Genomic DNA, 288,358 nt, shown 5'->3' with positions numbered 1-288,358 from the left:
ACCGCCGAGCGCCGCCCGAACGGGAAGAGGCACCATCCTCGGCGGGACTCGTAACAACATAGCCCATCTGTAAATAGCCCATCCAACTACCTCATCCCCATACTGTATTTATTTATTTATCTTGCTCCTGTGCACCCCAGTATCTCTACTTGTACATTCATCTTCTGCACATCTGCCATTCCAGTGTTTAATTGCTATATTGTAATTACTTCTCCACTATGGCCTATTTATTGCCTTTACCTCCCTTATCTTACTTCATTTGCACACATTGTATATAGACTTTTTTTGCTGTATTATTGACTGTATGTTTGTTTATTCCATGTGTAACTCTGTGTTGTTGTATGGGTCGAACTGCTTTGCTTTATCTTGGCCAGGTCGAAGTTGTAAATGAGAATTGGTTCTCAACTAGCCTACCTGGTTAAATAAAGGTTAAATAAAATGTAAAAAAAATAAAACGGTGCGTTTTTACAGTGATTGTATAATTCTATATAGTCTTTATTTAGTGTATTTTAATTCCATTACTCGTATTACGGGAGGTACAGAAGAGGTGGATTTGGCAACTTTGCACCTGGTCAAAACTATATGTTGATTCTTTCCAAACAAAGCATTTCTTCGGTTGCATCTAACTTTTTATCTCGACTTTTTTCGGAAGTACATACTGGCCGGGACGGCAGTAATGGAGATAGTTGCTCAGCGAATCTCGATTCTTTGGTATGTACCGAACGTATTTTGACATTATTAAGCTTGAAAAGCTGGTGAATGGCAAATTGAATGGCTGCTTCCTGGGCTTAAAGGATAATCACCATATTCAAAGTCTGGTTCTGGTTCACTCCACTCTCTTCTTCCCCTCTCATCTTGCCTGTAGTAGCAGCGACCAAAAAAACAGCTCTAATTTCCTGTGGGTCCCTGGTCTCTGCAGCTGTTGCAGTCACTCCCTCCCCCTTCCATTTCAACTGTAATCATGTAGCCATGCAAATGTTGTGCGGTGAGAGGTTTGTGTTCCCCTCTCGGGGACATTATTCCCAGCTGCCGGAGCCCTTGACTTGACCACCCAGGGGAGGGGAGAACGGGAAGTCATCAGCACTATCACAGCCCAAGCGGGTGCACTCTTCATACCGCCAGGCAGCCGCTCCAACTCATAAAGTCCTTGACAACTTGACTAAAACATCTCATTTGCAGTCAGACCCCATTTGGAAATGACAAATAGAAATCAATCAAGATTTTTTTTTTTATATATACAGTATATGCTTGTTTGGCCGACCGAAATGGTACCGGAGAAAAGGGAACCTTTATCTCCCATTGCGCTGCTATTCTACCCACAACATCAAGGATATCCATCATCTGTCATGTTGGTGGGGCTGGCTGGAATTAGCAACTCCTGGGAGCTGGCGCTAATATGTCGGTGGGCACGCTAGCACGCGCACCCCAGCAGGGGGGGTAGGGGGTGGGGGGGGGGGCCTTTCACACTCCTAATGTGTAATTAGGAGCCATTTTGGAGCACTGCCTTCCACCACCGAAATTAGCTGCCTTTTATTAATCAGGCAGGCCAGCACAATGGCACGCTGGGTCCCCCTATAATCTAACACCAAATGTTGTTCTTAATTACAGGGCTGGGGGAGAGGCAGCAAGGAAAGGCCTGGAGCTCTTATGTATGCCCCCCTCCATATATTCTGCTTCCCAACGCTATGCAGAACACACAAACATCAGACTGAACACACACACAAAGAAAGCAAATGTAGCCTCATAGATGCATGGTACATGCATTAAACACATTTGCATGCGTTGAATGGCAGCTCCACTTGTGTATGAGATCTTCATATAGTCAGGTCCATAATTATTGGCACACTTCATAATGATGAGCAAAAAATACTACAAAATAAATAATACCGAGCTATATTTCATGCTACACAAAAATGGGGAAATGTTCAGAGAAAGAGATTTTGTTTACCAAGTAATATACACTACTGTTCAAAAGTTTGGGGTCACACCATTTCCTTGTTTTCCATGAAAACATACATGAAATGAGTTGCAAAATGAATAGGAAATATAGTCAAGACGTTGACAAGGTTATAAATAATGATATTAATTGAAATAATAATTGTCCTTCCTACTTTGCTTTGAATCCTCCATTTGCAGCAATTACAGCCTTGCAGACCTTCGGCATTCTAGTTGTCAATTTGTTGAGGTAATCTGAAGAGATTTCACCCCATGCATCCTGAAGCACCTCCCACTAGTTTGATTGGCTTGATGGGCACTTCTTACATACCATACGGTCAAGCTAATCCCACAACAGCTCAATAGAGTTGAGATCTGGTGACTGTGCTGGCCACTCCATTATAGACAGAATACCAGCTGACTGCTTCTTCCCTAAATAGTTCTTGCATAGTATGGAGCTGTGCTTTGGGTCATTGTCCTGTTGTAGGAGGAAATTGGCTCCAATTAAGCGCCGTCCACTTGGTATGGCATGGCAAAATGGAGTGATAGCCTTCCTTCTTCATGATAACTTTTACCCTGTACAAATATCCCACTTTACCACCACCAAAGCTCCCCCAGACCATCACATTGCCTCCATGCTTGACAGATGGCGTCAAGCACTCCTCCAGCATCTTTTCAAATTTTCTGCATCTCACGAATGTTCTTCTTTGTGATCCGAACACCTCAAACTTAGATTAGTCTGTCCATAACACTTTTTTTCCAATCTTCCTCTGTCCAGTGTCTGTGTTCTTTTGCCCATCTTAATATTTTATTTGTATTGGCCAGTCTGAGATATGGCTTTTTCTTTGCAACTCTGCCAAGAAGGCCAGCATCCTGGAGTTGCCTCTTCACTGTTGACGTTGAGACTGGTGTTTTGCAGGTACTATTTAATGAAGCTGCCAGTTGAGGACTTGTGAGGCGTCTGTTTCTCAAACTAGACACTCTAATGTACTTGTCCTCTTGCTCAGTTGTGCACCGGGGCCTCCCACTCCCCTTTCTATTCTGGTTAGAGCCAGTTTGCGCTGTTCTGTGACGGGAGTAGTACACAGCGTTGTACAAGATCTTCAGTTTATTGGCAATTTCTCACATGTAATAGCCTTAATTTCTCAGAACAAGAATAGACTGACGAGTTTCAGAAGAAAGTTATTTGTTTCTGGCCATTTTGAGCCTGTAAACAAACCCACAAATACTGATGCTCTAGATACTCAACTAGTCTAAAGAAGGACAGTTGTATTGCTTATTTAATCAGAACAACAGTTTTCAGCTGTGCTAACATAATTGCAGAAGGGTTTTCTAATGATTAATTAGCATTTTAAAATGATAAACTTGGATTAGCTAACACAATGTGCCATTGGAACACAGGAGTGATGGTTGCTGATAATGGGCCTCTGTACGCCTAAGTAGATATTCCATTAAGAATCTGCCCTTTCCAGCTACAATAGTCATTTACAACATTAACAATGTCTAAACTGTATTTCTGATCAATTTTACGTTTTTTTAAAGGACCAAAAAAATTGCTTTTCTTTCAAAAACAAGGCCATTTCTAAGTGACCCCAAACTTTTGAATGGTAGTGTATATATATTAAAGATAGGGGTCAAAATGATTTGCACCCGCTCCAGCATCCTACTCTTGTGAGAATAACGACACCGACAGTTTTTATAAAATGCGTGTGTGGCCAAAGAGCTATATTTTCATGTCATCTGACCATAGCACTACCTGGAGTTTGATAAACGGCATTGGGACTTGGACTGGAACCGGTGCTATGGTCAGATGACATGGAAGATAGAGCTCTCTCGCCATGGATACTACTTGTGGTTTGGCTGTTGAAAAACGGAAGCATATGTAGAAAAGTACCTAATACCTACGGTAAAATATGGTGGTGGATCTTTGAGGTTATGGTGCTGTTTTGCTTCCACTGCTCCTGGGGCCCTTGTTAAGGTCAACGGCATTATGATTCATTTATTTTATAGGTCTGTTTTTCTCATCTTTATCAAGGCCACCAATAATTATGGACCTGACTGTATATGTGATGTGATTACAAGTACTGGCCATCCATGTTTAGTGTAAGTGCTGTGACCCTGAGTAGTGTGATGCTGATGCACTCATGACTAGTGATGAGTGCAAACATGTGTGTGTCTTCTAGGCTCATGTGGGATACATAGAGTATATTCCTGTAGCAATGGGGCCCAGTGAATAATTAATGGACATGGCAAAACATTACCATTCAAGAAGTTAGAGAGAAATTCATTCATAGGGGTAAAGTTAGGTCAATGTTGGAATCTCAAATTCTGTCATATGCAGGGCATTCGGAAAGTATTCGGACCCCTTGAATTTTTCCAACATTTTGTTACATTACAGCCTTATTCAAAAATTGATTACATTGTTTTTCCCCCCTCGTCAATCTACACTCAATACCCCATAATGACAAAGAAAAAACAGGTTTTTATAAATGTTTGCTAATTAAAAACATGACATTTAAATATGACATTTACATAAGTATTCAGACCCTTTACTCAGTACTTTGTTGAAGCACCTTTGGCAGCGATTACAGCCTCGAGTCTTCTTTGGTGTGACGCTACAAGCTTGGCACACCTGTATTTGGAGAGTTTCTCTCATTCTTTTCTGCAGATCCTCTCAAGCTCTGACAGGTTGGATGGGGAGAGTCGCTGCACAGCTATTTTCAGGTCTCTCCAGAGATGTTAGATCAAGTTCAAGTCCGGGCCACTCAAGGACATTCAGAGACTTGCCCCGAAGCCACTCTTGCATTGTGTGCTTAGGGTCATTGTCCTATTGGTAGGTGAACCTTCGCCCCAGTCCGTGATACTGAGCACTCTGGAACAGGTTCTCATCAAGGATCTCTCTGTACTTTGCTCCGTTCATCTTTCCCTCGATCCTGACTAGTCGCCCAGTCCCTGCCACTGAAAAACATCCCCACAGCATGATGTTGCCAGCACCATGCTTCACTGTACGGATGGTGCCAGGTTTCCTCCAGATGTGACGCTTGGCATTCAGGCCAAAAAGTTCAAACTTGGTGTCATCAGACCAGAGAATCTTGTTTCTCATGGTCTGAGAGTCTTTAGATACCTTCTGACAAACTCCTACCGGGCTGTCATGTGCCTTTTACTGAGGAGTGGCTTCTGTCTGGCCACTCCACCATAAAGACCTGATTGGTGGAGTGCTGCAGATATGGTTGTCCTTCTGGAACGTTCTCCAATCTCCACAGAGGAACTCTGGAGCTATGTCAGAGTGACCATCGGGTTCTTGTTCACCTCCCTGACCAAGGCCCTTCTCCCCTGATTGCTCAGTTTTGCCGGGCGGCCAGCTCTAGGAAGAGTCTTGGTGGTTCCAAACTTCTTCCATTTAAGAGTGATGGAGGCCACTGTGATCTTGGGGAACTTCACTGCTGCAGAAATGTTTTTGTACTCTTCCCCAGATCTGTGCCTCGACACAATCCGGTCTCTGAGCTCTACGGACAATTCCTTTGACCTCATGGCTTGGTTTTTGCTCTGACATGCACTGTCAACTGTGGGACCTTATATAGACAGGTGTGTGTGCCTTTCCAAACCATGTCCATTGAATTTACCACAGGTGGACTCCAGTCAATTTGTAGAAACATTTCAAGAATGATCCATGGAAACAGAATGCCCCTGAGCTAAATGTGAAGTCACATAGCAAAGGATCTGAATACTTACGTAAATAATGTATTTCTGTTTTTCAAAAATTCTAAATTTGCTACAATTTCTAAAAACCTGTTTTTGCTTTGTCATTATTGGGTATTTTGTGTAGATTGTTGATAACAATTGTGTCATTCTCTCTTTTATCCATTTTAGAATAAGGCTGTAACGCAACAAAATGTGGGTCCTGAATACTATCCCGAATGCACTGTACGTAGATAGTGACATACAGTGCTTATTCTGAATCGCTACCACCTACATAAAAAACTCCTTCCAAACCTCTCCCAAATGCCCTTCGCTGTACGGCAGAAGAAAAACACCATCCTCTCTTCCATCCCGAGAAGAGCATCTGATTGCTTTCAACAGGCGATCAGTGGATGACACTGGCCCTTCCTTTGCCCGCTAGCCGCACTGCAGTGGGACTTGTCACAACGCCGAGGTCAATAATTCCTGTAAAACCTATAGTCTGCATCTCAAATGGCACCATATAGGGAATAGGGTTTGATTTGGGACACACCCATAGTCTGCTTTTGGGATTCATTAGACAGCACACGTGACAAGAGAGCCTGTCACTCAAAGCGTTATTGACTGGGTGTGTACTAGTGGACAGAAAAAGAAGTGGGAGCAGCGTGTCAATGAGGGCCAGAGGTGTCTGTGGTGTTATGACCACAATGCAGTGCCAATGGCGCAGCTGCAATCACAGAGAGCATAGGGACTAGGAGGATACTGGTGTATAAGGACATTGTACACTAATCATATTCAGGTATAGAAAGACCAAACTGTAACATAATAAATACAACAAATATAAAATAAAAGACCTGGGTCCATATTCACAAAAAGTTTCAGAGTAGGAGTGTTGATATAGGATCAGATTTCCCTTTTCGATCATGATGAATACAATTATATGGACAAATGGACCTGATCCTAGATCAGCACACCTACTTTGCGACACTTTGTGAAGACAGACTCCGCTTTCCTCTCACCAAGAAAGAAAAAAGAGACTTTATAACAAAGTTACTTTCTAAATTGTTCAGAACCCATAGTTTATAAGCATGTTGCGTAGGTCTATATAGATTTGCAAAAACGTTGTTGCAGTGATCAGGGTAGACTTTCCAGCGAGTTTTAATATTGCATCGACTGTCGTGCTTCCAAGTGTGCCCCCATATTGTCACCCGCCTCGGGTCTCCTCGGGGCTTCCTGGCAGGGGAGGTGGGGGCCTGGCAAGGCAGGTAAGGGAGAAAAAGGGCTGTGTTGTCTCTCTGACTGTGAGCCACTGGGAATCGCAGGCAACCTATGCGACCGAAGGTGCACTGAAGCCTGAGTGTGGCACCTGGGCTGTCTGTCACAGGGCTACAAACACAGACTTATGTGGCACATGACAGGACAGCAGTTGAGGCTGCAGCACTAGAAATAAAGACCCGGGTGACAGCGTGGAGGAGGTGCACACGGCTAAACAACCCTCCATCGACCACTGGAATCCCAGCCTGTGTCTCTCGACTTCCCTCTCTCTTAAAACATGTCAGGTTCCTACTGGGTTCAGGTCCACAGCCATAGTCGTCTGAAGGGACTGCCTGTGAAGTGTGACTGGCTCAGAGGAGGGGAGCCGGTGTGCTGTAGCCAGACAGAGCTGCATGAGGAAACTGAGACGAACGGGCTCTTAAGATGAATTTCCCTCTCCGCATTACTAAACTAAACTGATATCCAATTATGTTCCCCACATTAACAGGCTAACCGAGCAGTGGCGAGGCGCTCCAGCTCTGCAGCCGGCACAGCGTTGGCCCGGAGTGTCAGAATTGGCCAGGCGCGAGGCAGGACCTTGAAACCCCCAGGACCTTGAAGGAGATGTCACGAGGAGGCCGGAGTAAGTCCGCCAATTGACTGAGCGATGGTCCACACACTTGTCTGAAAGAATGACATTGCCGAAGGGGGAAAGACACAATTTTATCATTCAGTACCATTCACACCCTCTCTCCCTGTCAAGCATGCCATATGTCCCCATCACAGGTTGCCCTGCTGGCTTATCGAATGTGACAGGGCTATTCACACAATGCTCCCAATCAGACAGAATCGTCTGCAGAAAGAAAGGGGGGGGGTAACAAAAGCGCTGCCACCATGGCACAGTGATGGGCTGTCAGACAGAGGGCACCAACCTCCACAGGGCTCTGGCTGAGGACCTGCCAGCTGAGGGAGAGGGGCAAAGGTCAGGGGTTAAGATTTGAAGACACAAGGTACACAACCACACGCACACACACAGTCCAGTCACTGTTTAATGTAGTGAAAGGACAACTGGGTTCATGCGTGTGCGTGTGTAACAATGGCAGTCTAGTCACCAGTCCATTTTCCTAACCCCCGGACCATACCAGCCCTTTAATATGCTTCATGCCAATCTTTCTACGTGCTGGGACAACTAAAAGTCAAACATCAAGGAGGGAAACTTAAAGGATTGTAATCAGGAGGCTATCTTCCTTTTCCTGGGTTGTGGGAAATGTTTACTTTGATATTAAAACATCCCTGCGGTGCTTAGCCACTCAGACCCAGACACAACACTGCAGATTAACATATTCCCCCCGATGATAATATGCATGGGCAAACAAATCAGAGCAGAGCAAGAGGGAAAATAGAAGAGAGACAGCCGGTGGAGAGACAGTATCACCTGATCTGTCGTATCTTAAAAAGAGGAGGGATGCCTCACCTCAAGCCGTAAAAAAAAGAAGAGAGAGATCGAAACTTCCTGGCACATTTTGATATGAAAGGTTTCTGAGAAATGATTGCTAATCTATGCAAAAAAGCAATCAGCGACTCATTCATAATGCATGAAAAAAAAGAGATACCAATTTTGCAAACGCTTTCAGATTTTAGTTGTTATCGTGAATGCAGCGGATGAAATATGAACACTCCTACCTGTCCCATAGTAATTACATGAGCCCGAGTGGCCTAAACAGGCAGTGGGAGAGAGAGAAGAACTGGTGAGAAATAGATGGGGGGGGGGGGGGTGGGTAATTGTGTGTGTGGCCCCCAGTGAAGCATAGAACAGCAGGATATAGGGATGTGGACACAGAGCTTGTAATGGGGATGAATGTGTTCCCCCTATCTATGGATCCCGTTTTTCCCCTGCTTGATTTCTTCATTTTAAAAGGCACAGAGCAGTCATAATTCTGTTTTTCCTGTGTTTAATATCATATTGTACAACAGCTGATGAACATAACACTGTAAAAGTGTGAACACATTTGATCAGTGTTATTTCCTGATAGTTGCAGGTTGAAAAATAAAATCTACACAGGACCTTTCAAATCAGCAGGTTTGCATGGGCAGGAGTTTCAGTTTTCCACAGTGACATCACCATGCAGTAAATTGATTAATAGACCAATAAAGAGAGGTCCAAACCTCTCTGCCAATAACAGCTAGTTTTCAGTTTTCCTCTCCCCACCCCACTTATTGCATGAAAAGGTTTTGGCTAAAAAGCTATTTTTACACATTTCAATGGAAATCTATTACTGTAAGGTACTTAATTGTGAAATAATTTTATATTGATATAAAAATGTCTCCCATTAGGCCTTTAATGCTGTCTTTTAAGTATGACCGGTTGACATAGGGTTTTTATTGTCCATCAAATCACTGTGGCGGCACGTGGTTAAATACAAAGACCGACATCTACCTCTCACAACCTCGGAGACAAACAAACACAGCAGGATTCAATGAATTGGCAACTATTCCAGGGGAAATGAGTGTATTTTCAACTCAAAAGGCAGTTCAAAGGATGCATGTTAGAGTAAGCGGTCTCTTTTAAAAATGCACGCTAATAACATTTCTGCTCGGATATTTTGGTTCTTTAGAGAGCCAAATGTAATTACATTGAGTTCTTCTCAGCGCGGGGTGGTAGCATGACGAAAGAATTGGCATCAGATTTTGCGTCGCTGCATTTAGAATACTAGACGCAACGAATTGTGCATATTTCCGATTGAAGTGCAAGAACAGAGATCAAGATAAATCACTTCAATTGATGTAATAATATCTCAAGTGAGCAAGTTCAATATTCACTTTAAATATTCACCCAAATTCTAAAGTAGATACCGTTCATTGCACAGAAGACAACCACACAACCTGAGTAATCATTATTGCCAACGTTTTTGGGGGGGGGGGGTTGACTTTCTACAGGGTCTGTTCATTTAACCATGACAACAGGAGCGCAGCTGCTTTAGAGTTGAGTTGAACTTGGCTCGTTCAGTAGAAGCCTTTAATATGTCTTTTTTTAACCGAGCCTTGAGCGGCCCCTTCTACAACACAGACGGGGGAATAAAATACAGCTTCAGTACATCCTCTCACTCTTTTTAAAAAGCAGAGGAGACAGATTTTTCTAAACTTTAATGTCAAGACGACACCTGAAAGCCTGTGTGAAGAGGCGGGGAAAAACGCTGCCAGATTTCATGTTTCAACATTCCCGGCAACTTTGCCATAAGGGATTTGCTCTTAAAACAAGGAGAGCATGGATGAGGGGTGGTATAGAAATCAATGAGGCTCTTCAAAAGGCAACAAGAAAAAGAGAGGCCTTAGCCTGCAATTAAAGAAGAGAGCTGCCGGCACTAAGGGGATGACATACTACTGTGCAGGTGTCCTTCACTACTTCACAAAATCATTTACCCGATCGATGCAATGACATGATACAATTCCATGATGGAATATGGCATGTGGAGTGGAAACCAGTCATGCACTGTGGTGGATCAACATTCTCTATGTTAAATGTGGTTCTGGTAGCTCTGTCCAGGTTGAACTCGGATTAACTTGTGATAGACACAAGAGTGAGCCATTACTTTTCCACAAAGTGGCACCAACATTTCAGAACTCTTTAAACAAATCGTAGGGAATTCTGTCACAGATTCCACCACACCCCGCTGGCCTTAATTGGGTCAGCAGCCCTCTACTTTCACCACAGTCAGTCGCCCCCTGCCCCCCTCCGTCCCTGTCACTTCCCCCAAAAGGGCAACCTCCCCGCAGGAGGGTCACAGAGCACGTAATGAGTGAGAGGGGTCGCAGGCTAGACCCGCGAGGGCTTTCAGAGGCTGATGTCTGTCAGCCCTGTTTGTCGGTCCGTGCGTCTGTCTGGAGGCTTGGAGGGGGTGGGAGAGGATGGCCATGGGGCCGGCTGGCACACACACACTATCACCTCTCACCCTGACATATAGATCTACTCTACATATACACACACTATCACCTCTCAACCTGACATATAGATCTACTCTACATATACACACACTATCACCTCTCAACCTGACATATAGATCTCCTCATATACTGTATTAAACAAAATGCACGTATAAACATATGCATGTAAATGACCACATACTGCACTCAAAATCTCCAACTGACATTCTGAACAAAAATATAAAAACGCAACATGCAACAATTTCATTGATTTTACTGAGTTACATATTCATATGAGGAAATCAGTCAATTGAAATAAATTAATTTGGCCTTAATCTATGGATTTCACATGACTGGGAATACAGATATGCATCTGTTAGTCACAGATATGCATCTGTTAGTCACTTTAAAAAAAAATGGGCCTTAAAATGGGCCTCAGGATATCGTTACAGTATTTTTGTGCATTCAAATTGCCATTGATAAAATGAAATTATGTTTGCTGTCTGTAGCTTATGCCTGCCCATACCATAACCCCACCATGGGGCACTTTGTTCACAACATTGATATCAGCAAACTGCTCGCCCACATGACGGCATACACGTGGTCTGCGGTTGATGCAGGTTGGACGTACTGCCAAATTCTCTAAAACGTTGGAGGTGGCTTATGGTAGAGAAATTAATATTACATTCTCTGGCAACAGCTCTGGTAGACATTCCTACAGTCAGCTTGCCAATCCCTCAAAACTTGAGACATCTGTGGCATTGTGTTGTGTGACAAAACTGAACATTTTCGAGTGGCCTTTTATTGTCCCCAGCACAAGGTGCACCTGTGTACTGATCATGCTGTTTAATCAGCAACTTAATATGCCACACCTGTCAAGTGGATCGATTATTTTAGCAAAGGAGAAATGCTCACTAAACAAATGTAAACAAATGTGTGCAAAACATTTGAGAGAAATACATGTTTTGTGGGTATGGAACATTTCTGGGATTTATATTTCAGCTCATGAAACATGGGACCAACACTTTACATGCTGTGTTTATATTTTTGTTCAGGGTAGATACCAATATAATGAACTGCAAGGAAAAACATGCATACGCAAATATTAGTCAAGAACTATGTGACATCTTGTCAGTCAGTTCCAATTGTGTGTTGAAAGTGAATGGCTCCTGGGCGGAGCAGTGGTCTAAGGCTTCTGGGTTCAAGCAGCCGGCCGCGACCGGGACGAAGCACAATTGGCCCAGCATCGTCCAGGTTAGGGAGGGTTTGGTCGGCAGGGATATCCTTGTCTCATCGTGCACTAGCGACTCCTGTGGTGGGCTGGGCGCAGTGCACGCTGACCAGGTCGCCAGGTGCACGGTGTTTCCTCCGACACATTGGTGCAGCTGGCTTCCGGGTTGGATGTGTATTGTGTCAAGAAGCAGTGCGGCTTGGTTTGGATGTGTTTTGGAGGACGCATGGCTCTCGACCTTCGCCTCTCCCGAGTCCGTACGGGAGTTGCAGCGATGAGACAAGACTGTAACTACTACCAATTGGATACCACAAAATCGGGGAGAAAAAAGGGCTTAAAAAATGTAATTAAAATAAGAAAGTGAAAGTGACAACATTTCACCAACTTGTTGAGACCAGAGGCATGATTCATGACCACTAAAATTAACACACAAAATGAACCATCGCATTACTCTTGCATGAGCAGTAAGACTTCTGCATTCCTTATTACTCTCCCACAATGATTCAAACTGCACACCGTGAAAACAAACCACCCACAAAAATTACCATTTTACATCTCTCTTATCTCCTGGGACAAGTCTTTTAGGCTTGGGTAGTGTTCTCATTTCATCTCCAGTGTTGACATTCTCCCTCTATCCTTGACCCCCTTTCCGTGCTCCCTCTGTTATCTGAAATAATGTCAGGGTCTCCTTAGAATCTATTCATCAGAGCAGAAAGAAGCGGGCGCTGACATTGATAAAAGAAAACATCTGTGCCACAGGGGTAAAAGGGAGAGAGAGAGAGATAAGAAAGAGGGTCTTCAAATGAAACGGGCGTGACTGGGCAAGCTTTCTCCCTCTTCTCCCCCCTTGTCAATGCCATTTCAATTGAAAAGCGCAGTGGTAATTAAATTGCAGCAGGGGTTAGGGGCGACTGTGCTGAGCAGTGACGGGGGATTAAATTGCAGCAGGGGTTAGGGGCGACTGTGCTGAGCAGTGACGGGGGCTGCCCTGACATATAGATGACACAATTCAGGGGGATGGAAGGGGCGACAGGCGGAAAGGGGTGGTGGGGGAATGTGACAAATGGTGTTCATTCATATACAATGCCAGGTCCACACTACTCAATCTTCATGACATTTAAAATGAAATAAAATGGAAATTCAAGACTCAGATATCCCCAACTGACCTTTTCCAAAATGAGAGGTTTTCTATATTAGGCTAATCCATATTTTACTGTATACGCAGCATAGGCAGAAAATTCTGTTCTGCTTAGGGGATGAGCAGTTAAGTAAAACTGATTGGAACAAATTTGTCAGAACAAATGTAAGCGTGAGTCTCTGCACGCCACAGAGCTGTTTATCCACATCAGAGGGACGCTATTCCAGAGGCTCCCTGAAAAGCCTTTACCGATCCAGCCTCCACTTCCTCATGTCCTACACCACTTTTCTCACAAAACATTCAAAAATGATCAAAAATAAACTAAGATCAATGACTTTCCTAACTTTGAAAAGACATCACGAGAAACATGGGATGCATATACATTTAGCAATTCAAGATGAACTATTCCCCCTATGACTATTACAGTGGGTATCATAAGTATTAACCCCCCTTGGATTGTTCACATTTTATTGTGTTATAAAGTCGGATTAAAATGTATTTAATTGCTCTTTCTTGTCAACGTCTACACAAAACACTAATGCCAGTGGAAGAAAAATATATAAAATGTTTTTTAAAGATGAATGAAAAATCACCACCAAGTCAATACCCCTTTGGCAGCGATTAAAGCTGTTAGTCTTCTTGGCCTCTAAGAACTTTACACACCTGGATTGTGCAATATTTGGCCATTATTCTTTTCAACATTCTTCAAGCTCTGTCAAGAGATCATGACTAGACAACAATTTAAGCCTTGCCAGAGATTTTCAAGCAGATTGAAGTCAAAACTATCTTGGCCAGGAACATTCACTGTCTTCATGGTAAGCAACTCCATTGTAGATTTGGCCTTGTGTTGTATGTTATTTTCCTGCTGAAAGTTGAACTCCTCTCCCACATGTGTGTAACAGTATAAACTTTACGTCGTCCCCTCGCCCCGACCCGGGCGCGAACCAGGGACCTTCTGCACACATCAGCAACTGACACCCACGAAGCGTCGTTACCCATCGCTCCACAAAAGCCGCGGCCCTTGCAGAGCAAGGGGCAACACTACTAATAGGTTTTCAGAGCAAGTGACGTAACTGATTGAAACGCTACTAGCGCGTACCCGCTAACTAGCTAGCCATTTCACATCCGTTACACTCACCCCCCTTTCAACCTCCTCCTTTTCCGCAGCAACCAGTGATCCGGGTCAACAGCATCAATGTAACAGTATAACTTTAAACCGTCCCCTCGCCCCGACACGGGCGCGAACCAGGGACCCTCTGCACACATCAACAACTGACACCCACGAAGCGTCGTTACCCATCGCTCCACAAAAGCCGCGGCCCTTGCAGAGCAAGGGGCAACACTACTAATAGGTTTTCAGAGCAAGTGCCGTAACTGATTGAAACGCTACTAGCGCGTACCCGCTAACTAGCTAGCCATTTCACATCCGTTACATGTGGTGTAAAGCAGGTTTTCCTCTATAATTTGTCCTGTGCTTAGCTCCATCTCCCATCACAGCCATTGAACTCCGTAGTAGAGGTCGACCGATTATGATTATTCAACGCCTATACCGATACCGATTATTGGAGGACCAAAATAAGCCGATACCGATTATTGGAGGACCAAAATAAGCCGATACCGATACCGATTATTGGAGGACCAAAATAAGCCGATACCGATTAATCGGACGTTTTTTATTATTTATTTGTAATAATGACAATTACAACAATACTGAATGAATACTTATTTTAACATAATACATCAATAAAATCCATTTAGCCTCAAATAATGAAACATGTTCAATTTGGTTTAAATAATGCAAAAACAAAGTGTTGGAGAAGAAAGTAAAAGTGCAATATGTGCCATGTAAAAAAGCTAACGTTTAAGTTCCTTGCTCAGAACATGAGAACATATGAAAGCTGGTTGTTCCTTTTAACATGAGTCTTCAATATCCCCAGGTAAGAAGTTTTAGGTTGTAGTTGTTATGGGAATTATAGGACTATTCCTCTCTATACCATTTGTATTTCATATACCTTTGACTATTGGATGTTCATATAGGCACTTTAGTATTGCCAGTGTAACAGTATAGCTTCCGTCCCTCTCCTCGCCCCTACCTGGGCTCGAACCAGGAACACATCGACAACAGCCATCCTCAAAGCCTCTTTACCCATCGCTCCACAAAAGCCGCGGCCCTTGCAGAGCAAGGGGAACAACTACTCCAAGTCTCAGAGCGAGTGACGTCACCGATTGAAACGCTATTAGCGTGCACCCCGCTAACTAGCTAGCCATTTCACATCGGTTACACCAGCCTAATCTTGGCATAATGCATAAACGTGCTGTTTGAATGAATGCGTACGAGCCTGCTGCTGCCTACCATCGCCCAGTCAGACTGCTCTATCAAATATCAAATCATACACTTAATTATAACATAATAACACACAGAAATACAAGCCTTTGGTCATTAATATGGTCGAATCCGGAAACTATCATTTCGAAAACAAAACATGTATTCTTTCAGTGAAATACGGAACCGATCCGTATTTTATCTAACGGATGGCATCCCTAAGTCTAAATATTGGTGTTACATTGTACAACCTTCAATGTTATGTCATAATTATGTACAATTCTGGCAAATTAATTACGGTCTTTGTTAGGAACAAATGGACTTCACACAGTTCGCAACGAGCCAGGCGGCCCAAACTGCTGCATATACCCTGACTGCTTGCACGGAACGCAAGAGAAGTGACACAATTTCCCTAATTATAAGAAATTCATGTTAGCAGGCAATATTAACTAAATATGCAGGTTTAAAAATATATACTTGTGTATTGATTTTAAAGAAAGGCATTGATATTTATGGTTAGGTTTGGTGCAAGGACAGTGCTAAATCATCACCCGTTTGGCGAAGTAGGCTGTGATTCGATGAGAAATTAACAGGCACCGCATCGATTATATGCAACGCAGGACACGCTAGATAAACTAGTAATATCATCAACCATGTGTAGTAAACTAGTGATTATGTGAAGATTGATTGTGTTTTATAAGTTTAAAGCTAGCTAGCAACTTACCTTGGCTTCTTGCTGCCCTCACGTAACAGGTAGTCAGCCTGCCACGTAGGCTCCTCGTGGAGTGCAATGTAATGCAGGTGGTTAGAGCGTTGGACTAGTAACCGGAAGGTTGCAAAAACGAATCCCCGACCTGACAAGGTAAACATTTTCCAAAAAGTCTGCCAAATCGGTGTCCAAAAATACAGATTTCCGATTGCAAAGTTTTCAAAACAAATCGGCCCTAATTAATCGGCCATTCCGATTAATCGGTCGACCTCTACTCTGTAAAGTTCTAAAATCACGATGGTGACATCCCTGAGCAGTTTCCTTACTGTCATGCAGCTCAGTTCAGAAGGACAACTATATTTGCTGTGTCTGGGTAGTGTAATAAATCATCCACAGCATAATTATTAACTTGACCATGCTTGAAGTGATATTCAATGACTGATTTGTTATTGTTACCCATCTACCAATCACTGCCCTTCTTTATGAGGCTCCCTGGTCTTTGTAGTTGAATCGGGACTTAACATTCTATTCTTGACTGGAGGGACCATGTAACTTTGTGATTTGTTAAGTCAAATTTGACCCCTGAACTAATTTATGCTTGCCCAAACGAAAGGGGTCAATACTTATGTAACGACTATATTTTAGTTGTTTTGTTTTCATTCATTTGTAGATTTTTTTTTTGATAGACTATTTTCTGTAGAACAATGACAATTTTTTTGTTTATATCCATTTCAATCCCAGCATATCATGGTTCATATACACTCAGTGGCCAGTTTATTAGGTACACCAATTTAGTACCAGGTATGACACCACTTTGCCTCCAGAAAAGCCAGAATTCTTTGGGGCATGGAAACGTTGCTCAACCGCCACCAGCCTGTACCGTTGACACCAGTCAGGATGGAACCCATGGACTTATGCTGCTTAAGCCAAATCCTGACTCTACCAATCAGCGCTACGCAACAGGAAACAGGTTTCATTGAACCAGGCAGTGTTGGTGATCGCGTGCCCACTAGAGCCTTTTCTTCTTGTTTTTAGCTGATATGAGTGGAACTCGGTGTGGTCGTCTGCTGCAATAGCCCATCCGTGACAAGGACCGACGTGTTGTGCATTCCGAGATGCCATTCTGCACACCACTGTTGTGCTGCGCCATTATTTGCTTGTTTGTGGCCCACCTGTTAGCTTGCACAATTCTTGCCATTCTCCTTTGACCTTTCATCAACAAGCTGTTTTCGCCCACCAAACTGCCACTGACTGGATGTTTTTTTGTTTGTCACATCATTCTCGGTAAACCACAGACACTGCCGTGCATGAAAAGCCCAGGAAGGCGGCCGTTTCTTAGATACTGGAACTGGCGCGACTGGCACCGATTATCATACCATGCTCAGAGTCGCTTAGGTCACTCATTTTGCCCATTCTAACATTCAATCGAACAGTAACTGAATGTCTCGATGCCTGTCTGCCTACTTTATATAGCAAGCCACGGCCACACGTGACTCACTGTCTGTAGGAGCGAACCATTTTCGTGAACAGAGTGGAGTACCTAATAAACTGGCCACTGAGTGTATGTTACAACCGTGAACACCAATGTGAAAGGCGGAGGCAGAGAGGTAGCCTACCTACCAATAGTTATTTTTAAAGGCCTTGCAATTCTTGGTCTGTGGCGTGATGTGTCAGACATATTTGATGACCAAAGAAATCAGAGAAATGCTGTCATTTTCAAGTTCATACTCATCTCTTGGAAAGAAGAGCTTGAGGGGCTGTCTTCAAAAGATGGTCTCTTGCCACCAAAAATATGGAGGAATTACATTTTTGCTTTGGACCTTGAGAAAACAATTACCCCTATGTGACACAGAAAATGATGCACATTTTATTTTCAGTTTTAAAAGGTTTGTATACCTAGGAATGCATCTGCTTTGGCATTGTATTATCACCTGAAGCAAAAACTGAATGACAATCTCTTCGCTATGATTTGCTCATGTCAGTTATGCGAGGTTAGTTAATTCTTACATTTTGCTGCCATCTATATGACAAATGGCTCACCGCACCCTCATTTAAAACAGAAGAACAAGTCAACCAAGGTATTGATATTCAAAAACAAGTGGAAACTGCAAACTGATTTTAAAAAATTATAATCAGGTGACCAACTTTGAGTTTGATGCAATGCTAATATTAAAAAGAAAAACAAATATGCACTGGAGTCAAGGTTCTTTTTTCACTACATTTTTTACTTGTTTTTAAATACTAGCTGTTCCTGCCAAAACCAGCACCTAGACACACTGCTATGCACTGGGTTTATTTAGCTTTTTTTGCAGCATCTTCTTTTGACGTTTCATGGTAAGCTCATGCTAAACCTAAAACAGTTTAAATCCACATTAGTAAACAATCCTTTCAAGCCAGGGGAAAGGGAGGGCTACAGTGCATACCAAATACTGAAAACACCACTTGTTTCAAAGGGAGGTGTGATCACCTGCCTAGTGCCCCTACAATCTTAGTTCCATGACCTCATGAAATGGCAGAAAAATATACGATGAGTGGGTGATTAGCAATTGTCCTCCCCTGAAAACAAAGAGTCTGTCTTGACGGTTGGTCGTTAGAGAAGCGCTATTAGCATTTATGCATGTCCCATGCTGTATTGTGCTGTAGCCAACTCTTCTGTTGGTAGCTGTCAGGCCTTGACAATAGAAGACTTGGTAGGCCAAAGTAATGGAGCAAAGCGTCACCTGTTCACCCATAGGAAGGGCAAACCCATGGCCAGTGGGTCTCAGTAGCGTGCTAAAACCTCCAGGGCCTCCTCTTTGACGGCGAGGGGAGAGTGCTGCTGCACGCCTTCTGCACCTATACTGGTCTCCCAGCAGTCATAGCCACAGTCTCTCAAGTCCTGGATAGTGTTCTGGACCACCGAGCACTCCGTTTCTACCAGAGGAAATCACAAAGAAAAACAAAATCACATACAGTGAGCTTCATTCAAAACACACAACTCGACAGTGTTTGCCCCTCTGTTCGTGCCTACTGCGCAAGAGGATTAGTTTACATCTGCGTAGGTTTTAACCTAATTCATCTCTGAGAATGACTTAGGCTGCCACACAATTGGCACCCTATGCCCTGGATGCACCCTAGAGCTCTGTGCTGGGAGTCTGATGGCCGCTGTGAGAGCTGCTCACAAAGCCCTCTCCAGCAAACAGCAGAAGGGTGCACACCAGCGGTGCCAAATAAATGGGACAAAACAAATAACTGGATTAAAAAAATGTGTAAAACAGGCTAGGGGTAAAAAAAAAAACACTTAGGGTGTGAATGTGTCAAATAATGGAGCTATTCCCGAGAGGAAAGTGCGGAGAGCCTCTCGTCATGCAGCAAAGGAAATGTTTGCATGACCAGGGCTTTGAGAAACTGACCTTGAGGGAATTTAACCTGAACCGCCTCAGGATATCTGTGGTCATGTGTGGTTAATGCTGGGCATACGCTACATGACTTGTAAAATCTTCACTACTTGGACGTGCTCACATTTCCCGATTCCCTTGTCCCAAATCTTTCATTCTGTCCATCCTCAATCCCAGAGCGTAGGTGCTCACATTACACAATGATCCCCTGGTTGATCCTGCCCTGCGTTTTGTCATAGGGAAAAAACGCAAACACGCAAACAGCGATCTGCTTTATAAGTTATTATGTGCTGTAATATCAAATATGTAGAACATAGACCTGCAAATGGTTCGGCAGACGTGGACAATATTACCTATATTTTGCAGAGGGAATTGGAGGTGAAAACGTTTAATGTTGAAAAGACAGCCGCATTTTATCCACAGCTCCACCAATCTATCATAATTCTGGCCTTTCTAGTTCAAAAATGTATCTTCTTAAAATATGATTTTAAACCTAACCGCTCTGCTAACATTATGCCTAACCTTAACCCTCAGTCTAGAGTCTAAGTCCTGTCTAAGCCAGGGGAGTGGGGGTTCTAAATTAACATGTGGAGTTGTTTACAGATGGTCATACCAAGGATCCTTAAGGTATCAAAAAAGTACAGAAAAAAAATTATTGGATGAAACATTGAATTTGGCCTTACTGCTATTAGCCCATACAAACGTATTGAATAACAGATTCACTACACGGAACAGATAGTCCCCATAAAAAAAATCTAAAGAAATTTTGTTCTGAAGTGTCTGTCCTATATCTGAGACATATAAGAAAGATCAGGAAACTATTATATACACTGCTCAAAAAAATAAAGGGAACACTTAAACAACACAATGTAACTCCAAGTCAATCACACTTCTGTGAAATCAAACTGTCCACTTAGGAAGCAACACTGATTGACAATAAATTTCACATGCTGTTGTGCAAATGGAATAGACAAAAGGTGGAAAGTATAGGCAATTAGCAAGACACTGCCAATAAAGGAGTGGTTCTGCAGGTGGTGACCACAGACCACTTCTCAGTTCCTATGCTTCCTGGCTGATGTTTTGGTCACTTTGAATGCTGGCGGTGCTTTCACTCTAGTGGTAGCATGAGACGGAGTCTACAACCCACACAAGTGGCTCAGGTAGTGCAGCTCATCCAGGATGGCACATCAATGCGAGCTGTGGCAAGAAGGTTTACTGTGTCTGTCAGCGTAGTTTCCAGAGCATGGAGGCGCTACCAGGAGACAGGCCAGTACATCAGGAGACGTGGAGGGGGCCGTAGGAGGGCAACAACCCAGCAGCAGGACCGCTACCTCCGCCTTTGTGCAAGGAGGAGCACTGCCAGAGCCCTGCAAAATGACCTCCAGCAGGCCACAAATGTGCATGTGTCTGCTCAAATGGTCAGAAACAGACTCCATGAGGGTGGTATGAGGGCCCGACGTCCACAGGTGGGGGTTGTGCTTACAGGACGTTTGGCATTTGCCAGAGAACACCAAGATTGGCAAATTCGCCACTGGCGCCCTGTGTTCTTCACAGATGAAAGCAGGTTCACACTGAGCACATGTGACAGACGTGACAGAGTCTGGAGACGCCGTGGAGAACGCTCTGCTGCCTGCAACATCCTCCAGTATGACCGGTTTGGCAGTGGGTTAGTCATGGTTTGGGGTGTCATTTCTGTGGGGGGCCGCACAGCCCTCCATGTGCTCGCCAGAGGTAGCCTGACTGCCATTAGGTACCGAGATGAGATCCTCAGACCCCTTCTGAGACCATATGCTGGTGCGGTTGGCCCTGGGTTCCTCTTAATGCAAGACAATGCTAGACCTCATGTGGCTGGAGTGTGTCAGCAGTTCCTGCAAGAGGAAGGCATAGATGCTATGGACCGCCCGTTCCCCAGACCTGGATCCAATTGAGCACATCTGGGACATCATGTCTCGCTCCATCCACCAACGCCACGTTGCACCACAGACTGTCCAGGAGTTGGCGGATGCTTTAGTCCAGGTCTGGGAGGAGATCCCTCATGAGACCATCCGCCACCTCATCAGGAGCATGCCCAGGCGTTGTAGGGAGGTCATACAGGCACGTGGAGGCCACACACACTACTGGGCCTCATTTTGACTTGTTTTAAGGACATTACATCAAAGTTGGATCAGCCCGTAGTGTGGTTTTCCACTTTAATTTTGAGTGTGACTCCAAATCCAGACCTCCATGGGTTGATAAATTTGATTTCCATTGATCATTTTTGTGTGATTTTGTTGTCAGCACATTCAACTATGTAAAGAAAAAAGTATTTAATAAGAATATTTAATTCATTCAGATCTAGGATGTGTTATTTTAGTGTTCCCTTTATTTTTTTGAGCAGTGTATATTTATATATTTTTTACATGTATTTAGCCCTTTATTTTAGGCACTAAACTATCTCCATATATACTTCCATACATTTTTTTAAACTGGCACCAAGGACCTTCAGATGAGTCTTGTGGGCATCATAGGGAGAACACCATGTTCGTGAGAGTCTCAGCTTTCCACAGAGGGGTCATAATAGTGTGTAGCCCAAATCGTTCGGACGCTACAGGCGCTTTCGTGAGAAGACCACTGATCTGACAAACACCCCTCTAGCTCTGCCACCTTTCACCTCAGATGCAGAAGGGCGATATCGGTGATATGTGGTGGATTGAGATGGAGCCCATGAACATATCTATTGCTTAAACAGATGGATTTGTTTGGGATTTTAAAAAAAATGTATTAGATTTCCGCGGGGGCGCGACCATTGTAGGGCAAGGGTTAAATGAAGACCAAAAAACAAAATGTTTGTTTACATGAATTTTTACAATATAGCCAATTTTGACTTTGTGGCTGTAGTGACAACCTGCGTGTTGTTGCTTTCCTCTTACAGGCTGAACTACAACGCTCGCGCCGCATTGCCAAGGGCTAAAATAGAAGTCAGTTCTATTTCTGACGCAGATCGCACTGCAAGTCCTGCCTCTCCCTTCTCCCCATTGGTTTATAGAAGCAGGTACCCAAAAAAACGAAAACTGAAAAACGTACTGAAAAACGAAATAACGGTGGCGGTAATGCACCTAATTTATGAAAGTTTCCAATCGCAATATAAAGTCAAGAGTAGAAAAAGCCTGGAAGGATGAGAGATGACTAGAAACGATTCGGTTGACCGTTTTATGTGTGGATTAATTGGTGGAGTAGAGAACCTTGTGCATTTCAGGTAAAATAACAACTCAATGTTTATATCCCAGGACAAATTAGCTAGCAACAGCAAGCCATCTCAATAGGATAAAATAGCTAGCAAGTTCAAGATAGCTAGCTAAATTGCCATAAATGTTTAATGCTTTTCGAACCTGTCCAAAAATTAATGTAATTGGTTCAGAGTTTGTTTTGATATTTTAACCTGCGTGTCGTGGTCGCGTTTGGTGTGGGGGGACAAAATACATTTATGCACGATGGCGCACGCACGCAGCCGGTTTGGGTTCCGTGTTAGCCATCATTGTTTTGAAGTAGGGGTCTGGTCTGGTGAATCGAACAGCCATCATTGTTGAGTCCTTGATCCGCTCAAACTACACAAGTCCTGACGTACAGATACTAGCCCAAGTTCATAGGATTTCACCCCGATCATGAAAATTAGCCTGGGACAGCAAAAACGTGGCGAAACCGTGTAGTGTATGACCGGCATAAGTTGGAAATTGAGTGGCACTAGCAACGCCAGGGTTGTGGGTTCAATTCCCATTAGGGGTCAAATATACAAAAGAAATGATGCTCTCACTTGTCGCTTTGGATGAAAAGCATATACCGTATTATTAGTAATAGTAGTATTTACTTAGCTGAAGAGCCAACCGTAAGCTAAAGTACATCTCTATGTGGAGGAAAAAACATTACAATGCTCATCAGCAAAGAAATTATAAATATTTAGCACGTCACCAGACAGTGGTGGATTTGAACAAGGCAGGAGGATAGCAGGTTACTTTACTGCATGCTCTTCCCTGCTCTACCTCAAATCAAAGCCTTTAAGCCCAAAGCTGATCTGAGAGCACTGGGAGGGAAAACAGACACTTAAGTAAACTTTTTGGAAAATAGCTTCAAACCACAAAAATGTGCAACACTTGCTTGCTAGTACAACAAAGCAAATCAACATCAGTTGGGGATATATTTAGGAGATATTTAGCTGATTTAAAATTCAACGTGTTACAGGCTGCAGGCATAAACAAAGGCGGCAGTGGATTCAGACAGGTTCTCTGCCTGTTTTGTTTTTGTGGAAGATAGGATCCTGTTTGTCACTCTCTTGGCGTACTGACATATCCCTACTTCTCTTCGCCGTCGGTTTGAGACTACAGAGCTTTTCCCTCAAACGAGGAAGAAGATAAGGATGACTAAAGTAGAGATTTCCAGGACATACAATAATTCCAGCAGGAAAGAACCCCCCCGCCCTCACATCTTTTGGCTCTCTGTCCAATCAATACAATGGAGCCAAATCTACTGAAGTAACGCCATACAATACGCATACAGACGTCATTTCACAGATCTCTCACTTTTAAAAGGATTCATTACAAATAGAAAATGGTAACTCTCTAACCCAAAATGAAGGTGAGGACCAAAGATGATGGCGATGCAGTGTAAGAACAAATAGGGACAGACCCCCCCCACACACACACTTGATTACTATAAGCCAGATAGGGAGGTAAGTAGATAGCGAGCTACAGTACCTGGTCTAAGCAGGGTGATACCACAGCCACCTCCGCCGGCACCAGTCAGCTTGCTGTGTAGCCCTCTGGCCAAGGTGACCCGGCACAGGGTGTCCAGGGCCGGGTGTCCTACACCCATCACGTTCAGGTGGTGCTGGTTGATGTCAATGAGTTCCTATGGTAGACATAATAGCAGCTGTAATTTTTATTTCATCTTTTTTGTTGTGGTTGTTGTTGCATGAAAATACTATTTTGTCTTTTCATGCAGCTGTAGTCTTTGCCGTGTGTAAGAGGAAGGGAATCATTCCTACGCTGTGTCACACTGGTACTATGTCTGCAGCACCAGAACACACTGTCCATAGGCAACGTGTGCATGCATTTCCATACAGTACCTCCAGGATATTGTAGTGCTCTGGTGTGGGGGTGTCGTTGGACATCTCTGATAAGGTCTGCTCGCAGGTGCAGGAGACTGCATTCACAGATTCCAGTATAGGGTTTATAATAGAGGGAAACTGGGGGAGAACAGCAAATAAACATAGAATTAATACTTTTTACAAATAATTGGGAATTGAATGTAAAGGAATTGAACAACACTAAATATACTAAAGGAAGTCAACAGTGCAGACTAAAGCAGCAAATACCCATATCTCATCTAGTGGTCATAATCATTTAAACAGTCAGATACTGTACAGCAGCAGCACAAAAAGCAAGTCACTCAGTGCTGATTGAAAAACATTGCTCTTTCCCCCCCAATCATAACACTGCCAGTAACACCACCTATGTCGATCTAACAGAACAGAAGTGCTCACCCCTGTGGGTGTCGTCAAGGCAACGACACACAGGGGTGCTAGCTGAGTGCTTCATCTCCATGTTTTATGAACTGGCCATTCCATATGAATTCAATCCCTTTCTGACTGCACCCCCTTAGATTTCAACAAAACCTTCCAAACATGCTTGCCCATGTTAGAAGTGGTCAGAAAGTGACTTTTTGACACCCAAAACATTCAGGAGATTGAGCTTACAAAAAGGGTTGTCAAATAATTTTTTAATTTCTAGATACTTGTTTAAAATTTAAAATGTATGTGTGTTGTCATAAATTGAGACACGACATTATCTTGAATACAGGGGGGGTGTGTCATTGCAGTAATAGAAACAGAATTCATAGAACGGGATGTATTTCTATTTCAATTACTAACAGAAAGATGGACGCCAGTCCACCCACCGTTGAATTTCAACTTGAGGAATGTCTATTCTATTATCTATATTTCTATGATTTCAATAGGTTTACTGTGGAAGATTGACAGTTCATTTTAAACAATGGATATTCCTACTCAGGTCAACATTCTCTGATGTGTGGACCTCCAACCATCTTTACAGCCATTTTGAAAATAGAAATGTAAATTGTATTGAATTTTTTTGTTCATTAATCAGCCAAAACATTGTATTCAAGAGCATGCTGTCTCAACCAATGATGGACACAACACAAACACATCTGATTATGTACAATTGTGTCTAAGCTACAACTGATACTGTATGAACCTTTAAAAAAAAATTATATCACATTTAGATAATTAATTTTAAAGGTAAAAAAAAGTTTTTTGACAACCCTGTTTATTAGCGTTCAGATTATATCACTCTCAAACATTTATCTTTTTTAGTGATGAAGACATGGTAGGGTGGTTTACGCAAAATGGGTCAAGTTTGAGCACCTCTATCTCCTGAATGTTTTGGCATTCAGGTCCAAAAGGTCACTTTCTGACCACTTCTACCATGGGCAAACATGTACATGTATGGAAGGTTTTGTTGAAATCTAAAAGTTGTGCAGTCAGAAAGTGATGGAAATGACACGGAATGACCCAAAGGCACTCAGTGCCAGGCCCCAGAGTGCCTTTCCCATACAAATGAAAGCACGGGCGATTACACTAATTACAGGGCTGGGGAGGTGAACACAGGGGAGACGAGATGGCAGCAATTTAGTACCTTGTTCATTTTGTCCTTCACTCCAGCAACAAGTACCTTGGTGCTGCGAAGGACCTTGGTGTTTGTGAGTAGGATCCTTAACATTGGGACCCTGCAAATGGGAAAATAAAAAAGGCAGGTTAGCAATATAATACCATATGATGCACCTGTATTTGTCCAGGTGTTGCTACTGTTATGGTTTCCCTCATACGAGTGGCAATAGTAGAGTCCACAGAGGGAGCATCGCCTATCTTTTCCATTGATCACTTTTGTGACAGCATGGGCTACGCCGTCTTCATTCTAAAGTAGTCAATTTCAACTTCACTTGGGGATTTAATTTCCACCTGCCGTGCTGGAATGTTCGCTCAAGTGTATAATTCATTGGCTGATCCACCTCCCACTGACCTGGATGACATTCTGGGATCCCTTCCCAACCCAGTAGACTACTTTAAAATGATGTCTGCTATCACAGTCTGTAAATCTGTCAATGTAAATTAGGCCCAGCGAGCATATTCATGGAAAGGTGATTTGTTAAGCAAAACACTGTTCAGTACCTGCTTACGGGTGTTATTTTCCCAGAATGGTATCTCAATATGCCACCTAAGAGTCAAAACAAAGTGAAAGAAATGGGCATCGGATGAAACGAAAGAACACAATGGAGCATACATTTTCTGACCGCAACACACAAAGGAATAGTGCAGCTCATTTCCTCTCCGTTTACTGTAACATCCGCATAAATAACGTCTGCCTTCTCACAGAGATCCTACAACAAGATAAAACCCTACAATACTGTGAGTTGTGCAGACGACAAATGTTGCCAGATTGTATCATATCATTCCGTTGTACTGTCCACATACACAGTTCATGGTATCATACATCACAATACAATGCTGTGTGGTGTAGTGGTGTCTGTGGTGTTGCGTGCACAAGGCAGAGGGATCCGGGTCTTACCCCATGTCCCCACGGCGTTGTCCACCCCTGACGGGTTCCCATGGATGATCCTCTCCCCCTGAAACGCCCACCTGTTGATCAGCTTCATCTCCACCTCACCCCACCAATTGAAACATGATGAAATATAGTAGAGATGATTACAATGAAAATGTACACTGGGCATTCAAGCCCAATCAGCATTTCCCTGCTGTTCCTCACTCTGTGCTTGTGGTGAGCCCTACCCATACAAATGAATTACAAATGCTGGAGAAACTGCGGCCAAACGGAAGTAAATCATTCACATTGTGGGCAGGTATATATATTAGGACCTACGTAAGTTACGGTGAGAGACCCGTGCATTGTCTGACTGTGCATTGTCTGACTGTGCATTGTCTGACTGTGCTAGTGGTGCAAGTAATTTACATAAAACCACAGTACATGCAGACAATGACAAATATGGCTTACATTGTTCCAGTAAACAACAATTTAAATATTGCAATGTTATTAGATCTAGTAGCAATTTGTTGTGCGGTTATTACCTGGCTGTGCTTTCCTGGTCACTCAGTGGAGAAGGGATGGTCCCACTGGCAGAGAGCAGAGCTGCAGCCAGGCACACAGAGTAGGCAGCACTTGACCCCAGACCCGCTCCAGTTGGCAACTCTGACCACACAGACACAGTCAGGCTGGGTAACTCCCTGAGATGGAGCAAGAACCATGAACCAAATTCTCATTCTCAGCTTAGATGTGCTTATATCTATGAATAGGACAATAGTATGATTTATTGAGACTAGGCTAGGTGGAAAAGTATATAATTATATATATATAAGTATATAAAAGTATATAATATATAATTTGGGTGAAAAAAATACAATAAATAAACACTTTCCATGAAATCACTTTAAAACGGGGCTATTGTTTGTACCTACTACTGTTTGTAAGAGGCTTTTGGGCAGCCATCTCACACAAAAACTTCACACTTTGCAACAGCTCATACAGCAAAAATATCCAGAAAGCACACTTCCTGTGATCTTAATCCAACCGGCAAAAGGACCGAGGCACAGCAGTACGTTTCATTGGGAATGACTAGTGTGGTGTGCATATGTGCATGGGTGTGAGCTGAGTAGACTTGCTCCGCTGTCAATGTCCATGACAGTCAGACACCTTTTGGGCAGACAGGAAACGCGGGTGCTCTAAACTAATTGTGGAGCTCTTCTCCCCAGGGACAAACACATCCAGACTTGTTAAGGCTGCAGCGGGGGCCCAGTGCCAGCCTCTAATTAGTGGCTGTCCGTCCTGTCAGAGCCCGTCCACTCCTCTCTCAAACACGCTAGCCTAGCGCCACCCGCGTCAGCCCCGATTAGGCCTACTCTAAAGAGTAGCTCCCAGCTGCCTAAGTCTTCCTCACTAGCATGGGGTCTGTATTGTTCATTAGGGCATTAGAGGTTTGGTTCTTGGGTGTCAAGATTAGAATTACCCTATGTTAACACTCCTATATAAATTAGCTCTATCAATTTAAATTCTTACCCTGACCCAGCAAAGACAGAGAGGTAGATGTAGAGGAAGGCTAAGATGGCCATGCTGCGAGTATCCAAGGTTCCATTTGATACACCAACCAAGTCTCGCAGCCTCCTGACAAGCTCTGCATCAAGCGCATTCACATTCCCCAGCTCGGCTGTAAGCAGAATTACAAAAATAGACAACATTACCATAGAAGAATAAAACAAAGAAAACCAACAAATATATTTTGAGCTGTTGTGTTACAGCTTTGCCAATAGTTTTGGGGTTCAAGTCCAGTTCAGGCTCTCTCCCAAATTTGCTGCATTGGTGTCAGAAGTGGAATGGAGCTGCTGGGAGGTCATTATGTCCCATAGCAGAGACACAAGGATATGACTTTCCAAGGGGATAGTGTAGCAAACTTAGTACAACACCTACCTTGTCAGGAGGTTTAAGCCTCTTGGTGTAATGGCTAAGGTGTTGGACTGAGTCACAGGGACCAGGGTTCCAATCCCACTCGGGCTACCCTTCAAATTCACTACAGTACATTTCAATCCTCCAGACAGAAAGCATCTCACACCTCCAGAGTCAGGAAGCAGCCGCTTCAACTCGGTCACATCCCAGCTGAGGAAAGTGTTGATGTTGGGGAGATTGATGCAGACTTTACTGGTGGATGTGGCTTGCAACCGTAGGTATGTGCGCAGGTTCAAACTCACAGCCAGAGCCACCTAGCAGGGGTTGGAGAAAAACAGACCTCTGAATTGTTGTTGTGGTTATAGTCAAATCAATTTCATTTCAACAACCAATCTTCTTTCAGTGCAAACACAGAATAGACTGTCTGTACTACGGGGGGGGGGGGGGGGGCATATGATGAACAACTCTCATGAATACATGAGTGTATAAAGATGTTGTATTAGCCAGGGGGCAATTCCATGGTAAAGGAGTTGCACTGAGACTCAAGTTGTTCACTTAAAATGTTACCTATGCCAAAAAACAACAACATTGTTTTCAAAGTTGAACAAACCATACAACTCTACGCACAATGGATACTTTCAACAATTTACACAGAAAATGTTTTAAAAGCACATGTACAATTAAAACTGGAGATCTGACACCATTTTTTGTGACCATTTTACAAAAACTCTTAAATATCTGCTCTGAATTAAGATTCAAATATGTCTGCAGAAAATAATGAGGTGTCAGCTATGACGACACCTTGACTTAGAACAAAAACTATTTGGGTTATTGAACTACAGCAAGTGAACTGGATTTACACCCGGGAACAGAATTGCAGTAAAGAATTTCATCATGGGTTTCTGATCTATACTGCACAGAAATGCATAATTATGGTTATGAATGTCATTCTCTTCATGGTGACTATCCTAAACAGGTAGACAAAGGCAGAAATACACAATATCCTTATTTTGCATATTTGGGTATTATCCTACACACTGGCTATTATTTTAAATAAGCTCTGCCACCAAACACCAAATTTGTGTGGTCCAGACCAAATCTGAACCAATCATAGACGTCTATATGTTCCACAAGTTTGGAGAGCACAGAAGAGGTCAGTATAGTGTAGTGTACTCAACTCTAGTGGGATCGTTAACTTTTAGAAAAGATCCCTAACCGATAGTTTTAGTTTTTTCACAAAATTAAAATCACAGTGCATACCACTAACAGGTCCCGATCACCATCATAAAGGGGGAAAAAACTAATCAAACAAATACCCAATGCAACAATGCTATAACGTTAGGAGGAAATACGTATCTTTCAAATTATTTGCCACGGAAATAAAGCGCTCTGGTCGTCATTAACAGTTGGAGAAATGTCCGGATGAGACAGTGAAGCGACAGCAGCAAAATCCTGTATGGGAATATTTTGAGAAATTAAATGAGGTGGTGGTGAAATCTGCTAACTTTGCGAGGTGAAACTGAGCTACAGTGGCAGTACAGGTGCAACGCTGAAAGGGAGGGAACATGAGACCCAACCCGTTGCTGGCAGCAGTGCAATAAGGGACGTAGTGAGAAAAATCACAGCATTGATTACAGAAAGTATTGCAATTGATATGCAGACATTGTCAATGGTAGAGGATGACGGCTTCAATGTCCGAATGGCATATCTATAACCAGACGGAAGATGCCGAAAAAAAGGTGACAGCCCAGATGGAGAAATTGTATGATTGCTCTGCAAGTAAAAAGCGCGAGCTCTCAAACACCATACGTGGCGTCAACAGATTGTTGGACATCTATTAACAAGCTGCCATGCATCACTGAAAGGAGCCATCACACAGCCCATGTACTGACAACTGAGAACATGGGGGAGAGGCGCACAGCAGGAAACCTAAAACGGCATTAACTACCATTGTTGCGAGAGTGTTGGGGACAGCAGTAAGAGTGCAGTCTGGTAGATATCCAGGACTTCAGTAGTTTAAACTGCATTGCCAACTAGCGGTCAAACGCAGGATATCTGACTCACGTCATTTTAGGATTTTTCTTATGGTTAAAACTTGAACAAATTGGCTGTTTAAACGTTAAGAAAAATGGTACCTGTCACATCCCTACCACAGATTGAACAACGAGACAGATATTTCACTGGATGTACACTACTCAAAAGTTTTAGAACACCTAGTCATTCAAGAGTTTTTCAATATTTTACTATTTTCTACATTGTAGAATAATAGTGCAGACAACAACACTATGAAATAACACATGTCTTAAATTAATGATGAACTGTCGTTTCTCTTTGCTTATTTGAGCTGTTCTTGCCATAATATGGACTTGGTCTTTTACCAAATAGGGCTTCTTCTGTATATCTTCTGTATACCACCCCTACCGTGTCACAACACCAAAAAATTGTTGAAATTCCACACATTAACTTAAGGCTCACCTGTTAATTGAAATGCATTCCATTTCACTACCCCATGAAGCTGGTTGAGAGAATGCCAAGTGTGTGCAAAGCTGTCATCAAGGCAAAGGGTGGCTATTTGAATAATCGCAAATATAAAATATTTTAATTTGTGTAACACTTTTTGGTTACTACATGATTCCATGTGTTATTTCATAGTTTTGACCTCTGTTATTGTACAATGTAGAAAATAGTAAAATAAAGAAAAACCCTTGAATGACTAGGGTGTTCTAAAACTTTTGACTGGTACTGTATAAATGTGAAGCATCAGCTTGGCATTTCCACTCACTACCAAATATGATAGTGAGTATTCCACTCACTACCAATCACACTAGCGCATGCTTGGCTCTGCCCACCTCCTTGCTTGTTCTGCCCACTAGGACTAATTTGTTCCCACTGGAAATGACAGGTACTGGTCTATCTTGGTTTAGTTATAAATCTACTGTGCACTGTACTGAACTCTACTTATCTTTACTGTCACGATACCAGAATTTTGACTTAGATACCAAAGGTTTAGTATCACGATACTAAAAAAAACACAATACCAAGGCAAAAAAAAGAAACAGAATGATCCAGACAAACTCAGCTAACGCTCTGTTCAATTGTTGGGCTTCTTTTGAGTTCAATATCATTAAATTATACTTTTTTTACATCAAAATTTTTCAGAGGCAGCCATGAATGCATTAGTGAATCATAAAATCAATTGAACTTTGTTTTTACCAATCTAACTACATAACATAATAGTATCCATTTATTATGAACAAAAATATAAACAACAATGTAACTGATTTGACTGAGTTACATTGCGTATGAGGAAATCAGTCAATTGAAATAAATTCATTATGTCCTAATCTATTGATTTCACATGACTGGGTATACAGATATGTATCTTTTAGTCACAGATACCTTTAAAAAAAAAAATGGCCTTACAACGGGCTTCAGGATCTCGTTACGGTATTTTTGCATTCAAATTGCCGTCAATAAAATGCTTATGCCTGGCCATACTTTATAACCCCACCGTCACCATGGGACACGCTGTTTACAATGTTGACATCAGCACCCTCTCGCCCACAAGACGCTATACAAGTGGTCTGCGGTTATGAGACTGGTTGGACGTACTGCTAAATTCTCTAAAATGACGGAGACGGCTTATGGTAGAGAAAATAACATTAAATTATCTGGCAACAGCTCTGGTGGACATTCCTGCAGTCATCATGCCAATTACACGCTTCCTCAAAACTTGAGACATCTGTGGCATTATGTTGTGTGACAAAACTGCACATTTTAAAGTGGCCTTTTATTGTCCCCAGCACAAGGTGCCGTTTTGCATTGATCATGCTGTTTAATCAGATTTTTGATATGCCACACCTGTCAGGTGGATTATCTTGGCAAATGAGAAATGCTCATTAAACAGGTATGTAAACAAATTTGTGCAAGCAATTTTAGAGAAATAAGCTTTTTGTGTGCATGTTAAATTACTGGATTATTTTATTTCAGCTCATGAAACATGGGACCAACATACATGTTCCGTTCATATTTCTGTTCAGTGAATGGTACATTTTTATTGATAAACTGGGTAAATCAAGATGTAGCCTAGGCCTATTCACTAAACATGTGAATGCATATTCAAACATGAGTGTGTGCATGCATTACGGAGCTTGTTTTGGCTGATTTCATGGGGCTACAGATGAAACAATTTGCAACTTGTTTTATTGGAGTGATCAACATTTAAATAGAAATTAGCTTAATTTATTTAGGGTAAAGTGACTTGCTGTATCATAATCAGTCACATTGACCCCAAAACACATGGAGTTTAATACAGTGCCGGAAAGAGGAGAACGTTAGCTTCCTTATGAGACCAACATGATCTCTCTACTCCAAATATCAAGCGAGTTACGTGCCATTCACAGGAGGTAGGTGGCACCTTCATTTGGGAGGATGGGCTCGAGGTAATGGCTGGAGCGGAATCATATCAAACACATGGTTTCTGTGCGTTTAAAGCCATTCCATTCACGCTGTTCTATCCATTATTATGATCCATCCTCCCCACGCAGCCTCCATTAGTGCTATTACATGCGGAATATCACCAAACCATGAAATCCATTGACATGACGTGCCCGTGTTCTTCTTCTTAAACACACAAAATTACATCTTGCTCTAACTAGCATCGTTGCTGTGCACAAATATGCATACACGATCACATGTATATATACACGTTTGTACACATACACGCAACAGATATATTGGCTACATTCACACACATACAGTATGTATGACAGAGAAACTCATACTGCACATGTTCACAACATATGTGTGAGGACTACATGAGGTGTGCACGCTTTCGTGGTGCATGTGCACATGCATGTGCAGACAAATGCGTGCACATCCCCCATCTAGTCCTCGCACATATCATGGTTGTGACCCTTACTTTTTCCATGTCAGAAATACATTCGGGGAGAAGGCTTGGTAGGATAAATAATTAGCGCGTTAAATAACATCTCTTTATAAAATACATGTCGCAGAATGTGTATAGGCTATACTCAAACAAATTGTTTCAGTCTGACATGTAGTTTACTCTGTGCCCGGGGACATCTGAAAAGAGCTAAAACATAGAAGAGGATGAGAGCTAAAAAGGGCCAGAGTAAGCTCTGGTCTCTCTAAGCAGCAACTAAAATGAGAAATGTTAAAAAAATATGTCCACACACATCCCCAGAGAGTAAGGACTGATATTCTTTTTGGATCCAATTTGTGTGGGAGTCTTTGCCGCTGGTCCACTGCCTTGAGCTGACGAACATTTGATACAATTCCAAGTATCAAGATTCAGGAAAACACCAAGTTCATGCATCAATATTTTGTACTTGTGCCACACAGAGGACTTGGTCTGAAATTGTGGGTAACACCCGGATGTCTGCCCTTTTAAATCCAGGGATCCATCCTGGGAGCGGCATCGCGTGGACATTGGCGAAGTTGTTGACATAGTGGACGATTCGCTGAATGTCCTCGTAGTGCAGCACCTGTTTGCTGGCGAGACGACCACCACACTACTTCTTCCTCGGAACCACACCATGTTCCTTGTAGAACTTTATCACTGCTGTCAGCTTATTTGTAGAAGTTCTGAAACCAGAAAATAAATGACTTAAAACATGCCTTTAATATGTGCTGAAAGGAACCATGTATTCTGAGCTCTTATTTCTATTCATGATACAGCCTACTACTCATTCTTCCTTAAGTACCTCATTAACACTGTTGCAGCTCCAATGATAACAGAAAACATCAAGTTGTATTACTCTATAAAGAAAACTTAAGTGTAGGAACTTGAATGTTTCTCTTCAGATTTGCTTGCCATCAAGAAAATATGATGTCCTCTGATGTTTCCTTTCTGTTTGTTTGCCCCTTTTAGAGCTGAACATTTTCTTGCAGAGGTTCTTGGAAAAAGCTACTTGTTTTTCCTCTGGAAAAGTAAGATAACAATATAATTCTTTAACATTCAGTCATCGCCATCTATTCTAGCCAATACATTTTCAAATATCAATAATTACCCATAACCTGCACTCATTCAAATGCATACGTGAACACACAAACAGTACACAGTTTTACTAGTATTGATATGAAGGTATTTGATCATGTTATTGATGGCATTTATGCATTTATGTAACCTGTCTTTAGGACAAATATAAGCACCCACCACACACACAGGTCGAATAAGTTACTGCAAATATTTGAAGGTCTCTCTCTCGGCTTTAATATGCTAGCTAGCTAGTCAGTCTATTTGTCTCATCACACACACAGTACAAATTACTCACTCACAGCAAACTAAACTTGACTAATAGTTGAATGTCAAGCACTTACCATTGGTGAGCTCATTAAAACTGGTCACGTCTCGACCATCTCCTCGGGGGTAAAAAGCAAATAGCAGGGCCTCCCTTCATTGGACTTGCAAGTGCACCTGAACTCACGAACCTTTTCAATTTCTTGTCCAGAATCACTGACATATTACTCCTCGACCGACTGAAGCACCGTAATTGAAAGATCCAACATTAACGGGTGGTCTTCCTCGGTTGCCTCCTCAAGGGGCTTGGCCTCAACGTCGGTGAGCTCGTCTGATTCGGTGTCTGTGCTGTCTGGAGTTGCTGATGGACACACTCTCTGGCTCAGGTGTCAAAATGTAGTCTGCAATAAGTTGACAGGCCTGATCGACTGAAACAGCTCCCAGCACAATATTACTATTTCTTGCGAATCCATTGATGCAGTATAAATCTAAGCTCGCTAGCTAAGGTGTAGGCAGTAGTAACAGTGTGACTATGCATGATGGTTTTTTGACAGATCTTAAGAAACAGTGTAGCCTGAGGTAAAGTTTTTGTTTTACTGCGGATAATACACTACTGTAAGAAAATAATACAATTGAATAGCCTATTGCAGCTTCATTCAAAATATATAGTGTTTTTCAATGCAGGATAATTTTTGTTGGTACCCTTCCCCAGATCGGTGCCTCGACACAATCCTGTCTCAGAGCTCTACGGACAATTCCTTCAACCTCATGGCTTGGTTTTTGCTTTGACATGCACTGTCAACTGTGGGACCTTATATAGACAGGTGTGTGCCTTTCCAAATCATGTCCAATCAATTGAATTTACTACAGGTGGAATCCAATCAAGTTGTAGAAACATCTCAGGGATGATCAATGGGAACAGGATGCACCTGAACTCAATTGAGTGTCATAGCAAAGGGTCTGAATACTTATGTAAATAAGGTATTTTTTATTTATTTTTTACTTGCAAAAATGTCTAAACCTGTTTTCGCTTTGTCATTATGGGGTAGTATGTGTAAAAAAAAAAACTAAAAAAAAATTCATACATTTTAGAATAACATAACAAAAATGGAGTCAATACTTTCCAAATGCACTGTATGAAGGGCCTACATGTATCAACTGTCACAGTGAATGCTTTTGCTTATACGTTTTGTACGAATTCATTGAACATGCCAAATGCATCGTAAAAAAAGGGCCTATTTAATGCAACCCTTGCTGTTAATAGATCGCAAAGCAGCATAAAACTGAGCTAAACAATTGGAAATGACAAGTTCACTTTCTCATTCATAGCCTAACAATGCATATCAAGTGCAAGTGCGCTGTTTAGCTCACACCTGAAGGCTGGGGGGCATTTAGGACGTCTTTTAATGCGGAACGCCAAAATATCCTAATGATTATGATCACACTTCCTCAATTCAAATATTATCGCGACACTTTCATCATAACTGTCAATTTATTGAAAAATAGTTTGGAAAAAAACGAATCCCGTCAGAATTGTACTTTGGAATAACTCTTGGCATTCTCTCAACCAGCTTCACCTGGAATGCTTTAAAACAGTCTTGAAGAAGTTCCCACATATGCTGAGAACTTATTGGCTGCGTTTCCTTCACTCTGCAGTCTGACTCATCCCAAACCATCTCCATTAGGTTGAGGTCGGGGGATTGAGGAGGCCAGGGCATCTAATGCAGCACTCGATCACTCTCCTTCTTGGTCAAATAGCCCTTACACAGCCTGGAGGTGTGTTGGGTCATTGTCCTGTTGAAAAACAAATGATAGTCCCACTAAGCGCAAACCAGATGGGATGGCATATCGCAGCAGAATGCTGTGGTAGCCATGCTGGTTAAGTGTGCCTTGAATTCTAAATAAATCACTGACAGTGTCACCAGCAAAGCACCCCCACACCACCTCCTCCATGCTTCACGGTGGGAAATACACATGCGGAGTAGAGGTCGACCGATTAATCGGAATTGCCGATTAATCGGGGCCGATTTCAAGTTTTCGTAACAATCGGAAATCGGTATTTTTGGGCGCCGATTTGCCAAGGTTTTTTTTTTTTTTTTACACCTTTATTTAATCTTTATTTAACTAGGCAAGTCAGTTAAGAACACATTCTTATTTTCAATGACGGCCTAGGAAAAACGAGGCAGAACGACAGCTCGGGGGATCCAATCTTGCATTGATTACATTGCACTCCACGAGGAGCCTGCCTGTTAGCGAATGCAGTAAGCTAAGGTAAGTTGCTAGCTAGCATTAAACTTCTCATAAAAAACAATCAATCAATGACTGTCATTGCTCCAATGTGTACTTAACCATAAACATCAATGCCTTTTTTTAAATCAATACACAAGTATATATTTTTAAACCTGCATATTTAGCTAAAACAAATCCAGGGTTAGCGGTCCTGCTGCTGGGTTGTTGCCCTCCTACGGCCTCCTCCACGTCTCCTGATGTACTGGCCTGTCTCCTGGTAGCGCCTCCATGCTCTGGACACTACGCTGACAGACACAGCAAACCTTTTTTCCACAGCTCGCATTGATGTGCCATCCTGGATGAACTGCACTACCTGAGCCACTTGTGTGGGTTGTAGACTCCGTCTCATGCTACCACTAGAGTGAAAGCACCGCCAGCATTCAAAAGTGACCAAAACAACATCAGCCAGGAAGCATAGGAACTGAGAAGTGGTCTGTGGTCACCACCTGCAGAACCATTCCTTTATTCGGGGTGTCTTGCTAATTGCCTATAATTTCCACCTTTTGTCTATTCCATTTGCACAACAGCATGTGAAATTTATTGTCAATCAGTGTTGCTTCCTAAGAGGACGGTTTGATTTCACAGAAGTGTGATTGACTTGGAGTTTCATTGTGTTGTTTAAGTGTTCCCTTTATTTTTTTGAGCAGTGTATTTAGCCAATATTGATCAGAGTTACCTTGTCCTATGGATATCTACACAGTTATAAAATTGGCACGGTGATGTAAGCCTACACGAAACACAGACCTTATTTTAAGTGAATCTAAAAATATCCTATGGAATAAAGGAAGGAACCGCTTTTCAGATTTTGCTAGGTGTCATGGGAATTATGACTCGCACTTTGGTTGTAAATTCTTACCATGCCCATTATTAAAATAGGATTTCCTGCATATAGAAATTAAAGTTTTTGTTTTCAACATTCATCACAGGTAACTTAAACTCTATTTTTATTCAAACAGTTGAGAGTATTTGTCTCCTAAGCAAACTCTTCAATATCATTGTCACTTCAGAGCTGTGTGCGTGTGTGTATTTATGTATTATATTAAGTTAAAATAAGTGTTCATTGTTCATTCAGTATTGTTGCAATTGTCATTATTACAAAAATGTATGTGTATTTAAAAAAAAAAAATGTATATATATATATATATATATATATATATATATATATATATATATATATATATATAAATAAATAAATAAATAAATAAATAAATAAATAAATAAATCGGCCGATTAATCGGTTTCGGCTTTTTTTGTCCTCCAATAATCGGTATCGGTATCGGCATTGAAAAATCATAATCGGTCGACCTCTAATGCGGAGATCATCCGTTCACCTACTCTGCATCTCACAAAGACACAGCGGTTGAAAATGTCAAATTTCCACCAGTCTGATGATGTCCATTGCTCGTGTTTCTTGGCCAAAGCAAGTCTCTTCTTCTTATTGGTGTCCTTTAGTAGTGGTTTCTTTGCAGCAATTAAACCATGAAGGCCTGATTCACACAGTCTCCTCTGAACAGTTGATGTGCTTGTTACTTGAATTCTGTGAAGCATTTATTTGGACTGCAATCTGGCATACAGTTAACTCTAATGAATTTATCCTCTGCAGCAGAGGTAACTCTGGGTCTTCCTTTCCTGTGGCGGTCCTCATGAGAGCCAGTTTCATCATAGCGCTTGATGGTTTTTGCGAATGCACTTGAAGAAACTTTCAAAGTTGTTGACATTTTCCAGATTCAGACATTAAAGTCAGCCAAAGTAATGATGGACTGTCATTTCTCTGCTTATTTGAGCTGTTCTTGACATAATATTTGGTAAAAGACTATCTTCTGTATACCACCCCTACCTAACACAACTGATTGGAATTTCTTAATGCGTTTGAGACAATGAACTTAAGGCATACCTGTTAATTGAAATACATTCCAGGTGACTACCTCATGAAGCTGGTTTAGAGAATGCCAAGAGTGTGTAAAGTTGTCATCAAGGCAAAGGGTGCCTACTTTGAAAAATCTCCTAAAATATATTTAACACTATTGCTTACTATATAATTCCATGTGTTATTTCATAGTTTGTCTACACTAATATTCTACAATGTAGAAAATAGTAAAAATACATTTAAACCCTGGAATGAGTAGGTTTGTCCTAAATTTTGACTGGTACTGTACATATCCAAACCAGAAGCCATGGATTACAGGCATAATCTGCACCGAGCTAAAGGCTAGAGCGGCGGCTTTCAAGGAGCGGGACACTAGTCTGGACGCTTATAAGAAATCCCGCTATGCCCTCAGACGAACCATGAAACAGGCAAAGCGTCAATACAGGACTAAGATTGAATCATACTACACCGGCTCTGACGCTCGTCGGGTGTGGCAGGGTTTACGGACTATGAAGGGAAACTCAGCCGCGAGCTGCCCAGTGATGCACGCTTACCTTTTATGCTCGCTTCAAGGCAAGCAACACTAAAGCACACGAGAGCACCAGCTGTTCCGGATGACTGTGTGTTCACGCTCGCCGTAGCCGATGTGAGCAAGACCTTTAAACAAGTCAACATTCACAAGGCCGTGGGGCCAGACGGATTACCAGGGCGTGTACTCAGTGCATGCGCGTACCAACTGGCTAGTGTCTTCACTGACGTTTTCAACCTCTCCCTGACCGAGTCTAATAACTACATGTTGCAAGCAGACCACCATAGTCCCTGTGCCAAATAATGCGAAGGTAACCTGCCTAAATGACTTCCGCCCCGTAGCACTGGGCTGGTCATGGCTCACATCAACACCTTCATCCCGGAAACCTTAGACCCACTCCAATTCCCAACAGATCCACAGATGACGCAATCTCAATTGCACTCAACACTGACCTTTCCCACCTGGACAAAAGGAACACCTATGTGAGAATGCTGTTCATTGACTACAGCTCAGCGTTCAACACCATAGTGCCCACAAAGCTCCTCACTAAGCTAAGGACCCTGGGACTAAACACCTCCCTCTGCAACTGGATCCCGGACTTCCTGACGGGCCGCCCCCATGTGTTAAGGGTAGGCAACAACACTTCTGCCACGCTGATCCTCAACACCGGGGCCCCTCAGGGGTGCATGCTTAGTCCCCTCCTGTACTCCCTGTTCACCCACGACTTCAGGGCCAAACACGACTCCAACACCATCCTTAAGTTTGCTGATGACAACAGTGGTAGGCCCGATCACCGACAGCGATGAGACAGCCTATAGGTAGGAGGTCAGAGGCCTGGCATTGTGGTGCCAGGACAACAACCTCTCCCTCAATGTGAACAAGACAAAGGAGCTGATCGTGGACTACAGGAAAAGGAGGGCCGAACAGGCCCCCATTAACATCGACAGGGCTGTAGTGGAGCGGGTTGAGAGTTTCAAGTTCCTTGGTGTCCACATCACCCTCAGGAGATTGAAAAGATTTGCCATGGGTCCCCAGATCCTCAAAAAGTTCTACAGCTGCAGTATCGAGCGCATCCTGACCGGTCGAGAGCATCCTGATCGGTTGCGTCACCACCTGTTATGGTAACTGCCATCCAGGACCAATATACTAGGCGGTGTCAGAAAAAAGTATCCTAAACTAAATATAAGTGTTGATATTAGTTTGACAGGGGTCTTCAACATTCTTATGTTTATGTATTTAAAATACCTTAAAGACTTTCTGGTAGATGTTTTCTAAGAATCCTTTTCCAACTGTTTGACAAGAATGCCTTAATATTATAAAAAAAAAATTTTTTTAAATAACTCTTAGCTTTTATTTGACACCCACTTTGACATGCTCCTAGAAACTTCACGTTGGTGCTCATGGGTCCTTTTACATAGAGCCCGACCAATATATAGGTTCATCAATATTATCGGCTGATATTGGCTTTTTAGTGCTATATCGGCATTGGCCGATAATTCCACCAATGGCCGATATTCAATTAATAGGAAGAAAAAGCTACACATTTTTTCCCGCGAAACTGCACATCACCATCTTCTATCTTTTGTAGCACCAATGTAAGGGTTTATGGCAGGTGAAACAGTGTTGCAGTAGTCTAGTGTGTGGTGCGGGAATAATGACAAGCGACCCTGGGGAACTTTGCGTTCACGTTGCCTTAAAGGGAACCGGACTAAGGAATTAAAGCGAACCGAACTCAGACCATCTCTTGAGATGGTCTCCATTCGGTTCGCTTCGGGGGCTCTTTTGAGGGGTCTGAGTCCCTTTGGAGTGTTCACACTGCACAAAAATGTAAGCAAACAGCACTGAGTTCACAAAAACTGTCAAAGGGACCAAGTGTGAAAACACCCTTAGGCTCAAATTGTGTTTGTTGATTCTTGCAAATAATTCTACTTCACTGGCTAGCTGAGGGTTTCTCAACTCCGTGATGTAGTTACAACACATCAATGGAGTTGAGTGGTAGACAAGTGTGTGGACTGTATCTCCGATTACGTCGAGTCGGTGTCAGTCGATACTTCTAAAAATATTAATTCTACCTATGATTGTCCTCTGTAGCTGTGCGCCTTTGTTTGCTGAAATCTATATCTTTTTTTATAAACCATTAATCAAATACAACCACCGACTGTTTCCCCACATCGACTGACAGCGACTCGATGTGGTCGGAGGTACACTCCGCCCACAGTCGTTGCAACCCAACTGCAGCGAGATGTAGAGTAGAGCTCTTCACGAATCCCCCTGTATATGAATACCCGAGACCCAATCCTGGACCGGAGCGGATCCAGAATTCTAAATAATTTCACAGGTCTGGGTTGGATTTGATATGATCGTCACGGGTCTAAGGTATGTGTAATTTTGACTGACTTGTCCGGCAGGATCTGAACGTGACTGCTGCAGTAGAGAGCAAGAGAGAAATGGTATCATTTATGCTGCTGCTCTTGCTTTTTACAAGATTGGAGCGTGTAGCTTGTTGTTGGCCAAGCCATGAGTCATCAAAGCGGCAATAGGCTATGGTCATAGAGCCTCGCTCCGTGTGTTGCAAAAGTTAGGAGATATCTAATCAATGGAAGATGGAATTAAATTGACGAAATTATAAGTTAAAGGAGAAGGATAAGCTACAATTACCAAGAGCCAACAGGTAGGCTGCTAGTTATTATTCTGAATGGAGTTATTTGTAACTCTAGGATTAGAAAGTGCATGCACTGCAGCCTCAGTTAGCCTACCTAGCTAACTTCTCACGGTTTGATCCAGTCAAGACAGATACTACGTAATCATACGGTGATAAATAATCTAGCTATGGCAGATATTAGCCTACTATAGCGCGAGTCGGCTTGGTTGGTTGCTGTCTCATCTCTCGCTTCCTCCTCCCCGTGTCACTCGCTCACAGTAAGGCCCCTCCCTGCCTACTAGAGCGGCACCTCTCTCTCTCCCTCCATCCTCTCCCTTTAATAAAAAAATAAAACAATTCTGCTGCTTCCCTCACTCGAATCAGATCTGAACGGGTCTGGATCCGACCAGGTCTAGTTGTCTTCAGGTCCATTTCGGAACGGTTCCAACTTAGAATTGTGATGAGGCATATCTGGGGAAGGGTATACAACAATATCTAGAGTGTTGAACATTTCCAAGAGCACAGTGTTCTGCATCATTGAAAAATTGAAAAAATATGTCACTACCCAGACTCTGCCTAGAGCTAGCCATCTAACCAAACTGAACAACCTGGCAAAAAGGACCTTGATCAGGGAGGTGACCAAGAACCCGACCACTCTGACAGAACTACAGAGTTCCTTGGCTGAGATGGGAGAACCTGATAGAAGGACAACAGTCTCTACAGCACTTCACCAATCTGGGCTTTATGGGAGAATGGCCAGATAGAAGTCACTCCTGAGAAAAAGGCATGACAGCACACCTAGAGTTTACAAAAAGGCATGTGAAAGACAGGGCATAAGGTAAAAGATATATACAATATATATATGGAAGTATATACACTGCTCAAAAAAATAAAGGGAACACTTAAACAACACAATGAAACTCTGAGTCATTCACACTTCTGTGAAATCAAACTGTCCACTTAGGAAGCAACACTGATTGATAATACATTTCACATGCTGTTGTGCAAATGGAATAGACAAAAGGTGGAAATGATAGGCAATTAGCAAGACACCCCCAAAAAAGGAGTGATTCTGCAGGTGACCACAGACCACTTCTCAGTTCCTATGCTTCCTGGCTGATGTTTTGGTCACTTTTGAATGCTGGCGGTGCTCTCACTCTAGTGGTAGCATGAGATGGAGTCTACAACCCACACAAGTGGCTCAGGTAGTGCAGTTCATCCAGGATGGCACATCAATGCGAGCTGTGGCAAAAAGGTTTGCTGTGTCTGTCAGCGTAGTGTCCAGAGCATGGAGGCGCTACCAGGAGACAGGCCAGTACATCAGGAGACGTGGAGGAGGCCGTAGGAGGGCAACAACCCAGCAGCAGGACCGTTACCTCCGCCTTTGTGCAAGGAGGTGCACTGCCAGAGCCCTGCAAAATGACCTCCAGCAGGCCACAAATGTGCATGTGTCAGCATATGGTCTCACAAGGGGTCTGAGGATCTCATCTCGGTACAAATTGGCAGTCAGGCTACCTCTGGCGAGCACATGGAGGGCTGTGCGGCCCCACAAAGAAATGCCACCCCACACCATGACTGACCCATCGCCAAACCGGTCATGCTGGAGGATGTTGCAAGCAGCAGAACGTACTCCACGGCGTCTCCAGACTCTGTCACATGTGCTCAGTGTGAACCTGCTTTCATCTGTGAAGAGCACAGGGCGCCAGTGGCGAATTTGCCAATCTTGGTGTTCTCTGGCAAATGCCAAACGTCCTGCACGGTGTTGGGCTGTAAGCACAACCCCCACCTGTGGACGTCGGGCCCTCATACCACCCTCATGGAGTCTGTTTCTGACCGTTTGAGCAGACACATGCACATTTGTGGCCTGCTGGAGGTCATTTTGCAGGGCGCTGGCAGTGCACCTCCTTGCACAAAGGCGGAGGTAGCGGTCCTGCTGCTGGGTTGTTGCCCTCCTACGGCCTCCTTCACGTCTCCTGATGTACTGGCCTGTCTCCTGGTAGCGCCTCCATGCTCTGGACACTACGCTGACAGACACAGCAAACCTTTTTGCCACAGCTCGCATTGATGTGCCATTCTGGATGAACTGCACTACCTGAGCCACTTGTGTGGGTTGTAGACTCCGTCTCATGCTACCACTAGAGTGAGAGCACCGCCAGCATTCAAAAGTGACCAAAACATCAGCCAGGAAGCATAGGAACTGAGAAGTGGTCTGTGGTCACCACCTGCAGAATCACTCCTTTTTTGGGGGTGTCTTGCTAATTGCCTATAATTTCCACCTTTTGTCTATTCCATTTGCACAACAGCATGTGAAATTTATTGTCAATCAGTGTTGCTTCCTAAGTGGACAGTTTGATTTCACAGAAGTGTGATTGACTTGGAGTTACATTGTGTTGTTTAAGTGTTCCCTTTATTTTTTTGAGCAGTGTATATATATTTATTTATATATATTTCCATATATACAAATATGTAAAATATTTCACAAGAAGCAACCTAATGTCAAACTCTTCAGTAATTTAGTTTGATGAGACAAATTTAACTCTGACCTGAATGCAAAGCCCATCTAATACCCTCCCTACCGTGAAGCACGGTGGTGGCAGTATTATGCTATGGGGATGCTTTTCTTTGTTAGGGACTGGGATAGGTAACAATGTCTGGAGCCAAATACAGGCAAATCCTTGGTGAGAAACTGCTTCTGAGTGCAAACGACCTTAGACTGGGGCAAATATGTACATTCCAACAGGGCAATGCCCCCAAGCACACAGCCAAAGCAAGGCTGGAATGGCTTCAGAACAAGAATGTGTAAATCCTTGAGAGGCCCAGCCAAAGCCCAGACTTGAATCTCACTGAAAATATGTGGAAAGACTTGAAGATTGCTGTTTACCGCCACTCCCCATCTAACTTAAGAGGTTGAGAAAATGTGCAAGGAAGAATGGGAGAAAAACCCCATATCCAGATATGCAAAGCTTATACAGACATACTCAAGACGACTCAAAACTGTAAAGGTGCTTCTACAAAGTATTGACTCAGGGGTGTGAATACTTATTTAAATGAGATCTCTATTTCGTTCAATACATTTGCTAAAATGTCTAAACATGTTTTCACTTTGTCGTTATGGAGTATTGTGTGTAGATGGGGGAGAAATGATTTTGAATACATTTTGAATTCAGGCTGTAACACAAAGTGTGGAATAAGGCAGGCGCTAGCTAGGTGGTCCACTGATTATACTGAGCTCCAACGTTACTGTACTTACATTGCCATGCACGACAGCGTGTTCTCCGTGGAGGATAGCTTTCCCAGGTGCAGACATGATACATTCCTTGATTTGCATTCTGATAGCCGGCTACGTTTTGCTACAGAGCATTTGCTAAGTAAATTATTAGTTGTTAGCAAGGTAACTAGCTAGTTAGCCTCCAGACAATTCGCCAAGAAAACGTTCTCTAGCTATTATTAGTAATACCTCAACCACTCCGAATGATGAGGGGTCGTCTATACACAATCCCGATGTATTTTTTAAAATGGATAAAACGTCAGTATGAAGCTGTTGCCACTTAAATAGCTTGCTACCGGGAATAATATTGGAAACATCATGCGACAGTGAAATGTCAACACAACGCACGCAGCCAACGGGCCATATCTCTGCTTCATGTCCAATCAGCGCTAGAGGTGAGATGTACAAATCTTTTGCAAGCCAATCAACATCCTACTCTCTCCCTCGTGCCATTGGTCGTGCGACAATATGTCCATCCCAGTCACATACGGATACCACCGATGAACAAGAGGCACAACGCGCGTTTTTATTTTATGTAAACATGGCTTCAATGATTACCAAACCATCTCACCTACGTTGTATCCTAACAAGTACTGGCAAATGTTTAGCTGTGAATTGGACAAAGACATCATTTGGATCAGAAAGAAGGTAGCTGTATGGACCATCGCTTCTTATACAAATATTTTATCTTGTTTGGTAGCTAGCTAGCTATGTGCCACAGTTATGACACAGTTAGCTACACATCAGTGGAGGCTGATGGGAAGAGCTATAGGAGGACGGGTTCCATTAATGGATGGAATTGGATAAATGGAACGGAGTCAAACATGTGGTTTGCATATGTTTGATACCCTTAATTTATTCTATAACAGCCATTACAGTGAGCCTGTCCTCCTATAGCTCCTCCTATCAGCCTCCTCTGCTACACATATAACGTTAGTACTAGTCATACAGGTAGTGCAAGAGAATGGGATAAGAAACGCACCTGAAATTGCTGTAGATGACGGCTAACTATGCTAGCCAATAATATTGCCTACAGACAGACAGCTGAAATTATCTTGCCTGCACTGGTAGCCAAGCTAGCATAAAGCTCTTGATTATATTTTTCTCCTGTAAAGTTATGCCTCCAAAACCGATGGAGAAAGCAGGATCGCCAAAATATACACTAAAACTGGTGATAAAGGTGAGTATGCAAGCAAGTCATTGCACATCATATGGTGATTTCAACAAGGAACGTTTTGTTTATCGTCTTCCTGTCATTGCCAAAGGTTTCTCTAGCACTTACACTGGAGAGCGAAGACCCAAGGAAGATCATGTGTTTGAAGCATTGGGAGCAACGGATGAGTTGTCATCAGCGATAGGGTAATATGATGTCCATTCCTTCTATTGGGTATTATGCTTGGTTCCCCCTTACTGAATTTATTCACCGTTTTGTGTTGTCTTCTACAGCTTGGCCAGAGAGTTTTGTATCGACAAAGGCCATACATTCACAGATCAGCTGGACAAGGTCTGAGTTGTAACTTTTTCAGTTCATTTTGGGAGAGTAATGATGAACGTTGTCTTTTACTCAATGTTTACCCTTCTAACCCCACACAGATTCAGTGTGTCTTACAAGATGTGGGATCCAACATTGCCACACCTCAGTCATCTGCACGAGAAATTCATATAAGTAGATGGCTTTGTGTAAATTATTTTGAAGAATCATTCCACACAGCTTACCCCAGTCAATGGTTTTATCATTGTCCTATGTTCTCTCACTCTTGCCAACAGAAAAAACAAAGTTCAGTTCCCAACCAGTGGCAGACCTTGAAAGCTGGATTGATGAGTTCACAGAGAAGCTTCCACCACTGACAAACTTCATATTACCTGTAAGCACTCACACACTGGATGAACCTTTTAGAAAACGGAAATGTTATTTATAATGTGACATGGAATTGTGAGAGGCTTAGGGGTTCATATTCAAAATACATGAGCTAACAATACTTTCAAGGTAAAATAGCATTAGGCAGATGAGGTACTGTAATTGTATTTGTGAATCCATGTGTAAAGCAACTCAATGCATGTGTATGGACTTGTACTACAAGTGTACAAATGTATAAAAAAGAAAAATCACATTTACATAAGTATTCAGACCATTTAGTCAATACTTTGTTGAAGCACCTTTGGCAGCTATTACAGCCTCGAGTCTTCTTCAGTGTGACGCTACAAGCTTCGCACACCGGGTATTTTGGGAGTTTATCCCATTCTTCTCTGCAGATCCTCTTAAGCTGCAGATCGGTGTGATGGGGAGCGTCGCTGCACAACTATTTTCAGGTCTCCAGAGATGTTTCGATCGGGTTCAAGTCCGGGCTCTGGCTCGGCCACTCAAGAACATTAAGACTTGTCCCGAAGCCATTCCCGAGTTGTCTTGGCTGTGTGCTTAGGGTCGTTGTCCTGTTGCAAGGTGAACCTTCGCCCCAGTCTGAGCTCCCTGGAGCAGGTTTTCATCTGTACTTTGCTCCGTTCATATTTCCCTCGATCCTGACTAGTCTTCCAGTCCCTGCCACTGAAAAACAACCCCACAGTATGATGCTGCCACCACCATGCTTCACTGTAGGGATGATGCCAGGTTTCTTCCAGACGTGACATTTGGCACTCAGGCCAAAGAGTTCAAACTTGGTTTCGTCAGACCAGAGAATCTTGTTTCTCATGGTCTTAGTCGTTTAGGTGCCTTTGGGCAAACTCCAAGCTTGCCGTCATGTGCCTTTTGCTGAGGAGTGGCTTCTGTCTGGTCACTCTACCATAAAGGCCTAATTGGTGGAGTGCTGCATAGATGGTGGTCCTTCTGGAAGGTTCTCCCATCTCCACAGAGGAACTCTGGAGCTCGGTCAGGGTTTTTGGTCACCTCCCTGACCAAGGCCCTTCTCCCCCGATTGTTCAGTTTGACCGGGCGGCCAGCTCTAGGAGAGTCTTGGTGGCTCCAAACTTCTTAGATTTAAGAATGATTGAGGCCACTGTGTTCTTGGGGGCCTTCAATTCTGCAGACATTTTTTGGTACCCTTCCCCAGATCTGTGCCTCGATAACAATCCTGTCTCGGAGCTCTACAGACAATTCCTTCGACCTCATAGCTTTTTTCACAACTGTGGGACCTTATATAGACGTGTGTGCCTTTCCAAATCATGTTCAATCAATTGGGTTTACTACATGTGGACTCCAATCAAGTTATAGAAACATCAAGGATGATCAATGGAAACAGGATGCACCTGAGCTCAATTTTGAGTCTCATAGTGAAGGTTCTGAATACTTATGTAAATAAGGAATGTTTTTTTTTATTGTAATACATTTGCAAAAATTTCAAAACCTGTTTTTGCGTCATCAGTATGGGGTATTTTGTGTACATTGAGGAAATAATTTCATACCTTTTTAGAATAAGGCTGTAATGTAACAATGTGTAAAAAGTCAAGGGGTCTGAATACTTTCCAAATGCACTGTAGTACAAGTCCATACACATGCATTGAGTTGCTTTACACATGGATTCACAAATCACAGTACCTCATCTGCCTAATGCTGTTTTACCTTGAAAGTATTGTCAAGGGGTCTGAATACTTTCTGAATGCACTGTATATATTGGTGTTATTCATAAGGTCCCTTTTGTGGGTGAATACATTGTCTATGCATATTGGTTTGATGTGTTTTATCTGAACTTCTCTGTCCGGTTAGTCTGGAGGAAAGAGCAGTGCGGCCCTCCACATAGCACGGACAGTGTGTCGCCGAGCAGAACGCAGGTGAGTTCCAACGAATCATACGGTTGTTTAGACCCAACACTGTATAACATTGTGATCCTGAACAAAGCCCCAGAAACAGCCATAACACTTATTGTCTTATCTTTCCAGTGTTTCCCCTATTGTGCGGTCAGGTGAGGCCGATCCTGATGTTGCCAAATATTTGAACAGGTATAAATGTGCAGATGTATTATCATGCGTTTTAAGGAAGTGGTGTACTCTTGTTGATAATTATTTACCTCGCCTCTTCCCATAGATTGAGCGACTACCTGTTCACAGTGGCCAGGTACACAGCCATGAAAGAAGGCAACGAGGAGACGATCTACAAGAGACCTGAGTGACACACGTCTACACGTGAAAGAACAAACCGGGGACCTTTGTGGAACAACCTTTGTTCTGCTTCTAGGTTGAATTAATCAAATCATCGGCATTGTTTTATGTGAAAGACAGTTCGATGGGTCCAAGTTTAAATACTGTATCTCGTGATGGAACTTTTCCTACATTTCAAATAAAGACTTGAATCCAAATTCGACTTCGCTAGAGGCAAAATCTAAATGTACTGACACTTTACTTTTAATGTCATGTGGTACACTTTTTAAATTGATGCAACAACCATTTTTGAACAGGATACTATAAAATTAAGTTTAAATTTGTAATGAAGCGCACAAGTTATAATCCTGTATTGTATATGAAGCACAGGTTGTATCACAAGAAGCTTTAATTACAATTTCTTTATCAAGTATTTCAGAGAACTTAATGACTAGTTTTATCACTTGGCATCAAAGTACACTTTTCTAATGAAAACAGATGAGACTCCATATTGAATGATCATAAACCTATGTACTTGTATAGCATTTCTACAAACGGGCTATCATCCGATACTGCAGTACATAAATGTATTTTTTCATCACATTACCATTATCTTCTACATCTCAAATGTGAAGTGCTGAAGGTCATATTGGAGACATTACCACTGGTCCTCAGAACTATAGGTTCAGATATCCTCATTTCACACTGGGTTTTCCAACATCGTTTCAACAACTGTGGTGGATGTGTAACCAAGCAAGCGTAGTATAGCTCGGCCTGGTCCAGCTCAGTATTGTGAAAAGGGCTCCGTTTTCCAACTCACACACGGTCACTATCTGGCACCAGGCCTGGCTCTTCTGGGAAATGCTACTGGCCCAGGTCATAAGAGACAGATTGTGATCCTCATATGGTGGGTAATGCAAGTAGGTGATTGAGCAGGCATGATTTCCTGTGTGAGAAGGTATCAACGCTGTATGGCCCATGATAGGTGCCAGTGGAGTAGGTTCCTGTCAAGTGGAGTTTTAAAAAAAGATGGGAGGATTATTGCACTCAACCCTAATTTGCTCCAGGGTCACCGTACTACTATGGCTGACCCTGTAAAACACATTTCATGTGTATGTGACAATATGTATGTATTTATTCATTTACTATGGTACTGCTTACCAGACCTTATTATGAAAGAGTAGATCAAAAGTCCAGGGTTGTGTTCAGTAGGGAGCAAATGTTTTGAAAAAAAGGGAGATACTACTTTTTTTTGTCCAATAACACATTTTGTTTTCTGCTACAAAAACACTCTGCCTTACTGAACATGACCCATGTCTCCGCACTGAGAAGAGATGAAGACCAGAGGCAGCGATCTGACCCAGACAATTCTAGAACCTACCTACTCCCCGAACAGGCAGGAATACCATCAGGCTCGGCAGAACCCTGTCATTGGAGCAGCGTATAGTATGTGTATAATCAGTGCCTTTTCTAGGAACAAGCCCCCCGCTTAGTCAGTCAGTGTCTCAACTTACTGTTAGTTAAGATTAACAGTTGAGCTGACAGGCATTTTACACTGTTTAGCTATGGGTTTAGTCATCAATCTAGCAAGACAGCAATACTTTATTAATGTCCTGTTTCCCCCCTAGAAAGCTATGACCTTTGTCTGTCTGAGAGAAAAAAAACTCGCAACCCATATGATCTACTACACAATAAAATAATAAAACATAACTAATTTGATAAGATAAAACTGCCTCCACTATTCTGGGAAGGCTTTCCACTAGATGTTGGAACACTGCTGCAGGGACTTGCTTCCATTCCACCACAAGAGCATTAGTGAGGTCGAGCACTGAGGCCTGGCTCGCAGTCGGCGTTCTAATTCATCCCAAAGGTGTTCGATGGGATTGAGGTCAGGGCTCTGTGCAGGCCAGTCAATTCTTCCACACCGATCTCGACAAACCATTTCTGTATGGACCTCGCTTCGTGCACAGGGACATTGTCATGCTGTAACAGGAAAGAGCCTTCCCCAAACGGTTGCCCAAAAAATTGAAAGCACAGAATCGTGTAGAACGTAATTGTATGCTGTAGCGTTAAGATTTCCATTCACTGGAACTAAGGGTTCTAGGCCGAACCATGAAAAACAGTCACAGACCATTATTCCTCCTCCACCAAACTTTACAGTTGGCACTATGCATTCGGGCAGGTAGTGTTCTCCTGGCATCCGCTAAACCCAGATTCGTCCTTCGGACTGCCAGATGGTGAAACGTCAGTCATCACCCCAGTGAACATGTTTCCACTGCCGCAGAGTCCAAAGGCAGCAAGCGCATGGTGATCTTAGGCTTGTGTGCCGCTGCTCGGCCATAGAAACCCATTTCATGAGGCTCCCGATGAAGTTATTGGGCTGCCGTTGCTCGGTAGTGAATGTTGCAATGCAGGACAGACGAGTTTTACACGCTTCAGCACTTGTCCGTCCCGTTCTGTGAGCTTGCTACCACTTAGCGGCTGAACCGTTGTTTCTCCTAGATGTTGCCACTTTACAATAACAGCACTTAAAGTTGACCGGGGCAGCTCTAGCAGGGGAAAAATATGACAAACTGACTTGTAAAGGTGGCATCCTATGACGGTGCCACGTTGAAAGTCAGAGCTTGGCCATTCTACTGCCAATGTTTGTCTATGGAGATTGCATGGCTGTGTGCTCGATTTTATACACCTGTCAGCAACGGGTGTGAATGAAATAACTAAATCCACTAATTTGAAGGGGTGTTCACATACATTTGTAATGAAATGTACATACATATATACACTCAGGGTACAAAACTTTAAGAACACCTTCCTAATATTGAGTTGCACCCCTTTTGCCCTCAGAACAGCCTCAATTCGTCGAAGCATGGACTCTACAAGGAGTCGAAATCGTTCCACAGGGATGCTGTCCCATGTTGACTCCAATGCATCCCACAATTGTGTCAAGTTGGCTGTTTGTCCTTCGGGTGGTTGACCATTTTTGATACACACAGGAAACTGTTGAGTGTGAAAAACTCAGCAGCGTTGCAGTTCTTGACACAAACCGGTGCCCCTGGCACCTACAACCATACCCAGTTGCCCATTCATCCTCCACATTCTAAAAGATAAGTCTTCATGCAGGGCTCCCCCAGCCTGGTCCTGCAACACATAGACAAAAGCCAGTGTATTCTTATGTGTAAACCAAACAAGTTCTGTAGTTACTGTAGTAGTCCATAACAAATCATAATTCAGTATACCTTCTGCATGTCAGGCGACCATTACCAGTATCAGAGGGAAATGACTCCAAAATCAGGCAATGCAAGTAAATCAGTCAAAGATGTGATAAAGAAATTCAAGTTGTTCGATCCTGTCTCCTTAACTTTCAGAAAGTAATATGGATCTCAAAGATGAACAATATCCTTAAGTTTGAGAAACAAAAGTAAATCAATAAATCATTACATATTGGTAGTAATAAAGTAATTCACGTGAATTTTGACAGCGATTTTCGATGCGTCTGACTTGTTTTAATGCACTTACCTCCGCAAAGCTTTGAACCAGCATGTTGGAGAAGGACTTGGAGGGGGTACTCATGTTTTTTTTATAGATAAAATGATCGTAAAACAAACAACTGTTTCTGAAAAGGACGCATTGATAGTCATGCTCACAACCCAAACGTCAGAGTCGACTGACAGATTGGGGTGCTTCGGGTGTGCACAGTATAAACCAGCATGTGACACAATCAAACTTTGCAGATAGTAACGACATTAATAGAGAACTGACCATAGAGAATGATAGAGGCCTCTAATGGCCAAAAGGCAATTTTAGCATGGGCAGCTCCATTGAGGGCTTCCACCATTTTAACGTAGTCAACTGGGTGTGACTTGCATCGTCATTGGCTGATCCCTCCTGAATACCTGGAGTCATGTCCAACCGGGTCATCAGGAAGGATCAGCCAATCGTGAAGAAGAAAATGTACTACGTTAAAATGGAGATAACCTCAATGGCGCTGCCCATGCTGAGTCAGACGCTATAATGGCAGATAAAGTTAAGCCTCTATCTCTATGGAACTGACAGAACCCGTTCTTCACAACTGTTATATCATTATTTAATAAATAAACACGCTCTGGGCTATACAGAACTTGTCCCGAAGTGAGAAAATAAATGGCTTGATTCCTCTAGAAATAAAACCAATACACACTCACTTCAGTTGAGAAGTAAAGTTTTTAGAATAATTATGGTTAACATAACAATTATGTTACTGTTTTTACAGAATAAATAGTATCTTACACAAACATGTTTTACATTGAAATAGTGTTTTCAATTACCTGCATTTCACATAGTGCAACCAGTTCCAAAGACACTTAACAAATTGTGAGGGGACAGTACTTTCATAGAAGTATGTTGCACATTTCCTGGATTTATTTTTCTTCTAATTCATAAAAAGATATAGCGAGATTTCATGACATCGTTTAAAACGGAGGAGTGTCCCCATTAAAACACCAGACAGAGCTTGTGAGGAATTTTCCAGTCTTCTCTGGGACACTGACCATTTCCTTTCCATGACTAATATCTAACCTATTTCAGGCTGATGAAACAATTGATTGAAATAAATGGGTAACTGTAGTCAGACTGGCACCACTGAAGTGAAAAAGATGCAGTCAGATTGCAGTATAACTACAGTATGCTGCAAATACTGCGTCCAAAAGAACACTTTTGTTTACTGCAGTAATTTTGCAGTGTAACTGCAGTTCAAGATACCAGTCGACTGCAGTTACTGCAGTTTCAAAACTGCAATCTTTTTTTGTAAGGGAATGAGCACTGATTAGTCAGAGGCTCTTGGGAATTAAGGAAATATATCGCAGTGATTACAACAGACTGAACATTGAGGTAAGGTCTTCCCATAGAGTCACTAAGACAAGTTGTAATTTCTATTTGTCAATGAGATTGATGGCATTTATAAATGGGGGGGAAATGCCTGTACAGGTAGGTTGTACCCCCTTAATATTCCTACACACAGACAAATTGAGCACAGATTTCAGTTAGCAAAGCAATACAAAACCCATATAGAACCTTGTTTAATGCCCATAAAATGCCTGTATAATCATCAGAACTGAGTTTTTGTGTTAACTAGTGGCCAGGATATATAAGAGATAGGTATTAATGGTGCTTAAACAGGCTTGATTCCCTTTTTGTTATGACCACAACCAGAGCCATGTCTATAGTTCTGACAACCGCTCAGCACACACATGTACACACCCCTCATGAAACAGTTTTGCATAAAATACTGAATCAACAAATAGGCTATTGCTTTTAAATCAGCCTGTTAATCTTTCACATTATTAAAACTCGGGACCCTTTGCTGCCTCGTCTGCAACCACCTTGACGTTGGAACTACACGTCACTAATAACTGCCCCAAATTGTCTCTTTTTATTTGACCCTTTGACGTTTTGCATGGTATAATTATTTCCGATCGTTAGAAAAAATGCCCCTCCCCCCCTCACAAAAAGAGCAGGGTTTTATGTGCAAGAGAGATTAGGTAAGAAAGGAGAGGGTAGAGAGAGACACAAAAGCAATGCTTTCAGATTCACATGATCAACCAGCCCATGACAAATAGTATGGTTTGCTCCCTGTGTATCCCTTTTTGCACGTGGCTGTCAGGTTACCAGACACAAGGGAGAATCAGTACATGCTTGACACCAAACCTTCCTGGGTTGGACGGTTCAGTGGCGGTAAAGGGAGCATGGGAATTCAATTGTCTGTAAGCAGGCTCAAGTCCTTATAAATACCTTGTCCTATGTGTTCATGGCTTGATTCCATTCCAAGAGGCATGGCCAATCCTAGTGGATATAGAGAAATGTTCATGATTGACTTCACTGTAACAGATTAGTTTGGGAGTGTCACAATTAGGGACATGCAAAGTGGAAAAAAACAATGGTTGTCAATGTTGTGTCTGCTGTAGTTACAGGACCCAGATATTTCACAGCAAAATAATATAAAAACATAGCAGGGCCACTGTATTATCCATTTTCAAACACAACAAGAAAAGAGACTCCGGAACCATGACAGAAGATAACGGGACATCTGGTACCAAATAACAGCATGGAGTTTGGTTTAAGTATTGATGGCATCACTTTGGGTCACAAATGCATTGCTGTGTAACATGAATTCTAATTTGAATACATTAGAGAACAGAGACGTACAGGCTCCAAAGCTGTTGTCAGGTGACTGACTGTAGTGTGTGTATGGGGAGAGAGACAGATCATCAGGATTTAATTCCTTAATTAACCCATGAGGGGCAATAAACAGACATGACACAGGCGCCAACACGTGACCATATCTCCGTGGTCAGAACTTGCCGTTGAACATGAGGCAGTGATTTGTCGTCTCTTTATGAAAAAGGTGCTTTCGTCATGTTAAACAAGGTTATTAAGACTCACCGAATGACAGCGGACAGTTGCTCGGGCAACATCCTATTCCAGCAGGTAGAACAAAGCTTCCTATGATTTTTCTCCAGTGAGGAGTCTATCGCGTGTAATGGCTTGCATTGCATCTATATTGCTTTCCAGTTTCTTTGACGTGGGAGTGCTAGATCCAAGTATCATTCTGTTAAGCCTGAGAAGAAATAGTAAGACACTGAGCCATTTTAGTTCAGCAATGTGTTAGGTTAAACATTCCTCCTTGTTACGATTATTAGCATGGGTTTGGTTTTCGGGTGTGTGAGAGTAAAGAGTGACTGTTTCAATTGTGCTGTTCCCACAATTTCTTTAGCTACTTGTCTATAAAAAAGTAAAATAAACTCACATGGGCAATGACTGCCACTGGTCAGAAAATAAGTTACCATGGTTGCACAGGCAGCAAATAGGGTTGAAAGCCCTTGGGGTGGGTGGACTTTCCAGAATACAGACAGATTGGGGTAAAAGAGGATGGAGCTCTTCTGGTTTCCTAGACTGGGATAAAGGTAAGGGGGTATCCTATTTGTTTCGCCTTCAGCTTTGGTGAAGCTCCACTGACTTGACCGGCTGCCACCCTTAGCCTGGGCTAGGAGGATGCTCTTTAGTTGTTAATCCTTTAGTTTTGCTGGCAGCAGACCACGAGCAGGGGGGAGTTTGTTTTAGGAGAGCTCAAAACCTGTGTTCATACTGATGGCATAGCGAAGCTTGTCACGCAGGATGCTCTTTTTGCTGTAGTTAGGCAGCTTGAGCAGGTTGAAGCAGGTGGATGAGGTGGGGAGGCGGCCGCCAGGCTCCTTCTTCCGGATGGTGAAGAAACCCCGCAGGACACTGCCCAGGGTGTCCCCCGTGTCCTAGAGAGAGACAGGTGACAGGAGGGTGCACACAAACACACGGAGAACCAAAGTAGTCTCAAGGGACTGACTTCCCAAACCTAAGTTCTTCAACTAAAATAGGCGTACTAGTTTTGTGTGCTGGGGCGGCAGGTAGCCTAGTGGTTAGAGCGTTGGGCCAGTAACCGAAAGGTTGCTAGATCGAATCCCCGAGCTGACAAGGTAAAAATCTGTCGTTCTGCCCCTGAACAAGGCAGTTAATCCACTGTTACTAGGCCGTCATTGTAAATAAGAATTTGTTCTTAACTGACTTGCCTAGATAAATAAAGGTTAAATATATATTTTTATTTAAACAAACATGTGGCTTAGGACTTTCCAATGATCCAAGTGTTCTCACCTGATCATCAGACACCTCCACACAGCGAATGGAGAAAGGGGGCTTGAGGTAGGCAAAACCCAGGAGGGGTGGTCTCGAACAGCTGGTGACAAACTGTAAAAGCAGAACAACAACAGCGGAGGATCACATAACAGGTCTATACAAGTGCAAGGGCGTTCTAGAGCAGGGGTCTCAAACTGACAGTCGCGCAAGCCAACATAATGCAGTTAACGCATGAACAGTAAAATAGCATTTTATACTGAACAAAAATATAGACGTAAATTGCAACAATTTTAAATATTTTACATTATTACAGTACATAGAAGAAAATCAGTCAATTGAAAATTCATTAGGCCCTTATTTACAGATTTCACATGACTGGGCAGGGGCGCAGTCAGTCCCAGCCAATCATAATGACTTTTTCCTCCACCAAAGGGCTTTATTACAGACATAAATACTCCTCAGAACCACCCTCCCCTCCTCAGACGATCACACAGGTGAAGAAGCCAGATGTGGAGATCCTGGGCTGGCGTGGTTACACGTGGTCTGCGGTTGTGAGCCTGGTTGGATATACTGCCAAATTCTATAAAACGACATTGGAGGCAGCTTATGGTAGAGAAATTAACATTCAATTCTCTGGCAACAGCTCTGGTGGAAATTCCTGCAGTCAGCATGCTAATTGACCACTCCCTAAAAACTTGAGACATCTGTCTCATTGTGTTGTGTGACAAAACTGCACATTTTAGGAGTGGCCTTTTATTGTCCCCAGCACAAGGTGCACCTGTGTAATGATCATGCCATTTAATCAGCTTCTTGATATGCCACACCTGCCAAGTGGGTGGATTATCTTGGCAAAGGTGAAATGCTCACTAACAGGGATGTAAAGAAACATTTTTGAATAATAAGCTTTTTGTACATATGGAACATTTCTGGGATCTTTTATTTCAGGTCATGAAACATGAGACCAACACTTTACATGTTGCATTCATATTTTTGTTCAGGATAGTAACATTTGGGGATTGTTATTACCTTGAGGAACATGGCCCTTTCCTCAGATGAGAAGTCACTGGACAGGATGTCCCACAGCCAGATGATGACCCGATGGCTGCTGTGGAAACCTCCATAGTACACTGTGTGTTTCCTGACAACGGGAGAGAGAGAGGGCGGGAAAGAGAGAGCGAGAGAGACTATGTCAGCAAGCACCTTCACCTCGGCTTTACAACCTTACACAGTCCAACTCACTACCCGTTACCCAATCAAATGGGACATTCAAACCTAGGATTATAGGATTTCAGGATTTCCCTAAAATGTTTGGGAATTGGCAGGTCGAAGAGCTGTGGAGGAGCTGATCGAGGGGAAAGGGTGTGGAAGGTCACGCACTTGAGGTCGTCCAGGTCTATCTCGGCGTTGTCCCCGGAGACGAGGCGCTGGACCTCGGGGGTGGAGAACATGTGCAGCCACTCCGGGTTGATGATGCTGCGGAACCCTCGGATGAAAGCTGCCGTTTGCTCTTTTATCTGCGTGTGCATGCGGAAGTGCGCCATCAGGTGGATATAGCTGATCCTGCAACACGGACAAGGTCAAAGGTGAGGTTAAGTCAGACTCGGAGCACCATGGGCCTCAGGGTTCTCCCCAGCATTTTTATTTTATTTATTTTTTTATCCCATTTTCTCCCCAATTTTCGTGGTATCCAATCGCTAGTAATTACTACCTTGTCTCATCGCTACAACTCCCGTACGGGCTCGGGAGAGACGAAGGTCGAAAGCCATGCGTCCTCCGAAGCACAACCCAACCAGCCGTACTGCTTCTTAACACAGCGCGCCTCCAACCCGGAAGCCAGCCGCACCAATGTCTCGGAGGAAACACCGTGTACCTGGCCCCCTTGGTTGGCGTGCACTGCGCCCGGCCCGCCACAGGAGTCGCTGGAGCGCGATGAGACAAGGATATCCCTACCGGCCTAACCCTCCCTACCCCGGACGACGCTATGCCAATTGTGCGTCGCCCCACGGACCTCCCGGTCGCGGCCGGCTGCGACAGAGCCTGGGCGCGAACCCAGAGACTCTGGTGGCGCAGTTAGCACTGCGATGCAGTGCCCTAGACCACTGCGCCACCCGGGAGGCCCTCCCCAGCAATTGTTAACAAGGTGGTGCTGCCGAATACTGCGGGGGGAGGCCCAGGGGGGCCATTTCCTGTCATCTAGAGCCAAACATTTCCTTTACTTTTTTTTTTAAACATAGTGGTGCAGACAGTCCGCACGATGGCACAGCGAACCTCTTACATTCTTTGGGAAGAACCCTGGGCCTGTCTAGAAACAACCCTCTAGCCCTTCCGCCTAGGTACTTGTGGAGAACTGAAAGGTTTTGCTAGGTATAATAAGCAATTTGCTAGTACATCTACCTTGCCCTGTGATAGGCTTGGTAGGACATGCACCATATTGCTTACACCTATCAGATCTCCACAAGTGTCAAAGGGCCGGGTGTAGGGGCAAGGGGTTGTTTCCGGACGGAACCCCACGTTATCATCCAACCCAACTTGTTATAACTACAGGGACAATAAACAAATCTTGTGTTTAGAGAACGAGGGTGTTAACATCAAATGACATCAACAAATGTAAAATCTATACGTTTGTTCTAGATACTGTATCTGCATCTTTCTCACTTGTTTTCATTGGTGACTGGCATCGTCTTTCCTCCAGGGATCAGCTCATGACAGACCAGCTGCGATATGACACGAAAACAGTATTAAGAGACGAGAGAAGAGTTCTGTTTTTCTACATTCAGAGAAAAACTATGGCTTCTACCTGTCCCATAACATCCTCGTCATACGATAGCGTCAGTCCTAGATCACCAACATCCCCGTCGTAGCGCTGGAAATGAACAAGACGAAGATCAAAAAACTATTTTGAGTTGACTTCCGACGGATAACAGCCAAGCAAAAAACATTCTCAAATCAAAATAGCGGTCCCCATAAACCAGGGTAGTATTCATCAGGCACAAAGCAGAAACAAAACAGACTGAAACAGGGAGAAAGTACCACCTGGACTTATACAATAAGAAACACTCCCTTTTGTTTTCAGTTGCAAATTGCTTTAAAACGTTTTCCATTGCGTGCTGTAATGAACATGATCCCAGGAACTAAATGACTATCAGTGTATGTGTGTGTGTGGGGGGGTCTTTCTGACCTTAATGGAGGTGAGGTTCTTGTAGAACTCAGAGTCCAGGGAGGGCAGCTCGTCAATGGAGCTGTAGAAAGTGCTGTGATGGTGGCCCATGACCTGGCTGAGGAAGAAGGAGGCGAAGGGTACGTCTACCACGATACCCTGAAACACACACACACACACACACACACACACACACACACACACGTTGATCTCATGGACTATCAAGCTTCGCGTCGATAGCTCCGTCTATAAATTGTGGCAACATTTCTCCAGACCTATTCCTCAGCATTATAGCGGGAAAACGTGGTGAGTTGGGCTTGTGGCTTTAAAATGAGTCATTCTTGTTACATATATGGTCATTTCACATGAATAACATCCTCTATGAGCGCAGGCACACCTCGTACATGGCTTTGCCGAGCATCTTCCCCACAAACTCAAAGAGCTGCAGGTGGTTCTCGTGGATGTAGGACGTAGGGGAGGGGTAGAGCCTCTCGTTGCCACTGGTGGTCTATGGGGGGGGAGACATCAGCGTAAAATCAGCAGCAGTAGTAGTAGGAGCATGGTTCACAGAAAATGGCTAAAAGTACCTTGACACAATTTGAAATCTTTCAAAAGACTATGAGCGTTAGCTTTAGCCTAACCTGGAGTACCAGGTGGACAGTGTATGCACTTTTGAGACTTGTCTATTGGTTCCAGTGCAACAGGCAAGCTCAATCAAGCACAGATACAGCACTCAAAATTATTTTTAAAATTATTTGAAGCAAGGTCTGGAGAGCCAACCTTAAAGAGGTTGAGAGCCGGATTGAAGACTTTCTTGATGATCTCTTCCAGGAACTCCTTGAAGACGCCGTCCTGGTCGATGCCGGCCTCGTCCACACCCAGGTCGTTGACAAACTTCACGCGGATCACACCTTTGATGGAGTTGACGGGCAACCGGCGGAGCTGGTCATAACCATCCTTATGAGAGTACCGACACAAAGAGTTTGGGGGATCAGTTTGGGTATCAGTCACAACCACCATGCAGGACTATATTTGACATCAGGCTCTGTGCCAATATGTACAATTTGCATAACACTGTTTCGAGAATACATTCTTAGTGATATGCTAGTGTGGGGGAAAACATGCAAAAGATGGATGCATCCATTTCATACCTCTAACATCCGTGAGCGGCGAATGGTGATATGGGTGACATGCGGAGAGGCGGAGCTGGTCTCCACCAATCCCAAGGTTTCCTTCTCCTTGGTGACAATGTTTCGGAACAGCAGGACCCTCTAAAGCGGGGAGGACAACGAGTGAGACACTATGTGCATATTGGTATTGTGAAACGACAAATACGAATGCCTGGGAAGGACAAATATTATTTCTGTGCAGACTCACGTTTTTGTGTGGAATGACGTGTGGGATGTACTGAAGTAACAGCTGAGCTCTCCTCTTGCCCTTCTCCAGCTCTTGGAACAAAAGGCTCGGCTTTAGATCCCTGGACACAAGGGGTGAAAGAGTGAGTCAGTGAGTGTACCTTTTCAAATATCACCATTTTCTTCCTACAGATCAGGCCTGGGACAAATACAGTGCCTTGAGAAAGTATTCACCCCTTGACTTTTCCACATTTTATTGTGTCACAAAGTGGGATTAAAATGGATTTAATTGTCATTTATTTGTCAACGATCAACACAAAATACTCTGTAATGTCAAAGTGGCAGAAAAATTCGGACATTTAAAAATACACTGCTCAAAAAAATAAAGGGAACACTTAAACAACACAATGTAACTCCAAGTCAATCACACTTCTGTGAAATCAAACTGTCCACTTAGGAAGCAACACTGATTGACAATAAATTTCACATAATGTTGTGCAAATGGAATAGACAAAAGGTGGAAATTATAGGCAATTAGCAAGACAACCCCCCAAAACAGGAGTGATTCTGCAGGTGGTAACCACAGACGACTTCTCAGTTCCTATGCTTCCTGGCTGATGTTTTGGTCACTTTTGAATGCTGGCGGTGCTCTCACTCTAGTGGTAACATGAGACGGAGTCTACAACTCACACAAGCGGCTGAGGTAGTGCAGTTCATCCAGGATGGCACATCAATGCGAACTGTGGCAAAAAGGTTTGCTGTGTCTGTCAGCGTGGTGTCCAGAGCATGCAGGCGCTACCAGGAGACAGGCCAGTACATCAGGAGACGTGGAGGAGGCCGTAGGAGGGCAACAATCCAGCAGCAGGACCGGTACCTCCGCCTTTGTGCAAGGGGGTGCACTGCCAGAGCCCTGCAAAATGACCTCCAGCAGGCCACAAATGTGCATGTGTCAGCATATGGTCTCACAAGGGGTCTGAGGATCTCATCTCGGTACCTAATGGCAGTCAGGCTACCTCTGGAGAGCACATGGAGGGCTGTGCGGCCCCACAAAGAAATGCCACCCCACACCATGACTGACCCATCGCCAAAGCGGTCATGCTGGAGGATGTTGCAGGCAGCAGAACATTCTCCACGGCGTCTCCAGACTCTGTCACGTCTGTCACATGTGCTCATGTGCTCAGTGTGAACCTGCTTTCATCTGTGAAGAGCACAGGGCGCCAGTGGCGAATTTGCCAATCTTGGTGTTCTCTGGCAAATGCCAAACGTCCTGCACAGTGTTGGGCTGTAAGCACAACCCCCACCTGTGGACGTCGGGCCCTCATACCACCCTCATGGAGTCTGTTTCTGACCGTTTGAGCAGACACATGCACATTTGTGGCATGCTGGAGGTCATTTTGCAGGGCGCTGGCAGTGCACCTCCTTGCACAAAGGCGGAGGTACCGGTCATGCTGCTGGGTTGTTGCCCTCCTACGGCCTCCTCCACGTCTCCTGATGTACTGGCCTGTCTCCTGGTAGCGCCTGCATGCTCTGGACACTACGCTGACAGACACAGCAAACCTTTTTGCCACAGTTCGCATTGATGTGCCATCCTGGATGAACTGCACTACCTGAGCCACTTGTGTGGGTTGTAGACTCCGTCTCATGCTACCACTAGAGTGAGAGCACCGCCAGCATTCAAAAGTGACCAAAACATCAGCCAGAAAGCATAGGAACTGAGAAGTGGTCTGTGGTCACCACCTGCAGAATCACTCCTGTTATGGGGGGTGTCTTGCTAATTGCCTATAATTTCCACCTTTTGTCTATTCCATTTGCACAACAGCATGTGAAATTTATTGTCAATCAGTGTTGCTTCCTAAGTGGACAGTTTGATTTCACAGAAGTGTGATTGACTTGGAGTTACATTGTGTTGTTTAAGTGTTCCCTTTATTTTTTTGAGCAGTGTATTTATGGATAATAAAACACTAATATATATTGATTAGATAAGTATTCAAACCCTGAGTCAATACATTACAGCAGTTAGTCTTTCTGGGTAAATCTCAGAGCTTTGCACACCTGGATTGTACAATTCTTCAAGCTCTGTCAAGTCGGTTGTTGATCATTGCTAGACCGCCATTTTTAAGTCTTGACATAGATTTTCAAGCAGACTTAAGTCAAAACCGTAACTAAGCAACTAAGGAACTTGTGTTATGGCCTTGTGTTTTGGGTAATTGTCCTGCTGAAAGGTGAATTCGTATCCCAGTGTCTGTATGAAAGCAGACCAAACTAAGTTCTACTCTAGGATTTTGCCTTTGCTTGGATCTATTCCTTTTCTTTTTATCATTAAAAAAAACTCCCTAGTCCTTGCTGATGACAAGCATACCCATAACATGATGCAGCCACCACCATGCTTGAAAATATAGAGTGGTAACTCAGTGATGTGTTGTGTTGGATTTACCCCAAACATAACGCTTTGTATACAGGACAAAAACTTCATTTATTTGCCACATTTTTTGCAGTATTACTTTAGTGGCTTATTGCAAACAGGATGCATGTTTTGGAAAAATTGTATTCTGTACAGGCATCCTTTTTTTCACTCTGTCAATTAGGTTAGTATTAGGAGCAACTACAATGTTGTTGATCCCTCCTCAGTTTTATTTCTAATCACAGCCATTAAAAACTCTATAACTGTTTTAAAATCCCCTTTGGCCTCATGATGAAATCCCTGAGAAGTTTCCTTCCTCTCCAGCAACTGAGTTAGGAAGGACGCCTGTATCTTTGTAGTGACTGGCTGTATTGATACACCATCCAAAGTGTAATTAATAACTGCACCAAGGGACATTTAATGTCAGCTACCAATAGGTGCCCTTCTTTGCGAAGCATTGGAAAACCTCCCTAGTCTTTGTGGTTGAATCTGTGCTTGAAATTCACTGCTCGACTGAGGGACCTTACAGATAATTGTATGTGTGGGTTACAGAGATGGGGTAACACTTAAAAATCATGTCAAAAACATATTGAACACAGAGTGAGTCCACGCAACTTATTATGTGACTTGTTAAGCACATTTTTACTCTTTAATTTATTTAGGCTTGCTATAAAAATACTTATTGACTCAATACATTTCAGCTTTTCATTTTAATTAATTGGTAAAGATTTCTAAAAACATAATTCCACTGACATTATGGGTTATTGTGTGTGACACAAATTATAAATTAAATCAATTTTCAATTCAGTCAAATACTTCCAAGTACTGGAGGTGGGCCCAACATGGCTTGCGTGGAGTACTGGGTGGTCAAAGTTGGCACTAATATTCCATTGGTTCCATTGTGATGGGCAAGCTTCATCAAGCGCTCCACAAGCATTTGACCGCTACTGATCACTAGGATCACCTTAGCAAGTTTTGGGAAGTCCAGACTAACTATGGGAAGGATCAGGGATTAGGATAAGTATGTTTCCCGGAGGGGCACTTACTTGCGCAGCCAGTTGTCATCAGGGGAGAACCTCCTCCTGCAGTCCCGCTCGTAAAGCACCATCAGCCAGCCGTGAACGCTGTGGAACAGGTCCAGCTTCTCTCCCGTGGCATTCTCTGTCACAGACAACAACACATTCAATTAATGCACACACTCAACGACCCTATCCCCAAGACATTTCTCATGGTGCCGGAACCTGGGATTGACAATTCTGTCACTGTCTATCAAATCGCCTTTGAGTTTGACAAGAATTCAACAGAGGGAGGAGGAGACTCACCTAAGATACCATCCCAGACCATCTTGTAAACAAACGTGTTGAGAAACGAGGAGATGGTTACGAGCTCTTCCGTCTTAAACGAGATCTGCTCTTCGTAAACTTCAATGTCATCCAGGATCCTGTATAACACACAGAGGATGGTCAACATATAACATATACAGTCGTGGCCAAAAGTTTTGAGAATGACACAAAAATTCATTTTCACAAAATCTGCTGCCTCAGTTTGTATGATGGCAATTTGCATATACTCCAAAATGTTATGAAGAGTTATCAGATGAATTGCAATTAATTGCAAAGTCCCTCTTTGCCATGCAAATGAAATGAATCCCCAAAAAACATTTCCACTGCATTTCAGCCCTGCCACAAAAGGACCAGCTGACATCATGTCAGTGATTCTCTCGTTAACACAGGTGTGAGTGTTGACAAGGACAAGGCTGGAGATCACACTGTCATGCTGGTTGAGTTCAAATAACAGACTGGAAGCTTCAAAAGGAAGGTGGTGCTTGGAATCATTGTTCTTCCTCTGTCAATCACGGTTACCTGCAAGGAAACACATGCCGTCATCATTGCTTTGCACAAAAAGGGCTTCACAGGCAGGATATTGCTGCCAGTAAGATTGCACCTAAATCAACCATTTATCGGATCAAGAACTTCAAGGAGACCGGTTCAATTGTTGTGAAGAAGGCTTCAGGGCGCCCAAGAAAGTCCAGCAAGCGCCAGGACCGTCTCCTAAAGTTGATTCAGCTGCGGGATCGGGGCACCACCAGTACAGAGTTTGCTCAGGAATGGCAGCAGGCAGGTGTGAGTGCACAGTGAGGTAAAGACTTTTGGAAGATGGCCTGGTGTCAAGAAGGGCAGCAAAGAATCCACTTCTCTCCAGGAAAAACATCAGGGACAGACTGATATTCTGCAAAAGCTACAGGGATTGGACTGCTGAGGAATGGGGTAAAGTCATTTTCTCTGATGAATCCCCTTTCCGATTGTTAGGGGCATCCGGAAAAAAGCTTGTCCGAAGAAGACAAGGTGAGCGCTGCCAACAGTAAAGCATCCTAATACCATTGATGTGTGGGGTTGCTTCTCAGCCAAGGGAGTGGGCTCACTCACAATTTTGCCTAAGAACGCAGCCATGAATAAAGAATGGTACCAACACATCCTCCGAGAGCAACTTCTCCCAACCATCCAGGAACAGTTTAGTGATGAACAATGCCTTTTCCAGCATGATGGAGCACCTTGCCATAAGGCAAAAGTGATAACTAAGTGGCTCGGGGAACAAAACATCGATATTTTGGGTCCATGGCCAGGAAACTCCCCTGACCTTAATCCCATTCAGAACTTGTGGTCAATCCTCAAGAGGCGGGTGGACAAACAAAAATCCACAAATTCTGACTAACTCCAAGCATTGATTAAGCAAGAATGGGCTGCCATCAGTCAAGATGTGGCCCAGAAGTTAATTGACAGCATGCCAGGGCGGATTGCAGAGGTCTTGAAAAAGAAGGGTCAACACTGCAAATATTGACTCTTTGCATCAACTTCATGTAATTGTCAATAAAATCCTTTGACATTTATGAAATGCTTGTAATTATACTTCAGTATTCCATAGTAACATCTGAAAAAAATATCTAAAGACACTGAAGCAGCAAACTTTGTGGAAATAATATTTGTGTCATTCTCAAAACTTTTGGCCACGACTGTATAAGTAAGCACAGAGATGAGATATTGTATTTCGGGCCAGTTTCCTGGATACAGATTAGGACTGAAAGAGGTGCTTCTTAGTCTAAGACTTAATCTATACTTAGGAAACCAACCCATACTGTATAACGTGTAAGTTATGTGGTAGCATTTCATGGAGCTCACGTGATGAGGTGTCTGGAGCAGTCGCAGAACAGCATGAGCATGGCTAGCAGCTGCTTAGACTCCTCTGTGTCGTTGTTCAGGCACTCTATGAACAGCTTGAGCCCTCCTTGGGGTCCTAGTTCGCAGATGAAGGCCCACAGCTTAGGCAGCAGGTCGTCCAGGTAGGTTAGGCCTGAGGGGGACAGCACCGGACACAACATGAGAGAACATTAATGTGCGTGTGTATGCGTGCCTGATTCAAATGTAACTAGGCAGGGACTCACCAGTGAGGATTTGCAATCGTATCTGGGTGAGCGTGGTGAGGGCTGTCTGGTACAGTACACAGATACTGCACACTTTCTGAACCTCTGCGGAGTCCACCCGTCTCCCGCCAACTGGCTTCAGGATGTTTCGCACTGAGGCAGACTTCTGAAATGCCCGCTTGAATAGACCTAAGAGAAAACCGATCCGATAAGGTTAGTTCATTGTTTTAAAACATAATTTATATTATGCACTTCTATAATATAATCTAGATCAATCGACAACAACCCAGGTAAGTGATAATAAATCTAATAATGGTGTCAAAATAAATAACCCATGACATTAAACGATTAAGTGCCTGATGAGAAAACAAAAGAGAAACTGAAATAAAGATTTGACTTACTCTTGACTGGCAGGTTGTTTTGGGACGTGGTAGGTTGCGGCGGAGGCGTGGGATCTTGGGTCTCCAGCTTTTTGCTAAGGACGTCACTGAAGAGCGTCCAGATCACAGGCATGCCCCACAGGTACTGCAGCTGCTTCGTGACCAGTGGCATGGACTCATTCAGACTAGAGGGATGAAGTAAAGGTTGAGTGGGGCAGGAAGGGTGTGTGTGAGTGAGATTGAGTTGGTCCCCCCTTTGATGCTATAACAGCCTCCACTCTTCCGGTAAGGCTTTCCACTACATGTTGGAACATTGCTGCGGGGACTTCCTTCCATTCAGCCACAAGAGCATTAGTGAGGTAGGGCACTGATGTTGGGCGATTAGGCCTGACTCGCAGTCGGCGTTCCAATTCATCCTAAAGGTGTTTGATTGGGTTGAGGTCAGGTCTCTGTGCAGGCCAGTCGAGTTCTTCCACACCAATCTCAACAAACCATTTCTGTATGGACCATGCTTTGTGCAGGGGAAAGTATTGTGCATTCGGAAAGAATTCAGACCCCTTGACCTTTTCCACGTTGTTACATTACAGCCTTGTTATAAAATGTTTAGTTTTTTTTATGAAAAAACTAAATATCACATTTACATAAGTAATCAGACCCTCCCTCAGTACGTTGTTAAAGCACCTATGGCAGCGATTACAGCTGAGTCTTCTTGGTATGACGCTACAAGCTTGGCAGACCTGTATTTGGGGAGCTTCTCCCATTCCTCTCTGCAGATCCTCTCAAGCTCTGTCAGGTTGGATGGGGAGCGTCGCTGCACAGCTATTTTCAGGTCTCTCCAGAGATGTTAGATCGTGTTCAAGTCATCCCCACAGCATGATGCTGCCACCACCATCCTTCACTATAGGGATGGCATTGGCCAGGTGGTGAGCGGTGCCAGGTTTCCTCCAGATGTGAAGCTTGGCATTCAGGCCAATGAGTTCAATCTTGGTTTCATCAGACCAGAGAATCTTGTTTCTCATGGTCAGAGTCCTTTAGGTGCCTTTTGGCAAACTCCAGTAAAAGCACTAGCCTATGTCAATCTACGAACTCCCATAGTACAAAGGTTGACCTATTCTATTGGTCAACTTGTCCTTCTGTGCGAGAAATAAATAGTCCAAACATAGTCTGGGACAGTTGTCGAATGCGACAGATCCCAAACTACATACAACCACTAGCATCATTTTTTCTTTGAAGCAATGAGGCTGACGCAACAGATCAGAACATTTAGCTCATTGATTGTCAACCAGATTAAGTTGTGGGCCGATATTTTCTTGAACGGAAGGTCGGGTGCCAGAACTTATTTACAAATAATTTGTAGAATGCAAATAGACCACAAGAAGCTCAAACTGATATGTTTGACTAAAACATAATCATTTCAAACCTTGCTTACATTTGTATACGATCAAGTCTCTCTATTATATGTTGGAATACTTGGGAACAGATTTCTTAAATTGAAATCACTTGGAGCTGATTTCCTGGTGTTTTTACAGTCATTTATGTCCAACAATGAATTTAAAATGTTTTGAAAAAGGGTTTTTGCTCAGAAAACCTGGGGGCACCAAATAAGACCACCCACGGGGTGACAGTTGGGCATCCCTGATTCAGCTTAAAATGTTGATAAACCATTAGGCTATTTCTTCACATTAAAAGCGCAGCAATGCGCACACGGCAGTAGGCTATAAGCATGAATATTCAAAATGAAATTAGCGGGAAAATACCATTCCCAAAGTGACCGCAAATGTGATTATACATTTATGCTTTATTATAAAAAAGGCATATTTTTATGATGACGATTATCTTCCCTAAACTTGAAACTCAGACGCCGCCAGGGCCTCCCGCGTGGCGCAGTGGTCCAAGGCAGCTAGCTGTGCCACTAGAGATCCTGGTTCGAGTCCAGACTCTGTGGCAGCCGGGCCTCGACCGGGAGACCCATGGGGCGGCGCACAATGGGCCAGCGTCATCCGGGTTAGGGGAGGGTTCCAGGTTAAGTAAGCAGTGTGTCAAGAAGCAGTGCGGCTTAACTGGGTTGTGTTTCGGAGAACGCACGGCTCTTGACCTTCGCCTCTCCCGAGTCCGTACGGGAGTTGCAGTGATGGAACAAGACTAACTACCAATTGGATACCACGAAATGTTTGCCAGTTAGGCTCTACACCAGTTGGAAAGCGGATTAATGTTCTTAATTTTAAGAAGTTATTTGGCCACTTTAGTGTTGATACAAACCTTATCAAAGGTGGTTGCGACTATGATTTGAAAAAGTTGCAAAAAGGCATGCACTGTTTCTTGCCTCACTGCACAGAGGCTGGGCATCATTCACAAGTGATGGGCTAATATTGTCACGAATCAGACTATTCTTGATTTAATCTAGTCTTTACATATACTAAATAATATGTGTGAAATTTGTTTTGATTTAGAATGGACCATTATCATGCACCTGTCTCACAACAGGGACATGAGAAAGAAATACATGTTATCTACGCACTTAAATAGGGAATGGTGGACGCTTTTCCCGTGGTTCATTTTCATATACTCCTGTTTTACTCCTGTTGTAAAAGAGACGCAATGTGCTTAATATTAGGAAAGTTCAGAAATAAATATAGTAGGTCTAGCCTATAGAGAACGGATGAGATCCTCCTCTTTTTAATAGAAGCCATCGAAACTGTTTTCTCAATTGAATAGCCTATAGAAATGTTGCACAACATGAGCTTAAGGGCTCTCATGAAGTATTTGATTAGATTTTAGATTACGTTTGCATTTGCATTTGTCAGAGTGATTAGAGGGACAATAAAGTGCTGAGTACGAGGCAGTTAGCAAGTTTGGTAAGCTACTAATGACCATCAGCAGCATCAGAGCTTGGAGAAGACTAATTACGGTGACATGGAATTTGACTGCAGTCATGACTCGTGACCACCGGTGGCGTAATGCGGTCACCGTAAACAGCCCTAGTTGAGATCCCATTTCATAGCCCAGTCCCAGATCGGTTTGTGCTGTTTTGCTCCAATGGTCATTGACACTTGATTTTGGCATGACAACAACCGTAAGAGTCGGCAAGAGAGCACAAACCGATATGTCTCACTGACCCGTAGTCTACGGTTTGGGAGAACCAGCCCAGGACAGGGTGCCAGTGGGTGAGGTTAGATTTCTTCTGGGACACGTATCTCTGGCAGTAGGACAGCATGTCCGTCAGTTCCGTCACAAAGTGGTTGGCCTCCTCCTCCAGTACTTTCTCGTTGAGGTAGCCCAGGTGAATCAGGTTGCCTACAGGACAACAGGATGAAACAGAGGCCCCGCAGAGCAGCAACCCCAAATAACTGATTCAGTATCTTTCCCACAGCACCACACAGAGAAAGACAAGAGTGAGACAGAAAAAAGGCAACTCAAACATGCACACTCACAGTAGTAGCCAATATTGCCATAGAATAGATATGAAAGTCAGTGAAAACGGCCCTACCCAGTAAGCACAGTGTGTGGCTCCCCTCCAGGCAGACACAGATGTCGGCACACTGCTCCTCGCGGCTAAGGAACAGGATGAACTTCCTCAAGAGGTCATGGGTCTGGATGGTGGTCATGCACTGCACAGAGACAAGCACACACTCAGAGGCTTTGTCATTGTACAAGCTATTATATGTCTATACAATAATGTCTATATGTCTGAAGTGGCACCCTACACCCTACATAGTGCACTAGGTAGAGAATTGGCTGTCATTTCTTCATTTTGAGTGTTTAGCGTTTACCTCTGGGGTGATGGTGTAGATGTGGGAGACAACTGCTGGGACAGACATGATGTGGAGAAGGAGAGACCTCAGCAAGTTGTCAGAGAAGTGAGCAGCAATGACAGGTCTGTAAAATAAAGACAAGTTACACTAATGGCTCCCGAGCCATCTTCAGCTCCAAGCATTCTAAAAAGGTAACCAAGCTTCCAGTGGCCACTCACCTTAATGCCAGCGTGAATACTGCTGTGAGTGTGCCCTTGGTAAGAGAGGGTCTGGAGCGTGCCAATCCGTTGGTGAGTAGAATCTACCAGGGAATAAAAAATTGCAGAAACAACCAATAAATGTCAGCAACATCATAATAATCATTCTAAAAGCCCCAGGGAAAAGATGGAAGATGTGGTATGAGTCACTGTACCTGCAGTATTGAATAAAATCCCTTTTGATTGAGATGCCCCATGATGTTCTCACAGATCCGGGTCAAAGCTGGTCTGAGGGCCTCGCCTACCACAGAGGGGGGGAAAAAATGGAGGATTCCACTTTGTCTTTTTCCTTTCAACATCAAGACACTTATATAGAGGATGTGTGTGTACTGCAGCAGTGGTTTGAACTGAGACCGACCTTTCCCTCTCACTATCTTCCAGGTTGATGTGTCTGTGAAGGTCACCAGCATGGTGAGGTACAGAGTCACCAGCTTATTGTCCTGCATGATGTCAGGCTACAAGAGACAGAATGAAGATGGGGTGTAAAGATCCAATTATAACATTTCAATATTTAAAATGGTACACCTGTTTTCTTAAAGAAGGTTATTATCATCAAAGCATTCTGATTTACCTTTAATTTTTTCAGGAACTGACAGGAGATCCACAGGACATCTTTAATCTGCTTGATCCAAGGGATGGTGAGGTCTTTAGAAAGGGCCAATGACACATACCAAACCTGATAACAAAGAACAATAAATGATTATATACCAAGTCAGAGTCAATCACACTCTGGGTTAATTAAAAATCTGTTCTCACTGACAATTCCTTCATTATAATCATACTCACTTTGGGCTCATTTTCAACATCCATGCTGCCAAGAATGGAGCGACAAAGCTTCTCAAATCTCTGTGTAGTTAAAAGCATCATAGCTTGTCAGTTATATGTACACTAAACAATCTCAAGTACTGTATTGATATGTAATCATTCATTTGCCTTTCAATTAGTAAATAAGAGACATCGTCCTGTAAGAGACAATTAATAACAATGTACAAAACATACACTCAAATCAGTGAGGGCAAAGTGTAGGTGTTAAAGAACTTACCAACTTATCATCTTGGCAAAAAATGAATAGTAACTTCCGTGCAATTTTAAAAATGGATAGTGCGTTTCTTTTTGTGGTCCCGGCATCTTGGAATAAGTCATCAACTTCTTTCCTAGTAAGAAAGAGAGCATTCATACATTACTTCAAAAGGTTTATTCACAAGATAGTCTCATGAAAGATTATGTGGCCTAATGCATAACGGCACGCATTGCTTGTAAAGCGAACCTTATTTGTTTCTGGAGTCTGCAGCGACAGAGGAATCTCCTCACCAGCGCTTGAATTAGGGTGGCTGCTCTGTCCCTTGCTTTGTACCCCTTCCTCTCCTCACGCGCCTGCCTGGCTTTGTCCAGGAACTCAGACTTGGAACTCTGAGCTGCACTAAACATTGTGCACCCCTAAAGTCAGGCAAAATGGACAGACTTAGTTGGTGCTGAAACATAATGGTGATGAATATTCATGGTGGGGGGGGGGGGGGGGAGAGAAGAGAACCATACACTGGAATAGAATATGGAATAGAATATGAATACATTTAAATGAACGTATACCTGTGTTTTCCTCTGGTCTTGCCTAGACCTTTGCAGCTCACATCCTCGAGATCCAAGTTTTTAGACACCCATCAAGAGCTATAGCTAGCTGCGCTTCGGTTAGCCCACCAAAAGCTAAAATTGCCAACTCTAGGAAAATAACTATTTAAATAACATATGTAACATTAACATGTTAGCACGTCATTACAACTTGAGACCATGTTAACTAGCTAACGTTTGCTAAATTCGCTAGCTAGCTAAATTGACGATGTTGTCTGGTCTCAAACGTTGACATTCCCTAGGCAGGTAGCTAGCTAGCAACATAAACGATGATTTTATCCAATGGACAAACTGACAATGTGGTACCAATCAATTGTATCGGTTAGTTAGCTTACTACAGTAGCGTTAGGTGGATAACTAGACCCGGCAATAACTCGCTAGCTTTTGTTGCCAGTCAGCTGGCTATTATAGTTAGCTAGCTGTGTTGGTTAGCATAGCAGATTAGTTACTTCATCACCATTGATTGATATACTTGTCAAAGCATTTTACTAACATGAAAAACGAGGTAAAAAATTACTCAATAATAACCTAACGTTCACTGGAAATGACACCCTCATTAAGTAGAGTCCGTACGCTGTTTCAAAATGTAAACAATAACAGGAGATCCGTACAATGACTGCATCCAATTCAACCATTAATCCTTGCACTGTCGCACTGAAAATATTGTGAGTGGGAAGTAATTGTGTGAGAGTAGACACTTACATAATCATTTCAGTATTGATACATTGTATGTATACTGAACTATTTGCATTTATTTTGTCACAATTACTCTTGTTTGAACTGGATCTCTTCAATTAAAGCGTTTGATGCAACTTACTGGAACTATAGGTATTGCTATGGAAAGGGGGGAGCTATTATTGGTTACTCCTTTGTGGGGCGGAAGCTAATTAGTGACGTATAACAATCCAACACTATTTATGGGCTATAAAGAATAATTTGTTGAATCTTTTTTTTTTTTTTTTTTATGTTTACCGTTCTCATAGCAGCAGGATATTATGCTGGCAGCACAATAGCATATTTATTTTTCTCTATATAAGAGTCACCCTTCAAATGTAATAGTTGTGCTTCTGTCCCTCTCCTTGCCCCTACCTGGGCTCAAGCCAGGGACCCTCTGCACACATCAACAACAGTCACCCACGAAACATCGTTACCCATCGCAGAGCAAGGGGAACAACTACTTCAAGGTCTCAGAGCGAGTGATGTTACAAATTGAAACACTATCATCATTATCATCCAGAAGGCGAGGTCAGTACAGGTGCATCAAAGCTGGGATGGAGAGACTGAAAAACAGCTTCTATCTCAAGGCCAACAGACTGTTAAATAGCCATCACTAGCCGGCTACCACCCGGTTACTCAACCCTGCACCTTAGAGGCTGTTGCCCTATGTACGTAGACATGGAATCACTGGCCAATTTAAATGGAACAATAGTCACTTTAATAATGTTTACATACTGTTTTACTCATTTTATATGTATATACTGTACTCTACTGTATTTTAGTCAATGCCACTCAAACGTTGCTCATCCTAATATTTATATATTTCTTAATTCCATTCCTTTACTTTTAGATTTGTGTGTATTGTTGTGAATTGTTAGATACTACTGCACTGTTGGAGCTAGGACACAAGCATTTCGCAACACCCGCAATAAACATCTGCTAAATATGTGTATGTGACCAATAAAATGTGATTTGATTTTGATTTATATAGTGTAGGTTAAGAGGAAGAATAAACCGATATCACAATATGCCTTGCTCATATCGATATGAAACAATATATCGAGTTATCAACATTGGTGCCCAGTACTACATTAAATACATAACACATTTATATTTAAATATAATCTAATTATTAAGAATATATCTTCAGGGCCTCCCGGGTGGAGCAGTGGTCTAGGGCACTGCATCGCAGTGCTAACTGCGCCACCAGAGTCTCTGGGTTCGCGCCCAGGAGGTCCGTGGGGCGACGCACAATTGGCATAGTGTCGTCCGGGGTAGGGAGGGTTTGGCCGGTAGGGATATCCTTGTCTCATCGCGCTCCAGCGACTCCTGTGGCGGGGGGCCGGGCGCAGTGCGAGCCAACCAAGGGGGCCAGGTACACGGTGTTTCCTCCGACACATTGGTGCGGCTGGCTTCCGGGTTGGAGGCGCGCTGTGTTAAGAAGCAGTACGGCTGGTTGGGTTGTGCTTCGGAGGACGCATGGCTTTCGACCTTCGTCTCTCCCGAGCCCGTACGGGAGTTGTAGCGATGAGACAAGGTAGTAATTACTAGCGATTGGATACCACGAAAATTGGGGAGAAAATGGGATAAAAAAAAATAAAATAAAAATAATTAAAAAGAATATATCTTCATTTCATCAGTCTGCTGTATCCTTCAAGCATAAAACCTTAACTTCTTTATTAAACAAAGTAATTTACTCTCCAATAACTCATATAGGCAACAACACATCCACTACGCCGATCCTCAACACAGGGGCCCTACAAGGGTGCGTGCTCAGTCTCCTCCTGTACTCCCTGTTCACCCATGACTGTGTGCCCACACACGCCTCCATCTCAATCATTAAGTATGCAGACGACACAACAGTGGTAGGCCTGAATACCAACAACATTGAGAGAGACTACAGGGAGGAGGTGAGGGCCCTTGCAGAGCGGTGCCAGTCAAATAACCCCTTCCTTGACATCAACAAAACGAAGGAGCTGATCGTGGACTTCAGGAGACAGCAGAGGGAGCATGCCCCCATCCACATTGACGGGCCGCAGTGGAGAAGGTGAAAAGCTTCATCGGGATACACATCAGTGGCAGTCTTAAATGGTGCACCCACACAGAAGAAGGAGGCTGAACAAATTTGGCTTGGCCCCTAAGACCCTCACAAACCTTTACTGATGCACCATTGAGAGCAACTGCAGGCTCTCCAGAGGGTGGTGTGGTCTTCCCAGCGCATCGCCGGGGGCACACTGCCTGCACTCAAAGACATCTACAGCACCCTGTGTCACAAGAAGGCCAAGAAGATCATCAAGGACCTCACCCACCCAAGCCACCGCCTGTTCACCCCATTATCATCCAGAAGGCGAGGTCAGTACAGGTGCATCATAGTTGGGACCGAGAGACTGAAAAACAGCTTCTATCTCAAGTCCATCAGCTTGTTAAATAGCCATCATTGGCCGTGTCACACCCTGATCTGTTTCACCTGTCTTTCTGCTTGTCTCTACCCATGTTCCTCATTATCTCTAGTGTATTTATACCTGTGTTCTCTGTTTGTCTGTTGCCAGTTTGTCTTGTCAAGCTTACCAGCATGTTTTACCATGCTGCTGTTTTCCTAGTCTCTGTTTTCATAGCCCTCCCGGTTCCGACCCGTTCTGCCTGCCCTGACACTGAGCCCGCTTGCCTGACCATTCAGCCTGCCTTGACCTCGAGGCTGCCTGCCCCCACTGTATCTTTCGAACTCTGACCTGGGTTTTGAATTTCTGTCTGTCCCCGAACTGCCCATTGCCTGCCACTGCCACTAGCCTGTCACTAGCCGGATACCACCCGGCTACTCAACCCTGCACCTTAGATGCTGATGCCCTATGTACATGGAACATTGATCACTTTAATAATGTTTACATACAGTACTGTTTTACACATTTCATATGTACTGTATAGTCAAGGCCATCCTATTCAACTATTGTTATAGATATTCTATCCACAAACTGTCCATGATGTCTATACTGTACAACCATTCACAAACACATATACTGTATATACAGTGCTTTTGGAAAGTATTCAGAGCACTTGACTTTTTCCAGATTTTTTCAGCAATCTATACACGGTATCCCATAATGACAAAGCGAAAACAGGTTTTTACCAACTTTATTTACATAAGTATTTAGACCCTTTGCTATGAGACTCGAAATTGAGCTCAGGTGCATCTTGTTTCCATTTTTTATTTATTTATTTTACCGTTATTTTACCAGGTAAGTTGACTGAGAACACATTCTCATTTGCAGCAACGACCTGGGGAATAGTTACAGGGGAGAGGAGGGGGATGAATGAGCCAATTGTAAACTGGGGATTATTAGGTGACCATGATGGTTTGAGGGCCAGATTGGGAATTTAGCCAGGACACCGGGGTTAACACGGTGTCTTACGATAAGTGCCATGGGATCTTTAATGACCTCAGAGAGTCAGGACACCCGTTTAACGTCCCATCCGAAAGACGGCACCCTACACAGGGCAGTGTCCCCAATCACTGCCCTGGGGCATTGGGATATTTTTTTTTTTTTTAGACCAGAGGAAAGAGTGCCTCCTACTGGCCCTCCAACACCACTTCCAGCAGCATCTGGTCTCCCATCCAGGGCCTGACCAGGACCAACCCTGCTTAGCTTCAGAAGCAAGCCAGTAGTGGTATGCAGGGTGGTATGCTGCTGGCATCCTGATCATCCTTGAGATGTTTCGACAACTTGATTGGAGTCCACCTGTGGTAAACCCAATTGATTGAACATGATTTGGAAAGGCACACATGTCTCTATAACGTCCCACAGTTGACAGTGAATGTCAGAGCAAAAACCAAGCCATGAGGTTGAAAGATTTGTCCATAGAGCTCTGAGACAGGTTTGTGTCGAGGCACAGATCTGAGGAAGGGTACAAAAACATTTTTTCAGCATTGAATGTCCCCATGAACATAGTGGTCTCCCTCATTCTTCAATGGAAGAAGTTTGGACTCTTCCTAGAGCTAGCCGCCCGGTCAAACTGAGCAATCGGGGGAGAAGGGCCTTGGTCAGGGAGGTGACCAAGAACCCAACGGTCACTCTGACAGAGCTCTAGAGTTCCTCTGTGGAGATGGGAGAACCATTCAGAAGGACAACTATCTCTGCAGCACTCCATCAATCAGGCCTTTATGGTAGAGTGGCCAGACGGAAGCCACTCCTCAGAAAAAGGCACATGACAGCCCGCTTGGAGTTTGCCAAAAGGCACCTAAAGACGCTCAGACCATGAGGAACAAGATTCTCTGGTATGATGAAGCAAAGATTGAACTCTTTGGCCTGAAAGCCAAGCACCACATCAGGAGGAAACCTGGCCCGATCCCTGCGGTGAAGCATGGTGGTGGCATATTCATGCTGTAGGGATGTTTTTCAGCGGCAGGGACTGGAGGACTAGTAAGGATCAAGGGAAAGGTGAATGGAGCAAAGTACAAAGAGATCCTTGATGAAAACCTGCTCCAGAGCGAACAGGACCTCAGACTGGAGCGAAGATTCACCTTCCAACAGGACAACGACCCTGAGCAAACAGCCAAGACAATGCAGGAGTGACTTTGAGATAAGTCTCTAAATGTCTTTGAGTGGCCCAGCCAGAGCCTGGATCGAACACCTGAAAATAGCTGTGCAGCAACGCTCCCCATCCAACCTGACAGAGCTTAAGAGGATCTGCAGAGAGGAATGGCAGAAACTGCTAAAATACATGTGTGCCAAGTAGCGTCAAACCCAAGAAAACTCAAGGCTGTAATCGCCAGAGGCGATTTTAACATGTAAATATTGATGGGGCAAACAAACAAAAAATGTGGGATTTATGCCAGCAAAAGCACTACACAACACTAAACAATACTTTAATTGCACTATAACGGTGACAAACAGTGCCCACAAACTGTTAGGGCGTACATAAAGCTGTCCCAACAGCAGAGTCCGAACAGCAGTCCCAACACCTTATCACTGCTACACCTGGCTTTCAGCGGAGCCTTGTCTGGCAGCGAAGCAGTTTAGCAATTTAGCCTCATTTACTGCCTTTTAAAAAAACATAGCTGATATGGCTGATTTGCTTAAACAAATGTGGTTTCTACTGACAATTGAGATGTCTCTGCCTCTGACCCTGTTACAGGGGCTGAGTCACTGGCTTACTGGTGCTCTTTCATGCCGTCCCTGGGAGGGGTGCATCACTTGAGTGGGTTGAGTTACTGACGTGATCTTCCTGTCTGGGTTGACGCCCCCCCCTTGGTTTGTGCTGTGGTGGAGATCTTTGTTGGCTATACTCGGCCTTGTCTCAGGATTATAAGTTGGTGGTTGAAGATATCCCTCCAGTGGTGCGGGGGCTGTGCTTTGGCAAAGTGGGTGGGGTTATATCCTTCCTATTTGGCCCTGTCCGGGGGTATCTTCGGATGGGGCCACAGTGTCTCCTGACCGCTCCTGTCTCAGCCTCCAGTATTTATGCTGCAGTAGTTTATGTGTCGGGGGGCTAGGGTCAGTTGGTTATACCTGGAGTACTTCTCCTGTCTTATCCAGTGTCCTGTGTGAATTTAAGTATGCTTTCTCTAATTCTCTCGTTCTCTCTTTCTTTCTCTCTCTGAGAACCTGAGCCCTAGGACCATACGTCAGGACTACCGGGCATGACGACTCCCTGCTGCCCCCAGTCCGCCTGGCCTTGCTGCTATTCCAGTTTCAACGGTTCTGCCTGCGGTTACGGACCCCCTACCTGTCCCAGACCTGCTGTTTTCAACTCTAAATGATCGGCTATGAAAAGCCAACAGATTTATTCCTGATTATTATTTGACCATGCTTGTCATTTATGAACATTTTGAAAATCTTGGCTCTCTCTAATTTTCTCCTTCTCTCTTTCTTTCTCTCGGAGGACCTGAGCCCTGGGACCATACGTCGGGACTGCCGGGCGTGGTGGCTCCTTGCTGTCCCCAGTCTGCCTGGCCTTGCTGCTGTTCCGGTTTCAGCTGTTCTGCCTGCGGTTATGGAACCGCCACCTGTCCCAGACCTGTTGTTTTTCAACTCTTAATGATCGGCTATGAAAAGCCAACTGAATATTATTCATGATTATTATTTGACCATGCTTGTCACTTATGAACATTTTTGAACATCTTGGCATAGTTCTGTTATAATCTCCACCCGGCACAGCCAGAAGAGGACTGGCCACCCCTCATAGTCTGGTTCCTCTCTAGGTTTCTTCCTAGGTTTTGGCCTTTCTAGGGAGTTTTTCCTAGCCACCGTGCTTCTACACCTGCATTCTAGCTGTTTGGGGTTTTAGGCTGGGTCTCTGTACAGCACTTCGAGATATTAGCTGATGTACGAAGGGCTATATAAAATAAACTTGATTGATTAATTGATGTACAAACTATGGCATAAGGGGACGACAAGCGGATAAGAAGCCATCCGTAATTTCGATTAAGACATTAATGAGCGACCGACGACGGACGAAGTCAATATAACTATTTGTTCAGCACTTTTGAAATGTACAGCGACAGAATTCAGAACATGGGCCGTGTTTACAGTGTACTCCCTGTACAACAATTCAGAACCGTAGGATTAATGAAGGGGGCATATAAACAGACAATGAAAGATCTTGCAATATTCAATGATTGCATTTCTCTAAAACAGGTTATAGGCTACATGTGCACAACCAAGTTAGAAAAGTAAGCGAAATTAAGAGGTGAAAATAGACCAAATTATTTAGGGTGAGGCACATTGAACACCGTTTGGGTCTTTGCGTGTAAAAAAGATACACGATATGTAACACTATTTGACACGTTAAATAAGCTTTTAATCTGACACGTCAAATAACACAATTCTATGATAGAAAGTTGTGTGTGCTGAATTTACACTTGCAAGCCAAGTGCCATCACTACGATGGTGGTGCTTTCACACACCGGTCTCGTTGAAAATAGACCAAATTATTAGGGTGAGGCACATGGGCAATTTAACATGCAATATAACATGCAGGATTAATATCCAGTAATCCATATACTGTGCTCTGTATTATTCAGTCCCCCATGAAATAACACCATACAGGATATACATTCTACTGACCCTACTGTGTATTCCCAATCACACTTTACCTCGGCACATCAAATGTTTTTTTCTCTGTAAGCCAATTTGTAATTTCTAGGCCTATAGCGTATTGCATTGTGACTAATGGAGTGGGTGGGGTAGAAAGTGCTGCTGGATATTTAGACCACAGTCCGCCAATAAATAAAATCGTATATAGATTCTACAGACCCTACTGAGTAATCCCAAACCCATTTTACTTTGGCACATAGAATAATTATTTCCCCTTCTTTTTTTAAACCAATATGTAATTTATAGCCTTACAGTGTATTACATTGTGACCACTGGAATGGGTGGATTATAAAGTGCTGCTGGGTATAACGACCTCAGTCCCCCAAGAAATAACACCATATATAGATTCTACAGACCCTACTGAGAACCCCATGTTTACTTTGGCACATAGACTCGTTTCTTATCAACAAGCCAATTTGTAATTTATAGGTCTATGGTGTATTGCATTGAGACCAATGGAGTGGGTGGAGTAGAATATGCTGTATTTAGACCTCAGTCCCCCATGAAGTAACACCATATACAGTTCCTTTAGAAAGTATTCACACGACTTTTATTGTGTTACAGCATGAATTTGTAAAGGATTCAGGTCACTGGCCTACACACAATACCCCATAATGTCAAGTAGAATTATGGTTTGATACATTTTTACAGATTAATAAAAAAATGTAAGCTGAAATGTCTTGGGTCAGTCAGTATTCAAACCCTTTGCTATGGAGTAAAAATGTGCTTAACAAGTCACATAAATTGCATGAACTCACTGTGTGTGTTTGCTGACGACACAACAGTGGTAGACCCGATCACCGACAACGATAAGACAGCCTATAGGGAGGAGGTCAGAGAGCATACTGACCGGTTGCATCACCGCCTGGTATGGAAACTGCTCGGCATCTGACCGTAAGGCGCTACAGAGGGTAGTGTGTATGGCCCAGTATTTCACTGGGGCCAAGCTTCCTGCAATCCAGGACCTATATAATAGGCGGTGTCAGAGGAAAGCCCATTAAATTGTCAGAGACTCCAGTCACCCAAGTCATAGACTGTTTTCTCTGCTACCGCATGGCAAGCGGTACCGGAGCGCCAAGTCTAGAACCAAAAGGCTCCTCAACAGCTTCTACCCCCAAGCCATAAGATTGTTGAATAATTAATCAAATGGCCACCGGACTATTACATTTGTTTTGTACACTGCTGCTACTCGCTGTTTATTATCTATGCATAGTCACTTCATCCCTACCTACATGTACAAATTACCTCTAACCTGTACCCCCGCACACTGACTCGGTACCAGTACCCCCTGTATATAGCCTCGTTATTGTTATGTTATTGTGTTACTTTTTATTATTTTTTACTTTAGTTTATTTGTTAAATATTTTCTTTCTTGAACTGCACTGTTGGTTGTACTTTTACTTTGATACTTAAGTATATTTATAACAAAATACCTGTAAATTGGTATAGAATCAGCATGATCCCCTCTGTCAAAGACACTTGGACCTTATTTTTTTATATTTTCTGTTATATTATTAACAAACACACCCCAATAAAGGAAATGAGAGCTACAAACAGGTTCAGCCCCTGGTTTGACCCTGATCTGGCAGAGTTACTCCACCTTAAGAATTGTATTTGGCGAAAGGCTCGGCACACGCATACTCAGGCTGACTGGCTCTCGTTCAGGCAAATTACAAATAAGTGCACTCAGGCTATCCGGAAGGCCAAAGTTAGTTACTTTAAGGAGCAGCTCTTTCTCTGTGTGTCAACCCCAAGATGTTCTGGAAAACGGTTAAAGACCTGGAGAATAAACCCTCCTCCTCACAGCTGCCGGTGTTCCTTCATGTTGATGGCTGTTACTGACAAGAAGCACATGGCTGAGCTTTTTAATCACCACTTCATTAAGTCAGGATTCCTATTTGACTCAGCCATGCCTCCTTGCCCGTCCAACATTTCCTCATCTCCCACCCCTTCTAATGCGACTAGCCCTGATGCTCCTCCCTCTTTTTCCCCTGCCCCACTACAAAGTTTCTCACTGCAGGCGGTCACTGAGTCCGAGGGGGTTAAGGAACTCCTTAAACTTGACCCCAAAAAACATCCAGATCAGATGGTTTAGACCCATTCCTCTTTAAGGTTGCTGCACCTATAAATCACCAAGTCTATCTCCAACCTTTTTAACCTGTCTCTCCTCTCTGGGGAGGTTCCCATTGCTTGGAAGGCAGCCACGGTTCATCCTTAATTTAAAGGGGGAGATCAAGCTGATCCTAACTGCTACAGGCCTATTTCTGTTTTGCCCTGTTTATCAAAAGTGTTGGAAAAACTTAATAATCAACAATAATAATCAACTGACTGGCTTTCTTGATGTCTATAGTATTCTCTCTGTTATGCAATCTGGTTTCCGCTCAGGTTATGGATCTGTCACTGCAACCTTAAAGATCCTCAATGATGTCACCATTGCCCTTGATTCTAAGAAATGTTTTATTGACTTGGCCAAAGCTTTTGATACGGTAGACCATTCCATTCTTGTGGGCCGGCTAAGGAGTATTGGTGTCTCTGAGGGGTCTTTGGCCTGGTTTGCTAACTACCTCTCTCAAAGAGTGCAGTGTATGAAGTCAGAACATCTGCTGTCTCAGCCACTGCCTATCACCAAGGGTGTACCCCAAGGCTCGATCCTAGGCCCCACGCTCTTCTCAATTTACATCAACAACATAGCTGTCACGCCCTGACCTTAGAGATCCTTTTTATGTCTCTATTTTGGTTTGGTCAGGGCGTGAGTTGGGGTGGGCATTCTATGTTTTGTGTTTCTATGTTTTTTTATTTCTATGTTTTGGCCGGGTATGGTTCTCAATCAGGGACAGCTGTCTATCGTTGTCTCTGATTGAGAACCATACTTAGGTAGTGTTTGTGGGAAGTTGACTTTGTTTAGGGCACATAGCCTTTGAGCTTCACGGTTTGTTTGTAGTGTTTATTGTTTTGTTCGGCGTCTTGTTTAATAAAGGAACATGTACGCCCACCACGCTGCACCTTGGTCCTCTTTTTTTCAACGGCCGTGACAATAGCTCAGGCAGTAGGAAGCTCTCTCATCCATTTATATGCAGATTATACAGTTTTATACTCAGCTGGCCCCTCCTCAGATTTTGTGTTGAACGCTCTACAACAAAGCTTTCTTAGTGTCCAACAAGCTTTCTCTACCCTTAACCTTGTTCTGAACGCCTCCAAAACAAAAGTAATGTGGTATGGTAAGAAGAATGCCCCTCTTCCCACAGGTGTGATTATTACCTCTGAGGGTTTAGAGCTTGAGGTAGTCACCTCATACAAGTACTTGGGAGTATGGCTAGACGGTACACTGTCCTTCTCTCAGCACATATCAGAGCTGCAGGCTAAAGTTAAATCTAGACTTGATTTCCTCTATCGTAATCGCTCCTCTTCAACCCAGCTGCCAAACTAACCCTGATTCAGATGACCATCCTACCCATGCTAGATTACAGAGATGTAATTTATAGATCAGCAGGTAACGGTGCTCTCGAGCGGCTAGATGTTCTTTACCATTTGGCCATCAGATGCTCCTTATAGGACACATCACTGCACTCTATACTCTTCTGGTAACTGGTCATCTCTGTATACCCATTCGCAAGACCCATTGGTTGATGCTTATTTATAAAACCCTCTTAGGCCTCACTCCCCCGTCTCTGAGATATCTACTGCAGCCCTCATCCTCCACATACAACACCCGTTCTGCCAGTCACATTCTGTTAAAGGTCGCCAAAGCACACACATCCCTGTGTCACTCATCTTTTCAGTTCACTGCAGCTAGTGACTGGAACGAGCTGCAACAAACACTCAAACTCGACAGTTTTATCTCAATTTCTTCATTCAAAGACTCAATCATGGACACTCTTACTGACAGTTGTGGCTGCTTTGCATGATGTATTGTTGTCTCTACCTTCTTGCCCTTTGTGCTGTTGTCTATGCCCAATAATGATTGTACCCTGTTTTGTGCTGCTACCATGCTGTGCTGCTGCCATGTTGTGTTGCTTCCATGTTGTTGTCATGTTGTGTTGCTACCAAATCAAATCAAAGTTTATTTGTCACGTGCACTGAATACAACAGTGAAATGCTTACTTACAGGCTCTAACTAATAGTGCAAAAAGGTATTAGGTGAACAATAGGTAGGTAAAGAAATAAAACAACACTTAAAAGACAGGCAATATGATGAACAGAGAGTAGCAGTAGCGTACCATGCTGTATTGTTGTCTTAGGTCTCTCTTCATGTAGTGTTGTGTTGTCTCTCTTGTCGTGATGTGTGTTTTGTACTATATTTTTTATTTTATTTATTTAATTTTTAAACCCAGTCTCCGTCCCCGGGGGATAACTTTTGCCTTTTGGTAGACCGTCACTGTAAATAAGACTTTGTTCTTTACTGACTTGCCTAGTTAAATAAAAACAATATAGACTTTTACTCAAGTAGTATTTTACTGGGTGACTTTCACTTTTGCTTGAGTAATTTTCTATTAAGGTATCTTTACTTTTACTCAAGTATGATAATTGGGTACTTTTTCCACCACTGGTATTATCTTTTGAATGAGGTTTCCTTATTACCATACTAAACTGACGTCATAATTTGTTCTCCTGGCAAATGTCAGGAGACGTGCAGTATTATCATAAGGATCCATTTACTTGGAATACAGAGGAGGAATGGAGGGAAAATGATAGACAGAAAAGGTCTGAGAGGGAGGAAGAGTGGCTTGAATCGGTAAAAATTGCAGGAAAAGGAGATGATAAAGAATGGTAGAAAGTGTAAGCAGAGTGAGCTGAAGACAGGAGGAGAAATGGAAGTGAATGAGGGCGAAGAGTTGGAAGGTGTGGTGAAGTTCTCGGAGGTTGTGTTTCTGCTGGTCAGAGGGCGAAGGCGCTCAACGTTAAACAAATGGGGGAAAGAAATGTGAATTGTTTTGCTCTCAAGAAAAGGGCGCTATTGAAAGGAGTGATTACTGGGGTAGCAGTAAATATAAAAGTTGACCAACTGAAGGAGAAGATTCCCGGTGTTTGTGATGCTCGTTGTTTAGTGCGACACAGACAGGGTGGCGTGAGTGGTGAAACAGAAGAGTCGTTGTCTGTTCTTTTGAGTTTTGATGTTGAGTCTTTGCCCGACAAAGTAATATTAGGATATATAAGTTATCCTGTACGAGCTTTTGTGCCGAATACATGACGTTGTTACAGGTGTCAAGCTTATGGGAATGTGACAGCAGTGTGTAGGTGGGAGGTTCTTAGGTGTGAAGTATTATTTATTTTTTTTCACCTTTATTTAACCAGGTAGGCCAGTTGTGAACAAGTTCTCATTTACAACTGCGACCTGGCCAAGATAAAGCAAAGCAGTGCGACAAAATCAAACAACACAGAGTTACATATAAACAAACGTACAGTCAATAACACAATAGAAAAATCTATGTACAGTGTGTGCAAATTTAGAAGAGTAGGGAGGTAAAGCAATAAATAGGCCATAGAGTCAAAATAATTACAATTTAGCATTAACACTGGAGTGATGGATGTGCAGATGATGATGTGCAAGTAGAGATACTGGGGTGCAAAAGAGCAAGAGGGTAAGTAATAATATGGGGGTTGAGGTAGTTGGGTGTGCTATTTACAGATTGGCTGTGTACAGGTACAGTGATCGGTAAGCTGCTCTGACAGCTGATGCTTAAAGGTAGAGAGGGAGATATAAGACTCCAGTTTCAGGGATTTTTGCGATTCGTTCCAGTCATTGGCAGCAGAGAACTGGAAGGAAAGACGGCCAAAAGAGGAGTTGGCTTTGGGGATGACCAGTGAAATATACCTGCTGGAGCGCGTGCTACGGGTGGGTGTTGCTGTGGTGACTAGTGAGCTAAGATAAGGCGGGGCATTACCTAGCATAGACTTATAGATGACCTGGAGCCAGTGGGTTTGGCGACAAATATGAAGTGAGGGCCAGCCAACGAGAGCATACAGGTCGCAGTGGTGGGTAGTATATGGGGCTTTAGTAACAAAACGGATGGCACTGTGATAGACTACATCCAATTTGCTTAGTAGAGTGTTGGAGCCAATTTTGTAAATGACATCGCTGAAGTCAAGGATCGGTAGGATAGTCAGTTTTACGGGGGTATGTTGGCAGCATGAGTGAAGGAGGCTTTGTTGCGAAATAGGAAGCCGATTCTAGATTTAATTTTGGATTGGAGATGCTTAATATGAGTCTGGAAGGAGAGTTTAGAAGTGTGCAGAAGGGCATGAGACAAAGTAATGTGTAGCATTGGGGAAAGTCGTGGTATGTGTTACTTGTAGGGGTGCCCATGGGGCTGGGGATCAGAAATGTCCCGTGTGAGAGAGACAGGTTGAGGTTTCCAGGGTTAGAGTAGAGCAGAAGTTGTCATAGGCTGAGGCATTGAAGAAAGTAGAGGAAGATGTGTCAAGGGGGAGTACAGAGGGAGAGGCCAACAAGTTATATATGTTTCAGTAAGATTGGATTTTTGGCATTTATAGCAATGGTTATCAACTGTACTGCAGGGATGGAATGTAACTCGTAGAAAATTGAGGTTGTGGTGGCAGCTGCAGAGAGGTATTTGGGTGTGCGAGACTTGACATCAGAAAAGTTACAGGGTGTGTTAAGGTGGGGTTGTCCCATCATTTTAGGTTGTTGGCCTGAAGTAGGACTAAATAGATTTAAATAGTGGAGTAGGGTGGTGTTATTTTTTAACATAATTATTATTTTAAAAATTTTTTGTGAGTGTTGTAGATTGTAGGGTATTTGTTTATTTATTTATTTTTTCAAGCAAAGTATAAGGGAGTTATACTCCAGTCTAGTAGGTGGCGGTAATGCAGCATTAGTTGAATGCAAACCGCCGTTAAACCTCATCACATAAGAAGAAGAAGTTCAGCTGGCAAAATACTAGTGTCCGGAAGTGGGTGATTCCTGACTCGGGCTGGTGCTAGATTACCTAAATCTGTTGGGGGTGGGTTCTGTGGTAGATATGACTGAATAATGTTATTGTTCTAAATCACATGGTAGTTAGCTAGCACTTTCGGGAATAGAAAACAATTGAATCAATGATCACTCATTTGTCAAATGTGGACATTCTTGTCTCTTTGGCCTAAAGTTAATTAGCTAACGTCAGACTAGCCGATTATTTATTAGCCAGTCTTCTTGGTTTAGCCCAGTATTGGACCTTACATGTTCTGTTTAAAGGGTGAATTGGCCCTGGAAGCCAAAACAGCCAAATATTCCACCTAAACATGATTCGGTTCTAATTTGCGGTACTGTAAGGTTCTTTTATATCACGTCAAAATAATTTCACAAATGCAAAATACACAGTTACTATACATTGGTTGAACAGTTGAAGCTGACAGTGACAACACATTTGTGGCTTCTATTCCATTTACACACAAGTGTTCGGAGATGCAGATAGCTAAGTTAGTTAGAACAGGTCGTCCACTGTCTTCCCCGTTTCCATAAACAAGCGCTGTAACATGGAAATATGGCCGCGTGGGAACACTAACCCTATAAAGGTGTGTACTAATTTAAACTTTAAAAAAATATATATTTGTCGCTGATTTTAAAGATACGTTCCTTATGTTTCCAAAACCATACTGCAATCGATGCGTTTTAACGTTCAGAACGAACGTTGGGGCTCTTTTAACAACACTCCTGCGGCCAACCCCGGCCACAAGGTATTATCGTCAATAGGCGCTACAATGAATGTGTTATCCTGTAGCTAGCTAGCCTGCTAACATTAGTTAACTGGGAGTCGTCTAGTTATGTCTAGAATATAAAGCTCTGGTTATGTATGTGACCTGTGATCTTGCCAGAACAAAAGTTAGCTGCCATTCGGTGAATGGAGGGTACGTGGCAAGGCAACTAACTGGGAAAGACAACCAACTGTGAGAATTGAGAATAAAATTGGTTTTGGGTTAGGCCATAGCAGGTCCTACCTACTGTATCTAGCTAATCCTTTCAGATCTCAAGTCTTGAAGCTTGGGGTCAATGTGAGTTTACAGGAAGAGATGTCAGGAGAGAGCGTGGTGAGCTCGGCAGTGCCAGCGGCTGCAACCCGGACCACCTCCTTCAAGTGATCCAGTCCCAGCTCCAAGTATGTGAAGCTGAACGTGGGCGGGGTGCTCTACTACACCACCATGCAGACCCTCACAAAGCAGGACACCATGCACAAGGCCATGTTCAGCGGCAGGATGGAGGTCCTCACAGACAGTGAAGGTACTGTATCTGTCAGACGTCAGTGGCACCACAACACATGGTTGGAGGGATCCAGTGTCTGAGTGAGGAGTCTTTGTAACATGCTTCTGTATTTTGCTATCCTGGTCGGAGGTCTGTTTGTGCTGTTTTGCCAACTCCTAAATATGAATTGTCAAGACCAGCATGACAACGAGCCTAGGAGTTGGCTATGGGCAATTCTTGAGGAATAGAGTGACGCTGAGTCTCAGCTTTTTCACTTTAAAATGTATGTGAAACAAAAATCAATGATTGCAGAGTTAAACAAACCATACAACTCTATGCACAATGACTACTTTTAACAATTTCCACAGACATTTTTCAAAAACACATTTACTTTAAGAACAGTGATGGTTTGTGCTATTGGTGACATCATTCTGTTGTCAAACTTTGCATCTGCGCTGTTCTTTAAGTGAATGTGTTGGTAAAACTTTCTGTGGAAATTGTTCAAAGTCGTCCTTGTGCATAGAGTTGTATGGTTTGTTTTAGCATCACTACCGTGGAATTGCCCCCATACACTAATTACAAATGAAAGTGGTCTCTAATCTGGTGCTTGTCCCTTTCTAGGCTGGATCTTGATTGACCGGTGTGGGAAACACTTTGGGACAATTCTGAACTACCTTAGAGCTGGAGTGGTGCCACTCCCAGAGAGTCGTCGGGAGACTGAGGAGATGCTGGCTGACTCCAAGTACTATCTGGTCCAGGGCCTGGCTGATGAGTGTCAGGCTGCCCTTCAGGTACCCTCACCCTCAAGACGGGTCTTTTCTCCTGTCACACCTCTTTACACCCTTTTCACACTACTGAGCTGAGCCAAGCTGCACTGCACTGGCTTGGTTATGCAGCCACCATAGTTGCTTGAATCGTGGTGGAAAGGACCATGTCAAAAGGAAAATATCAGAGCCAGTAAGGTTTTGGTTGGCACAATGGTGTGAAATAGTCGAAGTCTCATCCCTGCACCCACACTCTGCCTTTGTCTAGCTCTACTTCCTCCCACTGCCTCTACCTACTACAAATACACCATTACTGGCCCAGCCAACCCAACCAATCTGTTAGAGGACCTATGTCCAAATTCTTATTGATTCTAGACTAAATCTGTCTTTACCGTCCAAGTATGACTCATGTTTTTATTGGTGTTCTAGAACAGAGTCGTACGAGCCGTTCTGTAAAGTTCCCCTGGTGACATCATCGAAGGAAGAACAGAGACTCATTGCCACCTCTAAGGTATTGTTGACTGAGTCAGGCATCAGAGTGAAGGACACGTCCAGTATTTACTAGGGAAGATCTCACGTATTAAAATTTTACTGACATCTTCCTCTGTTGTTTTGTCTCTACACAGCCTACTGTCAAACTGTTATACAACGGAAGCAACAATAAATACTCCTACACCAGGTGAGACTCTTGCATCTATAAAAACAGATTGGCAGTGAACTATGGTTCTGTTGAAGTCTGAAGTTTGCATACACCTCAGCCAAATACATTTAAACTCAGTTTTCACAATTCCTGACTTTTAATCCCAGTAAAAATTCCCCGTCTTAGGTCAGTTAGGATCATCACTTGATTTTAAGAATGTGAAATGTCAGAATAACAGCAGAGAGAACGATTTATTTCAGCTTTTATTTCTTTCATCACATTCCCAGTGGGTCAGAAGTTTACATACACTTAATTAGTATTTGGTAGCGTTGCCTTTTGAATTGTTTAACTTGGGTCAAACGTTTTGGGTAGCCTTCCACAAGCTTCCCACAATAAGTTGGGTGGATTTTGGCCCATTCCTCCTGATAGAGCTGGTGTAACTGAGTCAGGTTTGTAGGCGTCCTTGCTCGCACACACTTTTTCAGTTCTGCCCACATTTTCTATGGGATTGAGGTCAGGGCTTTGTGATAGCCCCTCCAATACCTTGACTTTGTTGTCCTTAAGCCATTTTACCACAACTTTGAAAGTATGCTTGGGGTCATTGTCCATTTGGAAGACCCATTTATTTGCCACCAAGCTTTAACTTCCTAACTGATGTCTTGAGATGTTGCTTCAATATATCCACATAATTTTCCGTCCTCATGATGCCATCTCTTTTGTGAAGTGCACCAGTACCTCCTGCAGCAAAGCACCACCACAACATGATGCTGCCACACCCGTGCTTCACGGTTGGGATGGCGTTCTTCGGGTTGCAAGCATCCCCCTTTTTCCTCCAAACATAACAATGGTCATTATGGCCAAACAGTTCTATTTTTGTTTCATCAGACCAGTGGACATTTCTCCAAAAAGTACGATCTTTGTCCCCATGTGCAGTTGCAAACCGTAGTCTGGCTTTTTTATGACGGGTTTGGAGCAGTGGCTTCTTCCTTGCTGAGCTGCCTTTCAGGTTATGTCGATATAGGACTCGTTTTACTGTGGATATAGATACTTTTGTACCTGTTTCCTCCAGCATCTTCACAGGATCCTTTGCTGTTGTTCTGGGATTGATTTGCACTTTTCGCACCGTCTCTTCGTCTCTTTCCTGAGCGGTATGACGGCTGCGTGGTTCCATGGTGTTTATACTTGCGTACTAGAGGTCGACCGATTAATCTGAATGGCCGATTAATTAGGGCCGATTTCAAGTTTACCTTATTTTTTTATTTTTTTACACCTTTATTTAACTAGGCAAGTAAGTTAAGAACACATTCTTATTTTCAATGACGGCCTAGGAACAGTGGGTTAACTGCCTTGTTCAGGGGCAGAATGACAGATTTTTACCTTGTCAGCTCGGGGATTCAATCTTGCAACCTTACGGTTAACTAGTCCAACGCTCTAACCACCTGATTACATTGCACTCCACGAGGAACCTGCCTGTTACGCAAATGCAGTAAGAAGCCAAGGTAAGTTGCTAGCTAGCATTAAACATATCTTATAAAAAACAATCAATCAATCATAATCACTAGTTAACTACACATGGTTGATGATATTATTAGTTTATCTAGCGTGACCAGCGTTGCATATAAATCAATGCGGTGCGTATTCGCGAAACAGGACTGTCGTTGCTCTAACGTGTACCTAACCATAAACGTCAATGCCTTTCTTAAAATCAATACACAAGTATATATTTTTAAACCTGCATATTTAGTTAATATTGCCTGCTAACATGAATTTCTTTTAACTAGGAAAATTGTGTCACTTCTCTTGCAACAGAGTCAGGGTATATGCAGCAGTTTGGGCCGCCTGGCTCAATGTGAACTGTGTGAAGAACATTTCTTTCTAACAAAGACAGCCAACTTCGCCAAACGGGATGATTTAACAAAAGCGCATTTGCAAAAAAGCACAATCGTTGCACGACGGTACCTAACCATAAACATCAATGCCTTTCTTAAAATCAATACACAGAAGTATATATTTTTTAAGCTGCATATTTAGCTAAAATAAATCCAGCTTAGCAGGCAATATTAACCAGGTGAAATTGTCACTTCTCTTGCATTCATTGCACGCAGAGTCAGGGTATATGCAACATTTTGGGCCGCCTGACTCGTTGCGAACTAATTTGCCAGAATTTTACGTAATTATGACATAACATTGAAGGTTGTGCAATGTAACAGGAATATTTAGACTTATGGATGCCACCCGTTAGATAAAATACGGAACGGTTCCGTATTTCACTGAAAGAATAAACGTTTTGTTTTCGAGATGATAGTTTCCGGATTCGACCATATTAATGACCTACGGCTCGTATTTCTGTGTGTTACTATGTTATAATTAAGTCTATGATTTGATAGAGCAGTCTGACTGAGCGGTGGTAGGCACCAGCAGGCTCGTAAGCATTCATTCAAACAGCACTTTCGTGCGTTTTGCCAGCAGCTCTTCGCAATGCTTCAAGCATTGAGCTGCTTATGACTTCAAGCCTATCAACTCCCAAGATTAGGCTGGTGTAACCGATGTGAAATGGCTATCTAGTTAGTGGGGTGCGTGCTAATAGCGTTTCAAACGTCACTTGCTCTGAGACTTGGAGTAGTTGTTCCCCTTGCTCTGCATGGGTAACGCTGCTTCGAGGGTGGCTGTTGTCGGTGTTCCTGGTTCGAGCCCAGGTAGGAGCGAGGAGAGGGACGGAAGCTATACTGTTACACTGGCAATACTAAAGTGCCTATAAGAATATCCAATAGTCAAAGGTATATGAAATACAAATCGTATAGAGAGAAATAGTCCTATAATAACTACAACCTAAAACTTCTTACCTGGGAATATTGAAGACTCATGTTAAAAGGAACCACTAGCTTTCATATGTTCTCATGTTCTGAGCAAGGAACTTAAACGTTAGCTTTCTTACATGGCACATATTGCACTTTTACTTTCTTCTCCAACACTGTTTTTGCATTATTTAAACCAAATGTTTATTTATTTGAGGCTAAATTGATTTTATTGATGTATTATATTAAGTTAAAATAAGTGTTCATTCAGTATTGTTGTAATTGTCATTATTACTAAAAAAATAAAAAAATCGGCCGAGTAATTGGTATCGGCTTTTTTTTGGTCCTCCAATAATCGGTATCGGCGTTGAAAAATCATAATCGGTCGACATCTATTGCGTACTATTGTTTGTACAGATGAACGTGGTACCTTCACTAAATTTCTACCAAGGATGAACCAGACTTGTGGAGGTCTACAATTTTTTTCTGAGGACTTGGGTGATTTCTTTAGATTTTTCCCATGATGTCAAGCGAAGAGGCACTGAGTTTGAAGGTGGGCCTTGAAATACATCCACAGGTACACCTCCAATTGACTCAGGCTAATTGACATCATTTATCAGAAGCTTCTAATGCCATGACATTTTCTGGAATTTTCCAAGCTGTTTATAGGCACAGTCAACTTAGTGTATGTCAACTTCTGACCCACTGGAATTGTGATACAGTGAATTATAAGTCACATAATCTGTCTGTAAACAATTGTTGGAAAGATTACTTGTGCCATGCACAAAGTAGATGTCCTAACCGACTTGCCAAAACTATAGTTTGTTAACAAGAAACTTGCGGAGTGGTTGAAAAACGAATTTTAATGACTCCAACTTAAGTGTATGTAAACTTCCGACTTCAACTATAAATGTCAAGTGAAAAATCTGCCAGATCTCACAACATATCACCTAGCCACGTCATTTGATATAGAAATCTGATGTCCGACAGCATAGTCGATGTGACACGCGGCCGGTTGTTGCTGCGAAGGCAATAGCGTGTCTGCAATATAGTCGGCGTGGAAAGCGACCCATTATCACCAACCAGGCTTCCCCTTCCTTCCCTCCAGGCAGTAACTCTGACTCTAACTCTCGATGTTGAAGAACATCGAGCTGTTTAACAAGCTGTCTGCATCAAGGACGTGACCGGAGACAAGATCTGCTGCTGGTCCTTCTATGGCCAGGGCCGCAAGACCGCCGAGGTGTGCTGCACCTCTATCGTCTACGCCACCAAGAAGAAGCAGACCAAGTTAACGCAAGTGAATCATACTCTGGGACGGCTTATAGTGGGATGTCATCATTAAGATATTTTAATCAGCACAAACTCTGCAGGTACATCATGTACTTCCGTCTCTGATGACAGAACTGATTCATGTTCTTCTTTAGTAAATTACCTCAATTTATGAGTTGGTTGTCTCTAACCTTCTGACAGCATAAAATAGTGTACTTTTAATATGCCGTTGTGACATTTGCTTTTTAACGAAGTACAGGCGTACTTTACGTTCAGATAACATAATACCCAGGCAGACAGACATACATAAATGCATATATATCCACTCCCCTACCGTTCCAGGTGGAGTTCCCTGAGGACCGGATCTACGAGGAGACCCTCAACATCCTGCTGTACGAGTCCCAGGATGGGAGGGGTCCCGACAACGCTCTGCTGGAGGCCACAGGGGGTGTCGCCCGGCCGCTCGCACCATCTGGACGGAGACGAGGAGAGCATTGACAGGGTGCGCAGGATCCACGTCAAGCGGCCCGACGGCCGCACCCACCACCACCAGTAACCCCTGACTGACCTCGACCATCCAAAGCCCGGCCCTGAATGTATGTCCCTGGACTCAGTGGAACACTTCTGTGCCTTACTTCCAGCGCCTCTTCTTCCCCACTCCTACTCTCACCCGTCTCCCACAGCAGGAGCTCACTGGTGAGGATGAGAGACGAGTTGAAGCTTAGTGTGATGTGATGAAGTTGTTTCACGTCTGTTCATTTGTAGGCCATCTTGTTGTGTGTAGTGCTCTGAGGATTTTTTTTGTTGTTTTCCCTCATCTGTCGGTTGGTGGTTGCAGAGTTTGGAGGTGATGATTTGTTTTACTACTGTGCGTGAATGTAAATAGGATTGTGAATGGGACTAGAAATGTGTGGAATGTAAATGTCAGTTGTTATACTGGAGGGAATTGCGATGTCAGCATCGTGCTCTCTGGTCCTTGCTATAATGCAACCAGAATGACATGAATCATGCAACGTTTGTCGCTGAGTTTTTGGATGTTTTGAAAGAAAAGTCTTGAATGTGTTTGAGGAAGCTGTATGAATGCTGTCAATCAGGTGTTCTACAATAAGTCCACTAGGGGGCAGTATTGCGTCAGACTGTCGCTGCTCGCAGCCTTAAATCAATTTCCAACGATTTTCGTTGCATTTTTTTATACACGCTATTGAATATCAGTCAATATTTAGTAGATTTAAAAATATATCATACAATACAGTACCTCTACTCTCCCACAACCTCTTTTTATTTTCATAGGATTTCCCATTTAACCCAATGTCCCTTCTTGCCATGTAAGTGATTGCTTACAAGGGAAGAACTTGAGCTGTGACGTGTTATCCGGGTTGATTGAATGATGGAGCTCCAAGGCTGAAAAGAATGGTTGAAACTAAAGCCCCCCCCCAAGGAAGAGAGCTCTATCCTACAAGCTTTTGACAGGCAGATCATTTAGACCTGCTGAGGGTATTCATTAAGGAATGTAATTGTATGTCCACATGTGTTCTCTTTTAGGAAACAATACTTGTGAAGACATCTACAGATGTACCGCATTTCAATGTTTTACATGTTTGTAGATACCTTATCAAATAAATTAAAGAATTCCACAATGTTGTGATTTTATTTTTCTAATTTCATTTGAATGTTGGTTGAAATACAAAATTATGATACACATGACTTTGTTGCAAAATCAATGATTCCTATCCTGACGGTTGCTATAGTACAAAAATATATAATGTACTATTTTAGAGAGTAGTACACTTTGCTCTGAATTCAACAACACTGTAATGTGAATATAGTACTTACATCTGAAAAACTAAACCAGCAGACATAAGGCTCCCTTAGCCTTGAATTCACAAACAGAAATATACAAGTGTGTGTGGTAGATCATAGACATGACACAGGTTTGTGCTTTTCTTGGGTCCCTTAAAGAGATTCTCCGGTACTTTTGTATACTTATTAGTCAGTAGTTATGGAAGTAGCGCTCATGAGCCAAAAGTGGTCCCCGAAAATGGCATATGTCACATACTGTATGTGCACGACGTCATTTCTCTCTGCTGTGTCCACTGAGCCCGCCCTGCAACTTTGTTGGATAACGCTGTCACTCAAATGCAAGCTCATTGGCTAGAACTCAAATTGCTAGGTGGCTGGCCACGTGAGGATAAATTTAGGGAAAACGGCTTCAAGAAAAGTCACTTTCAAACTAGGAATATCTTGGCTAATTGAGGTAAGACTAATTCTACTCATAGATTATTCATGCATGAACTACAAATTGACACATTCAGCCCAATGTGGGAGGTTTAAAAAATACTTTCTTAGTCGCCAAAGTACCGGAGCATGTCTTTAAATTAACACTTGGTTGGCTCCAGTCAATTCTATCACACAGGATTGGTGCATAAGAAGAACTGAAATATATTTTCTTAAGAGCTCCGCCTGATTGACATTAAATATATTGATTCAATGGTTTGTACATTTGCAGTTTAGGGTTTTCTGAAAGCAACAGCTGTAGGTATCTTTTGGGTGTTCATCTAACAAAAACCAGCCTGATCCTAGATTTGTTTGTGTGGTCTTGCAACTGGCTATTGAGTTTGTGCACAACACAAACAGATCTGGAATCAGGCAATACAAGAGCAAAATTCTTGGTCTAATCCAGATGATGTGTCTGTCTCCTGGGAGCCTGTCCATCCTCTCCTTAGTGTGTCTCTCTGTCCTGAACCCTGCACAGGTCATCGAGCCCTGGTCCGAGTGGAAACCTAGAGTGACAAATATGTCATTCGTTCAGCCTGCATGTGTTGATCACCTGCATTGTGTTAATTAGGGGACTTAACAGAAAACATTTGAAAACCCTTGCAATTAAATGAAAGATTCCTATTGGACACGGTAGTCCCTCTTTGTTTCAGTCCATTTTCTTCCGTTTGGTGCTTAATGAACGCGATCCTGGAGCTGCCTGCTGCCTGCTGCAAAAAGGACTCTGCATTCCTTTTTGTATGGTTCACAGTATGTCCATAACACAAGGTAGTGCATGCACTCATAAAAAAACATACAATAACTGCATCTTACTCCAAACATCTGTTAACGTTTCCTATGTTTGAGATCATATCAATGCGATCACAGTCATTTCAATATTTGTTTGTCTGTTCTGTTCCGTGTATAATGCCACTGGGAAGCCAAAGGAAACGTTCTACTTTGTGTGGACAATAAAAAAAGTATTCTTCTAGCAGCTAAAATAAAAGTCAGCAGAAAGCATGTGATTCTAACCAGCTGTGCACGAGCCTGGTCCCAGATCTGAGGCAAATTACGTGGCAATAGCCATAGGAGTTGGCCAAGAAAGCACAAACAGGTCTGGGAACAGGCAACCAAGCCCCTCTCAGCAGCAGTAACAGCATCACTCACCACCATGAAATGTCCATTCTTGTCCTTGTACACCATGGACTCCTGGCCACTGCTGAATTCCACAATGCCCTCTTTCCCCGCCTGCATCTGAAACTTGACGCTAAAAAATAACCACATATCATAGTCATATTCACCCAGGACTCCTTGGAGAACACTGGCAAGTGTTACTGAGTGGACTATCCTAAATTAAATAACATTCGTAAGTAAGCTCATCTGGCCTCTTGATCCATCGGACTAGAACTCCCAGAATCAACCCTGTCAGCCACAGCCTTACCTGCCCTGGACCACGTTGATTGCGCTCTGCTTGTTGGCAACCACGCTGAGTTTGGTCAACGCTTCAAACAGGTGGTCACACTGCATGATTAGGTCCCCCTGGACACACGAGGTCAGGACACATTGGATAGCATTAGGGCTGTGTCTGAAATAGCATTCTATTCCCTGTATAGTGCAATACTTTTGACCAGGGCACGCAGTGCACTATATGTAATAGGGCGCCATTTTGGATGCACATCGGATTCCATTTTCAGCGGTTCCTGGTTAGAATCACTTGAATAACAGAGGCACTACACGGACATTACCAAGCTATTATACTATACGTTGTGTGAGCGTGTGGAGACCGTGTCCTCCTTACCTTCTGCTTATTGTCTTCACTTGCAATATGGAAAATGATGACGCCATCACTCAAGGTACTGACCGACACACCTGTAATGGAGTAAGCAGCACTCACACAGGTCAGTACACTTTAAAACCAAATCTATTCTATACAACCAGTATTTATCCACATTAGTCTCATTGGGGAGAATCCTAACTTCCACTTAAGTAGAATTTTCACCTAGTAATCCGTTGTGAAAATGTGACTTAAATGGAAGTTAAGATTTGTCTCAATTGAGATCAAATCGATTTCGCAAAAGAGAGATCAGACACGCTAGAACCCCATCCATCCCATCCACAGCATGCTGGATGCTCACCTTTCAGAGTAGTGTACAGCACTCTCTGCTTGATCTTGGCATCATCCACCACATAGGCAGCAGTCTGTGTGAGGATGAGCTGCCGAGGTCGGGCTTTAAATCCATTCCTGTCATACTTCACTATTGGTATGCTGTACTGCAAAGAGAGAGAAGAAAGGTGGTGGGAGAGAGGGGCGAGAGAGAGCGAGAGAGATGGTGTAAAAGTACGAGAGTGAGAGAGGGAGCAGGAGAGAAAGAGAGAGAAAATATTTTTAAATGATTGAAACAATCTTTCTATGAGTTTTAAGTGCCAAAGACACACTGCAACACAAGTGTCTTGATTACCTTGATTCCTTCATGGTGAATCATCTGCAGGACCTTCATATTTATGTCCTGTTCACCTGAAAATAGAACATAGTGCAAAATGTGGCATTTGACCCGAAAATACAAGTTAAGTTAGACACCACATAATACACAAATAATATCCACTACTACAGGGGTTTCCAAACTTTTATGGCCCACAACCCCATATTGATATCTGAAAATTCCTGCGACCCCAACCTGGTGAAAAAAAAAATGTAATTAACAGCCGGTGTTAACTTGTTTATTTGGGGCTATGGCAGTCAATAGAAAAACATTCTAACAGTGTTTCTGATTGTCTTTTTAACTCACCATCACATTTTAATATGGGGCTATGACAGTCAATTGCAAATTAGTCTCTTATCTCACCACCACTACTGAGATGGGTGTGCTTGATGAGTGTGCTTGATGCATGTTGTGTCGGAGCTTCTCAAAGTCAAGGGGAGAGGTCAACAGTGCGCACCTCATCTCTGAGGTCACATCCAAACTGGATCAATATTTGGTTTAAGAGGGTGAAGGGTAGCCTACCACAAGTTTTATGGTGTTTTTAAGACAACTGGAAACTCAAGGTCAAATTATGACGTCAGTGATCTTCAGGTCGGAAAGCCGGAGCTCTAGAAAGAGGCCCGAGGTCCCGAGTTGGAATTCCGAATTGGATGACCATTATAAAAATAAAAAAATCCCAGTCGGAGCTCGAGTTTCCAGTTGTCTTGAACGCACTGAAGTCAGAGATTTCAGAGTTCCCAGTTGTTTGGAATGCGACATAAATGCTCAGAGAGAAGCGGCAGGGTATTCCCGTTGTGTCAGGAACCAAAACTCCTCTGTAGTGACCCGTAAATGCATTTGGTCACATGACAGCTCAATCAGCTGTTCGATTTCACTTACCAGCATGTCAGCAGAGCCAGGATCACATTGAAACAGATTGGGAAGTACATTGGCAAGAAAAAGTATGTGAACTCTTTGGAGTTACCTGGACTTCTGCATAAATTGGTCATAAAATTTGATCTGATTTTCATCTAAGTCACAACAAGACAAACACAGTCTGCTTAAACTAATAACACACAAACAATTATACGTTTTCATGTCTTTATTAAACACACCGTCTAAACATTCACAGTGCAGGGTGGGAAAAGTATATGAACCCTTGGTTTTAATAACTGGTTGACCCTCCTTTGGCAGCAATGACCTCAACCAAATGTTTTCTGTTGTTGCGGATCAGACCTGCACAACGGTCAGGAGGAATTTTGGACCATTCCTCTTTACAAAACTGTTTAAACTGCAACATTCTTGGGATGTCTGGTGTGAACTTCTCTCGAGGTCATGCAACAGCATCTCAATCGGGTTGAGGTCAGGACTCTGACTGGGGTACTCCAGAAGGCGTATTTTCTTCTGTTGAAGCCATTCTGCTGTTGATTTACTTCTGTGTTTTGGGTCATTGTCCTGTTGCATCACCCAACTTCTGTTGAGCTTCAATTGGCGGACTGTAACGTTCGTCATATTCCTCCTCCTCGGACGAGGAGGAGCATGGATCGGACCAACACGCAGCGAGGTATGTAGACATAATGAATATTTATTAAAGCAAAGACGAACATACGAAGAACACTTGAATAGAAACAAAACAACAAAACGACGTAGACAGACCTGAACTTGAGAACTTACATAGACACGAAGAACGCACGAACAGGAAAGACTAGCCAAACGAACAAACAAACGAAACAGTCCCGTGTGGTAGACACAGACACAGGAACAATCACCCACAAACAAACAGTGAGAACAGCCTACCTTAATATGGTTCTCAATCAGAGGAAACGTCAAACACCTGCCCCTAATTGAGAACCATATCAGGCAACACATTTAACCCAACATAGAAACACATAACATAGACTACCCACCCAGCTCACGTCCTGACCAACTAAACAAAGTTCAAAAACAACGGGAAACAGGTCAGGAACGTAGCAGAACCCCCCCCCCCCCCTCAAGGTGCGAACTCCGGGCGCACCCCTAAAACTCAAGGGGAGGGTCTGGGTGGGCATCTGTCCGCGGTGGCGGCTCCAGCGCAGGACGAGGACACCACTCCACCATTGTCTTTGTCCCACTCCTTAGCGTCCCTTGAGTGGCGACCCTCGCCCCCGACCCTGGTCCAGGAACCTTCACCAAGGCCCCTCCTAAATAGAGGAGACAACTCAGGACAGAGAGGTAGCTCAGGACAGAGAGGTAACCCAGGACAGAGAGGTAGCTCAGGACAGAGGGGTAGCTCAGGACAGAGGGGTAGCTCAGGACAGAGGGGTAGCTCAGGACAGAGGGGTAGCTCAGGACAGAGGGGCAACTCAGGACAGAGGGGCAACTCAGGACAGAGGGGCAACTCAGGACAGAGGGGCAACTCCGGACTGAAGGGCAGCTCCGGACAGAGAGGCAGCTCTGGACTGAATGGTTGCTCCGGACTAGATACAGCTCCGGACTATATGGCAGCTCATGACTGGAGGGCAGCTCATGACTGGAGGGCAGCTCATGACTGGAGGGCAGCTCATGACTGGAGGGCAGCTCATGACTGGAGGGCAGCTCATGACTGGAGGGCAGCTCATGACTGGAGGGCAGCTCATGACTGGAGGGCAGCTCATGACTGGAGGGCAGCTCATAACTGACTGCCGGCTCTGGCGGCTCCTGACTGGCTGGCGGCTCTGCCGGCTCCTGACTGGCTGGCGGCTCTGGCGGCTCTGGCGGCTCCTGACTGGCTGGCGGCTCGGGACTGACGGACGGCTCTGACGGCTCGGGACAGACGGGCGGCTCTGACGGCTCGGGACAGACGGGCGGCTCTGACGGCTCGGGACAGACGGGCGGCTCTGACGGCTCGGGACAGACGGGCGGCTCTGACGGCTCGGGACAGACGGGCGGCTCTGACGGCTCGGGACAGACGGGCGGCTCTGACGGCTCGGGACAGACGGGCGGCTCTGACGGCTCGGGACAGACGGGCGGCTCTGACGGCTCGGGACAGACGGGCGGCTCTGACGGCTCGGGACAGACGGGCGGCTCTGACGGCTCGGGACAGACGGGCGGCTCTGACGGCTCGGGACAGACGGGCGGCTCTGACGGCTCGGGACAGACGGGCGGCTCTGACGGCTCGGGACAGACGGATGGCTCAGATGGCGCTGGGCAGACGGATGGCTCAGATGGCGCTGGGCAGACGGATGGCTCAGATGGCGCTGGGCAGACGGATGGCTCAGATGGCGCTGGGCAGACGGATGGCTCAGATGGCGCTGGGCAGACGGATGGCTCAGATGGCGCTGGGCAGACGGATGGCTCAGATGGCGCTGGGCAGACGGATGGCTCAGATGGCGCTGGGCAGACGGATGGCTCAGATGGCGCTGGGCAGACGGATGGCTCAGATGGCGCTGGGCAGACGGATGCCTCAGATGACGCTGGGCAGACGACCGACTCCGACCTGCTGAGGCGCACAGTAGGCCTGGTGCGTGGTGCCGGAACTGGTGGTACCGGACAGGAGACACGCACCTCAAGGCTAGTGCGGGGAGCAGGAACAGGGCACACTGGAATCTCGAGGCGCACTATAGGCCTGGTGCGTGGTACTGGAACTGGTGATACCGGGCTGAGGGCACGCACCTCAGGGCGAGTGCGGGGAGAAGGAACAGTGCGTACAGGACTCTGGAGACGCACAGGAGGCTTGATGCGTGGTGCCGGAACTGGAGGTACTGGGCTGGAGACACGCACCATAGGGCTAGTGCGTGGAGGAGGAACAGGGCTCTGGAGACACACTGGAAGCCTGGTGTGTGGTGTTGGCACTGGTGGTACTGGGCTGGGGCGGGGAGGTGGCGCCGGATATACCGGACCATGCAGGCGTACTGGCTCCCTTGAGCACTGAGCCTGCCCAACCTTACCTGGTTGTATGCTCCCTGTAGCCCGACCAGTGCGGGGAGGTGGAATAACCCGCACTGGGCTGTGTAGGCGAACCGGGGACACCATGCGTAAGGCTGGTGCCATGTATGCCGGCCCGAGGAGACGCACTGGAGACCAGACGCGTTGAGCCGGCTTCATGGCACCTGGCTCAATACTCAATCTAGCCCTGCCAGTGCGGGGAGGTGGAATAACCCGCACCGGGCTATGCACACGTACAGGAGACACCGTGCGCTCTACCGCATAACACGGTGTCTGCCCGTACTCTCGCTCTCCACGGTAAGATCGGGAAGTTGGCGCAGGTCTCCTACCTGACTTCGCCACACAATTTTTTGGGCTTGACTTACAGGCTTCCTACCGCATCGTCGTGCTGCCTCCATTCGCCGGTTTTCCTCCGCACATTGCTCCATCGAATCCCAGGAGGGCTCCGGCACTCTCCTTGGGTCGATCGCCCACCTGTCGATCTCCTCCCAGGTAGTATAGCCCAGATCCTTCTCCTGCTTCCGTGCTAGCTCCTCAAAACGCCGCCTCTCTGCTTTCGCTGCCTCCAGCTCAGCTTTCTGGCGGCGATATTCTCCTGGTTCTTCGCTGTCCAGAATTTCCTCACAATTCCTGTAATCCTGCGTTTGCTGCTGCTGCCTTGAATCACGCTGCTTGTTCAGGTGGGTAATTCTGTCACGATCGTCTTTACGTGAATGAGCGGACCAAGGCGCAGCGTGAGAGACATACATCTTCCTTTTATTAGACGAAGACGTAACACGAAACACTCTTACAAAACTAACAAAACAATAAACGACCGTGAAGCTATAAACGAAAGTGCACACACAAGCTACTAACGTTCAACATAAACAATTACCCACAAAAGCCTACTGCCTATGGCTGCCTTAAATATGGCTCCCAATCAGAGACAATGAATGACAGCTGTCTCTGATTGAGAACCATTCAGGCAACCATAGACTTACCTAGACACCTACACTCAACACAAACCCATACACTCTACCAAAACCCCCTATACCATACAACCACCCCAGACGAGACAACTATACACAAACATCCCCCCTGTCACACCCTGACCTAACCAAAATATTACAGAAAACAAAGATAACTAAGGCCAGGGCGTGACAAGTGGGTTAACTGCCTTGTTCAGGGGCAGAACAACAGATTTTTACCTTGTCAGCTCGAGGATTCGATCTAGCAACCTTTCGGTTGAAAAAGCCTTGAATAAGTAGGTGTGTCCAAACTTTTGACTGGTACTGTATATATACATATATACTGTATATTTTTTATATATATTTATTTGTATATCGTATTTTTTTCTCAGGATTTTGGAAATTCTCCTGCGACCCCATTTTCATATCAGGTGACCCCACATGGGGTTGCGACCCCTAGTTTGGGAACCGCTGTGCTACTATATACTGACTGATCCTGGTGTCCACATAGGGTTGGGAGACACTCTGTGGGTAGCTGTCCTTCTTGCCCTTGAAGATGACACTGGTGATCCCCTTGAGTTGAAGCTGGGAGGGAAACACAATTAATAAACATCACAACGATGGAATTACACATTCATATGATCACAAACATCTGCATAGGCTATACAGGTTATACAAGGTTTAAAATCCTAACCTTTTAGGCCCCTATGCCTACAACACAGTAAATACAATAAAACATGTACAGTACTACAACAAAAGTCTGTTGCCTACTATATCCATGATGTAATGGATAGCAAAAATCTCGTTTTTATTTATCTGACTTTCATTTATCTGCATGTTCAGCCCTTAGATTGAACAACAATTTCACATAAACAGTTGATTTCACAGTTTGATTCACAAATGTCAAATTAAAAAAATACGGTCCGCCAAACAAAAACCTGATCAGAATGAATTTATATGAAGCTGTACAGAAATGTACAGAAGTACAGAAATGGTTTGCTCAGTGGGAAATGAATATCCAACTCGTCAGTGACAACTGTCAGGGTTTTGGAGTGACAGCAAATATGTGAGCTTATTACTGTATTATAGACACTATATTCTGGGATTTCCTACGATCTTCTATGTAGAAGAACCCATTACCTTCTAAAAACTCTTGTGTAGCTAGAGCGTGTACATGAGAGTCTCATCTTTTCATAGATAGCTTTTAATCGTTTTTAGTAGCTTAACCATTTGGATGTTTTAGTAAAAAGACCCAGCCCGGAGCCTCTTCGGGGTCTGCTCTTGTCTCACAAACACTTCTCTAGCTCATTCCCCGTTAATCACACAAACTAATTATTGGTATGGATGCATAAAAAATAGACAACTCCAATGGTTCAACCCAGAAGTCTGTAGCTCAAACACACTTTGTGTTTTAAAAGTCCTAAACAGGGGTGGAAGTAACTAATTACAAATACTCTTGTTACTGTAATTGAGTAGCTTTCCCGAGTACTTGTACTTTGAGTATTTTTCTAAGTCAGTAATTACATTTAGACTTAAGTATGTTTTGAATTAATTATTGTATTTCGCTACCTTTTTAAAGCCATAAGTTACAGACTACAATTTTGTTGGCTATCCATAGTTTATCATAATGTTACGTTGGCTGGGGCCCCTCAAATAAAATGTCACGCATCACGCACCAAACAGGCCAATCCAATTAAGCCGTGCACACAAACTGAACGATGATGGTAGGCAGATTTTCAAAAATGCTAAAATAACTTTGTTAGTCTGACATGTCTTGAAATAGAGAATAAATTTATTTTTTATCAAAGCGGTGTGTGTGAAAAACAATGGAGACGGAGAAGACTTAGGAGAGTCAGGAGACAATCCAGACACATACCCAGTGGCTGTGTCTTCTGAAGAACACAAGGAGGAGAATAAATGGTTGCATTTCAGTGACCAGTTCTCCGTCAAGTACAAGAGAGGCCATCCTTGCAGCTACAGTAAGTTAGCTAGCTAGCTGCATGGCTAACCAGCACCCGAAAATATTAGCCGTTCTTGTGGCTAGCACGTCATTGTCACTATGTGTGGTGGGCTAGGTAACAACATTAGCTAGGCTAACATCAAAAACAAGTGAACTAGCTAGCTATTTAGCTAATATTAGCTTGCTTGGTCATGACATATTTCTAGAGATTTAGGATTTTTAGCTATCTGATATACTTAGTCATGTGTAAATTAGGATAATGATCATCTAAAAGCCAGACTTAGTAAGTATAAAATAGAATGGGTCAAGTTTCATTATTCTTTTAGTTAACTATATTTGGTTAGATCACTCTATGATATGATGTATGAAAGCATAGAATAGCCAAGTATCACATAATTCAATCACATCAAATGTGCAGCCCGTTCATTACACATTAATGAGAGTTGAAGTAGGCCTATCATTCATTACATTAACCTTAATGATTGATGTATTCATTCAACATCAGTGTTTCTCACAAATAATGCACTGTCTACACATCAATCTCGTTTCATTGAGTGTGTGTCTGCATGTGAAGTGAGAGAGAACAATACATTAATTCATCTGGCATATAACGGTGTGTGTCAACACAATAGCTACAGCTAGACATAGGCTCATCTCATTAGGCAACTTTTTAGGTCAGAGAACATCTGACAGACTCATTACAGTCTCAGTATCTGAGAATAATAAGCAGTGATTTTAGCATGTAAATGTTGGTGGGGCAAAAAACTAAAAGTGAGATGCATTCCCGCAAAGCCACTACACAACACAACACTAAACAATACATGTATTGCAATATAACAGTGACAAACGGTGCCTACAAACTGTTAGGGCTTACATAAAGCTGTCCCAACAGCAGAGTCCCAACAGCAGTCCCAACGCCTTACCACTGCTACACCTGGCTTTCAGCGGAGCCTTGTCTGGCAGCGAAACAGTTAATTCAGCCTCATTTACTGCCTTAAAAAACATAGCTGATATGGCTGACTTGCTTAATTGTATTACTGCTGATGATATCTGGAAATGTGCATGTACACCCTGGCCTATCTACTGTTGCAAGCCCCAATTCTGACTTGTGCTCTGATATCTGCTTCACTGATTTCTGCTCTCGTAAAAGCCTGGATTTTCTGCAAATTAACACTAGAAGCTTATTACCTAAAATGGATCAATTGAAAGTATGGGTTCACAGCTCCAATCCAGATGTGTTGGTCATTACTGAGACGTAGTTAACTTCTCTAGGGTAGGGGGCAGCATTCTGAATTTTGGATGAAATGCATGCCCAAATTAAACTGCCTGCTTCTCGGGCCCAGAAGATATGATATGCATATAACTGGTAGATTTGGATAGAAAACACTCTAGTTTCCAAAACTGTTAAAATAGTGTCTGTGAGTATAACAGAACTGATTTGGCAGGCAAAAACCTGAGAAAAATCCATTCAGGAAGCAGTTTATTTTTTGGTTTTGTAGTTTTTTATTCAATGCCATTACAGTATCCATTGACTTAGGACTCAAATTGCAGTTTCTATGCCTTCCACTAGATGTCAACAGTCTTTAGAAATTGTTTCAGGCTTGTATTTCTTGTTTACCTTTTAAATTGACCGGTTGAAATATGATTGATTATTTAGGCTAAAAACAACCTGAGGATTGAATATAAACATCGTTTGACATGTTTCTATGAACTTTACGGATACAATTTGGATTTTTTTGTCTTCCTGTTTTGACTGCTTTGAGCCTGTGGATTACTGAAGAAAACGCGCGAACAAAACAGAGGTTTTTGGATATAAAGAGACTTTATCAAACAAAAGGAACATTTATTGAGTAAATGAATGTCTGCTGAGTGCAACCATATGAAGATCATCAAAGGTAAGGGATTTATCTCTATTTCTGATTTGTGTAACTGTTCTACTTGGCTGGTTACTGTTTGTAATGATTTGTCTAGTGGGCTATGTTCTCAAATGATCGTAAGGTATGCTTTCGCCGTAAAGCATTTTAAAAATATGACACCGTGGTTGGATTCACAAGAAGTTAATGTTTAAACCTATGTAAAATATGTTTTGTTTTCTGAATTTTTATAATGAGTATTTCTGTATTTGAATTTGGCGCCCAGCAGTTTCACTGGCTGTTGAAGAGGTGGGACGCTAACGTCTCACGTACCCAAGAGAGGTTAAGGAAGAGTGATTTGAACACTGATTATAACCTTTTTCGGCAAGACAGATCTTCCAAAGGTGGGAGTGGCAATCTTTACCAAGGATCACCTTCAGTGCTCGGTTGTCTCCACCAAGTCTGTCCCCAAACAATTTGATTCTAAGCATTAAACTTTCAAATAGCTCTTTGTTGACTGTTGCTGGGTGCTATCGTCCTCCATCAGCACCGGCCTGTACCCTACCTGCCCTAAACTCTCTCCTGGCCCCTTACACTAAGTCTGAATTTGTCCTGCTATGTGACCTGAACTGGGACATACTTAAATCCACCTGACCAAGTCCTAAAGCAATGGGACTCCCTAAATCTTTCTCAGATTATTACCAATCCCACAAGGTAGGACTCCAAACATCCAGAAAAGGCTACTCTCCTCGATGTTATCCTCACAAATAATCCTGACAGGTATCAGTCTGGTGTTTTCAGTAATGACCTTAGTGATCACTGTTTTACAGCCTTTGTTTCTAATGGCTGCTCAGTGAAATGACCTGTCCTGATTTGTCATATTTGCTTGTCATGCTTGCTAAAAAAATATTAATGAGCAAGCCTTCTTTCATGAGCCTCTGTAAAATGGTATAGAAATCAGCTCTGTCGAAAACGCTTGGACTTTCTTTTTTGATATTTTCAGTGGTATTGTTTAACAAACACGCCCCCATAAAGAAAATAGGAACTAAAAACAGGTTCAGCCCCTAATTCGTGATCTGCAGAGTTACTCCACCTCAAGAATTTTATTTGGCAATTGCATTATAGGCCTATTTATATTTTGCCCTGTCTATCAAATGTGTTGGGAAAACTTGTCAATAATCAACTGACTGGCTTTCTTGACGTCTATAGTATTCTCTCTGTTATGCACTCTGGTTTCCACTCAGGTTATGGATCTGTCACTGCAACCTTAAAGGTCCTCAATGATGATGTCAATGTTGTGCTGCTATTTTTATTGACTTGGCCTAAGCTTTTGATACGGTAGACCATTCCATTCTTGTGGGCCGGCTAAGGAGTATTGGTGTCTCTGAGGGGTCTTTGGCCTGGTTTGCTAACTGCCTCAAAGAGTGCAGTGTATAAAGTTAGAACATCTGCTGTCTCAGCCACTGCCTGTCACCAAGGGTGTACCCCAAGGCTCGATCCTAGGCCCCACGCTCTTCTTAATTTACATCAGCAACATAGCTCAGGCAGTAGGAAGCTCTCTCATCCATTTATATGCAGATGAAACAGTCTTATACTCAGCTGGCCCCTCCCCGGATTTTGTGTTAAACGCTCTACAACAAAGCTTTCTTAGTGTCCAACAAGCTTTCTCTACCCTTAACGTTGTTCTGAACACCTCCAAAACAAATGTCATGTGGTTTGGTAAGAAGAATGCCCCTCTCCCTACAGGTGTGATTACTACCTCTGAGGGTTTAGAGCTTGAGGTAGTCACCTCATACAAGTACTTGGGAGTATGGCTAGACGGTACACGGTCCTTCTCTCAGCACATATCAAATCTGCAGGCTAAAGTTAAATCGAGACTTGATTTCCTCTATCGTAATCGCTCCTCTTTCACCCCAGCTGCCAAACTAACCCTGATTCAGATGACCATCCTACCCATGCTAAATTACGGAGACAATTTATAGAACGGCAGGTCAGGGTGATCTCGGACGGCTAGATGTTCTTTATCATTCTGCCATCAGATTTGCTACCAATGCTCCTTATAGGACACTTCACTGCACTCTATTCTCCTCTGTAAACTGGTCATCTCTGTATACCTGTCACAAGACCCACTGGTGGATGCTTATTTATAAAACCCTCTTAGGCCTCACTCCCCCCTATCTGAGATATCTACTGCAGCCCTCATCCTCCACATACAACACTCGTTCTGCCAGTCACATTCTGTTAAAGGTCCCCAAAGCACACACATCTCTGGGTCGCTCGTCTTTTCAGTTTGCTGCAGGTAGCGACTGGAACGAGCTGCAACAAACACTCAAACTGGACAGTTTTATCTCAATCTCTTCATTCAAAGACTCAATCATGGACACTCTTACTGACAGTTGTGGCTGCTTTGCGTGATGTATTGTTGTCTCTACCTTCTTGCCCTCTGTGCTGTTGTCATGTTGTATTGCTACCATGCTGTGTAGTCATGTGTTGCTGCCTTGCTACGTTGTTGTCTTAGGTCTCTCTTTATGTAGTGTTGTGTTGTCTCTCTTGTCGTGATGTGTGTTTTGTCCTATATTTAAAAAAATATATATATAATAATATCCCAGCCCCCGTCCCACTGGAGGCCTTTTGCCTTCTGGTAGGCCGTCATTGTAAATAAGAATTAGTTCTTAACTGACTTGCCTAGTTAAATAAAGGATAAATAAAAAGAAAAAGACTGAAATCACTGTGAAGAGCCCTTTAATCTATCAGTGCAAGTCAACTTGGTTGCTATCTTCCTCTCCCTGCTACCCTCGTCACTAGAGTCACAGGCGCAAACCGCATTTGGTTAATTGTTATTTGTTGCATTTCCATGAGGCTCTGTTGTTGCCTTTAGAGCTAATTTGACATCAAATCTTCAGGGTATGTCCAGTGTGCCCTGGCATTCCCCAGATTGAGAAGGGTGCAATTGCGGCCTGCAATTCGGGCCGTTCCTGCATGTTGGCATCCCTGCATCTGCAGGAACCCCTCTTTATACTTCTATTGGTAAATGTTTATGCTAGGACAGATGGGAGGCGGGGGGGGGGGGGGCTCCAGTACAGTAGGTGGCGTTAATGCACAATAATGTTGGATGGCAGCCGCCGATAAACCCCACAGAAGAAAGGGCGGGGGGACAACGGTAGCTAGCTAGCCGTACACCGGTAGACAGTGACCTTCGTCCCCGCCTGTCGGGCCTTGTTTTCATGCAGTTCTGTTAACGACGACGAGGGCAGGTGTTCGGCAGACAGGGGCAAAGGACACCGTGTGCTAGTTTAGCCAGCTAGTCCGGTACACCGCAGGCAGGAGCAACACCGTGTGATAGCTAGCACACGATGTCGCTAACTAGCAAGCTAGTTATTTAGCTAACCCACGGTGTCGCACACCAGCAGTTGTACTTGTACTTAAGTTAAATGTCATTATACATACTAACAGTACATTTACTTGAGTAGGATAATTCAGTATTCTTTCAACTTCTGGTCCTAATTCAAGACCGGCGTGATGGTGGGACTCATTGTGTTAAAATGGAAAATGACAGAGTAATTCTGGTTTTACCTGTGCTTTCTGTTGTGCAGTGATACCTCTGATATACTTCCTCACCATGAGACGCATGTGGAGCTGACGCAGGATCTCTGAGGTCTGTACAAGTAGAGCAAGCACAGTTCCACAGCCAAGTTTCACTGAGCTTCCCCTTTAAGCAAAATAGCCATCCTCAATTCAATGTCATTTAATTCCAATGTCAATACATACCTCCGTCAATACCGGTGGAGGGGTAAGCCAGCTGGTTTTATCCAGAACCATTTTAGGGAGATTGTCTTTCAGCCTGTTTAGGTAGTTCTGTCTGACAAAGGCCAGGTATTCTGAGTTATCGGTGGTCTTTGCCTCCCCTCTGGCCATGTATCCTTTAATAAACCTGGGATAGAAAATGATCAAATTGGTCATGTATTTGTAACACTGCCCTCTGCCTCGAGACTGTGCTGTAAATGATAGGCTGCAATCCACTATGGACCTAAACTATGACATAAACTCTAGTCTAGAGTATAAATGATGTTATGTAATTCTGGTTGATGCATCAACATTGTAGTGTTAGAGCCTGAAGATATAATCTTGTCCTCCATCTTACTTCTTGATGACCTTGACAGCCCATTGTCTCCGCCCTTTCTCTTTCCTGGCTTGTACTCCTCGCCAGCAAGTCTCAATCTTGGTGGCTAAGGATCACATTACACAACAGGTATCTTAATAAAAATGGAGAGAACGGTGAACTTATTGAATGTCTCTGTATATTTAGTTTTAGTTCAGACTACTTCATTCTGTTTGCATGGCCAGTGAAATTAATATATAGCTTGTCTTCAATGTTCCTGCTCTCCAAAAATGTACCATTTATCCTATGTCATGTTACACACATCATAATATACTGAACAAAAATATAAACTCTACATGCAACAATTGAAAAGTCAATTTGAATAAATTCATTAGGCCATAATCTATGGATTTCACATAACTGTGAATACAGATATGCATCTGTTGGTCGCATATACTTTAAAAAAAGGTAGGGGTGTGGATCAGAAAACCAGTCAGTATCTGGTGTGACCACCATTTGCCTCATGCAGCGTGACACATCTTCTTCGCAAGGAGTTGATCAGGCTGTTGATTGTGGCCTGTGGAATGTTGTCCCACTTCTCTTCAATATGGATGTGCAAAGTTGCTGAATATTGGCGGGAAGTGGAACGCGCTGTCGTACACGTCGATACAGAGCATCCCAAACATGCTCAATGAGTGACATGTCTGGTGAGTATGCAGGCCATGGAAGAACTGGGATATTTTCAGTTTCCAGGAATTGTGTACAGATCCTTACGACATGGGGCTGTGCATTATCATGCTGAAACATGAGGTGATGGCGTCGGATGAATGGCATGACAATGGGCCTCAGGATCTCATCACGGTATCTCTGTGAATTCAAATTGCCATTGATAAGATGCAATTGTGTTCTTTGTCCGTAGCATATGCCTGCCCATACGATAACCCCACCGCCACCATGGGGGACTCTGTTCACAACGTTGACATCAGCAAACCGCTTGCCCACACGACGCCATACACTTTGTCTCTGGTCGTGAGGCTGGTTGAACGTACGGCCAAATTCTCTAAAACAATATTGGAGGGGGCTTACGGTAGAGAAATGAACATGAAATTCTCTGGCAACAGCTCTGGTGGGCATTCCTGCAATCAGCATGCCAACTGCACACTCCCTCAAAACTTGAGACATCTGTGGCATTATGTTGTGTGACAAAACTGCACATTTTTGAGTGGCCTTTTATTCTCCCCCAGCACAAGGTGCACCTGTGTAATGATCATGCTGTTTAATCAGATTTTTGATATGCCACACCTGTCAGGTGGATTATCTTGGCAAAGGAGAAATTCTCACTAACAGTAATGTAAACAAATTTGTGCACAAAATCTGAGAGAAATAAGCTTTTGTGCATATGGACAATTTTGGGGATCTTTTATTTCAGCTCATGAAACATGGGACCAACACTTTACATGTCGCGTTTATATTATTGTTCAGTGTATATTTAATAAATATATGCAGACACTTTTATTCAAAGTAACTTACAGTCATGCGTGCATCCGTATTTTACACGTGGGTGGTCCTGGGAATCAAACCCACTATACTGGTGTTGCAAGCACCATGCTCTACCAACTGAGCTACAGGCAGTGTTTGGGAATAGTGAACTACATGTAGTTCAACTAGTAATTTAACTACATTTTACAGTAGCTTAGTGGTAGTTGAACCTAATTCAAATCTAGGTAATCTTTTCAGTAGTCAATAACTTTTTTGCCATGTTAACCCCTCTGTTAACATATGAACCTAAATTGATCTGTTCTTCCGATTTGTATTCTATGATATATAATTTATCACGATGGAGTAGTTTGGATGTAGTGAACGACTTTTTCAACGTTTTTCTTAAAGCAAAACTCCACCACTTTTCAACCTCCTCTTCATTTACCTCCAGCACAATACCAGTGTCAACATATTTTCAAAACGGAACATTTCTACGTTTTGAAGAAGTTATAAAGTTAAAAAGTTCTACCCGATGACATCATTAAAGATGAACAGTTATTTTAAAACACTATGAGATTCGCAGTGATGTGAGGAGCAAGAAAAGACCCTCCCTTTGGCTTGAAACCCGTTGCAGCTTTTGAAAATCCCTGTTTTTACTTTTAATAATTTCTTCTTATATTTTTAAACACAGATCATAGAAATGCACTGTTTTCACATATGTAGACACTGGTTTGGTGCTGGAGATGATGAATATGAGGTTGAAAAGTGGCGGAATTGTCCTTTAAGGGTAGCTTTAGTGTAGCTTAATGTCTTCTAGTGTGAAGTAATTGGTAGCTTGGTAAACTATATTTTCAGAGTAGCTTCCCCAACAATGGCTACAGAGGAACACATCATGTAGCTTCACTTACCGGCTTCTTTCTGTCTTCTGAATTGTCCTTTTTGCCAGTATCCCTTGTACTGGGCCTGAATCCTTGATGCTGTAATATCAATGAGTAATATTACAATCTCTATGCAAATAAATAAAACCTCTTGATTTTTCTTAGTTTTCCTGTCCTTACCAAGTTTATGTTTGCAGACCTCAAAGGCATCCTCTGTGGCAAAAAGTGTCCTGGGGTGGCGGATAAATATCTTGGTTCTACAGTGAAATGGAAAGGTAACAGAGGTTTGTATGAACCAATTTAGTCAAGGAGAAATGAGTGGCCCACACTGGTTAGCTGCTCTCACCTGCCCATTTTGTACTCATCTGGCAGGTAACCTAGGTGCTGCACCAGCACTTCCACTCCTTCTGCAGCCACTCCTCTCCAATAGGGCCAGGTGGCTGGGCATAGGGGCTTGTATCTGGAGGTGGATCACACATCACCTAATTGTCCTAGATCTAGATGGATGTAGGCCTAATGCTCTACAGTATGTTGTACTGAATGTAATACCTGTGCTTGTTTGTGTTGAGACACAAGACAAATTTCCCCAAGGGGACACAATAAAAAATCTATAATAATGGACAGATAGAAATGTAAAAAATAGCGGAGGGTTGTCAAACTTTTTTTTACTTTGGGGAGTGTTGTGTGGTTTTTTATTGGGCACAGGGGAGGGTAGTGCATTTTTTCCTTATGTTTGCATTCACTGTTTTACAGATTTTACGATATCATTTTTTGTTTATAATTCCTTACACATAGTCACATTTCCTTATCTGCTTGCATGTGCCTCCACCATATCAATGTGTTTTGGTACTTCCCTTATGCACTACACTTTTCTACACTCTAACTTTTACTATACCACAGATCAGTATTCGTCTTCCAGTCTGTCATATGTAGTAGGTGGATCGTTTGTCAAGATATGCAATAGGCTAACTAGCAATCATACCACATATAAAAGAATTCAAAGCAGCATCAATTTTCAATATGAATCCACAATAACAAATAGGAATAGCTGATAGACAGTGTAGAGGCCAGCTGCATTATTGTGCATGAAAGAACAGTGATGACATGAGACACGCAGATCAGAAAGCTACCACAATGCAATGAGTAATTGTATTATTGTTTTCGAGTGTACACAATTCTACTCTGGCCTGCAGTGAAAATATAACTTGACAAAGGCATTGATTTGAATGTTTCATTCCATTTGGATCAGTGGTGGATCTACTCTCGGCAGTTTATAAGGTTTAGAAAGACACAGTAGCAGGCCAGTCGCTGTATTTTTAATTCTGATACTGTGGATGTTGCAGATCATCAATCTCCCATGTCGTCCTATAACAATGTGGTAACATAGGTTCTAGGTGCGCGAGGAATGGCCTAACCCTTTAATATAGCCGAAATATTTACAGTATAATTTTACTTTTAAAATGTATTACCTTTTATATGTGGTATAAACATAAACATAACCATTCACAATGTTTTAATCTAATTAGGGATTTGGCTACTTCAAAAGTCTCCCATAGGCATGCAAACGTTTGTCCAAAATATAATTCCAGCATCCTCAAAATGGCTTCACATTAATCAGGTCCATCCAACATTTTTATGCGAGTGAAGTACACTCTTAAAAAGAACTAAAAGGCTTGAACCTAAAAGGGTTCTCCGCCTGTCCCCATAGGAGAACCCTTTTGAAGAACCCTTTTTGGTTCCAGGTAGAACCCTTTTGGTTCCAGCTAGAACCATTTTGAGTTCCATGTAAGACACTTTCCACAGAGGGTTTACATACACTTAGGTTGTTAACAAATTTCTTGTTAACCAACTATAGTTTTGGCAAGTTGGTTTGGACATCTACTTTGTGCATGACACAAGTTCTTTTTCCAACAATTGTTTACAGACAGATTATTTCACTTATCATTCACTGTATCACAATTCCAGTGGTCAGAAGTTTACATACACTAAGTAGACTGTGCCTTTAAACAGCTTGGAAAATTCCAGTAAATGATGTCATGGCTTTAGAAGCTTCTGATAGGCTAATTGGCATCATTTGAGTCATTTGTCTCAGCCTCCAGTATTTATGCTGCAGTAGTTTGTGTCGGGGGGCTAGGGTCAGTTGGTTATACCTGGAGTACTTCTCCTGTCTTATCCAGTGTCCTGTGTGAATTTAAGTATGCTTTCTCTAATTCTCTCGTTCTCTATTTCTTTCTCTCTCTCTGAGAACCTGAGCCCTAGGACCATACGTCAGGACTACCGGGCATGACGACTCCCTGCTGTCCCCAGTCCACCTGGCCTTGCTGCTATTCCAGTTTCAACGGTTCTGCCTGCGGTTACGGAACCCCTACCTGTCCCAGACCTGCTGTTTTCAACTCTTAATGATCGGCTATGAAAAGCCAACAGATTTATTCCTGATTATTATTTGACCATGCTTGTCATTTATGAACATTTTGAAAATATTGGCTCTCTCTAATTTTCTCCTTCTCTCTTTCTTTCTCTCGGAGGACCTGAGCCCTGGGACCATACGTCTGGACTGCCGGGCGTGGTGGCTCCTTGCTGTCCCCAGTCCGCCTGGCCTTGCTGCTGTTCCGGTTTCAGCTGTTCTGCCTACGATTATGGAACCGCCACCTGTCCCAGACCTGTTGTTTTTCAACTCTTAATGATCGGCTATGAAAAGCCAACTGAAAATTATCCATGATTATTATTTGACCATGCTTGTCACTTATGAACATTTTTGAACATCTTGGCATAGTTCTGTTATAATCTCCACCCGGCACAGCCAGAAGAGGACTGGCCACCCCTCATAGCCTGGTTCCTCTCTAGGTTTCTTCCTAGGTTTTGGCCTTTCTAGGGAGTTTTTCCTAGCCACCGTGCTTCTTCACCTGCATTCTAGCTGTTTGGGGTTTTAGGCTGGGTCTCTGTACAGCACTTCGAGATATTAGCTGATGTACGAAAGGCTATATAAAATAAACTTGATTGATTGATTGTACCTGTGGATGTATTTCAAGGTCTACCTTCAAACTCAGTGCCTCTTTCCTTGACATCATGGGAAAATCTAAAGAAATCAGCCAAGACCCCAGAAAAAAAATTGTATACCTCCACAAGTCTGGTTCATCCTTGGGAGCAATTTCCAGACGCCTGAAGGTACCACTTCATCTGTACAAACAATAGTACGCAAGTATAACACCATGGGACCACGCAGCCATCATACCGCTCAGGAAGGAGACGCGTTCTGTCTCCTATAGATGAACGTACTTTGGTGCGAAAAGTGCAAATCGATCCCAGAACAACAGCAAAGAACCTTGTGAAGATGCTGGAGGAAACAGGTACAAACTTATATATATCCACAGTAAAAACGAGTCCTATATCGACATAACCTGAAAGGCCGCTCCAAAACCGCCATAAAAAAACAGACTACGGTTTGCAACTGCACATGGGGACAAAGATCGTACTTTTTGGAGAAATGTCCTCTGGTCTGGTGAAACAAAAATAGAAGTGTTTGGCCATATTGACCATTGTTATGTTTGGAGGAAAAAGGGGGATGCTTGCAAGCCGAAGAACACCATCCCAACCGTGAAGCACGGGAGTGGCAGCATCATGTTGTGGGGGTGCTTTGCTGCAGGAGGGACTGGTGCACTTCACAAAATAGATGGCATCATGAGGACGGAAAATTATGTGGATATATTGAAGCAACATCTCAAGACGTCAGGAAGTTGAAGCTTGGTCACAAATGGGTCTTCCAAATGGACAATGACCTCAAGCACACTTCCAAAGTTGTGGCAAAATGGCTTAGGGACAACAAAGTCAAGGTATTGGAGCGGCCATCACAAAGCCCTGACCTCAATCCTATAGAAAATTTGTGGGCTGAACTGAAAAAGTGTGTGCGAGCAAGAAGGCCTACAAACCTGACTCAGTTACAACAGCTCTGTCAGGAGGAATGGGCCAAAATTCACCCAACTTATTGTGGGAAGCTTGTGGAAGGCTACCCAAAACATTTGACCCAAGTTAAGCAATTTAAAGGCAATGCTACCAAATACTAATTGAGTGTATGTAAACTTCTGACCCAATGGCAATGTGATGAAAGCTGAATAAAAGCTGAAATAAATCCCTCTACTATTATTATGACATTTCACATTCTTAAAATAATGTGGTGATCCTAACTGACCTAAGACAGGGAATTTATACTATGATTAAATGTCAGGAATTGTGAAACTGAGTTTAAATGTATTTGGCTAAGGTGTATGTAAGCTTCTGACTTCAACTGTATATGTGATGAGATGTATAGACATTATGGGCATCATGTGGATAGAATATATAGTATATCTGAAGAATACATGTATAGACTAGTATATGTACAGAAATAGTTGAATAGGATGGACTTGACTAGAATACAGTATATACATATGAAATGGGTAAAACAGTATGTAAACATTATTAAAGTGACCAGTGTCTCATGTCTATGTACATAGGGCAGCAGCCTCTAAGGTGCACGGATTAGTAACCGGGTGGTAGAGATAGTGACTAAGTTCAGGGCAGCGTACTGGGTGTAGGCTGGGTAGTGATGGCTATTTAACAGTCTGATGGCCTTAAGATAGAAGCTGTTTTTCAGTCTCTCGGGCCCAGCTTTGATGCACCTGTACTGACCTCGCCTTCTAGATGATAGCAGGCCGTGGCTCAGGTGACTGAGGTCCCTGATGATCTTCTTGGCCTTCCTTTAACACTGGGTGCTGTAGATGTCCTGAAGGGCAGTGTACTCCCGGTGATGCGTTGGGCTGACCGCACCACCCTCTGGAGAACCCTGCGGTTGCGGACAGTGCAGTTGCTGTACCAGGTGGTGATACAGCCCGACAGGATGCTCTCAATGGTGTTCAGCCTCCTTCACCACACTGTCTGTGTGGGTGGACCATTTGTCAGTGATTGTCAGTGATGCGCACACCAAGGAACTTGAAGATTTTCACCTTCTCCACTGTGGCCCCGTTGATGTGGATGGGGACGTGCTCCCTCTGCTGTCTCCTGAACTCCACGATCAACTCCTTCATTTTGTTGATGTCAAGGGAGATGTTATTTTCCTGGCACCACTCCACCTCCCTGTAGGCTGTCTCAAGGGTTGTTGGTAATCATTCCTACCACTGTTGTGTCATCTACAAACTTGATGTTTGAGTTGGAGGTGTGCGTGGCCACGCGGTCATGGGGAAACAGGGAATACAGGAGAGGGCTGAGCATGTGCCCTTGTGGGGCGCCTGTGTTGAGGATCAGCATAGTGGGGGTTTTGCTATCCACCTTCACCACCTGGGGGCGGCCTGTCAGGAAGTCCAGGACCCAATTCCACAGGGCGGGGTTCAGACCCAGGTCCCCGAGCTTAATGATAAGCTTGGAGGGTACTATGTTGGTGAAGGCTGAACTGTAGTCAATGAACTGCATTCTTACATAAGAATTCCTCTTATCCAGATGGGATTGGGCAGTGTGCAGTGCAATGGCGATTGCATCATCCATGGATCTTTTGAGGCGGTATGCAAATTGAAGTGGGTCTAGGGTGTCGGGTAAGGTGGAAGTGATATGCTCTTTAACTAGCCTCTCAAAGCACTTAATGATGACAGAAGTGAGTGCTACAGGGGCAGTAGTCATTTAGTTCAGTTACCTTTGCTTTCTTCGGTACAGGAAAATGGTGGACATCTTGAAGCAAGTGGGGACAACAGACTGGGATAGGGTGAGATTGAATATGTCCGTAAACACTCCAGCCAACTGGTCTGCGCATGCTCTGAGGACGCGGCTGATGATTGCTGTTTGGCTGCCGTTTAATAAATAAAAATAAAAAATGTGTCCATAATAATCACATCATGTAGTAGACTAACCCGCACTGTATCTGCGAGCTCTTGGCTAGAACGCACATGCTAATAGCAGAGTGGGCACAGTCGCTATACTTATGCAACATTTTTTGTGACAAAACCATCAGTATGCCTAGAGTTGAAAATGCGATGGAAACCTTGTATTTTTTTATTCGGTACATGGGAATTTACTGCAAAAGTGATTTTTATGTGCACTTCATATTTATGCACATACTTTTATGTGTAAATTTGATGGAAAATGTGCATATTGTTTTTATGCAGATTTTAGATTATTCGCATGAAATTTATCGCCAATTGGATGGAAGCCTAGCGATAGTCCCCCTAACAACTCTGGCAAGTGCGCTAGTCCAGTGTCACTTTGATTATGGTCCAACAGCAGCCACAAACATCTTAAGAATTAGCTACAGAAAATAAGGACCACTGTAGAAATAAGTCTCCGACTTTATTGCGCAATCGCGGTCACTTTTATCATATGAAGAGACGTTGAAGAGCGTTGAACATTTTCATCTGCTCTTTCAGAAATAATCCTTGGTTCCTGCCTGTACTTAGTAAATATATGAGGGGAGGGGGGGGGGGTGTCATGAACCCCTCTTTAGGACCATCTGGCAGAATGCCCAGAATATATTCTATAAATTTAGATAGGAGACGTGCCAGATATGTATATAAGAGATCTAACGGGACTGCCCTGACAGAGCTCACTTCAGACCGGTACTTTATGCATCTAAGTTTGACTGTGACCTCTTCAGCTTGCTGTTAATAAAGAATGATTCATTTAAGATTGATGTCACGTGTACTCTCTCTCCGGCCTCTAGGTCATCAGACTGCTGATTATCCCGCACACCTGTCACCACCGTCAAGCGCACTAGCGCCTCTTGACACCCACCTGGACTCCATCACCTCGTTGATTATCTTCCCTATATCTGTCTCTCCCCTTGGTTCTTTCCTCAGGTGTTATTGACTCTGTTTCATGTCGATGCGTTGTTTATGTTTAGTGTTTTGTTTATTTATTAAAACACTCACGCCCTGTACTTGCTTCCCGACTCAGCGCACTCGTTACAGAATAACACGTCACCTAAGGGAAGCATCAGGGAGTGATTTTAATAACATTTTTGGTGTCAGAGTGATGACGTCGGGTCCGGGAACTGCTACAGGCTCTCATGCCTCAACCAGGCCGCCAGGCTTCCCTGCCTCAGCCGGCTCGTCAGGCTCTCATGCCTCAGCCAGATCACCAGGCTCCCCTGCCTCAGCCGGCTCGTCGGGCTTTCATGTCTTAGCCGGATCGCCAGGCTCCCCTGCTTCCACCGGCTTCTCAGGTTCTCATGCCTCAGCCGGCTCGACAGGTTCCCGCGCCTCAGCCAGTGTGACAGGTTCCCGCTCTTTAACAGGGGTGACCGGTACGCTCCTGATCCCCGGGTTCGTCCCCTTTGCGTTCGTCCCCTTTGTCTGCGTCCTGTGGCTGGAGCCATGCGTCTGGCAGGGGTAGTGTCACGTATACTCCCTCTTCGGGTCTCTAGGTCATCAGACTGCTGATTATCCCGCACACTTGTCACCACCGTCAAGCGCACCAGCGCCTCTTAACACTCACCTGGACTCCATCACCTCCTTGATTATCTTCCCTATATCTGTCTCTCCCCTTGGTTCTTTCTTCAGGTGTTATTGACTCTGTTTCATGTTGGTGCATTGTTTGTGTTTCGTGTTAATTGTTGTGTTTATTTATTAAAACATTTAATATTGCTTCCCGACTCTCAGCGCACCCGTTACAATTGACTTCAGGTGTCCCTGGTGGTAATTTCCACAGCAGTTTTATTTATTTTTTACTGACAATCATTCAATCAATCGAAACTGCAGCGGCCATTTGATGACTTGAAAGAGACATCTGTTACAAAACACCAAAAAGTTCAATGACATTCAATACTGAGTAGGACTACATGGTAGGGAGGGATGTATTATCTGTTGGTCAAGATTGACAGTCTATTTATTGTGGTGTTTACGCTAACCATGATATTGAAGTTGCCAAAGTCAGTATGCTTTGTTTAATGGCTGTGTGCTGCATTGACACAAATCTGTTGGTGGAACATTTGTTGCATATATAGAATCATAAATATGGCATCACAATGTTGAACATCTGACTTATTTTTAGTTCATTCTATGAGGGGGGATGGTGTGCAATTTATGTTACTGTACAAGAGCACAGTCATGTGAAAATATTTTTTACGTTTGGCAGGTGGATGCAATTTTTTGACCAGGCCCCTAATATCAACAGCTCATGTGAAGGCAAAATCATAGGCTGAAGTTCCTCCCTCTACAAAGTAATAAGTTCTGTTGGCCTACCTCTGCAGAAAAACGTCATAGCGGCATCGGTATGCAAAACCTGCCCGTCTGACCCGAAGGTGTTCCATCAGCCCCATGTACTTCACTTGGTGCCGAACCACCATGTCGTCAAACTGCCCTGTTGTGTGTGTGTGTGCGAGCATGCACACAAAAGAGAGAAAGACAGAGGGAAAAAGAGAAAGAAAGAAGGAGAAATTGCTTCATAAACACAGTTGACAGGTTGTCGTTTTGCAGTTTGGAAGTGCCACCTGCTGGTGATGATATGGTGCATGTGGTGGAGGTCAGAGGGTCTCTCACCTGGCTGTTTGGACTCGTTAGATTTGAGGCAGCGCACATACCAGGGCTCCTTAGACATGAGGATGTCTGTCAGTCCCAGCAGACTGCTCTTAAACTGGCTAGCAACCTACAGAGAAACAGGCCTGGAATCAGTGTCAGTCCCAGCAGACTGCTCTTAAACTGGCTAGCGACCTACAGAGAAACAGGCCTGGAATCAGTGTCAGTCCCAGCAGACTGCTCTTAAACTGGCTAGCAACCTACAGAGAAACAGGCCTGGAATCAGTGTCAGTCCCAGCAGACTGCTCTTAAACTGGCTGGCAACCTACAGAGAAGCAGGCCTCAGATCAGTGTCAGTCCCAGCAGACTGCTCTTAAACTGGCTGGCAACCTACAGAGAAACAGGCCTCAGATCAGTTGTTGAATCCCAGCAGACTGCTCTTAAACTGGCTGGCAACCTACAGAGAAGCAGGCCTCAGATCAGTGTCAGTCCCAGCAGACTGCTCTTAAACTGGCTGGCAACCTACAGAGAAACAGGCCTCAGATCAGTGTCAGTCCCAGCAGACTGCTCTTAAACTGGCTGGCAACCTATAGAGAAACAGGCCTCAGATCAGTTGTTGAATCCCAGCAGACTGCTCTTAAAGCTGCGATCCGCATAAGGTGAAACAGCGCCACTGGTCACCCCAGGCGCACTTGTTATTTTTTTGTTTTTGAAACAGGACAGAGGAGCATCCTCCATCGTTGTAAAAAAAATAAAAATAATCATAGAACATACTCTGTGCAATGATGTCAGAGGGAAAAAAAACGGTGTTCGTTGTTTGAAGTAACATATTTGTTGTTGTAATATCACAAACGGCTGTGGCAGTTTCACCACTACAGATTACAGCTTTAAACTGTCTGGCAAACTACAGAAAAGCAGTCCTCAGATCAGTGTCAGTCCCAGCAGACTGCTTTTACAATTTTGTGTTGTTTCAAGGGGACAATAAATAATCAAATTTAAACACAGAGCAATCTATTGCTTTTCTCAGTTATTGGTCATTCTGAAAACGGTGTGTCCCCATACAGCCATACTATATACAATATGTTATACTATTGAGGCAATGTACAAGTAAAGAAACAATGTAATCGTGACTTCAGGGGGACAGATGGGAAAGAGGTGGGAGAAAAACTTGGTGAGCTCTCACCGTCTCTGGTCGCCGCCTGCCATCCGACTCCTTTGATGCAAAGCACTCTCTGACTATGGTATTTTTAGATTGCCGCATCACCTGTGAGTAGGGAAAGGAGGGAGCGTTAAACAATAGAATTAGGAATTAAAATAACAGAATGGACATGAACCTGATGATTGGATAAAGGTCAGCCGTTTTGGTCAAGGAGGTGCCAGTGCTGTGATAAGATATTGTGTAAAATAAAGAAGTTGAAGAATTGATCAGCACTGTATGTTAGCTAGCCAGTTTTAGAGGAATGATTCCATACATTTTTGTTATTAACTGCCAATATGCCAACATTCCATTCGAACAATGCAGTCAATCCTCAGCTGAAATCAGTTGATGATAGGACTTAGACAAGTTGTAAATGCAACAAGTAATGATATTGTATCATATAAAAGCACAAATGCAGTCATTTATGGTCCGTTTACATATATACATAGAGGCTATTTATACAGTGCATTTGTATAATACCCATATAAACTGTATTTATAATTATATTACAATATTTTAGATTGACAATAATTATATTACACCATTTCTGATATATCACATGCCTTACTTTAATTTTCCTGCGTAAGTAAAATCAGGATTATGCCTCTCCTGACATTTATTCCAATTAGACTAGTTTGGATTTCTCCCTGACCAATATGGCTGCCATTTTCCCCCATTCTGGAACTTTGAGGGTTTATGACATAGACCCTCTAGTAATTTAATAGGATCTCTATGGGATAAATACGCACACACACACACACACACACACACACACACACACACACACACACACACACACACACACACACAACACACACATACACACACCAAGTGTATACTCAAGACCCATTGGCCAAATTCACTGCATTCCCCTCCTCCTCTATTATTTAAGTCTACAAGAGAGTAAATAATTAAGGAACCAATTGAAGAGTCCCTTCCTCTCTTCCCCGTCTCACATAATACATGAGTAGAAACCTGCAGACTCACATCTTTGATGTTTCTGTATAACAGGTCATTGTTTTTGTTGAGGAACCCTGGGATGACACAAACAACAACAATAACCACATGTGAGAGAGTGTCCTGAGTGAGAAGGGACACGTGAGAGTGGCAGTGAGATCTAGTAGTAGGACATGTAGGGACATTGAGGAGCAGAGTAATGCCACCACTGGGCCTGAGACCATGGTTTCACTTACCCACAACGCAGTAGGTGACCTCCCCGGCGTAATGCAGAAGGCGAAAGTCGTCTCTCTCCAGCGTCTTACGTGTCTTCTTGTCAGCCAGCTTGTGCCTGCAGTCAATGGGATGGAGAGAGGGATGAAGAGTGAGAGGAATTTAAGGACAGAGCCTTAGCTCATTGTGTCGACTCACAGGGTGGGACAATAACAGGTCTATCAGCAAAATGTTTAAGGCTTTGGGCTTAAGTGATAAGGGAGGTTGACTTAAGTGATAAAGTTACACCATTGTATATTCTTGAAAAGGGTTGTGTGTGGTCAACATGTACATATGCAGGACTGTGGAGCCGGGAGAGAGGGGAGGTAGCTACACTCACGTGACGAAATGAGGGTGACTGTCTAATTTTTCCTCAAGCCTCTCCAGAAACGTGAGGTCAGTGGCCTCTCCAGGCCTCAGGCACTCTTCATCCTGAGAAAGTAACAGGATTATCACCGCTCGCCATTTCATTTCAGCCAAGACCAATAGGATGCATCATGTTACTGTATGGGTTCAGTCTTATGGGCGTCCAGAATGGCACCCTATTCCGTATGTAGTGCACTTCTTTTGCCCAGAGCCCTAGGGGGCCTGATCAAACGTAGTGCACTAGATAGGGAATAGGATGCTGTTTGTGTGTCCTCACTAGCACTGAGATGATGCCCCTGTGTTTCTCCTCCACTAGGTCACAGATAATCTTGTTGTTGAAGAACTGGACAGGCTCCCACTGAAGAGGAAAGGAAGTAGGTGATAGGAAAACATGGGTAAGTGAGGGGAATACTACCCGAGTCAAACTCAACAGAAACACACACAACCCACTGGGCACACCACGTCATTTCAACGTTGACAATTGGGTAATATATGGTTGTTACGTGATCAATGAGATTACAACATCAAATAGACAGCCGAAAGTTTGTTGAATTCCCAATGTGTTATCACTATGCTTTCAACCATCTAAAAAACGACCAAATTCCTATGGAAAATCAATGTAAAAAATGTTGGTTAGGTTGTCACCTAACTTTTTTATCACTGGGCTTTCAAACATTTAAAAGCGCTAACACTTCATTTTCAGAGGTCCTTATTACAGTGTAATTACATGTGTATTTACAATGTAACATACGGAAGTCCAGAAAGGATACATGAATCAATAAATTAATTCCTTCATTATGTCGAGATCACAACTTATTTATCTCATGATTGTGACATTAAAAAAGTTGTTTTGTCAAGATCACAAAATAAACTCTATAAATAGGAGTGTGGACGTATTGATGATGGATTGACAATAATACTATGGCTGAAGCGGCAGAGCCCACAATGGATCAGCGCATACGTTTTTATTGATTGCTACGCTAAGCAATGGTACATTTCATGCTAACACCATGCTTTCATTTGTGTTTGGAGTTCATTATCAGTTTCTAAGTTAGAATGTTAGCAAGCTAAATGTCCCCTATCTTGAGTTAAAAGCTCGTGGAGCATCTAAGCCCTCATGAGGCATTTAAGTCCTGAATGATGCATATCAGGCTGTGTGCCACCCCCAAGACAACAGCCAATCTCATGCAAGCAACAACGCAGCTAACTTGGCTAGTCTTGTGAGCGAGCTAGCTAGCTAGCTAGGTAGTCTTGTTAGCTAGCTAGCTAGCTTGTTATCTATGCTGGTTGTTAGTTTGACTACCTAGCTCACAAAACTAGCCAAGTTAGCTGTGTTGTTCCTTGCATGCGATTGGCTGTGGTCTTGGGGGCGACATTCAGACTGGGAGACAGTGCTGCCTGTCAGGCATTTCTCTGATTTGGATCTCACGTAAATACCTACACGTACGCTACGGTCACAAGACACATGCCTCCTTATTGTCCCTAGAATTTCTAAGCAAACAGCTGGAGGCAGGGCTTTCTCCTATAGAGCTCACTTTTTATGGAATGGTCTGCCTATCCATGTGAGAGACGCAAACTCTGTCTCGACCTTTATGTCTTTGCTGAAGACTCATCTCTTCAGTAGGTCTTATGATTGAGTGTAGCCTGGCCCAGGGGTTGCATTACCCTTCCTAACAGCCTGGCCTTCATTTGAAAGCGTATGGAATGATCCAATATCACTATATCATGGAATGTTGTTGAGAGCATTTTTGGGAAAAGAAATGTATTCAATTCTTGAATAGCTTTTCTTACTTTGATAAAAATAGGAGTAGTCTTTTGTAGTTGGGAATAATAATCTCCAGGTGTCCTGTAAATTATTTGTAGAGATGGAATTTTTCAGCCTCTTTGGAGGTCCCTTGAATGTGCCTTTTTTATTGCTACGTCTGCCAATCTTATCGAATGTACGTTATGCTTTAGATCACCTGCTAAAATAATAGTTCCTGTCTGGATTTGATCTAATATAGCTTGAATTCTATCAACAACAAAAAAAGATTTGCCCCTGATGGGATATACAATGGAATCAATGTGTATTTTTCACCATTTCAGGTACAATTCAATGTTAGAAAAATGGCCTTCTTGGTCTTTGTGTTGGGATATACGGGAAAAGTACCTATTCTTATTTATCAGGATGCCTACACCTCTGCTGTTACTACAGTAGGTGGCAGCATAGGCCTCTCCAACCCAGCTCCTCTTTAAATATTGCATTTCTCCTTTTTTTAAATGTAACATTTGCAGGAAAACCACATCTTCTGACAATCACTTTGTGTGTTCATGAACAATAGGCTTCTCTTTTTTTTTGGAGCCTGTGCACATTCCATGCAATAAGTTGTTGGTCCTGTATAAAATCAAATTGAACCTTCTTTGTCTGTTCTGTCTATAATTAAAGAACCAGATAAAACATTTTAGCAGACATGTCATATGAGGGTCATATGAGGGTGGTGGGCATTCCCGCATAGTTATTGTATACATTACATACATAAAATAAAGCATGTGAGAATGTGGGCTAACAGAAAACGTACAAAAAACATAATGCAACGTACTTCTTTGTAATTTGTGGCACTATGCCTTTTTAGGGCTTTTAAGATCCAACTCCTCTGTACCAAAAGTTTGTGGATTATGTCATTGTACATACAGTACCAGTCAAAAGTTTGGACACACCTACTCATTCAAGGGTTTTTCTTTATTTTTTGTATTTTCTACATTGTAAAATAATAGTGAAGACATCAAAACTATGAAATAACACATATGAAATCATGTAGTAACCAAAAAAGTGTTAAAAGAATCCAAATAGATTTGAGATTCTTCAAAGTAGCCACCCTTTGCCTTGATAACAGCTTTGCACACTCTTGGCATTCTCTCAAACAGCTTCATGAGATAGTTACCTGGAATGCTTTTCAATTAACAGGTGTGCCTTGTTAAAAGTTCATTTGTGGAATTTCTTTCCTTCTTAATGCGTTTGAGCCAATCAGTTGTGTTGTGACAAGGTAGGGGTGGTATACAGAAGATAGCCCTATTTGGTAAAAGACCAAGTCCATTTTATGGCAAGAACAGCTCAAATAAGCAAAGAGAAACGACAGTCCATCATTACTTTAAGACATGAAGGTCAGTCAATCCAGAAAATGTCAAGAACTTTTAAAGTTTCTTCAAGTGCTGTCACAAAAACCATCAAGTGCTATGATGAAACTGGCTCTCACGAGGAACGCCACAGGAAAAGAAGACCCAGAGTTACCTCTGCTGCAGGGGATAAATCCATTAGAGTTAACTGTACCTCAGAAATTGCAACCCAAATAAATGCTTCACAGAGTTCAAGTAACAGACACATCTCAACATCAACTGTTCAGAGGAGACTGCGTGAATCAGGCCTCCCTCAGACAGAGCCCCGCTCCACTCTCACCAACAACCACCATTTGAGCTATAAAGACAAACAAGGAATAATAATTACTCAACATCTCCTAATCTGTCCAGAACTCTTATTCATTTTACATCAGGTTTGCAAAAAATAAAAATAAATGTATACATTGTAGTATCGTTAAATCCTTATTTTTCTCTCTCCCAAGCCAAACCCATCCCTCTCTACCTCACTCTCCCTGTTTTCTAGTCCCTTTACCCCACCCAAGGCATGCTTGTACCAACCTCCCATCCTTACCCACCCAGGCCAAGCTTGTCCCAACCTTCCATCCTTGCCCACCCAAGCCATGCTTGTCCCAACCTCCCATCCTTACCCACCCTTGCCCACCCAAGCTAAGCTTGCCCCTATGTCCGTACCTCCCATTGACATACATGCTATATTTCCCCCTTGTATTTTCAGTGTCCATGTAGCCCATTGGCATCGGCTACTTCTATTGTTACTTCATGGCGAAGAATGGTTATTTGGGGAGTAGAGTATACAGTCGTGGCCAAAAGGTTTGAGAATGACACAAATATTAATTTCCACAAAGTTTGCTGCTTCAGTGTCTTTAGATATTTTTTTCAGATGTTACTATGGAATACTGAAGTATAATTACAAGCATTTCATAAATGTCAAATGCTTTTATTGACAATTACATGAAGCTGATGCAAAGAGTCAATATTTGCAGTGTTGACCCTTCTTTTTCAAGACCTTTGCAATCCACCCTGGCATGCTGTCAATTAACTTCTGGGCCACATCCTGACTGATGGCAGCCCATTCTTGCATAATCAAAGCTTGGAGTTTGTCAGAATTTGTGGATTTTTGTTTGTTCACCTGCCTTTTGAGGATTGACCACAAGTTCTCAATGGGATTAAGGTTTGGGGAGTTTCCTGGCCATGGACCCAAATATCGATGTTTTGTTCCCCGAGCCACTTAGTTATCACTTTTGCCTTATGGCAAGGTGCTCCATCATGCTGGAAAAGGCATTGTTCTTCACCAAACTGTTCCTGGATGGTTGGGAGAAGTTGCTCTCGGAGCATGTGTTGGTATCATTCTTTATTCATGGCTATGTTCTTAGGCAAAATTGTGAGTGAGCCCACTCCCTTGGCTGAGAAGCAACCCCACACATGAATGGTCTCATGCTTTAATGTTGGCATGACACAGGACTGATGGTAGCGCTCACCTTGTCTTCTCCGGACAAGCTTTTTTCCAGATGTCCCAAACAATCGGAAAGGGGATTCATCAGAGGAAATGACTTTACCCCTGTCCTCAGCAGTCCAATCCCTGTACCTTTTTGCAGAATATCAGTCTGTCCCTGATGTTTTTCCTGGAGAGAAGTGGCTTCTTTGCTGCCCTTCTTGACACCAGGCCATCCTCCAAAAGTCTTTGCCTCACTGTGCGTGCAGATGCACTCACACCTGCCTGCTGCCATTCCTGAGCAAGCTCTGTACTGGTGGTGCCCCGATCCCGCAGCTGAATCAACTTTAGGAGACGGTCCTGGCGCTTGCTGGACTTTCTTGGGCGCCCTGAAGCCTTCTTCACAACAATTTAATCGCTCTCCTTGAAGTTCTTGATGATCTGATAAATGGTTGATTTAGGTGCAATCTTACTGGCAGCAATATCCTTGCCTGTGAAGCACTTTTTGTGCAAAGCAATGATGACGGCACGTGTTTCCTTGCAGTTAACCATGATTGACAGAGGAAGAACAATGATTCCAAGCACCACCCTCCTTTTGAAGCTTCCAGTCTGTTATTCGAACTCAATCAGCATGACAGAGCTATCTCCAGCCTTGTCCTCGTCAACACTCACACCTGTGTTAACAAGAGAATCACCGACATGATGTCAGCTGGTCCTTTTGTGGCAGGGCTGAAATGCGGTGGAAATGTTTTTTTGGGGGATTCAGTTCATTTGCATGGCAAATAGGGACTTTGTAATGAATTGCAATTCATCTGATCACTCTTCATAACATTCTGGAGTATATGCAAATTGCCATCATTACAAACTGAGGCAGCAGACTTTGTGAAAATTAATATTTGTGTCATTCTCAAAACTTTTGGCCACGACTGTAGATTGTATTGGGGGGAGGGGGAAAGGATATGGTCTCAATGTACAATAAGCTGGTCTTAGGCATCCCTGTATGTAGCCTAGTGCACTCATTGTTTTTTCCTACTTCGTCCGCTTCTCGGAGCAGGGGGCTCTCCTCCTTCAACTGGGAAGGTTTCTTGTAACTAGGGCTTCATTGGCACTTGTGAATTCCATCCTTTGCGTTCCCTTCCATACCAACTGCACTGCTGGGAACAGAGCTGAGGCTTGATCCCCTTTTCCTCCAGTGACTGTCTGATCGGAATGTATTCCTTGCGTCTCTCTTTCAGCTTAGCAGACAGGTCCTGGACGAATCGAATAGGGGATTTTGATCTCCTTTCCCCCCTGTGACATCAGAATGCTTATTTTGGTTTGATAGTTCCACAGTTTGAAGATTACCATGCTTGGGTATTTAGCGTTATTTTGTTTCATGCCGATCCTGTGGCATCGTTCCAGATCTTCTGGTGATATAGCCACGTGAAGTTCCTCTGATATCAGTTTGACCACATAGCTGGAATGGTCCCCTTTTTCCTCGTCTTCCGGTAAGGACAATATTCTCATGTTGTTTCGTCTAATTCTATTTTCTTGCTGGTCCAATTCATCTTCTAATGTTTGCAACTTTGTTTCCAAAAGACACATTTTGTTATCTTGTTCATTCATTCAAATGCCTTGTTTGTGCGTGTCTGACACGATAGACTCTACTTTCTTTTCGAGCAAATCTACTTTTGTAATAACAAATTGTAGAGGTTGTTTGGATTCGTGTCACCGCTCCGTTTGACCAACTGATTGGTTCGCTGTTGTACATAACTTATCACTCGTGCTTTCCCAGTTGCTTGGGGATATGTTGATTTAGAGATTTTAGAGGCTTACTGTAAACTTTGTTGTCTGGTTTCTACATATAGCCACAGTTTTGTCGGTACAAACGGAACTACTCACTCCCCATGCGTGCTATTTTGGGCAAATCAAGTACAACACTGAGTACCACTCTTCATATTTTCAAGCACAGTGGTGGCTGCATCATGTTATGGATATGCTCGTCATTGGCAAGTACTTGGGAGTTTTTTGTTGTTGATAAAAAATACATCCGAGAGGAAAACCTGGTTCAGTCTGCTTTCCAACAGACACTGGGAGACGAATTCATCTTTCACCAGGACAATAATCTACAACTCAAGGCCAAATACACACTGGAGTAGCTTACCATTGGAGTTTCGTCCACTTTGACATTACAGTTTTTTATTAGATTGTTGAGAAAAAAAAAGAATTTAATACATTTTAATCCCAATTTGTAACACAACAAAATTTGGCAAACATCAAGGAGTATGAATACTTCTGAAGGCACTGTCTTTTTTAAATTAACTTGTGGAATTCAACTTGAAATCAACCAAAGCTAGTTGTAGAAGGATCAACTCTCCAGTAGGAGTTGCTGCTCAGTATAGTTTGTTTTCTTATAGTGGATATTATGTTGAAGATCTGACGTTGTTTTAAATGTACAAATTCAACATATTTTATGAAAGGTTTGTCTGTGTTGAAAATTGGTTATCACGATGACATAATCCTGTGGGTAAAATTGAAACTGCAGCAAGTTGATGACTAAAAAAAATCCTATGTATTTTCCTCGTAAATTCCACGTCACAATAAGTTGACAAATGATGCTGAAACAACATTGATTTATCCAGTTTGTTCCCAGTGGGAAGGCATTGCATGATTCAACAATAACTATAATGCCAAAGTAATACTTAGACAAGGTAAAAATGCCACATTACACGTGTTGACTGAACAGAACCGAATAGAACCTAAAAGAATAGAATAGACAAATATCGACGTGTGAGTAAATTACGTTTACCCCAATGCTCTCTGCTTCGTACTCCTCCTGCTCCGACTTCAAGGTCAGCTGGATGAAAAGCTGCTGCAGTTTCTCGTTGCAGTAGTTTATACAGAACTGTTCAAAACTGGAATTGACAGACAACATATGTCAATTGAAGTGCGCATTAAAATGTAGCCCAGTAGTTTTCTACAATGTGTTGCACAACTTAGTTCCACCCACCTGTTGACATAGAAAACTTCAAAGCCATATATGTCTAGCAGACCAATTACTGTCTTCCTTGACGAGTCCTGTCAAAAAGATTTCAGGAAACTGTGGTCGTTCACACGGATCACCAATGCTCCTGTTTAATCTTGACATGTGCTTTTCACTTACTGTATCTGCTAACCTTATTTTCCATGGAGTCGTTGATTTTATTGACCAGCCAGGTGAAGGTGCGTCCATAGATGGCTTTGGCGAGGGCATCTCTGGCATAGATGGCATGGTCCACTGTGAATGGGCTGAGCACCTGGATGTTGATGAAAAAGTAGGCACACATGAACAACTACCTGACAAGTGAGTTAAGTTAGACATGTCTACTATTAGTGAGTGTAGTCCCTGCCTTCTCTCTTGACATTCATTCATTCATTCATTTAGTCATTCACCACCCCTCTTCTTCTTCTCACCTCATCCGTTTTGGCCTCAATCTTCCTGGATGTCAGCCCCTCCTGCAGCACTTGAACATTGACGCCCAGCAACTGCAGATGATCACACACAACACAAAGTCTGCAAAGCATTGGCATGGTGTTGTTGTGGAGTGTCTAATGACTAACAAGGCTTACTGTTGAAACCCAGCGGAGCTCAGCGCTGTTGCTCAACGTGGCGTAGCCTTTGCTGTCAGGCTCAAACTGCACGTTCCCTAAGTGGAGGACGCTTGCTATGACCCCTAACAGGTGCTGTGGAGAATGGAGACGTGAGGGTTAGGGTTAGGGTTAGGGTGGTGGCCAGCGTAGTAGTAAAGCAAAACGATGTACAGCGCAGTAGCGCACAATATAGCACAATAAGCAATTGAATGAATGTCATCACAAAAGCTGTTTCCACAAGCAGTGTGACAGCAACTCACTTGTATGTCACTCTCATCAAAGTCGATGACGGACAGGGCGTTTCTCACTGTCGTCCAGTCATTCTTGTCATTGATTGAGGTCACGTTGGCACACTCGCCCTTTTTGAGAGAGGGAGTCAACATTATAGTGGCACCCATGCATGGCACCCACCAGTTGGCCTAGCTCTGGCTAGCCCGTCAGCGGACTACAGTGGTTGCCCATGCATGCACCAGTTAGCCTAGTCCGAGCTAGCACATCAGTTGACCACAGTGGTAGCCCATACTTGCACCAGGTAGCTGTAGTGCTGGCAGTTGCTCTCGAGGCCTAGCTGATGCAGCAGGTCCTCCTCTCCTCCCTTCACGAGCTGATAGAAGATGTGGAAGTTCCTCTCTCCGTGGTTCTGGTGGACCACTCTGGACTTCTCCAGCAGGTAGCTCAGGATGTGCCCCCCCACTGCATCCCCCTGAGAGTGCCAGACATGTGACAATGATTAATGATCCAATTAGCCTCAGCACAACTGCTTACCAGACCTGGACCTGTATTCACAAATCGTCTCAGAGTAGGAGTGCTGATCGAGATCACCCCTCTTATTCAATATAATGGCAAAACTGATCCTAGATCAGTACTCCTACTCTAACAAGCTTTGTGAATATGGGCCCTGGGTTGAATAGTGGTGGTATTCTTTTTCGTCTTTTGAGCCTGTGATTGAGCTTATCTGGAGTGTCAGATGGGTGGGGATTGAAATTTTTCTCCATTGCGCAATTAAGCGCAGCAAAAATATTTGAAAAAAACAATACCCTGGTATGTCTCCTGCTTACTTTAAGAACATAAGCCCATAGTCTCCATCCATCCTTACCTGGATGTCAAACTGGATATCCATGTACTTCCCGAAGCGGCTAGAGTTGTCATTCTTCAGTGTTTTGGAGTTGCCGAAAGCCTGAGGAGGAAACACAAAGGTTTTAGTCACTGAGAGGTTAACTACAATTTTTTTATTTTTTTTATTACGCAAGTCAGTTAAGAACAAATTCTTATTTTCAATGACGGCCTAGGAACAGGGGGTTAACTGCCTTGTTCAGGGGCAGAACGACATGTTTTTACCTTGTCAGCTCGGGGATTGGATCTGGCAACCTTTCGGTTACAAGTCCAACGCTCTAACCACTAGGCTACCTGTCGCCTCAAACTAAACTATGTGATCCAGGGTGTGTGATAGCCTGGTCCCAGATCTGTTTGTACTATATAGCCATGATGGCAATGACCACAGCACAGCACAACGGCGAGACAACACAAACAGATCTGGGACAAGATCTGACCAGATGTGTGATAACAGTGAATGATGTCCGATCAGACCTCCAGCACAGGGTTGGACAACAGCATCCGGTCCCTGACGCTGTCCAGTAGGGTGGTACTGGGGCAGCTCACAGCGTAGTACTGCAGGATCTTCTTGGAAGCCTCGGTCTTGCCGGCACCACTCTCCCCAGAGATGAGGATGAAGTGGTTGTTGGCCTCAGTCAGCATGGTGTGGTAGGCGTTGTCCGCCAGGGCAAAACTACGGAAATATAGTGTGTCAAGTGAAATGTATATTCACATTCCAGATTTCAAATTTCTTCAACCATGCAATGATGGTATATGCTGCTCCCATGCTTTAGGCCTGGATCCACCTCTGGTATTTTGTCAGACAGCCGTATAAACACTGTGTACATGTTGTATATGGAGGATTCTACATATACAAAAAAACGATTTAACAAAACAGTTAAGTCTCCAAATGTCGGACATTTATTTGCATCATGATGCATTCTAATTCAATTCAAGGCAATAATAAACATATTATTAAAATAATATAGTACAAAGTCGTTGTTTATACACCTATTTACATTGAGAGGTGGTTGTCCCAAACCCTGGCTCCTATACTTCATGTTTGAAGATGAAGCTATTAATGATTTAAAATTTGTATTAACACTTTTACTTCAGTAGAGCATATTGAGTTGTTATTTTATTACATTGAAACATACTGATCTAATAAGTAGTTTTGTTCATTTTTAAACATCATTGTCAAAGAAATGCAGCCCCACCGAAACACACATTAAAATAGTGTCAAAGGAATGTGCCTTAAGCCACACCCCTACAAATATCCCCAGGTGACGGGAGTGCACCCCTCTCCAGCACGACCACCTGGTGAGTAGTCTGCCTGACAATATTTTGGAGAAGATTAGTGAGCAAGTTGGTAAATCTTTATGTATTTTTTTTTTAAGTGTCACTATCAAACACCTATAGAAATATGTCATGTATGGTTTGCTGGGATGTACATCTGTCCTGATGAAAGATAGCCAGCCATATGTTAGCTATGGGTATTCCTCGTGTACATGTGTTTTGTTCTAGTAGAAATAAATCTATAACATGTACTGTACTATCTTGTAGTTCATCTGATATTATGACATCCAGTGACCCTTTTGGGCACTTTAGAATACAACATTACCTCTAGCTCGCTGTGTGGCCTTATCTGTCCCACTATCTTTTAATTAAAGCTCAGCTATAATTTAAATAAATTAGCATCTGACTGGAAGTGTGCAGAGACTTTTTCCTGTTTCTTCAGCTACTGGTATTCCAAAATAAGTCAAAAAAGAGGACCACCATGTGTGTAGTGGACAAGTGCCCACTTCAGGAAAAAGTGTCAAGTATTGAGATGCATAGCCAGCGGGGGGATTCCAGCCTTCCAAGAGCCCAAACATTGATTTCTATTATGTGATATACTGCACTGTGCTCTAATGTATTCTACTGTACTCGGCTCTACTGTACTGTACTTGACTCTACTGTACTGTGTTCTTCTCTACTGTACTGTAGCCTACTCTGCTGTACTCTACTGTACTGTGTTCTACTATACTGTACTGTACCCTACTGTACTCTACTGTACTGTACTTGAGTTTACTCTAATTTACTTTCTTACAATTGAAGAAAGTGCCCATGGACCCTTGATTTATTGGTCTTCGTGTTGAAACCACTCAAGACCAGATACATTTGTTTTTTAACTTGTAATGGTCTCAACTCACTTGGTCTGGGTCTGGATCTTGGGACTAATGTTTTGGTATAAATCTTGGTCTTGGCTTCTGGATATTACTTTAGTCTTTGGTTTACAAACCATAGGCATCCCAATTTGAAGAAGACAATGCTCTCTGATCATCGGCTGATCACTCCCAAGCCATAGGAATTCCCACCCAGTAGATTACTTTTAAATGGTGGAAGCCCTCAATTTGCAATGTCTATACTAAAATGTGTTATATCCATCTACAGTCCTCCATTTATCTGACTGGCACTTGACACTGAAACACCTGTTATTTTGCAAAAATAAAGACAGGTAAAGACAGATAAACATCTAACAACATAATTAATTAGATGCATAAGTAATTCAATCAATCAACAAGTTTCAGATTCATAAAATCAACATTGAACATTTTAAAGACAACAATATAAATCATATTTCTGTAAATTCTATTTAAAGGTTTTGAAAATCTGTTTAAAAAGTATGTTTTCACTATTTTGTAAATTTGTTATGTAAATAACATTTCTAAAAATGTCTCTGTAATAGAAGGTTTATAAAAGTGATCACTACTGTGCATGGTTCTCCCTTCATTGCCGATTTGTCATTATGTTTCGGTAGTGACAAATTTTGTGGGGTGGTATGGAATTCAGGTAAATATTTCAAATATGCAATACAAACAAAGTGTGTGAGTAGTATGTATGTCTACCTGACATAAGTTGGAAGATGTGTAGGAATAGGATACAAATTTGGAAAAAAAATCAGCCCCCAATTTCTACCACTTCTTTAGAATGACCAGTATAGCATGTGTGGGTTTATCCAGTGGTTTGGCATATCCTCTCACAACTGACAATCAAAAGGATTTGCAAACAGACATGCAAAAACACACACACACACACACACATTGGCGTGCTAATTATATGACACTCACATATGCGGTGGAAGCTCAAAAAAGTTGACGCCCATGTATATATCCATCTGTTTTTTACTGTAGATAGCCAACTCTTTGTAGGGGTTCACAGACACTAGCAGAGTGCCTATATAGGTCTTCATGTGAAGAAAAACCTGGTTAATATCTGTAAGTTGATAGTTGTACATTCGCTAAATGTTTCCCAGAATGTTGCTGATTATATATCTTTCCTTCAACTATTGCAACAAATAAAGTCGGCAAGTGGTGCCGTTATACATCATGATATGTATGTTCTGAAATGTTGGTACTAAGTCGACCTCTTCCAAACTCACATAGATTAGGTCCTCAATGAAGCGTTTCTTCAGGTTGTCTAGGAAAGCAGTCTCGCTGGTGTGGGCGTCCAGCAGGACAAAGTCCTGGATCCCCACGCGGTCCCGTGCGGTCAGAGCCCCCTCCATGTCCAGCTGACCCTGGGCACACCCCTGCAGGCAAGCACACGGCAATAACACTTGATTTGAAGGGTACCTACATAAGGACTGGAAGAATGAAGAAGATAAGCGTTTCATAAATGTATTATTGTACTGCTTATGAATGCATTTTATGGATGTTTTTATGTAGTTATGTAGTTCTACATTATTTTTTACAGGCATCCAAACAAAAGTGGATGGATAAGAAGGATGAATTTAAGATGCTATACAAAACTTGAATATTGTCCATAAATTAATTGGACAGAACGAGGCACACCTCTCCACTCCATGAGCAAAATCTAAAACTAAAACTAAGGATTTGTGTGCTTTCATGAGATAAGAAATGGATTAATATTATATCATATGTACATCATGTGTACTGTATAACCATACAGCCAACATTTGATGTAAACAATTAGCAGCTACACCTCCATATTGTATATTTAAGTCAAGTTGCAGAGGGGTCCTTGGTTACCCAGCGGAGGTGTGAAATCAGCAGAAAAAGCTAAGTTAGCTGTTAGCTCTATTGAAACGAGGGCTCTGTGGGTCTCATGGGGCTTTGAAGCAGAGCCCTCTGATTGTGCAGAGGTAGTCTACAGACAGAAGCTAATGACTGCTCCAGAGCACATACTACGGAGGCGTCGGCCAGCGGCCCGTAAACCACCACCCTCACCCTGTGCAAATGGAACAGGGGAACGACAAAACAGCGGCACATTTGAGAAAGCAGAGTGGGAAAAATTCCAGCAGTCTGTTTTGCATTCTCAACACCAACACTTGGTCCAAAGGTTTTTTTCCCAGCTTTTGTTGGTTGTTTTTTTTCTCCTTCTTTGGAAGGCAGAAATCCTTTGATTCTCAACTCTCATTTAAACATTTTAAAAAGATAATCCATTGGATGTAATTGACACAAAGCCCTTAGTCCCCCACCCCCAAGTCCCCCTTCCTATTCCATAGCCCTCATTACTTCTGAGAAAGGCCAAGTGTTTTTGTCCTGTAAATACCACAGAGCAGAGACAAAAATAAGGTTTTTAAAATGCAGTCTACAATCCATTACATATATTCCCCCAGCATATCCATTGAGTAATTATTCATTAGAAAACATTTAATGTCACAATCAATTTCATGCTGGCCAGTCAAAGCACAATAGAGAAGATTTGCCCTATGTTTGGGTGAGAAGGGGGGTCGATTGGACAGAGGAAGGGTGAGGGCAAAGGAGGGAGGGAATGAGGGAGAGGGGGCAGTATTTGTCTGATCTGAGAACCCTCTGAAATGGGGCCGTCTTGAGACAACGGGGCAGACTAAATAGTGCAGTAACGGTCTGTGTCCCGCTGTTTGCTGTGACACTCATTTAGTGAGCCCTGGGGGCGGACAATAGGGGCTTGTTCCAAGCAATCCTGTGCTGCAATTTGGACTTCATTACTCTCCTCACATGGGGCCTCATGGATGGAGGGGGGCTGGTCGGATGAGACCCCCCCCCCCCCATTAACCCACCCCCCAATCCCACCCCCTCTTCTTAACAATAACCCTCACCAACCCCCTCTCAGCATTCTCCCCCCACTTTAAGCCAATGAGACAGGTGAACAATATCATTGAAGGCACCCCATTTGAGACGTCAAAATCAATCTACTAATATGATGGTAGCGGTGTTGGCTGTGTGGGGTATTTGTGACACCCCATTCCTTCATGGGAACAAGCATCTCTCAAGGCAGTGCAAACAGATGATGTGCAACGCTCAGAGACAGGGGGGATTTTGGAGTCTACCGTACAGCTCCATAACAGATCATATGGACAGTGGTAAATACAACTGTTAATACAACTACCTTGATGCACAATTCCTGTATTTGGAGAGTGGCCACAGTAAACCAATAACTGTGTACAAGACACTGGATCTGTGAGGTAACTGTATTGGAGACAGACTTAACACAGTATAACATAATTCAATGGACATATATATTTTCCATGTGTCTCTCCATTTAGGCTATACAGAATTTATAGACCGATAAAAGTGACTCATTGTCAGATCAGGGGACCAATTGTCTTTTAAAAACAATGATATTTTCTATTGTCATGTGCACTGGATAGGTGAAGTGAAACGTGTTGTTATATCAGGGTCAGCCATAGTAGTGCGACGCCCCTGGAGCAAATTAGGCTTAAGTGCCTTGATGAAGGGCACATCGCCAGATATTTCACCTCAGGTATTTCGAACCAGCGACCTTAGCAGTTACTGGCCTGATGCTCTAACCGCTAGGCTAGCTGCAGCCCGCCCAATGAAAATGTAAATGAATGAATTAAGAGATGCCCCTTCGTCTCGGTCTAGAGTGTCAAACAACGTCACCTGAGACGGTGTTGACCTCATCTCGCCCCCCGTGAGAGATAACTGCAAGAGGGGAAAACAAATTAGCAAGACCCAGTGAAAAATAGGTCAAAAACATTAGGCACTAAATGGAAGAAAATGGAATGAAACGGAGGGACTACGAAACACTAATGTTGTTTTCTGTTGCAAAAAAATGTTCAAACGTTTTCCATTGCGTGCCCTAATGTACAGGACCATGAGGAGATACTCAACTCCACGGCAGTCGGCTCCTCAGCCAGGAAACAGGAAAACCTATCCGTCTTCTAAGGATGGAATGAATCTGCCTCCCTCCCTTCTTCTATTCCGCCCCGCGGTATGGAAGCCAATCTCTTTACCTGACCCACACGATCCTGTTACGCCCCACTAACAAAGAGTGGGCCTCCATTCCTGTCGTAAGCACTTTATCTCTCTATGGTCCACTGGCTGGGCCTCTATGCCCCCCCCCCCCCCCCTCTAAATCTAACACGGTCAGACAGTGGATGACATTGGTTATTTTATCTTTTAGCATGAATCAAACTTTCAACTGTAAAGCATTTAAACTAGTTAACGCTCTTAGGGGCCAAGGAGCAGCAACAAATGTTTTACAGTAGACCTTATGAGAAGTTAACATCATATCTGTGAAAAGACAAAATGGTACACATACGGTACATTGGAAGCATACCTGCATTCTCCAAATCTGTGTGGGTAAGTTCTCAGTCAAACTCAGGAATGGGATGATGACATCCAGGTCGGATATAAATTCTTCCTTCACCCTCTCTGGACCAGAGTTATGTCACACGTGTGCTGACGGTTAGTTGGCAAAAATCAAATTCTGACGAAATCGTGTATTTACAGTACAGACCTCTCTCCTCTGTAGCCGCTACTGAGTGACCCATCTACCCATTCAGTAAGGATCTACCACAGGGTATGGTGGTGCTGTCTACCTGCGTGCTCTGATCCTCCACACCGTGATCGCACTGACCCAGCCTCGGGAGACTGAGGCCCAGCTGCTTAATCTATCATTCATGCCGTCGAGAACGGAGGTGGAGGGAGAGGGAGATCTTATTCAGTGCTTACCTGAGTGGTCTACTAGCTCGATGGGGTGTAACACAAAGATGCAGAAACACAATCCAATCCAACCGTCCTCCGAGTCGCTCTCGTTAAGTAAGTAAGTAAGTAAGTAAGTAAGTAAGTAAGTAAGTAAGTAAGTGTAAGTGTAAGTGTAAGTGTAAGTGTAAGTGTAAGTGTGTGTGTGTGTGTGTGTGTGTGTGTGTGTGTGTGTGTGTGTGTGTGTGTGTGTGTGTGTGTGTGTGTGTGTGTGTGTGTGTGTGTGTGTGTGTGTGTGTGTGTCACATTGCAGCACCACCACCACCACAGCAACCCCCTGCTGGCACAGCATAGGTCCTGTTAATGATATTTGATTAGACAGATAAATGACAGGCTAATTACAAACTACTCAGTTTACAGTTCTACCGGGCCACCACTATTTCATAAGGGTCCCTGACTGCTGCTGCAAATACTCCCTGCTCGACATAAGGCTGTTTTCATGATGCCAAACTGGGTCATATTCATTCATGCACACCATTGCAAAACGTAGCAAAATGTTTAGCAACAGAAAATAAAAACTAGTGTTTCTTATTGGACAAGTTGAGATAATCGCTGTTTCAATCCGTTTTCTTCCATTTGGGGCCCAATGAATACAATCCTAATATCAAATCTCAGAGCTCTCTGATCAGATGCTGTTAATGGTTGATTCAAGAAACTTTGCTTTGAGTTTGCACAATGGAAAACTACACATGCTTGACAAGAAATGCCCAATGTTCACAAAATAATCTCCAAAAGGCCAAGGAATACAAACATAATGGCCATTTATACTCCAATCATTCTCTCACATCATATTAGTCAACTTTTTTGCCCTAATAACACACAGTTGAAATAAAAAAGCGACAACTTTTAAAATAAAAACTTTATCCTGAAGACTGTTTGTGGTGTTCCCCCCATTTGCTATTCACAGGGAAAGACTATAAGGGAGCAGTAACATGGTAACCTGTAGTAGCAAACACACACACACACACACACACACACAAGGGGAAGCACAGGTGTCCGTTTCCACTGACACGATGACGAAATGAAAAGATCCAATTTCCTTCTATTTGTGGCAGTTGGAGCTGCTTCCCAGCATTAGAGTAAAGTTAGACATAATGGATGTTCAGATGTTGCCCATTTCAATTATCCACCCTCCACTCCGAGAAGTTGTCAGGGGGCTACTTTTGCCTGAGCCCCCCACCTCACTCTCCCCAACCAGGGAGCCCGGCAATGCTTGTCCAATCTTAACAAGCTTTGAGCTACCCACTGGGCTCTGATTCAGCACGAGACCCAGTTAAATCCAATTACAGAGGAGTCAGAGAGGTTGATTTTCCCATTAGAGATTTCATGCTGAGAATGAAGGCTGGATGATACCACTCACATCTTCAGACCATTACTGCCAGGTCCTTCTCTCTCTCTCTCATTCTCTCTCTCTTTCCCATTCCCCCTATTCCTCTTTCTCTCTCACTCTCTGTTTTTCTCTCTTTTTCTTTCTCTCACAGTCCATCAAAGTAATTTTTTCCGAGCAGCGGAACGAGGGATGGGCCCCCGTCTTCAGTTCAGGTCCCTGCCTTGGAGTATAGGGTCAGCAAGTTTACTTACTCCCTGTATACAGTACATCGAAGGCAGCTCTTTACTTTCACAAAATGTTTGTCTCTCTCTTAGCCGAGGAAGCTATATGACATAAAAAACACCTGTATTTCTTTTAACTTACATATGATTTCAGATGTATGTGTGAACAGCATTTCATTTACCCCTGCAATATCCACAGTGCAGAAAAATAGGAATGCACAAAGGATAAGAGTGAAAAAGTGACCGAAAGTTATTCCCAACATGGCCGACGTTGTACTATGGCCATTGCACTATGCCCTATTGGCCCAGGTCAAGAGTAGTGAGCTATAAGGACGCAGCCCATCATAGACAAGGCTAAATACAGAGAAAAAATCTGGCAGCTTGACATTGAAGTGCCCATGAACCATCCATCCCTCTGAAATACACAGCGACTGCTGTGTCTTTTTCAAAGGGCATATTGAGAAATCTTTTGGAGTTGAGGCAATGTCTAAAGCCGCCGTTGTGCGGAGATCACCCGTGAATGAGAATAATAATTTGTCTTAATCTTACCCTCTAAGCCCATGAAAAGGGCTGTCCTCCCAAAGAACACAGCTGATTGGTCTTGACCCTGGTCACACAAAGGTAAACCCCATTTACCACCTCGAAACCTGAAAGATGGAGGGTGTGTGATCTCCCAATACAATAGCACTGTGACAGAGGAACTGGAGCAACCTTTTGATATTAGGTACATGCAGCAGTCTCTCAGAGCACTGTCACTATCTGCCATGTCACATAGAAGCGGTGGCAACAAAAAAATAAACCAGACTCTTGGAATTATCTCGTCAGCGCGACTTAGTATCTTGTTAGAAAGACTTAGTATCTCGTTTGAATGACTGATTATCTTGTTCAAACTATTTCATTGTTATTTTGCGTAATTAGGTCTTGTTTGTTTTGCAGCGCCAGTTGTGCTTATCAGACGGTTGCTGCAGCCATTTATTCACTGATTCCATCCATTGATACGGTTACTTTTGTCCTTTTGATAGCATAAAGCAAGTGCTGCTTTTGAATGCCAGAGCATGCTAGTGGGCGAGTGTGGAGCGAGGAGCGGGGCGTAATTCATCTGGAATGGCTGGAGAATATTTTTTTTTTTAAACAACGGCCTTCTCTCCTTCCGACTTCGCTCCGGTACTGCTCAGACACAAGCTCTGGGCATGCTCTGCCTATCGTTTTTTGTTTCCTTTATCACTATTTTTTTGATTAGGCCTATTTGGTTGTATTTATTTAACCACAGTAGCCTATATCCAGTTTATATTCTACTTTCTACCACTAGGATATCTAGTTTGTATTTTGAAGGACTTCAAAAGTAGGGTAGGCTATACATGTTTTAGGTAGGCTTTATATGTTTTAGGTAGACTTTACATGGGCTCAGTGGTGATTTCAGCATGTACATCTTGGTGGGGCAAAAGAAAAAGTGGGATGCATGCCAGCTAAGCCACTATACAACACAACACTAAACAATACACCAATTGCACTATAGCGGTGTCAAACGGTGCCGACAAACTGTTAGGGCCTACATAAAGCTGTCCCCACAGCAGAGTCCCAACAGCAGAGTCCCAACAGCAGAGTCCCAACACCTTACCACTGCTACACCTGGCTTTCAGCGGCGCCTTGTCTGGCAGCGAAACAGTTCATTCAGCCTCATTTACTGCTTTTTCTTTTTACTTAGATGATATGGCTGACTTGCTTAAACAAATGTGTCTTCTACTGACAGTTGAGATGTACAAACTATGGCATAAGGGGGCGACAAGCGGATAAGAGGCAATCCGTAATTTCGATTATGACATTAATGAGAAAGCGACGACGGACGTAATCAATATAACTATTTGTTCAGCATTTTGAAATGTACAGCGACAGAATTCAGAACATGGGTCGTTCTTACGTGTATTCCCTGTACAACAAGTCATAGCCGTAGGATAAAAAAAGGGGGCATATAAGAAGACAATGAAAGTGTCACGCCCTGGCCTTAGTTATCTTTGTTTTCTTTATTATTTTAGTTAGGTCAGGGTGTAACATGGGGGATGTTTGTGTGTTTTTGTCTAGTCAAGGGGGTTCTGTTCAGTGTAGGTGTCTAGGTATGTCTATGGTTCCCTGAGTGGTTCTCAATCAGAGACAGCTGTCTATCATTGTCTCTGATTGGAAGCCATATTTAAGGCAGCCATAGGCATTAGACGGGTTGTGGGTAATTGTCTATGTGATGTTGCATGTTTGCACTCAGTGTTATAGCAGTCACGTTCATTTTGTTATTTTGTATTGTTTGTTAAGTGTTCTTCATTATTAAAAGGAAGAATGTATTCTAATCACGCTGCGCCTTGGTCCTCTCTTTCACCTATAGACGATCGTGACAGAATTACCCACCAACCAAGGACCAAGCAGCGTGGTAAACGGCAGGAGAAGCAGCAGCAGCAGCAGGAGAGGCTGCAGCAGCAGCAGCAGGAGAGGCTGCACTATTTGGAGGAATGGACATGGGAGGACGAATTAGACGGCAAAGGACCCTGGGCAGAGCCAGGGGAATATCGCCGCCCCAAAGAAGAGCTGGAGGCAGCGAAGGCGGAGAGGCGCTATTATGAGGCGTTAGCACGGCAGAGTAGCTGGAGGCCCGAGAGGCAGCCCCAAAAATGTATTGGGGGGGGGCACACGGGGAGTGTGGCAGAGTCAGGAGTCAGACCTGAATCAACTCCCCCTGCTTATCGTAAGGAGCCGGTCAGGGCGAAATTGGAGGTGAGCGACGCAGAGACAGTGAAGGAGTTAATGGGGAAATTGGAGGAAAGAGTTATGAGGGAGGTGCTGGTTTGGTGCATGAGGCACGACATCCGCCCGACTGAACGTGTCGGGGAGTTGATGTCACCGGGGACAGCTCTCCATACTCGTCCTGAGGTGCGTGCTAGCCGTCTGGTTAAGACTGTGCCAGCCTCACGCACCAGGCCTCCTGTGCGCCTCCCTAGCCCTGCACGTCCTCTGCCAGCTCGGCGCTACAGCTCTCCCAGCCGTGCTTCCAGTGGAGAGAGGGGGCGTCGTACCGGGCAGGCACCGTGTTATGCGGTGGAGCGCACGGTGTTCCCGGTGCGTGTGCTTAGCCCGGTGCGCAACATCCCAGCTCCCCACATCTGCCGGGCTAGGGTGAAGATCCAGCTAGGGCGGATGGTGCCAGCCCTGCTCTCAAGATCTCCAGTGCGCTTTCACGGTCCGGTCTACCCAGTGCCACCTCCACGCACCAGCCCTCCGGTGGCAGCCCCCCGCACCAGGCTGTCTCGCCGTCTCATCGCTACAGAGTCTCCCGCCTGTCCAGCGCTGCTAGAGCCTTCCTCCTCTCCAGCGCTGCCGGAGGCTCCCGCCTGTCCGGCGCTGCCAGAGCTTCAGCCCCTCAGTCCAGAGGCGCCAGAGCCAAGCTGCCCAGCACCGTCTGAGCTGCCCGCCTGCCCAGCACCGTCTGAGCTGCCCGCCTGCCCAGAGTCGTCTGAGCCGCCCGTCTGTCCCGAGCCGTCAGAGCCGCCCGTCTGTCCCGAGCCGTCAGAGCCGCCCGTCTGTCCCAAGTCGTCAGAGCCGCCCGTCTGTCCCGAGCCGTCAGAGCCGTCCGCCAGACAGGAGCAGCCAGAGCCGTCCGCCAGACAAGAGCAGCCAGAGCCGTCCGCCAGACAGGAGCAGCCAGGGCCGTCCGCCAGACAGGAGCAGCCAGGGCCGTCCGCCAGACAGGAGCAGCCAGGGCCGTCCGCCAGACAGGAGCAGCCAGGGCCGTCCGCCAGACAGGAGCAGCCAGGGCCGTCCGCCAGCCAGGAGCAGCCGGGGCCGTCATCCAGCCATGACCTGCCGGAGCCGTCGGCCAGCCATGACCAGCCGGAGCCGTCGGCCAGCCATGACCAGCCGGAGCCGTCGGCCAGCCATGACCAGCCGGAGCCGTCGGCCAGCCATGACCAGCCGGAGCCGTCGGCCAGTCCGGAGCTGCCCCTCAGTCCGGAGCTGCCCCTCAGTCCGGAGCTGCCCCTCAGTCCGGTGCTGCACCTCAGTCCGGTGCTGCACCTCAGTCCGGTGTTGCCCCTCAGTCCAGTGTTGCCCCTTAGTCCAGTGGGGTTATTATGGAGGGTGGCCGTTAGGAGGAGGCCACGGAAACGGGTAGTGACTATGGTGAAGTGGGGGCCACGTCCCACACCCGAGCCGCCACCATAAGAAGGCCCACCCGGACCCTCCCCTTCTGTGTCAGTTTTGCGGCCGGAGTCCGCACCGTTGGGGGGGGGGGGGGGGGGTACTGTCACGCCCTGGCCTTAGTTATCTTTGTTTTCTTTATTATTTTAGTTAGGTCAGGGTGTGACATGGGGGATGTTTGTGTGTTTTTGTCTAGTCAAGGGGGTTCTGTTCAGTGTAGGTGTCTAGGTATGTCTATGGTTGCCTGAGTGGTTCTCAATCAGAGACAGCTGTCTATCATTGTCTCTGATTGGGAGCCATATTTAAGGCAGCCATAGGCATTAGTCGGGTTGTGGGTAATTGTCTATGTGATGTTGCATGTTTGCACTCAGTGTTAAAGCAGTCACGTTCGTTTTGTTATTTTGTATTGTTTGTTAAGTGTTCTTCATTATTAAAAGGAAGAATGTATTCTAATCACGCTGCGCCTTGGTCCTCTCTTTCACCTATAGACGACCGTGACAGAAAGCTCTTGCAATATTCGATGATTTCATTTCTCTAAAACAGGTTATAGGCTACATGTGCACCACCAAGTTAAAACAGTAGGCGAAATTATGAAGTGAGAACAGACCAAATTATTAAGGTGAGGCACATTGAACATTGCCTGTCAAAAAAGATACACGTCATATAACACTACTATCAGTAGCACTGTCAAAACTGTACAAAAAAAGTTGGCAAACAAGCACACTCCGGGCCATGAACGATGTGTTTACAATACCGCGTTGGTGAAAATAGACCAAATTATTAGGGTGAGACATATGGGCTAATAACAGCTTACGACACAACATACACTTAGTTCTACTTTCTTAGCTACAGTATACATATGTCCCTTGCATATTACATCATTTTTGCAGCAGCATACAAGACATTTTTGGACTCACCTTGTGAAGGTGGGGCAGCGGTTCATTGTGGGCAAATTTTGTCATCAAAGTCTGGCATTCTCTGGATTTAGGGTGGGAACTCAGGGGAAAAAACACAGAGCCACTCCATTGAATAACAGGCATTGCAATGCATTGAATTACGCTCTGCTCCTCACTCCACACTCGCCCACTAACATGCTCTGGCATTCAAAAGCAGCACTGCTTTAGGCTATCAAAAGGACTAGTAATGAATGATCATATCAATGGATGGAATCAGTGAATGAATGGCTGCAGCAACGGTCTTACAAGCATAACTGGTGCTGCATAACAAATGAGGCCTAATTAGACAAAAGAACAATTACGTTTTCAAAAATTACTAAGTTGTTCAAACGAGATACTAAGTCGTTCAAACCAAATACTAAGTTGTTCGATTGAGATATTAAGTCATCCAGATGAGATAAGTCCAAGAGTCCATTTTTTTGTTGTTGCCTTGGGCTTCAGGGCTTCCCGTAAGGATTGAAACTGCAGGAGAGGACTTTTAATGGGGGATAGATCAGTAAAATAGTCTGTCTGAGAGAGTCACCCCTGAAGTTCAACCCATTTGACTGTTTCCTCTCTGTCTGAAGCTAACAGATGACTGCCTGTGTTAGAGCAGTTCAAAGTCAAAAGTTTATGGCAGTCGTTAGCTGTCCTCCAGAGCATACTCCAGGAGAACTTCATTGACAGTCCAGAAGGAGTATATCTTTGCTCTCTCTAGACCATTTTAGAACTATAAAAAAATATTTGTTTTTATTGTCACATAAACCGGGTAGGTGCAGTGAAATGTGTTGTTTTACAGGGTCGGGCATTGTAGAAAGGCGCCCCTGGTACATCGACTGATTTTTCACCTTGTCCGTTTGGGTATTCAAGCCAGAGACCTTTCGGTTCTAACCACGAGGTTACATGCCTCCGCATAAGATAGAGAATATAAAATACAGAATGGACGGACTAGTGGTAGTCACTTTTTTGTAACTCTTTTTGGAGTTTTTGTCTTTTTCATAATGGAGAATGAATATAATGTCAGAATAGCATCTTGTAATGTCTGATTGTCCCCAAATGCTTATTTGGGTGTACTGCTAGAGTCTAGAGACCATGTCCGGTCACCCCTCACTTTTTTCACCTTAAATGGTCAGAGCTGACACTGATGTCGACCTACTGGAGTGTTCAGGATTTTTAGATACTGTCCATACATCAACAAATGTGTAAACTTCCATATGGGTTGGTTCAGTGGTCACTTCTGAAAAATCCCTTGAATGAAATAAATCCATGTCCTATTGGCAGCAACTGCCAAAAGCAACACGGCCTTTGGTCCGAATGACCCCAAGTCTGAGGACAGCCCATCAGGTCAACCCTGGCCTAATCAGGAACAGAACGGCTTTGGCTGCATGCTGGACTCTCCTGCTGCACTTTGGTTAAGCACTGCTGACAGCTAGCTTCCTCTTTCTGGCCATGAGGTCACCCTGGGTGATGTGTCATTCCGGGGGACACTCTGGCTCTGCCTCTCTGGCTGGGGTGCCTATTAGAGTGTCCAAAGGACAGACAGGGGTGTTTAGGTAAACACTTAGGTGGAAGACAAAAACAGAGCCACCAAACACTGGTTGTTGCTCCTTTAGAGAGGGAATCCCGTTGTTTTCCCCATTATTCCTGAGAGAACGGAATGTCATCACTGTGTTCACTGAACCGCAGGGAGTCGTTTACTGGGACTTCCTTGACTGATGCAAACAGTGGTGACATGACTTGTTTAAGGGGATCTGGTGATCTGGGTCATATTAATAAATCATCTCAGAGCAGGAGTGCTGATCTATGGGCAGGTCCCTCCTGTCCATGCATGTCTGCTCTGAGACTTTATGAATATGGGGCCAGGGCCTCTTTCCCAGCTGTGATGTAACTTAAACATTACGATGATCGTGCCAGATACGTCGTTATTTACGAGGGAACTTTTTAAGTGTTTCCCAAACACGCGCGTAGAGAGAACGTTCGTGATGCTAAGTTCATTGTTAGAACATGTGTTGATACTGATAGGATCGAAAGAAAAGCAAGGGCCTAAAACATGCATTTCCCAAAACACCACACAGAGAGAAGGTCTCTACGTGCATCGTTGGAGCATATGTGTCGATACTTAAAGGATCGAAAGTGAGTACTGCTCTTGTAAAAGCTTTCTCCATTAAAATCTTAACATTGTAATTATTTCACTGACGATGGATCAGCTCCTAGAGAGATATTACCACCTACTGCTACAAATATTGAGGCGGCTTATTTGAATACTTACCCTATAATAATACACTAAATCAATATTTGGCACATCATTGCGCACATTAGGCTACACATGATGAAATATATTGAGGCCAAAAATTTGACAGTAGCCAAATAGCAAAATCAAACTAAATTCAAAGAGCATGAAAACGTATTTCAATATCATTGAAATATACTGTATACACCTATAGCCTATACTGTAGGTAGGCTATTTATCTTGTCATGCAATCATCTTGGTTTTCATTTTAAGCATATTTGTATCATTCGCTTGTTTGTAACAATTGCAAAGACATTGGCAACTGTGTATTTAAAATGAACTTAGTTGTGAAGTTATCGGCGGTCACAGAGATGAATAAACACTGTGATTCTGTGTTTAGCGGATAACTTCTGTGTATAAAGTGACGCAGCAAAAAACATTTAACGGCGCACTTAGCTATTCTACGAGTGGTTTGAGGCAGGCGTTCAGATTGTGAGAGTTTCCAAGTGCAACGTTAAAAACGATGGTTTTTGGAAACAGCTCGGCGATTTAATAGTGCTCCTACGAAGGTTCTAACGATGACCTTAGCCTTAAAATGCTATTGTTAAACCGGGCACTGGTTGATTGCCATGGCTGTAGACAGTGTCTGAATGTCACACACTCCAATCCTTTACCAGTATAATTTAACTAATGTAACCACTTGTGAAATCATTTGAGAGTCCAAAAATAACAGTCAAAAGGACACCAGACTGTATTAAACACAAGCAGAACTCGAAATAGTTAGTTACAATCACATAATTTCTCTGTCAACATATTTGTTTATCTCTCTTAACAGCAACAATATTATAAAATAGACTGTAGTGATAAATAAACCATTATAATTTTACATATCTATGGGAGAGACCTAGAAAGACAATTGACATGCATGAATCAGGGAAGGGGTTTGGGTCCCTCGGCAAATAATCTAACTGGAGCCCTGTGAAGAATACAGTGGAAGTCCACAGGCTCTAGGACCTAAGCGTTCAGAGTCTTTGATGGTCTTATTTTGTCCGTTACGTTCATGCATGTAATCGTTGATTGTTTCTATTGTGACAGCGCAATTTACCATCTGTGGTGTCCCATGGGGTTGACACTGTCATTGGCTCTATCCCCACAGACTTAGAGGAATTTATGTTAATTTCCCGTTGTGAATTTTACTTTTAGAGGTCTTTCCAATTATATGTGTGTATGTGAACGTGGTCAAAATATTTTACATTTGGTAAAACCACAAAATAAGTGAAGTAAAAAATAAATACATTTAAAAAAAATAGCCTATAGGCCTAAACAAGGAAAATGTATCCTCCTTTTCTTAACAGTTTTTACTCTATTTCTGGGAGCTTATAGCCAATATGGGTCTATTGCTACTATTTATTGTCGCTTGAACACTTGTCGAAATACTTGACCTCACTAGCGCAAATCTCCTCTGACAAGTGTCAACTTTTCCGCCTTGAGGTTTCCTGGGCTCCTACCTCCCATGCGCGCATTTCTTCCCGCTTTTGTGCAGAGAAAGACGCGGGTGCAGCGGCGGGGAAACAATTGTCTGCAAACACTCGCACAAAATGTACATTCATTTAGACGCTCACAAGTAGCGAGACACCATCACAGTCGAGGGTCTCTATTTGTTGGAATACTTAAAAAATGGAATTTACGGAGATGGACTCGACATTAACTTATTGAAGGAAAATTGTATAGGCTAAAAATAGGCTATAACATTATACTTGATCAATTATTCCGCTTACTTCTTAATATATATATGCTTTTTTTTTACAATCTAGTGCTGATTTTCAATTAAGACTTGGCAGAGTGATGAAGTGTTTTGTAGCCTGTTGTCTAGCGACGCATCTAAAGTGCACCTGCCCATCGATCATGACCAAAACAATTTATTTTGAGCTGACCAACAAAAAGTATCACACATATAGGTTATCATCTGTCATCTTACTATGACAATTGTCAACAATATTGGATAAAGTCTCAGTGGCTGCAGCTAATGAACGCAATACCTACAGTTTATCCAGGAACTGCACAATCACAATAATTAAAGGAAAACGAGCATATAGGCCTAAATACAAAAAGTAAGCACAGACTGCAGATCTGTTTAGACTGTGCGGATGGTGCGCTTGCTGTCTTCCACGGGACTGTCACAAATTGTTACATTGGCAGCAGGCCCCTTGAGCAACAATAGGCTCCGTTGAGGTAGACCTACTGCGCATGACAGTCTGCTGGACAGTTCCAGAGAGGGAAATTTAAAAACGGTTTTAGGGAAACAAGTGCAGCACAGTGAGAATACAGTAGGCTACACGGGGCTCATCGCCAGCTCAAATTTGCTGCAGATTATTCTAAACAGGTAAGATTTTCTTTTTTTTTTTCGGAATTACGAGAACGACTATCAGCAAATAGTTGTAGGCCTAAGACTTTGAGTGAGAGGGGATTATTTCAATTAGACGACTTTTCAGTCAGGCCAATTGATATGTCAGTAAGGGTGGGAAACGCGGCGATATTTTGAGATTGCACATCAAGTATACATTTTTTAAGCAGTCAAGTTAATAAACAGCCTCGTGAACTGAAATGAAATAAAAATCCATCATTGGCAAAATCAATAAATTGCCATCATTTTGTTTTTCATAACATAAAACTCGATTGTATAGCCTATTCATTTGAAGCACAGCCTACACAATGTGAACTGAGAATACACCTTTAACTTTGCTTCATTCTTACACCAAAAAAAGATCACACGTGTTGTTTTCTATGTTAATATTAAATGGTTATGTTTTTGCCATAATAGGTGATATGACTGTCATTAGTTTATAACAGTAGGTCCCTTTATTAACTGGTCATAATCCGATTCAGATTGTTTTCTATAGACATTCATTGTAGCTTGTATGATTAAATAAATAACAGAAAATGCTTGTTTTTCCCCATAAGTAGTCTGTTTGATATGCTAATATTTTATTGATCTAAATGCCAGTATAATAACATATATAATGAGTTGCTAAAACAAGGAAACAAAGGAATTCAAAGTGTTGTTTCAGTTTTGAAAACAGAAATAGACCCAGGCCTAAATTAAATGAAAGCACTGTAGCCTAGATGTCTTATGCAGTTGCACTTTTTCCCTTGTTGCAGCATTATCAAACATCCCAGGAAATGATAGAAAGTAGAATTACCACCAGCATGTCAGGAACTCTCGAAAATCCAGGTCATCATCCCTCTCCACAAGACTACAGGTAAGACTGGATTAATAACATTCAGTTCCTTTAAAGACAGCCTTTGAATGATTTTAAATCAGACTAAATCCTAACCACAGATATAAGGTTTTTGATACATTTTGTATTTTGTAAAGTTGGCAACACTCAACACTGAAAATATGGTTCTAAATGTTCAGGCATAAGGATAATTCCAAGATATATTTTCCTAAATCTCCCCATGTGTTTAATCGAAATGTAGATGGACAGCTCTTTCAGTGAAGGGAGGGGGCTTATGAAAAAGTGGAATGAAAAAACAACAACCTTAGAGTGAATGATTTTCAGTCTGAATGGATCTGTCAGAAACCATCAGCTCTGTTTACATTCCCTCTGTCGGCACACGGAGAGACTGAGCCTCTTGGCCCGCCGGCTCCGAGGGGGAGATGGGGCTCTCCAGGTCACTACTGCGGAGAAGTGGCTCCCAATTAGGAGGAGGAGGTGGAGGGAATGGGGGGGGGAGGGGGTGGAGCGGGGTGAGCTGCCGTGTTGAACGTGCGACTGGTGCTAGATGGGGGACACCATAGACCAACATGCCTTGCCTCGCTGAACATCCACTTCATTGTGGGTTAAGTGTGTGGGAGGGAGGGAGGAAGGGTCTAGAGATGTTTGTGAGATTTTCAGACAAGCGTTAAGAATGGGACCTCCTTGCATAGTTCTCATTCGTTTTAACATGTCAAGTATGAGTCATAGGCTAGGACTGTATCCAACCGAGTTGAAATATTTGGTTCAAATCCTACTAATCGTTAAAGGGATGTTCATGTTTTACTCAACACACAACTTAACATGGTTTTTGTACCTCTTTCATTTTGAAAATAGGTCCAAAACACCTTACAAACACCCCGATACTCATTCATGAATCCCTTCTGAAGGTCATGTCTGCATTTGATGCATCTTAATTACAACATTCAAAAGTAGATTGAACCACCATAAATATCAGGCGTCCTTGAGAAAAGGATACTTGTGTAATATGAGTTGGATTGGTGTGCTTGTAAGGTGCTTTAGAGGTATTTCAGAATGAATGGGGGGGGGGGGGGGGTATTGGAATACTGACAAAACACAATGACTATCAAATACCTAAGTAAATTAAACAAAATACATATCCCAAGAACTGTATTGGGGATCCAACTACAGCCTGGGTAAGTAAAAAAATTATGTGAAGTTGTATTGAGTTGAAACAATAAAAAAGCTTCTTAAATGTATAACCACTCTTACATGTATAGACAAACAGAGCTATTGATGAACGTAGGCTTAGGCTCCTCCTAAGATATCCAAATTATATTTTTAAGCATCATTGAGGCTTTACAGTGTTTGTTTACATGTACGATGTTTACAAACAGAGTAAAACAAGCTTATTTTGGATTCTGATGGTGTACAACAACTGAACTAAACTCATGAGGCATTTTTCTAAGTTATATTCTTCAAGAATCAATTAGTAGTATTATTAATTTGTAAGCCAACAAAATGAATGTAGCAATTGCAGATTGCTCCTTTGAGGCCAAAATAATAATATTTTGGGCATATGCTTCCATTGGAACTAGTGCTCTCTAAAATGTGGTTTACCAATTTGGATTTAGCCTTAACTATATATATTTTTGGTGTGTTTTTTTCTGTTGGAGCAAGGGAGAGAGAGAGAGAGAGGGAGAGAGAGAATGTATGTGGCGGATGTACATGTGTCTTTTTGGAGGGGTAGAGGAAGCTCATACTTCAAAGCTCAAGATGAAATAGGTCTTGTCTGTGGTGTACAGTGTCACAGGAGCTTCTGTCACTCTGCTTTGAAAGAGACGGTTATTCACAAGCCTTTACTGGCACACGCAGTCAAGGTGTCCAAAGCCTTGTGAAATTATGTAATTTATTCAGGTGACAGGTTGAGTGAGCAGTGTGGCCTGACCTCCAACCCCCACCCCCACCTTCCCCCAGGGCCTTGTCTACTGCCCTTCTGGAGGGAGGGAGGGAGGGGGGGGGCATTGAGGGGAGAGGCTGGAAAGGGACAGGGAAGCAGATGGCATCCTACTTGTCTCTCTTGTGTGAGAGCTGTCATTCCAACAGATTAATGCAGGGACTGTTTTTTTTTTTTTAAACGGCAAAGACAATCAAGGAAGGGTCTGGGGGGAAACAATAGAGCCACGTGCCACTGGGCAGATTTGTCGTTTGGGACACAATCACTTTTCAATAGACAAGGCCAACTGTTAAGAGCAACATGTGCCGCTTTCCCGTGTTTTCAAATGATCTCATGCGCTGTGTACTTATGATTCAGCCTATGGTTAAAGGGAGATTGTGGTCACCTGACATAGGGGTAATTTTGTTTGCAGTTGGTTGGGGTGGGATCCTACGGTGTCCAGGCCCACAAAGTAACTGAATAGTGAGTGTTGTCATAGCGACCCCAATTACTGAACTCTTCTACAGTAAGTTTGTGCAAAGACGACTGGAGAGGATTCAAGAGGATTCCTCTCTTTTCTTCCAGCAGAACCCAACTGTTTTTAAAGAAACAATGATAAAAAGCTGAGAGGCAGGCCCATGCCCCCGATTAAGCAGAAATGATACAGTAAATCTTAACTCATTTCATTGCACGCTGGTAAGGAAATTCATTTTAGACAAGACTAAATAATCATTAGGTTGTGGTTGTGTAGTTAATCTAGTGGGGGTTTTTTGTACAGTATTTCCAAAAAACTCAGGAAGTAACCATTGAAATGTCTAATGTTGATTTGGAAGTTCACAAGCAAATTTGAAGAGGGATTAATAATGTTGAGAATCTTGGCTTTGTAACGGTCGTCTGTTGAAGAAGGATCGGACCAAAGCGCAGCGTGGTAAGTGTTCATGCTTTTTATTACAACTGAACACTAATAACAAAAATAACAAAGAGAATGAACGAAAACCGAAGCAGTCCTGTCAGGTGCAGAAACACAAAACAGAAAATAACTACCCACAAAGCATCGGTGGGGAAAAGCTACCTAAGTATGATTCTCAATCAGAGACAACGATAGACAGCTGCCTCTGATTGAGAACCACACCCGGCCAAACACAAAGATATACAAAACATAGAAAATGAACATAGAATGCCCACCCAAATCACACCCTGACCAAACCAAAATAGAGACATAAAAAGCTCTCTACGGTCAGGGCGTGACAGGCTTTGTGTCCATAATGTTACTATTGCAGTAATTACCTAATTAAATAGCACTCTATAATCTACTTGTGGTAAATCCCAGATTAAACGAAACTCCTGAATAATGATTTGTTCTCACTTCTCCCCCTCCATTATTGAATGTATTACTTACCATAACTCGCTGTTCAGTCAGTGTATTTTATATTTGCCCAAGATATAACCAAGACCTGGGTTCAAATACTATTTCTAAAATGTTACTTTCTCATTTGTTTAAGAGTTTGCACTTTTGGGACTTTTGTATTGGTTCCATCGCAGCAATGCTTTCAACTAGTATTTGAACCCAGGCCTGGATATAATGAACAGTTGTAATCTAGGCTGTGTATCTGAGTGGTTGTGTTGCTTGTGTCCCGCCTCTGCAGACTTCTGACCACAGACCCCTCCCAGCTCCGAGAGGAGGATCTCCCCGGGGACCTGCAGTCTTTGTCGTGGCTCACCTCTGTAGACGTTCCCCGGCTGCAGCAGATGGCCGATGGTCGCAGTGGTGGCGGAGGAGACTTCAACGGGCCTTCCCAGGGGCAGGGGGGCAGCCTGCTGGAGCAGCAGACAGGTTTATTTTTGTAATTTTTTATTTCACCTTGATTTAACCAGGTAAGCCAGTTGAGAACAAGTTCTCATTTACAACTGCAACCTGGCCAAGATAAAGCAAAGCAGTGCGACACAAACATCACAGAGTTACACATGGGATAAACAAACGTACGGTCAATAACACAATAGAAAAATCTGTATAGTGTGCAAATGTAGATTAGGGAGGTAAGGCAATTAATAGACCATAGTGGCGAAATAATACAAAATTAGCAATTAACACTGGAGTGATAGATGTGCAGTTTATGAATGTGCAAGTAGAGATACTGGGGTGCAAAGGAGCAAAAAAATAAATAACCATATGGGGATGAGGTAGTTGGGTGGTCTATTTACAGATGGACTGTGTACAGGTGCAATGATAGATAAGCTGCTCTGACAGCTGATGCTTAAAGTTCGTGAGGGAGATAAGACTCCAGCGATTTTTGCAATTCGTTCCAGTCATTGGCAGCAGAGAACTGGAAGGAAAGGAGTCCAAAAGAGGAGTTGGCTTTGGGGGTGACCAGTGAAATATACCTGCTGGAGCGCGTGCTACGGGTGGGTGCTGCTATGGTGACCAGTGAGCTGAGAGAGGGCGAGGCTTTATCGATGACCTGGAGCCAGTGGGTTTGGCGACGAATATGAAGCGAGGGCCAGCCAACAAGAGCATACAGGTCGCAGTGGTGGGTAGTATATGGGGCTTTGGTGACAAAACAGATGGTACTGTGATAGCAAATTGGATGTAGTAGTGTTGGAGGCTATTTTGTAAATGACATCGCTGAAGTCAAGGATCAGCAGGATAGTCAGTTTTACAAGGGTATGTTTGGCAGCATGAGTGAAGGATACTTTGTTGCGAAATAGGAAACCAATTCTAGATTTAATTTTGGATTGGAGATGCTTAATGAGTCTGGAAGGAGAGTTAACAGTCTAACCAGACACCTAGGTATTTGTAGTTGTCCACATATTCTAAGTCAGAACCGTACAGAGTAGCGATGCTAGACGGGCAGGTGGGTAGCAATCGGTTGAAGAGCATGCACTTAGTTTTACTTGCATTTAAGAGCTGTTGGAGGCCACGGAAGGAGCATTGTATGGCATTGAAGCTCGTCTGGAGGTTAGTTAACACAGTTGTTACGCACGCCTCTGAAAAGAGTGAATGCAACACCCTGCTGCAACTCCCCGTGAAGTGAAATAGGTACGGGACTGTAGGTGTGAGAAAGGACGACAAAAGGCAGAATTGACCGTTTACTAGGATTTTAGTCCTTTACACGGTAATATGGGGAAAAGGGGCTGGACGGAACCAAAGCAAAGAAAGTAAATGTCAAAGCCGCCCCCTCTCCTATTTAACCTGCCTACCCACTACTTACCTTACTTAGCACCGCCTGGTGCGCTAACCAAAATACAGGGGGTGGTCTGCCCAGGTCTTACCTAGTGTGCCTAGACAGTGAATATACTACGGGTATATGTATGCCCGCGGGCCTCTTGCCTAAGCACTCCCTAGGTGCCTTCCCCTTCCCCCCTGTGAACAAATGAAACAGAATATCAAACAATTACTCAAACAAACTAAGAAACCAAGGACATCAAATAAGCTCTATCTGATAATGCAACAAACTAACACAGTACATACCAAATCGCTTTCTGAGAAACAACCAACACTATATAACTCTCAGCTCCCTGAAAAACAACCAACAGTTTTCAGAAATTGAATTCTCTATATCAATCAAATTCTCTGCATTCTCTCTCAGCAAAAATCTCTCTCTGCAATCTCTCTCAGCAAAAATCTCTCTCTGCAATCTCTCTCAGCAAAAATCTCTATCACAATCAATCTTTCTGCAATCTCCTCAGCCTGCAATCTCCTCAGCCTGCAATCTCCTCAGCCTGTAATCTCCTCAGCCTGTAATCTCCTCAGCCTGTAATCTCCTCAGCCTGTAATCTCCTCAGCCTGTAATCTCCTCAGCCTGTAATCTCCTCAGCCTGTAATCTCCTCAGCCTGTAATCTCCTCAGCCTGTAATCTCCTCAGCCTGCCTATGATCTCTCCCTTCTGAACAACAGAACACTGGCTTTTATAGCTTCAGAAGGCATTGGTAATTGGAGACAGCTGCGTCCTGACGAGTGGGCGGGGTCAGCTCTCCAATCATCAATTGGGGCCGACCAATCAGCTGCTTGGGGAGAATTTCAGGAAGCCATCTCCTGAAACACACACACTCAAATACAAAACTACAACACAGAAACTGGGGAACGTACAGTGTCCGAAGAAGGGCCAGAAGTATACAGAATGGTGTCGTCTGCATAGAGGTGGATCAGAGAATCACCAGCAGTAAGAGCAACATCATTGATGTATACAGAGAAAAGAGTTGGCCCGAGAATTGAATCCTGTGGCACCCCCATAGAGACTGTCAGAGGTCCGGCCAACAGGCCGTCCATTTTGACACACTGAACTCTATCTGAGAAGTAGTTGGTGAACCAGGCGAGGCAATCATTTGAGAAACAAAGCTTGTTGAGTTTGCCGATAAGAATGCAGTGATTGACAGTCGAAAGCCTTGGCCAGGTCGATGAAGACGGCTGCACAGTACTGTCTTTTATCGTTGGCAGTTATGATATCATTTAGGACCTTGAGCATGGCTGAGGTGCACCCATGACCAGCTCGGAAAACAGATTGCATAGCGGAGAAGATACGGTGGGATTCGAAATGGTCGGTAATCTGTTTGTTAACTTGGCTTTTGAAGACTTTAGAAAGGCAGGGTAGGATAGATATAGGTCTGTAACAGTTTGGGTTTAGAGTGCCTCCCTTTGAAGAGGGGGATGACCGCGGCAGCTTTCTTTCGGGATCTCAGACGATACGAAAGAGAGGTTGAATAGGCTAGTAATAGGGGTTGCAACAATTGCGGTGGATAATTTTAGAAAGAGAGGGTCCAGATTGTCTAGCCCAGCTGATTTGTATGGGTCCAGATTTTGCATGCTTATTTAAGATGGTGAGGAAAGCACTTTTAAAGAATAACCAGGCGTCCTCTACTGACGGAATGAGGTCAATATCCTTCCAGTATACCCGGGCCAGGTTGATTAGAAAGGCCTGCTCGCTGAAGTGTTTTAGGGAGCGTTTGACAGTGATGAGGGGTGGTCGTTTGACTGCGGACCCATTACGGATGCAGGCAATGAGGCAGTGATCGCTGAGATCCTGATTGAAGACAACAAAGGTGTATTTAGAAAGTAGCTTGGTCAGGATGATATCCAATGCGGGTGCCTGTGTTTACGGATTTAGGGTTGTACCTGGTAGGTTCCTTGATCATTTGTGTGAGATTGAGGGCATCTAGCTTAGATTGTAGGATGGCCGGGGTGTTAAGCATATCCCAGTTTAGGCCACCTAACAGTACAAACTCTGAAGATAAATGGGGGGCGAATTAATTCACATATGGTGTCCAGGGCACAGCTGGGGGCTGAGGGGGGTCTATAACAAGCGGCAACAGTGAGAGACTTGTTTCTAGAAAGGTGGATTTTAAAAAGTAGGTCTGTTTGGGCACAGACCTGAATAGCATGACAGAACTTTGCAGGCTATCGCTGAAGTAGATTGCAACTCCATCCCCTTTGGCAGTTCTATCTTGTCGGAAAATGTTGTAGTTGGTGATGGAGATTTCAGCATTTTTGGTGGCCTTCCTAAGCCAGGATTCAGACACGGCTAGGACATCAGGGTTGGAGGAGTGTGCTAAAGCAGTGAATAAAACAAACTTAGGGAGAAGGCTTCTGATGTTAACATGCATGAAGCCAAGACTTTTACGGTTTCAGAAGTCAACAAATGATAGTGCCTGGGGAATAGGAGTGGAACTGGGGAACACAGGGCCTGGGTTCACCTCTACATCACCAGAGGAACAGAGGAGGAGTAGGATACGAGTACGGCTAAAGGCTATAAGAACTGGTCGTCTAGTGTGTTTGGGACAGAAAATAAAAGGAGCAGATTTCTGGGCGTGGTAGAATAGATTCAGGGCATAATGTACAGACAAGGGTATGGTAAGATGTGAGTACAGTGGAGGTAAACCTAGGCGTTGAGTGACGATGAGAAAGGTTTCGTCTCTGAAGGCACCCGTTAAGCCAGATGAGGTCTCCGCATGTGTGTGGGGTGGGACAAAAGAGCTATCTGAGGCATGTTGAGCAGGACTGAGGGCTCTACAGTAAAATAAAACAATAAGAACTAGCCAAGACAGCAGTAGATAAGGCATAATGACATTAGAGAGAGGCATAAAGCAATCACAGGTGTTGATCAGGAGAGCTAAGACAACAACTGGTAAATGGCGATGAATGGGCAGAGCGGGTCAGTTAGGTACATACAGGACCTGAGTTCGAGGCTGGGACCGACAGGTAAACAAAATGAGGTACCGTGTTATTGAAACAGTCTAGGGGGCATCAGCTGTGTAGCCGAGTGATCATAGGGTCAAAAGAGCAGCAATAGGTGAGTCAGGGTACCGTTCGGTAGTCACTACCACGCTAGGCGAGCAGGGGACACAGTGTTCAGAAAAGCTAGCGGACCGGGGCTAGTAGATGGTTCTTAGGCGACATCGTAACAGAATAGCCCGTTGTGACCCTATCGGGCGATCACGTCGTCAGTCCATTCGTGATGGACCGGCGAGGCTCCCTGTCGACAATAAAGGGTCCAGGCCAATTGGCAAAGGAGGTATTGAAGCCCTAGAATTAGCTGGTATATGGGCCTAGCTCGAGGCTAGCTCAAGGCTACCTGATATGCTCTGGGTTGATATCCCGCTGTGCAGACTGGCAGGTGTTGTCCGAACTAAGGCTGGCTGGTGACCGAGAAAAAGGTGAAGACCGCTAGCCGTGGCTAACAAAGACTAGTAGCTCGTTAGCTGGCTAGCTCCTGATGGAAGTTCCAGTGATAAGGAATAAAAATAGCAGATCCGTACCACATTGGGTGAGGCGGGTTGCAGGAAAGTATATTTAGTTCGTAGATAGAAAGTGAGATCAAGATATATACGTAAAAGACCGGCTATTTACACGGGATACGACAAGGACAGATATACACGTCCTATTGCTTTGCTATCTTGGATTCAAGGTGAGACGCACACACACTCCACGTCGGTGGGGCAGCGCCGTTTCAAATCCACACACATACGCTTTGATTGGATAGTTCAGGAGTGCTGCTAGGCCCGGATGTTGAGGAGGACAAGTTAGCCAAAGCCATTACAGCTGGAAACAAGCTATAACTGCCAACCTGGCTAATAAGACTTGCAAGACAAATCAAATCGTTAAAGTATAAGGGGGTATAGACTCGGGCCTGTGCTAAATCTTGATAGGGCCATGGGCCCTATTTGAATACTTTGCAAATGCATCCTCCTTGAAGTACAATCACAGATCTGAATGGTTGGATTAGTGAAAGGAATAGGGTGGTAGTCTTGCTTAAACTTATCCCATCACATGTATATCTACACTTACCTCAAGGAAACGAGGACGAAAGGATTGTAACAGGGCCGATGTGTGGAGATTGATTGGGGACTGACCTGGATGTTGTACTTCTTCCTTCCTCACAGCTCAGCTGAACAACATAACCACGGCAGGGGGACAGGGAGCCATGATCCACCTACAGAGCAACATGCAACACAGCCCCCTGGGAATTAACGTCATCACCGCCCAAAGCGGAAGTGTACGTTTTGCTTCCCGACCAATTATTTATCAACATTTTTTTTAAATCAATGCTTTTACTCTAGGACAGTAAAGTATAGGATATACTTAATATACTGAACTTGTCCTCGGTCTACTCCACAGATGTCTCCGTTCTCCATGAATGGGCAGCCCTCCCCAGGGCACCGATGCCCTGCCTCTGTCTACCAACCTACACCCCAACAAGTGTTCACTCTGACTCAGACTAGCCAGCAGGTAACTACGTCATCCCTGCAACTGGGCTGTGGATACAGTTTGTTAATTAGAGATGAATTGTTACATACACTGAGTGTACAAAGCATTAGGAATGCCTGCTCTTTGCATGACATAGACTGACCAGATGAATCCAGGCGAAGCTATGGTCCCTTATTGATGTCACTTGTTAAATCCACTTCAATCATTGTAGATGAAGGGGAGGAGACAGGTTAAATAATGATTTTTAAGCCTTGAGACAATTGAGACATGGATTGTGTGTGTGTGTGCCATACAGAGGATGAATGGGCAAGGCGAAAGTGCCTTTGAACGGGGTATGGTAGAAAGTGCCAGGCGCCCCGGTTTGAGTGTGTCAAGAACTGCAACGCTGCTGGATTTTTCCCGCTCAACCGTTTCCCATGTGTATCAAGAATGGTCCAAAGGTCATCCAGATATCTTGACACAACTGTGGGAGGCATCGGAGTCAACATGGGCCAGCATCCCTGTGGAACGCTTTCAACACCTTGTAGAGTCCATGCCCCGACGAATTGAGTCTGTTCTGAGGAGGTGCAACTCAATATTAGGAAGCTGTGACTAATATTTTGTACACAGAATTGTTAGAGTATTTAGTGTTACTAAAATAGTTATAAGAGCTGTCCAGTGGATAACTAAGTTACAATGTAAAACTGTTAATATAGTATTGTTACTACAGTGTTATTCCATGGGTATAAGAGCAACTTCATGTCGTTCGAGATTACTCTACCAGTTTACCTTCTGCTCCTGATTAAGGTTTGATATTTAGATGCCATTCATTCAAACAACAAGAAATATGTTTTCGAATGAAGTTGAAAATAATACACAATACAGATTTTCTAGATTGTTCACTAATTTCTCTTTGCCCTCTCTCCCTTTCAGTGTACTCCTGCTGGGCTCTATGGCAATGTCTCGTTCAACAACCAAAGCCTGTTCACACAGCCGCGCCTGGCTCCACAAAATCAGGACCTGCAGCCCAAGACTTTCCCCAAGCCCATCTACTCCTACAGGTGAGCTTCCCCCTGGGCCAAGTGGCATTATAGTATTATTGTATTGCCTGGGTCGTGTTCATTAGGGCACACAATGGAAGATGACAAAGTCGTTTCCTGTTTCAGTCATTTTTATTCCCTTTGATGCCTAGTGAACACGAACCTGGTCTAATTATCAACAGTATATGTAGCCTAATGCACTTATTGTCTCACTACTTTGATCCGTCCTCAGCTGTTTGATCTCTATGGCTCTGAAGAACAGCAAGACAGGCAGTCTCCCAGTCAGCGAGATCTACACCTTTATGAAGGAACATTTTCCCTACTTTAAGGTATGACTCGATCGGATCCTCTAAGGCACGTGTGAAACTCATTCCAAAGAGGGCTGAGTGTCTGCGGGTTTTCGCTCCTACCTTGTACTTGATTTATGAATTAAGGTCACTAAATAGTAAGGAACTCCCCACACCTGGTTGTCTAGGGTTTAATTGAAAGGAAAAACCCAAAAACTGCAGACACTAGTCTCTCCATGGAATGAGATTGACACCCCTGCTCTAAGGGCTGGTTTCCCAGACCCAGATTAAGCCTAGCTATGGACTAAAAAACATGCTCATGCTTTTTAGTCCAGGACTAGGCTTAATCTGGGCCTGGGAAACTGGCCTAATATTCAATAGGGATTGGGGAAGCAGATATTTTAGGTAAGCATTGTGCTAAGTCAGTCGTTTAAATGTCTCCTTCCTCTTCCTGGGTTTTCATCCGCCTGAAGACAGCACCAGACGGATGGAAGAACTCAGTCCGACACAACCTGTCACTAAACAAGTGCTTTGAGAAGGTGGAGAACAAGACGAGTGGGTCGTCTCGTAAGGGCTGCCTCTGGGCCCTGAACCCGGTCAAGATCGACAAGATGGAGGAGGAGATGCAGAAGTGGAAGCGTAAGGACCTCCCAGCCATCCGCCGCAGCATGGCCAACCCAGGTGAGACCACAGGACTGACTGAGGCCCATTCACACATAACCTGGGTCCTGTTCACCAGGCACAAAATGAAAGAAAAGGGAAGGAAACCGGGAGTGACAACCTTTTCCATTGCATAATGTTTAAAAACTTTTTCCTTTGTGTACTCTGATGAACACAGCCCATCAATGGAGAACACGCACCACCACCAATTAAGATGATTATGCCCATTCAGTTTTATATGTCAGTGTGGCAAGTGTCATGGCTACAGTTGGCTATGTTACAACTGATGACAACATTCTAATTCAAGAATAAACGAAAGAGGTTATCCATTTGTCACATTTCGTGGACTGCTATAAGCAGGGCCGGATTAAGAAATCATAGTCACACCCTCATTTTCGGTAAACAAATCCGTGCACCAAGATGCAATTGGATGCGTGGTAAATTTGCTGTTAAAGAACAATCTCCCTTATAATAAAGCCATAGTAACATTTGCGATGTAGCATAGGCTACAGTTGAGCAGAGGCGTTTTTAGGATTTCCACACATGGGGATAATTTGTTAGCCTTTTAGGAAATGCAATTCATGTAATTCTACGTCGTTTACATGATATAATACATTAGCTGCATCTTTTTTAATACCACACAAATGACCGAAATGAGTGGCTACTCTGACAAACTGAGATCGAGCTGGTCTTGAATTCAAAAAAACAATAGCCCAGGCCAAAGAAGCGACACACAGATTGTACAATATTAGGAGGCTATATACAGTGCATTCGGAAAGTATTCGGACCCCTTGACTTTTTCCACATTTTGTTACTTTACAGCCTTATTATAAAAGAGATTAAATAAATACAAATCCTCATCAATCTACACACAATAAACAATAACGACAAAGCAAAAAACACTTTTGATCATTTTAGCAAATGTATAAAACCTATAAACATAAATACCTTATTTACATGACTATGCTATGAGACTTACAGTAGAATTGAGCTCAGGTGCATCTTGTTTCCATTGATCATCCTTGATGTTTCTACAACTTGATTGGACTTCACCTGTGGTAAATTTAATTGATTGGACATGATTTGGAAAGGCACACACCTGTCTATTTAAGGTTCCAAAGTTGACAGTGCATGTCAGAGCAAAAACTAAGCCATGAGGTCGAAGGAATTGTCCCTTGAGCTCCAAGAAAGGACTGAGTCGAGGCACAGATCTGGGGAAGGGTACAAAAAAATGTCTGCAGCATTGAAGGTCCCCAAGAACACAATGGCCTCCATCGTTCTTAAATGGAAGAAGTTTGGAACCACAAAGACTCTTCCTACAGCTGGCCAACCCGGCCAAACTGAGCCATTGGGGGAGAAGGGCTTTGGTCAGGGAGGTGACCAAGAACCTGATGGTCACTGACAGAGCTCCAGAGTTCCTCTATGGAGATGGGAGAACCTTCCAGAAGGAGAACCATCTCTGCAGCACTCCACTAATCAGGCCTTAATGGTAGATTGGCCAGACGGAAGCCACTCCTCAGTAAAAGGCACATGAAAACCCACTTGGAGTTTACCAAAAAGGCACCTACTGTAAAGACTCTCAGACCATGAGAAACAAGATTCTCTGGTCTGATGAAACCAAGATTGAACTCTTTGGCCTGAATGCCAAGCGTCACATCTGGAGGAAACCTGGCACCATCCATACGGTGAAGCATGGTGGTGGCAGCATCATGCTGTGGTGATGTTTTTCAGTGGCAGGGACTGGGAGACTAGTCAAGATCGAGGGAAAGATGAATGGCGCATAGTACAGAGAGATCCTTGATGAAAACCTGCTCCAGAGTGCTCAGGACCTCAGACTGGGGCGATGGTTCACCTTCCAACAGGACAACGACCCTAAGCACACAGCCAAGACAACGTAGGAGTGGCTTCGGGACAAGTCTCTGAATGTCCTTGAGTGGCCCAGCCAGATGCCGGACCTGAACCCGATCAAACATCTCTGGAGAGACCTGGAAATAGCTTTGCAGCGACGCTCCCCTTCCAACCTGACAGAGCTTGAGGTGTAAAGGTGGGCTAAGCGTCATACCCAAGAAGACTTGAGGCTGTAATAGCTGCCAAAGCTGCTTGAACAGAGTACTGAGTAAAGGGTCTGAATACTTATGTAAATGTATTATTTCAGTTTTAAAAACCTGTTTTTGCTTTGTCATGATGGAGCATTGTATACTGAACATAAATATAAACACAACATGTAAAAGGTTGGTCCCATGTTTCATGAGCTGAAATAAAATATCCCAATAATTTTCCATACTCACAAAAAGGTTATTTCTCTCCAATTTTGTACACACATTTGTTTACATCCCTGTTAGTGAGCATTTCTCATTTGCCAAGATAATCCATCCACCTGACAGGTGTAGCATATCCAGAAGCTGATTAAACAGAATGATCATTACACAGGTGCATCTTGTGCTTTGGACAATAAAAGGCTACTCTTAAATGTGCAGTTTTGTCACAAAACACAATGCCACAGGTGTCTCAAGTTTTAAGGAAGCATGCAATTGGCAATGTCGTTTTAGAGAATTTGGCAGTACGACCAACCGGCTTCACAACTGCAGACCACATGTAACCACGCCAGCCCAGGACCTCCACATCCGGCTTGTTCACTTGCGGGATCGTCTGAGACCAGCCACCCGGAGAGCTGATGAAACTGAGAAGTATTTCTGCCTGTAATAAAGCCCTTTTTGTACGGAAAAACTAATTCTGATTGGCTGGGCCTGGCTCCCCAGTGGGTGAGCCTTTACCCTCCTAGGCCCATCTATGCCTGTGCCCCTGCTCAGTCAAGTGAAATCCATAGATTAGGGCCTAATTTATTTATTTCAATAGACTGATTTCCTTATATGTAACTCAGTAAAATCACACATTGTTGCATGTTGCATTTATATTTTTGTTCAGTATATAGTACCAGTCAAAAGTTGACACACCAAGTCATTCAAAGGTTTTGTTTTATTTTGACTATTTTCTACATTGTACATCAAAACTATGAAATAACACATATGGAATCATGTAGTAACCAAAAAAGTGTTAAACAAATCAAAATATATTTTATATTTGAGATTCTTCAAAGTAGCCACCCTTTGCCTTGATGCCTTGATAGTTCCAAAGACAGATGAGTCTTCTCTTTTCAGCGGAAGGCATTGACTTTCCAAACTGTATGTTTGTCCTGCAAAATTTTCAAAAGGCTAACAGACAGCAGCAACCAACCATAGAAATATAATCCATGGATGGCAGTTCCCATTCAGGTCAGGACTGGCGGCCATTGCTAGTGTACCTATGAGTTTAATAGTCAAATTGCCAGGGTAAGAAGTTACAAAACCCTTCTATGGATTATGTCTATGGCTACAACGCAGCAAGCTATATATTTGGAGCGCATGCTGGCCAAACCGTGGCCTTCGCAACTGTAGGCAACTAGTAACTGCCAAAATAAATGAAACACTTGAGTAAATGAGGGATACAAATAATATGTTAGGGTGTGGGGAGCATTTTCCTGGCATGGTTTAGGTCCACTTGTAGAATCTATGCCAAGGCGCAGCCGGTGGTGGCCTTTTTTAAGACACTATGTTGTTTTTTCCTTTATTTTGACATTTACCTGTATTGTATGTGCTTGTGCTAAAATGTAATCCACTGTTATTTTTGAGAAACTATTGATCCTCTGTGGCTAAATGATGCTCTCTTGTGCATCTTGAACATTGAGAGCGGGCTCCTGTAGTTGGATAAACAAATGCAATCATTATTTTTATTTTTATTTCCCTCTTGTGCCCAGCCCCTGACTCACACAATTGACCAGTCACATGAATTTATTATGCAGTTAATTTTTTATTAATCAGTTACCCAATCAAGGCATGGCCCCCCAGTTACCCACATGTCCCCCGCTACCTCCTCTCCTTCGCCCATCTGACAATTAGCAGAGCAGCAGCAGGGAGCAGCAGGCTGTCTACACTCATTGAGAGCGGGCTCCTGAATCCTCCTCTGGTTGGCGGTTGTAGTAAAATAATAAAATATATATTACGTCAAATCTATACTGTATATATTTACTTTCTTTAAAAAAATAGCTGCCTCTTGGGCCCTGGTAAGCTGGCCCTTGCGATAAGCAGCATCACAGAAAACGAATCTGCTTTGTTTTTTTAAATTTTAAATGGAGTCATCAGTCGCTGAACTGGTCTGCTCCCTCTTTCCCTGTCAGATGAGTTGGATAGGTTGATTACGGACCGGCCAGAGAGCTGCAGACGGAAGCCCATGGACCCCGGGATGACCCGTCTGCCCAGCTGTCCGTCTGGCCTATCCCTGCCTATCCCAGGCCAGATGCAACCCCAGCCCATGGTCACCCTGTCCCTGCAGTACCTGCCCATGCACCAGCACCACCAGCTCCATGCCCAGGCCAGGCTGGCCCCGGTGTCCCCCCCCCCTGCCCAAACGCCCCCCCTCCACACCGTTCCTGACCTCTCCAACAGCCTCCTCGCTACCCAGCATCCCGGCAAGCAGCCGCACGACTTCTACAGTCTCCATGGTGAGGTCAACGCAGAGGTGGACACGCTGGACCCCAGCATCATGGACTTCGCTCTACAAGGTGGGTAGCTATAGTACTAGTCACAACAACATTATATACCGTCTTAAAACTCCACTGCAGTCAAATTTGATTTCCTGTGATTTCTATACATTTCCACCCTGAGGTTGGAATAATATTGTGATTTGGTTTTTATTATGATAATGCCCTTTTAGTGTAAGAGTCGTTTGAAAAGACCACCTGAAAACCTGAAGTTTTGGCCTGCCTGATGACATTAACAGGCAGTAAATTGGTTAATAGAACAACTAGAGTTCCAAACCTCTGCCAATAAAATTGCTCTTGCCAAGAAGCTATTTGTTTCTTTTTCACCATTTTGATTGAAAACAATCACAGTAAGTTACTTGATTTTTACCCAGAAATGATTTGAACGAGATAAAAACTGCTGCATTGGGCCTTTAACAATCTGCATACCAATGTGAATTTGCACGGCAGTTGGCCATTTTCTTGGCTTTCAGAAGCAGTGATGACCAGTGACGTGACACGATTACCTCCTTCCCCAGGTAACCTGTGGGAGATGAAAGATGACAGTTTTAATCTGGAGGCATTGGGCACCTTCAGTAACTCTCCCCTGCGTTTGTCTGACTGTGACATTGGCACCATGACGGGCAGCCTCCCTCCAGTCTACAGCGGGGGCAGCATGCCCTTCTCAGACCTACAGGTGACGGGCATGTACACCTCCTACGCCGCCCTGGACACCCTCTCTTCCCAGTACATGGGTACGCCAGGCAACAGCAAGCCCATCACTGCCCTGCTTTAATGAAAACATCCCCCGCACCACAGAGTGGAACCACACGGAGAGAGCTGCAACAAGGCATCACCAACAATACAAAAACTATTTTTTTTTGCTGTGGCTCTACTTGTCAATCCCACTCCTGGCACCAAAAAGCCCCCACATCTTCCACTGAAAAGCCTGAATCCTCATCGCTTTTCTCTTTCTCCAATGACAGAGCAACTTGTGTTGCCATGCCTAAGCCACTATTTCAGATGAGAGAAAGACATCTGCTTGGAGGGTGATTTGATCAAAGTCATTGCTTTTACATGTGTGGTTTTACAATAGGAGTAACCAATGAGGAAAACTGAAATTTGGGAGGAAATTGACTAAAAGATATTGATGTCTCTGGGGTAACTTTGCCAAGCAAAGACTCTAGAGCTGTCCTACACTGTTGTACACAAACCTAGCAGGCAACAGGTATCATCTCTGCCAGTTTTGTACAATATTGACTTTCCTGTGTTAGTAAGCCTTACCATGGTACTGTTAGTTCCCTGTTCTTTATCCATTGTCTGTATTGTGCTAGGCAGTATTACTGTGATGTTTTATTTATAAATGGCAGCTGGAAAAGGGGAGGAATTTGTCAAACACCGTTTACTGTATATTTGTGTTTCAAATCCCTGGGATCTCCACTGAAAAGCTTGTTTCTTAAAACAGTATTTATCCATACATTCCAAAACACAAATATCAAAACCTGTCTAATAATAGCATTTGTAGACCATTTTACAAATTTCAGCATTTGAAAATATGCTAAAATCTGTCAAGGTCCAAAATCATAATTTTCATTGAATTATTTACAGCTTTTGGGAGGATGTCAGGCTACATGTACTGTAAAATCACAATGGATAAATAAAAGAGTTACTTGCTGAAAACAAATAAATGGAATGAATCTACAGATACTATACATTACTCTAATAAGTAAGTACATGGCAGACATTTTACATATATTATTGACAATTTCAAATGGATATCTGGTATTTTGATGAAGGCAACAGCAGCAGAACGGCTTGGGGTCTCTTGGTTACAATCTTGTCGTCTACCCATTATACCCTTCTCTGCACCTGTTCACCTGCGTTTAAGCAACAATCAGCATTATATTATAAACAATGAAAACACAGACAAGTCATATCTGAATGCCAATTTGTTCCAAATTATTACTATACAAATACTACTGGTGTGAATTTATCCACTAGGATTTATATAGTATTATTCATTCAGACTCCAGCATATACCATCACTGTCAACAACAAAAAATACAAATGAAATGACTCAGGAAAAACACAGGCATATTTGTTATTCAGTCAAAAAACAATAATACAAAGAAAGAAATTCAAGGGCACACAAATAAACACTTGTTAATAAAATAAAAAAATATTACCTGACTTCAAATTGTACAGGTTAGTCTTAATAAGGGCAATACTGACATATCCCATTTTTGGATTAAAATTAATGAGGGGGAAAAATGAAACATTTCCTACTCGACCAGTCACTGAAATGATTCTGTAAATGAAATGAAATTTAATTTAATTCAATGTAATTTAATGTCACTGAAATTAGTCTTTTTTTGGTCAATATTGTCACAAGGATACATTTATTTTATCTTTATTTAACTAGGCAAGTCAGTTAAGAACAAATTCTTATTTTCAATAACGGCCTAGGAACATACTGAAGTAAAGGCTACACGTCACCCAACCCCCAGACAGGCTTGTGTATTGTCTGCACTGGCACATTACAAAAATATATTTATATATTTTACATGGTACACAAATGAGGGCTTTGTTCGGCCCCTGGCTGGCGTACATTCAAAGGTCGGCACACATTCTCCCAGATATGAACAGAATGATCAACACACCATAGCAAAAACCCTGGTCACCCCCGTTGTAAAATGCCAGTGCACAGCATTAGCAATGAGAAGCTTGATAGAATACTGATAAAAGGCACATGGTCCACTCCATTCAATTCATGCTTTCAAACATATGGGTTTTCAAATCCTATTGATGAAGTGAATCAGAAATGCTAAATAGTGGTGGTTCCCTCTGATCATAGCAATGTTAAAACCACATGGAACCAGACCTGAGGTCAAATACTTCGACCATTTAAATTTAACCTGCCTGTAGTGTCAGGTGGTTGGGGGTTGTACATTTGATAATTAGGTGTGATTGCTGAAAATGGTTTACTCTTAAAAAAAACGTTTTAAATTATTATTATTCCACTGGAACCTGTAGCCCAAACCGTAAAAACTACCAACACCAAAACGTCTCTTTCCCAATGCATTTCAATGGCCATAGACTTGAATAAGAAAAATGTAGCCTAAAACTAAGTCTTACACCGTTTAAGCTAGAAACACCTTTCAAACTTAAAAACGTGCAGACCAGTCTGGGATAGGTTGCTTTTTGATAACTTTTATACTTTTTGAACTTTTTAAAAGTGCATAAAAGCTCCATATGCTTGATTTGGATTAACCGCAGCTCTTGAATCACTAAAGCTACAACACCACACCAACGTTGCCATGTACAGTGCATTCAGAAAGTATTCAGAACCCTTGACTTTTTCCACATTTTGTTACGTTAGCCTTATTCTAATATGTATTACATTTTAAAAAAATCTCAAAAGGCACACAATACCCCAATGAAAAAGCAAAAACAGGTTTTGGACATTTTTTAAAATACTTATTTACCTAAGTATTCAGACCCTTTGCTATGAAACCCAACATTGAGCTCAGGTGCATCCTGTTTCCATTGATCATCCTTGAGATGTTTCTACAACTTGGAGTCCACTTGTGGTAAATTCAATTGATTGGACATGATTTGGAAAGGCACACACCTGTCTATACAAGGTCCCACAGTTGACAGTGCATGTCAGACAAAAACCAAGCCATGAGGTTGAAGGAATTGTCCGTAGAGCTCCGAGACAGGATTGTGTCGAGGCTCAGATCTGGGGATGAGTACCAAAACATTTCTGCAGCATTGAAGGTCCCCAAGAACACGGAGGCCATCATTCTTAAATGGAAGAAGTTTGGAACCACCAAGACTCTTCCTACAGCGGGCCGCCCGGCCAAACTGAGCAATCAGGGAAGAAGGGCCTTGGTTAGGGAGGTGACCCAAGAACCCAATGGTCACTCTGACAGAGCTCCAGAGTTCCTCTGTGGAGATGGGAGAAACTTTCAGAAGGACCACCATATCTGCAGCACCACCAATCAGGCCTTTATGGTAGAGTTGCCAGACAGAAGCCACACCTCAGTAAAAGTCAAACGATAGCCTGCTTGGAGTTTGCCAAAAGGCACCTAAATGACTCAGACTATGAGAAACAATATTCTCTGGTCTGATGAAACCAAGATTGAACTCTTTGGCCTGAATGCCAAATGTGACATCTGGAAGAAACCTGGCACCATCCCTATGGTAAAGCATGGTGGTGGAAGCATCATGCCGTGAGGATGTTTTTCAGTGGCAGGGACTGGGAGACTAGTCAGGATCGAGGGAAAGATGAACGAAGCAAAGTACAGAGCGATCCTTGATGAAAACCTGCTCCAGAACACTCAGGACCTCAGACTGGGGTGAAGGTTCACCTTCCAACAGGACAAAGACCCTAAGCATATAGCCAAGACAACGCAGGAGTGGCTTCCGGACAAGTCCCTGGATGTCCTTGAGTGGCCCAGCCAGAGCCCGGACTTGAACCCGATATAACGTCTCTGGACAGACCTGAAAATAGCTGTGCAGCGACGCTCCCCATCCAACCTGACAGAGCTTGAGGATCTGCAAAGAATGGGAGAAATCCCCAAACACTGGTGTGCCAAGCTTGTAGCGTCATACCAAAGACTTGAGGCTGTAATCACTGCCAAAAGGTTATTCAACACAGTACTGAGTAAAGGTTCTGAAAAATGATATTTCAGTTTATTTTTGTATAAAATTAGAAAATAATCCCCAAATATGTTTTTGCTTTATCATTATGGGGTATTGTGTGCAGATTGATGAAGGGAGAAAAACAAATGAATCCATTTTAGAATAAGGCTGTAGCGTAACAAAATGTGGAAAAAGTCAAGGGGTCTGAATACTTTCCGAATCCCCCGATTTTATTTGGCCCCCCAAGTTGAGGATTTAAAAAAATATATTTCGGTTGTTGAACATAAGACTAAAATCGTCAGGAAATCAGCTCAAAGGGATTTTAACTTAGGGAATCTGTTCCCAAGTATTCCCACGCATAAATAGAGAGGCATAAGTGATCATATCCCAATGAAATCAAGGTTTAAAATTATTCAGTTTTTGTCAAATACTATATATGTTTTGGATTCTTGCTGTCAATTTTCAGTGTACAAATGATTTATAACTATGTTCCGGCCCCCCGACCATCCGCGGAAAGAAAAATAAATCTACCCAAGGTAGGGACCCTTGATGTAGTGCATGTGTAGTGTATAGTGCTGCATGGTTATAGCATATGAGCAGCCCGAACTAGCCCTAACCCTGAGAATTAGACATGTTTTTGGCTTTTTTGGCATCTTAGCTTTATTGTCTCAACTCAACAATAGAACGTAGGCGGCATCGATGAAGAGATACTGCATGTGTCCCCCTGCCCTAAGTCCACATCCCACAGACCTACTTATCTATTTTCTCCACTATGCTAGAACTTCAGGAATTTCCTGTGTAAGGCATTTGGGCAGCTCAGCCTCAGATCTGGACTTTAACTGGGGGCGGTGCCGTCCATCGTGGCCAGCAGGTGGGAGATCTTGGCCCTCTGGGATGGAGTGATGGACTGGCTCATGTGGATGATGCAGTCCATGGTCACCTCAGGGTTAGCCTGCACAATGCTGGGATAACACATACAGTACATACATAGGATTATATGCACACAGTACTTTCAAGTGTAGCAATGTGTGTGTGTGTGTGTGTGTGTGTGTGTGTGTGTGTGTGTGTGTGTGTGTGTGTACCTGCGGATGTGTTTCAAGGCGTGGTCCCTCTTCAGGTACTTGATGTTCTCTCTGATGGCGGATCGTGTGCCGTCCTCTTTGGCCAAATGCTTCTCCAGCCACTCCACCACCGCTTTGTTATTGTCCCAAAGGTACGCCTGGAAATTAAGCACAGAACCTAACTCTAAAAAAATGTCTACACACCATGGATTGGAATAGATTGTGTAACCAGTGGGATTCGAACCTGGGTCCCCCACGCAGTAACCCATCGTCTTAAACACTGGACTAAAAATAACTAAAATGTTCCGAGGGTGACAATTGGGATTACATGTTTCAGACAGGGGTACTCCATTACAATAGGATAACCTTGCTTGTATCACATGAACAGAGCCATTACGTTGTGACATCCATACCTGGACCGTGCCCTCTGTCTCCACAAACCAGCGGCGCAGCATGGACTGGATGTGTCCGTCACTCAGCTCTGGGTTGGCCTGCAGGACCTCACACTTCACCACGCCCTCCAGCAGGAGGCGCCGCAGACGCCAGTAGAAGAAGCTCCGCACATTCTTCCAGTCCAGGATGTCCTGCATGCGACCACCAGGTTACATAGACCACCATCAGGTTACATAGACCATAGAGTGAGGGACACTAATGCCCCTGCCCCATTGCAGGTGTGGAGAATGGGACCGGGCATCACACATTCATCTCCTCCTGTCTGCCCATGTACACCCTTTGAGGTCGCATTGAACTTTATTTAGCTTTCCAGGGTTTGTTCTGGCACCTTCCATTGTTTGATTGACTATCACAACTGGGGGTTGGAACCAGTTCAGGGAACAGAACCAAAAACGGAAAATAACGGAATCTTTCAAGGAACAGAATCAGAACGAAAGCGATCTACACTGTTCCGAAACGGAACTGTCATTTTAAAAGAATGGCAACCGGTTAATAAAGTTATTTTATGTTCCGCCGTTTTTTCCAGTACCAAAACGAAATGCAACAAAGCACACCTATGCAAAGCCCTCATGCTGTCACTCAAAAATGTACTCCACTGTCTGCCTGCCAGCTGTGGCTACCTGCCCCTCGCCCTCCGAAGCATAGGCTACTGTAGTCTATCGACATTACAAACGTGATTCAGAAATTAGGAAGAGAGATTTTTAATTCGAGAAGAATGGATTAACTTTTTCAATACTAGTTAAGGATACTATAATTATCACATTCCACATTGGATTTATTAACTAAAAAAAGGTTAGGCAGCTAGCTCTGGTCCAACGTTAAGCCAACTCTTGGAAGTTCAAGAACATTCAAAGTTCCTTCATAAAACCGCTCTTCTGTTGGTATAATTTTGTGTGCCTAATTCAGATAATGCATGTCATAACAACATGCCCAGAGCTTCAAGCCAAGCCTCCTCCACCATCTCGCTCCCCACCAGCAAAATTTCAGTCGCATCTCGCTATAGTTGCATGTAAATAACTATAGCTTGCCCGCTCCATAGCAAGCTGCTCTATCCGCACTGATTGGTGAAGTAATTTTATGTTGAGCTAAATGTAAAAAAAATATATATAATTGTTTTCAAACTGGTTCAGAACTTTATTTTGCTAGTCGGAACAGTGGAAAGGAATTTAAATGTGGGTTCCATTCGGGAAGGAAACGATTAGAATTTTTGGGGGTTCCAACCCCGATCATAACAGAGTGTTGTTGTAAAACACAAAGGGAGGATTTTTTTTTACCGTGATGGCACCCTTCTCGTGCATTCTACCAGGGGTGTCGTGGAGGTCCACAAACTGCACTGCCACTTGGTGGTAGATGGGCAGCAGGAACTCCTCTCTGGCCCTCAGCTTGGCTTCCAGGTCCCGCCGCTGTTTGTCTGTCAGCTCCGGTGTACCTGGCCAGTCAAAATGTATTAACCAATGTCTCCTCCGTGTTCATTAGGACACAGAATTAAAGATGTTTAAAAACATTTTGCAATGGAAAGCGGAAAATTAGCATTTCTTATTGGCCAAGTCCAGGAAGTCTTTCCCCGTTTCAGTCCCTGTTCAGTAGGACACAGAATTAAAGATGTTTAAAACATTTTGCAATGGAAAGCTGAAAATTAGCATTTATTATTGCCCAAGTCCAGGAAGTCTTGCCCTGTTTCCTTTCGTTTGGTGCCTAATAAACACGACCCAGCTGTTGGTTGTCGAACCCCTGTGACTCTAGCACTGCTGGAAAATGTACAAACAGTAAAAGTAAAAAGATACCTTCATAGAAAATGATTCAAGTAAAAGTGAAAGTCACCCAGTAAAATACTATTTGAGTAAAAGTCTAAAAGTATTTGGTTTTAAATATATCAAAAGTAAATCATTTCACATTCCTTATGTTAAGCAAACCAGCCGCCACGATTTGCTTGTTTTTACGAAATTTACGAATAACCAGGGCACACTCCAACATAATTTCCAAATGAAAAATGTGTGTTTAGTGAGTCCGCCAGATCAGAGGCAGTAGGGATGACCAGGGATGTTCTGTTGATAAGTGTGGGAATTGGACAATTTTCCTGTCCTGCTAAGCACTCGAAACGTAACAAGTACTATTGGTTAAGGAAAATGTACGGAGTAAAAAGTATATTATTTTCTAAAGGATTGTAGTGGAGTAAAAGTCAAAAATATGAATAGTAAAGTACAGATACCTAAAAAAAACGACTTAAGTAAAAATACTTTAAAGTACTACTTAAGTACTTTACACCACTGGACATGGCAAAACTTTAAAGGTCCTGGACAGTAGTTCTGAAAAGTACTTTCTCTCATGGCTAACTACCAGGACAAAAAGTATACATCTCCCGTTTAGCATGTCTCTTGTGATGCATCACAGACAGATGTGCGGACTTCACAACTGAGTCCGAGTTTTGAACGACCCCCCCCTCCCCCTTTTGTTCCAAGTTGGCTGAAGACATAGCTAGCCAGTAACTAGCCAGACACAGATGAAAGGGGAAACATTTAAGTATATTTGCTATAGATGAATAGGGTAAACTTTAAATTAGATTTGCCGATACACTACAGTCGAATTTTGGCACCAGTAGAGAAGCTATCTAGTTATATAAACCACACCTCTCTGCAAACACACCTTCTCTGACATTGGTTAAAAGGCTGTACTCATTTAAATTAGGTACAAGTATATCATGTTACCATTGGTGTATTTAAAAAAAAGTCAGAGTGATGTCACTATCCCCTTAATAATCCCGCCTCCTGAATCCAAGTGTTTGACATGGGGGAGGGGACCAGTAACTTTATGATCACACTTTATCAACGTAGAGGCAACAGTCACTGTTCATACTTTGATATGGTTTCCTTCAAATATCAGAACTTCAAAAACACGATTGACTGTTCGTGACCTTTACATTTTTTTTTATTTTTTTTTACAATGCTAACTAAAAAGAAAACACGATGCCTATCGTACATATGGGCGGAACTACAGGTACTGTTGTAAGAGTTTACCAGGCTGTTTACCAAGCTGTTCAGCCAGACCGGCGTAGACCGAGTCGATCCGGCGCATGGTTTTCAACAGGTCCTTCCTGCGATACTTGATCTCCACAGTGCCCTCTGCCTCTAGTACACCACCCCTTGACAGGGAGAGGGAGGGGGAGAGTGGTGGACATGAGACAACAGGGAAGGTGGATGAGAGAAAGTAAAAGAGGGAAAGGAGTAAGAGCTCATTCACATTGGCTCTGGAGAGAAGCTGCCCTGCCAGTAAAATAAATAAATAAATAGGCCCACCTGCTCTCTCTGTCTGCGTAGAGCTCCATGCACAGAAGGTTGATGGTGGGATCGATCACCACCCAGGATCCCCCCCTCAGCTCGGCGTGCGGCGGGATGTAGATCAACACAGGCTGGCGGAACTCACGCAGGCCGTCCACGATATAGGCCCCATACTTCAGCACCTGGTCGTACATGTCTGAGAGAAATAAAAACGGACTTGCAGTTGTGGTAACATCAATATTTACAATAATGTTTTGAGATTTAGAAGGGAAAAAAACACTGTGTTGTAGTGGGGGTTTTCCAGTCAGTATCAGACTAGGGTTCAAATACTATTTGAAATCTTACAAATGCATTGAGCATTTGCTTTAGTCTGGCTGGAGTGCCAGGTGAGCATGACTTGCACTTGAGATGTCCTAGTAGTCCCATTGCAACAGGCAAACTCAATCCAGCACAGATACAGTATTTGAAATGATTTTGAATAGCATTTGATCCCAGGTTGGCCAGTCAGTACCCTTCATTCCCCCGGAGAAGCCTCTCCAGTTGGCGAACACCATCAGAGGCAGCCGCTCACGGTTGAAGTCACGGATGGCCTGGGCCGTCTTGAAGGCAGAGTCCGGAAACCAGACCTGGCCGGCCTGCTGCACCAGCTGAGTGAGTGAGTGAGTGAGTGAGTGAGTGAGAATGAGTGCGAGACACACACAGAGGGATGTTAAACTCTGTTGCAGGTGTCGAATGAGTCTGCATTACCTTGTCAGATCATGTTTCCCTTTTCGAAAATGATCAAAGGCATCAAAACTTAACTCGTGATGGTTTACTAACATGTCACCTTGGCATACGGCACAAGAATACAACATATAATGGAGGACACAAAGCCCACTCACTCTGGCCTCAGAATCCAAGTTTGCTGGATCGGCCGGGATAGCCACCTCAACGGTACGTGTTTCCACAGCAATGACGCCAAGGGGAATCCCACCTAACCTGTGGTGTTGCGTTACAAATTAGTTGGCAGTCTGCCTTCGGAACTACTACATCTCTGTGATTCCATATCCTGCAGGTAGAACGCTGAACAAGCTGTTATAATCATCTATGAGCCTTCATAATTGTATATAATAATTAAAATGTTAGGTCTCTCTCTCCATGTATCAACTGACTCGAAATGACTGATATTTAGTAAGGGTCATTATGAGATAAGACGTAACGAGGTCAAACATGCTCATGACTAGTCTTAAAATGCATGAATGTATTAAAACTACATCATAATGCATTGTACCTGCAGGTTTTAAGAAATTGTTACCCATATGTCTTCTGTAAGCATTTATATTGCGCGCGTGTGTGTGTCTATACAGTACACTCACCTGGCTCTGCCCACCACTACTGTCTGGGCCCAAGACCCCATCACTTCCATGAACGAGCCATGGTCACAAAATCCACTCTGCCAGGCTCCTTTTACAGCTAAACACAACACACATAAATAGTCTATGACAGCAATATGTACAGTATTGCACATTTTTTTTAATGCACTTTAAAAAGTTGGATTTGATTTAATTCAATATTCAGTACACTGCACTGTGTGACATAGCCATATCTATCCACTCAGGGGCTGGGGGAAATAGAATCTGGGCAGAGTTAAGAGGGTTATGCTGCAGAGTGTGTCTCACTGGGGTGGGGCCTCCCGGCCAGTAGCCAGCGGGGATCATAGGGAGCCTTGGTGGGGGTGAACTCGATCTCCCTCTCCACTGGGTCCTTGGGTGGTATCACCGGCACCGGAGAGTGCTTGGTCTGAAATCAGAGTAGAACAATGTTCTGACAACTCCTATCTGGGGGTTAGTCGGCTGAATTTGACCTCTTACGGTACATCTTCAGCTTGGTCCAAGATCTGTTTGGGCTGTCTTGCCAAATTGGCATCTCAGAGTAAAAGTGCTGATCTCTGATCAGTTTTGTCCATTAGATCATAATGAATATGATTACATGGACAGAGGGGATGTGATCCTAGATCAGCACTCCATCTCTGAGAATATTTATGAATATGGGGTCCGATCTGGTCTTCTTCTTTTTCTAATGTACCTTCGGCATATAGGAGAGCCACCGCAGGATAGTGAAAACGCCCTCAAAGTCATCGGGCACCGTGGTGTGCGTCACGCCGTTGTTGTGCATGATCTGGACGCCTCCCAGCTGGTTGTTGGAGGTATACACTTCTCGACCCAGAACCTGTAACGACAACAGGTTCACTGTCAAGGACAGTGGAAACGCTTCACATATCGAGAGGATTATAGTACATTGTAGTTATAACGGTTTAAAATAGGTTTCACTACTTATGAAATATGAGACTCCTTAACCGTCATACTACTGACCGGGGTCATTTTGACACAAGAGTCATATTTTTGATCATAGCCCAAAGGTGATATATTCAATTCTTCATGACTTTGTCAATCAACTTGTTCTCAATCAATCAAAATAATTGTTTAGTGTTTCTGTATCAATATGGACTTAAGAGACCTTTGGGGACAAAAACACCTAATCCGCCTATAGTCATTTGATAAATAGGACCTTTATTTGAATATAGCTTTCTCTGGAGACATAAATACAAGTTATCCATAGTTATTCTACAGGGAAATATTTTATAAATACCATAAATCCTATAATATCCTCCAAAATTCTATATGTGCAACTTTTTAAGGTGTTTTGGTTGCTATAACATTTGGTTTGAAGTGACTGAGGATTTGGGCATGCTTTTAGAAACATCTTACCATAGGCCCTACCACTCCCATTGTTTCACTAGAAGCGATGCTAATGCTGGCGTCGCGATAAGTAAATAAATAAAATTAAGCCATATTTTTGGTAATTGTCTCATGATCAATGGATTAAACACGGCCAATAAAATTATGTATATTTACATTTTTGATGTACCGCCCCTTTAAAATGCAGTCGTTTTTTAGCTCATGTCAAAATTAATATTTACTTCAAAATTCTGAAAAACAAAATTATACTACAGTCAAATGATGGTAAATTAGCTTTTCAGTACTAATGTGGTTAACAAATTAACTAATTTTGTTAAAATAAGTCAGTTTTGATATTTAAAAAAAAATCTGATAACATTTATATGTTTAATGAGGTCTTAATTATTATCAAGTTAATTGACGATTGTTGCTTGTCAAAATGACCCAAGTTTACATACCCATGTATGTAAATTATGTTGGTAGTATGAGGGTTAGAGGGGTATTTTAGGTAAAAAACATATTTTCATATATTATTTTGAACATACGGGCTCCATAGTTATCCTAACAGTGGGCCTGTGTTTACTTCTTGTGTAAGTCTCAGAGTTCTAAAACGCATGATGAATCCAAGCAGACGGGAACAGAGACATACCTTGTTGAGGGCTCCAGCCCCGGTCAGAATGATGTGGGAGTTCTCCACCTGGATGACCCGCTGCCCCAGACGCACTAGATAAGCCCCGATCCCAATGGCACGGCACGTCACCTGCAGTACCCAGGACATACAGTACCATGGCTTCAACATAAGCCACGAGGCATGCTATGCCTAACGACCTGGGTTATCTAACACCAGACAAAGAGAGGTGTGTGTGTGTGTGTCCTCCTGACCATGCTGATGGTGATGATCTCATCGTAGGCCTTGGAAGACTCCCCGGCGATGGTGCCTGATCCTCTCAGGTTTTCAACCCCAAGACCATCTTCGGTCCCTATGATGTCAGTGATGATGTACCTAGAGTCCAGTCGACGGGATGGGGAGAGAGAGAGTCAGCGAACCTCTGGGATACCACACTGTCTTTGTTAGCTGCGCTAGTTGATAAGGGTGACTAGCACCAGAGGGGTATACTACAAAGCAGGTTCAAGGAGTTAGCCGGATGACCTGCCATAATATTTTTGATATTTCAAGATAAGCTTGAAAATGGGTATAGATATGTCTTTTCAATTAGACTAAGTTGAGCATTTAAAAAAAAAAAGTCCCATCAAATCAATAGTTATACTGGTTGCTTTTCAAAGTCAGCTGGCTAACTAATTGATCCTGCTTTGTTGTATACTCCTCAGGTGAAGGGCGTGCGTGCGCCACCTGGACTCTCCACCCTCCTCCACGTGGTGGCAGTGGACAGCGTTGGTGGAGCTGATGCGGGTGTAGTCCTGGGGCGTCAGGTACAGATACTTGAAACCCTAGAGACAAACAAACAGTCATCAGTTCCAAGAAAGTGGGCTGACAGAAACAGGGCATGTCTGTATAGAGGCTGATAAGAGGTTACAACAGGATTACACCTTGCCATTATGCCCCACAGAGAAAATCAATCACACCCACTCTTCTGACCACCAGTCAGGTTGCCCGACACAGTAGACCCTGCCGCCAGCACATGGTAACAAATCAGCTTTGCCAGTGTCACACAGACGGAAGAAATAACGTTAAGTCAGAAAAAAAAAAATCTTTAGAAAAGTAATTTAATTTGCATTGCAGTGACCTCTGCTGCTGCAAATCAATTACATTTCTAATGACCATTTCCAGCGAGTGTTTTTTCCCCACTTTTCAAATCAAACTTTATTTGTCACATACGCCGAATACAACAAGTGTAGACTTTAACGTGAAATGCTTACTCTCAAGCCCTTAACCGACAGTGCAGTTCAAGAAGAGTTAAGAAAATATGTACCAAGTAGACTAAAATAAAGTACATGGTTGCATGGTATGCCCTTACAAGTCAAAACCCTGCACCCAAAGACCTTTTTACAAGGCCACTGAAGACAACGCAGTAGCAGGTGCTCAACTGAACAGTCCTTGTAAAAAAGGTCTTACGTACACTGTAGGATCTACTGTTAAGTAGTGACTGGTGATAAGTCACCTTGTAAGGGTCCTGGGGGTCGGTCCAGGCAACCTGGAACATGTGTCGTATCTCCTCGGCCAGGCCGATGCGCGCCCCGCTGTTGGCTGAGATGTAGATGCGTGGAATGCCCTCGGCCCGGGCCATCTCCGACGCCCGCAGGAACAGCTGGTCCTCCTGGGGCCCGAACGAGCCAATCATGTAGGTGATGTCGTTGCAGATGACGATGATGTCGCGGCCCTCGGGATACTCTGGCGTCTTCATCCGCATCCGGAAGGCTACCATTCCCACCTGGGAGAGAGGGATAGAGAGCCAAGTATAGTATTCAGGATTGCCAGGGGGGTTTCAGAACAACATAGAGGGTTTTAACAGAATGATGGCCCCGCTCATCTCTGTAACACTAGAATATGTTGTCGTTCCAATCCACGTGAGCACGCTATGTGCTCTACCTCGTTGTCTCCAGGCAGGCGGTTCATCTGCACCAGTCGGTCATGCGGGTCCAGCACCAGCTCGGTGCACATCAGCACGTCTTTAGGGTAGCTGTCCCCCGGACCCCAAAGCTTAAAGAGGGCCTATGAGACACAAAAGGTAAAAAACAGATAAAAAACAAACAAAAGTCCCTGCAGTTAAAAAGGGTCAAGTGTCAAAAAGAGAGAGAGAGAGGAACCCAACCTGTCGGAACATCTCTGGGAAGTCGTAGACGTAGGTGGTGCCCAAGGTCTGGGCCTGGAAGCGTTTGGACTGCAGCAGGTCCTTGGTGACATAGGGATGGTTGATGAGCATGCCGTGCAGAGGGCCCTGCTTGTCCCCGTACGACTGGAACATGATCTAGAGGTCAGAGGGGAGACGGAGGTCAGTTGTCAGCTGCAGCTCATTGCATCGTACGGATAGAGAAACTGAAATAGAAAGAAGTGTTTATAAATGATTTGTGAAGCATCCATATAGTCTTCAGGAATACCCTGTGAAGCGTTTAGCAAATTGTAGACCCTGCTGCACTGCTAATTCAACACTTTCTCTGGCTGTGCATCGTGCGCCAATCTGTGTCAGTGAGCTGATCCCAGCCTGCGTGCCGGTTTATAGTGCTCTTCCTGATCGGCCTACCTGTCCCGTTGAGGGGTCTGTGACCTCCTTATACAAGCTGATGTCCAGGTAGTAGCCGGACTCGTTGGTGAGGAACAGACGGATGGGGATGGCGGTCCCAGTGGGCGTCAGCCGGATGTTGATCTTGAGCTCGGCCTGGAGCACCCGGAGCTTCCACAGCCTACTGCCGTAACGCATCACCATGGAGCGCACAGACTCCTCAATCTACAGGACACAGAGTGGCAAGACATACTGTAGTTCATATACACATGATATAACATTGCTCACTTTAACTAGCTCATGAAACCCCACAATCCTTTGTGTTTGGCAAACAATATATGCTTTTCCTCGTGGGTATGGGCAGGTGTGCCCCTTCTGTCCAATGAGGTCATTTCTGTCCATTTATGGAAGCCTTTTTGGCTCAGGAGCCACATAGCCCCCTTTAAGTTGATGGATTGTCGTCAAAATCCCTTGTCTAGGAGGAGCCAACAGCAGAGAGCAGAGGCACACGGACCTTGGAGGGGTCCATGATGACGGTCGGGACAAAGTTGAGGAAGATGTGGTTGCAGTCGGTGCGCCATTTGGTGTTGCTGAAGGCCACCTCCAGCTCATCCATAGCCTCCAGGAGAAGACGCTCACCCTCGTTCTGTAGGTACTCAAATGACGCTTCCTGGACAGAGAGAAAGGGGTGCTAGCGTTTTGAGCAAAAATAAATATTCCAAGCAAGACACAAATGATTTATCTTCAATGTAAGGGAGCAAAATCAATACATGTATTTTTAACTCCTGTTTAAAAAGAGAGTTTTTGTAAGGGGCCTCCTTCCACCCCTGCACTCTTGCGCTCGTGTGGCGTTTATTCCCCCCCCCGTACCTTTGTGATGAGGTCAGAGTGGCGCATGATGGCTCGGATGAAGTAGCGGTAGTCTGTGACCTCAGCGCCCTCCTGCACGCGAGCGGCACCCAGGTACTGGTGCATCTTGCTGTTGGCACAGGGTACGGCCGTCAGGTCAAAGTTACGCATGCGGTTCAGCTCCAGCTGGAAGGCCAGAGCAGGCTCCAGGTTCCTGTAGATACGGTCCTCCTGAAACTGGGAGAGAGACACGCACACAGGTGGAGAGCGAGTGGGTTTACTAGTGTATTAAGGCTGTTCATGTATAACAAATGTCTAGTTATTGTTAAAAAATAAAAATTGTAAAGAAGTTGTTTTTTTACCCCGTCTCTGGCTCTGAAAGTGAAGAACTTGGGAAATTCCCTCTGGTAAAAATCAAAGAGGAAAATTAGATTCATGTTGGTCGTATTCATTAGGCACCAAAAGGAAGAAAATTGACGGAAACGGGGAGGGACTACCTGAAGTTGTCCAATAAGAAATGCTCGTTTTCGTTTTCTTTTGCAAAACGCTTTGCTGCAGTGTGCACTAATGGAAACGACCCTGCTTTTATTAGCCATAGTTTAATAGTAAGTTAATATTAAGTTAATAGGATATTAATAGTAAATCCAAAGTAGATTAAAATAAAAGTTAATAGTAAGTAAAATCAGTTTAATAGTAAGAGATGACAGAGCACTGTTCAGTCGTATTCAACAACAGCAAAGGGATTTTTCAAAATGTAGCCTAGTACGACCATCTCGATCTCGCGAGCTTACAATCCGTTTCGCTACATGGATTCCATGTAACAGAATGGAAGCTTGCGAGATCAGGATGGTCGTACGAGGCTATTTCAAAACGGTCTCGTAGAAACATCTTACCCTCTGTGCGACTAAAAACGTGATCCTTCGGATGCCATGCTCAAAGAGTAACCCTTTCTGTAATAAGAAATCATCATATCAAGTATAATCCTAGTGCAGAAATCATAGGACATACTGGGATAATAATGAAGGAGAATCCCAACTTCCACTTAAGTCAAATATTCACTTAATCCTGTGTTGAGGTCAAATGGGAGACGAAGTTGAAATTCAACGTTGAGCAGAAGCTAGGATTCACCCCTATGAGGAAAAAAGCCCCGACACAATTCTACTGTGAGAGTTTGGTGGGATGAACTGTGCTGCTGACCTTAGACTGGGCGAAGGCAGCGAAGGCTGTGACCAAGGTATCGTCATCCTCTGTGTCCGCCGACTTGATGGACACATTGATGATGTGGATGGGGTTCTCCTTCATGTTCTGCTGGAGCGCACAGGGAGATAATCAATCACAGCTTAGTGAGAAATGTCAGCCTTCACCTCATATACCAAAAAAAATAAAAATAAAATAAAAAAATCAGATTGTAGCTGTATAGTTCATATGCAAAGATATCAATATTATATAATATCCATTTCTTATCTAATGAAACAAATGGTTCGTTTTAGGCAAACAATATATTTTTGTTGTCGTTCTAATGGAGGTATTTTCTCGACAATATTTCTGTCCATTTAGTAGACCCCTTGTGGCTTGAGAGCACCCCCAGAAGCAACAATTCCATAAAACCTCTAACACGATCCCATCACACGGTCACCTTGCAGTTATCCTCCTCGTAGAACTGATTGGAGCAGGCCTCGGGGAAAAGCGGGCTTTCCAGGAGCGGGTCAGCAAAACTGGAGATGACCTCATCAAAGTTCCTGCACACACACCCAGCAGATGGACACACCCAATATTCCATTTGTTTTGTGTTAGCCGCGACTGTTCGCTAAAGTTAGCTAACAGTCTGAGAAGATTGTGTGCCGCGAAACGTAAATGTCTGTTTCGGGTCTAAACTGCCACTAAAATGAATCAAGTGGCCACAGACTTTCTGGTATATTTAGTAGGAGTAGCTAAGTCGTTTACAGTTTGAATATTGTCGCTAAAAAGCCCCCGTAATCCTTACAAAAAAATTAGCCGTTTGATGTTTCACCATAACATTTTGGAATGTTCCTTCAAATCGTACAACTGAAATTGTGGCAACATGTTCGCTGAAGACAAGCCTAGTTGAACGCGCCTCAGGTCTCGGACAAGGCTTATTATTACCCCATATTACCAGACATCCAAGAGTTGATCTGTGGTTTTTTACCTTTTGAAGTCTTCGAAACACTGGAAGGCCACCATGGCCCCCATGCGCTGACAGGGGGGAGAGAACGCCCCATCTAGGAAGAGTTCGCTACCCTGCCGCCTCATCTCAAACTGTCCCACACTGTTCACCGGCATCGCCAACCTGAGGGAAGGGACGACACACTGGTGACTCCTGGGTAGGGTTGGGGTGAGCACTGGGAGCAATGGTATAGCATACTGTACCTGTTTTCTTTCCACAAAGCATAACAGAGAGCAATATCTTTGTTTTCTAGACATGTTTTGATTGATAATACGTTTGAAATTAAATGACTGATTGTGTATAACTGACTATGGTTGATTGAAAGAGGCGTGGCAGATTACTATAGTGGCCTATGAGGGTCAAATATGCAACTGGAGAATACAGAATGGGCTTTTTGTCACAAAAAAAGTGTTTAAAAACACACATTGCAAACAGTAGGTGAGACAAAGTACATATGCTTCTCAAAAGCTACATCTCTATGAAAGTTGAGAAAGGCAACAAAAAAAAAACGCTAAATGTGAAGAATATAAATTAGGAAGGACGTGTTGGAGGAGTCCTTCGGCTCCAGAGGTTTGTGGTTTTTTAAAAAGATGGGGAAGAGAAAAACAGCGCATTCAGCCATGCATTGCTAGGAGACATACACAGACGGAGCCAGACAGTGTGGCAGGCTGCCTGGAAGGAGGAGCTGTACTCTACCTGTTCAGAGTAGGGCTGCTTCCTCTGAAATCAGATCATTGACAGGTGAATGTAAGCAGTGGATGATCAACCTTGACCACAATGCATTCTTATTAGTTTCAAAGCACTTGATGGCATACTCTAGCTTTGCACATTAATAATGACCATAAATAATAATGACATTCTGAAGTTAAAATGTTAAAAGCAGCAAATGGGTAATTTTATTTTAACTACTGGATGTGATTGAGATCCATTGTGATTTATCAAGTTGCAATTACAAAACCTGACTTCTAACAAAAACATAATAGAGCAGAGGGGAAAGCCGAAAGTCAATCCTTTGCAATTGGGCCTGACTTTCAGTGAATTGAATTTTCGCAACTGTGAAAATCTCCTTTAAAAAATAAAAAAAAAACGTAAGAAATGTTTTAAACAACAAAGTCTTGTCAGTTTCCTGGTTTGTGGAATTAGAGCTTTGGCATCTTGAGAGTCCATTCCGATAGTTTACTTACGTCTGACGGTTTGCCCCAAAATGGCAGTGGAGAAACGATTACATTGAAGGGCTTGTCCCAAAGGGGAGAGGGTTATGGGGGTGTCAGAAGATGATCTACTGCGCTACACAAAAGGAAACAGCACACAGACTGTACCATGACCAGGGTTTTACAGGCCCTATTAGTGCTCTCAGTATAGAGATTGAGCAATGCGTTCTCAGAGATGCTGAGTATGTAGAGTTGAGTGGATTACGCGTTGGCGCGCACTGAGTGAATCACTCAGGTGAATCTCTCGCTTGTTGATGGGGAGAAACGGGAAACAGGAGCAAATCAATGAGAACCAGAGGAATACTGGACTGCAGAGAAATGGCATAAAGACGTACCAAAAAAAAAGTATAAAATACAACGATTGGCTCATTCACTAACAAATACACAAAAGATTTCCATTCCCATCGCTTGAGAATAATTCAAATCCTTATGTGGTGAAAAGTAAATTAGCTAACTAAATATACCAACTTTCTTTTCCTTAACACAGTTATCATAATGGCACAGTTGTAACTTCAGGTTGTAAACTAACAGTCTTTCCTGTCTATTTCAAATTGCACCCACCCTGTCCCTTCTATATCAACTCAGACTTTATTACCAGGGATAGTGGCAGCTATGGACGCCTTGTATTGAAAGTGGCAACTCCAGAGTTGGGACATTGTAGGTTACGTTTGTTGTAGAGCTGCTTTGTGACACTGGTAGAGAACTGGTGTCTGCGGTGGCTGGGTACCTGTTGGGGTGGGACGACGGCAACATGAACTGGAAGTCTACGGCACACGTCCCGTCCTGCAACTGGTGATGCTGGAGGCTGTTCAGCTCGTAAGCAATGTAGCCCCTTCGCACGTACACCTATAGGTAGGGGAACACGGTAGGCAAACATTTTAGCTCAAATCTACATCAGGACGAAGCCATGTCAGGTTTATATGCTGTTCACTTTGCTCACCTCCAAGGCAGCCATGCACACCACCCGGTTAGTGTGGTAGAAGAAATTGGGCAAGACGTCAAAAATGGAGGTCTCAGACAGGATGAGTTTCTGCCGAGGAGTAAAGACATATTATCCTTCAGATCTTATGGAAGTATAACAAACAAAAAAATGCTGTTTTGGAAAAATCGTGACGCTCACCTTCAGGTTCTCTGGGCAGAACTGGTGTCCATACATGTCGATGGCAGACAGAAAGATGGACTCCACCTGGTTGTGCCTCAGTTCATAAGAGGGCAGATGGGAAGCGATCAAAACCTGCAAAATACACACTTGTCCATCAATATTCAGAATGTTGTTTTGAAGCTACTAAACTACAATATGTAGTGCCCATCTAAGTCAATAACATCTACCATCTTACCAGACTGACTGGGGGTCTTAGAATGTCGAAGAACGGTACACTCCGCTGTGCCAAAACATCATTCAGTACAAACGGTTGCGAAACGTACCTGTCTGGCACGCAGTGCCACCTTTGAGTTCTCCATCTTGTTGAGCTGTGTGAGCTCGTTCAGGATGACCATCAGCTCGTCTGCTAGGGTGGGGTCCCGCCCACACAGCTGATCCTAAACGTCACCAGGGTACACACAGCACACTCCCTATTAGCATTGGTGAGTCTTGAAACATGTCCCCGTCACCATCAATTGCCGATGAAGGGAAACTGCAGTGTTAACACTGAAAAAAATTACACTATTCATTATCCAGTGACAAAATCAATGCGAGAAGCAGCTTGCAGGTTGCGTTGGTTGACCCCTCCAAAAAAGCAAAAACATTAGCGCAATGCAGTTTCCTTTTTATTAAATTTATGTTTAATCTTCATTTCATTGTTATTCATCAAGTGGACACGAAGCTGTGGGTGTTTAGCTGAGTGAGAGAGAGAGTAGCCTTACGATGAGTATGGTGACCAGGATGTTCTTCTTGGAGACCTGAGCGTGAGAAAAGATGCTCTCCAGCACAGGGGTCATGTCAGGCTTGTACTGCTCCCTCAGGTTGATCACACACTTGTCGTAGTGAGCTGTTCACAAAAAGAAAAAAAAAAATGTGGTCATACAATGCATCACCGCGATATAAAATAAGTCATAAACAGCAGGATATTGTCTCGATTATATCCACAGTGACACACCAAATCACCTTGCTGGAACTGCATCTCCACCTGCAGGTAACACTTGAGCAGATCCAGCACCACAGACTTCATGTATCCTCGGATTCCACTGCGGTACCTGCGGCAAATTCATCCACCCACTATTACAATCCAAATCCAACATCCTATCTGAAGTCGTACATGTCATGGAGGGATGATTCAGATAATGAAATAAGAGAAGTGGGACCTCTGCACCAGCTGGACGATACTCTGAGTGTTCATGAAGAACACTTCCCGGTCGGCCTTCTTCTGAAGGGTGGCTGCGTGGCTGTCCAAGATACAGGCAATCTGAAATGGATGGGAAACCAATTCACCAAGTGTACTGTAGAGCAGACCTGGGTTCAGATCAGGGGTTGGAACCAAACTTATTTTCCAATCGTTTCGTTCCACTGTTCTGACCAGCATAACAAAGTCCTGAACCGGTTTGAACCAGAAAAAAGGGTACCCGTTTATATTGTTCCTTTAACTACAAAAAGCAACAGTTTTTACATTTTGCGCATTAAATTACTCCACCAATCAGTGGAGATAGAAAACTGCTCTATAGACCGGGAAAGCTAGTTGTTTACATGCTTGACTCATATAGACAAGTGCTGGGCGTGAGATGCGACTGAAATTCTGCAGGGTGGGGAGAGAGCGAAAGAGACGGGCGGGCACGGAGGAGGCTTGGCTTGAAGCGCTGAGCATCCCGATATGACTTGCATTATAATGCGTTTAGGATATTAGCAGTAGGCCGAACATTACTTCACTGAATTCCATAATTATTTATATACTACTAGATTCCTATATACTAGTGGCTAATATGGAGGAACTTTGTTCCCAGTTCTGTTTTTGTTCTTCAAAAAAATAGTTATTTTCCAGTTTTCGGTTCTGTTTCCTGAACCGGTTCCAACCCCTGATTAAAATACACACCATTAGAAAAGTTTCAGATACTTTGAGCGTTAGCTATAGCTTAAGGCTAAGTCACCCACCCTCTGGCTGGGGAACTGGCAGAGCACCGAGGTGATGTTGCTGGCGTACTGGGCCATGACCTTGCGGATGGCCTTCTCGACGCTGGGCGGGATGCGGCTGGCCACGCTGGTCATTAACTCCTGGAGCTCCAGCAGGGGCAGCGAGGGGTCCCGCAGGGTCTTCATCAGGGTGTCTACCCACTGCTTCACCTGCAGGCATGAGGGCGAGGGGACATGCTGCCATCACACCCCCCAATATCACACCCCCGTCCCACAGCTTGACCGACATCCCTATTCAACACTGTGCACAAGGCATGCCATTCTATTGCCTGCGTTCCATACACGTCTATATAGAAATCATCCAAGAATGATGTGGTTTCAGAGAACTTAAAGCACTTTTGGCATGTTGTGAGATCTGATCGTCTGCTAATAACGACGAACTGGAATAACGCAGTAAGCCACTGTATTGGTACGCGCTGCACAGCTGCAGTGGGTGGAGGCCCTCACCTTGTTGCTGAAGTAGGGCTCGGTGAGGCAGTAGCCAGCCATGACCTTCACCAGGTTCTCCAGGACCATGTGGAAGATCTGGTGGAGCTTCTCCCCCACGATGGGCAGCGGCTGCTGGGTCGGGAAGGAGGCCGTGTTCAGCTCCACCTAGGAGATGCACAGGAAGACAGGGTTCGGATAAAAACAGCCTCCAAATGTGGACCTGACCACCAAGCCACCCTGCGATTGACTGACCGAAGGCGTGCGATTTACATGACGTATGTTTTAAACGTATAGCATGATGTATAACATGATATTTCCTAAAAAGGCTGCCTCCTTTAATAGCTGTATTAAAGGCTGCGTCCGAAATGGCACCCTGTTCCCTATATAGGCTAAGTGCAGTATATAGGGGATAGGTTGCCATTTCAGACGCAGCCAGAGTTGTATAGAAGTTGGTGAATGGGCGACTTGCTGGTTGGATGTTGCTGGGATCATCCAGGTCCAATCTGGCCACCACACAGCCGGGCTCCAGCACCGCCCCGTGCCTCTTCACATAGTGGACACAGCCCGACACCACCACCGTCAGCGTCATCACCATCTTCATCACCTGCAACCATAACGCAGAAGTCAGTCCATGTGCTCACACACACACACTACCAATCTAATGAGGATCTAAATTGTCATCCCCAAACTGGTAAACATACAGTATGTTCTCATGGAACCCTCTATTCACCTCGATCTCCGCATACGAGTTCCCGGCGCAGATATGACCTCCATCTTCCACTAGGTATTGCAGGAGTTTACCAGCAGAGGACGACCTCAGCACCGTGGGGTCCCTCTCCTTCTCAAACACACACGTCTTGTTGCCAACAGTGATCCGGTAGCTAGAGGGTTACAAACGCATACGTTCATGACGGAGCATCAACTCCCAAGTGAGACAAATTATGACCGTTTAGAAAGTATCGACTTAATGGCCAGTCCATCCATCCGCTCAGATTTGAGATGGACAGGAAGTCTCACCTGTCCACTTCCTCCTTCATGTAGGTGGTGTAGCTGCTGCCGTTGTAGGAGAGGAGGAGCCCGCCGTCGCTTAGCCGGTGGACGTCGATCTCGATGTCCGAGCCGTTCATGATGATGACGTACGTAGTTGGGGACTGGCGAGCTACCTGTCAGTCATAAAACATAGTTGGGGTTGAATTGGTTGATAACTTCCTCTTAAGACACATTTTCACTTAGTCATGCACTGATGTCAATGGGCGACTAAGTGAAACCTTGACTGGTTAGGATTTGTCCCTGAGAGAATGAGGAAGTTCAGTCATGACAGAGAATGAGAGAGGTATAATATCAGGTCCTCCTACCTTGAGGCAGTATTTGACCCCCTCGTAGATCAGGTCCACATCAACAGTATTCAGCAGACTGGCTGCAGGTAGCACCTGGCCTCTACAAGAAGACATTTCACATACTGGATTTAGAAAAGTACATAGAACAAGCATTACAGTAATAAGACAGGATAGGGAGACAGAGAGTCTCTTGCTGCTTACAGAGGTGTTCGCTCCCCCCCAAGGATTTAAAAGCATAGGATTGGTGTAAGAAATATGGTAGATAGAAGATCTAACTAGCTGAAGGACTAAAAACAAAAAAAGATAACCATTTTAAAAACACACTGTGTGTAAAATACGTACAGTTGAAGTCGGACGTTTACATACACTTAGGTTGGAGTCATTAAAACTCGTTTTTCAACCACTCCACAAATTTCTTGTTAACAAACTATGGTTTTGACAAGTCGGTTATGACATCTACTTTGTGCATGACACGTAATTTTCCCAACAATTGTTTACAGACAGATTCTTTCACTTACAATTCACTGTATCACAATTCTAGTGGGTCAGAAGTTTACATACACCAAGTTCACTGTGCCTTTAAACAGCTTGGAAAATTCCAGAAAATGATGTCATGGCTTTAGAAGCTTCTGATAGGCTAATTGACATCATTTGTGAAAAACAAGTTTTAATGACTCCAACCTAAGTGTGTGTAAACTTCCGACTTCAACTGTACATATTTTACGGACACGGTATATTTTAAAATGGTTCTCTTTTTTGTTTTAGTCCTTCAGCTAGTTTTATCAGCCCAGCAGAGGAGTTGATTATGCCCTTCTTACACTCCTCAACATGGTCTATAGACATCTAGAGGGTGCCAAATCCCATGTCAGAGTTCTGTTTGTTGACTTTTCTTCTGCCTGGTTGTGTGGCTGTTGGACTTCCTGAGCCAGAGGTCACAGCGGGTCAAAGTAGGTCCCCACGTGTCAGACATACGCACCACCAACACAGGCTCTCCTCAACGATGTGTTTAGTCCCCACTCCTGTACACTAATAGTTGTACTAGTTCCCACACAAGACCCAAGAGATGTGCGTCGACCTCAGGAAGCGAACAACACCTACCTCTGCAACATCTATCAGATGTATCAGAGGTCAGAATATAGAGATTGTAGAGGAATACAAATATCTGGGTGTCCTCTTGGACAATAAGCTTCAGTGGAGTAAATGTACAGACCTGATCTACAAAAAGAGTCAGACTGTACTTTCTCAAAACGCTGGGATCTTTCAATGTAGACGACTATACGGACTCTGTTTTACAAATCTTTCAATGAGAGGGTTTTAACTTTTTGTATTGTTTGTTGGTTTGGCAATGCCACTGTCAGCCAGAGAAATATGCTGCCACAGTAAGCAAGGTACATGGAGTCAAACAGACAGGCCTGGAGGAGATCTTTAATGCCAGGGCCCTCCGCAAGGCTCACAAAATCATTTTAGACCCAAGCCACCCCCTGTACCTGGACTTTGAACTACTCCCCTCTGGGGGCAGGCACAGGGCACCCCTCAGCAGGAAAAACACAACTAGACAATAATTTGTGCCAGGTGTGATATCCCTCCTAAATAGCTCGGGCTAATGTTCCTATCGACTCAGTAAGGCCAGCAGGCTAGTCTCTTTTTATTGGTATGTAACTGTTATGAAAGTTGTATTGTGAATTTGTTTTGTTATTTAAACGTGTACATGAAACTGCGACAAAACGTCCCCAAGGGGACAATAAAGTCAGTAAAGTAAAGTAGTAGGGATACCTTTCCAGTGAGTGCAGGAAGTCAGACATACTCTTCCTGAAGCTGGCGTCCGCCACGTGTAAAGACCCACAGACAACGCCCAGCATGGTGTCTGGCCTCTCTGCCTTCGGGGGAAAACACGCCACACACAAGCACGTTAGAAGATTTGTTTTTACCAACTGTAGATTTACAGGATTGAAATGGTTAAGATTCACATTCATACTTCACAAGGGTGCTCTCTACCTGAACTTTATCAGCGATGAGATTATCCAGCCAGCCGGTGTCGATGTCGTTGTTCCTGAAGCTCTCGGTCTCCAGCAGCTTGATGAGGTACTCCACCGTGGTCCTGAAGTCCCCCCGGATACACAGCTCCTTCATGGCAACCACCATGTTCCTGCACCACCACACAGTAACCACCACCACTATCACCACCCAGGTACAGTAAGACACCAACACACACCATTAACTCATGCTGCATTCCAAACGGAAACGGGCCTAACCCATACACCCTAGTCGCTCCTGTAGATATGAGGTTTGGAAAAGTCTTACGATAATAGCTTCACCTTGCCTTCTGGTTGGCCGGGTGGAATTGTTGCTTCCACCTATCCAATCCTCTCAGGTCTCCAGGAGTGGCTAGGAAGTAGGGGCTAGGGGTCGATAGAACCATCATCGGAAGCACCGATAGTCTAGTCTACGGCACAACAAGGTAAGGAAAAACTCACGAAATGGCCTCCTCTCGGTTCTCCCCCCAGGAGAAGCAGTGGCCGAACTGGGAATCAGCAAACTCATGCAGACCCCCAGCAGCCCCCACGCTGAAGTAGCCCCACACATTTTTACTGCTGCGGAAATTAAGCTCCTGCACCGTGCCCGAGCTGGGCTTGAAGCCCTGCGAGTTACAAGGAGAGAGGACGGGCAAGTTGTGAGCCTACAGAACCCATGCCATCGCTTGTTTAGAATATGGCCGGCCATGCCTGTAGACTTAAGAATGCACACCTCGTCTGGGTTCTCGCTGGTGATGCGGGCCGCGATGACGTGTCCCCGGGGACTGGGGACACAGTCGGGGGCCTCAAAGTTGATGGTGGTGTCCCCCCAAGGGGTCTCTCCATACAGCACACGAATGTCTTTGATCCTGTGGAGGGGGATCCCCATGGCTATCTACAACAAAGGAAATTGACCCAGTTAGGCCCAACATGGTCGATCCCCAACCAGTCCCTAGGGATTCCAGAACATGGGGCGGCAGCGCAGCCTACTGGTTAGAGCATTGGACTAGTAACTGAAAGGTTGCAAGTTCAAATCCCCGAGCTGACAAGGTACAAATCTGTTGTTCTGCCCCTGAACAAGGCAGTTAACCCACTATTCCTAGGCCGTCATTGAAAATAAGAATTTGTATTTAACTAGGCAAGTCAGTTAAGAAAAAGGTAAAAACATAACATCTCAACCACATTAATATGACATAGCAATTTTACTGAGACTGCGGAAAAATATAACCTGGAATGCGACTATTGACTAAGTCAAAGGACCAGAGATTAAACCCCGAGGCTGTGATAGCCAGGGTGTGACCCCTGACCTCTGGCTGAAGCGTACCTGGAGCTGGGCGGCGGGCAGGTTGACATCTCCGATCATCTCTGTGCATGGGTGTTCCACCTGCAGACGGGGGTTGAGCTCCAGGAAGTGGAAGCTCCCGTCCTCAGAGAAGAGGTACTCCACAGTGCCTGCACTCACGTAGCCCACCATCTTAGCCAGCCGCACTGCATACTGACATGGGGAGGGAGAGAGAGAGGGATCATGTTCATTCGGCACCAAACGAAAGAAAACAGACTGAAACAGGGATAGGCATTCCAGTGTGAAACATTTTCCATTGCATGCCCTAACACTTTTACTGTTCAAATGGAATATTGAATTGGAAATGACAGAGAAAAGTATCTAAATGTCAAAGTGGAAAATTTAAAGATGAGGAAAGCCCCTCTGTGTCTCACCTGCTCCATGTGCTCGAAGGTGGTGGAAGATGCTATGGTGGCCGGGGCCTCCTCAATGATCTTCTGATGTCTCCGCTGGATGGAGCAGTCTCTGCCAAACAGGGAGATGGCATTGCCGTACTGGTCGGCGAGAATCTGGACCTCCAGGTGACGGGCATGCTGGGCCAGCTGCATGACGAAGATGGGCGAGCCGGGCACCTCCGCCTGCACCTGAGGATGGGGATCAGTCACATGATTGTTGTTAGATAATTTACTAAGTTCAACCACACAAGCAGATACGCTGCGTTAAACATTGTCGAAGGCAACACCAAGTCGCACAATTCATTTCCTGATTGTGGTCACGGGACACTACATCCCCCAGCAGCAATGAGAATCAGCATACAGGTGTGTGGTGTAACAGTGCGACGACACAAACCTGTCTGAAGAAGCTGGCAAAGTCCTCAGCGTTGTCCACCTTCCGGATACCCTTGCCCCCTCCGCCTTCTGACGCTTTTATCACCACCGGGTAGCCAATTCTTTCTGCTCCCTTTAAAGGAGAAAGCACATTGAAAATGAAAGAATATTCAGCAACCCTATCCTTAAAATCTAATTTTACTGTATAAAACCAACGCATTTCTTCTTCAGTTTGCTCCACTGTTCATGAACCTTGGTTTGTAACCGAATAGCGGCCGTATTTCATTTTCTCTGGGAAAAGTACTTTGAAATAGTGTTTTAGACATCTTTTTAAAAATTGCATTATTTCATACAAAGGGAATGCCTAGAAAAGGTTGTCTCTGTGGTTTCAGTGTTAGTGAGGCGGGTGATGGCGTGGAGCTGCTTACCGCCAGCCCATCGTCAACGTCACGCACGCAGCCGTGCACGTAGACCTCTGGAGGGACGCTAATCACGTGGCCCAGCCTCTGGTCGTCCTCTGTCCAGTCTACTCTCAGACCTACAGCACAGGCAGGAGAAAAATATATATTTAACCTTTATTTAACTAGGCAAGTCAGTAAAGAACAAATTCTTATTTACAATGACGGCCTACTCCGGCCAAACCCGGATGACGCTGGGCCAATTATGCGCCGCCCTATGGAACTCCCAATCACGGCCTGATATGATACAACACGAGACCTCGCATTATTCAAATACACTAATGACAGCGATAAACAATAGGCTGTGTAGGCACATTAGAATAATCTTCAATACCATGTAACCACGCTGCAACACAAATTTCAAATGCAGCCGCCCACCCCCCACGTCAACGCCGTCTAACCAGGAAGGACACCTTCTCCCAATCCGCATTTCCCAATCTACAAATTAAAACACCAAGATGGTGACGGTTTGAACAATCTCCAAAATCATAGAATTAGGAAATAGAATGGAAATGAATCTTCTTATGATGGGATAAAAGGTCAGCCATTTTGGTCAGGGAGTTGGTCAACCATGGTTTGCCAGTGCTGTGATAAGACATAGTAAAATATTGAATTTGAAGAATTTATTTGCTAGCTAGCCAGACAACTTTATTGAAACTATTCTGGAATAATTGCTCTAACTGCCAATATTCCATTCAAACAATGCAGTCAACCCACAGCCATACACTGGTTGAAAACAGCTGATGATAGACAAGTTGTAAATGCAACAAGTACTGACATTGTATCACATAATAGCACTCACAGCTGTCCAAGAAACCAAAAATGTCGACATGCATGGCTGTTTACATACAGTGCCTTCGGAAAGTATTCAGACCCCTTGACTTTTTCCACATTTTGTTACGTTACAGCCTTATTCTAAAATGGATAAAATAAATATAGTCAGCATTCTACACACAATGCCCCATAATGACAAAGCAAAAACAGGTTTAGAAATGTTTACAAATTTATAAAACACAGAAATACCTTATTTACATAAGTATTTAGACCCTTTGCTATGAGACTCGAAATTGAGCTCAGGTGCATCCTGTTTCCATTGATCATCCTTGAGATGTTTCTACAACATGATTGGAGTTCACCTGTGGTAAATACTATTGATTGGACATGATTTGGAAAGGCACACACTGGTTTATATAAGGTCCCACAGTTGACAGTGCATGTCAGAGCAAAAACCAAGCCATGAGGTCGAAGGAATTGTTCATAGAGCTCCGGGACAGGATTGTGTCGAGGCACAGATCTGGGGAAGGGTTCCAAAAAATGTCTGCAGTATTGAAGGTCCCCAAGAACACAGCGGCTTCCATCATTCTTAAATGGACGAAGTTTGGAACCACCAAGACTCTTCCTAGAGCTGGCCGCTTGGCCAAACTGAGCAATCGGGGGAGAAGGGCCTTGGTCAGGGAGGTGACCAAGAACAAGATGATCACTTTGACAGAGCTCTAGAGTTCATCTATGGAGATGAGAAAACCTTCCAAAAGGACCACCATCTCCACAGCACTCCACCAATCAGGCCTTTATGGTAGAGTGTCCAGACGGAAGCCACTCCTCAGTAAAAAGACTCTCAGACCATGAGAAACAAGAATCTCTGGCCCGATGAAACAAAGATTGAGCTCTTTGGCCTGAAACCTGGCACCATTACTACAGTGAAGCATGGTGGTGGCAGCATCATGCTGTGGGGATGTTTTTCAGAGGCAGGGACTGGAGACTAAACAGGATCGAGGCAAAGGTGAACGGAGCAGAGAGGTCCTTGATGAAAACCGTCTCCAGAGCGCTCAGGACAGACTGGGGCGAAGGCTCACCTTCCAACAGGACAATGACCCTAAGCACACAGCCAAGACAACGCAGGAGTGGCTTCGGGACAAGCCTCTGCATGTCTTTGAGTGGCCCAGCCAGAGCCCGGACTTGAACCCGATCAAACATCTCTGGACAGACCTGAAAATAGCTGTGCAGCAACGCCCACCATCGAACATGACAGAGCTAGAGAGGATCTGCAATACAGGTGTGCCAAGCTTGTAGCGTCATACCCCCAGAAGACTCTATGCTGTAATTGCTGCCAAAAGGTGTTCCACAAAGTACAGAGTAAAGGGTCTGAATAATAATGTAATTTCAGTTTTTATTTCTACTAAATTAGCAAAAATGTCTAAAAACCCGTTTTTGCTTTGTCATTATGGGGTATTGTGTGTAGATTGATGAGGGGGGGAAACAATTTAATCATTTTTAGAATAAGGCTGTAACGTAACAAAATGTGGAAAAAGTCAATGGGTCTGAATACTTTCCGAAGGCACTCTTTTAGAGCCTATTTATACAGACAATTTGTATAAAACCTGTATTAATTGAATTTATAATTATGACAATATTTTAGGTTGACAATAATTCTATTACACAATTTCTGATATATCATATATGTCTTATTTTTCTGCGTAAGTAAAATCAGGATTATGCCTCTACTGCCATTCATTCCAATCAGACAGGTTTATATTTCTCCCGGACCAATATGGCTGCCATTTTCCCCCATTCTGGAACTTTGAGGGTTGATGGCATAGCCACTAGTAATTGAACAGGATATCTATGGGAGGCTCCCCATTCTACTTCAATGGCTTCAACTCATTCCCCTCATTCAAATTGAGATTAGACTGCTGCCACATTGGCCACAGTTGGATAAAGGCGGCAGCAGCAAAAAAAAAACTTCACGTTTTGCACAACAAAGAGATGCGCAGAGTGTAGGCCTTGGAATTCAGCAAAGGACCAGGCTACAGCCGAAAGGCACTGAGGCTAGTGTACTTACAAAAGCTTAAATCTTAAATTCTATTTTTCCAAAGGAAACAGAGGCTGTATTTACACAGGCAGCCCAATTCTGATATTTATTCCACTAATTGGTCTTTTGACCAATCACATCAGCTCTTTTTCAGTAATTCACATTATTTTATAGTTCCAGGGAGGGGTTTGACTGTCTACTTGCCCTCTGATTGGCCAAGTTTCAGTTCAGTCCAAGTGTAAAAGAAGGTGTGGCTGAGTTAGGTTCTGCTCATAACAAATGTCAATAAATGTCTGTACCTTCTTGGTGCAGTCACAAAACCTGTTATCTGATGATTCTGTGTAATGATCATTGAACTGCAAAATGTATTCCTATTGCTAAAATATTAGCTTAGATGATGTACCACAGACAAGCCATTCTTTCCCAACTCCTTTCAATTCCGGGCCTCGTAAAAACTTGACAGTCCCTTACAACAATTAGTCGCAATACTGTATGTTAGGAGTATTATGTAATAGGGGATAAGGAATGTGGCAGGGTTGTCTGGGGGTAAGGGTGCAGGCAGAGGGGTACATCACCTGATCCACTCCAGGGCAGGGTGGGGATGTCTGCGCTCTGGGCCACGATGGAGGAGGCCACCTTATCTCCCAGAGCCCACATGGCCTTACTGGGCGGCCCTGAGACACACCAACAAAAAACAACAACGATATCTACATCGCAATGAATGGCGCTTGTGTTGTAATGTCATTAAACCTGAAATGACTAATGGGAAATCATTACAATCCAAAAATCCACAAACGGCTTAATGCTGGGCTGTACCTAAGAAAGAGATTCCATTCTTGTCCAAGAGCTCAGGTAGTTTGGGGTTCTCAGAGGCGTGACCCCACCCGGCCCAGACCCCCTATGAACAACAGAAAAAAGCAGAGATCAGAGTCTGAGCCATAAAAATAGAATTACTTGATAAGACCAAAGCCCTAAGAACATGGGAATTTGACTGGAACACTCATGGCCGCCGATCCACTTATCATAGAACATTGTGACTTGATTTAGGATTGGGAATGTCTCTGTGGGTGAGAGTGGAGGAACACAGTCTGACCTGTACAGGAATCCTCTTGGCGATGTCTACGATCAGCTCTACATTGGCATAGTTGTTGTTGTTGGCTCCGCCTGGGACGGGTACATAGTGGTCCGCCATTTTGATATACTCTATAGAAGAGCCACACACAGACAGTCACACCAGTTATTCCCCCCCCCCCCCCCCCCCCCCCAGAGGTTCCAGGCAAATGATTTAGATATTTCCATGGAGTCATTTAATTAAAATAATTGATGGTGTTTTCCGCTGTAGACTTAATCTCCAGATCTGCTGAGTGGCACAATGAGGAACAACCTTCTGGAGCTGCTGCCGATGACCTGCGAAAACCTGTCTCACTGACCTGCGTTGGCTTTCAGGTCCTCAGGGGTGACCATCACCACAAAACGGATGGTCCTCTCGTTACGGAACATCTCGTAGGACCAGCGGCGAATGGAACGCATACATTTGACTGCTGCTATGCCATTATTAGCTATCAGCACCTTGAGAAAGACAAATAGGTGGAGAGCAAACGTGAAAGGGAGATGGAGAGAGCGAGAGAAAGGAAAAGAGTTTGAGAATAAACGACAATACTCTAGAACAAAGTTGACGCTGTATTTTGGTGGCTTAGTCTGTTGCAGGTAGATTGACGAGGAGTTTAGTAAAAAGTGACAACAATTTTGCGACACTCATCCAAAAGGCCCAGACAGACAGGGACGTCTTACCTTATTTATGACCCGGTTTCCACCGAAGCGGGTGACAAACTCGGCTGGCGAGGCCACTGTGAAGTCTCTCTGCAGCTCCATTTTCCTGTTCTCGCGAACCTTCTTCACCAGGTGTGGGTGAGACATGCTAGGCCTGGAGAAAAACAGACGAGTTGTTGGCGAAGACCACAAATGTGTCAATGCCTCATTTTTTGTCAACATTTCGTGTTGTAACCTACAGTATTTCATTTTGGATCCTAGTACCTACTCAAGCGAAACATCAAGCAACTGGCAATCGCTTATTTCTGTGATGTAACAAAGCGAGGCATGTAAAGTATGTCCTGGTAAAATTGGACGTAGGACTACTAGAATAACATTCCCGTCTAGCGCTAGCAAGTTACAATATGCTATAGTCTACTTTACCGTCCCAGGGCGAAAACCCATTACCGAACTCAGCGACAAAACCTATAACAAGGAGGAAACAACAGCATCGGTAATCGATGGACCATTACAGCAGTCAATTGCAGTCTCTACAGCGGGTAGTAGCTGTGCTGTTTTTTCTCAGGTCACAAGTAAGTGCCTTACCTTCTCTGTAAGCCAACAATCTAGTCAGCTAGGGCAGGGACGACACCAGTATCGCAATATTTTTTTCCATGGCAAAAATGAAAACGCAAAGCAAACTATTTCGTATTTTAAAAACTTGGTGTATGTAAAAGAGTGTGTGCTACAGCTTGGAAAATAAATACATGTGACTCTGGATGACAACAATGTTTGTTTGCAACATTAGGGCTATTTTCCTTAAGAAGTTCAATACGCTTAGTTTTATTTCCTTGCCGCAATACCAACGAGTATCACGATACTGGTATCGTCCCAGCCCTATTGTCAGCCATATCCTACGCAAGGTGTTCAGTCTACCGTGACAAATGTTTAGACTCTGCTACAATCTGACAGTTGACAACACATTGCTAATACTCTTTTACCTACAGAGGTGTCTCAAATAGTGTGGCTCTGGTAATTCCTGCACACTGCAAGTACGCACGCATAAACAAGACTTCTCAGACCACAGAGCCAAGCAAAGGTTAACGTGTTATCAGCAACGATACATATTAAGGACTTGTGTAAGTAGGCTATCTCTCCATCGTGCCAAATCACCAATATCCACATGAACCAAGTTCATATGAAAAAGATGACGGAAACAATGACAACTTAATTAGAATTAACCTGGAAATGGATTTCAAATTCTCAGTTTAACATGATCACGTGATTACTTAAATTAGTAGCCATACTCATTCACAAGATCACTACCGAGAAAGAGCCAACACTCAACAATATAGCCTACCAGGGAAGGGGCAAGAGGAAGTCTAGCACTTCTACTGAACAGGCCATTTGATAAAGCAAAAATAGTGCTTAGGGAGGAATTTCACGTCGTCAGACCCTATTCCAGTTAAGTGAGTTAAAGTGGGTATACATGACATGTGTGTCCTCTTATGTCAATGTTGTAACCTAGTACCTACTCAAGCGAAACATCAAGCAACTGGCACTCACAAATGTCTGTTTTATGACAAATCTACGCATGTAAAGTATGTTTCGGTAAAGTAGGACATAAGACTACTAGAAGAACATTCCCGTCCAGCGCTAGCAATTTACAATATGCTACAGCCTACTTTGCTGTCCCAAGGGGAAAACCCATCATCGGACTCTGCGACAACCCATACCAAGGAGAAGGAAACGGCGGCGACAATGTTAAAATCGATGGACCATTGCAGCAGTCAAACAAAGTTTAGTCTCTACGTAGGGTAGCAGCTGTGCTATTGTTGCTCAGGTCACAAGTTCCTTACCTTCTCTGTAAGCCAAATATCTCGTCAGCCATATTTTACATAGGTGTTCAGCCTACCTAGATAGACGAATGTTCCAACTCGGCTACAATCAGACAGATGTCAATAAAACTAAGTGCCAATCCTCTCTGTTACCTTCAGGAGGTGCGTCAGAGATAGTGTGGCTCTGGTAGTCACAGCACGTATGAACAAGACTTCACAGACCACAGAGCCAATTAAGGGTTAACGTGTAATCAGCAAAAATACATAGCCTAGTTACACACGCAAGCCCTGGCAGGTAATTTTACAATCTCTCCATTGTGCCAGACCACCAATAATATTAATATGAACCAAGTTCATATGAAAAAGTGATGATACAATAACAGGGTTCAACATGATCACGTGGTGACTTAATAAGTAGCCAGACTCATTCAGGAACTCTGCCCACTTCATTAAACTGACAAGACATAAAACGATAAGAAGTTCACTGAACAATATAGCATACCAGGGAAGGGTTAAGAGAACCTGCCACTTCCACCATTCCAGTGAAGATTCTAGTGACTCAATTATGGATCACTGAGGAAAACAATGTCAAGACCAGAAAGAAATCTGTACTCAGCAGTCTCCTCAATCAAATGAGATTTTAAGCTATAGCTAGGCCTAGGGAAATCAAATATCAGGGACAGTTCACCCAAATTACAAAATGTTTAACATTTAAAACACTTAGACTAAATGTTTACAAAATGTCCTACACATTATCTTAAAGTAACGTCATTGAGATACACAATCAGACACTTTGGGATGATTTGGACTTTGTCCAGTGCGTCTTCTCTACAATTCCAGGGCATTGAGAAGGTGGAAGTGTGACCAAGAGGAGGAGACGACAACTGTAAACTCTGCCATAGAGAACTCTTCTGGATTCATACTTTAGGCACCCTACAACCGTGAGGACTTAATGAGGATTTTGATATGAGGGTCATGTTGTAATTCCTATCATCTTAGCTTCACACACACCGCCTCCCTGGTATTAGAGTGTCCTGTATTCATGACAGCCCTAATGGCCTGCTACTTAAACCCAGAAGTATCAGGCCACTAGACGGTTTTCTGCTTTATTGTCCTCTCTGAAAGTATGGGTTCCTTAAACGAACACCACATTCCCTGTGTACATGTGTTTTGTTCTAGTAGAAATACATCCATAACGTTCCGTTCTATCCTGTATTTCTATCGAATGGCCGTTTCGGGTACTTTATATTACCACAGGTGTCTGCTATTACCTCTGGCTCGCTGCGTGGCCTAATCTGTCCCACAGTTGTTTGTGGAGATATGCTCTGATCAAGGTCGACTGATCCAAAGCTCAGCTAGAATGAATTGCTGTTACGTCGGATGATTTTGGACAACATATTTAAAACATTCTATTTCAGCCCTCAGGCAATCAGCCCAGCAGAACTTCTGAAAGACATTACATGTGCCTAAATAACAAGTGCGCGTGCAGTTTAAGTCACAATCCTGGCATTGCCAATGAGTGAAATGTTGACAAACATCACTGTAATGACACGGGGTAGTGTTCACTAGGCGCCACATCTCATTCTTCCTCCATCCAATCCAAAATGATCTGGAGGATGGAAAAGCCTGGCATTGCAATGCCATTGCTTGGCTTGCAAAAGTTCTATTTTAGTGAGGGATGAAATGGGGGGGATATTCTGTTATTAGACTATAGCACTGTAGGTTTGCAGGAATTCAAGCCAGAAGTCAAGAGACACTTCGGGGGCTTCATATTCCTGTGATGAAAGTGCACTTGTCAAGCTCCAGACATTCTGTTTGGCTAGTTTTGCAACTCAGAGCCTACATCTGTCTAATAATGGACAATTACACAATAAGAGTGACGCTGAGACATTTCACTTTAAAATATGCCAAGCAAAAACTTGATGGCAAAGTTTTTTAAAAACATACACCTATTTGCAGAAGTCTTCTTGTAACAATTGACACAACATTTTACTAAAACACATTTACTTGAGGAATAGTGCAGATACAAAGTTCAGTAACAGAATGACAGCAAAATCTCCCACAGTTTGAGACCAGGGCAGCAGCCGACAAGGTAAAAAAATTACAATTTTGCGCGATCTGACCTTGAGCAGGGCACTTAACCCTAATTGCTCCAGGGTCGCCGTCAATAATGGCTGATGCCTGGCGTGACCCCACTCTCCGAGGGTCTCAGGAGGAGTTAGGAATTGCAAAAAAACATTTCTATTTCACACCTCACACTTGTACAGGGAAACAGGATAACAATTAAGATTCAAAGATGTCTGCAGAAACAATGGGAAACATTTACTTTGTCTACTGTTCCGCAAAAATAGTTCCCTTCTTCCATTTTGGCTTTTTAGATGTGGTTACCCCAATTCAACCGGTGAAAACATTGCTACTGCAACATGTTAAACCTGGGGTGCCAAACTCATTCCATGGAGGGCCTAGTGTCTGCTGGTTTTAGTTTTTTTCTTTTCAATTAAGACAACCAGGTGAGGGGAGTTCCATACTCAAACCCTCCATGGCAGATTGTTTCTGATGTGTGAATAGCGGAGTTAAAATCTGAGACCCAAACAATAAGACCTTCACCAGTCCCTTCCTCTCGGCTGAGCCACAACCTCCCCAGTCCCACAGGCAGAGCAAAACATTCTTCACCCAAAGACTCACATGGAACAGAACACTGCAGTCTGTGTGTGTGTCTGTTTAGACGTGTTTAACAATCTTGTCTGATATCTCGCTCACACACACACACACACAGTGGGTGCATCAATTATCATTAAAGTTAAATACAAGTTGTCCCTTCACGAACCACCAAACTAAAGCTTATCATAACCTTCTAGCACATTGTAAACAAAGAGTTGGAAGGCTAATTCTTTCATGTAGCAATTTTGCAAACTGACTGAAATTGCCAAACCATTGTTGTGTAAGCCTACACAGTAGCATGATGTCAGTCAGTGCTATTCATAGGCCTATGCTACTTCTTAATATTAGGAAAAACAAAAGGCTCTATTTACTAAAAAAAAACAAAAAAAACACGATAAGTTCTCGGTAAGTTCTTACCCTTCTCTTTCAGCTTCACCTCCATGGTAATTCCTGCACAAGTGGCTCAAGTCTACAAACAAGTGTTTAATACTTGGCTCAGAGTGGACTGGGGCAGTCAAAGAACTGAACCTGCGTCAAGTAGACTTAGATAAGCTTAGCTGACCAACTACCCCAGATATCCATCACGATATCACCAAAAAAAGATAAACAATAGCTCCTTGTGGGCTAAACCTAAAGGCCACGTACAGCAAGTCAAATGTATTTGCAGAGAACTTCCAAGGGCGGGATTACGGTTTGTCTAGCTAACATACACTACATTGTCGTGTGGCCCTTGGGACTCAGACCCTGGTTCTCAAGGTCAGTCAAGAGACATGTTCCATTAATAGTGCAGAGACGTGAGGCATGCGACAACAATACAGTTCACTGTCAGCAGCATGCTGTGGTCAGGTGATCACAGGCAGGCTGGTTGTGTGGAGACAGAACACAAGGCAGCAATCATACCACAATGTGGTTGGCAAAGTTTGACTCTGGCCTGGCCAACACTTGGTCTCGCTTGTTGGGCAACAGCGCACTCTACTGTCAGTGAGAGGCTACTGCACTGACAGGTACCCTCACCTCACTAGTCAATGAGATACGAGCTAATTTGCTCAATGGTCCATTTATTTCTTCACACTGGGTTAATGGAGCAGGCACTTGCATTCACCAACACATTCTGAACCAAATACATTTCAGATGTCACCAGACTAGAGAAATTGAGGATGTCTAAACCGGTTCTCTATTATGAAAACAAACTTGAACTAAGAGACAAAACAACATTGCATTGGCCTACCTCATGCCAGGGGAGGTGGTGGTTAATGTTACTGATTGAACTTGCTGTGGGGGGGAGAAGGCGGTTGAGGTTGCTGATGCAGTTTGCCGTACGGTGGAGGCGGTGGCCTCAGAGGAACTCGAACCTGTAGGGGGTTTCATGGTCAAAGGCGGCTCGTCATCTGATGAATTGTCCTCCGATGCCCCCAGGATGAACTTGAGACAGGCTCGTCGAACCTCGGGGCCTGAGCTGAGCTTGGGCCTGGTCGTTCTACTGGGAGGCTGAGGGACGACGAAGGGAGATGGTTGGGTCTGTGTGTACTGCTCTGTCCTCCCCTCTGAAGAGGCCTGAGGAGGCTGGGAACCCCCTGCCCTGGGTATCATGGGTCCCTCAGAGGGGTCAATGTGGGTTTGGGGACTGTTGTCCCCACTGTCTGAGGTAGATGATGCAAGACCCAATGGCGTGGAGTGTTCAACGGGAGCAGGGGTGTGTACAGCTGCGGTGGGTCCATCGGCCGCTTGCATCTCCTCTTGTGCTGCAGCGCTTCCACAGCCAGTCGGAGTTTCCCCACCTTGGTCCAGCATCATCTTGTTCTTAATCCTCCAGAGTAGCCACAATATGAGCAGAAATCCCGAGAGTAGAAGTGGGAGCATTCACAGACATCCTCTTGAAACTGCAAATCCATGAAAAGAGAGAATTAACCTAAGTATGATTCTAATCCAAATGTAGTCACTGTAGCAACAAGGAAATTAATATTGATTCAAAATGAATTATGTGACTGCCTCAGATGTAAGAATTATATCAAGTGAACAAGCAATTGTTACCGTAAGCAAAATACACTACATGACCAAAAGTAAGCGGACACCTGCTCGTTTAACATCTCATTCCAAAATCATGGGTATTAATATGGAGTTAGTCCACCCCTTTGCTGCTATAACAGACTCCACTCTTCTGGGAAGGCTTTCCACTAGATATTGGAACAATGTTGCAGGGACTTGCTTCCATTTAGCCACAAGAGCATTAGTGAGGTCGGGCGATTACACCTGACTCGCAGTCGGCGTTCCAATTCATCCCAAAGGTGTTCGATGGGGTTGAGGTCCAGGCTCTGTGCAGGCCAGTCAAGCGCTTCCACACAGATCTCGACAAACCATTTCTGTATGGACCTCGCTTTGTGCACGGGGGCATTGTCATGCTGAAACAGGAAAGGGCCTTCCCTGAACTGTTGCTACAAAGTTGGAAGCACAGAATCGTAATTGTATGCTGTAGCGTTAACATTTCCCTTCACTGGAACTAAGGGGCATAGCCGAACCATAAAAAAACAGCCCCAGACCATTATTGTGCTGCTCGGCCATGGAAACCCATTTCCTGAAGCTCCCGACAAACAGTTATTGTGCTGACCTTGCGTCCAGAGGCAGTATGGAACTCAAGACTGTTGCAACCGAGGAGACGATTTTTACGTGCTACTCGCTTCAGCACTCGGCGGTCCCGTTCTGTGAGCTTCTGTGGCCTATCACATCGCGTCTGAGCCATTGTTGCTCCTATACCTTTCCACTTCACAATAAGAGCACTTACGAGCAGAACTTTTACAAACTGACTTGTTGGAGAGGTGGCATCCTACGACCGTGCCACGTTGAAAGTCACTGAGCTCTTCAGTAAGGCCATTCTACGGGCAATGTTTGTCTATGGAGATTCCATTACTGTCTGCTCGATTTTATACACCTGTCAGCAACGGGTATGGCTGAAATAGCCGAATCCACTAATTTTAAGGGGTGTCCACATAGTGTACCTAGTAGTGTACCTACATTGTATATCTGATTTTCTACAACGTACACTATCTGAATAGATAAGCCTTTCTCTCAATGCTTTACCAACACTATACAGAGAACTGACTATGTGGAGGTTGCCCCAACCACTGATCAAGGGTCAGTTATCTTCTTAGGTCTTTATCCTGCTAATTGTCAAGGTCGGGGAATAACGTAATCTGATCCTAGTTCTGTGGTAAAGGGCAACTTCTACCTCATAATGAAAAGGGCCGTCTAAAAGCACTAGACACAAATAGGCGGTAAAAAAACAAGCAGCCAAATATGCTGTCTTGACAGTGCACAAGGTAGCCTGTAAATTACTGTATAACTAACCCAAATGGAATCATTTGCAGAAAAACCTTTTGCAGTGTTTTCGGGGACTAGGCTACATGGTACGGCAGAGCGAGGCAGGCTTTTCCTTCACTACTACCTTGTGACCAGTAAACAACCGATCTCTGGCAGCTGAAGAGAGAGAACCGAGTGGGTTTAATTCACAAGTGGGTTTTATTCACATGAGCACGGCTGACAGCTGTCCTGGTCCCATATGGGGGAAAGGTCAGCAGTGAGGGAATGGAGTGGGGAGGGAGAGGGACAGACAAGTCATGTAAACAACAGTGGTATAGGATGAAGCACAGGACGAAAGGGCCAAATGATACCATGTCACATAAAAATCAGTTAAGCAAGACAACCTTGCTATCCTCCAGTTCATACAAAAAAAGGCATACTCTTCTCTGCCAAGTTTGACCTTCAAAGTGAACAGGCTCCTGACTCAGAATGCTGGAGAATGCTGGAGGGCCATTTCTAATATATCCTTTCCTCTGACATGCTTGAGTAGATTGTTAAGTGCTCAATGCTCTGCTATCTATGTATGACCATGAAATAGTTTAAGTTTATCAAACATCAAATAGACTAGGTCAGAAGTGATACTCATCTCATCACAACAATATTTCAGATAGGGTAGTCTACAAAAGTACTAACGTTAGGTATCTCAGATATTGATTACAGTAGACCATCAATCTCTGTATTTGTTGCAAAAAAAAATTCAGGGCCAATTCTACACAATTTCACAAAAATGTGGATGGATAATCCTGGATCTCAGGCCTAGGCTATATGTCGTATAAAGTTTCAACTCCCCAATGCTAAAATATGCAATATATAGTAAACATTACTAACCAAACTGGGCATTGACTAGTTATATGGAAGCAAGAATAGCCTGGCTAGCTAGCTACACTCTTACAGCGTTTTTGAGAGCCAACTATTGACCGATGACTAAGGTTAGTTCAGTACTGTAGCTAGTTAACTAATTAGTTGTAGGCTTACCTCTACAGTCCATTGCAGCCTTATTGAGCGTGTTGATGCTTACAATTGTTATGTCGACTAGCCCCACGCGTGCAACAGATAAACCGTTTACCGTTTCAGAACCAAACGGAAGCAAAACAGAGAAACTGGAACGACCGAACGAAACAGGGCGGGACCTACCTGAATTTGTCCAATTGAACCTCTCGTTTTTGTTACAAAACGTTTTTCGTTTTGAGTAAACGGTGTAAAGAGTATACATCTTACTGTCTATTATATCTAGCTACATCGCATGCTCACGTTGGCATGATTCATGTATTCGACAAGAGTATATTTATTTCTAGTTAGTGGGCTAACGTAATAAATCTGAGGTTCGGTGTCGCGATTGTTGGCATAGTTACTGAGGGGATTCGATTATCGTTAAGGTCACGGGCCATAGACGGCAACCCGCGGCTCAACATAATCGAATCTGCAACATGTTTAGCTCGCTATGTGGTGTTGTGCTGCTAAAAATAGTTTTGGTTTGTCGCTAAAATAATCCGTTTTTCATTAGTGACTCAATTAAAAACTTGTAGCTATTATGCCAAACAATATTGCCATCAATCAATGATCCTTATTCTAAAGGGGCAGATGTCTGAAGTTGTCTACATCTAGTATTGCCTGGATGAAATGCATGGATTTTGTGAATTGATTTTACTACCTGTATAAAAAACAATGGCCCTACTGTGTGAAAATTATTTTCGGCAGCAGGGCTGCGTTCATTACACAAACACGTAATAGAACAAGGAGTGCTGTACTGAACGACCAGTTGAATAGCAGGGAGGGGTTCGGTTGTGGTTTGAAAATGCACCTCTGCCCTTTAAAAATACCCCAATCATTGCTCAAGCCAAACCCCAGCACATCCACCGAATGGAGTAAACATACCTCAAAGTCTGTTCATGAACGTTTTGGTGAAAATGTGTCGTCCAGTAACGTAGCAAACGTCCAAGCGAACTGAACGCACCCGAGTTGCTACATTTCAAAGGGGCGAGGAGAGGGAAGGGCTTGCGAAGTACCACCCAAAAGGCGGGGCATCCGCAGAGACGTTGACTTGACCACTCCCAAGACATTCTCGCGGCAAGAGGGAGAACGCGCCAAATTCTGACTTGCAAAGAACAACACCGACGTCTGTCAAAGCCTGCTAGGCTAGCTATCTAATGAGAATTTGAACGACAAAGTTTTAGATTTTCAGTTGGGTGTACAGAGAGAAGTTATTTGCCATATACCAACCATTTGCAAATGTTCGCGAGCAGTCTTATATTTTGTGTTTTCAACACAGTCAGCCGTTTTGCGTGGCAACTAACGACGTTAGCTAACAGTTATCTAGCTAACGTTAGCTGTATCTATCACTTACGAGGTGGATTTGCATATCTCTCACAAACTACTTTTCACTGAATGCAAGTTACCTTTTTTGGGGTCACGTTACCCACAGAATCCCGTCCAAGATGGTTTTACAAAACAGTGGACGGTACAAGTCAGAGAGAGGACAAGGGGGTGACCAGGACAATCAACAGTAAGTCACTGCCTGAAATGGCTGCATGCAAGTTAAAATTCACATGTCAACAAAATATCTCTGCTTAGCAGGGCTGGGGTTAGCCCAATATTAGACCTCTGATTAATTACTTACTTAAAGAGACAAGATCTAAGGGCATTCCATAGCGACAGCGTGCGAGCCTGTACATCATTCTTTTATATATATTTAAGAATTGGTACCTGATAGCTAGTTTCAGAGCGGGACATGCTGCTAAAGTTACATTCATTAAATTGTAGACGGTTCTGACTGGAGAATCGCTGAGCAATGAACAATAAACTATTTAATCCCTTTTTAGATGCTAGCCTGGGAACCATTTGAAATTATGACAATGACGTCTCAAATAACTTAGGAGTAGAAGTTATGTTGAATTAAAATCCCTTACTGAGTTGACCAGCCCTGCTGCGTGGCTACATGAATAGTTAACTAGTTAGTTAATTACACACACAAAACAGTCACACTGTTATGTACGGTATGTAGCATTATTTCTGATGTTATGTATTCTCCTCTGTAGGGATGACCGGTCATCCATGTCGGCTGCTATCCGGCTGGAGCGCAGCCAGTTCACTGACGAGATGGACACCCGCTTCGGGTTCGAGAGGATGAAGGACCCAGGAGAGAAGACTGGCTGGCTCATCAACATGCACCCTGTAGGTCAACCACACAGACCATAGTGGGCTCTGGAAAGCAGATGATCAGGATGCCCTTAAGTTGGACCTGCTGTCATTTAGCTTTATGTATTGCATGTGCTATTTTTATGATAGTTTTATTTGTATATATTTGTTTAACCTTTATTTAACAAGGCAAGACAGTTAAGAACAAATTCTTATTTACACTGACGGCCTATTGGGGAACGTGCTGCCCCTGCCTTGTTCAGGGGCAGAACAACAGATTTGTACCATGTCAGCTCGGGAATTCGATCCACCAACCTTTCGGTTACTGGCCCAACGCTCTAACCACTGCCGCGCCAAATTGGGGATTGCATTGTGGAAGACTCTTTCTTAGGCTTACATAGACAAATAAGGTCACTGTCCTGATGATACAGTATTTATAATACAAGTCTTGTGCCTGAATTGAAGAAATGTTTTAGCAAGGCTTGATCATCTCATCTTAATGTGACTATTGTCAGTATCTAATCCTCCTGTTCCCATCTCAGACAGAGATTCTGGACGATGACAAACGGATGGTCAGCGCTGTGGACTATTATTTCATCCAGGAAGATGGCAGCAGGTTCAAGGTGAGGATCTGAGCACCTGATATAAACACTAGTGCAAGACTGATCACAATGGTGATGTTCAGCTGCTGCAATCTCATCCTTCTTTTTCTCTTTCCTTTTGTTGTAGGTACCCCTCCCCTTTAAGCCCTATTTCTACATAGCCACTAAAAAGGTAAGTCCGGGATGACCAGGTACTCGTTTTAAAATGAACAGGCTTTATTACTTCTCATATGAATGACAACGTCGACCACCTGTGTGCCCCATCCAGAACTGTGAGAGAGAAGTCATTTCATTCTTGTCCAAGAAGTTCCAAGGGAAGGTGGCGAAGCTGGAGATGCTCCCTAAGGAGGACCTGGATCTGGTGAGAAACCAAACCATAGCCCATTTAGAAAAAGATAAGTCACGGAATAATGGACCTATACAGTCATTGAGCTCATCTGATCATTCTTAAAATGTAAAATTGCATTAACCCTCTTGAGTCTAACCATGGCTAGACCGGCCCCACACGTGCATTGTCATTTTGTCTATCCCCACCAGACGGGATCATGACACGCATGTTAAGTACCAAAATCAAGTGTGAATCAATTCTATTAATTTCAGGGCAGGTTGAAACACATATGAAAGATTCATGGACATTTAGCTAGCTAGCAGTTGCTACCTAGTTTGTTCTGGATGAACATTGGGTTGTTATTTTATTTTACCTCACATGCATATGGTCCTCTTAGCCAATTCTTTGTAGAATTTTTAACCAGAGTCATACAAAATCGTGTCTTTCTCTACTCTGACTATTAGTCCACAGAAAAAAAGGGAAACCTAGTTAGTTTTTAGTTAAACAGTATGTGATTTGTCTCTTCTCGTTTGTCTTTCAAGCATCCGCGTGAGTTTGTATCTTTTTGATATCCATTAAGGAGGGGTCTTGCAGCGCGTTGAGCATCTCAAGTAGAGCCAAACGAGTTACATGTGTTACCCTGGTCCCAAAAAACCTATTCATTTTCAGTCATTTATTTTACTGCTCAGTACCAGGTAACCTTCAGACGAGTCTTGTGAAGGTTATGGGGTCGTCGTAGAGCAAAATGGAGAACACTTTCGTGTTCGTGAGTCTTAGCTTTCGATTATTATTTTGATATTAGTTGGTAGCTCAAACTGCTCAGGCTATTTGTGAGAAGACCTGTTTGGAGTTGGGACGTCGGCAACTTGAGACAATTCCCGTGAAGTTTGTGGGCGTCGTAGAGCAAAACAGAAAATATGTTTGCATTTGTAAGGGTCCAAATAGTTTCTAGCTCAAACTGTTTGGGCTTTTCGTCATCCTGTCGTCTCTGACAAACGCATGCGCTAACAGGCGCATGTCTACCACATGGCTAATACCGGCAGATTCAGTCTGTTACTCCTCAGCAGGACGTCTCTAGCGTGAACACACTGGGTTTTATATCATAAAACGTGATGACGTCAACCACGTCCACGCCGGCTCAGACATTGACCTCTGGGAGATGGCATCCAGTATTACTGTAGGATAACCATGTCGACATATGTTTTCTCCATAGCCCAATCACCTGGTGGGACTAAAGAGGAGCTACATCAAGCTTTCATTCAACACTGTGGATGACCTCATGAAGGTCAAACGGGAGATCTCGCCGGCGGTGCGCAAGAATCGGGAGAGGGAGAAGTCCAACGATACCTACACCTCAATGTTATCAAGGTACAGTATCTCAGTGTGATTTTGGTCAACATTTTATTTTACAGCCCTATTGACACTTTTTTAATCCAGTATTTAATGTGATAATACTTGGTGAAATGTAGTACTTTCTGGTAATCATTTGAAAGTCTTTAAGAGTTAATAACTTTGTGGTAAAAATTGTTACCTCCTGATATTTGTTACAATATAGTAATTCTTGGGTATTCATTATGGTGTTACCGTGTAGTTTCTCGGTAAATACCTCACAGGCTGTGAAATAAAGTGTTACTGTGATGTGGAGTGCGGTAGTACAGTATCATCTTGAAATTCGACTATTCTGGGTCTTTCTATACGTTTTTGACGAGCTCTCTGCTCATCAGTGCGTTGGCAGGAGGCAGTGTCTCGGCAGCGGATGAAGATGGCATGTCCAAGAAAACCTCCGACCAGATGGACAACATAGTGGACATGAGAGAGTACGACGTGCCTTACCACATGCGCCTGTCCATCGACCTTAAGATCCACGTGGTAAGGGCTTTTGGTGTTCCTGCTTGGCCAATGGATAGCCCGGGCTCCCAGATCCTTTTTGTGTTGTCTCGCCACAATGACCATTGGAGTTGGCCAGACAGAACAAACCAATCTGGGACCAGGCTAGGCAGTGGATGCTCAGTGGAATCATGGTCTTTCTCTCCCCAGTAATCCCCTATAAAGACTTACCGTTCAGATAATTTTTTTCCCCCCTAGGCTCACTGGTACAACGTTCGGTACAGGGGTAGTGCATACCCTCCGGAGATCATACTGAGAAGCGACCTGGTGGAACGACCAGTAAGAACATATATTTTTTCTTCTACTTATGCCTGATGGCCATCTATCTGATGTTTTAAACTGATTTCTAGTTGTTTGGGATTTTCATTGAGCCATCCAGGTTTCTTGTAGTCAAGATACCATGGTCTTTCTCTATATCTCCATTTTTATAGTTTAATTGATCGAACTCACAATCTGACTGACGGTCCTAGCAGTGTTTGTAGTTGTGATTTTGTTTCCCTGTTTCTCAGGACCCAGTTGTGCTGGCCTTTGACATAGAGACCACCAAGCTTCCTCTGAAATTCCCTGATGCAGAAACGGACCAGATTATGATGATATCCTACATGATCGACGGACAGGTATGTTGGACCAGTCTGCTCTCAGGATTTGGCAAGACATTACAAACCAGCTATCTTCAGGGATGCAAACTGGTCACCTTTCGGCTAAATTCGCCGTTTTGAATCCAAAAAGGGGTGACCTACGTGATTCGTGCAGATCCGATGAGAGAAGTTTGGGGGGAGAGAAATGTTGAGCAACATTAGCCAACTTATCTGATCAAATAATTGAGTTTATGGTGTGAGAATTAGCTTGCTAATAAAGGAAGACAGCTAACGTTAGCTAGCTAACGTTGCAACATCAGATGAGCTAACAGTATTAACCTAACCAATGCGCTATAGTATTAACTGGTATACAACTCCTTGCCCTTCCTCAAGCTTTAACGCGAATACTATAGTTGCCCACTGGACCCTGGCAATCTGAATTGTTAACTAGCTAACAAACTGTTTCCCCTCTACAGTATGTGGTTAATTTTCAGAATTAGAGAATTAGGTGAAAAGGAGACTTTGCTTGTTAAGCAAGTGGATTCAGGGATCAGGTGTAGCTGGAGCTGGGCCTGGTTTATGCTGGATGACAGTATGGTGAAAGGAACACCACACACTTAACCTTTTTCTCAATTTTCAATACAGTGGATAAAAAGGGGTATGCCAGGTGTGCTCTGCATGAAAGAGATCAATTATGCCAAAAAGGGGTACAATGCTCTGCTGGCACATTGTAGAACAGATGTCCACAGGCAGGAAGTGTACAATCTAATAATGTGCAGTGTAGCCCAAAGATAATGCTTTTGTTGTGTTGAACTGGACACTACCACTTTGTGAGTGAGCGGGGATTATTAAAAAATTTATCGGTGAATGTTATTTTTATACACATGTAGCCTTGTGGACTTGATCGATGTCTACTATAGTGGCCACTATAATAGAGCAACAATAGAATGGCTGTTTGTTTCATTCTATTTCTACTTTTAAGATGTTTTTTTCCTAAGTGCAATATTTAGATGTGTGTGGTCACAAGTGTTCTATTGTAAAGGCTGTCATGGCTAACTGCAATATTAGTGTATTGTTTTTTTCTTCTCATTTGCTGTAAAGTTGGATTGCTTTCTTTACATTTTTTTAGCTGTGAGTTAGGTTCACATGAACCACTTTTCATTTTACACACAGTGACGGATCATGTAGATCATATTCTTTGTTGCTTAATTAGTTAAACCCTGCATTTACACCTAGCAGGGATTTGTTTTGTCGCATGTTTCAGTGCCCAAAAAAAGTGTCACCTTTTTGGGCCCTCAGTAGTTTGCATCCCTGTATCTTAGTTGTCGTTAACAACGACCATAGGAGTTGGCTGTACAGCACAACAGCACATCCCGATCTACTATGAGGATGTCCCATTTTCAGTCTTAATCTGGAGCTCTGGATTTCCTGTCTGTTTCCTGTCTGCTCCTTTAACTGATGTCTTAACTGTTCATGATTCCTGCCAGGGCTACCTCATCACAAACCGAGAGATTGTCTCTGAGGACATTGAGGACTTTGAGTTCACCCCTAAGCCAGAGTACGAGGGACCCTTCACTGTATTCAATGAGCCTGACGAGGTAAGGAGGGGAGCATCAATAACGAAAGACAAGTAAACGCCTACGGGCATACATAAATGCGTACAATATAAAGACATACATACTTGATGACATGCTGTGTTCTGTGCTTGTAGGCGGGTCTCATTCAGCGATGGTTCGAGCACGTCCAAGAAACCAAGCCCGAAATCTTTGTCACCTACAACGGAGACTTTTTCGATTGGTGAGTCGGTCTGGGGGACGGATCAACCGATCAACTCTTTGATCAACTGAACTTAGTTTGGTTAACTGTGCTCAACTGCCCCCTGCCCACCCCTTGCCTCATCTTCTCTCTTTCCCTCTTCCACTTCTCCCCTCCAAAAGGCCCTTTGTGGAGACCAGGGCTGCCCACCACGGCCTGAACATGTACAGAGAGATTGGCTTCCAGAAGGACAACCAGGGCGAGTACAGGGCTAGCCAGGCCATCCACATGGACGCCTTTAGGTGAGGGCCACCATGCATCTCATAATGCAGTGCCTCGCTATCTGTGTGGTGTTGTACCTACACAAATAATGATACGCGCACACTAACACAAACTGACTAACCCACCTCTGTGTGTGTGTGTGTGTGTGCCAGGTGGGTGAAGCGTGACAGCTACCTGCCGGTGGGCAGTCACAACCTGAAGGCGGCGGCCAAGGCCAAGCTGGGCTATGACCCAGTGGAGCTGGACCCCGAGGAGATGTGCCGCATGGCCACAGAGGAGTCACAGGTCAGCTGGTGCATTCTGGGAGACACAAACAAACTGCTTTTAGAAGTGGTGAACTAGGGCCTATCTCAATGTCTTTCTCTGAGTCCTGATATCCAATCTCATCGCCGCTTTCTTGGAGGAGAAGGTCCAAGGTCCCTCCCCTTCTCGGGCCTCATTCTCCAGTGTATTTTGAGAAGGAGGCATGTAGAGAGGTTGCAAGGAATGGAGGAAACGAGTCCAAGTTGTGTGTGTAGATGTGATGCAGGTTGGTTGTCTGACTGGTTTTCTCATGGCTGTGTCCCCAGACTCTGGCCACTTACTCTGTGTCGGATGCCGTGGCCACGTATTATCTTTACATGAAGTACGTCCACCCCTTCATCTTTGCTCTTTGCACCATCATCCCTATGGAGCCAGATGAGGTTTGTCTCTATCAGTTTGTCAGTTGAAACATGGACAATGGGGTGGTGGGATTGGACTATTGCTCACTGGTGTGTGTGGTTGTATGTGCAGGTGCTGCGTAAGGGTTCGGGGACCCTGTGTGAGGCGCTGCTCATGGTGCAGGCCTACCATGCCAACATCGTCTTCCCCAACAAGCAGGAGCAGGTGTTCAACAAGCTGACAGACGATGGCCACGTCATGGACTCTGAGACCTACGTGGGGGGTCACGTGGAGGCCCTGGAGTCCGGCGTGTTCCGCAGCGACATCCCCTGCCGCTTCAAAATGGTATGGCACTGCTCGGGCCCAGTCCGTTATTTGCCTGTGTAGGTATTTAGTTTACGTGTTTTGTTGACCCGGTTTTCTTCCTGGTGTGTTGGACAGAATCCGGCGGCATTCGACTTCCTGCTTCAGCGGGTGGAGGAAACGCTGCGTCACGCCATCGAGGAGGAGGAGAAGATTCCCCTGGAGCAAGTCGCCAACTTCAACGAGGTTTGATTTGATTTAACTATTTAAAATACAGTACATAAAGAAGCCACACCAGGCCAACCAATACATGTACCAAAATTGCCGAGGATTATATAGACACAGTCAGACTTGTTTCCGCCCATTATCATGCCATCAACCTACGTCTCCTTACATTTAAAAACGGCGACATCTATAGCGTTACCAACTTCTCTTGATGTACATTCTCGGGCCACAAAATACCATTCGCTTTCTTATTGTCAAAATAAAAATCTTTAGGGGGAAGTTAGAATTGACCCCCATAGTGTGCGTGTAAATGAAAAATACATTCTCTCTTTTCTCCGCAATGAAATGCTGTACTTTCCATGAATCATCATCTGCCCTGTCTGCAGGTGTGTGACGAGATCAAGAAGAAGCTCATCTCTTTGAAGGAGGTCCCCAACAGGATCGAGTGTCCACTCATCTACCATCTGGACGTGGCGGCCATGTACCCCAACATCATCCTCACCAACCGCCTGCAGGTAAACTACACTGCGGTGTGCATGCGTGCGCGTCGAAAATGGATGCTCCCTTTATTGCATGCCACATTTCGAAGGACTTGGTCTGGCAACGCTCCAGAAAGTTACACTGTTCTGTTCCCTTTCTCTTCCTCAGCCCTCTGCTATGGTTGACGAGGCCACGTGTGCTGCCTGCGATTTCAACAAGCCGGGGGCCAACTGTCAGAGGAAGATGAGCTGGCAATGGAGGGGGGAGATCAGTAAGTTCCTGTAGTGTGTGTTGCGGAGGTCAGCTCTTTTTAGACTGACTTCTGTTTTCTATAGCTGTACCAGTGTCAGCCTAAGCGCTTGCTTTGCTTTAGAGACAGTCTTTTTCAGAGATGTAACTTGTCACAATGGTATGGCATTGGCTGAAGCGCAATGTTAAATGCATATCTACCTACCATTGTATCCAAAACAATATGACACCAATGTCGATGAAAATTTGCAAATCAACTTGATTGGGGGCGGCAGGTGGTTACAGCGGTGGGCCAGTAACCGAAAGGTTGCTAGATCGAATCCCCGAGCTGACACGGTAAAAATCTGTCGTTAACCCACTGTTCCTAGGCCGTCATTGTAAATAAGAATTTGTTCTTAACTGACTTGCCTAGTTAAATAAATAAATAAATGGAGGTACACAACAGACCTTTCATCATTAGCTGTCCGGTCGTTACCAGGAACCACATACCGGAATTTTAACAAGGTCGTTTTCAGAAAAGAAATGTGCACCCACCTAGCTCATTTTCCAGTCGTCAGATTAAAACAAGACTATAGTGTCCATAAAGTGACCATGTGACATAAAACATGTTGGATTGACTAAATTTGTAGGTGCAATAGTTTCTTACATTTTGATAATTTATCGCTCTCACGTGCCCATTTCTGTCCATTTAAGAACCAACGATGTGCTTCCTTTTTGAAGCATTTCCGACAATGCTAACATATTTTTCATGTCGACCAATTAGATGGCTAGCTAGCCTTACCTAGCTAACGTTAGCTTGCGTACCCAAAGTACAGCAGCTAGCTTCTGTAACTAGCTAACACCAGTCATCTGAAAGATGGCTAACAGTTAACTAACGAACAGGAAAAAATATATTTGGTTATGGAAGGTTTTTACACAAATTACTTCAGCCATTAGCAGCTAGCTGTTTGAATCCTAGGCAACCTTCATACACATTGTTGGAAGTACAGTAGACCAACATAGCTACTGTAGTAGGTCAAAGCTGTATGCTGGAAAACCTTGGTAGAGCATGGGTGGAGTAGGCATTTTGGTGCTCCATGTGAATTTCTTCTCTTTTGGGAGGGGGGCTTCAGACCTACAATGCCTACTTCTCATTTAAAGCAGTTTTTTGTTTTTAATGATAATTAGGGCTGGGCAATATGGCTATGAATTATCCATAAATCTATTTAATTGTTTTAAATAAGCTTTTTGTACAATTTTAAATACACTGCATTTAAAACATTCAAGCAATAATCAAATGAAATCAGGGCTTGTGAAATTATACCTAGGCTAAATATAAGTCTTCCACAACCATAAAACCCACTAATAATTTTATCAAAATAGTTTTACCTGCTTTTTATTTTTCAATAATCACTGATCTGGCTTCCAACTCAAGTCTATGAAAATACAAATTTTGTTCCAAATTTAACCAGAACCATGCATACTGCACATTCACTAATAATGAATGACTTCTAGTAGCAGGCATTATAGAAAATCAATTCTAGTCTCATTTAAGTGTCTCAAGCACAAGCCCACATGCTAGTGAGTAGCCAGCTAATCTCTATATTTCAAGTTTAGCCAACTTGGATCCATTTGCTAGCTAGTAAGGTAGAGCAGTTAAATTGTCATGAGGACACCCTTCTGTCCGTCTCCAACGGTTTGAACAGCGTGCTAGCCTGTCCACTTTGTTCAGATGTTGAAATCAGGTGGCCTATCTTCAGTGTCCATATGACCGATTTTCTGTTGGACCAAACCTCAAACGCAAATGGCGAGTTGAAACGGCTTGTCAGAGAGGAAGAAGTGTTCTCTCATCTTTTGTTGTTGTGAGTGGCAGGGGGAGGGGCTTTGTGTGCCGCGCATGCGAGTAAATGGGAAGGGGCACGCAGCACAGAAGGAGACGAGACCAAAAGACAACAAGCGAACATAGACGCTCATAAAAAATAAAATGATTATTGAAATACAGGCGTTTGGAATATCGTGCACAAAATTAATTTGGATTAATTCAATATATTGCCCTAATTGTAATTGCCTCTTTCTTCCCTTCCCGCTCACCTGCTTGCTCCGCCATGTCTTCAGTGCCGGCCAGCCGCAGTGAGTTCCACCGTATCCAGCAGCAGCTGGAATCAGAGAAGTTTCCTCCGCTCTTCCCTAACGGCAGGCCGCGGGCCTTCCATGAGCTCAACCTGGAGGAGCAGGCCCGCCACGAGAAGAAACGCCTGGGCGGTGAGCGAGGGAGAAATCTTTTTAGATTGGCACAGAAGTTGTCAGTGAGTTACTGTTGTGCATTTCACTTATCTTCATGACATTCGCGCGCTGTCTGTTCTGTCCCAGACTACTGCAGGAGGGCCTATAAGAAGGTCCGCCAGACCAAGCTGGAGGAGCGGGTCACCACCATCTGCCAGAGGGAGAACTCCTTCTACGTGGACACTGTGCGAGCCTTCAGAGACCGCCGCTACGAGTTTAAGGGACTGCACAAGGTACTTGCAAAAGAGCTACCATACCTATTTACTCTACTCCCACTAGAAACTAGCCCCAAAGATGTCATGCATACAACGCAAGGTGTGCATTTGACATGGGGAGGAATACCATTTTTACGCTAGTGCCAGCCCGAACCGTGCGGTGCTGGTTCTGATCTTTTTTTGTTGTTGTCGCTACATTCAAAAAAAAATTGTCAGCATGATTCCAGCGACTATGCCTGTCCGTAGCGTGTTAAGTGTTCCCCTCTCCTCTCCGTCCTCTGTGGTACTGCAGGTGTGGAAGAAGAAACTGTCTGCAGCCCAGGAAAGTGGTGACGCTGCCCTGGTGAAGCGCTGTAAGAACATGGAGATCCTCTACGATTCTCTCCAGCTAGCCCACAAGTGCATCCTCAACTCCTTCTATGGCTACGTCATGAGGAAAGGGTAGGTGCAGCTGCAGCGTCCCCCTCCCAGAGAAGAATATTTAGTTTTATCGAGAGATAGAACATAATCTGGGCTGTATTCAGTAGGTAGAAAACGTTTTTTTTTGCAACCTGTTGACAGTGCTGCTGTGTTTGTGTGGTTGCCATGTCTTTCCACTAGGGCCCGCTGGTACTCCATGGAGATGGCTGGCATAGTGTGCTACACCGGTGCCAACATCATCACCCAGGCCAGAGAGCTCGTGGAACAGATCGGGTAACTTAATAATGTCCATCCTCTTACAGAAGGCATCTTAATGCTTTCTTTTTTAGCACTCATGTTATGGAGATTAGTTTTTTTAGCGAGACCCGTGTGTAGTGCTGGGTAGCACAAGGCTCATGCATGAACAGCACTCTGTTTCACCATGGCAGTACATGGCATGGTCACTGGTATTTTTTTGTTTTGTTACAGTGACTAACTTTGCCAATGTAGCGAATCTTTGGGGCGAATATTATATACTGAACAAAAATATAAACCCAACATGTAAAGTGTTGGTCCCATGTTTCATGAGCTGAAATAAAAGATCCCAGAAATTGTCCATGTGCACAAAAAGCTTATTTCTCTCAAATTTGTTTATATTCCTGTTAGTGAGAATTTCTCATTTGCCAAGACAATCCATCTACCTGACAGGTGTGGCATATCAAGAAGCCAATTAAACAGCATGATCAGTACACAGGTGCACCTTGTTCTGGGGACAATAAAAGGCCACTCTAAAATGTGCAGTTTTGTCACACAACACAATTCCACAGATGTGTCAAGTTTTGAGGGAGAGTGTGTGGCTGATGTGAAATGGCTAGCTAGTTAGCGGTGGTGCGCGCTAATAGTGCTTCAATCCGTGACGTCACTTGCTCTGAGACCTAGAAGTAGTTGTTCCCCTTTCTCTGCAAGGGCCGTGGCTTTTGTGGTGCGATGGGCAATGATGCTTCGTGAGTGACTGTGGTTGATGTGTGCAGAGGGTCCCTGGTTCGAGCCCAGGTTGGGGCGAGGAGAGGGACGGAAGCTATACTGTTACACGTGCAATTGGCATGCTGACTGCAGGAATGTCCACCAGAGCTGTTGCCAGAGAATTGAATGTTTAATTTCTCTACTATAAGCCGCCTTCATCATTTTAGAGAATTTGGCAGTACGTTCAACCGGCCTCACAACCGCAGACCACATGTACGGTGTTGTGTGGGCGAGCGGTTTGCTGGAATCAACGTTGTGAACAGAGTTCTCCGTGGTGGCGGTGGGGTTATGGTATGGGCAGGGATAAGTTACAGACAACGAACACAATTGCATTTTATTTTAATGCACATGAGTACCGTGACGAGATCCTGAGGCCCATTGTTGTGCCATTCATCCGACACCATCGCATGTTTCAGCACAATAATGCACAGCCCCATGTCGTGAGGATCTGTGCGCAAATGTCCCAGTTCTTCCATGGCCTGCATACTCACCAGACATGTCACCCATTGAGCATGTTTCGGAAGCTCCGGATCGACATATACGACAGCGTGTTCCAGTTCCCGCCAATATCCAGCAACTTCCCACAGCCATTGAAGAAGTGGGACAACATTCCACAGGCCACAATCAACAGCCTGATCAACTCCTTGCGAAGAAGATGTGTCACGCTGCATGAGGCAAATGGTGGTCACACCAGATACTGACTGGTTTTCACAGTTCCACGCTATGAGCAGTTACTGCCTTTTTGCTTGCTAGGGAAGTATAGTACCCCACCCCCAATATATTTTCTGTTTTCGATGCCAACTCAACCACTTATGTTACTGTGTTTGTCTGTGGCACTACAGGAGGCCTCTGGAGCTGGACACGGATGGTATCTGGTGCGTCCTGCCCAACACCTTCCCCGAGAACTTTGTGGTGAAGACGAGCAACGAGAAGAAGCCCAAGGTGACCATCTCCTACCCGGGCGCCATGCTCAACATCATGGTGAAGGAAGGCTTCACCAACGACCAGTACCAGGAGCTGGTGGACCCTGCCTCGCTGACCTACGAGACGCGGGCGGAAAACAGCATCTTCTTCGAGGTGGACGGGCCCTACCTGGCCATGATCCTGCCCGCCTCCAAAGAGGAGGGAAAGAAACTGAAGAAAAGGTACATACAAGCGATTCTGTATATACAGGCGATTGGGGGGGGGGGGGGGTTATCCAAATAAAATGTAACTAGTCACATACTTTGTGAACAACAGGTGTAGACTAACATTGAAATGCTTACATACGGGCCCTTCCCAACAATCAGAGAGAGATTCCAGCCAATGACATTGATAATCACATGATTACGGCATTCACCTGATAATAACACGATTACGGTATTCTCCTGATTTATAACACGATTACGGTATTCTCCTGATAGTAGCACTGATTACGGTATTCTCCTGATAGTAGCACTGATTACGGTATTCTCCTGATAGTAGCACTGATTACGGTATTCTCCTGATAATAGCACTGATTACGGTATTCTCCTGATAGTAGCACTGATTACGGTATTCTCCTGATAATAGCACTGATTACGGTATTCTCCTGATAATAGCACTGATTACGCCGTTCTCCTGATAATAGCACTGATTATGACATTGTCCTGTGTCCAGGTACGCTGTGTTCAACGAGGACGGCTCGCTGGCCGAGCTGAAGGGCTTCGAGGTGAAGAGGCGAGGCGAGCTGCAGCTCATCAAGATCTTCCAGTCGTCCGTGTTCGAGGCCTTCCTCAAAGGCACCACTCTAGAGGAGGTGTATGACTCGGTGGCCAAGGTGGCCGACTACTGGCTTGACGTGCTCTACAGCAAGGTAACGTGTTTGTTTCCCGGCGCGCGCCTGTGTGTGGTAACTTTACATTTTATCAGTTCTTCTTCATTCATCCATGTATTAAATGAGCGATCCAACCTGTAATAATATTCCCCATCTCTGCTTGCATGTTGAAAGCTACATCAGCCGGACCACGTTCAGTCGGGAAAAACGTTGTGGAAAGTTGCAGATTGTCAATAGTAGAGAGCTGACGTGATTATATCTGAATGTTCTACTATGCTGTGTCCTGACGGGATTTGTGTTTTGCCCAGGCTGCCAACATGCCGGACGCGGAGCTGTTTGAGCTCATCTCGGAGAACCGCTCCATGTCGCGGAAGCTGGAGGACTATGGCGAGCAGAAGTCCAACACCATCAGCACGGCCAAGCGGCTGGCCGAGTTCCTGGGAGACCAGATGGTGAAGGACGCCGGGCTGAGCTGCCGCTACATCATCTCCCGCAAGCCAGAGGGCACGCCGGTCACAGAGAGGTGAGGCAGACCGACCCACACTCCACTACCACAGACCGGCAGTCATGGCTCCTCACTTCACATTTTTGTCTTCAGCTCATTTTAGCGTAGTGTCGCTTATTGCTAGTGTTCATTCCTCTCTCTCGCTGTCTCTCTGACAGGGCCATCCCCCTGGCCATCTTCCAAGCTGAACCCAGTGTTAAGAAGCACTTCCTACGCAAGTGGCTGAAGATGCCCAGCCTCCATGACCTGGACATCCGCTCCGTAAGTCTCTGGGCATTTTTCTTTCTTTTTTTTCCACCCTAAGAGTGCCGCAGTTATTTCCCTAGTGTTTTAGCTGAGTCAGTCACTAACGAGTTTAGCCATGAACTCTCTCCAGATCCTTGACTGGAGCTACTACATTGAGAGATTGGGTAGTGCCATCCAGAAAATCATCACCATTCCAGCTGCCCTGCAACAGGTAAACCCACAGCAGCTCTTAACCGTGGCTCTGAGGTGAAGTTGCCCCTAGGTGTAGATCTAGGATCAGCTTGCCCTCCCCAAATCCTAACCTTGCCCATTAGTGGGGGGGGGGGATGCAAAACTGATCCAAGACCAGTGCCTAGGTGCAACTTCAGCCTACTCCTGATCCATGTGGGACTAGATTCTTTCAAGTTGTACCTGCTCGCTGCTCACCCAATCTGGTCCCGTTGTGATCCGGGCTGTAGGTGAAGAACCCCGTGCCCAGAGTGCGCCACCCGGACTGGCTCCACAAGAAGCTGCTGGAGAAGAACGACATCTACAAGCAGAAGAAGATCAGCGAGCTGTTCACCAGCGAGGGCAAGAGACAGGTACACCTGCCTAGCCAACGGTCAGCGGTGACACGCACAGAAAGACACACTCACACTCACGCCACTCCCTCTCTCTTGCATCCCCCTCTCAGGTGGCCCATCATGCCCTGGAGGCAGGGCAGGCGGCTGACATTGAGGACTTTGGGATGCCTGCCCGACCCCTGCAGCCGGCCATACTGATCAGCACCAAGCGCAAGCGGGTGTCGCAAGGAGAGAACAGCCAGGCCGTGGAGTCCCAGGAGATGGAGCTCACCCAGTCCTGGAGGGAGATCCTCGGCCCTCCACCACCCACGGGGGAAACGCAGGAGGCGCGCCTGGTGTGGCTGCGCTACCACAAGAAAAAGTGGGAGCTGCAGCTGCGGCAGAGGAAGGAGCGCCGGAAGCGCCGGCGCCTGCTGGACGGCGAGGTCCAGGCCATGGGGGGAGGGGTGATCCGGGACGCGGGCCCCGCCACAGGCCTGGGTAGCTTCCTCCGCCGCACGGCGCGCAGTATCCTGGACATGCCCTGGCAGATCGTACAGGTGGGTTAAGTTGGGCCTAGGAGGGGTCAAATAACATTTAGTTAGGCCGGATTCCAGGACACAGATCAAGCCTAGTGCTGATCTAAAAAGCATGCTGCTTTTTGGAGAATCTGTTTAAAGTGTTTTGTACAGGACTAGGCTTCAACTGTGTCCATACTGACTAAAACTCCAAATACCATTGTTTTGTTTCAGAATAGTTCATGGGAACTGTACAGAGCAAAAGGAAGACGAACTGTATATATCTTGTGAATGCTCCTCTAATAAACAAAATGCTTAAACCCAGAAGTCTGTGTGACTGGATGTCCTGTCCTCTCCTCTCTCCCCCAGATTGCAGAGACCAGTCACCCTGGGCTGTATAAGCTGTGGGCTGTGATCGGCAGTGACCTGCACTGCATGAAGCTCAACATCCCACGGGTGTTCTACGTCAACCAGAAGGTCCCCAAGCAGGAGGAGGGAGCCACATACAAGAAGGTACATGTTAGTCTCATGAGAGACGGATTGATTAATAGATCTGTGACAACCTCCCTCCGCTGACTGCTCAAGCCTTCCAACCCTCTCATGAGCGTCCGTCTACTCTTGAATGATATGTCGTCGGTTTTAAAATGCCTGGCTTTTTTTTTTGGTGTTGCTTTAAAGCTCGTTGAGGTTATTTTTGTAATGAAAAGCACTACAAAAGTTCAATTTCTCATTATTCGTGTTATTATTTGAGGACTGAGCACTCTGGTTTTTGCTTTGTGCAGGTGAACCGTCTTCTGCCGCGCTCCAACATCGTCTACTACCTGTACCAGTACTCTGTCCCTGAGGACATGTACCAGGAGCACCTCAACGAGATCAACGCTGACCTCTCTGCCCCAGACATAGAGGGGGTCTACGAGACACAGGTACCTACGGGTTAGGATAGGACAAGGTCGTGTTCCTCCTGGATGTGTACAAAAAGCAGTTAGTGGGGTTAAGGGGTTGTACTGTATTCCCGAATCCAGTGTTGTGTGTCTTGGTTAGCATGTTTAACATTTCATATTTAGGGAAATATAATCAATGGCTGTGTTTTGAGTGTTAGTCTACATGTGTGTAGTACAATTATTATAATTTTTTTTTACAGAAAACGTTTTAGAAGAAGTTCGCAAAATAAAAGTCCAGGTAGCCCCTGTTTTATTTCATTTGGTGCCTAATGAACAACCCTCTCTCTCTTTCCTCCAGGTCCCTCTGCTGTTCCGGGCCCTGGTACAGCTGGGTTGTATGTGCATGGTCAACAAGCAGTTGGTCCGGGACCTGGGCGGCCGGGAGGCTGAGACGTACGACCTGGAGCACCTGGAGATGAGATCCCTGGCCCAGTTCAGCTACCTGGAGCCTGGTAGGACTAGCTCCCACTGGCACTGCAGATTCCCTTCACTGTTTCTCTACTGTGTCTCAATGTGTCGTCCATATATTTGATATCTATTTAATCTTTCTTTACCTGTCTTTTTTAAAAGTTATTGTGTTGACTGACTTGACATTTACTATGATGTAAATCAACCTAAACCTGGCATTTCTTCCATTTGGTGCCTAATGAATACGACCCCTTATATGGAACGTGACGATGGGAGTGTTGAACCAGTATCGTTGTGTTGTCTTCCTCAGGGAGCGTCCGACACATCTACCTTTACCACCACAGCCAGGGCCACAAAGCCCTGTTCGGCCTGTTCATCCCCTCACAGCGCAAGGCCAGCATCTTTGTCCTGGACACGGTAAGACCACACCTCATCTACACTCTGTACCCAAGCACCCTACACATCAGATTTCCCCTTAAAATCGTTTTTCCTTGTAATGCTTCATTACACAAACGTGATGCGAGAGTGATTTTTAAGTCATTTCCAATGAAATTGTTGAAGAAAAAAAGACATCAAGTCCCCTTCGTCTTCCTCCCCTTCCTACTTTAGGTTCGCAGTAACCAGATGCCCAACCTGAACACCCTGTATGGGGCAGAGCGTACAGCCCTGCTGGAGAAGACCAGCGAAGAGCTCCTGCCCCCTGAGAAACACACCTTTGAGGTGCGGGCCGAGAACGATGTGAAGGCCATCCACCGAGCCCTGCAGCGCATACTGCTCAGCTACAAGGTACCGCCATCCGCTGCACCCCTGTCACCTGCATGGTTCTGCCACTATATTGCTCTCTCCGGCTTGTTCTCGGATGTGTTGCTTTGTTTAGGCCTTCTCTCTAAAGTTTTCAAACTTGCTATTGAAGGTGTAAGGTTGTATGCTTATCACAGATTAATAGGATCGAGCAGTGTCGTTTTGCAACAGAACACGTAAATGAGCATTTCTTATTGGACAAGTGCAAGTAGTCCCTCCGTGTTTCCGTCCATGTTCTTCCATTTGGTGCATAATGAACACAGCCCTGGTAACACTATTGACCGTTGTCCTTCTCTCGCTGTATTCAGGGGGAGCGCCGCGGGCCCACCCTGATCGCAGTGCAGTCCAACTGGGAGCTGCGGCGGCTGGTGGCGGGCATGCCGGTGCTGGAGGAGTTCCCGGTGGTGCCGGTGCATGTGGTGGACGAGATCAGCTACAACGTGCTGGACTGGCAGCGCCACGGTGCCCGCCGCATGGTCCGCCACTACCTCAACCTGGACAGCTGCCTGTCGCAGGCTTTTGACATGGCCAGGTAGGTAACACAGCACTAAACTAGGTCTGTGCTGGCTCTGTACACCTAGAACAGTCTAAATGGCACAACTGAAATAAGAACCCTAGTGGGTTTTTTTTTACATTGTTTATACAAAAATGTATTATAATAATTTTCACACTTTTACATATTTAGTCTGGGTTTCATTTGTGTAATATCATTGTGACTTTTATGCTCGTTTTGGGCTACGGTCGCTTACTGTTCCCTCTCCTCCATCCCATTTCAGATACTACCACTTGCCGGTGGGGAACCTGCCCCACGATGTGTCCATCTTTGGTTCTGACCTGTTCCTGGCCAGGCACCTGAGGAAGCACAACCACCTGCTGTGGCTGTCCCCCACTGCCAGGCCTGACCTGGGGGGCAAGGAGGCCGACGACAGCAGGCTGGTGATGGAGGCTGATGACAGGGGCTCCATGGAGATCAACGCTCAGGGCTGCTACTCAACAGGTAGCCAGCCTTACTCATTCACACACACCAGAGCTGGGCCGTGTAGACAAACGGTCAAATCATGATACATTTTGCTTGATGACAATAAATACAACCAATAAAAAATTACGCAGTTGCTTCCCCTTAGCAACATTTTTTTTCTTCTTGTGCCAAGTAAGACAACTGAGATGTCTTTGATTCAAGAAAAAATGTCTTTCATCCATCCTATCCAGGGGATGCGTGATTTGATATTTTGATGTGCAACATTTTAAAATATGACCCACAATTATCACATTTCTTTTGGCTCTTTTTCTAGATGAATTTGGCGACCCAAAAATGTTTGCAAACTGGCGTAGGCTACATCATTCACCACCGCAGGAAGTGGGAATCCAAAACACTTAGCTAGATTGCGCTAATTAGGATTTTGTTGCTCGATAGCTATGTCATTAATGAATGTTCTACTCAAACTTTCCAGGTCCTAGGCGTAGCCTACTGGATGTGTTCCCTGCAAAGGCCACCCTCCGTGTGCACACCAAAACCATACTGCTTAGCCAACTGCCATTGTAAAGTGGTGCCATTTGCTCGATATTGAGAGTTGAGAAATAGGTGACACACGCACAGGAAGCTGAGACGAAAACGACAGTTGTTGTAATTGCATTTTTAAAGGTTGCCCAACGTCAACGAAGTGGGTGATGGAGTGGCTCACTCACACAGCATCGAAACCTGGACAGGCATATACTTTCAGATGTTGTCGTAGCAGGAATTCATATAATTCACATTACTGTTGACCAAATAATGGTTTTAAGGACGTTGTGTAGCATAATCACAAAAAAATAACTGACAAATGCAAAATTGTAGAAAGAGATAGGAAAATGATGGTACCTGTAATTTTTGGGGCTATCATCCCCGCTCTAACACAAACATTATGGACAACACTGACACATTGAAGTAGCCCCAACCATTGTCTTGTAGTTAGGAATTAATCAGCTGTACCGGTGATGCGGTACATTTAAAACGACTTAATTGGAACAAAAGGAAATATGCTTTCAACTAGGTTTCAAACTGTTTTTCCCTGTCGTTCTACTGTGTTTCAGTGTGTGTGGAGCTGGACCTGCAGAGTTTGGCTGTCAACACCATCCTGCAGTCGCAGCATGTCAACGACATGGAGGGAGGAGCCAGCCTGGGTGTCAGCTTTGATGTCATCCAGCAGGCCTCGCTGGAGGAAATGATGTCAGGGAACCAGGGAGCCAGTGCGGTGGCCAGCTACGACGAGACCGCCCTCTGCTCCAACACCTTCAGGTGACCGTTTCGTAATAACATGCAACCACTGCCGCTGACACCTTGAAACACCCCAGATCCCTCAAGCAACTCGTTTCGTCTCTAAACTAACTAGCCTGTGTGGTTTTTGGAGTGTAGCCCAGCACAGGTTAAAATAATATACTTTATATCAAGTTTGATTTGATTGGATGTATTGTCTGCGAGCAGGATCCTGAAGAGCATGGTGGTTGGCTGGGTGCGGGAGATCACGCGGTACCACAACGTCTACGCCGACAACCAGGTGATGCACTTCTACCGCTGGCTGCGCTCGCCCAGCTCGCTGCTTTACGACCCGGCGCTGCACCGCACCCTACACAACATGATGAAGAAGGTATTCCTCCAGTAAGTGACACTGCCCAACAGTGGGGGGGGGGGGGGGGTTTATGACATGATCAGAATTCTTATTTGTTCGTATCGTTTTATGTGATTGGACACAAAACAATTTATTTTGTAGATCATCTTCTTCCCCCAACTTTGAAAATTACAAGATTTCTTCTTTTTTTTTTTTTCGAATTGTATTAATTTATTCTAACTCTAAACGGTCTGTCATGTATTGAAAACGGTCGTTCCTTGAAAGCGGGAAGGATCCCTTGATGAATGGCTCTCTCTGCTCTCCTATCACAGGCTGGTGGCAGAGTTCAAGCGGCTGGGCTCCACCGTGGTGTACGGAAACTTTAACCGCATCCTCCTTTGCACTAAGAAGCGGAGGATTGACGACGCCATCAGCTACGTGGAGTACATCACCAACAGGTCGGTTAGCTAACCTACCCGTAGGGCAGGCGCACAATTGGCCCGGCGTCGTCCCTGGTTAGGGGAGGGTTTGGCCGTCATTGTAAAATAAGAATTTTGTTCTTAACTGACTTGCCTAGTTAAATAAAATGAAGGTTAAATGTACTACAATGCCTCTATACAAGTACTTTGTCATTTTATAACGTATCAATATGCTGTCTATCAAAGCCAGAGAAAAACATTTATTGACCTAATAAACGAACGGCGCTCGTGAATCAGTGATGCGTGGTTAGAGAGTGAGTGCAAGCCCTGTTTAGTTTGTTGTTTAATAAATTCAGAGCTAGATCGCATGGGGTGAAGGTTCGTGGAAATTAGTTGTCACTTTTTTTTTTTTTTTTTTTTCATGCAGCCAAGCATACCGTCACCCTGTGGGATCAAGCACTAACCATAAATTAGTAGGCAAGGTTTTGTTTTATGGGCAATTATTTATGAATTATTTTCAACTTGTTCTGACTGAGGATTTTTTTTTTTATCTTCAGCATTCACTCGCGGGAAATCTTCCACTCCCTCTCCATCTCCTTCTCCCGCTGCTGGGAGTTCCTTATGTGGATGGATCTGGCCAACTATGGAGGAGTGAAGGGCAAACTGCCCTCCAGCGTCCTGTATGGAGAGGTACCTTCTAGTTCTGCTTTTGCTAAATATGTGTATGTGACCAGTACAATTTCATTTGATATTTAACGGATGTGTGTTTGTTTTTCCTATGTCTCATAACCAATGAAAATATTTGGGTTTGAAATGACACTCACTACCTACATTGACTTTCAGAATGGGACAGCCCAGAAGAAGGGAAAGGAGGATGGAGAGGAGGAGGGCAGCGAGGACGAGGAGGAAGCTGAGGAGGAGGATGGAGCCGGAGAGGTGGATGAGGTGGAGGAGCTGATTGAAAGCAGCTGGAACATCATGCAGTATCTGCCTCAGACCGCCTCCTGTCAGAAATACTTCCTCATGATCATCTCCGGTAGGCCAGTGCATTATCGCAAACATCGTCATCATTAGCATAGCACGTGTACAGTGTTTGATCCAGAATGAAGTTGGAGGGGGTCCGTGGGCACAGCTCCCTGATTCCCTGTGCTCGTCTGTCCTTTACCATGTTTCCTCTGTTTCCTCTCAGCCTATATTGCTGCCATCTACCACAGCATGCGGGAGGAGCTAAGACGCAACGCCCCGGGAGCCACGCCCGTTAAGAGGCGGGGCGGGAGCCAGACTTCCCAGCAGGCAGCAGGAGATTCCACAGCACTTCCTGGTAAGTAACCAGAGAGCGGTACCACAACCGTACACAGACACAAACAAAGTTATTTTGGTGTGATAACAGAGGAGTGACCACCACAGGTGGTCTGATTTGTCTAATCTCCAAATAGCTTTTAGATTGCTGTCCACCACTTACTTCCTGTGACTACTAGACAGCTACATTGTTCAATAGTCTCCCCTAGCTGGCCTACACTGGAAAACCCAGCAATACCTGACTATTAGCTAGCTATAACCTTCAATAGTTTCACCACATATCCAGTCTAGCAATCTACAGATGAAAATAAGCCGTCTCTCCTCCACAGGTATGATCTCCTTCTCTCAAGAGTATGTGTCCAGCGAGCTGACCCAGAACTTCTTCACCATCACCCAGAAGATCCAGAAGAAGGTGACGGGCACCCGGAGCGTGACCCAGCCCTCGGAAATGTTCCCCGTCCTGCCTGGCTCCCACCTGCCTCTCAGCAACCCAGCCCTGGAATTCATCAAATACGTCTGCCAGGTCAGTGACTGGGAACCAGGGTCATATTTATTAGTGCACACCGTAGCAAAGCATTTTTGCAACGGCGAAAGTTTTGCAATTAACATTTTTAATTTCTTATTGTGTAAGTTCAGGTAGTCCCTCCCAGTTTCAACCCGTTTGCTTCTGTTTTGTGCCTAGTGAATACACGCCAGAGTTGTATTCATTAGTGCACACCATTTCAAAACATTTTGCAACGGAAAACAAAAATGAGCATTTCAGTTCTGTTTTCTTCTGTTTGGTGCCTAATGAACACAACCTTCCCCTGTAGGTCCTCTCCCTGGATGCCAACATAGTGAACCAGGTGAACAAGCTGAAGAGGGACCTGTTGCGTCTGGTAGACGTGGGTGAGTTCTCGGAGGAAGCCCAGTTCCGCGACCCCTGCAACTCTTACATCCTGCCCGAGGTCATCTGCCACCACTGCAACTTCTGCCGCGACCTCGACCTTTGCAAGGACCCCTCGGTGGCACAGGTCAGTGCCTCCCCTACAGCTCATCCAATCCATTAGAATGATGAAGCGCTTTTTACAAATGCTTTAAGTAGAGGTTGACCGATTTATTTATTTTTTTTAATGATTTTTAAACGCTGATACTGATTATTGGAGGACCAAAAAAAGCCATTACCGATTAATCGGCCAAATTATTTTTATTTTATATATATATATATATATATATATTTGTGTATATGTGTAATAATGACAATTACAACAATACTGAATGAACACTTTTATTTTAATATAATACATAAATATAATTAATTTAGTCTCAAATAATGAAACATGTTCAATTTGGTTTAAATTTTGTGTGTGTGCTCCTTCGTGTTCACTATGTAAGTCATCTGTTCTGTGCTCACAGGACGGCTCTGTTTTGCCCCAGTGGTTCTGCTCCAACTGCCAGACCCAGTATGAGACTGAGTCCATTGAGATGGCCCTGGTGGAGGCCTTGCAGAAGAAACTCATGAGTTACACTCTGCAGGACCTGGTGAGGAAGCAACCCACACCCTCACATCTGACACATCCTTTGGGATTCATATGACCTGGGTCGTGTTCATTAAGGAAAGCGACAGAAAACGTTTTCAAAAGGAGAAGTCCAGGTGGTTTCTTCAGTTTGGTGCCTAATGAACACAGCCCAGGTTCACTACTTAGTAACTACTGTTTTCAGGAATTGTGACCGTGTCTCACTGTGAAGTCTAAAAACGTGCCTTGCGTTCGTTGCATTGCAGGCTTGTGCCAAGTGTAAAGGAGTGAAGGAGGCCAACATGCCTCTTTACTGCACTTGTGCAGGAGACTTTGAACTCACCTTCCCCACCAAGGTTTGTGCTCCTCCAACCCATGTGTCCCTAGCCGTGTTAAAACGATGTGCCACCCACCATAATATCTTAAATTCAAAGGTTATGAAACATTGTGTTTTCTCGGATTTCTAAAGGTCTCTTCTTCTCCATCTACAGAGTTTCTCAGAGCAGATCAAAGTGTTCCGGAACATCGCCGCACACTACAACATGAACTTCCTGGAAGAGACCATTGACTGGCTACTGGTCATGAGTCCACAAATAAGCCAGTCTCGATGATGAGCCACAATCTGAGTCTGTGAGCTAAACTGGCTTTTGTGGCTGTATCTGGAGATCCCGTCAGTTACCAGGGTTGTGTTCATTAAAGCACACCGCAGGCTTTTTATTATTGGACAAATTCACCCAGATGTCACTCGTGGGATGTTCAACGCTGGCGATATTTAAATGCAGAATGGGAATATTGCTCACTTTGAGACAAACTAGCTTTGATGTGACAATAAATTATGATAATACATCTTTATTCCTCTATGCTTTTCTATACTGTAGCTGTAAAAACAACATAGAAACGTACATTTCTTGACCACCCAAGTACAGGAAATGTAAATGAGTTGTCAATCAGCTTTCCAGTCTCCATGCGAAATTGTAGATATGGTGTTTTGATTTTGTATAGGAATGCTTATGGATGAGAAAAGGTATAGGCCTCTGGTCAAGGGTTTCATCCTGTCTTAATGTTTTTGTCAATAAATATTTTTTTGTAATGCGTACACAATGGACAGTTTCTTTCAAGGCAGAGTTTGTGAGAAATCCTCTATCAGTCCCGTTTATCAGTTTCTCTTTACATGGATACATCTGAAATCAGGCTACCTGATGACGCTGATAAATGCAGAAAATCGTCACTCAAAATAAACGTTCTACCACAGCGAACATGTTATCTTTTGGGAAGCATATTTTATTCTTAGTTCGGGCTAAATTTATGTGAACTACTTAGAACAACTGAATGTATACGATCTCACTTCCCTCGTACTAAAGAGGGAGGCTAGCTCGTCCGATGCTGGCATATGCGCAGATCAAATATACCAGCTGGAACGCCGACAATTCAAAAGATTGCTCAAAAACCAGGTGTTATAATCGGCGTATGCTTATTTGAATTTAAGTTTACGCCGATTTAAAATAAGCAGAGTAAGGTGTTGACATTACAATTGCATAATATGTTCAATATCGAATTATTAGTACTCATTGAGGGCTGCTGCCCAGATTTGGAAACCCCATCAGTCCAAAACATAACACGGTGACTCTCCTTCCTCTGTAATTGGATGCTAATGTGGCTCAGAGGAATAGTCTGAGTTTTTTATTTAATGAAGATTAAAATACAATTATGTGGGTGGACACAGGGATTGAACCCCAGTCTTCAGGGTCATAGACAATTAGGGGAGATACATTAGATGTGAGTTTCAGTGTAACCAGAACACAGAAGGCTATCGGAGCCTGCTGCTCCAATACCAACGTTTTATCATTACTATACTGCTGATATTGTGAGGATGATTTGCCTGGAATTGAAATGCCAGTTTAGTGCAGAAGTGCTTGGCTTTAGCATTTGTTGATTTAGCCTATCTAGAGTGAGGATGATGAGGAAGAGTGCACATTCATCCCTGGCTCCCTTTGTTGTCATCTGTAAAGAAAACATCTACTCGTTATGGCATATCCCAGTCTAGATCAAAATCATGTTAACCCATCTACCTCCATCACGATAACCTCATTGTTCCAGAGAACTCACTTTGCTGCTTACAGACGGGCATCGCTCTCAGACCAGTAATCTAATTTCACATCTACACTGGAGCTGAGTCTCACAATTAGATTGGTTGCATTGGGTTGGTTCCCTGCCGACCGACAGTTTGTTTTAAAGGATGGAGTGAAATACAGAGCTCAAGATATTTACAATTTCACTTTTTACGCTTTGTTTTCCTATGACATGTTGCAGGCGAAAAAATGCCAATGCGATTGAACGTAGAAGGGCATCTACTTCGGATGTTCCAAAATGAAATACATATAGAACTCTGCATCAATAGCATTGCCTTGATTTTTCTTGTTGCGTCCATGATATCTGACTTTGTGTGTTCATACCACCTAGTTCCAAAGTGTCATTGTGGCTGTCAACAATCCATCGACTGCGTAAAACACTGATCCATTAGACCTCAGACGTCAGTCCTTTTCACTATCGATGTTTCTATTACTCTCTACGACTCCAGATGGATGTCCCACAATCTTGTTATAGAAACCATTTTGTGGGAAATGTAATCATTATTTGATTACTCTCTCTGAGTGGAGCTCTCCTCTTGGACCTCTGTGCCTTTTTATTCCCGTATATGCTCAGCATCAGTCATCTACATGAACATTGAAGTCCCAGAGAATATTGTCTCCCTGAACATAGTATACTGTGTTTTGCATAGTCATCTTTTTTGATTGATCCAATTATTAAAAGTCATGATTAATTGCAACATTTACCTGGAGCTAACGCTGCAGATAGCACTGCTGGGTTATTTGAAAAGTCATAGACAATCGATCAATATTATAATAATACTTTTAGCAATAATGTTTATCTTTAATTTACAATCTGTAGAAACTATGAGAGGTTCTGAACTTTTGTGAAGCATCACAGCACAGTTGAAAAATATATGGCAAATAGAAATCCAATATGGAGGGCGTTAAGAGAGAGAGATGGGAGGAGTTGAATGGAGCTGGGTGGGACTAATAAGAACAAGATAACTCATGTCAAATATACTGTGTCTGTAAAATGTATATAGGTTCAGAACTTTTGTGAAATAGCAGTTAAAAATATATGGCAAATCAAAAATCAAACTGGATGGACACCAGAAATAGATGTTAGAGGAAGGCCAGGACTAAAAACAAATAAAATATAACTATTGTAAAATAGATTGTGTCCGTAAAAGGTATACAGTATGTATAAGTTGGAAGTAGAAGCCTAAGTGTTCTTGTTTATTAGTTTACTCCAATTAGGGGAGGGGTGGTAGGTTTTGTAGGAAATAATAAAGGAAAATGTATTTAAAAAAGATGTGTGTGTATATATATATATATGTGTGTGTGTATATATATGTATATATATATATGTATGTGTGTATATATACTAAAATGGTCAGCCTTTTGAAATGCGTAATTCTGTGTTTTCAAACCAGAAAAATCATGTTTTCTTATTCCTTCCAATCTGACATGTATATGATTGACTGGCAGAGATCACGTTAAAAGTTGGTTAGACATTTATTGTTATGTTTGCATATATAGATTACAGTATACAGTTATTGACTTGGTTCGGGTTAGACTGTGGAAAGAGGGTTCTCAGTAAAAATTTACTCCAACATGTTTAGCTGATTGCTATAAATGATTTGGTTTATTTTTCTTGTGTTCAATTCAAACAATTTGCAATCATTTGAGATTGGGTTTAACAGTATAATTTCAGTCCCTGTCAAATGAACTGGACATGGAATTTATTTATTGGTGTATAATTCAATTCCTGAACCAACAGGAATTGACACTAACCCATCAAGTCTTGGCTGTCTTTCAGTTAAATTCCGCAGAGGTGGACCCATCAGAGGCCTCTCTGCGGACGTCTGAGACCGATTGGGGGAAAAACCGTCCTGTCTGTCTGTCCGTCCAACAGTCAGGTGTCTGAGGAATAGCATCCTCCATGCATGTGGCCAAATAGCACTGTAGCGGCAGGACATCACAGGGCCACTCCCTCTGACAGGTCTGAGTGGTTGGAGCCATAGCTGATGGTGAATTCTGTGGGAACTGTGAGGAGCTGGCTGGGGCTGGGTACTTTACTGTCCTGAAGAAATATACAGTCAGAAAAGCAAAACATTACTTTAGACCAGGGTTTCCCAAACTCGGTCCTGGGGGCCCCCTGGGTGCATGTTTTGGTTTCTGCTGTAATGGTCGTCCTCCTCCTCTTCGGATGAAGAGGAGGAGTAGGGATTGGACCAAGCGCAGCGTGATAGTTTGACATAATGAAGTTTATTAAAGTAAAGACGAAAACCGAAAACACTTCAACAAACTACAAAATAACAAACGTAGACAGACCTGAACTATGAGAACTTACATAAAACACGAAGAACGCACGAACAGGTACAGACTACAACAAACGAACAAACCGAAACAGTCCCGTGTGGTGCAAGATACACAGACACGGAAGACAACCACCCACAACAAACAATGTGAAACAACCTACCTATATATGGTTCTCAATCAGAGGAAAACGTAAACCACCTGCTTCTGATTGAGAGCCATACCAGGTCAATTAACACTGACACTTAACATAGATACACAAAACATAGAATGCCCACCCCAACTCACGTCCTGACCAACTAAACACATACAAAAATAACAGAAAACAGGTCAGGAACGTAACATCTGCCCTAGCACTACACTATTCAAATAATCAAAGCTTGATGATGAGTTGGTTATTTGAATCAGCTGTATAGTGCTAGGGAAAAAAACAAACGTGCACCCAGGATGGGCCCCAGGACTGAGTTCAGGAAACCCTGCTAGAACAATATTAACACACAGGTAGGGACTAAGGCTGAACTATTACAATGTTATATGAATACTTTTACACAATACACATACTTTTACACACTACTATATTCTCTGGAAACTAAGTTACCTAACTGGTTGTGCAGTGATAAGTGCTATAGCAGAAAATGGTTAACAAAAGAAAATAAGATCATGAATGTATGGAATCAAATTTTTTTCTTACGTCATCATACTTTCTGTCACTGTAGATATCGTTCTTGTCAATGAAAGTGAGCATGATCCAGTCACAGATAATGGAACACTGGAATGAAGAAAAGTAATATATCAATGAATAACTAGGCGATGACACGACCATTTAAGGGAAATGGGTACAAACAGACTACATCAACACATACCACGAGAGTGCTGAGAATCAAACTCACTATTCCAACAGATGTCATGGCTGTCACTGTGTTGATGATAGTTGGGATGATGCTGAATCGTCCAGCCTGGAGAGGAATTATTGCAGAAAATGAGATGGACAGAGTCCATATCGCTTTATGTCACTGAGTAATCGTTCTCAACAACTGGTTCATGGTTAATTGAGTACTGATGAAGGATGTTGACGGAGGAACTTCTTACATGTCCATGAACTATGACGTCCAGACGAATCCCGAAGGCCTTGATAAGTGTCCGGAACTCTTCTCCGTCCTTACTGTAATACTTGGCAAACCTAGACCATTTTATAAGTCAAGACCTGTATGCCTCTTCATAACCAAGTTACAGCAGAGATAGACTTAAAGGTTACAGTAGGTCATGTCAATGAGATGGCAATAGTAAAGACATGATCGTATGCACTGGGCACCAAACAGAAGAATATGAAACACGCTTCCTGGTTTCTGTTGCGAAAGGTTTGGCTATAGTGTGCACTAATGAATACGACCCAGGCATTCACAAGATGCTATGAAGAGGCTCACCTGAAGTTGTAGCCAGAGCTGGGCAGGTTCTTCCGAAGATCCAGGCGACGGAAGGAGTACGTGGGGGTACACTCTGAGGGGTCCAGGTCAAGGTCACACTTCCAGTTGATGAACACTCCAATCACTCCCCCCTGACAGGACACAATTGATGAGCTATCTAACTGAGCCATTACTGCCGCTCTATCCAACACATCTTCTCATTCCTCCTTAATGTGGATTGTTTCTATTAGTTTTGATTGCCATTATCTATTTAGCTACTTATTTCCATGATCTGTAAACACCGTCTGATTTTGAAACATCACACACACACACACATATTGTTAGAGACGTTAGACCTAGATCATGTGTTCTGTCGTTCATGTGAGCCCCGAATAATAGTGGTTCTCTATGCTTAATATGATTTGTAAAATGGGATATACAGTGTCACTGTCTGGATGTAGATTGCGGGTGTAAACGTACAGTCCTGCAGAGCTCGCTGAACTTCTCCCTGGCCTGTTCTGCGATGTAGCCCAGCCGGAAGATGGGGCAGTAGGGGTGTTTCTTCTCATTGTAATGGCACTTATTCAGATATTTCTGCCCATTTCGTTTGTTTGGTTTGATGTTTCCTCTGCGAAAGAGATTAGAGAGAATTGCTTGCAGAAACAGTTGAGGCAGCATATTAACAGGGATACAGTTCCCTTTACAGGTGTGTGTGTGTGTGTGTGTGTGTGTGTGTGTGTGTGTGTGTGTGTGTGTGTGTGTGTGTGTGTGTGTGTGTGTGTGTGTGTGTGTGTGTGTGTGTGTGTGTGTGTGTGTGTGTGTGTGTGTGTGTGTGTCTGTGTGTGTGTGTGTGTGTGTGTGTGTGTGTGTGTGTGTGTGTGTTGTTGAGGGGGTTCATACTATACCTCAGCACTTTAAATTTGGGGAAATGGATGGCATTCTTGATGTAAACAGTGAAATTGATGGCCTCTGCCAATGCCGGCTCCCTGAAGGACACAACAACAGATTTCTCTTTATTTTATGATTTTACAAGTGACTTATTCCAGACTAGGGAGACAGTCATTTTGTTTGTGACTGCCTACTATCTAAAATGTCATATTGATATTGACCCTCACCATATTGCGGCATAGTCCTCAATAGGACACCAGGTCTGAATCTCACAGGTCTTGAAGGTCTGGTTGTAGTAGGGAACACAGCGCCCAGTTCTCTGTCCTACAGGAAAAACATCAGACTGAATGCATTAGCTGGACCATCTACTGACAGACAGATTCATAGAACTGGCTTAGTGGGACTTTTCACTTAGTTCCCTCTTTTTCCCTCTTTTTTAGTCCGTACCATTGCCATCAAAGTTCACTTCCCTTGAGATGCAGTCAGCATCCTTTGAGCAGTTGGCACTGGGAACGGTGAAGTGCTAGGAAAAGAGGAAAGTGTCATTGTTTTAGACATTATCAGCTTTTCCCAGCTGTGCTGCTGTGGGGTGGTAGTGATACTGATAAATCTTTATCACATTATCTTAAAGAGCTTTTCCAGGAGACAGTGCGAGTTGCAATAGTGGAGTATGGAGCAAGGCACACAACTTAATATACAGCCCTAGAATTGATCAATGTAAAATGACTGCAGTATTTTTATTGAGTTGTTTTTTTGGTTTCAGGAGAACACATGAGTGTGGGGAATGGTTGATACCGCTCACCTCAGCACACGTGCCTTGCCTCTGGTTGTGTGTGACCTCTCGTCTCAGTATTGTGCTGATCACGTCACCGCCCTAGAGGTGAAATGCCACAGAGAAGAAAGTATAGTATATGATGGTAACTAGTCACGTAGGCTACATGTAGAAAACATACAGTATAGCTACATACTGCATCATCTTTTTGACATCTATTTTACCTAATGTCCTTGCTTTATGAATAGAGCCAAACATGCATGTTCAGGATCGACTACATTGTAGTCGGTGACCGCAGACTGACTGATCTACAAATCATCTTGTTTCCTAAAGGACTCATTATTATTTGTAAATCAGTCCATTTTCTTAATCAGTGATCATGCGACTGAGCAAAATGTACAGTACCAGTCAAAAGTTTGGGCTAACCTCTGAGGGTCGGACGTATTCCACCATGTCCAGGATGTGGTCCCCCAGCAGTGCTGTGCCTTTCATCTTAGTGTAGACTGAGCTCTCTGGCCTCGTCTCACTGTCCTGATAGGCTTTCTGACTGATAAAGACATACCTGTAGAAGGGTGATTCAGAGATTAACTTCTGTTCTGTGGACAAATTCAGTCTTTCCAAGTGATTTTAATTGTACTTTAATGCATGCCCACACTTGCACTTATTCAGACAATAAAGATCTAAATTCATTTATTTTGGGCTTCATGATATACTGATGACCATGAGGCATACTTAAACATTTGAAACTTGATTTTAAATGTTTGAAAATGTTTGAAAAAGCTGAAATAGGATGTTTATGAGTAGACAGACACAAATCTCCTTCAAGGACCATCAGGAAAACGAAAATCGATGAAAATTGGCCTATTTGGATCACATTACACAATGATGCCAGTGAGACTACAGCTGTCCGTCTTGACCACAGCAATCGTTATGTGCTTACCATCAATTATGCTGTATATTTGTTTGGAGATTTAATTGCGAGTGAAAGGCATTTCCTCACCACAAAGTGGCTATTCTCAGCAAATGATTCATTTCACATCACAGTGTTATGGGTGGTATAGCTATTGAAAGCAAAAAATATGGGTCCACTGACAGGACATTTGATCTGAGCTTGAAAGTCAACCAATGTTTTTGTTTAAGTTATCATTCTTTACTTCTTATGCTTTCCAATACCAGACTTAACATTGCCTTGTTAGGCACAGTATCTGCAATATCCAACGCAGGTCATAGATAATGCAACATAAACATTCAATCACAACAACAAAAAACAGGATAGTTACACACCAAGACAATACTATTTAAAATGGTATATTTTTATGCATGCATCAACAGGAAGCCAATACTTACCAGATGAAATAGGTGATCACAAGAAACTGAACCCCCCTATATATGACTCCAAGTTTTTTGTTTTTAACCACCATTACCTTCGGGGTCTCATAGTCCCAGAAACCAAGAAAATAATCCTTAATAAAGTCAAGCAGTCCCATTATGATTTCTGAGTTTATCAGCTGTCTGTTCAGATATGAGGTCCTGAGTGACTTGTTCCCAGATACTTCCAAGTTTATGTAATGAGTCAGAGTCAGTTTCACTCTGTCTCTGTCTCGCATTCTCTCTCTCTCTCTCTCTCTCTCTCTCTCTCTCTCTGCCTCACCCCCTGTAATGCTGTTCTCAATAATACATAGCATCAAATTGATTAGGCTGCACAGTTTTATTCCTAATGGATTATTTGTGTGTGTGTGTGTGTGTGTGTGTGTGTGTGTGTGTGTGTGTGTGTGTGTGTGTGTGTGTGTGTGTGTGTGTGTGTGTGTGTGTGTGTGTGTGTGTGTGTGTGTGTGTGTGTGTGTGTGTGTGTGTGTGTGTGTACCAGTCAAAAGTTTGGACACACCAACTCATTAAAGGGTTTTTCTTTATTTTTACTATTTTCTACATTGTAGAATAATAGTGAAGACATCAAAACTATTAAATAACACATATGGAATCATGTAGTAACAAAAAGTCAAATTTTATTTAACATTTGAGATTCTTCAAATAGCCACCCTTTGCCTTGATGACAGCTTTGCACACTCTTGGCATTCTCTCAACCAGCTTCACCTGGAATGCTTTTCCAACAGTCTTGAAGGAGTTCCCACATATGCTGAGCACTTGTTGGCGGCTTTTCCTTAACTCTGCAGTCCAACTCATCCCAAACCATCTCAATTGGGTTGAGGTTGGGTGATTGTGGAGGCCAGGTCATCTGATGCAGCACTACATCACTCTCTTTCTTGGTCAAATAGCCCTTACACAGCCTGGAGGTGTGTTGGGTCATTGTCCTGTCTAAAAACAAATGATAGTGCCACTAAGCGCAATCCAGATGGGATGGCGTATCGCTGCAGAATGCTGTGGTAGCCATGCTGGTTATGTGTGCCTTGAATTCTAAATACATCACTGACAGTGTCACCAGCAGAACACCCCACACCATCGCACCTCCTCCTCCATGCTTCACGGTGGGAAACACACATGCAGAGATCATCCGTTCACCTACTCTGCGTCTCACAAACACACTGCGTTTGGAACCAAAAATCTAAAATTTGGACTCATCAGACCAAAGGACAGATTTCCACCGGTCTAATGTCCATTGCTAGTGTTTCTTGGCCCAAGCATGTCTCTTCTTATTTTTGGTGTCCTTCGGTATTGGTTTCTTTGCAACAATACGACAATGAAGGCCTGATTCAAGCAGTCTCCTCTGAACAGTTGATGTTGAGATGTGGCTGTTAATTGAACTCTGTGAAGCATTTATTTGGGCTGCAATTTCTGAGGCTGGTAACTCTAATGAACTTATCCTCTGCAGTAGAGGTAACTCTTGGTCTTCCTTTCCTGTGGCAGTTTCATCATAGCGCTTGATGGGTTTTGCGACTGCACTTGAAGAAAAGTTATTGAAATGTTCCGTATTGACTGACCTTCATGTCTTAAAATAATGATGGACTGTCATTTCTCGTTGCTTATTTGAGCTGTTCTTGTCATAATATGGACTTGGTCTTTTACCAAATAGGGCAACCTTCTGTATACCACCCCTTTTTATTTTATTTTTTATTTTTATTTCACCTTTATTTAACCAGGTAGGCTAGTTGAGAACAAGTTCTCATTTGCAACTGCGACCTGGCCAAGATAAAGCATAGCAGTGTGAACAGACAACAACACAGAGTTACACATGGAGTAAACAATAAACAAGTCAATAACATGGTATAAAAAAGAGAATATATATACAATGTGTGCAAAAGGCATGAGGTAGGCAATAAATCGAATAATTACAATTTAGCAGATTAACACTGGAGTGATAAATCATCAGATGATCATGTGCAAGAAGAGATACTGGTGTGCAAAAGAGCAGAAAAGTAAATAAATAGAAGCAGTATGGGGGTGAGGTAGGTAAATTGGGTGGGTAGTTTACAGATGGACTATGTACAGCTGCAGCGATCGGTTAGCTGCTCGGATAGCAGATTTTTAAAGTTGTTGAGGGAGATAAAAGTCTCCAACTTCAGAGATTTTTGCAATTCGTTCCAGTCGCAGGCAGCAGAGAACTGGAAGGAAAGGCGTCCAAATGAGGTTTTGGCTTTAGGGATGATCAGTGAGATACACCTGCTGGAGCGCGTGCTACGGGTGGGTGTAGCCATCGTGACCAGTGAACTGAGATAAGGCGGCACTTTACCTAGCATAGCCTTGTAGATGACCTGGAGCCAGTGGGTCTGACGACGAACATGTAGCGGGGGCCAGCCGACTAGGGCATACAGGTCGCAGTGGTGGGTCGTATAAGGTGCTTTAGTAACAAAACGGATGGCACTGTGATAAACTGCATCCAGTTTGCTGAGTAGAGTATTGGAAGCTATTTTGTAGATGACATCGCCGAAGTCGAGGATCGGTAGGATAGTCAGTTTTACTAGGGTAAGTTTGGCGGCGTGAGTGAAGGAGGCTTTGTTCCGGAATAGAAAGCCGACTCTAGATTTGATTTTGGATTGGAGATGTTTGATATGAGTCTGGAAGGAGATTTTGCAGTCTAGCCAGACACCTAGGTACTTATAGATGTCCACATATTCTAGGTCGGAACGGTCCAGGGTGGTGATGCTAGTCGGGCGTGCGGGTGCAGGCAGCGAACGGTTGAAAAGCATGCATTTGGTTTTACTAGCGTTTAAGAGCAGTTGGAGGCCACGGAAGGAGTGTTGTATGGCATTGAAGCTCGTTTGGAGGTTAGATAGCACAGTGTCCAGGGAAGGGCCGGAAGTATACAGAATGGTGTCGTCTGCGTAGAGGTGGATCAGGGAATCGCCCGCAGCAAGAGCAACATCATTGATGTATACAGAGAAAAGAGTCGGCCCGAGAATTGAACCCTGTGGTACCCCCATAGAGACTGCCAGAGGACCGGACAACATGCCCTCCGATTTGACACACTGAACTCTGTCTGCAAAGTAGTTGGTGAACCAGGCAAGGCAGTCATTAGAAAAACCGAGGCTATTGAGTCTGCCGATAAGAATATGGTGATTGACAGTCGAAAGCCTTGGCCAGGTCGATGAAGACGGCTGCACAGTAATGTCTTTTATCGATGGCGGTTATGATATCGTTTAGTACCTTGAGCGTGGCTGAGGTGCACCCGTGACCGGCTCGGAAACCGGATTGCACAGCGGAGAAGGTACGGTGGGATTCGAGATGGTCAGTGATCTGTTTGTTGACTTGGCTTTCGAAGACCTTGGCTAGGCAGGGCAGGATGGATACAGGTCTGTAACAGTTTGGGTCCAGGGTGTCTCCCCCTTTGAAGAGGGGGATGACAGCGGCAGCTTTCCAATCCTTGGGGATCTCAGATGATACGAAGGAGAGGTTGAACAGGCTGGCACTAGGGGGTGCGACAATGGCGGCGGACAGTTTCAGAAATAGGGGGTCCAGATTGTAAAGCCCAGCTGATTTGTATGGGTCCAGGTTTTCCAGCTCTTTCAGAACATCTGCTATCTGGATATGGGTAAAGGAGAAGCTGGGGAGGCTTGGGCGAGTAGCAGCGGGGGGGGCGGGGCTGTTGGCCAAGGTTGGAGTCGCCAGGTGGAAGGCATGGCCAGCCATTGAGAAATGTTTGTTGAAGTTTTCGATTATCACGGACTTATCAGTGGTGACCGTGTTATCTAGCCTCAGTGCAGTGGGCAGCTGGGAGGAGGTGCTCTTGTTTTCCATGGACTTTACAGTATCCCAGAACTTTTTGGAGTTAGAGCTACAGGATGCAAATTTCTGCTTGAAAAAGCTGGCCTTTGCTTTCCTGACTGACTGCGTGTATTGGTTCCTGACTTGCCTGAACAGTTGCATATCACGGGGGCTGTTCGATGCTATTGCAGTTCGCCACAGGATGTTTTTGTGCTGGTCGAGGGCAGTCAGGTCTGGAGTGAACCAAGGGCTATATCTGTTCTTGGTTCTGCATTTTTTGAACGGAGCATGCTTGTCTAATATGGTGAGGAAGTAACTTTTAAAGAATGACCAGGCATCCTCAACTGACGGGATGAGGTCAAAATCCTTCCAGGGTACCCGGGCCAGGTCGATTAGAAAGGCCTGCTCGCAGAAGTGTTTTAGGGAGCGTTTGACAGTGATGAGGGGTGGTCGTTTGACCGTGGACCCGTGGCGGATACAGGCAATGAGGCAGTGATCGCTGAGATCTTGATTGAAGACAGCAGAGGTGTATTTGGAGGGCAAGTTGGTCAGGATAATGTCTATTAGGGTGCCCATGTTTACGGATTTAGGGTTGTACCTGGTGGGTTCCTTGATGATTTGTGTGAGATTGAGGGCATCAAGCTTAGATTGTAGGACTGCCGGGGTGTTAAGCATATCCCAGTTTAGGTCACCTAACAGAACAAACTCTGAAGCTAGATGGGGAGCGATCAATTCACAGATGGTGTCCAGGGCACAGCTGGGAGCTGAGGGGGGTCGGTAGCAGGCGGCAACAGTGAGAGACTTATTTCTGGAGAGATTAATTTTTAAAATTAGAAGTTCGAACTGTTTGGGCTTGGAAAGTATGACAGAACTTTGCAGGCTATCTCTGCAGTAGATTGCAACTCCTCCCCCTTTGGCAGTTCTATCTTGACGGAAAGTGTTATAGTTGGGTATGGAAATCTCAGAGTTTTTGGTGGCCTTCCTAAGCCAGGATTCAGACACGGCAAGGACATCAGGGTTGGCAGAGTGTGCTAAAGCGGTGAGTAAGGCAAACTTAGGGAGGAGGCTTCTGATGTTGACATGCATGAGGCCAAGGCTTTTTCGATCACAGAAGTCAACAAATGAGGGTGACTGGGGACATGCAGGGCCTGGGTTTACCTCCACATCACCCGAGGAACAGAGGAGTAGTAGGATGAGGGTGCGGCTAAAGGCTATCAAAACTGGTCGCCTAGAGCGTTGGGGACAAGGAATAAAAGGAGCAGATTTATGGGCGTGGTAGAATAGATTCTGGGCATAATGTGCAGACCAGGGTATGGTGGGGCACGGGTACAGCGGAGGCAAGCCCAGGCACTGGGTGATGATAAGAGAGGTTGTATCTCTGGACATGCTGGTCTCAATGGGTGAGGTCACCGCATGTGTGGGGGGTGGGACAAAGGAGGTATCAGAGGTTCGGAGAGTGGAACTACGGGGTCCATTGCAAACCAAAACAATGATAACTAGCCTGAACAACAGTATGCAAGGCATATTGATATTTGAGAGAGACATACAATAAGGCATAAAGTGATTGCAGGTCATAATTGGGAGAGCTAGCTAAAACAACAGGTGAGATAACAGCAGCTAGTCAGCTAACACAGCAACAGAAGGTAAAAATGGCGACGACTGGGCAGAGAGGGTCAGATTAACTACACACAGATCCTGAGTTAAGGCACAGAGCCGACAGATAAAACACAAATAAACAGAATGGAGTACCATGAATTAATGGACAGTCAAGCAGGCATCAGCTATGTAGCCAAGTGATCATAGTGTCCAGGGGGCAGCCGTAGATGGAGCAGTGAGGCCTCCACTAAGCTAGCACGCGTTTAAAGTTAGTAGCCCGGGGGGTGGTCTGCTCAGACGGAGGGGGTCTGCTCAGACGGAGGCCGGTTGAGGGCACCGGTTGAGGGCACGTCTGCAGACCAGACGTGGTCGTGTCGACAGAGAATCCAAGCCGGATAGCGATGGCGAAAGAGAGGTTGTGAATTGTAGAATTGTGTTTGCTAACTGGTGCTAGCTTCCTGGCTGCGCTAGCTGCAAGATAAGCTAGCAGTTAGCAGACCGGGGCAGGCAAGTTAGCCTTTGGGGGACGTCGCGATGGGGGGGGGAGTCTGTTTTTGCCTCTTCGTGCGGTGACGTCGATAGACCAGTCGTGGAATTAGTAGGGTTCCAGGTAGCTCTAGGTAGCTAACAGGCCTAGTAGGTTAGCAGAATGGGCCTTCAGCGGGCGTCACGCCTGAGGGGCCTGTTGGAGTCCTCGGGCAGATTATGTCGGTATTCCAGTCGTAGAGGATCGGCGGGGTTCCGTGCTCCGCACCGGCAGTAAAGGGGTCCGGATATTGTAGCCCAGGAGTGGGCTTCAGTGGTAGCACAGGAGCCCTAGCCGTGCTAGCTTCAGGCTAATTGGTGCTTGCTCCGGGATGGAAACGCTAGCCAGGAGTGGTCACCCGGGATTGTGGTTAGCTAGTTGCGAAGATCCAGATGAAAATGTTCAGAGTTTGCGGTAGGAATCCGGGGATATGGAGAGAAATAGGTCCGTTATGCTCTGGTTTTAGTCACGTTGTTCGAACTAGCGAGAGCTTTCCGAGCTAAAGGTTAGCTGATGACCGCTAGCAATGGTTTGCTAACTGATAGCTGGTAGGCAGTTAGCTGGCTATCTTCAGTAGATGGATTCCAGATCAGAAGTAAATAGAAATACTTTAGAAAAAAGCAGATCCACGCCACATTGGGTGAGGCGGGTTGCAGGAGAGTATTTAGAAGTTGAGGTTTAAGAAAGTAGTTTTAAAAGATATGCGAAGAAAAAGATGTAAAAAATATATACAAGGGACACGGGACACGACAGGACAAAGACGTCTACACTGCTACGCCATCTTGGAAAACCTTGTCACAACACAACTGATTGGCTCAAATGCATTAAGAAGGAAAGAAATTCTACAAATGAACTTTTAGCAAGGCACACCTGTTAATTGAAATGCATTCACGGTGAATACCTCATGAAGCTGGTTGAGAGATGGCCAAGAGTGTGCAAAGCTGTCATCAAGGCAAAGTGTGGCTACTTTAAAGAATGTTTAACACGTTTTTGGTTATTACATGATTCCATATGCGTTGTTTCATAGTTTTGATGTCTTCACTATTATTATACAATGTAGAAAATAGTTTTTTTTTTAATAAAGAAAAACCCTTGACTGAGTAGGTGTGTCCAAACTTTTGACTGGTTGTGTGTGTTTGAATGAATTATGAATGAATTCTTCAAAATCCAACTTATTTCCAATGAATAGATAGACACACACGGGTCATCCAAATTTGACTGATTTACTTTTATGTTTTAGGTCTTTTATATTCAGGCCTTAAAATGGACAGCTTGAGGTGTTGGGGTCCTGCGAGTTTATTCCGCGCATGTCACACAACACGTGCATCAGCCACGGATTTTTTTGTGGTGGTTGTGTTTACAGGATTGTCTAGAGAAGTAAAGCCATTAAAAAAAGTAATTGATCAGAATAACACGAAAATATCTATTGTAAATGGGGGGTCTACAGAAAAAGAAGGTAAGGTTGTCACTATCTGTCAAATTAAGTATCCAACGATTTTGCTAGCTACGTAAAGCTAAAGTTGGCTACAGTAGTTTATCAGAGCACAGCATTAAATAGCTATGATTTTACTTTAGGCCGAACATGTTTAGGTAGCTGTTACTAGTTAGCTGTAAAACTATAATCTTGCTAATAATCACATTTTTGTAATAGATTGCTTGCATGAAACACGTATATACTCAACTATTGTAGTTCTACGTTGGTCTAGTCATATGCCGTTGATGCAGATTGTTTTCAACCCTTCTATGCTAGCTAGTTAACGTTAGCCTAGCTGCTACGGTAGTACGTTACATCTTCACCTGGTGAATAAAAGACAGAGTACTAAATAGTGATAAAAGATGCGCAGAACATTGTCAGCATCAAGGTTTTTGCGATTTAGTATGGTTACACGTGTTGTAGTAACAATCTAAGAATGACATCCTCGCTAAAAGCCAGGTTTCTCCAATACCCCACATCTTTTACTGTCTTCATGTCTTGTGAGTAACTGTAAACCCATTTGTATTCAGTATGAGAGGGGCTCTGCCACCAACTACATCACACGGAACAAAGCCCGCAAGAAGCTGCAGCTAAGCCTGGCAGATTTCAGGTACTGGGTAACGTTGCTACTGACCCACCACAACTTGGGTCGTATTCATTAGTACACACTGTAGCAAAAGTTTTACAATGGAAAATACGTGTTTTGTGAGTTGTAGGCCCTCCTTATTTCAGTCCGTTTTCTTCCCTGTGGTGTCTAGTGTAAACAGCCTTGTACTTTGGTTGTGAATGTAATCACATGGTTGCCTCTGGTATTAGTTATAGCTATGCCAAATTGAGTCTGCATCTTCGTCCTGTGTTCCATAGACGCCTGTGTATTCTGAAAGGCATCTACCCTCATGAGCCTAAGCACAAGAAGAAGGTGAACAAGGGTTCCACGGCTCCCCGCACATTCTACCTGCTCAAAGACATCCGGTTCCTCCTGCACGAGCCCATCGTTCGAAAGTTTAGAGAGTACAAGGTAATGTTTTATTCTAGTGTTTTGACTACTATATAGACATGTTTGTGTTTTGACATTTTCGTACCATACAGTGAATTTTCTGTCCACTATTTTCAAATCAAGGGGCAGATCTAGTAAGGCTGCCTTGTCCTGTTCTGTCTCTCGTAGGTGTTTGTGCGTAAACTGAGGAAGGCATATGGAAAGGCAGAATGGACAGGGGTGGAGAGACTGAGAGATAACAAGCCTGGCTACAAACTGGACCACATCATCAAGGAGAGGTGAGGTCTCAATCCACTGCAGTGCCAACTTCAAACAGGAGATGGCAATGTTGAGCATATAATTACATACACTGAATGTTCAAAATATTAGGAACATTTGGATCTTCCCATGACAGTGAATCCAGGTGTAAGCTCTGATCCCGTATTGATGTCACCTGTAAAATACACTTCAATCAGTGTATATGAAGGGGAAGAGACAGGTTAAAACTTGAGACATGGATTATGTATGTGTGCCATTCAGAGGGTGAATGGGCAATACAAAATATTTAAGTGCCTTTTGAACGGGGTATGGTAAAAGGTGCCAGGTGCACCAGTTTGTGTCAAGAACTGCAACGCTTCTGGATTTTTCATGTTCAACAGTTTCCCGTGTATATCAAGAATGGTCCACCACCCAAAGGACATCCGGCCAACTTGACACAACTGTTGGAAGCATTTGAATCAATCTGGGCCATTATCCCAGTGGAATGCTTTCGACATCTTGTAGAGTCCGTGTCCCAGGGAATCGAGGCTGTTCTGAGGGAAAATGGGGGAGCAACTCAATATTGGGAATGTGTTCCTAATGGTTTCTACACTCGGGGAATAGAAAATAGGCAGTGACTGCCAATACTGACTTTTTGCTCCTGCCTATCTGGAAGCCTTTTTTTCAAAGCTAAGGATCTGGATCATGTGCTGTGCATGTTATTTTACGCACACTATGTAGGGCTGGGCAGTATACCGTATTTTACTATATACCGGTATTGATGCATAGACCGTTTGGGGTTTTTACTTTACCTTCTATATCTGTAGTTGAATGTTATTCTTTACTCCGCTACTTGAGTCCTCTCTCCGCTCTCTCTCTCTCCATGCTACTTACCACACAGAACTTGCCTCGCCCACTGGCACTCAAGGAGTGCCCTTTTTGTTGGTCAACTACGAGACACTTGCGTTCAGTCTGCCTGGCCAATGCAACACATGCAGTAATGTTGATGACTATGATGCTTTTTAATATAAATCCATAAGCATTCTATAGTTAAACGATTCAATTCTTTCTTATATCTGCAAAAAGCTAGTTTGTCTTTTCTTAGCACATTGTGGCTAAGTCGTGTTAGCTGCTAATCGCTAGTAAGCTGGCTAAATGTACTGAGTCAGACTTAACAGAGCTAGCTATAGAGCCAGATAATACCAGTGACGGTGTAGGCCTAAATCAGCATGTTGATTGTGCAACAGTATCTTCTAAATGAAAGGGGAATATGCACAGCATAAATGTTAGCTACATGAAGTAGCTAAGATAACATTTTAATGTTGTCAAAGATTATAGGGTCCCCTAGTTAGCACTGACCAACACTTTGGTTCCTTACCCTGTCACAATAACTCCTCTGGCATTTTCATTTGTTGTCATGTCAATTAACACTGTATTTAAAGTGCCCACTATGATCTTCTAACTGTAGAATTAGAATAATCATAATTTTTTTCCATGATTCCAACAGTTCACCCAAGTGTTTTGATCTAAATCGCAATTGAAACATTGGTTAAAAATATGGCCTAGATGGGTTTTTTTTTTTCATATCGTTGCAGTGTGGGAATGATCTCAAATGAGTGCAGGAAATGCAGATATGTATGAAAATGCAGGGAATTATTTTTGCTTGTAGTTTTAATTGAACAGTATTTAACAATCAAATAGAGATCCATTGACATTCTATGTGATTTATGTGTTGCCACCCTAGGGTCACGCACTACTCATAGAAAATGTATGACTTTTATTATTCAAAAACATAAATAGTCATTTCGTCAATTTCTTTTTAAATACCGGGATAGGATATTTTGGCCATGTCGCCCAGCCCTTACCCTATGTAGCTGCTGCTCATGATGAACTGTAGTTTCTCTTTGCTTATTTGAGCTGTTCTTGCCATAATATGGACTTTGTCCTTTACCAACAACAAGACGTTACCCCCTTCATGTCAACGAGAGGGTGTACAACATGACGTTAAATAAAAATCCTGCACGTGCACAGAAATCTCTATCAGTAGCCATGGCAAGTCATAAGATCTCTGTGGTGTTGAGCCCTGTTTACGGCTCATGTCAACATAACATTTGTAAAGGGTGTCCTACGTTTCTGAGGGTTATGTTCGGGTCTATTTGTGTGCCAGGTACCCCACTTTCATCGATGCCCTCCGTGACATTGACGACGCCCTCTCCATGTGCTTCCTGTTCTCCACCTTTGCCCGCACGGGGAAGTGCCACGTCCAGACCATCACGCTATGCCGGCGCCTCACTGTGGAGTGGATGAACTACGTGGTCACATCTCGCTCTCTCAGGAAGGTAGGAAGGGCAAGACTGCAGATGTGTCCTCGCTAACATAAATAGTTGGTCCTCATGAATGTAGGCATGATTGATTGATTGAGTAATGATGCTGACTGTTACAGGTACAATAACCACTGAAATGGATTTAAGTTCTGACAATTGTATATTCAGTGCATTTGAAGTATTCAGACCCCTTGACTTTGGCAAAATAAATACTTTACAGCCTTATTCTAAAATTTATTAAATACTTTGTTCCCACTCATCAATCTACACACAGTACCCCATAATGACACAGCAAAAATATATTTTTCAAAAAATATATAGCCGGAAATATCGCATTCAGACCCTTTACTCATTACTTTGTTGAAACACCTTTGGCAGCGATTACAGCCTCGAGTGTTCTTGGTTATGAAGCTACAAGCTTGGCACACCCGTATTTGGGGAGTTTCTCCCATTCTTCTCTGCAGATCCTCTCAAGCTCTGTCAGGTTGGATAGGACAGCTATTTTCAGGTGTCTCCAGAGATATTTGGTTCGGGTCCAGGCTTTGGCTAGGACATTCAGAGACTTGTCCCGAAGCCACTCCTGCATTGTTTTGGCTGTGTTCTTAGGGTCGTTGTCTTGTTTGAAGGTGAACCTTTGCCCCAGTCTGAGGTTCTGTGTGCTCTGGGGCAGGTTTTCATCAAGGATCTCGCTGGACTTTGCTTCGTTCATCTTTCCCTCGATCCTGACTAGTCTCCCAGTCCCTGCCGCTGAAAAACATCCCCATAGTATGATGCTGCCACCACCATGCTTCCCCGTAGGGATGGTGCCCGGTTTCCTCCAGACGTGACGCTTGGCATTCAGACCAGAGAGTTCAATCTTGGTTTCATCAGACCATATAATCTTGTTTCTCATGGTCTTAGAGTCTTTAGGTGCCTTTTGGCAAACTCCAAGCAGGCTGTCATGTGCCTTTTACTGAGGCGTGGCTTCCGTCTGGCAACTCTACCATAAAGGCGTGATTTGGTGGAGTGATGCAGAGATGGTCGTCCTTCTGAAAGGTTTTCCCATCTCCACAGAGGAACTCTGGAGCTCTGTCAGTGACCATTGAGTTCTTGGTCACCTCCCTGACCAAGGCCCTTCTCCCCCGATTGCTCAGGTTTGCCGGGCAGCCAGCTCTAGGAAGAGTCTTGGTGGTTCCAAACTTATTCTGTTTAAGAATGATGGAGGCCACTGTGTTTTTGGACTTTCAATGCTGTAGAATTCTTTTGGGTGTCTTTCCCCAGATTGGTGCCTTGACACAATCCCGTCTCAGTGCTCTACGGGCAATTCCTTCAACCTCATGGCTTGTTTTTTTCTCTGACATGCACTGTCAACGGTGGGACCTTTATATAGACAGACAGGTGTGTGCCTTTCCAAATCATGTCCAATCAATTGAATTTACCACAAGCGGAGTCCAATCAAGTTGTAGAAACATCTCAAGGATGATCAGTGGAAAAAGGATGCACCGGAGCTCAATTTCGAGTCTCATAGCAAAGGGTCTGAATACTTATGTAAAGGTATTTCGGTTTTTTATTTTTAATACATTTGCAAAAACCTGCTTATGCTTTGTCATTATGGGGTATTGTGTGTAGATTGAGGAAAAACATTTATTGAATATGTTTTTGAATAGGGCTGTAATGTAACAATGTTAAACTCAAGGGGTCTGACCTTTCCATATGTACTGAACAAAAATATAAATGCAACATGCAACAATTTCAAAGATGTTACTGAGTTACAGTTCATATAAGGAAATCAGTCAATTTAAAGAAATTCATTAGGCCTAATCTGTGGATTTAACATGACTGGGCAGTTGTACAGCCACTGGCTGGGCCTGACTCACCAATCAGAATTTATTTTTACACACAAGGGCTTCATTACATACACACTCCTCATGACCTCTCCAACGCCTCCTCAAATGATCCTACAGGTAAAGAAGCCGGATGTGGAGGTCCTGGGCTCGCGTGGTTACACATGGTCTGCGGTTTTGAGGCTAGTTGCCAAATTCTCTAAAACGACAGTTTATGGTAGAGAAATGAACATTAGATGTACTGGCAGCGGCGCTGGTGGACATTCCTGCAGTCAGCATGCCAATTGCACGCTCCCTCAACTTGAGACATCTGTGCTATTGTGTTGGTTGACACAACTGCACATTTTAAAGTGGCCTTTTATTGTCCACAGCACAAGGTGCACCTGTGCAACGATCATGTTTAATCAGCTTCTTGACATGCCACACCTGTCAGGTCGATGGATTAGCGGTGTTAAAAGCCTATTACGTGTTGTGAAAGCAATTTGAGTGGTTAGTTCACATTGAATTTGTCTGAATGAGATACATGCTCTTTAGCAAAGAGAATAACTGATATTCCGCAGTACACTTGACATTGTTTTGCTTTCCCTGGCAGGTTTTCCTCTCCATCAAGGGGATTTACTATCAGGCAGAGGTCCTTGGACAGCTCATCACCTGGCTCGTGCCCTACCAGTTTGCCCATGATGTAAGTGCTGAGTCACATCACAGCAGCTCAAAGAGCCATTTTTTTTTTTTTAATACGTTGGATTTTCCCACTAATGTACAGAAATTCATCATAGTAAAATGTATACATAAAATACATGCAAAAGACCGGTGTTCAGGGATACATTGTGTACAATATTAACATCACAACGTTCATACAGTTATGTCATAACCACATTAAGTAATTCATATCCCATTACTGAGCCTCAAACCATATCAATTTCTCCCATCTGGCCTCAAACTTGTTTTCCCTTATTTCTTAACAAATAGGATATATTTTCCATATAGATTTATTGTATAATGGCTAACCAATCATCTAGTTTGTGAGGATCTAATTAATAAAAAATGTTTGTTATAGCTTTCTTACTAGCTGCAAGAAGGTTCCTAATCATATACTATTCACATGCCCTTATTTCATCCTGTACATTTCCTGGGTAGACAACAGAGCAAGTCCTAGGCACACCATCCTAGCCCCGGATGTCTTTAATAGTAGAACACAGGTTATCCCAAAACACCCATTTATTGCATTTCCACAACATATGATAGTGGTTAGCTTCCATGTGTCCACACATTCTCCAACACATTTGTTGCGTACAAAGTTTACTCTTAATTTGAGCTGTAATAAAGAATCAAGTCAGCTTCTTCCAACGTAACTCTGTCCATATTCTTGAATTAGTGGTTGCCTGTTGTGTTGTACACGTTCTTCCACTCTTCATCTTCTGAGATTAAAGTGGATTCATTTTACAAAAATGTCCTTGATCTACAACATTGACTTTCCTTTACTTTCTAACAAGCCTTGGTACAATACTGAGATTACCTTAAATTTACTTGCCTTATATGCTTTACTAATTGCTCTCAACTCCTTTAGTCCATGGGTGAGTTTATATGCTTTAGCTCCGTTGATATAGTAATCCATTTTACTGTAAGTATCTAAAAAATCCTGGTTTTGTATGTTGCCTTGAGTTTTCAGGATCTAACTCTTCCCATTCTCAACAATGGTACACAATGCTGTTATACCCTGATTAACCCATTGTTTAAAACTCTGATCATATGTGCCAGATTTAAATTTGACATCATATGAACTCTCATGATCCTAATTCTTCTCTCCAATATTTGTTTCCAGACCATATCAAACCAAATATCTAACGTGAATGTTGTTATTGGGTCCAATATGTCCTCCATGGTCTTAAATAGTTCTGTCGTGTTTTTGGCTATGCCGGATTAAGTGATATGACATGCTATTCTATAAAATCATTTCTCTGTAATATTACCTGATTAAGCTAATCGGGTAGATAATTAACTAGAAAGTCGGGGCGCCACAAAATAATGTTTATAGAGCTGTTATCTTCTGAATAAACTCTAAAAGACCTAGTAATCTTTTACATCAATAGCAGTCAATATTAATTGTCACCTTATTTCAGTCTCATCTGAACATTGTAGAATTCTTGGTTATCTTCACGAACCCTGGCTAACAAGTTGAATCAGCAATCCTGAGGAGAATAGATGTTATTGTTCCCTCTTCACAACGGTCTTGGTGTGTTTGGACCATGATAGTTTGTTGGTGATGTGGGGGGGGGGGTTAATGTAAATAGTCCAGGTGGCCATTTGATTAATTGTTCAGCAGTCTTATGGCTTGGGGGTATAAACTGTTAAGAAGCCTTTTGGACCTAGACTTGTTGCTCCGGTACCGCTTGCCATGCGGTAGCAGAGAGAATAGTGTATGATTTGGGTGACTGGAGTCTATAAAAAATAATAATAGTGGCCTTCCTCTGACACTGCCTGGTCTTGACAAAGCAGTTCATCCTTTGCGTCGGACTCGTGGTTATGGCTATGGTCATGGGTCAGTGTTTAATTTGTCTACTTTGTGGATCTCTTATCTTAGGAAATACAAAATATATCTGTGTATTCGTCTAGATAGCAGTCTTGTAGCTTTACGGCCCCCCTCATGAAATCTGTTTAGAATAAATTACTGTTACTCAGAATATCATCTCTTTTTCTCCTTGTTTCTTTAATTTGTTGTGGATCAAGTGATCTTTTCTTTTTGTTCCATACCTTTCAACTTCTTAATCAAATTCTGATATATATAGCCAATCTAGCTTTCTTCTGGAATGTTGTAAGTGTGATTTAGTTTTGCACAAATGACAACCTTCACTTGCATCCCATAGAATATTAGGATTCAACTTATCATTTTCCTCTATACATCTCCTTCTTTCCATTTTTATATGATCTACCGTTGAATGTGAGAATTTTGAATTTTGAAAAGGGCCATCTCCACACAGTCTTTATTTTCCTACAGTTTAAATGTATGGCCATAGAAATGATACTATGGTCTGATACATCAGTTATCCCAAACACACATTCCTTCACACTATACCTATAGAAAATAATCTATCTGAGAATGGAGTGAGAGGCATTGCTTCAAGGCAAATTTAAGTTGATGCTATTAATTTTGGGTAAATTAGAGGAATTTGATAAGCGATAAGCAATGGCTCTCCTCAACATTGACTCTACAATGCATTCTTTCAGGCTTAAATATCTATCCTTTCTCCCCCAGCACCCGACAGATGTGGACTACAGAGTAATGGCCACCTTCACAGAGATGTACACTACCCTCTTTGGCTTCATTAACTTCCGCCTCTACCAGACCCTCAACCTGGTCTACCCGCCCAAGGTAACCCAGTACCTGGCCTTAACTTGCATCGTGTTCATTACGCAACAAGCGGAAGAAAACGGACTGAAACATGGAGGGGCTACCGGAAGTTAAATAAGAAATGCTTGTGTTTGTTTTCCGTTGCAAAACATTTTGCTACAGTGTGCCCTAATGAATACGATCCCGGAGAACCATTTCAGCTATCACGCGTCACAAGCGGCGCCTTTTTTGTAACCATGTTCTTTTTGTCGATGAACATTATATTGTCTTGTAGTATACAGAGATCATTGGCCTGCTAGTTGTTGTCTGTCTGCGCTGTTGCTAACTCCACCCATCTCTCCAGCTGGACAGCAAAGCTGAGTCGGAGCTGAAGGCAGAGCACGAGGAGGACTACGCTATGGACTCAGAGAGCTACTTGGAGGTGGGCCTTTTTGTCACTGCTATGGATTGATACAAATCAATGAGTAAACTAAATATTAACTTGAGGATTCCTGTATATGTCGGACAGGGCGACATCCCTCTTTATTGATCTGGGCTGCCAGCCCGTCCTTGATGGTACTCTTATCAGTAGCGATGTGTTTTTAAGGTGTGTGTAAACTGAACCTGTGTTTCATGCGCTCAACAGAAACTGTCAGCCCTGAGTGCCAGCCTGGCACGGGTGGTCGCCACCGCAGAGGAGGAGGAGAACCAGCTGGACCATTTCCCTACCGAGGGGGTAAGGAGACACTGAATAAAGTAGCTACCAGGTGGTCACGAGTGTGTTATGACCAATGCCTCCCACGTTCACCTTTCATTCCTTCCATTTAGAAAGCCCTTTCTTTCCCAGAACTTTGTGGGTGGAGGAACTATTTGTAGCGCACCCTCGTCATAAATTGATAGTTCTCATACAAAGTCGTCCTCTGTATTTGACGTTGATGTTCTTTCTAAATCGTTGTTAGGCAATTTGATGATGGGATAAAAGTAGCTGATTGAACTAATTGCTCACAGGAAGGCCACACTCTGAAAATCCGTGGGTCTACAGGGAGAGGCTCACGTTTTCCCCGATGGATTCACCTCATTAGCAGTGTTAGACTGGGCAGCACTCCTCTATGGCTACAAGCTGTTTTATAAACAACATGATGCAACCAAACCACCCCACTAACTGCCTGTCTACACTTCTAAAAGCTTTTCCTGTCTCCTTTCACCCACACCTTCTGTCTTTCTTCAGGAGGACCAGGAGAATATGCAGGCCAGAGAGAAGGAGCAGAAAGAGCAGGAGGCCCAGAATAGGCTTTTTGAGGGGCTCAAGTTCTTCTTGAACAGGGAAGTTCCCAGAGAGTCACTGGCTTTTATCCTGAGGTGAGAACCAGCCCACCGCCAGAGACATTACGGCTCCCTGGGAAGTAGAAGCAAGCCAAAGCTTTTGGGGATGGTTTCCATGCCACACCGCACCTCAAAGGGGAGCTTTGATGCACCATGAAGTGAACCGTTGTTTTGTTTTCTTGATCTCCACCCCTCTCTGTCTGCCAGGTGTTTTGGTGCCGAGGTGTCCTGGGACAAGTCCCTCTGCATCGGTGGCACCTATGAAGTGACCGACGAGACAATCACTCATCAGATTGTAGACAGGCCTGACATGGACAAGCAGTACATCAACAGGTGAGGGAACCCGACGGTTCATATACCTTTATCCGCAGTTATTACAGTCGTTGCCAGTGTCTTGCCGTTCATTCAAAATCTTTGCCTGAATGATCTTTGGAAGAAAAGAAAATACAACCCCCGCCCCTCGTTCAAATCACAATTTTATTTCAGCCAGGGCTATTTTCAGACCCAAGTGTTTTGTTGCCCGGCTGCTAACTGTTGCTCTGGTTAGGGGGTTTCCTTCTACTTCCTTCAGTCCCCCCTCAGAGATGGGCTCAGCTCATCCCCACAATGCCCCCTTTCAAAGGGGCTCTGGCCGCTCAAAGGCCCCTGTTATCCAGGGCTTCCAGGGGGTGGTCTGTGGGCAGAGCCACGTGTGACAGTTCTTGTCCCCTTTATCGCTCTTCATAGAGCTTAGCTTTAAACAGGGTACATAATGCCGACACAATGGGCCTCCTAACCCTGTCCAGACCTTTGTCTTCAGCTGTTGTGATTACAACCTCAACTTGCCAGTGTGTGAATGGTCTCACATCTTTTTGGAATGTTTAAATGTTACATTCAAATATGGGTTGGTTTGACTGGCTGTATACATTTCCCAATGGAGCCCATCTGGCACAATGGATTAGTCCCAAAGGTGCAAACCTCGCCCATCTGGCTCTCCAGACTGTCTGGATCAAACGCTTAAAGTATTTGAAAGAAGACGGCTATTATTTGAACCCAATTTGATCCATATCTGTGTAGAAACCTTGGTCGTAAAGGAGGCAGGCAGGTGTGTAACTGTAACCGTGTGTGGCGGTTGTGTCCTGCTCCAGGTACTACATCCAGCCCCAGTGGGTGTTTGACTCTGTCAACGCCAAGATGCGCCTGCCCGTTGAGGACTACTTCCTGGGGACGACGCTGCCGCCCCACCTCTCGCCCTTCGTGGAGGAGAAGGACGGCGACTACGTGCCCCCGGAGAAGTTAAAGCTCATGGCCCTGCAGCGCGGGGAGAAGCCCGGTAAGAGCTGAGCAGAGCTGGACTCTGGTCAAAAGTAGTACACTGTAGAGGGAATAGGGTGCCATTTCCTATGCAACCTACAGTTAACCGCTAAAATAAAAGACATTTTAACATAGTGTCTTAATAGGGCGTTGGGCTCATTGCTTCAATGGACCTTGACATCGATTCTACAAGTATCTGGAACTCTATGGGAGGGATGCGACACCGTTTTTCCACAAGAGATTACATCATTTGGTGTTTTGAAGTGGAAAACTGTCTCGGGTGCCGCTCTAGAATCTCCCATAAGTGTTCAATTGGGTTGAGATCTGATGGCATATGGTTTACATCATTTTCATGCTCCTCAAACAATTCAGTGACTACTCGTAGTGCCCTATAAAATCTGCGTTGCAGATCGAACCCAGATTTTAAAACTGAATAAATTGTTGAACCCAAAAAAATCATCTAAATGTATTGAACTTATTAGAAAATGCATTAATTTGCCCAATATTATTATCATAAGACATGAACAAAATGCATCCGGGATTTGTATTTTCCTTTCTGAACATTCTGCCCGTCTGTCTGTGCGCGTTTGTCTGCCACTTTTTGTAGCCGTTAGTGATGAGTCTAATGTAATGACAACCGTCTTCTGGTAGATGGAAAGACTTTCTTAAAAACCTTCTCAATTGAAATGTTTACTACAAAGTAGCCTGTGCCTACCTGGCAGAATATGATTATTTGCATCAATCCAGTGGCCATTTGTTTAGCAAACTCTGTAATCACGTGAGCGCTACAGAAACATCACTAACCAAACAACGGTCTCTGGCTGGTGTGCATTTTAATCCACATTTCTTCCATTTTTACCCTCGAGGTCTCCTGGTGTGGTTTAAGCATTGTTGTGGACTTGGAACATCCAATTTTGTGGATGGGGGCATTGTCATCCTATTGGGGCATAGCCATCGTGGCCAAAATAATGGCCTGCTGAACATTTCTATAAATGACCCTAAGCATGATGGGATTGTAATTCCTTAATTAACTCAGGAACCACACCGGTGTGGAAGCGCCTGCTTTCAATATACTTTGTATCCTTCTTTGCTCTCTGCTTCACATGTTTCTGCACCTGCATGATGTATGTTGCGTTGAACTAACATGTTCAACCATTTTTTTTTATATCAGTACAAGAGGATGAAGAAGAGGAGGATGAAGAGGAGGAGGAGGAGGAAGAAGAGGATGATGATGTGGACGATGAAGAGTTGACCGAGGAGAAGAATCTGAAGAAGATGGAGGATACGCGAGCCCATGGCAAGGTGAGAGAATCCTAGCAGTCTCTACACCAGGGTTCCCCAACTGATGGCCCACGGGCCGAATTTGGCCTCGGGTGATTTGATCTGCCCCCTCCACCAACTTTTCAACAAAATATATAAATTTAAAGTCCGCTACAAGTGGTTTTAATTTTGAGGGGGGGGGGGGGAGTATAATAAATAATATTCTCTCGCATTATAGAGGGAGATATTTGATCGTATAGAAATTTGAAGCAAGGTTTTGAAATTGTTTTATTCAAATATTATATCAGTTTGGGTTTCTTCCGGTCAAGTTCCAGTCTACAAGTTATTTAGAATTATGTTCCTGACCTTCCGCTCAAGACTCATCCCGTGGCTGAATCTAGTTGATCCCTGCTCTACAGTTTTACCATCTGAATGGCCTGTTTCATCTAACATAAAACATTATCGTAAGGCGTAGTGCACTATAGAGTGCCATTTTGGTCACACCTTTAGATGTATCTTTTCTCTCCTGTCCCTGCAGACTTTGGCGGTGAAGGTGACCCCCGGCAAAGTGAAACCCTGGGAAACTGGTTCCGTGGGGAACAAGGTTCGACTGGAGCAGGAGGAGAAGGCAGAGGAGAAGCGTCTGGCCATCATGATGATGAAGAAGAAGGAGAAGTACCTGTACGACAAGATCATGTTCGGCAAGAAGAGGACGACCCGAGAGGTGAGTCCCCTCCGCTGCGCACCGGCCAAACCGACATGGCACTTCACATGCCATCACTGTGTCCCGTTGCCTGTCGATGGAGATAGATATTTACATAGATACAGTGCTGTGAAAAAGTATTTTCCCCTTTCCGATTTTCTCTATTTTAGCATATTTTTTACGTTGAGTTATCAGATTTTCAACCAAAACCTAATATTAGATAAACCTGAGGGAATAACACAAACAATTGAGTTTTAAAGTGATGTAATACTCAATGCCCCTGTGTGATAAAGTAATTGCCCCCTTACACTATAACTGGTTGTGCCACCTTTAGCTGCAATGACTCCAACCAAACGCTTCCTGTAGTTGTTGATTATTCTCTCACGTCGCTGGGGAGGAATTTTGTCCCACTCTTCCATGCAGAGCTTCTTTAACTTCTACTTGGTCACAATCCCAGATCCGGGAGCACCCTCATCAGTAAAAAAGCTGACTAGCATAGCCTAGCATAGCGCCACAAGTAAATACTAGCATCTAAATATCATGAAATCACAAGTCCAAGACACCAGATGAAAGATACACATCTTGTGAATCCAGCCATCATTTCTGATTTTTAAAATGTTTTACAGGGAAGATACTATGTATTTCTATTAGCTAACCACGATAGCAAAAGACACAACTTTTTTTTCCCGCCATTTTTTTCCTGCATAGGTAGCTATCACAATTTCGACCAAATAAAGATATAAATAGTCACTAACCAAGAAACAACTTCATCAGATGACAGTCTGATAACATATTTATTGTATAGCATATGTTTTGTTCGAAAAATTTGCATATTTCAGGTATAAATCATAGTTTTACATTGCAGCCACCATCACAACTCTCACCAAAGCAACTAGAATAACTACAGAGAGCAACGTAAATTACCTAAATACTCATCATAAAACATTTATGAAAAATACACAGCGTACAGCAAATGAAAGACAAATCTTGTGTATCCAGCCAATATTTCAGATTCTTTAAGTGTTTTACAGCGAAAACACAATATAGCATTATATTAGCTTACTACAATAGGCAACCACACAGCAGCATTGATTCATGCACGTTAGCGATAGCGAATAAACCAGCAAAAGATATTACATTTTTCACTAACCTTCTCAACTTCATCAGATGACAGATGTTTGTTCGAAAATGTGCATATTTAGCGGCACAAATCGTGGTTATACAATGAGAATAGTAGCCAAGCTGCAAAGAAAATGTCAGGAGAAATCTTGGGAGAGGCACCTAATCTAATCAATAACTAATCATTAACTTGACTAAAAAATACAGGTTGGACAGCAAATTAAAGATACATTAGTTCTTAATGCAACCGCTGTGTTAGATTTTTTAAATTAACGTTACTACGACATACAGGGTGCGTTAAAGCGAGACCGCACCGAAATTAATGGCGGAATAGTCGTTTTACATTTTTCAACAGAACAACGAATTAACATCATAAATAGTTCTTACTTTTTGATGAGCTTCCATCAGAATCTTGGGCAAGTTGTCCTTTGTCCAGAAGAATCGTTGCTCGGTTGTAGATTGTCGCCTTCAACTTTGGAATTAGCAGTAAACATTAGCCATGTGGCGAAGACGTGTCCATCTCACTATAACGCAGCACAAAGAAATATCCGAAAATCGCAATATACTGATATAAAATGATATAACTCGGTTTAATATAACTACATTATGATGTTTTTAACACCTATATCGAATAAAATCAGAGCCGGATATATCTAAGGCCTATAACGAGAGCTTTCCAGAACGCCATCCTGAGGTCTGTCTCGCGTCATGGCGAACGTTGAAAAGAGTGCACCCCACGTACCAAGACCCTTTATATGGCCTCAGATCTGCCTAGCGACTCCATTCCAATTCTCACTGCTTGCTGACATCTAGGGGAAGGCGTATGCAGTGCATGTCGACCAATAGAATACATGCAAATTAATAAACTGACCCTAGAACAGAGTGCCCGATTTCAGATTTCTCACTTCCTGACAGGAAGTTTGCTTCAACTTGAGTTCTGTTTTACTCACAGATATAATTCAAACGGTTTTAGAAACTAGAGAGTGTTTTCTATCCAATAGTAATAATAATATGCATATTGTACGAGCAAGAATTGAGTATGAGGCAGTTTAATTTGGGAATGAATTTTTACAAAGTGAAAACAGCGCCCCCATTGAGAAAAGGTTAACTCAGCGACATTTGGGGGTTTTCGAGCATAAACTGCACGTTTCATGTCCGGCCACGTCTCAATCAAGACAATGATCCAAAACACACACGCAAGTCTACATCAGAATGGCTGTGAAGCTACACATTTCAAGTTTTAATGGCCAAGTCAAAGTCCAGACCTAAACCTGATTTTGAGATGTTGTGGCAGGACCTGAAACGAGTAGTTTATGCAACAACAAAAAACTGATTAACTCCGGAACCACACGAGTGTAAGGGGGAAATTACCTGTTCACAAGGGCATTGGTTTCTTCTTAAATTTGTTTATTAAATGAATCAAATAAGTATCACATTTTGTTATTTGTTCACTCATGTTTCCTTTGTCTAATATTAGGTTTTAGTTGAAGGTCTAACAATCAGTGTCAAAAATGGAGAACGTCAGTAAGGGGGCAAATACTTTAACGGCACGATAGATAAATAGATAGACGCAGCACATTACCGTGTCAGACCCATTAGTACATTTGCCTCGGGAACAGCCGTATTAATATACATGGAGGTAGAGGATCAGGCCTGGCATTTTGGGATAACTGGCTGTGTACTTTCCACTACGCTGCTATCTTTGTGCCTAGTATCTACCTATTGAGCTGTCGTGATAATGATTAACAGGGTTTGAATAGCCAGGAAACCTTGCACGCTAAAACAATAGCTCTTTTAGAGAGCATGTGACCTTGGTTGCACACCCATGAATTCTCGATTTTACTCCACTGTTCATTAACTCAATCTACTTTCCCCTCGCAGGTTAACAAACTGACGGCCAAGAGAAAGGCCCACGAGGACGCAGGCAAGGCTCAGAAGAAGCAGAAAAAAGCCAAGAAACAGTAGCCGCTTAACTGTGGATATTCATCAAGGACTCGTTCTTTTTTATTTGTATGGTCATCAATCATACAAGGTTGAAGTCTCATGAAACTCATAGGTTTATTCAGGAAAAAGTTGGTCCCACTGAATATGATGAGTGTTAAAACCATGTGGTCACGCATATTGGCAGTTGGAAAAGCTGGAGGAGTCACATTGTTGTGAAATATTATCCACCCTGCCACAACCATCGTGAGGTGACTTTGCTTTGTTCTTGTATGAACTGGTCAGTACTCTGTACCTGAATTCCCCCCCCCCCCCCCCCCCCCCCCCCGCCCCATGATTCACCCTATTTTAATCTATGGCATGTGTAATTAAATGTGGTTCTGAATACTTCAGTAGAATAACTTGTTGGTGTCATCAGACAAATTCAAACGTGTATGAAGCTTACCCCATGAAAACATTTTGTATGCTTAAAAAAGGTGACTCTTTTCTTGATATGTAATTCAAATAAATTGTTTATAGACTTCTTTTTTTTGTTAATTGTCCCACTTCTTTTAACTTGGAGGGCAGGGAGGTGGGTACGGTGTGGCAGCAATGCACACGGTAGTGCTTAGTTACCCCTGTCAACCTAGCACTACCTGTCACATATGTCCAATCTTTCTTTGTTTTACGCGTTAGGGCCTCAAGACTTTCCTTCATGAACGTTTAAATGGTGCCGATCCTTTGGATTAAGATTCTTTCATCACTGTCCAGTGTAATGAATTACTTACTGTTACTTCTAGTCACTGCCACTGACTGGGAGTCCAATTCTCCTAGGTTTGGCGGGGCTTGAGTAATTTCATGGTGCCGTTGTGATACTGATGGTTTGTCTAGAATAATGGTTTGTTGACAACCGTAGCATGTTAGCTAAGCCTCACCCAGCTATGGACAGAAGTGACTACATAGCGGGTTAGGAGCCCTAACGCAGCAGTTTAGGAGAATGGAAAAGGGTTAGGCTCGATCTAAAGTTGTCAGCTTTATTTCCGACGTGACAACTAGATGGCGCTGTACTGGTAGCCACAACCATACAAAGCATCAGTCTTGACCAATGACTATATGAATGGACAAACCCATCGATCACGTGGCCCCATTCATTGCTATGTGAAGATAGTGCCTTTGAAGGAAAGGAAGTCAGTTTTGGCAGCTAAGATGGTGTTTCATGGGGTAGATTTTCAAGACAACATGTACAGTGTGAGTTAGTCCAGGAAGTGACGTTGCAGGCTAGTTTGGTGCTGCCCTCTCCTTGAGTATCTCCAGTTGAAGGCTGACTGTGGTGCTGCCAGTAGCAACTGAATAATCCTTAACTTCTGTGTGCTATTTTGAAAGAACCGGTTCAAGGACATACATCTGGTGTAATAGAAGCAATTATTGGTAACCTGATTTTTATTTTTACACGAAGATTGAACCCAAAGATTTTTCTCCATTCACTAGAATGGGGATACTGTTTTTTTTTTAACAATGCCAGCTGTACCGCAGTCCGCCTTGACCTTTTGTTGCTTCAATGAGAGCAGAGAGTCATTCTCCCCTGATCTCAAGTCATCAGTATCATAACACTGGCTCTGTCTGTAAATAGCAGATGGTAGCCTTCTTGGTTTCATATGTGCAGTTGGGCCAACTCCGATACCAGAGATGTGGAATCTGATGCTGCCACATGAGGATCGTGGCGTGGACGGAGGTGGAGGTTGCCATGGTTTCACTGTTAGCTTTTTCACACGGGTGAACCGAGCTACCCATCCACCTTTGCTGCTGGAACTGTGATGTGAAAGCACAGAACGGTTTGGGTTGGCTGCCCCCCCCCTACTTACCAGCATGCCATATCTGCATTCCACACATGCCCGCCTAGTCCGAGTCTCAGCCTGGCACTCAGGACGCACCGTTCAACAAAAGACTGAGTGTTGAGGGGGGAAGGGTTAGAGGCAGGGTGGGATGATCAGCGTGATCCCCATGCTTTCTCCTTCTGGATTGAAAGGCTTTAGTGTGTGGAAAGAGAGGGACAGTGCCCACCTCCCTTTACTGTAACAGTCAGTGCTGTATGACAACATATTGTCACATCCCGCTTCCCAGAGTAAAATGGACTAATCAATCTTTGGCTCATATGTCAGGATCATTCTCTATTGACACCGTGATACTGCCGTTAAATGGACGGTAGTGGTACCAAATACAGTTGTCCATATTCTCACGAGTCCAAAGAAGTAGGCAAATCTCCATTGAAAGTGCATTTTGGTCCAGGAGTAGGCTTAATCTGAGTCCGGTAACACGCCTTTATTATGAAACTGAAAATGCAGAATGAATCAAATCAGTTTTACGCAAGATTTCCTGCTGTTCCTCACGATTAGATTTGCTAGGATCCACATTAGCCGACGCCAATGGGCGACAGCTAGTTTTACTGGGATCCAAGACATTACAGACAAAAGACTACAATTTACATACATTTAAAACATTAACATGTCGTGTGTTTGCATCTATCAGTTACACATACATGTCAGTACATACACACAAGTACTGTAGGTCACGTGTGGGAGAGGTGTTGCTTTATTTGTTTTTTGAAACCAGGGTTTCCTTTTCACTTGCGCTTTATGAGGTGGAAGGGAGTTCCATGCCCTCATGGCTCTGTATAATACTGTACGTTTCCTTGAATTTGTTCTGGACCTGGGTACAGTGAAAAGACCCCTGTTGGCATGTCTGGTGGGGTAAGTGCTTATGTCAGTGCTGTGTGTAAGTTGACTATACAAACTATTTGGAATTTCCAACAAATGAATGTTTCTTACAAAAAACTAGAAGTCTTTCCTCAACTCTTAGCCAGGAGAGACTGGCATGCACAGTATTAATATTAACCCTCTGATTACAATGAAGAGCAAGACATGCCGCTCTGTTCTGGGCCAGCTGCAGCTTAACTTGCTCTTTCTTATTAATGTGTTACATATACCTTTGATTCTTAAGTGATATAACTTACAAACTTAGTACAGAATCCATATATCATAACCCAAACAATGTAAAGTTTCAAAATATACATAAGCTGTTGGTCCTTCAGTTGAGAACAGTAGAAGGTTTTTCAAGCCCATCCCTCAAGTTCAGCTGTTTAGTTGAAAAATGAATTGTGGCTATTGTACTGTAACTGGGTTCACCACAAAACAAAGAGTACATGAAATGCAATACCCATGTCTTTTCAGTGTATTTATAACCTATTGTTCGTGTTGTGCCCAAGAACATCACTTAGCCGTGTGTATTTATGATCATCCATGGGTTCTCATGCCTTATTGCTTAATTCATATTTCATTATGTTATTAATCCTATTTTCATTTTTTTTTTTAATGATCTATATGCACAGCTTGCTAAAGTAGTCTTTAGAACAATACGGTCGTGAGATAGAGCAGGCTTGATAAGTTGGCACAATCGAGGGCTTTGTGCTCTGTGGCTCTCTGCATTTTTATTTTTAAACTATTTGCTAGGCCTTCTATCAGCTTGCATCTCAGACTTGAGTCCAGTGTCTGCTCTCAATAGCCTTCTGTATAAAGACAGAAAAGAGCCCTTCCCCTGTCCCTCTACCCCCCTCACGCTCTCTCTCTCCCTCTCTCTTTCTCTATGTGCCTCTCTCTCTTTCACACACTGACAAGTGCAAGTCCCCTGACAGGGAGCCTGATCACTTTGAGAGTTGAAAGTGGAGGAGGAGGGTGCCAGAGACATCAGGTTTGCATAATATACAGAGAGAGAGAGCACCTGCCAGGTGAATGGGCTTCGGTCATATGTAATGATAAGGAAAGTACTGGACCATGAGGTGGGGTTGTGACAGCATGTGTGACCCAACGGGAGCAGGAAAAAGGCACCAGTGGACCGGACAGCTCTTCTTATACTCACTGCTATACACTCTGAGGAGAAACAACCGTCCTAGGGTTCAACTTCAGTGGAATTTTTAATCTAACTGCAGTTGCTGGATTTATGCACAAAAGGGTAAGTGTTATTTTTCACAAAGAGAATCACTGAGGATCATTTGAGATTTGTATATTGAAATGTATACTACAGACCTATTTATGGTTCTAAACAGTGATGTAAAGTACTTAAGTAAAAATACTTTGAAGTACTACTTAAGTCCTTTTTGGCGGTATCTGTACTTTACTATTTATATTTTTGACCATTTTTACTTTTACTCCACTGCATTCCAAAAGAAAATATGTACTTTTTATTCCATTACATTTTTCCTGGCACCCAAAAGTACTCGTTACATTTCAAATGCTCAGGCTGGACAGCAAAATGGTCCAATTCACACCTATCAATATAATGCGTTGTCATCTCTACTGCCTCTGATCAGGCAGACTCACTAACCACAAATACTGCGTACGTAAATTGAGTGTTGAAGTGTACCCTTGTCGGTCTGTAAAAGAAATAAACAAAAAAAATCTACCATCTGGTTTGCTTAATATAAGGAATTTGATCTATAGCAGTATGACAATTGATTACTCTTTTTCACAACTGTACATAAGTACTTTTTAAACCAGATACTTTCAGACTTTTACTCAAATAGTATTTACTGGGTGACTTTCACTTTTACTTGAATCATTTTCTAGTAAAGTGTCTTTACTTTTAATCAAGTATGGCAATTTAGTACTTTTTCCACCACTGGTTCTAAACATCTATTTTTTTGTCTTATTCTTTGACATAGGTATAATAGAATGATCATAATGTGCAACTAAAATATCTTATCTCAAGTTTGAGTTCTGACATTTGGGCTGAAGAAAATTGTTTCAAGTGATAGAGCAGCCAATATGGGCTGTTACAGAACTGATAAGACAAACCTACTGTTACACTATACTCGCTGGGTCTAGTGGGCCTAGGCTTGCCTAATTGTCCTGTAAACTGACTACCAAGCAAACATGGCCCTATTGGCCCCATTTGGGTATTTGGTGGGCAGGGTGGGCAGGGGCTTAGCCAGCCAAACATGGGCTAAACATGGGCTAGCCCACAACAACCCCATCAGCCCAACATGGGATAGCCCTGCATAGGCTTTCCCCATACCAAGCCCACACCAGTACAACACGGGCAAGCCTACACCAGTGCAACACGGGCTAGTGCAGTGGTTTCCAACCTTTTTCAGTTACTGTACCGCCAAGTACATTTTGCTCTGCCGATAGTATCCTTAAAGACTAGCTGTCGCCATAGAGCCCCACAGTGGAGGTGTCATAATACCCATAAAAACGAGCGGTCAAACAGGGAAATGATTCCAATCGTTTTTCCATAATTAATTTTTCCCATTTTAGAAACACTTAAAATAAGGGCTTTGTTTCGTGTAGGCTTACCCTGGCGTGACATTTTGATATCCATGTAAATCTCTCTCGGACAAGGTGACTTATATCAATATATTTGGCTCTATTTACTCTCATATTCAAAAATACGAATTAGCATCAAAGTAGACATCATGCAAGACTACAAATCACTGCAAGCCCCTGCACGTCATCTCTAACGGACACCTTTGCTAACAGGTATTGTGTCAATTTAAAAGCTGCACAAGACAGTTCACAGAATTGTCCATTTAAAGAAACGTAGCCAATTTATTAATTACTACATTTAGCTAACATTAGATAGTTAATCCAGAAATTCTTACCTAAACCTTGATGGATTCTGGGTACTAACTCCTAAACTTGGAATAGGGTTAATTATCAGGTATCCTATTGAAATATTGAGTGCTTAGGTTTAGAGGGTTTACACCAGAAGTTAATGGTTATCTGTAGGAGGAAAGTATATGTTGGGGGCAATTAAGCTTGGAATGTACCGAGTTTAGGGAAAACGATCAGGTGGCAGGCATTGATAAGGGGAGAGAGCAATGGATTAGTGATGAAGGGGGTCGAGGGCAGGTCAGGTCACGTTAAGGGAGAAAGAACAGTTTTTAGCTTGCGTCACTTGATTTCCTGCCTAGCAACAGAGATGTAGTGTTTGGAGAGAAGGAGGAGATTCCACCTCAAATTGGGGTACATATACCACCGCTATTGTGAACATGTTTTTGTCGGTTCAGCTGTTCGATCCTTTGGGGGACAATAAACTTGGTGTAAGCTTTCGTGTTAGAACCTAACAGCCTCGATTCGGCAGTCTCGTCCAGATCATCATGGCATTTGTAGTTCTTTATGATAGACAAATTAAGAGCTAATTAGCGTTTAATTTTGGGACGGGTAAATACAGGTGAATATATTGATAAAGGTCACCTTGTCCTAGAGAGATTTACGCTGTTATCACAACTCCATGGTTAGCCTACACGAAACACAGTCCTTACTTTAAGTGTTTCTAAAATCCTTTATGGGAAAAGTAATGGTTGAAAAACAATTGGAACCATTTCCTTGTTTGACCGCTAGGTTTTATGGGTATTAAGACTCATACTATGGTACTCTATAAGCATCGGCAAACGGGGATCCTAATAAATCAAATCAAACCCTCTCGTGCATTTTAAGCCTACGGTCTCATGAGTCTTCTCAAGTACCCCCTGTGGAAAGGACAAATACCGCCAGGGGTAGTAGTACCCCTGATTTGGATCCACTGGGCCAGCGGGAATCAGCCCAACATGGGCCAGGACCACACCAAATCCAACAAGGGCCAACCCACACCAAACCAATCAAGGGCAAGGGCTAGCCCACACCAAGCCCAGTTACTTCATAATGTAGAGGCAGGGACTCATTAGAATATTCATGTTGTTAAGTTTTAAAAAATGCTGACAGAATACATTCAAACTAATGAGGGTTCGGAACATTAAAGCCAATTATCTTTTCAGAAAGAACCTTATAGTTCTAAGTCCAGAAGATACAGTTGAAGTCGAAAGTTTACACACACCTTAGCCAAATACATTAAAACTAAATGTTTTACCATTCCTGACATTTAATCCTAGTAAATATTCTGACCCTGTCTTAGGTCAGTTAGGATCACCACCTTATTTTAAGAATGTGAAATGTCAGAATAATAGTAGAGAGAATAATTTATTTCAGCTTTTGTTTCTTTCATTACATTCCCAGTGGGTCAGAAGTTTACATACACTCAATTAGTATTTGGTAGCATTGCCTTTAAATTGTTTAACTTGGGTCAAACGTTTCGCACAATAAGTTGGGTGAATTTTGTCCCTTTCCTCCTGACAGAGCTGGAGTAACTGAGTCAGGTTTGTAGGCCTCCTTGCTCGCAAATGCTTTTTCAGTTATTCACACAAATCTTCTATGGGATTGAGGTCAGGGCTTTGTGATGGCCACTCCGAAAAGTGCAAATCAAATCAATGGCCACTGCGAAAAGTGCAAATCAATCCCAGAACAACAGCAAAGGACCTTGTGAAGATGCTGGAGGAAACCGGTAAAAAAGTATCTATATCCACAGTAAAACAAGTCCTATATTGACATAACTTGAAAGGCCGCTCAGCAAGGAAGAAGCCACTGCTCCAAAACCGTCATAAAAAAGCCAAACTACGGTTTGCAACTGCACATGGGGACAAAGATCGTACTTTTTGGAGAAATGTCCTCTGGTCTGATGAAACAAAAATCGAACTGTTTGGCCATAATGACCATCGTTATGTTTGGAGGAAAAAGGGGGGGGCTTGCAAGCCGAAGAACACCATCCCAACCGTGAAGCACGGGAGTGGCAGCATCATGTTGTGGGGGTGCTTTGCTGCAGGAGGGACTGGTGCACTTCACAAAATAGAAGGCATCATGAGGAAGAAAAACTATGTGGATATATTGAAGCAACATCTCAAGACCTCAGTCAGGAAGTTAAAGCTTGGTCGCAAATGGGTCTTCCAAATGGACAATGACCCCAAGCATACTTCCAAAGTTGTGGAAAAATGGCTTAAGGACAACAAAGTCAAGGTATTGGAGTGGCCATCACAAAGCCCTAACCTCAAATCCATAAAAAATTTGTGGGCAGAACTGAAAAAGTGTGTGCGAGCAAGGAGGCCTACAAACCTGACTCAGTTACACCAGCTCTGTCAGGATTAATGGGCCAAAATTCACCCAACTTATTGTGGGAAGCTTGTGGATGGCTACCCAAAACGTTTGACCCAAGTTAAACAATTTGAAGGCAATGCTACCAAATACTAATTGTGTGTATGTAAACTTCTGACCTACTGGGAATGTGATGAAAGAAATAAAAGCTGAAATAAATCATTCTCTCTACTATTATTCTGACATTTCACATTCTTAAAATAAGGTTGTGATCCTAACTGACCTAAGACTGGGAATTTTTACTAGGATTAAATGTCAGGAATGGTGAAAAACTGAGTTTAAATGTATTTGGCTAAGGTGTATGTAAACTTCTGACTTCAACTGTACATTGCGGAAACCGAAGAGGTTAACTAAAAGAACAAAAACTGTCAGGCCGAGAGGCACTATGGCCACCTCTTTCTCAAGGTTTGATTAAACTCCTAATTGCCAACACCTGCACACTTTATCAAGGCTTGACAGAGAACCTGGACCCGGTTGCTGCTGCCCCCTGGGACTGGAGTGTGGAAGTGGTAGTGCTAGTGTCTGATCATGCTCCTCAGACCTAACCTATTCCATAGCAGGTTTTATTCAGACATGAGTTATTTGCACATTGGCAATAACTGTGATGGTGTGCATAGCAAGTTAGCCCTCACATTGAATGTTTTCCTGAATGTCTCTGTTTGCGGTTCATTGCCAAGGAATGTTTTCATGCACAGTATGTCAATATGTGCTTTTGTGACTGAAGGTTATGATATCATCATATAATGGATACATTACTGCTTATTCGATTTGTGGAGAGAGTTACTTTTGCCATTGCCCTTCACCATACAATTCCATTTGAATGGTGTTGTAGACATACAGAAAGTATTCACACCCCTTTTTCCACATGTTGTTGTTACAAAGTGGCATTGGATGTCATTGTCATTGTTTGTCAACCATCTGCACAAAATACTCTGTAACGTCAGTGGAAGAAAAATGTGAACATTTGTAAAAAAAAAAAAAAAAATCATGATAAACAAAACACTAATATATCTTGATTAGATCTTGATTAGATAAGTACTCAACCTCTTGAGTCAATACAGCGATTACAGGTGTGAGACTTTCTGGGTAAGTCTCTAAGAGCTTTCCACAACCGGATTTTGCAACATTTGCCAATTATTATCCTGAAAAACTCCCCAGTCCTTAATGATTACAAGCATACCCATAGCATGATGCAGCCACCACTATGCTTGAAAATATTGTGAGTGATACTCACTAATGTGCTGCATTGGATTTGACCCAAACACAACACTTTGTATACAGGACGAAAAGGTAATTGCTTTACCACATTTTTTTCTGTATTACTTTAGTGCCTTGTTGCAAACAGGACGCATGTTTTGGAATATTTTTCTTCTGTACAATCTTCCTTCTTTTCACTCTGTCAATTAGGTTAGTATTGTGGAGTAACTACAATGTTGTTGATCCATCTTCCGTTTTCTCCTATCACAGCCATTAAACTCTGTAACTGTTTTAAAGTCATCGTTGGCCTCATGGTGAAATCCCTGAGAGGTTTCCTTCCTCTCCGGCAACTGAGTTAGGAAGGATGTTTGTATCTTTGTAGTGACTGGGTGTATTGATACACCAGCCAAAGTGTAATTAATAACTGCACCATGCTCAAAGGGATATTCAATGTCTGCTTTTTTTCCTCCCATCTACCAATAGGTGCCCTTCTTTGCGAGGTATTAGAAAACCTCCCCGTTTGAAAATCACTGCTAAACTGAGGGACCTTACAGATAATTGTATGTGTGGGGTACAGAGACGAGTTAGTCATTAAAAACATGTTAAACACTATTATTGCACACAGAGTCCATGCAACTTATTATGTAAGCAAATTTTCACTCCTGAATTTATTTAGGCTTGCCATAACAAATTATTGAATACTTATTGACTCAAGACATTTCAGCTTTTCATTTTTAATTAATTAGTATAAATTCTGACTTTGACATTATGGGGTATTGTGTGTAGGCCAGTTACAAAAACATTGCAATTGAATCCATTTTAAATTCTGGCTGTACTACAACATAACGTGGAAAAAGTCAAGGGGTGTGAATACTTTCTAAAGTCACTGTTACTTCTTAGCACCTACCCATATCCGACAATACTTGGTAGATACAATATACTACATGAAACATTACACAATAACAGACACCTGCCCACCAAAGGTGTGCATCCTTCCCAGAGCCAGAGTAAGTGCTCAGCCTAACGAAGCACACATCTATACCAAGGTCCATTGGCAGGTTAAACAGCACCATGAAAAGATCCCTGATTCAGGGGGACTAGCACTTAAATGTCTCCCATATATCCCAGTGCCTGGGCTGACTCTAAGGGCAGGCAGAATTCCCCCTCACATGCCTCTATAACGGCCCCGTCATGGAACTCCCAGACAAAGGAGCAGAAGACATTTTCAACTCCATCACTGAGTGACCAGCAGCCACAGAACGTTTTCTTTTCCACTAAAAAAACACATTTATCACACAAATGTCTGCAAAAAGGGGATGGTGATTCTAGCTGATGTTAGACCTAATTGTTCACAGAAGATTTCAGTATTGAGGAAACCTCAAACTTCAACAAAGCCGTGGGAGCTTTCTGTCAAATAAAGAGCATTTTGATTCAGATATTTTTGACTTGGTTTGTCTTTAGTATAGTTGCTCGAGCGCACTCTTGGTGGCAACTGGGTGACCCACGTTATGTGCATAATGCTGCCAGCTTGTTCTGGGTCACTGTGCAGTCCGATCTGATTTCAGGCTGCAGGTTGAATGGCTGCAGATCCGTACTGGATCACTTTCCAGCCCCATGCATTATTCATCTAAGGGACAGATGACACAGAAACACAGGGTATATCAGTCCATGCTGTTGTGTGGCTACACTGTGCCGTGTTTAGAGTAAAGGTGTAGCTGTAACACTTTCATAAGCATGCAGGTATAACGCTTTATATAATTGGAAGAATATGTGTGATCCCTTACAATGTCTTACAATAAGACGTATACAATGTTAAGTCTCTCTTATGTATCAAAATGTCAACATAAATTATGATAAACTCTTGAGTACAGCTTTAAGGATTAGGTGCTGGGACATGCATCTTCTTTGGACAATTTCCCATTGCGCCTTTTTCAAGGAATTGTATGAAGGATACAATGTGTGTGTTCAAATGATCAAGGAATGTACATTTCTTGACATTTGCTCAACATAAACCTAGTAGTTGTTTCATTACCAAAGGCACACAATGTGCTCATTGGAAACAACCATTTGACTGAGCTGTTACGTGCGTTCCCAAATAAGTAGGAACAGGAGACAGTGGATCCAAGTGACTAACAGACTCCATGTCAATGACAAAATGGAGTTTGTTGATTTCAGGACTGTCAGCCTATTGTTTTGGTACACTGTGGATAACTTACACTGCTTTTTGTTTCAGATAACCCTCAATTTGGGACCATGGTTGTCAAACAGGGGAGGCAATGGAGGTCGATGTGCAAAGGCCTTGTCCTGGGTGCCCTACTTACCAGCTGTATGATCCTGCTCTACTGCCTTTCTGCTCCACAGGTCCACTTCAACCTGCCCGAGTAAGCCCCTTTTAGACACTTTTTACTAGGGGAGGTTGTTGGGCATCCTTTGCAGTAAATATTGCATCAACAACATTCAGTAGCAATATATATGATATACAGATGATACAGATTGCTTTATTTGCCACATGAATGATGGCAATAAGCTACTATGAGAGGCAAAATTAGTTTGGGGTCTTCTACATCATTGCATAATGGTAAATCAGATAATATTTGTGATTTGATGTGTTGTACACTACCAGTCAAAAGTTTGGACACACCGACTCATTCAAGGGTTTTTCTATATTTGTACTATTTTCTACATTGTAGAATAATAGTGAAGACATCAAAACTATGAAATAACACATATGGAATCATGTAGTAACCAAAAAAGTGTTAAACAAAGCAAAATATATTTTATATTTGAGATTCTTTAAATTAGCCAACCTTGCCGTGATGACAGCTTTGCACACTCTTGGCATTCTCTCAACCAGCTATTCTGAGCACTTGTTGGCTGCTTTTCCTTAACTCTGCGGTCCAACTCATCCCAAACCATCTCAATTGGGTTGAGGTTGGGTGATTGTGGAGGCCAGGTCATCTGATGCAACACTCCAACATTCTCCTTCTTGGTAAAATAGCCCTTACACAGCCTGGACGTTTGTTTTGGGTCAGTGTCCTGTTAAAAAACAAGTGATAGTCCAACTAAACGCAAACCAGATGGGATGGTGTATAGCTGCAGAATGCTGTGGTAGCCATGCTGGTTATGTGTGCCTTGAATTCTAAATATATCACTGACGGTGTCACCAGCTAAGCACCCCCACACCATCACACCTCCTCCTCCATGCTTCACGGTGGGAACCACACATGCAGAGATCATCCGTTCACCTACTCTGCGTGTCACAAAGACACGGCGGTTGGAACCAAAAATCTAAAATTTGGACTCATCAGACCAAAGGACAGATTTCCACCGGTCTATTGTCCCTTGCTTGTGTTTCTTGGCCCAAGCAAGTATCTTCTTCTTATTGGTGTCCTTTAGTAGTTGTGTCTTTGTAGCAATTCGACCATGAAGGCCTAATTCATGCAGTCTCCTCTGAACAGTTGATGTTGAGATGTGTCACTTGAACTCTGTGAAGCATTTATTTGGGCTGCAATCTGAGGTGCAATTAACTCTAAGGAACTTATCCTCTGCAGCAGATGTAACTCTGGGTCTTCCTTTCCTGTGGCAGTCCTCATAAGAGCCAGTTTCATCATAGCGCTTGATGGTTTTTGCGACTGCACTTGAAGAAACTTTCAGAGTTCTTGAAATTTTCCAGATTGACTGACCTTCATGTCTTAAAGTAATGATGGACTGTTGTTTTTCTTTGCTTATTTGAGCTGTTCTTGCCAGAATATGGACCTGGTATTTTACTAAATAGGGCTATCTTCTGTATACCACCCCTACCTTGTCACAACACAGCTGATTGGTTCAAATGCATTAAGTCGGAAAGAAATTCAACAAATTAAGTTTTTACAAGTCACACCTGTTAATTGAAATGCCTTCCAGGTGGCTACCTCATGAAGCTGGTTGAGAGAATGCCAAGAGTGTGCAAAGCTGTCATCAAGGCAAAGGGTGGCTATTTGAAGAATCTCAAATATAAAATATATTTGGATTTGTTTAACACTTTTTTGGTTAATACACGATTCCATATGTGTTATTTCATAGTTTTGATGTCTTCACTATTATTCTACAATGTAGAAAACAGTAAAAAATTAAGAAAAACCCTTGAATGAGTAGGTGTGTCCAAACTTTTGACTGTTACTGTATATGTGTACACTTGCTCTCCATAGGGTGCCAGTGCCTTACTCCTGCGCTCATCAGCCTGCTCAAGCCCACGCCACACCATTCACAAATGGCTCCCAGCATGCCGCGGGACAGACGGGCCTCTGCACTCCCAAAGTGGATGTCATGTTCATGAAGACCCACAAGACGGCCAGCAGCACGCTCCTCAACATCCTCTTCCGTTTCGGAGAAAAGCACAGGCTCAAGTTTGCCTTTCCAGACAGCCGTAATGACTTCTTCTACCCATCCCCATTCCAACGCTCCCAGGTCAAGGACTACAGGCCTGGCATGTGCTTCAATATCTTATGCAACCACATGCGCTTCAATGCACCGGAGGTGGCCAAGGTGCTCCCCACAGACACCTCCTACATCACCATCCTCAGAGACCCGGCTGAGCTCTTTGAATCCTCCTTCCACTACTTTGGCCGCCTGGTGCCCATGACCTGGAAAATACCAGGCAAGGACAAGGTGGGGGAGTTCCTGCGCGACCCCCGCCACTACTTTGACCCTGATGGCTTCAACTCCTTCTACCTCAAGAATCTTCTGTTCTTCGACTTCGGGCAGGACAACACTCTGGAGCTGGGCGACCCGAGGGTGGAGGAGGGCATCCGGGCCATCGCAGGCTGCTTCCAGCTGGTCATGCTGGTGGAGCACTTTGAGGAGTCCCTCATCCTGCTCATGGACGCCCTCTGTTGGGAGATGGACGACCTGCTCTTCTTCAAGCTCAACGCCCGGAAGGGCTCCACCGTGTCCAAACTGACCCCAGAGTTGAGGGCCAAGGCCCTGGAGTGGAACGCCGTGGACTGGAGGCTTTACCAACACTTCAATGCCACCTTCTGGAGGAAGGTGGAGGCATACGGGCACCAGCGGATGGCTGACGACGTGGCGGAGCTCCGGAGGAGGAATGCAGAGATGGCGGCCGTCTGTATTGAGGGAGGGCATGCTGTGGATGCAGATAGCATCCAGGAGACAGTCATGCAGCCCTGGCAGCCCATCGGGGAGAAGTCCATCATGGGCTACAACCTGAAAAAGAACGTGGACAAGGCTCACCTCAAGCTGTGCCGTAAGATGCTCACACCCGAGTTGCAATACCTGACAGAGCTGGGGGTCAACCTGTGGATCACTAAGCTGTGGGGGCATGTGAGAGACATGATCAACTGGTGACAAGCGGGTGACTGGAGAGATGGGCCAATGTTACATTAGAGAGCATAGAGAGAGAGTGAGTGAGTGAGTGAGTGAGTGAGTGAGAGAGAGAGTGAGAGTGAATGAGTGAGTGAGAGAGAGAGAGAGAGAGAGAGAGAGAGAGAGAGAGAGAGAGAGAGAGAGAGAGAGAGAGAGAGAGAGAGAGAGAGAGAGAGAGTGGTATATCCTTGGCCTGAATGCCTGCATAAGGTCATAAGGGGTTGTGTTTAGCATGGAATGATGAACTCTTCCTATGTGTCAGCAGTATTGACTTGTTTGCCTAAATGGAAAACTCCACCTCAAAACAATCTTGTTGTATTTGTTTCATTAGTCCATTGTTGATATTGTCCCAAATGTTTTTGCATGTCAGCAATCAAGTTTTCAGAAATACAGCTAGTATGATGCATTTTGAATCATATGATGCTGTGTTTTGCATAAGATGATGCAAAATGCGTCATACCAGCTGTATTTCTGTATTTTGAAAGTTATATATCTTGAAAACCTGATCGCTGACTAGCAAAACATTTTGGGACTATATCAACAATGCAGTGCTTATTTTGTAAATTGGTAGGTGCCAGAACAAAGTGTGCCAGAAAGGGAGGTGACTTGAGGGGCTCTGATGTACCAGAATGCATGAAAAAAAATCCCCTTTATAATAAATTCCATGCAGAATTATCATAGCTTTTGCTACTGGCATACAGCAGTAGAAAAGAAGAGCTTGCATAAATTGAACATATGGGGGGAAAAAAATTGTAGCCTAGTGTCCGTGAAAAATGTGGCCTTTTATTAAAACATTGAATTAAATTAATTCTACATCATTTTAGATTAGCATACTATTTTTTAATACCTCACAAATGATCGAAATGACAGGCTACTTTGACACTGACAAACTGAGAATCTGAGATCACTAGAAATTAGTTTGTCTTAAATCCATCAATAGCCCAGGCCTAGGTGTGCGGGGAGACAAATAGTATACAATATGAGGAGGAAATTATAGTCCTAAAAAAGCTTTGCAGTTTCAGTGACTCTCCCAATGATGCGCTGCTCACTTGCCGGTGATGGCGGATGCGCTCGTGCCAAAAAGCTTATCTCTCTCGTGTTTTACTTTGTAAAACAATGCTGTTGTCTCAATAGGCCTATTTGGAAGTTGATAACAGATTAGCCTTCTTTTCAGCAGGATCCATTTGCTTTCCAACCTGTGTTTTCCCGCGATTGTATTTGAAATATTGCGAAATGTCTGTTTTGGCTGCATGCTGTTTGTTCACTGAACGATTTCCCGCGCGTTCCGGACTGTAGGCATGCCTTGCGGTTCGACTACACACAATCCACACCTAGACAAAAAAATAAAATAAACTATTGATCCTCTGTGGGTAAATTATAGGTTTACTCCTGATCTAGTATTCAGAATTGTTTAATTTCTTCCTGAACAGACAGCAGTACGCATATAGCGTTGGCAAATGTAGGCTATTTTAATCTATCAGGGTTGCTGCGGCACCTCCAGCAACCTTCCTGTGGCTATGATTATATAAGGAAATAAATGATGAAGTGCAACGCTGGAGAGAAGAGAGTTGAAGGTTCATGGCTATCAGAGTAGAAAGAGGGAGAGAGAGATCGTAGAAAGTGAATCTCATTTTAGTTATGTAAAGGATACAGTCGTGCTTCCGTCTCTAACCACAGCAATGGTCACGCGTTGGTATAGGGCAAATTGTTAGGCAAACCATAAACCCGGGCCAGCCCAACATTAATACATTCTTAGAATATCAGGCACGTTTTCCCATTACGTTTTTACGGGACAGGAGAATTACAGAGGAGTCAAAGTTGAATTAACTCTGATTGCTTTCATTATATTTTTTACATTGCAAACAGTGAAAATAATTGTTCATGCCACAAGATGTACCGGATCCCGGCAAATGAGTTCTGGAACGAAAATGTCCAAAACTGAGAAGTGCCGGACCTGTTCCAGCAGAATCCGGCACAAATTAAGCACTGCAACAATTGACCAATGAAACAAATACCAAAATATATTTTCCCATAAATACAGCGCATGTTTGCAAAATGTTATGTACCCGGTAGGTGCTTGAGAACGGCAAGGTGTTCAGTTACAATCTGAAGATATGCATACCATTGTAACATACGCCACTCTCCCGCTTTAAAATGTGTGTTGTGTTTATAAGGGGCAAATGGTCCCTTTTATTTCCCCCCTATTTATTTATGGTGGAATTGAATATTATTGAAAACTGACCCGAACCATTTCCCCATTTGTCTATTTGTTTGGTTTCAATGACAACAAGGTCAGATTCCCCTTTATGAAAGACACATATTCAAGAACATATTGAGGGCAAATCTAGAACAATAAAATGTGAATACTGAATAATCGGATCTAACCCATCAGCCCTGCCAATATTAGAAAGTGATACTCTTGTATTTTCGAAATAAAGACCAAATTAAAAAGGTGTCTGTTGTATTGCTTTATTAAGAATGTTGTTCCCTATGTTAATATTTAAACAATTATATCTTGATGTGCAGCATTCTTCTTTTCTTTTCAAGCCATTTTATCATCTCTATTTTACATCCACTTCACAGTAAAGTCATGATAGTAACAACGGATAATGTGTATAATAAATGTGTGTGTGTCATTTTGTCTGAACGTGTGTAGCTGCACAGTAACTTAGTTCAGTATCTCTGCACACAAAGATTTTTCGTGAGCCGCCTGATCCCACGAGTTTACATGAACAACGGTGATCCCACGAGTTTACACGAACAGCGGTAATCAGTGTGGAATTTACAGTGCCTTCATGAAGTATTCACACTCCTTGACACCCTGAA

The 288,358-nt window shown here is 43.6% G+C and overlaps 10 protein-coding genes, 1 long non-coding RNA gene and 1 pseudogene across 31 annotated transcripts; 7 read left to right on the top strand and 5 right to left on the bottom strand.

Moving 5' to 3' along the window:
* Positions 1-18,043: 18,043 nt before the first annotated feature.
* LOC129826013 (mevalonate kinase-like) lies at positions 18,044-46,298 on the bottom strand. Of its 2 annotated transcripts, XM_055886266.1 has the most exons (11): positions 45,908-45,994; positions 36,909-37,125; positions 29,236-29,383; positions 28,686-28,833; positions 27,702-27,856; positions 27,183-27,287; positions 26,786-26,831; positions 26,253-26,343; positions 24,665-24,784; positions 24,294-24,447; positions 18,044-19,102 (listed from the first exon to the last, which is right to left on the bottom strand). In XM_055886266.1, the coding sequence occupies exons 2-11, from the start codon at positions 37,047-37,049 to the stop codon at positions 18,951-18,953; spliced, it is 1,260 nt and encodes a 419-aa protein (XP_055742241.1). In that variant the 5' UTR covers positions 37,050-37,125; positions 45,908-45,994; the 3' UTR covers positions 18,044-18,950. The 2 variants fall into 2 exon arrangements, with proteins under 2 accessions (XP_055742241.1, XP_055742242.1); XM_055886267.1 differs by lacking the exon at positions 36,909-37,125 and having other exon boundaries at positions 45,908-46,298.
* Positions 46,299-46,409: 111 nt separating this feature from the next.
* Positions 46,410-50,426, top strand: mmab (metabolism of cobalamin associated B). The gene is made up of 9 exons (XM_055886268.1): positions 46,410-46,573; positions 47,041-47,105; positions 47,191-47,284; positions 47,372-47,429; positions 47,519-47,591; positions 47,693-47,790; positions 49,623-49,687; positions 49,796-49,855; positions 49,941-50,426. Exons 1-9 carry the CDS (start codon positions 46,467-46,469, stop codon positions 50,023-50,025), a joined length of 705 nt encoding a protein of 234 aa, XP_055742243.1. The 5' UTR covers positions 46,410-46,466; the 3' UTR covers positions 50,026-50,426.
* Positions 50,427-52,780: 2,354 nt separating this feature from the next.
* On the bottom strand, positions 52,781-74,797 carry LOC129826012 (ubiquitin-protein ligase E3B-like). 8 transcript variants are annotated; one of them, XR_008754979.1, is made up of 29 exons: positions 73,942-74,655; positions 73,622-73,791; positions 73,397-73,508; positions 73,141-73,200; positions 72,926-73,030; positions 72,713-72,809; positions 72,510-72,595; positions 72,316-72,398; positions 72,116-72,221; positions 71,833-71,953; positions 71,462-71,639; positions 68,367-68,530; positions 67,987-68,154; positions 67,724-67,895; positions 65,870-65,988; positions 65,594-65,708; positions 62,169-62,268; positions 61,943-62,062; positions 61,572-61,748; positions 61,189-61,299; positions 60,813-60,950; positions 60,432-60,497; positions 60,290-60,348; positions 59,012-59,194; positions 58,661-58,772; positions 57,653-57,745; positions 56,411-57,276; positions 55,760-55,810; positions 52,781-53,131 (listed from the first exon to the last, which is right to left on the bottom strand). XR_008754979.1 is itself a non-coding variant. In XM_055886262.1 (28 exons), exons 3-28 carry the CDS (start codon positions 73,780-73,782, stop codon positions 57,085-57,087), a joined length of 3,198 nt encoding a protein of 1,065 aa, XP_055742237.1. In that variant the 5' UTR covers positions 73,783-73,791; positions 73,942-74,082; positions 74,683-74,797; the 3' UTR covers positions 54,175-57,084. The 8 variants fall into 8 exon arrangements, 5 of the variants coding, with proteins under 5 accessions (XP_055742237.1, XP_055742239.1, XP_055742236.1 ...); XR_008754978.1 differs by lacking the exon at positions 52,781-53,131 and having other exon boundaries at positions 54,175-55,810; XR_008754977.1 differs by lacking the exon at positions 52,781-53,131 and having other exon boundaries at positions 54,175-56,585; positions 56,775-57,276.
* Positions 74,798-89,393: 14,596 nt separating this feature from the next.
* On the top strand, positions 89,394-97,072 carry LOC129825871 (BTB/POZ domain-containing adapter for CUL3-mediated RhoA degradation protein 3-like; annotated as a pseudogene).
* Positions 97,073-97,080: 8 nt separating this feature from the next.
* Positions 97,081-139,430, bottom strand: LOC129826009 (unconventional myosin-Ih-like). Its single transcript, XM_055886260.1, has 31 exons — positions 139,197-139,430; positions 138,886-139,001; positions 136,271-136,469; positions 135,780-135,860; positions 135,207-135,386; positions 134,944-135,042; positions 134,663-134,776; positions 134,507-134,578; positions 134,230-134,349; positions 134,064-134,131; positions 133,863-133,968; positions 126,788-126,868; positions 126,485-126,576; positions 126,129-126,223; positions 125,923-125,969; positions 124,921-125,001; positions 123,762-123,867; positions 123,465-123,582; positions 115,613-115,726; positions 115,447-115,523; positions 115,297-115,365; positions 112,952-113,036; positions 112,579-112,741; positions 112,384-112,467; positions 105,489-105,582; positions 100,148-100,203; positions 99,824-99,959; positions 99,487-99,557; positions 99,130-99,227; positions 98,856-98,955; positions 97,081-98,215 (listed from the first exon to the last, which is right to left on the bottom strand). Exons 1-31 carry the CDS (start codon positions 139,428-139,430, stop codon positions 98,189-98,191), a joined length of 3,183 nt encoding a protein of 1,060 aa, XP_055742235.1. The 3' UTR covers positions 97,081-98,188.
* On the top strand, positions 106,592-115,630 carry LOC129826010 (uncharacterized). The gene is made up of 5 exons (XR_008754976.1): positions 106,592-106,721; positions 106,806-106,976; positions 112,404-112,465; positions 113,018-113,059; positions 115,464-115,630. It is a non-coding gene; the product is annotated as an uncharacterized LOC129826010 (long non-coding RNA).
* Positions 132,122-172,319, top strand: LOC129826008 (forkhead box protein N4-like). 2 transcript variants are annotated; one of them, XM_055886259.1, is made up of 10 exons: positions 132,122-132,561; positions 154,819-154,919; positions 158,460-158,647; positions 164,188-164,300; positions 164,423-164,533; positions 165,425-165,552; positions 165,764-165,860; positions 166,292-166,499; positions 170,692-171,075; positions 171,573-172,319. In XM_055886259.1, exons 2-10 carry the CDS (start codon positions 154,840-154,842, stop codon positions 171,827-171,829), a joined length of 1,566 nt encoding a protein of 521 aa, XP_055742234.1. In that variant the 5' UTR covers positions 132,122-132,561; positions 154,819-154,839; the 3' UTR covers positions 171,830-172,319. The 2 variants fall into 2 exon arrangements, with proteins under 2 accessions (XP_055742234.1, XP_055742233.1); XM_055886258.1 differs by lacking the exon at positions 132,122-132,561 and adding an exon at positions 153,260-154,042.
* A 787-nt stretch (positions 172,320-173,106) lies between these two features.
* acacb (acetyl-CoA carboxylase beta) lies at positions 173,107-214,451 on the bottom strand. Of its 11 annotated transcripts, none has more exons than XM_055886246.1 (54): positions 214,363-214,451; positions 210,362-211,013; positions 204,677-204,809; positions 204,316-204,454; positions 203,979-204,088; positions 203,702-203,783; positions 203,461-203,559; positions 200,047-200,156; positions 199,641-199,751; positions 199,226-199,435; positions 198,834-199,004; positions 198,243-198,404; positions 197,972-198,135; positions 197,493-197,643; positions 197,271-197,374; positions 195,516-195,597; positions 195,178-195,323; positions 194,891-195,041; positions 194,630-194,764; positions 194,179-194,325; positions 193,693-193,881; positions 192,912-193,012; positions 192,715-192,803; positions 192,474-192,598; positions 192,036-192,149; positions 191,731-191,844; positions 191,551-191,640; positions 191,338-191,456; positions 190,096-190,119; positions 189,382-189,522; positions 188,851-188,953; positions 188,412-188,522; positions 188,108-188,164; positions 187,577-187,618; positions 187,236-187,451; positions 186,880-187,035; positions 186,387-186,590; positions 185,958-186,113; positions 185,735-185,857; positions 185,307-185,576; positions 184,538-184,635; positions 184,069-184,189; positions 183,836-183,946; positions 182,534-182,677; positions 182,128-182,248; positions 181,825-181,921; positions 181,351-181,447; positions 180,981-181,116; positions 180,488-180,665; positions 180,209-180,333; positions 178,469-178,623; positions 177,155-177,325; positions 176,763-176,899; positions 173,107-176,642 (listed from the first exon to the last, which is right to left on the bottom strand). In XM_055886246.1, the coding sequence occupies exons 2-54, from the start codon at positions 210,991-210,993 to the stop codon at positions 176,516-176,518; spliced, it is 7,401 nt and encodes a 2,466-aa protein (XP_055742221.1). In that variant the 5' UTR covers positions 210,994-211,013; positions 214,363-214,451; the 3' UTR covers positions 173,107-176,515. The 11 variants fall into 11 exon arrangements, with proteins under 11 accessions (XP_055742221.1, XP_055742222.1, XP_055742220.1 ...); XM_055886247.1 differs by lacking the exon at positions 214,363-214,451 and adding an exon at positions 213,622-213,710; XM_055886245.1 differs by lacking the exon at positions 214,363-214,451 and adding an exon at positions 213,463-213,601.
* pole (polymerase (DNA directed), epsilon) lies at positions 214,390-239,503 on the top strand. Its single transcript, XM_055886257.1, has 47 exons — positions 214,390-214,990; positions 215,523-215,658; positions 216,165-216,245; positions 216,352-216,396; positions 216,493-216,585; positions 217,766-217,920; positions 218,277-218,421; positions 218,638-218,718; positions 218,949-219,056; positions 220,505-220,615; positions 220,729-220,814; positions 220,955-221,074; positions 221,207-221,339; positions 221,624-221,737; positions 221,829-222,041; positions 222,138-222,245; positions 222,611-222,739; positions 222,873-222,975; positions 225,048-225,194; positions 225,303-225,448; positions 225,723-225,871; positions 226,031-226,123; positions 227,695-227,997; positions 228,491-228,686; positions 228,956-229,170; positions 229,311-229,413; positions 229,529-229,609; positions 229,857-229,979; positions 230,072-230,500; positions 230,828-230,971; positions 231,241-231,381; positions 231,698-231,851; positions 232,118-232,224; positions 232,417-232,593; positions 232,917-233,140; positions 233,385-233,605; positions 234,679-234,883; positions 235,070-235,243; positions 235,526-235,651; positions 236,170-236,302; positions 236,456-236,648; positions 236,802-236,933; positions 237,241-237,434; positions 237,724-237,924; positions 238,307-238,432; positions 238,674-238,763; positions 238,899-239,503. Exons 1-47 carry the CDS (start codon positions 214,923-214,925, stop codon positions 239,016-239,018), a joined length of 6,876 nt encoding a protein of 2,291 aa, XP_055742232.1. The 5' UTR covers positions 214,390-214,922; the 3' UTR covers positions 239,019-239,503.
* Positions 239,504-242,011: 2,508 nt separating this feature from the next.
* On the bottom strand, positions 242,012-247,444 carry p2rx2 (purinergic receptor P2X, ligand-gated ion channel, 2). Its single transcript, XM_055885946.1, has 12 exons — positions 247,227-247,444; positions 246,306-246,441; positions 245,910-245,981; positions 245,555-245,630; positions 245,335-245,431; positions 245,125-245,205; positions 244,700-244,847; positions 244,241-244,371; positions 243,906-243,996; positions 243,707-243,772; positions 243,508-243,585; positions 242,012-242,580 (listed from the first exon to the last, which is right to left on the bottom strand). The coding sequence occupies exons 1-12, from the start codon at positions 247,364-247,366 to the stop codon at positions 242,476-242,478; spliced, it is 1,221 nt and encodes a 406-aa protein (XP_055741921.1). The 5' UTR covers positions 247,367-247,444; the 3' UTR covers positions 242,012-242,475.
* Positions 247,445-254,459: 7,015 nt separating this feature from the next.
* On the top strand, positions 254,460-271,290 carry pes (pescadillo). The gene is made up of 15 exons (XM_055886244.1): positions 254,460-254,614; positions 255,163-255,242; positions 255,497-255,650; positions 255,798-255,907; positions 258,034-258,205; positions 260,606-260,695; positions 263,267-263,383; positions 263,706-263,783; positions 263,988-264,077; positions 264,570-264,700; positions 264,872-264,997; positions 265,792-265,976; positions 267,129-267,259; positions 267,756-267,941; positions 270,921-271,290. Exons 1-15 carry the CDS (start codon positions 254,591-254,593, stop codon positions 271,002-271,004), a joined length of 1,758 nt encoding a protein of 585 aa, XP_055742219.1. The 5' UTR covers positions 254,460-254,590; the 3' UTR covers positions 271,005-271,290.
* A 1,827-nt stretch (positions 271,291-273,117) lies between these two features.
* gal3st1a (galactose-3-O-sulfotransferase 1a) lies at positions 273,118-287,985 on the top strand. 2 transcript variants are annotated; one of them, XM_055886242.1, is made up of 3 exons: positions 273,118-273,706; positions 282,405-282,552; positions 284,359-287,985. In XM_055886242.1, the coding sequence occupies exons 2-3, from the start codon at positions 282,425-282,427 to the stop codon at positions 285,512-285,514; spliced, it is 1,284 nt and encodes a 427-aa protein (XP_055742217.1). In that variant the 5' UTR covers positions 273,118-273,706; positions 282,405-282,424; the 3' UTR covers positions 285,515-287,985. The 2 variants fall into 2 exon arrangements, with proteins under 2 accessions (XP_055742217.1, XP_055742216.1); XM_055886241.1 differs by lacking the exon at positions 273,118-273,706 and adding an exon at positions 273,716-274,964.
* Positions 287,986-288,358: the final 373 nt, after the last annotated feature.

The sequence above is a fragment of the Salvelinus fontinalis genome, chromosome 28, assembly GCF_029448725.1.
Source record: "Salvelinus fontinalis isolate EN_2023a chromosome 28, ASM2944872v1, whole genome shotgun sequence".
Lineage (NCBI taxonomy): Eukaryota > Metazoa > Chordata > Actinopteri > Salmoniformes > Salmonidae > Salvelinus > Salvelinus fontinalis.
Note: the sequence above shows the minus strand (reverse complement) of the source record. Positions and strands in the feature narration are given on the sequence as shown.

What these genes read in the sequence shown, in the direction of transcription:
- LOC129826013 (XM_055886266.1), bottom strand. Translation starts at nt 37,049, where the DNA reads ATGCCCTGGCCTCCTCAATCCCCCGACCTCAACCTAATGGAGATGGTT. An exon ending in ACTGTTTTAAAGCATTCCAG is followed by an intron (nt 29,384 to 36,908) that starts GTGAAGCTGGTT and finishes AACCCCTGCTAG; the next exon opens with GTGGCTCTGGCTGTGAGTTT. An exon ending in GCTGCTTCCTGACTCTGGAG is followed by an intron (nt 28,834 to 29,235) that starts GTGTGAGATGCT and finishes TTCTGCTTACAG; the next exon opens with CCGAGCTGGGGAATGTGAAT.
- mmab (XM_055886268.1), top strand. Translation starts at nt 46,467, where the DNA reads ATGGCTTCAATGATTACCAAACCATCTCACCTACGTTGTATCCTAACA. An exon ending in TCACAGATCAGCTGGACAAG is followed by an intron (nt 47,430 to 47,518) that starts GTCTGAGTTGTA and finishes AACCCCACACAG; the next exon opens with ATTCAGTGTGTCTTACAAGA. An exon ending in GTTGCCAAATATTTGAACAG is followed by an intron (nt 49,856 to 49,940) that starts GTATAAATGTGC and finishes CTCTTCCCATAG; the next exon opens with ATTGAGCGACTACCTGTTCA.
- LOC129826012 (XM_055886262.1), bottom strand. Translation starts at nt 73,782, where the DNA reads ATGTTTAGTGCAGCTCAGAGTTCCAAGTCTGAGTTCCTGGACAAAGCC. An exon ending in TCTACACCATCACCCCAGAG is followed by an intron (nt 71,954 to 72,115) that starts GTAAACGCTAAA and finishes GTCTCTGTGCAG; the next exon opens with TGCATGACCACCATCCAGAC. An exon ending in AAACAACCTGCCAGTCAAGA is followed by an intron (nt 68,155 to 68,366) that starts GTAAGTCAAATC and finishes GTTTTCTCTTAG; the next exon opens with GTCTATTCAAGCGGGCATTT.
- LOC129826009 (XM_055886260.1), bottom strand. Translation starts at nt 139,430, where the DNA reads ATGAAACGCTTATCTTCTTCATTCTTCCAGTCCTTATGTAGGTACCCT. An exon ending in GGGGCATCATCTCAGTGCTA is followed by an intron (nt 126,577 to 126,787) that starts GTGAGGACACAC and finishes TTACTTTCTCAG; the next exon opens with GATGAAGAGTGCCTGAGGCC. An exon ending in GGTCTGCAAACATAAACTTG is followed by an intron (nt 115,366 to 115,446) that starts GTAAGGACAGGA and finishes TTGATATTACAG; the next exon opens with CATCAAGGATTCAGGCCCAG.
- LOC129826008 (XM_055886259.1), top strand. Translation starts at nt 154,840, where the DNA reads ATGATAGAAAGTAGAATTACCACCAGCATGTCAGGAACTCTCGAAAAT. An exon ending in CCCTCTCCACAAGACTACAG is followed by an intron (nt 154,920 to 158,459) that starts GTAAGACTGGAT and finishes CCGCCTCTGCAG; the next exon opens with ACTTCTGACCACAGACCCCT. An exon ending in TGACTCAGACTAGCCAGCAG is followed by an intron (nt 164,534 to 165,424) that starts GTAACTACGTCA and finishes TCTCCCTTTCAG; the next exon opens with TGTACTCCTGCTGGGCTCTA.
- acacb (XM_055886246.1), bottom strand. Translation starts at nt 210,993, where the DNA reads ATGCTCCCACTTCTACTCTCGGGATTTCTGCTCATATTGTGGCTACTC. An exon ending in ACCCCCAGGACCCTTACAAG is followed by an intron (nt 184,636 to 185,306) that starts GTGACTTATCAC and finishes GTTTGTCTCTAG; the next exon opens with GGTTTCAAGTATCTGTACCT. An exon ending in GGCTCTCCTATATGCCGAAG is followed by an intron (nt 182,249 to 182,533) that starts GTACATTAGAAA and finishes CTCTGATTTCAG; the next exon opens with ACCAAGCACTCTCCGGTGCC.
- pole (XM_055886257.1), top strand. Translation starts at nt 214,923, where the DNA reads ATGGTTTTACAAAACAGTGGACGGTACAAGTCAGAGAGAGGACAAGGG. An exon ending in AAGATGGCAGCAGGTTCAAG is followed by an intron (nt 216,246 to 216,351) that starts GTGAGGATCTGA and finishes CTTTTGTTGTAG; the next exon opens with GTACCCCTCCCCTTTAAGCC. An exon ending in GGAAAGAAACTGAAGAAAAG is followed by an intron (nt 227,998 to 228,490) that starts GTACATACAAGC and finishes TCCTGTGTCCAG; the next exon opens with GTACGCTGTGTTCAACGAGG.
- p2rx2 (XM_055885946.1), bottom strand. Translation starts at nt 247,366, where the DNA reads ATGGGACTGCTTGACTTTATTAAGGATTATTTTCTTGGTTTCTGGGAC. An exon ending in GTGATCACCTATTTCATCTG is followed by an intron (nt 246,442 to 247,226) that starts GTAAGTATTGGC and finishes ACCCTTCTACAG; the next exon opens with GTATGTCTTTATCAGTCAGA. An exon ending in CCATGACATCTGTTGGAATA is followed by an intron (nt 243,586 to 243,706) that starts GTGAGTTTGATT and finishes TCTTCATTCCAG; the next exon opens with TGTTCCATTATCTGTGACTG.
- pes (XM_055886244.1), top strand. Translation starts at nt 254,591, where the DNA reads ATGGGGGGTCTACAGAAAAAGAAG. An exon ending in CATCTCGCTCTCTCAGGAAG is followed by an intron (nt 258,206 to 260,605) that starts GTAGGAAGGGCA and finishes TTTCCCTGGCAG; the next exon opens with GTTTTCCTCTCCATCAAGGG. An exon ending in AGAAGAGGACGACCCGAGAG is followed by an intron (nt 267,942 to 270,920) that starts GTGAGTCCCCTC and finishes TTCCCCTCGCAG; the next exon opens with GTTAACAAACTGACGGCCAA.
- gal3st1a (XM_055886242.1), top strand. Translation starts at nt 282,425, where the DNA reads ATGGTTGTCAAACAGGGGAGGCAATGGAGGTCGATGTGCAAAGGCCTT. An exon ending in GTCCACTTCAACCTGCCCGA is followed by an intron (nt 282,553 to 284,358) that starts GTAAGCCCCTTT and finishes TGCTCTCCATAG; the next exon opens with GGTGCCAGTGCCTTACTCCT.